Source organism: Plectropomus leopardus, chromosome 10 (assembly GCF_008729295.1).
Source record: "Plectropomus leopardus isolate mb chromosome 10, YSFRI_Pleo_2.0, whole genome shotgun sequence".
In the NCBI taxonomy this organism is placed as follows: Eukaryota; Metazoa; Chordata; class Actinopteri; order Perciformes; family Serranidae; genus Plectropomus; species Plectropomus leopardus.
In genome coordinates this window covers 3,250,517-3,538,874 of record NC_056472.1, presented here as the reverse complement: position 1 = coordinate 3,538,874, position 288,358 = coordinate 3,250,517, and the positions used below count along the sequence as shown (strand labels likewise).

At 38.3% G+C, this 288,358-nt stretch overlaps 9 protein-coding genes, 1 long non-coding RNA gene and 3 other non-coding genes across 21 annotated transcripts; 9 read left to right on the top strand and 4 right to left on the bottom strand.

Annotated features, from left to right (window-relative positions):
• Positions 1–20,069: 20,069 nt before the first annotated feature.
• On the bottom strand, positions 20,070–47,255 carry LOC121948901 (actin-related protein 3-like). The gene is made up of 12 exons (XM_042494436.1): positions 47,063–47,255; positions 40,446–40,501; positions 39,085–39,209; positions 36,020–36,130; positions 35,624–35,719; positions 35,194–35,301; positions 32,108–32,251; positions 27,595–27,768; positions 27,362–27,454; positions 25,804–25,929; positions 22,896–22,979; positions 20,070–21,188 (listed from the first exon to the last, which is right to left on the bottom strand). Exons 1-12 carry the CDS (start codon positions 47,104–47,106, stop codon positions 21,093–21,095), a joined length of 1,257 nt encoding a protein of 418 aa, XP_042350370.1. The 5' UTR covers positions 47,107–47,255; the 3' UTR covers positions 20,070–21,092.
• A 1,454-nt stretch (positions 47,256–48,709) lies between these two features.
• LOC121949464 lies at positions 48,710–51,768 on the top strand. Its single transcript, XM_042495156.1, has 3 exons — positions 48,710–49,029; positions 50,383–50,540; positions 50,623–51,768. Exons 1-3 carry the CDS (start codon positions 48,852–48,854, stop codon positions 51,361–51,363), a joined length of 1,077 nt encoding a protein of 358 aa, XP_042351090.1. The 5' UTR covers positions 48,710–48,851; the 3' UTR covers positions 51,364–51,768.
• Positions 51,769–70,568: 18,800 nt separating this feature from the next.
• On the top strand, positions 70,569–79,723 carry ddx18 (DEAD (Asp-Glu-Ala-Asp) box polypeptide 18). Its single transcript, XM_042495094.1, has 14 exons — positions 70,569–71,048; positions 71,672–71,860; positions 71,948–72,142; positions 74,335–74,470; positions 74,657–74,757; positions 74,913–75,112; positions 76,097–76,211; positions 76,561–76,700; positions 76,807–76,968; positions 77,088–77,240; positions 77,461–77,574; positions 77,732–77,788; positions 78,420–78,597; positions 78,740–79,723. Exons 1-14 carry the CDS (start codon positions 70,943–70,945, stop codon positions 78,883–78,885), a joined length of 1,992 nt encoding a protein of 663 aa, XP_042351028.1. The 5' UTR covers positions 70,569–70,942; the 3' UTR covers positions 78,886–79,723.
• Positions 79,724–80,676: 953 nt separating this feature from the next.
• Positions 80,677–108,926, bottom strand: LOC121949342 (glycerol kinase-like). Its single transcript, XM_042495005.1, has 20 exons — positions 108,743–108,926; positions 103,131–103,204; positions 101,175–101,281; positions 100,936–101,013; positions 99,378–99,457; positions 98,992–99,129; positions 98,127–98,236; positions 97,689–97,755; positions 92,823–92,858; positions 92,044–92,111; positions 90,501–90,543; positions 90,311–90,391; positions 89,850–89,928; positions 89,637–89,733; positions 88,423–88,507; positions 87,775–87,895; positions 85,926–86,069; positions 85,608–85,694; positions 83,610–83,735; positions 80,677–82,119 (listed from the first exon to the last, which is right to left on the bottom strand). Exons 1-19 carry the CDS (start codon positions 108,794–108,796, stop codon positions 83,611–83,613), a joined length of 1,674 nt encoding a protein of 557 aa, XP_042350939.1. The 5' UTR covers positions 108,797–108,926; the 3' UTR covers positions 80,677–82,119; position 83,610.
• A 3,748-nt stretch (positions 108,927–112,674) lies between these two features.
• Positions 112,675–123,667, bottom strand: LOC121949075 (high affinity cGMP-specific 3',5'-cyclic phosphodiesterase 9A). The gene is made up of 13 exons (XM_042494676.1): positions 123,564–123,667; positions 121,483–121,644; positions 121,123–121,256; positions 120,300–120,442; positions 119,368–119,427; positions 118,402–118,579; positions 116,898–117,020; positions 115,684–115,776; positions 115,443–115,510; positions 115,232–115,334; positions 113,910–114,014; positions 113,004–113,150; positions 112,675–112,863 (listed from the first exon to the last, which is right to left on the bottom strand). Exons 1-13 carry the CDS (start codon positions 123,649–123,651, stop codon positions 112,675–112,677), a joined length of 1,593 nt encoding a protein of 530 aa, XP_042350610.1. The 5' UTR covers positions 123,652–123,667.
• Positions 123,668–124,607: 940 nt separating this feature from the next.
• Positions 124,608–131,376, top strand: nifk (nucleolar protein interacting with the FHA domain of MKI67). Its single transcript, XM_042494842.1, has 6 exons — positions 124,608–124,821; positions 126,773–126,901; positions 128,085–128,193; positions 128,384–128,595; positions 130,165–130,227; positions 130,513–131,376. Exons 1-6 carry the CDS (start codon positions 124,699–124,701, stop codon positions 130,708–130,710), a joined length of 834 nt encoding a protein of 277 aa, XP_042350776.1. The 5' UTR covers positions 124,608–124,698; the 3' UTR covers positions 130,711–131,376.
• Positions 127,197–127,326, top strand: LOC121949650. The gene has a single exon (XR_006106273.1). It is a non-coding gene; the product is annotated as a small nucleolar RNA ACA64 (small nucleolar RNA).
• On the top strand, positions 130,263–130,393 carry LOC121949651. Its single transcript, XR_006106274.1, has one exon. It is a non-coding gene; the product is annotated as a small nucleolar RNA ACA64 (small nucleolar RNA).
• A 1,579-nt stretch (positions 131,377–132,955) lies between the features above and the next one.
• clasp1a (cytoplasmic linker associated protein 1a) lies at positions 132,956–248,801 on the top strand. 8 transcript variants are annotated; one of them, XM_042494511.1, is made up of 45 exons: positions 132,956–133,070; positions 137,445–138,178; positions 168,939–169,017; positions 170,440–170,543; positions 171,762–171,853; positions 173,185–173,260; positions 174,217–174,314; positions 177,161–177,231; positions 197,404–197,544; positions 198,456–198,529; positions 199,588–199,680; positions 199,832–199,977; positions 202,188–202,323; positions 204,498–204,568; positions 204,830–204,889; positions 205,491–205,568; positions 206,393–206,560; positions 207,314–207,360; positions 208,984–209,154; positions 210,678–210,701; positions 212,752–212,862; positions 213,260–213,286; positions 215,180–215,344; positions 219,304–219,462; positions 222,414–222,476; positions 223,244–223,347; positions 224,321–224,344; positions 224,978–225,222; positions 225,963–226,026; positions 226,168–226,170; positions 226,303–226,466; positions 226,750–226,828; positions 226,949–227,092; positions 230,212–230,307; positions 233,692–233,841; positions 234,028–234,134; positions 235,748–235,870; positions 236,241–236,388; positions 238,325–238,571; positions 240,058–240,114; positions 241,023–241,213; positions 241,447–241,575; positions 243,638–243,844; positions 244,692–244,808; positions 245,670–248,801. In XM_042494511.1, exons 2-45 carry the CDS (start codon positions 137,981–137,983, stop codon positions 245,754–245,756), a joined length of 4,938 nt encoding a protein of 1,645 aa, XP_042350445.1. In that variant the 5' UTR covers positions 132,956–133,070; positions 137,445–137,980; the 3' UTR covers positions 245,757–248,801. The 8 variants fall into 8 exon arrangements, with proteins under 8 accessions (XP_042350445.1, XP_042350446.1, XP_042350448.1 ...); XM_042494512.1 differs by lacking the exons at positions 210,678–210,701; positions 213,260–213,286; positions 222,414–222,476; positions 235,748–235,870 and having other exon boundaries at positions 219,358–219,462; XM_042494514.1 differs by lacking the exons at positions 210,678–210,701; positions 219,304–219,462; positions 222,414–222,476; positions 230,212–230,307; positions 235,748–235,870.
• LOC121949649 lies at positions 168,418–168,544 on the bottom strand. Its single transcript, XR_006106272.1, has one exon. It is a non-coding gene; the product is annotated as a U4atac minor spliceosomal RNA (small nuclear RNA).
• A 2,634-nt stretch (positions 248,802–251,435) lies between the features above and the next one.
• On the top strand, positions 251,436–269,922 carry tfcp2l1 (transcription factor CP2-like 1). 2 transcript variants are annotated; one of them, XM_042494645.1, is made up of 15 exons: positions 251,436–251,588; positions 252,386–252,534; positions 254,985–255,058; positions 258,045–258,150; positions 259,460–259,566; positions 259,647–259,799; positions 260,856–260,966; positions 262,466–262,572; positions 264,210–264,261; positions 264,391–264,484; positions 264,643–264,733; positions 266,543–266,625; positions 267,573–267,715; positions 269,134–269,185; positions 269,302–269,922. In XM_042494645.1, the coding sequence occupies exons 1-15, from the start codon at positions 251,530–251,532 to the stop codon at positions 269,337–269,339; spliced, it is 1,419 nt and encodes a 472-aa protein (XP_042350579.1). In that variant the 5' UTR covers positions 251,436–251,529; the 3' UTR covers positions 269,340–269,922. The 2 variants fall into 2 exon arrangements, with proteins under 2 accessions (XP_042350579.1, XP_042350580.1); XM_042494646.1 differs by lacking the exon at positions 254,985–255,058 and having other exon boundaries at positions 251,500–251,588.
• A 988-nt stretch (positions 269,923–270,910) lies between these two features.
• Positions 270,911–273,874, top strand: LOC121948747. The gene is made up of 3 exons (XR_006106180.1): positions 270,911–271,077; positions 273,664–273,733; positions 273,845–273,874. It is a non-coding gene; the product is annotated as an uncharacterized LOC121948747 (long non-coding RNA).
• A 27-nt stretch (positions 273,875–273,901) lies between these two features.
• On the top strand, positions 273,902–280,306 carry LOC121948746 (sterile alpha motif domain-containing protein 9-like). The gene is given in 4 exon segments (XM_042494189.1): positions 273,902–273,928; positions 275,247–275,448; positions 275,451–277,324; positions 277,327–280,306. Coding segments are annotated over 4 exon segments (4,503 nt in total). The 5' UTR covers positions 273,902–273,922; the 3' UTR covers positions 279,748–280,306.
• Positions 280,307–288,358: the final 8,052 nt, after the last annotated feature.

Here is a 288,358-nt window from a genome sequence, read left to right as displayed (position 1 = left end):
ACATAGTCAATATAGTCAAGCAACTGACGGAAATGGATAAGAGTAAACCAATAATAAGTCCTAAAACCCGAATATGAGTTAGCATTTTAGTACTCCCAGTACCCTCGTATCGAAGTCAATTGTTTTTTTGAAAGGGTTTTTGGTTAGATGTCTGAAATAAGGCCTGTTGTTAATACTAGCTTGAGAGACTTTAATGTTATGTTCTATGACATAAAATCCGACAGTAAATACCCAAATCCTGAATTTGAAACCTTTATGTCTTAAAAGAGACTGTTGCTAACATGCTCGTGTGACTAGCCTATCAAGCTGTGCACATTTATCTTTATAGACTTATAGACTTAACTGAGTAATGCCCTTTGCTCTTCATATTTCCCCCTCATGGCACTATCAGTTGTCCATACGTAAGGACATTGATTTAGTTCCAATTTTACAGAAATTTCAATGGATAAACCAGCTAGAGTGACTATCACAAGCTGGTATGGACCAGCTAAACCATCAAAATGTATGCAAAAAAACCTTAAGCTGGTCAAAAAAACCTGGTCAACTAGCTTAACTGTCTTAAAATGGTCAAGCTGGTTTTTCTCAGCAAATTCATGAGTGCAGAATTTACTGATGTATTTTATGTTGTAGAATAAGCTCTCCCTCTTAAGCTTGTGTTAACCACAGACCTTGTTAAAGGCTTTTAAATGAAAACCCATTCAAAAAAACCATTGACTCGGAGACAGGGGAACCTCTAGTGCAAACATGCTATCTCATTTTCGGGTTTTATGACTCATTCCTGGGGCACTGTGGTTTGCATGTTTTCTTGAAACATGAATTTAACAATCAACCTATAATCAAAATTTCCCTTGATTAACAAATGCTTGACTATTTGTTTCATTCCAAAAAACAACTTGTTTTCTCCATGTAACAAAGAGGTTGAGCTGCACAGCTTTCCCTCCACACTCTGTTATTTTTACAAGCACATATCAACCACTCACAATCCCTGCAGAAGGCTCCTCGGCAAAGATTGCTCATCAGGCCTGCTGTCTTGCTCTCGTCCCCCTGGTCACAATACAAGCCTTTGAACCACTGACACTTGTATCACAACCCCAGACCAGTCAGCCAGACACACAGGCCTTAACATCCTGCTGTCCTGACAGCAAATCTACAGCTCGCCTCACACCTTATTAGCTATAAGCAGCATCCTCAAAGGAATCCCCAGGGTCACAGACAGGGTTATTTACCACACCTGTCACCTGGCTCAAAGGCTTTTGTTGTCACTGCAACAACTTTGATCTGCTAGATGCAACAATGGAGCAGCAACATGCTTTTGCCAGGCGTGGCCATGTTCCATTAGACTGCTTAGTATCCTTTTTGTTTGGAGAAATACATGTGCAACCTTGTAACAGTGAAAGTCAATACATCCCCACTGCAAACACTGCTACAAAGGTGAGTCATGTTAGGCCGCATGCAAGTTTGCAAGAAAATATTTTTATACAGTATTTCCATGTATGAGCTGTCAATGTTATGTTTTTGTCACCAAGGCTTTTGAAACTGTCACTGTTAATATTTCAACGGCTCTTTTGCTTTTCCTTCTTTTTTTTGTTGGCCAATGATCATGCAATTTGGACAGATGATTTGGCCTAATTGGAGCTGCGTTAGCTGTCTGATGTTATTTTCAAACCTATCAAAGTGCTGATTGCCAGACCTCTTCATTGCTGGAAAATGCAGCTAATTAACATTCAACCTGTTGTGACAAACTCTTAGAGGACTGCCGACTTCAACTGCTTATCCATGATGTGTTTTCATCATTATGTCCACCTTAAGTAGGACATTTGACAATAACATGATGTAACACCAGTGAAGCAGAATACTTTATAGCCATTTATGTCTACATGTGGCATTAAACAATTAATTGGTAATAGGAGTAAAAACAAAAACAGGGAGTATTAATGGCGTATGACGGAGTATTCATGGGGCCTCAGTTATGCTATCATAGCATCCATGTAATGCCTATAAACATGTGTAATGTTTGTAAAAGACTTAAGCTGATTGCTGTATTAAGAAACAACGTAGCCTTTTTTAATCAAATAAATAGAACTCATTCTTTATGACCAGGAACGTCAGTTGCAAGCGATTTTGCTTTTGATAGGCAGTCACCCATTAACCTGTAAGTAACAAGTTAATGTTTAAGAAAAAAGTTGTGAATACAAGAGGCGATTTTCCTTTAGCCCAGTGCTCCATTGCTTCAGTGGGCATTATAAAGCGCTATCCATTTAGAGGTGGTGAAATTTTAATGTTTTGTAATGTAAATGTCTTGACTTTCATATTCATTTTCTGTGGCAGTTACTGAAAGTCAGGCAGCTAGCCGCGTCATCATGTAGAAACATGCCTACTGCCCAGCTTCCAGTCTCCACTTGTTCCTTGGCCCTGCGCACCACCTGGGTCAGGTGGAAGCTTAAGTTCATCACTCATCACTCATTCAGTGATTACAGCTAGTAACGACATCCTGGTGGCAGAACGTGTAAACATTGGGCCAACCCCCAAGTTCCCCCCAAAAAACACTGGTGAGTAAGCAGCTTCATTTTGAGCGGCAAAACCCTATTAGCATTGTTAACTATGTTAGCACCTCTAACCGTATTGACACTGCTAACAGTGGTCATTTGTTCCGCCATAGTCTCAATGAATGGAGCTTGACTAATTTAATTAGGAGTGGTATTAAAATATATACACCATTGGGTTATTTATAGCACAGTCACGGCAGAGACAGGCAGCAGAGCGTCAAGCACACTTAAAGTGAAACTAAGCCGTTCACTCTGCTGGGCCTCAAACTCTCTTTCACTTACAAAAAGCTGCATTGATCAATGTGATCAGCTGTTAATTTCAACAGATCAATTATCTACACCACAAGTAACATTCAGCTGCGGAGGAGATAAAAAGAAGTCCACCTGAGGTGCTGGAAACACAGACCCACAAAAAAACTATGGATATTAGAGTGAGACCACAGAATGTCCCTTGACCCCCTGCCAACTAAAAACTCAAAGAACGGAAATACATCTTTCCCAAAGATGGTTTCTTTCAATGCAGGGAATACTTATCACACCGTATGTATGTAAGTGTTAATTTTCTTTTGGATTTTAGTTATTACTAGCATTTAATGTCAAAAAAGGGAACTGAGGTCATGACTGACAGCTATGTGTGCCAATCAGAATGCTCACAATCAACAGCACTTCTCGCTTTTGGTCAGACAGGTGGGCACAAACTCAGTACCGGTGAAGACTGCGGCTCCAAATGATGTCACAAGTGCAAGATGGCAGCAGTCCTATCCGCAATATTTTGGATTCAGTTTTGTACTGTGACTGTAAACGTCATCCATCTTTATATACAGTCTACGTGTAAAACCCACACAATGAGCTGAAACATGTTAAACCACTCAACAGAGCTAAAAGAAACTGCAGAGTCGAGCGATGATGCTTATCACTACCAGCCACCCCTTTCAAATTTTCCAACAGATCCATTATTAATGTAAAAATACTGAATAATGCCACTTTTCTGATTTCTATGGAAGCACCACGCTTGGGGCTGAGTGCCACACAGAGGGTAGGGAAGTCGGAAGTAACAGGACAACGCCTCGCTCTTTTTGCTCTTTTAATGAGATTTGCTGACAGTCAGAAAAACACTGAATTACACCAGCTCTGACCAGTCCTTATGTTTTGGACTGCATTATATAAGCGTTAAATAAATTATTTCTATGAAAAATATTCCTATTTGGCATGGGTACTGTTAAAATGTGACATCCCATAATGTCCTTTGTTTGGGAAACACAGCTTTAGCTTTTGGAATGGCTCACTAAGGTCAGCTTGACCATCTGCTCCTCTATGTCCTAAATGTGTACATTTGCCAAGTGAGCACGGCTGACACTCTACCTCCTGGAGACATTCGAAAACCGCCTACGCCCTCTCTGCAATCTCGAGCCAGACATATTAACATCCTTATGTTAATACGTTCTCTCTGCCAAGAATATTACCTTGACGATTGCACACAGGTTGTAGAGAGGAATTAAACATTCTGTAAGAAATAGTAGTGCAAAATATAAACAGCTACAGAATCATTAAATTTAGGTTCACCCAGTGACGCCCTTAGACCTGGGCGTCTGCGGCTTTAGCCCCAAATCTTTTATAAATAGCCCCGAAACTTCAGTTTCAAAAAATAAGAATAGGACTTAGGGACTGGTCTTTACTTATCAAAGGAGGGGGATGGCTTTTTTTTTTTTTTTAAACCCTCCCCAAAACTACCAATATTCTTCCTTGAGCCCCCCTGAGTGACTTGGGGAAAATGCATGACCTGTTGGTCCCACATGATGTGTTCAAGGACTGTCGGAAATTTGAAAATAAACTATAATTTCTGTTTTTACAATTTCTGGATTTGATAAATGGTGTAACTTGGGGGATTCTTAGTTTGGCTCCTGGCGTGACACACGCTTTCAATGTCAGGTTCACGCTCTCACGCCCAGGCAAATTTCATGCCAAAACACTGGTCATGGATGAAAATGAAAACACCGAATTGTCCCTCCAAAAAATTCAACATCGATAATATTTTACCTGACAAAAAATATGGTTGCCATCAAAACAGTGGAAAACAAAATTGCACACACCGATTAAAATCTGTTCAAAAAGGTCCTAATTGTTCTGTTATTCTTTTTTATTTTAGGGCTATATTTTATAAATGGGGTGATTAGCTCGGTTGTACTGTTCAGTAACATGCACAATTGTCTTTAAATTCAAAATGAAAAGGAACTGATAAACCATGATCGTGATCCTGCCTTAAAAAAATTGTGATTGAGATTTTTGCCATATCACCCATCCCTACCCCCATGTCCTCGAATCCTAGGAATCCCTGGGTTCACTATTTAGTTTATATTCACAATGTGTTACTTTCCTTTCAGTGCTGTTTTGGGTTGGTTAATAGCAGTCACATTAGGGGTCACATCAAGATTCGTATGCTGTGTCGAATCCGCTCTTATCTTGTTTCTATAGTACCCACATCAGCATTATCTACGACTTCTTTAAAAGGAGATAATCTTGACAGAGATGAAAGAGGCAATGATTAAGAGAATATGACAGATATGGTCTGAGTCGTCTCTTTTCGTCCCATCTACTGATTGCTCTCAGCAACTAGGAGGAGAGGATGCATCCCTCCTTCAAGCTCCTATCACCCTCCACATCTCTGCCTGTCTCCTTGATACGTCCTCCTGGACTCTATCTTATCCACTTCTATGCAACCCTCAGACTTCAGCCGCTTTTATCTCCGCTCTTCTCCCCTGACTCTATCTTTCCTGACTCCTCCAAGTTCAGCCCCCAGATGATAAAAAAAGAATCCAACAACCTTGATGTCCTCCTTCCACTCTTCAGTTTGACCATGCTCTTTGTAGTTTACTGAAGGAAAATCGACATAAAGTGAGATCAGAAAAAAGCAAGGACTTTGTGGGGTGACAACTTTAATTTTGATGAATACCATTCCTGCTGAGCCCTTTAAATCCCAATAAGGAAGCTCTGCTGTTGGTCTTTCAATGTTAATTTAAGGTATCGTTATGACTTCACAGCTTTTATTATATAATATTTTATGCCTTTGAGTCAAAGCCTAAGAGTGCAAATTATCTGCATTAAGCATTTAGTTCTTAATCAAACTGCAATATTCTCTTTATCCCATTGATCAAGACTTGAAATAAAAAACGCAAATTGATCCAAGATAAAACATCTTATTATTCACATAGTTTTTTAAAATGAAAGCATGGGTGCTTTAAAGATTTCGAGTCAAGGGCACTTGAAGGGAACACACCACAAAGGTTCAACAACAAAAACAATTTTAACTGCTGCACAGCATTGGGACAGGGCCAGGCATTTTCAGCAGCAAGCAGCGAACAATGAAAAACCACACATTAGAATTTGCATTCAGCATCACGAGGCTTGAACTCACAACCTCAGACACAATGGGCAATGCACTATCCCAGTGTCCCATATGCCAAGTGAGAAACCAGAGCTGGCTTCACACTATGACTGAACCTACCACCAGGGGGCAGGATATCAGCTGTCTGAGCATGGACAGGCAGATTTCAAACTGCTGTCAAAAATTCACTTATTAACAATAAATTCTGAGAAATTGCATACTTCATCTAGATAGCATAGATATGTTGATAACTTCCTTTTTATTTTTTTTAAGAATATTTTTTGTAATTTTTGCCTTGCGCCTGCTTTATCCACTGAGCCACTGGACACTCCAATAATGTTTTTACAAAGATTGATTTGCTTCATAAGTGAAACACTTTTGTTTAAAGATACCACTTTGACTGCAATACTTTACATAAGAGCAGGATTCAAAACTATCTAAATTTCAGCTTTTGAAACACTTTAGTAAGCAATAATTTGCAAGTATATTTTAGATCACTGTTTACAATCAAACATTTTAATGCACTGTAGGCTCAATTTTTGATAAATCAAAAATCTGTGCAGATTGTTTGTGTAGGACGGCCTAAGGATGCCATGTAGCAAAGTTGGTGTAAACTGAGCCAAAAATGTGGGAGGAGATAGATTTAAGTAGTTTTACAATTGTTGATTAAAAAAAACAGTGATACACTTAATAATTTGTACCACAGTGAGGTGTACAAAGGTTTCTTCACAACTGGGCGTAAATTTTGGTATAAGTTGCAAAACTGTAGCACATATAAAATATTTGTCATGAATTTTCGGACTTGTGAATTTTAGACGGTTGGTGTAGTGCCACCATCTGGACTACAGCGCAGCGCAGCAGGTGGAGTTCTTTTTATCTCCTCTGCAGCTGAATGTCACTTGTGAGGTGGATAACTGATCTGTTGATACGTTCACAGCTGATCAGATCGATAGATGAGAGGAGATATTTGCAATTTAAGTATAAGACAGCTTTATGCCCAGCAGAATGAACGGTTTAGTGTCACTTTTAATGTGCCTGATGTTGCCTGATGTACGCCTCTTAATCATCAGTCCAGCTCCACCGAGATTAAGGCGGGACAAATTACACTATGGTGGCCCACCATGGTCTTGGTTATTAATGGGAAACACTGGGCTTTATGAGGATGTAATTACGTTTTACAAGGATACTACGCAGCCTTTACTGGTGCTTAAATAGGGTAGACCATATCATTTCACAGTATTAAAGGATAACATGTTTATGACAAGTGGGTCTCACTGTGACTGCTGCTGTGACGCACTAGTCATGCATACAACTACTCCAGCTCACTGTTGTGTTGATGGGTGATGTAACAGGTCCTGACTCTTAACAGATAAAAAAAAGGGTCCTGGAAGGTAGCCAGATGAGCCACGGCCTTGCAAATATATGTTGCCTTTACTTGCATTAATCAATTCTTATGCCCCATTTAGGATCCAATAAGCAGAAGTGAGTTTTTTTTTTTTTAATTTTAGTACTCAGTTCTGATTTGGAACCAAGTTTTGGTTTCCAACTCTATTCATTACGTAACGGACATGTTTAAAACTGTGACCATTATGACGACAATATGTGTTGTTTTGGGGCCAGTGGATCAGTGGATATTGACTTATTCTGTTGTTCAGGTATGAGAGTGTTAGGAATAAGTTTCACTTTCAGATGGAGATTACAAAAATCAAAACCACAAACTAAATTTGTAGTTACATCCAACTGCGAGTTAGCATTAGCTTAGCACAAAGACTGGAAACAGGAGCTAAAAGCTAGCCCGGCTCTGTGAAAAAAACAAAAAAAGGGTAGCAAATCCCAGTCTCTCTAAAGCTTAGGCTACTAATTAATATTGATTTTGTTTGTTTAATGCGTACAAAAAAGGGTAAATATTGACACCTTGACTTCACAGAGGTTCATTATGTAGAATTTAGGGGGACATTGACAGAAATAGAATATAATATTTTAAGTATTTTTCCTTTATTGCATAATCACCTGAAAATAAGAATTGCTGTGTTTTCATTAACCTTAGAATGAGCTGTTTTTATGTACACAGTGGGCAGGTTTTTGTCAACTAGGCCTGCCATGTTGACCTGCCATTTTTTTACAGTAGCACAGTATAAACAAACCAAACACTGGCTCTAGATAGGGCCATTAAAATTGCTTTTTTTCTGTGTTAGTACAGGTTTGAATGACTGGGCCCATTTGTTTTGGAGGGGAAGAGACCTCTGCAGATATCTCAGCACATGGTAAAACACCTCCTGGATGTCTAGATCTTATTTGATTGGAGAATAAAGGAGATCACACAATAGTAGGTGCTGGGCTAGTGGCCTGTCTGTGGGAACTGAACAGCGTCAAAGAAACACCGACTTGTACTGTTAAATCACCGGGTCTAATTGTTTTGGAGAGAGAGAGTGAGACCTCCTCGGATAATACACTAGAAATACTGAATAATGAACCATTTAGGAAACCACACCAGGAATTCATGCTTGGCAAATAGGAGAAGTTTCAGCTGACTACAATCTGCAATCCTCACAGCTAGATGCCACTAAATCCTACACACTGTTCCTTTAAAAGGAGGATTTGAATGTCTAGGCAGGCTAGCTTTACTCCTTGTTTACACACTTTGTGCTAAGCTAACCTAACCAACGAGCTGCTGGAGGTATCATAATATTCAATGAACAATAATAACAGTGGTATCATCTTCTCATCTTACTTTAAACTTTTGCTTTCACACTTATGGCAGAAGCAACCAACTAAATAGCACAGCAGAATATCAAAATACATTTGATCTGTAATATAACCATGAAATATGTGAAAGACTAATGATGAACAAAACTAAAGCATTGCTACACTCCACCTGTTCATTACTATGACATAAAAATATATATTTTTTGAGTGCTGAACCTTGAGAACAGCAAAAAACTACTGGCAACAATTTCCTTGAAACTTGGTGTCTATTCATGCTCCTGGACAGAAACACTTCAATTTCTCTAGAATCTTTTTCATTTTCTACATTTTTGGATAGGTACTTCGAAGATTTGTGCTGTTTCTAGAGAGGTCTGGCAGAAAAATAAAACTTTTCAGTGCACTGCTATCCATTAGGGTACAACCAGATTGAATCAGCACTGCACCAAAGCTTGGATTGTGCTTGGTGTATAGCCAGAAGTTGTGACTGATTTTTAATGAAGAAAGAGTTCTAACTTTCATATTAGACTACCAAATCGCATGATTACACATAATAGGGGAAGGTGCTAATCAGTAGATTAGTTGTTTGTTTGTTTTTTTGACTGACTGCTGAGATATTTTATTATCTCTTGACTGATACACAGTACTTGTTTTTAACTTGTTTTTATCCCGCGAGATGTTTGCCACAGCATATCCAATGTTCCTTCAGAGTATTGGTTATGCATACTAGAAATTAACAAGACGTATCCTGCAGCCGCCAACTAAATATAGTTCAAAATCCATTTGGTGCAGAAAATAACCATGAAATATTTAAAATACTAATGATGAACACAGCCAAACACTCACTCTGTTCATGACTAGGATATAAAATTATTTTATTTGAGTGCTGAACCTTTAACAACAGCAAAAAAGAAAGAAAGAAAGAAAGAAGACACATCCCCAAGAAATCCATGAATGGTAGGGGCAGTAGTAAGTGAAGGCGAGCAGCAGACTGAACAAAAAACACAAATAATGATGGAAATTTGTGAAAAGAAACCAATAGACTGCAACCACTTTTCTGCAACACTTAATGGTGATGTTTTATTTTACAGGTGTAATTTTCTGCTAATTTCCCGGGAAGTTTCCTGGAAATAACTGTAATTAAGTAGTAATGTAGGGAAAATAGAGACAGCATTCAATGAGTACCCTTCCAATTAATTAGTTCTGAAAAGTTAAGCATTAGCCAGTATACATACTGCACAACAGCTAGTAATATTCCCAAATGTCAAGCAAGATATTCAGTTGCTAGCACTTACCTACAAAAGACTGAGGTTTGTTCTTCTACTAGTGAACAGTATGTGGACCAGGCTTACAGCTTTGACACGCCATTTGATGATTATATTGTTTTTGTTAATTATTCCCCCTTTTGTGCCAAAAAAACAAAGAAAAAAATTGAGCTCTCTAAAGTAATTTAGTCTATCATGAGACTATTGAATGAGCCAAATTCAATCATAAACATTAATGAAACAGTCTTTAAAATAGCCTCTTTCCACTTGAAAAACAAAAAAAGTCTTTTCACAGAATCTATTATTGTGATATATATCGCTGTTTAGTCACATTAAGCACCAGTGCCACTTGCATGTATTATTAGTGTATGAAGCGGAGAGCTGTTAGTTTGTTTTACAGTGAATAAATCATTAAACTATGAGACGCCACGCTAATGATATAACTTTACACCAATTCCTGACATCAACTGTTGACCAAAGACTTTAAGTTCACAGCAAAAACATCAACACTTCCAGCCCCAGACGAGTCTTGTGCTTCAAAATAAAAGCACCAGTTATGCTTTGATTAATTTAACTCTAACAGTACTTTATTTAACTTTTTTGTGATATTGTTTTATTTAAGTTGATTAAAACAGTACTTTATTTAACTTTTTTGTGATATTGTTTTATTTAAGTTGATTAAAACAGTACTTTATTTACCTTAATAATGACAATATTTTATTAAACTCTATCGTAACTGTAGTTCATTTAATAATTTTGTAGTTTAGTAATCTACAGTAGTTTAGAGGAGATCTAAAAATATCGAGATACATATCATGTATCGTAATATAGTCTAAATTATCACAATATCATTTTTTAGCCGTATCACCCAGCCCTACTTTCAAAAAGGGAAATATTAAGATTTGGGTCTTTTAAAATTTGAAAATGACAAGGTACAGAACATTGGCAAACAAAGTGGAGCATCATGAGAATAGCTCCACATGTTTAAGAATTTGTAGACATGCAAAACAGTAAAGCCTCGAAATACTTCGTTGTTGCACCTTTTCTTCTCAATAATTTGAGCTTCAAATGTGTCATTTACAGTCATGCTTTGGCTGCCTTTGTTTTATTCCAAACAAACATATAGTAGCGCCATTTTGTATAATGACACCTTGTTTTGGCTATTCAGCACATCGGCCTGTTGGATTTTGGTAAATTTGTAATTAAAAGCCTTGTTTTTTTTATTGCTGATCATTTCATATAAGGAGTGACATTTCAGCCTCACTCTCATATGGAGAGTCACAAATATAAAACACATCTTTTGCAAAATAAATGGCACATCCTCTGTGTTTCTGTACCAAGCAGCCATCTTTAGCTTGACATTATAACCACCAACATTCACAGAGTGCTTCAGCCTTCATCTTGTGATTGGCACCCACTCAAGTGAGCCAGCATCTGATTTCTGGCTTGTTATTGAAGATAAAAAGATATTACTTTCTACTATGAGGCACAATGACCAGCAGTCACTGCAGTATATGTGTCATTAGCTCTCAAATGAATCAGGACATTGGCTGTGAGGAGTGAAAGCGATGGCAATTTAGGTTCCAAGAGGAAATGCCCTGTCAAATCGATCTGCCTGCTTTGACGTATCCGTATTTAACCTTCCTGCAGTCTCTTTGGATGGTGCCTGCACATCATTTTGCACAAGGTGCTGGTTTGGACATTAATTCCTCCCACTACTGAGACCTTTCACCCAAACTGCTGCAAAAAGGAGGACCTTTTTAAAGGATGTCTTTTCAGTCACTGAGTCGTGTGAGCATCTTGCTGCTAAAGACCCAAATGAATTACTTTCCATTAGGCTGCATGTTCATGCAAAGGTACAAAAGTCATACCAGTTCAGAAAGAAAAGAAAATTTAGATATGTGGAGAGTGTGACATCTGTTGGTCAGATAAAGAACTTCAAGCATAATGTAGAACAGAATATTGAATATGAACAGAATATTAAAATGCAGAAAACATCAGCACTTTGATATGGCATAATATGACAAAAAAAGAAAAAGCCTTGTTCAGTTTCTCTGAACGCGTATCAGTCACCTTCAAAGAGACAATTTAAAAGAAAATCTTAACCTGGAACTAGGTGTGGGCGATATATCGAATATATTAGATGTATCTCGGCCAGTTCCTCGTGTGATGTATAAAATAACTTTATCGTAACCACCGAGTATAAAATGTGTTGTTTTTATGAGCCACTGGCATTTTGGTTCTCTCGCTCTCTCCTGCAGCTCTCTGCCTCACTCAGACACACACACGCATACACACACGCATGCACACACGCACGCACGCACACACAGACACACACACACACACACACACACACACACACAGCAGGACTTCTGCAGGACTCCAGTCACATTTTGGAGCACTACTGTGATTTGCAAATACTATTAGTATATTATCTTATATTTTCTCTCTCTTTTATCTCTCATATTTTGTGACCATGGAGCACCAGTGAGACTTGCAAATATTAATATGTCAACTGGAGTGCTGCCAGTTTGTTGCCAGCTTACAGGGAGTTAATCCTCACAGTTAAAGTTGCCGCGATGTCTGTTTAACTGTCTGCTAACACAACAACAAACTGTTGACCAGAGGCTTCAAGCCCACAGCAAAAACATCTACACTTCCAGACTGAAATGAACTAGGTCTTTCAAAATAAAAGCACCATGGGTCCTCGGTTGATTTAATTATGACAATACATTTTAAAATTGCATTATAAAAGTACTTTAACTTTCTTTATCCTTATTCATTAAATGTTATTATAACAGCAGTGTATTCAACTTTATTATTTGACAGTAGCTACTATAGCTTTATTGTACCTTATTTAGCATTATTGTAATTGCAGTTCATTCAATATTTGTTTTATTTTAGTAGTTGACATTAATTTGAAGGATACTAAGAAATACTGCAATATATATCACGTATCGTAATATTCCTTCAAAATATTGTGATATTATTTTAAAGCCATATCGCCCAGGTCTACCTGGAACTATTCAGACAAATTTGAAAACTCTTCAAGTTAAATATGGACGTCAAAAGCTTGATTCATCCTTGCCAGCTGAAAACAATCTCACACAAACACAATTGCCCCTGCGCCAGCTTTGTCCCTAATTGACTTTCTGACAGGAGGATAACACTATTTAGATGCAGATTTCCACCTGGTTTTGTGTTGTATTGTTTGACTTTCAGTGAGAAGTGATTACCAGCACAGGGGCAACACTCGCCTTCAATTTAGATGAGGCTGTGTTGTTCAAGTTCATCTGTCATCCATACTGCAGAGATCAAAATGTTGAAAACAAGACTTTAATAACAGGTCTCTGAGGTGCTCCGGGGGGGAGGGTAAGGCCGGGCAATGATGACGCTCGCGCTCTCTGTGTTGAACGCTTCATTCACAGGGCCACAGCAACAGCAGGGACAACAGAGCGATGGCCCTCTGTTAAGCTTTCCTTTATTCTGTTTGAAATTCTAGGTTGGGATTGGAGGTCACCGGCAGCCCAGTTTTCGGTCTTTGTTTTATGATGTTTTGTTTAGGGGGATGAGCTGGGTCCGACGGTCCACTGCGTTTAAAAAAAAGATTTAAAAAATATTATACATTAATATCATTTTCCACTTTTGTTGACTTAATTTTTAGGCCTTCCTAGTCATAAATATCAAATACTCATTAATTTTCTGAATTTTAACCCTTCAGATGCCAGGATTTTTTCATGATGCCACTATGTTTTTTAATGAAAAAAGCACAAAAATACATTATTTCCAATATACTACATGCTAAGTAGATTATTATTTTTTTATTATCACAACCTAGGATATGTCAATGATCAGCAGCAACATTTATTATTTATATAAACATCAAATATTCATGAATTATTTCAAAATGTTAACCCCTTAAAGTGGGGGTGTGCAATATTACAATATCAGATAGTAAAGAATTAGAATGTGTCCACAACATCACAGAGAGACTGTTGTATTGTGCTACAGTCCACATTATCTCTGTTGTAGTTCTAAGCTCATACATACGACACATCGTTATAAGTGTATTGTTCTGCATTTTAACATATTTAAAGGTTGCCAACTCTCACACTCCTGGCGTGTTACACACGCTTTCACTGTCAGTCTTGCGCTCTCATGACACCAAAGCAAATCTCACGCCAAAACACTGTGACAGCAGAAGTGTTGAACAATCATGTAATGCAATGAAGGACTGACTGTAGAATACAGCCGATTATTTGACAACCGAGCAGCATTTCATTATCAGGGATCAAACAGCTGATCGCCCAAAAGCACAGTACAGTTAGAGAGAGACAAACAGACACAGTGGAGCTTCTCCTCACAGCACCAAAGTTCTGAATGAACCAACAGACAAATATTCAGAGGTGGAAAGTGACTTCTTTAGACTTCTAAAGTCTATTTTGTGTTCGTTTTAGGTTCAGTCAGTTGGATGGAAATATTTAGAGCGCATCATTCCGTGTCTCATCCAGCCGCTTGCACTGAGCTCTCATTATTATAACCAGGGGCAGACGTAGTGATGGGGGGGCCTGGGGCCACAGGGACATTAGCTCATTTTCAACCTTTCTCTTATTTTAATATGAAATATCCCTAAAATATGTCTTCAGTGTACTCAGTGATAGTAAATAAGTCTCTGAAGGAAAAAGGTTGGGAACCACTGTACACGGTCCAGCCATATACTAGGATTTAACCTAGTCTTGTTTTTTCTCAGCTGAAGCTCACTACTTGCTGGTCTGTTTCATGCCTTCCCCATACATACCCAGATAAACCAGTCATAGCAAACTGTCAAGTCTTGGCTGTCTTTCCCCTCCCCCTTTATTTCACAAGTCAGAAGTCATGGATGAAAATGAAAACACTGAAGTATTTGTCCCCCAAAAGACTTCAGATAATTTTTTACCTCACAAAAGAATGGTTCCCATCAAAAAAGTGGAAAATAAAATTGCACACACAGATTGAAATCTCTTCAAAAGTGTACCTCAGCCTAAATGCTGTGTTATTCTTTTTTATTTTAGGGCTATATTTTTTTAATTGTGAAATTAGCTTGGTTGCACTGTTCAGTAACATGTAAATTAGTGTCAGAATCCCAAATGAAAAAGAATTGTGATAAAATTGTGATCGTGATCCTGCCTTAAAAAAAAACGCGATATGATATTTTTGCCATATCACCCACCCCTATTTTAAATGCCAGGTTTCTGTCACTATGTTTTAGATGAAATAATTATCTTTAATATATTACATGCAGATTTTTTTCTTATTTTGTTGTGATTATCGAAAGCCTGGGATGTGTCAATCATTTGCAGCAACATGACTGTGACAGTGCACCCAATGGAAATACAATGTATTTTATCAATATGCCATATATAATTTAAAAAAAGACACCCAATATATAAACAAAAACACACAATCTTGCCAAAACGTTTGCCATATGCATATGCAGACACAGCCAAAATTTTCAAAAAAATTAAGAATGAAAAGAACGTAAAATGCACCAAACAGTCCCTAAGTGTTCATCTGCTGCTAGAGGAGCTTCAGTTCTCTTGGGAAAGTTTTCCATAAGACTTTGGAACCCACTGCAACACTTTGCAAAATGCTTCCCCCTATTTTCCTCATTGTTTATGTTTTTGGTCTGAATTTCTGTTGGCCTGTCTGCAACCCACTGTCTCACGAGTACAACTTCACATTTTAAATTCAATTTGTGCAAGGACATAAACAACAAGTCTCATAGACAAGTTTGCAGTAGTTGTACAAAACTTTTCTAAATGCTGCACTGAATTGGTAAGATACATAAAGGTATTTCAGAGAAAGGAGGGGGTTTCTCTTTAAGTTTTCTGGTAGTAATCCTTGTATTATTGCCCTACAGGACCAAAACACAACTACCTCGTGAAAGTTTGAGTTTGATGAGATGCTGGCATTGTTTTGCCACATAAAAAAAACATCATACCATATAGATGACAAAAGCATGCAAAAGTGGCATTATGAAATGTAGTTAAAAACCACAACCAAACCACACTAGTGTACAATAAGTAGGCAATGTCTCTTCTGGAAAGATGATCTTTTATTAGAATTAGTCTGTCTCTGCAGTAGAAAGACTCAAATACTTTTGAAATTGGTGTTATATGACTAAACAAAAAGGGCTGTGGGCATTCATCTTTACTTAAGATGGTAGAAAACCTACAACTACCAGAATGCACTGCACTGCAACAGACCAATAACAATAACTAATGAAAACATTTGAAGAAAGAAATAAGCAATGCAGCAACAGAATATTGATTTATATTCACTATTTGATCAAGTTTGCCCAAGTTTTAGAAAGAGACATGAGGCATGGGTGGCAGCTAACACAAAAATGCCAAAGCACATTCTGTAGATCAAACATCAGCCAGAGAGCCAGCAAAACTCTGCCGAATGACATGTTTTGCATCATCCAGCGAAGTTTCGCTGTGGTGGGAACAGGGATATCCATGTACTAGTTCAATAAAGAGAAGTCTACCACAGTTCAACTACACATACTACCCACAATGTTATCACACTGGAGCTATCGTAAAGCAAGAGACTCAAGTTAAAGCTAACGGACAGGATAACAACAGTGTAACACATTACTCAAAACTATTTTCAAGCCAGTAATAGGCTTTTTTTTCACACCGTCATATACCATATATCCCGATTTTACCGGGATATATGGTATATGATGGTATCACTGTGTGGGGGTTTTCAGCACCCATGTTGTTGAAATGGAGTCTTGCTGATTTTTTCTGCATGATGCGCACAGGTTTCAGCAAAAACAGCCAGTAAAAATTGTCCTTTGATAATTATGTTGACTCTATACCGCCTCTACGGTTTCAATGTCTTTATCAGTCACAGATTTGAAGAAATATTTTTTTTCTTTTCCATTTCAAAATAAAAGCCCTCATGCAATGTGGCGCAAGTGTAACCTCCATGGCACATGATTTACACTGCATGGAAAACATCATTACAGCCTCTCCAGTATAATGTCAATAGAATGATGAGGGTCCATATTTTTCATAGCATTTAAAATCATACTGTCAGGACTTCTAAATACTCAGGACAACACAATGCCGTGGTACTGCCTATGCCTTTCCAGTGGCCTACTTTATTTTTACAGGATTTAAAATATGTACTTAAATATAGTTTTTAAACTAATACATTTTTTTTCTTTTTTCCATAGACATTGTCTCTTAGCCTTTTTAAAACAGTTTCCTGAATCTACTAATTTCTTGCAATTTGTGGAACACTTCTTACCAAGTTGCTCATTGCCTTTTTTCTAATGTTTTGGAACAAAATAACACTGATTTTCTAAGGGTTCAAACGTTAAAATACGTGTGAAAAGCATCTAAAAGCAGCACACAAAGATAATTTCGAAGGTTCAAAGGGTTAAACTTGATTAGAAACATGGAAAAAAATGCCAATACCACTATCTGCCAAGAAGAGCCAGACTAATAAAAATACATCACTGTTAGCCCTATACTTAGCAACCTGTGCTTTGATACACAACACACATTACACACTGACCTGGAAAAAATGCAATGGATGTCTGCATCCGAGCCTGTCAAACCATGGCAAAAGCTAGATAATTCCACCAAAGTGCCACAAATTGCCATTGCCATTTCTCAAAGTTTTACATAGCAGACTTTAATACAGCCAGTAAACAAATCTGCGTTAAAAACCAACAGTTAGCAGCTTAATCAGTGGACTCACCTTGAGAAGAGCTGCAGAGTCAGATCTGATCTTAGGCTAGGCTCTGATCTTAGCCTAGCTCCCAACAGTCGCCCAGGTTAAACTGGCGTTTAACCCTTGACCTCGCGGATGCTCTGGAGTCACTTGTAATCTCGCAGTTTTGGGCGAGATTTGATGGCTTTCTCTTTTTCTTTCTTTTTCTTTCTCTTTTTTCCTTTTTTTAAACTAAATTTGTTTTGCAAGACAACAAATAAAGTGTAAAACAGGAAAAAGAAAAGCTAGACAAAGATACAAACTGAAAATAGATAAGATTCAAAAATGTATATAAAATGAAATAAAAATAAAGCATAAATTGAAATTAAATTAATACATTCAATTTGGAGCACAGACTGCTGGTCTTTACAATCTTTCTACTGCGTGAGGTAGATAGTGTTCTAATGTAGGATTTAGCTTCCTTTTCTTTGTGTGTGCCAAGACCTCAAGCCTGGTGATTTTCTACTTAACATTTTAAAAGAAAGAAAACAAAGAGGAAAATTACCTGAAAGCCAAAAATGAAAGCCAAGGAAATGACCTGACAAAAAAGCATAAATAATTATATTAATTACGATCATTAGAAATATAGTTGAATAGACATTTTCCTCTATTTTTTTTTTTTACCGGGAAATAAATGTTCTCTAAATTGCAAGTAATAAGTACATTTACATTATATTATGGACTTATTATAAGTTTTTAAGTACACTTTCTTCTTTGCCTTGTTTTAACTTTAATTTTTTTTATCTATTTATTCATTCATTCATTCATTAATTTACCTATTTTTCTGGTAATCCTCTTGTACTTTTTACTAATTTCTTGCAAATCTTTGGCTAATACCTTTTTTTCATTGCTAATTGCCTTTCTCCAATGCTTTTGAAAAAAATCTAGCAAAAACCAAAACACCATATTAGTTCTCATGTTGCAACATGTAATTTTACAATTACCAGTACAAAATAGAAAAGACAGCACAGTGAACTAGGGGCAATTTCAGGCAGAAATCAAAATAAAAATGACTTTCATTGTCAGTTAGCAGAAAAATTCCAACTTAATGACGTGCATAACCTTAAAGGTGGAGGCACCAAGCTTCGTCCTTAGGGTCGATTTTTGAAATTTGGAGAGTAAAATGTTCCCAGTAAGTATTTTATATATATCATTTCCACATTGTAGATCTTGGAGGCTGAGGATAAGATTTCTAGGGTACATACTGTATCTTTAAATTTGATTCTCTACACAACAGAGAACTGATTGATGTCTTTCATTAGAGCAGTGAAATGTTAAAAGCACCAGTTGAATTCTGTGATCAACTCACACTGAATCTGCACCTGCAGAATTCCAACAACACCTCCACAGCTTTTCTGTAGATTTAATAAAAATAAAAATAAAAAAAATCATAAAATGAATATTAATTATTACTTTACAAACAAAAACAAAACATAAAGTTTGCTTCCAGATTTTCATTCGTGATCAGAGCTTAAGACTAAAATAAATAAAGAAATGAAAATCTGCAGTTTTTGTTTGGGTAGTGTGATTAGTGATGTGAACAGTTACACTTTTCCCCCTTTTGTAAAGAAGTGCATGTGCTTTTCAAATAGGTGCTGAATAAATTCAGTGTGCTTCCTGTGACTGATGTGATGATAGTGACACTTTGTGGCCACAATAGGAACTGCAGCTTAATCAAATTTACGTCAAATATATTTTGTTTTTTAAAATACCTCATGTTGTTGGGCCACACCCGGTCAATGAACCATAGACTAGACAACCCTAATTTAGCTCCCCAAGCTCTTTAATTTTTCAGTGTTTTCAAACATTTAGGTGACAAACAAATTAACCCTTTGAAACTGGAGCAAATTGGCTTGATTTCTTTCAAAAACATGGAAAGAAAAAAAGAGTAATGAATGAAGAAATTACCCTAAATTAGCAATACATTTGTAAAAAGTAAAAGAAAATTACCTGAAAATTAGTTTAAAAAAAAATAAAAAGGAAAGTTAAAAAACAAACAAACAAGGAAACGATCTGGAAGTTTTAAAAAAATCACAACTTTAAAACATCATTTTATATACAGTATATGTAATTCTAATAATTATAAATATAGGCTTTCCCTATTTTTTCTTTTTTCACTTAGACATTTTTCTGTAGCTTTTTTAAAATAATTATCTAAAATCTACTAACTTCTTGCAATTTGTTGAACATTTTTGAGTTGCTTATTGCCTTTCTCCAATATTTTTGAAAGAAATCACACCAATTTTGTCAGAGCTTCAAGGTTTAAATAGTAAATAGTGAAAAGTGATGTCACACCTGGTTTCAAAGGGTTAAAGAGTGAAAAATGAACACTGAATGCAGCCCTAATAAAAATGCATGAGCATCAAGCATAAAATAAGCAAAAAGTAAAGACAAAGACTTCACTACTTAGAAACAAATTTGAGCCTTTATTGGAATGTTGCAAGGCATTAAATACACAAATCCCATTCTTTTAATAATTTGGTATTTAATAATAAAAAAAAATTCTAGTCTAACAATACTGGTCTGACAGTCGTTCTTATTCATCTTTATAACGTCCTCTCTCTTCTCTCTCACTGCATCACAGAGGTGGAATCCTGACATTGTCTCAAGTGAAAGCAGATGGAAATTAAATGTCCTGGTTAAAGAATTAAAGGGCAGACAGAAATGACACGTGTGGGGAAGAACACAACACCTGCTCAAAACTCAAGAAGATACTGTGTATCAAAGCTGCATCGTGGGTTCAAACAGTCTCTCACTGATATTGGCATCTTTTACTTTTTTTTTTTACCCCTGATTTCCCAAGTTTTACATATAAAAACTTTTGTATGAAATATAAACAAGCTCTTACCGTGATACACAGACATGTGCATTTGAAGCTGGGAAAAGAATGCAGACAATAAAAGGAGAGAATAATATGTTCTAAAGTCGTCAATGATCTCCAGAGTCATCGGATCTTGCCTGGACTCGTATAAACATAAATAATATGTTCTGGTGTCAGGATATTTCGATGTTTTTTTTGTCATCATGCTCAGCCTCCACCAACACCATCTTTATAGTCGTCATCATAATCTATATCATCATCACTCACTGCATGTTCTCAACAGATCCAGAAATGCTCTTAAAACTGTTTTGGCTTACAAACCATTTTCCCTCATCTTGACAAAAAAATAATAATAATAAAAAAAAAAGAAACAGAAAGAAAGAAAAAAAGGAACATTCACAATAAATTTTCCAGCCGCTCTGTGTTTGGTCTGGTCTTTTTTTTTCCTTTATATATTCTGGATCGCCTTCTCGTCCCACACATCCAAAGCTGAAACAAGTAATCAAAAAGCACAGAAGCACCGCCATCCCCCACCTCCTGATCCTGTCCTTTCCACGGCCTAACTGCACCGCCCCCACCCGCCGCCGTTAGACTCCGCAGCTCCAGAGTTAAGACATGACTCCGAACACGGGGTTGTGGCGACAGATGCTCGGCCCGATCTCTTCGTAATCCTTTTTGGTGTGGCAAACCTGGTAGAACTCGGGCTGTTGGAAGCGCAAAGAAAACGATGGTGAGCACCAACGCGGGCCGAACGCATCAATAACCCTTTAGACCTGCTTTAATACCACACACACTCGGATCGCTCTGCACAAAATGCACTTTTCAGAATCAAAAAATATTATACATTAATATTATTTTCTACTTTCACTGAGATCATTTTTTAACCAACATCAGTCCCACTCATGCATATCAAATATTCATGAATATTCAGAATTTTAATCCTTTAAATTTCAGGTTTTTGTCATGATGACACTATGTTTTTAGATGAAAAACATATATATATATTTTCAATATACTACATGCAAAATAGTTTTTTTTATCATCTCAGCCTGGGATATGTCAATGATTAGCAGTTGTTGTTTTGGGGGTTTTTTTTTACATTATTATATTTGTGCAGTGTCAAATACTCACACTCATATTGCTCTGCACACAAAATGCACTTTTCAAAAATTAAGCTTTAAAAATATATATTAAAGTTATTTTCTAACCATCATACCTAATTATAAATATCAAATATTCATTAATTTTCATAATTGTAACCCTTTAACTGGCAGATTTTTGCATGATGCCTCTATGTTTTTATGTGAAAAAACACAAAAAAGAATTATTTTCAATATACTACATGCTAAGTTGCACAGCAAAAGGGGCAAAAATAGAAAAATGAACAGAACAGAAAAAGAGTCAATGGTCCAGAGAATGAATGCTGATTGTAACCTTTGCAGCTAAAGAAAAAAGTTAGATATTAGTGGGCTTTACTGGGTTTTTGTGTGGTGGGAAAGGGGCTTTATCTGCATGAGAAATAAATGAAAACTTGGTGATTCATCAGCTTACAGTGATCAGTCTGACCCGGACAGACGTGATCAGGATATGTGGTTTCCACTGTATTTGCATATCTACTTTCTGCAGCTGGTGTTGTTTCATTAGTCCACGCATGATGGTTATTTTATTCATTTTAAACAAACTGCAGGTGCTGCTGCTGAGAAAAGCTGCACTGAGGTAGCTGTTTTTGGGAAGCAAAAGTAAAAGCTTTAAAGTCTGAAATTGTAATTTTATGTCTTTCTTAGTACAGCATAAAGGTCGGCTCTGTGAATTACATGTAAACAGTGCTCTTAATTTAAAAAAAAAAAAGTAATTTAAGTAGGACTTTAAATAATGAAAACTGTATTGTAAGAAGCAGTGTTATAGAGCTGACAATAATAATCTGTTTTATTGTATGAAAATGTACTGAATGGTTACATCAAGAAGAAGACAATTAAAGAAGCTGCTAACAGAATATGAAGTCTTCTTTAACTGAGGAACTCAAAAGAGATTTTTTTTCCTCTCAGGGGACTATTTTTTCCAACTCTCACATCAATTAGCCCGTTTGCAAATCAGCTGTCAGAAACCTTTGCTCCCAGTCATGTTTCACGCTGCTAAAATGATCTGCTACGCTCACACAAAAAACGCATCAAAGGGGGAGAAAGAATAATGAAATGTCAGGACCACCCACTGCATTCACTTCTACTCAGTGGGACGAAAATAAATGACACAGCAAGTGAGGACTGAACTAAAGCAGAGCGCGGCCTTCAATGTCACACGAGGTGATCGAAATAATGTCGGTTTAACTTAAAAGTAAACACCACGCTCCTGTCATAACGTATAACTCATACCTGGTGATAAACAGAGTGCGGGTGCGTGTTTGAAATACTTACAGTTGATGCTAACATTGATCCACCAAACCACACTGCGTATCTCTGCATATGATGAGTGATGACCTGGACATCGATTGGTTTGGGCTGCGGAGGGAGGAGAGGGAGAACAATCAGGATCAGTTACTCTAAAGCAGAGGAGCTGCAGCGGGGGAGGAAACAGTACTGGGATGGATGTGGTGATGGGATGACTTCTTCCTTTCACTTTTTTATTCTGATAATGGAAAATGCATAATTCAAATCAGAACACTAGTTATATGGTATGTTACATTACATGATCAAAAAGGGGCAAGGAGATAAGAATCTTATTTTACCAGCCCCCTTTCTCAAAAATAAATCAACAAATAACAGCAGATGGTCTGTCCGTCAGTTATTTAGCAGTCAATACTTAATACTCAAAAACCATACACAGCACCTCACCAAAAACACTACCTGGCAACTTCATATTGTCTAATTATTATGTCCTTTTATATTTTTTTTGGAAGTGAAACATACAGATACTGTCTTCTAAATCATTCTCTCATGAATTCCATACTGAAATACACATGTTTTAAAGCAGTTTGTGAATACTGATGTTTAAAACTCCTGATGTAATAAGATGGATCAAATAGAGGGAGCTTTTAACGATATTAAAGATTCTTTTTTTTTTTTCAAGATTATTTTTTGGGGCTTTTGTTGCCTTTAATTGACAGGACAGTGTTAGTGTTAGCAAAGAGGGAGAGAGAGAGGGGGAGACATGCAGCAAAGGGCTGCCTCCATACATGGGGGCACCGCTCTATCCACTGATCCACCAGGCACCCCAGAAACTGTCCTCATTTCACAGAAATTAAAAACTACACAGCAGAGCCAACTGAGCGCTTTCAATTTACATCCACTGTAAGTGTAGCCTCTGACAGGCTCAGGATATCATTTTGTGTCCAAGTCTCACTGACAAGAAAGTATTGTTCTAAAATCATGCAGAATTTTTCATTTCATTTCCTGCCTGAGAAGATGAGGCTCGCAGAATCAATGACTTGAATCATCAAATTATTTTTAGTATTCCATTATTATTAATATACTGTTTTAATTCACGATTTATTTATTTTATTTCCTTTTATCTTTTATATTTTATTGCTTTTATTACCTCTGTAATTGATGCTTTTGGTCTATTTCTCTATATATATTTTTATATCCACACTTTACATCTTATGTTTATTTATTTACGTTTAATTAATTTATTATTTGTCTTCTGGTTTTGACTTTATCAAAACCCTCCCCTAGCAGCAGCTATCTACTAGTAGTTACCAGCCTGTTGAGCTCTAAGCTCATACCGATCTTACAGTGTTTGAAATCATTACAAGCACGGCTATTCTTAGCCTCCATTTTCAAAACATTTTGCTAATACGTTTCATAAAATAACTTATTTTCAGTTCTCTCAATTTTATTTGAGTACTTTTTCAAGGAGCAAGTTGAAACCTGTCTGATTTTATTTCTGAACTTAAATTTCGGAGTGCCAAATTCAAGTACTGTAAGCACCTCAAGCACTCTGTGAGAACCTGTCCAACACAACAAACTTTTGCCAACTATACAATTCTCACTTTTGTTTCCACGGTTTAATTCCAGCAACAAGTCTCTGAAATCTCTCATGAGATTTCAGATCGGCACTTCTCCTTCAGCATGACTCGGACACAAAATGGACCAGAACGAGCAAAAGGTTCAGAGAAATGGACACTTGCATAACGTTCTGAGTAGGGGTTCACAGATACTGTTTTTCAGGGCTGATACCAATACCCATTATTAGTAGTTATTGAGACTGATAACCAATATCTGGAACCGATATGCATTTACAATAAAAGTGAAACTGTTTAATCAAAACCGAAACTTTTAACATCATATGCAGCAAATTCCCTGCAACTTTCTTGTGACGTTGAATAAGTTAAAATAGCTCCCAGAGGTTTTTACAAAGTAATAGTTCCTCACATGCTGACATTGTCTTCACATGTATAGCAGACTGCCTCCCCTGGGGAGGCTGACTTTAATACACACACTTTTTCATTAATTAAGCGTTATATTTTTATGGTCGCTGATACAGAATATCGGCAAAATGCAAAATATCTGTCCCGATAATTGGCCAAGCCGATAATCTGTCGACCCCTCATTCTGAGCCCATCGGTGGAGAAAACAACGCACATTTTGAGCGGACGGAAAATGAAGGGGGGCACCTGCCAGATGTGGTTACATTGAAGCCAGTATTGCTGCTACTAGCTCTTGTTCAATATTAAGATAATTTCATAATTGTTTTTACCCCACTAGTCACTCTGACACAAAAACATGGGAAAATAGGATCCTGTTTAAACATGAAATGTACATGTATGTTTACACACATAATTAGGGCTTGGACACATGTCTATAAGCTGAATCCCTGAAATGTGTTTTCCTCATGTCTAGGATATTTTGGACCTGATGTCAGTTTTTTTTTCTCTTTTAGAAAAAAACATCTCATATCACCTGTGAAAAGTTTTATTTTATTTTCTGATTGGCTACATTCACCATCTGCTTCCTCCATGGTGGAGTTGGATTTACAGATGGCAGTCAGCTCAGCCTGAGGCTGGATGACATTTAACACCCAGCTGAATCACAGGTATTGCTTCACGGCTTGAGCAACTAAGCAGGAGGCAGGAGAGACCAACTACATACTTTTTCCCTGAAGGTGAAACGTTTCAATTACGTTCAGCCCCCCTGGCTTTATTCTTTATACATTGGTTATTGGAAGCAACTCATCTACATTCTGCACACAATCTGTGCTGACAATAGCTAGAGTAAGAAAGGACATCAACTTTACATTTTTTCTCACTTTCTCTCCTCACACAGTAATTGTGTGTTGTCGAGCAGTATCGATCTTCGCTGCGTATAAATTAAAGCGCACACTCACCTTGAGCTTGCCTCCACTCAGCTCCTCACTCATCTTCAGTCGGGCATCAACCGTCCTCTTTAAGTCTCTCTGCAGACGCCGCCCAAAGTCCCTGAACATGGTGGAGCCTCCCGAAAGAACGATGTTCTGTGGAAGAAAATGTGACGGGGATTACAAAGGTGTAGAAGAAGAAGCACTTGAGGAACTGTTTTTCAACCTCCACATTAACATGTTGCAGATTAGGAAAGAATTCAAGCTGAATTTAAGATAATTCTGCTTCTGGATTGTAATTAAGGCTTTAAAATGCACTCCTGTGCTGATTAACGGGGCTCAGCAAGTGGACACGCTGCTGCACCAGAAACATCTCTAAATTCATAGTAGGCAGATCCTGCAGATTATTAATTGAAAATTTAAATTCCCCTAATGTCGACATGAAAAGTAACAACTGTTGATCATCCCTTCAATCATGATACGCCAAAACTGATAGGCTGCAAAGTTAAGTAACAAATTGTCTGATTTCCCATGAGTCAAAACAGGTCTTAAGCACTTTCATTCACTGATTAATCTGTAAAATTAATGATCGATTAATCTGTTAATTGTTATTGAAAAAAAGTTAAAACTTTGCTTATTACAAACAATACTGAATGCGTTTTATCCTCAGTCAAAGCTCACAGCAACACATTGCATTTCTTTTGACAGCATTTCATAGCATACTGATTAGTCCATTATATTCACACGTTCGCTTATATTCTTAACAAGCGATTCATCAATCATCGATTAATTCTTATCATCATTCGGTTAAGATTCAAAGATCTTAACCCAACAAAGCCTGTTTCATACAAGAGCCTTGGTTCTGGGCCCAAAGCTTATTGGGCCCAATCCGACTTGCCGGGTTCAGGCCACCCGGGCTGTAATTTCTCACTATTCTCTTGGGTTTGAATCGGGTCTGGTTCATGCCAATTGAACGGGTTTTTTGTTGTTCTTTTTAATGAAACTGTTGTGAAGTTTCTCATGCTTAAATGAAACTTTGGCAGGAGTTTACATGGACTTAATCAGGAGAAAAAGAGAGAGAAAGAGGGCGGAGAGAGAGAAGGAAAGCGACGAAACATGTGGAGAACCAGGGGAGAGAGAGACAACGCAGGGCAGAGAGGGATGGAAAACGAATGAGTCAAAGACTGGTGATCAACATCTACGTGCTGCATCACCATCACTGTGCGTACCAGACACACTGAGGGGTGCAGCCCGCTTTGCAGAACCTGTCGTGCACAAGATGATGGAAGGAAGAGAGGAGGAAGAAGCAGTGTGAGAAAACACGCAAGCCCTTAGCTTGTAACACATGTTTTAACATTAAAAAACATGTATTTTATAATATGTAAAATGTTATATACTATAGGCCTGTTTTTACAGTACACAGTTGGGATTTTTAAATCAGGCTTGGGCTCAAAACTGCTGCGTGGGTCCGGCTTGGGTCGCGCTCGGACAGAAACTGTGAGCCTTCATGACGGCTCGGGCCCGATTTTTGGGCCGGATCAGAGCTCTATTTCACACAAACCTGTCGTCATGGTGAACATCAGCTTACCTTGTAGAGAGGACGCCTGACATCAATAGGGCAGTTCTGAATGACCTCGTCCACTACTTCAGAGATCGGCTGGGTGAAGTCAGGGTTGGCAAACTGGGAAAAAGGTAAACAAAGAAGACATGTTATACTGTGCAGCGTATGCACCAACATGTCAAAAATAATTATCACACAGATGAAGGTTCGAAGTGAAATGCTCCAGTTTTGTTCTCTGCTTTGACTGACACCGCACTGACCTCTGGGTGGAAGAAGATCTCCGGCCCCAGGAAGCGCTCGTAGCCCACGTCGATGGTGAACTCCTTCTTGCTGATGGAGTTGATGCCGGTGTACTGCTTGATCCACTTGGAGCCGTCCGTGTCGTACTTGTTGAATTCTTTGACTAGATCTGGGCACACGTAGCTGAAGCGCTCCTGGTGGGGAGAGCACGAGGAAAGATGGAGAGTCAGCTTCAGCATAGCACAATAACACTTACAGTGCTGCTTATAAATCCCTTTAAGTAGAGCTGAGGCTGTGTTAGTAATGCTTGTGAAAAGGTAACAAGGCTGCAGCGTCTCCTGAATTCTGATGCTCGTTTTCATCTCTGTGTATAGATGAGAAAGAAAGAAAGAAAAGAAATGACCCCCAAAGCAGTTGAATTTTTTTAAAAAAATGTGTTAATTGTTTTTTCTAAAACATCATTTTAAATATAAATAATAGCAATTATATAGTTATAGTTATAGTTATTATAGTTTTACGGACATTTTCCCCTAGTTTTTTTAAAAATTATTTTTCTTACCTCCCTCCATTTTTTCTAACTAATTTTGAGATCATTCTCTTGTTGCCTTTCACTAATTTCTTGGAATTTGTGACACATTTCTTGCCAGGTTACTCATTGCTTTTATTCTCCCATATTTTTTCAAAGAATTCAAGCAGTTTATAGTGAAAGCTGGAGGTGTGCAGCGCGTCGCCTGCAGCTCTTCAGCTCACCGATGACTATTCCATCACTACCTGCATGATTTCAGACTGATCCGCCGTCAAAAAGTGCTGAAAATGACCGTGGTGGTGCTAATCTCACCAAAGAAACGCACATTTAGTCTAGCAGTAGAAAAAAGTTCATGTTTCTTATTAGTCTTCCAGTGATTATAAATGTATATCAAAGTATCAGCAGGCATGTGGTAAAAAAAATAAAAGGTTTTGTAAATGGGCGTTGCATAGAAATGACCTTAAAACAGTAATTCTACTGGTTTTACAGCAAGTTGCTTTATGTGAAAATGTCCATTTATAAGCTATAGTAGCATCGTTACCATTTTCTATCCCCCTGCTGCACACACAGCTTTGTTTGTTCTTCATGTAGAAACTCATCTTTATCATCAGTCATTCTAAATCAACCAGAAAAATCAGCGTACAAATGTCTTCTTCGTCTTTTTGTGTTGTAATGTAAGAGTGATGATGAGAGCAGGGGCTGTTTGTTGTTTACCTTTGCGGTGTATTCTACCGCTATTTGGGAAGTTATGAAAACACATTCAATTTGTGAACATGCATGAGGTTGGAGTGTAATTGATTTTGCTGCTGTAGTAGTGAATATGAATGAGCAGCAGATAACAGTGCACTGTATTCAGAGGAGATGTCATTAGTTTGATTTGCAGGGAACATGGTCCATACTGCCAGCCACACAGCGGTTAAATTAACATTTCCTGACATGATTGGCAATATGCCCAACGCGCAGCCCTTCCACGCTAATGCTAATTATTTGAATTCACATTATTTCTTGTTTGTCTGTCTCGGGGTAATGAAAGATGGTCCTTGACATCGAGAACAAAGTCTTGGATAACAAGCTACTTAATAAACATGGGGGAATTGTGGAGAATTGAGGTGAATCAATAAAATGCAGTGACTGACAGAAGCAGCAACAATAAACGAAGGCAAATGGCATAAACAAAAAGTCATATCAATTTGTGACCTGGAAAATAGGGGGGGGGGGGGGGGGGGGCACATCTACAGCTTTGTTTGATCTCAGTTTGGAGAACAGCGTTAATCATCAGAAACTAAACAAAACACAAAACAAAAGCAGTGAGGCTTGAAAGACAGCAACTCTATGTAACAGGCGGTCTAACGGTGCCACCTGCTGTCCTCATGCACAAACACAGAGACGTCCCACTTCTTCAAACTAGAGTTTATCACTCTCGATGTGCCGGTGAAAAGGTGCACATTAAATAACTTGATACATTGTGAATCTGCTATGGATATCACAGAACTCATCACAGTTAAACATAACTTTACCTGTGAAATCAAAAGTCCCTCACCGTCACCCCCATGCTCCAGGCAAAAAACACATGAAGCTACATTCTCACAGAAATCTGACACCCACTACATCATCATCAAATACTGAGAGATGTCAAAGATATGCTCAAAATGGGTTTCCTTTGTGAAAAAGATACAGATTTTAGAGATCTAGCAGACTAAAACAAAAACTCCCAAGTCAGCCCACAGATATGATGAAATGACGCCGTTTTTATTGTACAATGAAAACAATTTGGTATGAGTGTTGATCTGATGTATTACCATTTTTAAAAAATGCTGGACTGTCTCCCTACAAAGGTACTGAATTTTTTCTATTCTTATGTTTTTTTGTATTGTTCATCCCTGTTCTATGGTTCAATAAAAGCAGGCTCTATTATCCTATTAACCTCTTTTTAAATTATACATATATACATATATATATATATATAATTTTTTATTTATTTATTTACTCTTTGTATTTTTTTATTTATATTTTACTTATTAACTAAGTCATTTATTTTCTTCAAGATACAGATTATTTTTTATTACTTTAAATAATTTTATTTACTTTTTAAAAATATATTTTTCTATCTAAAAAGGTAAAAACAAGAACAAAAGAGGAGTACAGATGTAATGCTCCTATGTAATAGTTTCAATCACGCTAATCAACAGCAAAAAAAAACAAAAAAACAGATAATTTCATGAATGTATGCAATACTCTGATAATTAAAAAAAATACATATTGAGAGATGTGTCTCCTCTACCAACCACTTGGTATTTTATTAAGCAGCTTTGGAGGTGTGTTATATTATTAAGCAGGACTGCATACAAATGAAACACTAACATGAAGCATTAAAAGACTTCCCATCATTCCCAACCCCAGTTTAATGGTCACCCTGAAGAGAAAACACTTCATGATGAGACTGAACATGAAGTCCATTTTTTATTGTTTACTTGGCTCGGGCTGGGCAATATATATTCGTTATATCACATATATGAGACTATATATCTTCTTAGATATTGGATATTGTTATATCGTGATCTGGAACAAATTGTCTTTTTTCTTGATTTTAAAGTTTGCATTTCAGTAAAGTGATGCACTTTTTTCAACTTATCAGACAATTCTACTTGTTTTAATGCTTTACCCACTTAGTCATTATATCTACATTATTTATGATTTTTTAACAAAAATGGAATAGTGCTTATATTTTTAAGTACCAATAGCTATTCCTACAATACTGTCACATCGAAGAGGGAATTGTAATGTTTGATTATGTCTCCAAGTTCTTGCATTAAAGAAGAGCTTTTGAGGAGATTTAAAAATATTAAGATATATTGATATAAGATATATATTATGTATCCAGATATAGCCTAAAAGTATTGCTATATCATTTTAGCCCATATCGCCCAGCCCTGACTTGGCCTGTTACATTAATTGCGTTATGGACTTATCGGATGGACATATTTAGATCATAATGCTGACTTGAGAGCCCGCTGTGTTTTACTTGTGTGTCTGTTTACAAAAGAGAGTCTCTGACATTTTAGCTAACTTATGACTCAGTACACAGCAGGTTTTCATGATCATCATAAGACTTGGGCACAGCAGCTCTACCTATATTTTCTCTCCACCTACTAGAGCAAGTCAGAAGAAAAGTACTTTAAAGACTACAAAGCGTAGCTTGCAGCTGCATTTCTGAAGTGAAAGAAGCACAGTGATAATAGTCGTTAGCTTGCAAACCTCTGGCAACGAGCCGAAAACTCTGTCATCTGTAGTTTTTCTATTAGTTGCAAAAGGCATTGTTTTTCCATTGCAAAGCCAGCCACAAAGATAGCAACAGAGCAGCATCTCATTATGTTCCACTCGGGAGCTGCTGCTGAGTCAAGTGTGACACCTTGTGGCAAAATCCTGTATAACAAAATACGTAAGACTTTTATGGCCAATTTTGTGAAGGTATTGGATAAATGACCTTATTATGTTCTCTTCTGACTGCTATTCTATTTTTCTTTAAAGTCTCCTCCTGAAATATTTTACAGAACTTTCACATGTTCACGCTGTCTCTCCCAAACAGTACAAAGTTCTTAAATTTTGGAAAATCTAAACAGTAGGGGAAATGTACCTGTCTTTCTTGATTTATGTTCTGTATCATCAAACACTAGTCTGTTACCACCAATGTGGACACAGCCTGTCTGTTATCTGTGATTGGTCTCATTAACTATTAATAAACGGCAGAAAGGGCAATATCGGTTGGTCCCTTCAAACCAGTTCGATCATTTTCACACCTGCCAAACCCTAATAGAGACATCAGAATAGCCATACTCAGCCGTATGCCGTGTTTCAGAGGAAACACTACTGTTACCACTAGTTTAACTGCTGTGAAACTAGAGGTTATGTTGTATGGCACTAAAGATAAATGAATTTCCTTCTGTGACTCCAGTCAGCACCCCCATAGCAGAGAGAGTGGTTGATGGGAATTGTAGCTGAGGACCAACCTTGACCGCCTTGGCCGTCTCCAGCGACTGCTCCGGAGGGATGCCCACCTCCCTCTCCCTCAGAAGCTGCTGGGTGAAGTAGGTGATGTCTCGTCCTGCGATGGGAATGTGCTTTATACAGCTGCCAATTACATAACCCTCAGCCTGAGAGAGACAGGATCAATGCAGAGACAGACAGCAAGAGAGAAAAAACACAAGTCATTAGTCTAGAGTTATTTTAGCTTGATACTCCTCCATCAGATGTGTGTACTGCAAGGACTTTTCCATATCCCACGGTGTTGGGTTTGGCTCCTTTTTTGTGCATGTTCAGCAGCGGCTACGGACATGCTGACTCAGTCACCCAGCCGCTAAATGTATTCTGCAAGCACATTTCCTAAAACTGAGTAATTCCTTCCAGCCTCTCAAACACTGTGGCCTACTTTGAAACATCAACACTATCCAGTTACTGAGCAAGCTGACAGGTGGAAATGTTTTTTTAACAGAGAGAAGGGGGGTTCCAAACTCTTGTCTGCATAATGTATAAAACCTCATTATAATATTTACACACTGCTGCCCCTAATTCTAGTTAAATATGAGTCATCAGTGTTAAATGATGTTAAATGAATGATTAAATAATGAAGGGAATTAACACTAATGCTGTTCTTACCAAAGCAAAGAAATGACTGTGACTTGGTAAGAAATCAAAACAGCTGGCCAACAACTGAATAGATATTTATAAAAACTCCTACCAAGCTGATGTGAAATTTCTACAAGAGATCAATTAAATATAGAAATCCACCTTCTTTAACAAGTGACAGAAACACATCATAGTGTAACTAGTAGCCACCCATTGTCTACGTGTGTATGGTTTGATCCAATACCCTCATCTACACAGCATATTTTTGTTTGCTTCTCTACTTATTTCCTACCCTAATTTTTTATTGTTTTATTTATTTTATTACCCCCTTTTTATTCCTTTCCTGCCCAACTATTTATTTTTGTTCATTCTGTTTTATACTATTATTTCTTTACCTGTTTATATCATTTATGTATTGTTTCAATTTCTATTTTTACATGGTTGAAAGGTCTTCATGTTCATTTGGTTGTGTAATTTGTTCCTGTACATTCACATAAACCAATAAAAAGAGAATTACAAAAAAAAAATCAAACTTCTATAAAAATATATTCAAATTAGTATTTCACCAAAGTATCTGAACAATATGACTGTGGTTCATTTGATTTTTATGGCGTTTTTTTAAGGCAAGTTATGACACTGCAATCAAACTTGATATCCCCCCAGATTTGACAGAAAAATAGAAAGTACTTCATGTTTTCACCAGCAGGAAGCAGCCATCTTTCAAAAAGCTAGTTGGTGACTTCACAGGATTGGTTCTTCTCAAGGTGAAGCAGTAAAAATATTCTAAATATTTTTTCTTCTGAAACTGATATTAAGTTTTCTCAGCGCCGTTTGATTTTATGTACATGACACAGCAGTTTTCTACCCCTAAATTATTATGAATAAACAGTTAAAATTGTGATTGGGTCTTAATCATAGATAGTACAAATAATTTAGGTGTATTGCAACTAGCTGAAGGAGAACATTTTTCCACCTGCCGTGGTGGAATCGGACGTACTTCTGTCAATAAATCGACTTCCCCCCAGTGCTTGTAAACTCGGACATGGACAAGAGTTCAATTAAATGGCCTAACAGAGCTATAACTGTAGCTTTACTAAACCGTGCATGTAGACTACTGACTGTCTGTAGCCTGCAGGAGTTGTTGAGCTGGGAGCTTAGTACTGTAAGAAAGATTTTGTTCTTTGATGGCTGTTGTGTTCTCTGACAATAAGTTTTAATGGCTTGTGTGAAAGAAGTTTTTGGGAAGAGTACTGCACGAATGTACAGGAAAGCACATAACGCCTGATCGGTGGGACACCTTGCATTGTTGGCGTCCCAGTGGCAGTGCAGGGGTAGGCTGCAGTCCCACTTTATTCCCTATTTTTAAGGAAAATTTGGGGTTTGGAATTACTTATATTCATATACAATAGCTAAAGAGAAGCCATTACAGAGCTGGTGAGGAGTAAACAGAGTAAAACTTTCGGTTTATGATCTAAAGAGCAGCTAATCAGCCTGAAGTTATAAGCTGATTGTGTTGATGAAGAGGGAGCACTTCATTTCCAAATTTATACCATGGAACCAGCAGGATATTGGTGGTGTCTCCACATCAAAGATAAACGACTGTTACGTCAGAGAAGAGAATGGGACGCAACACCAAACTGACATCACCAGCTATCGAAGACACAACACGCACACACACAGGAAAACTGGACAAGTTTAACACTAACAGTTCTTCTGATGGCGAGTCATGCAGTTGATCTATTTTACCAATGCTTCGTGGTGCAGAAAATGCCTACATTTGACTCGGCTGCATGGTAGGAATGATATGGACCTTGATATAAGGTGGCAGGGTTAGGGCTAACATTAGCTTGTTTTATTGAGACATGATAATGTTGATGTAACGTTACAAGCATCTCACATGGTTGCTGTGGTCTGACAGCCTGATGGAGACAGTGGTAGAGCACATATTTGGTGTGGGGAGGTGTTTTGTGTGGTTTGTCAGCAGCAGAAACCTGATACTGAATGTAATGTTGGTCAAGTTCAGGCAGATCTTCACTTTTAATTTGCTGACATTGTCCCACTCCTTTGAAACAGGTTTAACTTCTATATTTGGGCTTATTGGCTCAAAAAGCCATGGCAGCTGGTTTTTAACTTTGTCCCTGGTTCTTCTCTTCAAATCTGTCAAGCTCCATTGTATCAACACTTGTTATGTTAAAAACTAATAAAACTAGTCTAAACTACAGTGTTTTACACTGCGATTACAGCAGACAACCATTCGTGTGACGTCATCAACTCGCACCCTAAGGTAGAAAATCAAAAGAACCACAGTCATATTGATCCTTTTAATGTCAAAGACTCTGAGTCTTAGTCTCATCCATGAATAACCAGGAGAGCACACACAAAGATGTTGATTGTTCAAGTACTAGGACATGTGTATGTGTCAGAGATATATATTTTGGAGAGTGCATGTCTGTCAATCTGGAAAACTTACCACAGGGATGACGTGGGTGACACCGTCTCCACTGTCGATGACAGTGCCTGTCAGCGTCCTCTCTCCCACCTGTCTGGACGTCCAGGAGGCTGCTAGAGCTAGAACAGCCTGACACACACACACACACACACACACACACACACACACACACACACACAGAGAAATGTCATAATGTTTACATCCTGACTGTGTGTTCACATGGAAATAGCCTACAAGTATTCTGTGACACACTCCTGCGTACTACTACACCTCACTGTCATGGTCACATTAGGAAGCAGCACATGCCTACAATGTGATGAAACAGTGAATTTAAACCTGACTTTTGAGCGCATGTTAGCATAACAGAATTATAAAATCAGCTGAGAAAAATATCTTAAGGTATCGAGCGTACTTTCTTATTAAACACACCCGATGATGAGGCATGACTCACCTGCACAGCGATGTACAGGCCGGGTACATTGAAGGACTCGAACATGATCTCGGCTGTGTACTCTCGGTTTTCTGGTGTGTTCAGAGGAGGCTCTGTCTGCAGACCAAAGAGACATAGCACAACCACAGACACATATGGTTATTCTGTAACAGAGTGTGGTTAAAAGCAGCATACTTGTCCGACATTTAAATAATATTGTTTTTGTCGAGTGGCGTCGTTGAGCTTACATGAGACCACCAATGGTAAAAAGTACAGTTCTGGCTGCAAATAACATTGGCCTTAAGCCCATGAGCCAAAGTCTTAATTTCATACGTAGAGAGGAATGCAGAACTTTTAAAATATCCATTAAAGGCAGGAAATTTGTTTTAGACTAACCACATGTTTTAAGCCTCTTACCAGAAGGAAGTAATGGTCCTCAGGCTCAGCCCTCAGGTATTTGAAGATGATCTGCTCCATGAAGCGCTCCATTAGGTCCCAGTCCTCCACAATCCCATGACGGATCGGCCACTGTTGGCACAAGAGTTCAGCTAATTATAACACTGTACTGAGATATGATGGCAGCAGAAAAGCATGAATACAAGACACAAAAACAGCAAGCATGTCAAACACGTCAAACTGCTTGCCACACTGCTTAAAAAAAAAAAAAAAAAAAAAAAAAACTACTACTGTCCTCTTCTATATTTATTTTGTCTTTTGGATTTAACTACCTGTCTATGTTTTAGTGAGATCACTACACAGTTGATCATTGAAGCTGAATATCTGGACTGTAATCCAACATATAAGCTTGTTCATACACATAGCTGCAAAAATGTTGCATGTGTAGACACTGTATATATAATATATAAGCAGCAGAACTAATTGGATATTAGCAAGCTGAATTTAATTCTCAAGGGGACAGTGTAGCCCAATATCAAAAATTACAAATTACATCTCCTGCTGAGCTAGCAGGAGATGTAATTTGTAATTTGCCTCTAGAACCACTGAGCTAGCTAACATCACAGCTCAGCTAAGTAGGACGCCATTAATGTTTACATCTAGCACTGTCACCAGCATGAGCCTCTCGTCCATGAGGCCATGAATGCCTTCTTCTGCAAGGTGATACAGTTGATAGAAAATAAAAATGGTTCCTACATGAAACTGCTCACAACAAGGTCTGTGGATTATCATGAGTAACCAGGTCATGATTTCTGGAAAGACACAAATCTGTTGAGTTTTTCAAATGTAGTTTTTTGGCACTTTGAGCACCACAAGTCGACTGTGGCTGATATCTCCAACATTCTGAGACTCACATCAAAAAAGTATAGACTAATGCATAGCACCACATGCAAAATGTGTAAAAATAAAGTATTTTTGATTTTTTTTTTTATTTGGGGTGAACTGTCTCCTTAATTTCTACATTTCTAGTGCGGCAGCCATGTCTGAAATGCACAGTATGTGCGTTGTCTAATGACATCCTGCAGTTGTTATGTCAGTTTCAGTCTACAACACTTGAAGATGGAGGTAGTTTAGTGAACCATGTCCATGTTCAATAACGCTTCCTTCAAGACGGACATGAGTCACGTTAGAGCCCATTTTCTTTCCACTGTATAATGCAGTACAGTGTTAATGTCTGCTTTTTATTCCTTATATTGACCTTTCTCACAGTGAATATTTCAACTTGTCAAACAAATACTGGTGTTATAAATAACAATTATTATGGCTGCATTCCATTATGGTGCTGCAGGGCCCTACACTGTGTCCCATTACCTTATAACACTGCATTCCAACTCTACAACATATATACTATATACTAATCTTTAAGTGTGCTGTTCATGCAATTAATAAACAATAGGGGTGGGAATCACCGGAGACCCCACAATATGAAATTAATACAATACTTGACTCACAACACAGTATTATTGCAACTGTCCCCAAAGGACAAGTTGACACATGTTTTATCTATTAAACCAAGTTTTAAAGATTAAGTTTCTCACTTTAATATTTTTTTTGCAGTAAAATGTATCAAGTGGGAAGAAAAAAAACAATAGTTTTTATCATTCTAGTAGGCTGCCAAAAGTTAAATTTGTATTTACAATATTAATAAATTATACAATTAAGAAAAATCAATACTTGGGGTCTGTGTATCGATACAATATTGCCACAGCAAATGTTGTGAAACTATGCTATATTGAGATTTTTTTCTCCACTCCTAATATACAATTAATGAACATATTAATTAATTTGTGAAAATAGGTAAAAAAAACACCATTGGATGCCAATCTAACAAAAACTTTGGAATGCTACTACCGACAAAACTTAACAAAAAGGCAGCAAAATGTTTTTTAACCATTAACAATTAGATGTAATTTTTTTTTCCAACATGTAATTAGCTCCTTTTTTTCCTTTGTATGTTGCATTGTATGAGCGTAGTGTACATTTGAACACAAGTATACTTTATTTTGTGACTTTTCAGGTGAACACACTGCAAACTCAAAACCGGCTCAGAACTGGTATGTGGCACAGAAAGAAGTGGGACACAGTTCTGGTGTGTTACAGGCCAACTAACTGGCTTACTGGGACATGCAGCAGAGCCACCGATGCTATTAGTTGCACCTGTGCTTTTCCTGCGATGAAGAGTGTTCTGTGAAAGGCCTACTATCACGGAGGACATGTTAACTGTGGGTGCTGCTGCTATATTTTTTTTTTACTTTTGACAACTTTTATATTATCCCTGGAGTCCCAGATAAACAGGAATAATAGTCAGCAAAATCACAATACATTTAACAGACAGAATTTGGGTTATCTTTTTTTAAGATTATTTTTGGGGCTTTTTATGCTTTTATTTTGATAGGAAAGCTATAGTGTGACAGTTGGAGTGAGAGAGGATGTAATGCAGTAAAAAATCATGGGTTGGACTCAATCCCGCATCCACTGCAGCAAGGACAAAGCCTTTATATATGGAGAACCTGCACTACCACATCAGCTACTCTGCGTCTCAACTTTGGGTTATATTATATTTTGTCTTATTTTCATCTAATCTCTGTTACTTCAAAGAGTTGTGCATGCAGAAGGTTCAACTTATCCAGTGATTTCTACAAATGAAAAAAAATGCCAATAGACTATCATTTCAAAAATAAATGCTAAGGAACACCCTTTAAAAGGCCAGATTGTTGGAGAAATACAGGTCATCATGGGTCATTCAACAGTAACATTCTCAGGTTAATGAGTTTACAGATTGGACACTGTGTTTGACCCTGGTAAAGTCTCTGTCTGGCTCCACCATGTTTCAATAAAGGAAAGCAGTCACCCATCATTTTAGCAAAATGGAGATAAAGTCTCCTTTAACCTGCTTCTTCTTTATGAATCACTAAATGCAGTGCATGCACATTGAATATATAAGTTTTCTAAAGAAAGTGGAAAATATCAAACAGTTGCTTTGCCAGTGGCCTCTGTGGGTGTGCTGAGCTCTCAGGGTCACATACCTTAGTGGAATATGTGGGCTTGTCTACCGCTTCATCTCCGATGTAGAAGTCCAAGTCATCCACCCCCTTCATCATCCTCCGCTGGGCCTGGTCTCCAACCTTGGCAGACTCTTTGATGGCAATACCTGACAAGAAAAAGGAGAATTCAGCAGAGAGCAACAGAAAGGACAAACTTACTTACAAAGTTGTGTACATTTTATTGATAAAAAAAGTTAAAATGATCAGGAATTATCAAACTGTTTTCAACTGTCAACAAAGCGACTGAAACTTTAAAATTGGATGTGAAAGAGACAAAGGATAACTTCAGTATTTTTCAACATGGATGCTATTTCCCCATGTTTTTGTGACTAATGAGAACATTTGCTTAAACTTGTCCAGTACTGAAGAGGAGGGCTGCAGCCAGCAGCAGTGAATCAGTCTGCAATGTAACCACTCAGAGCATTTGAGCACTGTCAATGTAAATCCACTAAAATGCTTGATTTTGCCACTGACGGGCTCAGATTGTTATTCTAAGTGTCTGACAATTTTATAGAAAGGATCCCTATAGACACAGACCATTTTGTTAAAGAGTAACATACTTTTTGTTTCAGCAGAAACAGACCCGAATCTGCCATCTCCAAACTCACCAGATTCTTTTTAAATAAACAGATTTTAGCGTGTGTGGAGCCAACATATTTTCACATCTAACTGGGGGAATTATTAAAGTAAAAAAAACAGAGTTAGTGATTGTTGGAATAGTGGAAAGACGAATCAAGATGGATTCTGAGTTTTATTTTGTTTTTGTGTACTTCTTATGAAGTGTGTTTTATAACGTTAAATTTACTGTCTATTTAAATGGAGTCTGGTCGGTTTGGCAATGGCAATTTTGGGGTTGTTACTGGCTGAACACATAACAACAAACAAAAAGGTGTATCTCTGTAGGGACCCTTTAAATAAATAGTAATTTAATCATTGTAAAACAGGTCATTCAAAGTCACAGAAACAAAACAAAACTCAGAGAAATCATTTTGGTTGGTATTTCCACTGTTCCAACGATCACAAACTCATGTTTGTTTAGAATAAACCCTTAATTTACCCAGTTTGATGCGAAACATACCCTGGCTCCATACATGCTACATTTACAGTTTATTTAAATGAAATAAGAAATTATAAATAAAAGAACATTAAAAAACCTCAGACAATAAACAAAGATAAAACAACAAAAAAACAAAGTTGTTTTATTATATTGTTTTTTAAAAAAAGACTAATGAAATCAAAACAGCAAAACACTTTCCTACACAGATGCATCATGGTCATTGTTGGTGTCACTGGAGCTCTTGGCTGGTGTGAGGGAAAGTGTCAATGCACAGTGAAATACTCACATGATGGAACGATGAACTGTGGCTCTGTGTTCCCTGCATATCCCAGTTTGGTGTAACTGCAAGAGAGAAACGTCACATTTCATCACATCGACGCCGGACAAAACCAACCACCTGCTACACTGCTGCCACTACATTTATATGCATGAAAGTTTACTCCAGTAAGATTATTTTTGGCCTCCATGTTCTCAGCTATCGTTTTGATCAATGCCGTCACTGTCCTTTGGCGGGCTGGCCGGGTGCCAAGAGCAGCGGCAGCTCTGGAGTTTGCTAATGGGAGGCTATTAAAAAGAGCCATTCATGTAGCATTGGGAACGCTATTCATATTTGTCTCGGGGGAAAAAGATCACTTCTGCATAAACTGAGCGTCCTTAATATAAACTAGCTGTGACCTCAACACAGCTGCAGTCTTTGTTGCCTACTTCTCTATGCAGTAAAAAAAAAAAGTTAGTTAACCTTTAACCAAAGAGGGAAGTTGTCTGAATAAAAAAATGACATAAGATGTTTACAAATATCATAACGACTAGGACACATGAGCAATATTTCCATCTCTAGGCTCATATAACGTTCAGTTCAGACACCTTCAGCCTGAGCATCAAAGACTTTATACTGAACAGCCTCCTCTGTGTCTCTGCTCTACAAATGCTGTTTTGTGGGGCACATGCTAACCAGATGTAGTCCCTACTGAGTTGGACCCAGACAGGACTCGGATACTTCCTGCACACAGGGCCCGAGGGACTGATAGAGGACACTGCTGACGACTGCCAAAGCACTGTGGGCATAACAGGCCACATCCTGGTCAAAATAGCGGCTGCTCTGAATTCAACTTGAAATGACCTGCAAACATTATAAGCAAACTTTGGTCTCAAATAGGCGTGTGGGCAGTATATGTGAGATAAAACAATGAAAAAACTGTCCTAACTGTGTCCAGCGTTACCATACATTTCATGAACAAAATTTCAAAACTTTTCCAGGACTTTTTAGGGAAGCATAACAAATTAAAAAATCCTGACCATGTTGGTCAGGCAGTCTGCAAACAAATTAGATTCAGAAATAGTTTCGGCTAGCTGGCAAACATAGGGAAGAGACGAAACGTAGGGAGAAAACCAAGAGACGTGTATGATAGTCAACAAAACCTTGTCACGCATCACCATGTTACATCGACAGCTTCAGAAAATAAATTTGCTGTCATGTTGTGTTACGTGGAAGGTTAGCCACAGAGGATTACTGCACCATTTCATGACACACAAGGAAATTCCATTACTTTTCCAAAACTCTCAATGATTTTTACTTATTCCATGGCTTTTACAGTCCTAGAAAATGAGACTGTGAAATTCCACATCTTTTTTCAGTTTTCCATCACCGTGGAAACTGTGTGTGTCTTGGTGTACTGGTATACTGCTGCAATCCTACTGGTTTTAAAGGTATACTGTGGTATGGAAACTGACAGTTATCATATCGTGTAAATTTGTTTGTCTACAGAATTGACAAGAAAAAGAAAAAAACTGCAACCTGAAGGAGAATTTCTTTCTATTATAGTTACTTTCAGAACTTGGACTTTTGACACATACTTCAATTTAAGAAACAGTTAATAGTTTAAGTTATAGTACTGAAGTGTTTTGGGGTTTTTTTTTAATTAAAAAATACTTCTGTTTTTATTCCTTTAATGCTTAAGGTAACTGTATTGTATGTATGTATGTATACCATATATTGTAATATCGTGAACAATGATATTTTTTTGAGACGGTTATCATACCATGAAAATCTCAAATTGTTGCAACCCTGCTTCTACAGACCAATCTACAACTTTTTAGATTCAACGTGTAACACTTTTATGAAAACTTTTGCACTTCCCCTTCCAAACACCAATTAAAAGTTTCCTACATAAAATCTACCTATTACACCAGAAATGGTGAATTTCGTATGTATGTAGGCAACAACAAACATTTGTCTAGAACAACAACATATAGGCACAAAAATATGAGATTAAGACACTATACTACCGCAGATTACTATCTCAGAAAAAAAATCAGGATAAATCCTTAACATTTCAATTCAAGATAGGGTGTCTACAGATATCAGACACTTATATTTAACAATTTTAAGACCTTTTCAGGATCATTATTAACCAAATTTAGGATTCATTTTTGGACTAATCATCTATATCTTATAAAAACAATGCAGGTAAGTATAGTATATAAGTAGTCCCATACAGAGGGAGGTTTTATGTGGGTTTATCTACAGTTTGTCAACAGGTAAGTGAGTTTTAAGTGAAAATACAGTATAAGGGTTAGTGCTGGATTTGAAGATTTGTGACACACAGAAGAGCTTGACTCATTTTGACAAAAGAAATTAAAAGATGGATAAATGGAAGACCGGAATAAATATTTGTGGAAATTGAGACCTAAGAAAATTCAGATTTAAGATTTTTTTAATGACTTTAAGGTACAATATTTGTAATAATGAATTTAAGCCGTTTTAAGGTCTTGCAGACACCCTGATGTCCTGATTTTTGGTCAAATAACTCCATCCTCCTCTGACATGAACTGACGCTACCTGACAGGCAACGGCGAGCTCACGACCACCACTGCCTGCTTTTCCCACATCCCCTGAGTGACTCTCGGTTTGTCAGGATCTGAAAACAGTGTGGTGTGTGAATACAGTTATATAATCTTATCTGGCAACCTCACCTATCTGACAAGCACACTGAGAAACCGACAGAGCTGCCAGTGTTGATTTTCTAAGGTAGAGCCAGGAGAGAGAACACAATGGGAACACGCAATAGATCCTGTTCAAATACATAAAAAAAACATGAAAAGGAGATATAGCTGGCAGGTCCACTGTGTGCAGTATTGCTAAAAATAAAAGCATGTTTACTTCAATTTGTCGATTTCTAAGGTTGAGTTGACAGTGCCTTGCACCCAAAAACAAGCCTCAAGCAACACTTAATAAGACCGCTGCATGCTCTTTTTTTGTCTAACAGTTTCTAACTCGACTTCTACAGTGTTGCCTTCTGCATCCTCTCTTTCCAATCTGTACAATATGACACACCTACCGATGTCATCACGGCTCACAATTGAGGTTCAAGGAAAACTTGCTATTTTTTTTGTTCTAGCTGAGAACCAACTTTTAAGGTACTGAACCAATTGATTTTTTGGTCAAAATGCTGTTAACGGTTGAATATTAGATGCAGGAGCCTGAATAAAACCATCTCCATGTTGGTGGACCCACCTGTAAAGTCACCATGTCACTGAAATACAAAAAAACAAAGACTGACATTTAGTGATAAAAACAGCAGCCTGCTGACAGTTAACAACCTCGTCTGTCGGAAACAGAAAGCAGCAGCAGCGCTCTGAATATCTTCATACCACAGAACAGTCCCAGCTTGTCTACCTCGACCTGTCTCGACAGGCTCGCACTGCATGTCTGACGCTGGTTGGTGGACATCACTGCAGAGGACAGCTGTAGCTCAGCTCAACAACCTGCTGGAGTTGAGTAAAGCACTTTTGGGTCAATTAAATGTTTGTAGCTTTCTGGGGGAGAAACTTATACTTTTTTACCTCAATAAAACATCTACTTTTTTGCAAATCTGTTTTCTTTCACCCTCTGAAACCTACAATGACATCACTTTTCTTGAGCTGCGTTCAGATGCCTTTCACATGCATTTAGACCTATGAAACCTATGATTTGATTTCTTTTGTAATCAGACCTTAAACAGAACTGAGGGACTTGGCAAGAGATGTCCCACAAATGGGACGAAATGAGGAAATGGTGACAAAAAACTTGACATGAAAATGAGTTTTTAAAAAAAGCAAGAGAAAGAAATCATTAGGAGTTCATAATTAATTAATTACAAAGAAATGTTAAAAAGTACAGAAAATTACATACTTATTTTAATTATTTTGAACTATGTTATCTATATATTTTGGGGTTTCTTTTATCTTTCTAAAAATTATTTTATCTTTTTTCTTTTTTGTGCTATATTAAAGGTAATTTTTTTAGAATCCAAAGTGGGCTGTGTGGATGTTGGTGCGCTTGGATTCTTGTTTTGTTTTTGTTTGTTTGTGTTTTTTCCTGCTTTTTCTGTTTTTTCCCCCCTATTTTTTGCCTTTCTCACTTTTTCTTACTGCCATTAGATGTAAAAATGCTTCTCAATAACTCTTTTTGCATTAAAATGTACATCCCCTCATTTATTGTTATATGACTATATTATTCTCAATAAAAATAAAAAATAAAACCTATTTGCTCAGGTTTCAAAGACTTAATGTAGGGCTACTTTACCTTGTAATATAATACATACCCATGCTGACCGAGGCTCAATGATTGCAGTCTCATGTTATGAAATTTCAACTGTTTGCTTAAGATGGATGAAGAATTGCTCCACCCAACACTGACTGCACTAAGACTGAGATTTTCTTTTTTCTTCTCCAGAAGCCTTGATGTGTCAGTGCAATGCTAGTTTTGCACAAACCTAAGCAAAATTAGACCTAAATCTGGTGGTTCATTCATTGCATGGTCAAGTTATCTATTCTAATAATAGCAGCCAGGCTGTTTAGAAGGTTGATGTGTAGAAGGAAGTGGAGTTGTCACAGTTTGGACATCATGAGCATGACTCAGAGACAGCTGTTGAACTCCTCCAGCACTTTACAACATCTGCCCAAAGCTGGTACTCTCTGGCTACGTTTCAAAGCCACAGCACGTCGAAGTGCCCATTTAAAACGACCAATCACGCTAAGCATTACTTCTGCAGATTATAAAAAAGTCCCGTAGTCACTGATATTGGAACATATGTGTTATGACTGTAAGGCTTGGCCAGAGAGTGGACGCCATCTGCTTGATGAGTAGAAACTAGCGCAGGCCAACCTAATTCTCAGCTGCAACTTCTTGTGCTGTCCCAGCACAGATCAGAAGCAGCAGAGTGGTTAACAGCCTGGAGGGAGGAGGGGGGATGAGTGGAGAGGTATGCAAGAGGACTTCAAGCCTCTACATGCAAGCAATGCAAACCAATGTTAGCCCCCAAAACTAACGGAGCATACCAATCAGGCTGAGTTTTGTTGTCGGGGAAAATCAGCATTGCTGCAGTGGTTTTAAGACATTTCTCTTCCTCAAAGAGAGAATTACTCATAAAAAAGGATACATACAATGACTGTGTGTGTGTGTGTTCATGTGGCTACAGTAATAAAATGATAATGACTGAAGAACATCATTCAAATGTAAAAATCTGAGAAAACCGGTTTGATTTCTTTAAAATAAAAAATGAGGAGAAGGCAACAAGCAACTGAAGAACACATGACCAAAAAAATAGCAAGAAATAAGTCATTAAAAAAATTAAAATAAAAAATTTAAAAGAAAATTACCTGAAAATACACACAAGATGAAGATAATAAACCAAGAAAATGACCTGAGAAGTGCTGAAAAATTATAAATATTTTCACAGATTGTATTATATTTTTTAGTGTTATAATTATAAACAGTCTTCTGGACAGTTTCCCTATTTTTTGGATAATTTTCTTACAATGGTCCTTTTTCTAAAACTCTTCACAAGTAATTTTCTTGTCGCCTTTTCCTCATTTTTTTGAAGTTTGAAGGACATTTCTTGCCAAGTTGCTCATTGCATATTCCCCCATGTAAGAAATCAAACCAGTTTTCTCAGGTTTTAAAGGGTCAAATAGGAATGCAGCAAAGGAAAACGGATGTGAATACAGATTTTAAAGACTCAAACTTTTATCTATTAAGAAAAAACATCAGAGGTTAAAAAAAAAAAAAATCTGTCTAATAGCAGTGGCAGGGAAGGAGGTTTGCACAGCGATCAATACAAACATTGCTGCAGGAGGAGCTCACAGAGTATCTGCATCTCTGTCCTTTAAAACATCTGCTGCTAAAGCATAATATTATTAGGCCAATACAAATGAAAGAGTTTATTTTAAAAAATCATCTGTAACCTGGCAAAGAAGTACAAGAAGAGAAGTTAACTAAAAAGCATGCTGGGATGCCGAGAAACGACCATATATGGACTAAAAAGCGTGAATGAGGAAGTGTAGGCTGAATAGGAAGTAGTATTGCGCCTGCTCAAATCCACACTAACGAGCTAAAAAGGTTTCTGAATTCCTCCAGTCAAAGTCACGGTCACGTATGTTTACGGGACACATATCAGTGTGGAAAAAACTGCCAAATTAACACAGAAAGTCAGACTATTATGGCGAACCCGGCCTGCCAGCTCCAAATGAATGAAACCAGCTGTGGGGGAAGCCCTCCTCAGTCAGGATTCGGGTTTGCAACAGCATAAACTAGCTAGGCTCTTGCAGCGAAAATGTCTCCGACAGGAAGAAAACACACTGTGGTGATGAGCTTTGCTTAACGAAGACACTAGCTAACAAGCAGGAGTGGAAAATAAAGAGTGTGTGAGCAGCTCTTAATGACCTGACTGGGTTTATCTTGGACATAACATGTCAGAGTTAGCAGGTCGTTAGCATTTTAGCTCGGTGGCTAGCTGTCTGCATACACACACAGACAGACACACACCCAGTTGCTGCTGCTGCTGACACTGACAGTCCCTCGGCAGCCCCTCGGTGACACCCGAACCGCCCGTCTGCACGGCGGTCCCGGTTTGAACAGCTTACCCTGTGCCGCAGTCGACAACACACGCCGGTAACCGTCCAGCCATCTCTCCCGGACTCTCCGCTGGTTAGAAACGGTTAAATTGGATGGAAAGCAGGCTGTGTCGGCTGGAGGATATGGCAAGCCGTCCACAGGCGGAACCCTGAGCCCCGCACAGTGCCGTTTCCACTTCCGCACTCGGCTTCTGGGCAGGCAGGGAGAGAGGCAAGATGGCGGAGGCCGGGTAGGGCGACGCAGGCAGGGCTGTGCAGCTGTCAATCACCGGGGGAGGACCACCAGGCGTCAGTTTACGTCAACTTTACAACTCTATGAGGATGTAGCCTCATTTTATTATTAGCTCGTTATCATCATGTTCAAATTCTATACGATCAAAGCTAAATTAGTGTTGTTGTTGAACTGCAACTTCTTAAAATGTATTAACTCTAAATATACGAATCAAATGCTCAATATATAAATTGAGAGACGCTGTAACTAATATAATACTACTACTGTTACTACTACTGTTACTACTACTACTACTAATAATAATAATAATAATAATAATAAGAAGAAGAAGAACAATGATAATAATGATAATAATTGATCCAAAATAGGCATCCTCAGGCTCCTTCTCAGGTGAGTCTTCCTCCTCTTAGCACGACCGTCCCGCTTCACAGCCTGGCACATACCTACATACTATAGGTATAGACATGTGTTGACAATAAGAAGAAGCAAGTCCCACTGTCCCCCACAAGGGACAGGGGTTTTGAAAGGCTCATAAATAACATTAATTTCTAAATAGAAAAGCCTAAAGTTATGACTCACCTAAATAAAACAACACCAAAACAGAAGCAACATATTTTCAAAAAAATTATCATTTACATTCAAATGCACTGCAGGGATTGAATGATGCCACCAGCAGCAACATGCTCAAAGAACTGGATGGGATTTTTAAAGTAGCTGCTGATTAGTTTGTCCCACAGAGGTAAAATATGCATTGCTGGGTCTGGGGTGTTAAATCATTTAAAATACTTATATAATAAAGTATTTTGTGGTTTATGTGTTTGTTAATAAAATGCCAACCATGTTTTAACATGGGAAATATAAGCAGTATTTATTTAATTTTTGTAAATTAAATTTGAATGTAGATTGAAGCGAGAACAATAATAATAATAAGAACAAGAAGAAGAAGAATAACACAAATAATTGACCTATATAGCGCCTTTCTAAGTGCTCAAATATATTTCACATGAAATGCAAAACAAATACAAGATAAATAATATGAAATATTAAATATTCTCATAATAATAATAATTGATAGGACCTATATATATATATAGCACCCTTCTCAGTGCCACAGGATGAATTAAATGAAATGCAAAAAAAAAAAAAAAACACAAAATAAAACATAAATATAGAAATTATCTAATATTTGCCTGATGCATAACCATATTATAAAAGCGGTGTATAATATAATATAATATAATATAATATAATATATAATATATATGATATAATATAATATATAATATAATATAACATAACATAACATAACATAACATAACATAACATATAAACATAACATAACATAAATAAGATAAGATAAGATAATATAATAAGCGGTGTATAATATAATATAATATAATAGCTAGTCCTCCAGATCAGTTGGTGGCAGTAATCTTCCAGTAAATTATCTATCATCCTGAGTGACGCAAAACTGAAGAAGAAGCAGTAAAAACATAATCCGTGAGGGAGACTGAAACCGGTGTAATGAAATATTATTTTCGGTAACAGGAGTTTTCCCCAAAAACGATGACACATTTTCGCGGTCAGATCCGGGGTCCACACTGGGGTCCCACTATGGACAACATGCTGATAGATTTCTGGCGCAAACATGAGTGCCTTTTTAATTCCTCGGTGGATTCTTACTACGACAAGGACCTGAAGACCAAGCTATGGACCGAGTTCGCGATGTCCATCGGAAAGCCCGGTGAGAGGGTGGATGGAGAAACACATGTGCTTTTGATGCTGCATTCAGTTAAAGTAACATCTGTTAGCACAGGGGCAAGTGATGCAGTTATGAAACCAGCTGAACTTTATGGAAGTCTGTATTAACTGAATAGAATTGTCTGATATGATGTTTGACATGCACAGTGTAGGGGAGAACGGGGTCGGTTAGGACAGTAGGGTGCCTTTTTAACAAGTTATAATTCAATTAAGCTCATAAGCGTCTTTGAGTACCTAGAAAAATGCTATATAAGGCTCATCTATTAATATTATTATCTTTATCATCAGTCAGCCACACCCTCATGATTTTCCATCTCAAACCGAAGACCTAATTATTTCTCACACTTTTATTCTGAAATCGAAAGCCTCATAGCCTGCACAGCTAGCTGCACAAACTTTTTAACCTCCTAATTGTTGACTTTTCATTTGTTTGCAAAGTAAAACACAGTCAATAACCTACAAAAATATATAGGCTACACATAGTCTATAGTAATCATAATGAGCTGATATCTGTACCGAAATGAAAACATAACTGAAAGCCATATTCTATATATCTCATTAATTTGGGAAAATAAAATCTTAAATTATCATCTTAAAGACATGTATAAAACAAATGTTATTTGAAATTTAAGGTTTACAAATATAGACTGGATTTTTTTTTCAGCTGAAATGTTATTTTATCCAAGAACAATGTGTCCCATCCTACCCAACCCACTGTCCCAACCATCCCAGGGAGGCTGACTTTTTGGAAAATGCACTTCTTTAAACCAAAGCAAATTGGCTGGATTTCTTTCAAAAAATAAAAGAAAGAAAGAAAAAACAAAAAGAAAGAAATGGATAGAGGGCAATGAGCAATGAAAATGAGCAAAAAATGGATAAAAAGTTAGATCTTCAAAAAGTTACCTGAAAATTAGCACTAAAAACAAAATATTGAAACAACAAACAAACACACAAAACAAGTCAACAAAAAAAGCTTTCACAAGTGTTAAAATATGATACTATTAATAAACATATTTTTTGTGCAACACAGTTTTAAAAATTATAAAAACAGTTTTGAATTTTCCCCCTTTTTGGATAATTTTCCAGTTCTTCTTTCTCAAGTCATTTTCTTGTCACCTTTTACCAATTATTTCCAAGTTTCTTATAACCTAAATGTTTTGAAGGAAATCAAACCAATTTGCTCCTGTTTCAAAGGTTTAAAAGCTTGCAAAAGGAAGCAAGAAAACTGATGATCCAGATTTCAAAATGTTAATATCCTCACTTCTCCCTTACTACTAAATTCCTTCTGTTCAGTTACAATCAAGCATATTCACTGAGGCATATTTTCACCCTGCAGTATCTGACGTTGAGAGAAGATCCAGATCGCTGCGGACTCAGTATGGGAGGGTGTTATGGCATCCGGAGAGGGTCAGCACCGCCCAGCAAAAGATGCTCCGAGAGAAACTGGATTTCTTGAGGCCATACATCGTCCGCAGGCGAGGTGAATCATATCTGGTGAGTAGATCTAATGCATAAAAACATGCAGATGCTTCCCAAATGACACATTTTTTAAAGATTCTGCTTATTGTTTGTGCAGGAGGACAAGTTTGATGATCGGGAGGAGGATGAGGAGGAGCTGGAGACTGAAGGAAGTGTTGACCAGGAGATGGGGAGCTCATTTGATAGCCCACTGGATGTGACAGAGCTAGATCCAGATGATGAACGCGACCCGTCCTCCAGCCTGAACCCCCAGCACTGTCCGAACCCGCCGCCTCAAGTCACAGATGACATGTCTTTGAGCTGTCCTCATGACAGCGGTTCTGCTGATCAACCAGCTGCAGCAAGCACATCCAAACACAGCATACTCAACCAGTTTGTAGAGGTCATGTTGGCGGATATGCGTCAGATTAAAGACCCTATGGTGCTAATGAGACTCCGCCGAGACATCACCGACCTGGTGTTCAAAGCAGTGGAGGAGGACATCGAGAGACGATGCTCCCGAGCTCCATCTATATCCACTCCAGGGGAGAGCACACAGTTACACAGCTGCTCCGGGCCCCAAACTCAGGCGCCTTCACAAACACACCCCAGCTGGAGGCAGAGGTTTTTAAAGAGAAAGAACAAAGGGTGTGAGGGAGTAAGGATACAGAGATGGGAGGAGATGAAGCACATGAGGAGGATGTCCAGGAGTCAGTTCTTACAGCCCGTCCAACAAGGCCAAGCAGTGGAGGGGACGAGTGAAAACAGCTCTCTAGTTTTGATTCCGGCTTCTGAGATCAAAAGAGAATCGGAGCCACACATGGTGAAGATAGAGGAGGAGATGCTTCCATCGGTTTGACATTTTAGATACAGGGTTCTCGCTCAGTACGTTTACATGCACAGTTTAGTGTAGCTACAGGTTATAGCTCATTTAGCAAATTTAATTTGACAATTGTCCTTGTCCTAGTATACAAGCACTGGGGGAGAATCAATTTATTGACGGAAGCTTATCCGACTGTGCAGGTGGAGATATGCCCTCTTTCAGCTAAATGCTATACAACTATATTATTTATACTAGTTTTAAGCAACTTATAAATCATTATCAGTTAACGTGTACGCTATATTTAGTATATTTTCATGGCTTTACCTTCCTGTATAAAAGCTCTTATCAACAGGTATTTGAAGCCGTAATATCAAAAGAACCAGACTCCACTGAGAAAAACATTTTACTCCACTGAAGGACAGAGCTGCTGCTCTACCCCTGCCTCCATCAGCTGTTGTGGAAGGTAAAGAGGAAACAAGATACAAATATAGTGTACACTTAAGCTGATATTGATTTTTTCGGGTGGCTAAAATATGTTTTGCTGTGGCCCCGTCTACAGCAGGAGATCACTTAGCCTCTGTGCTGGTGTTGAGGGACTACTTTATTTATCAGAGGAGGAAGGTGGCTGGGGTGTGACTTTTTTGATTAAAATAAAGTTAAAATTCTACCTTTTCAAGTTGTCTGTCCCTCACCTAAGCCAAAATTAAAAACACAGGTCCTGCCTCAGAGATAACATTTTTTTACATACCTGACCTGTTCTGCAGCACCCTTTCCCCCTCATAAGTAATGAACAGTCCCAAGGGAGGCTGGCGCAGGGACTAGGTGCATGCTCAGAACACCAAGTCCAGTTAAAATCCAACTGGGGTGTGGACTTTCAAAACATCGGACAAAAAGAGGGGTGCATCAGGGCGAGGCTGACCCAACTTGGACTGAGAGCCTCTCTTCTACCAACCCTTTTTCTGTCTAATGTCCAGTCGCAGGACAATGAATTGGATAAAATGCGGTTAAGGCTCGCTCAGCAACGGGAGATCTGGGACTGCTCTGTGCACATCTTCACAGAGACATGAATAAGCCCTAACATCCCGGGTCAAGCTGTTGCACTGGATGGGCAGACCTTGTTGGGAGCCATAAGGACACAATACTCTGATGCAAATTCAAAAAATGCACTATGGGAATTGAATGATACCATCAGCGGCAACATGCCCAAAGAACTAGATGGAATTTCATAGTAGCTGCTGATTTTAATCAACTTATCCTTTAACGCCAGAGATGTAAGCGAAGGACAAAAGTAATTCTGTTTTATAAACTTGGTTTAAAAAATGACTGCTAAATCTACCTTCTATCTTCTATTGTCTTTCTCGGTTTTTGAGAAATTTGATTTCAGTCAGACCAACATTCTTACAATTTTCATTGGACAAACACAATGTTTGACTTTTTTTTTTAACATCATGTAAACGTACCAAGTCTTTCTCCTGATTTGAGTTGTCTCAGTCAGGGAGTGTAGGTTAGAAAGCTTCTCAAGATTTGGAACACTTAAACCAGTCATTTAACACTAAATAATAACAGTAGGAAACATATTGGCATATAGTGGTGTGATATATTTCCCTCTTTATCATACAGAGGTCCTGGTATTTGTATTAGCACTTTGTAGAGGATTTTAGTCATCCATGACTATATTAGTAAAAGATATGGGACTATTACAAGGATAAACAGGTATCAGACGACTTAAAGGGATGGTTCAGATTTTTTTTGAAGTGAGGTTGTATGGATTACTTATACATAGTCAGTGTTTTACATACAGCAGGTGTCAGTCGGCACACCCTCAGCAGACTGGAGACCGACACTGTAGTTAAGCAATGTACTGTTGTGGATGGGGGCCAGGAACAAAACATCAACATTAATTTAAGTGTACACTTTATAAGAGTATTTTTTCCCACTTAACCTTTCTGTCAGACAACCTATTTCAACATGTAGTGTATGTTACACACACACACACACACATATATAGATATACGTAGATACAGATATAGATATATAGATACAGTTATATTAGATATAGATATGCATTTATTTGTTGTATTTATTTATTTATTATGGTGTGAACTGGTGTTTTGACCACTGTTGTAAACCAATTGCCCCTCAGGGACAATTAAGACTTTCTAATCTAAATCTAATCTATGCTCTCATCAAAGCCACCCAACTCCATTGAGAAAAAACGCGATTTTAGCTTGCTGTATACAGAGGCTGCTGGTCTCCTGCTGCTTTGATCAGTTATTCAATTTGCGATATTGTTTGACTTTGGTGAATCCAAACTTTCCCTTTTAAATGGCAAAGCATACAAAAAGTTAACCAGCTAATCGAAGCAGTGGTAGACCAGCAGCTCCTGTGTTCTACGATGTTAAATCACTGTTTTTCTCACTGGAGTCTGGCTTTAAAGATAGCGATGTAACAGATTTGTTTTTCAGTTGGAAATCACTGTCTTGACACCAAGGTAAAGGATTGAAAAATATTCTAAATATAGCATACTCTTATAGTGATATTGTTTTTTTTAGGTGGCTAAATGTGCTTTGTTCTGACCCCTCCATGGCAGTAAATTGTTTAGCTTCCATGTTGTACTCCAACCTGCTTCTACAATCTGTAGTTGTGCTGACTGATATCTTCTGTCTTCATTATAAAAACAGTGTAATCCATGAATCTGAACTATCCCTTCAAGGACAGTAAATTACAACACCAAGGGCTGTATACAACATCAGAAATCAGAGCAGAGAGACTTTTCTGCCTCTTCAAACACAAGATGTTGAGTTTATAACAAAGCTACGCCTTCAGCAATAAAAAGCCAGACTCATTGCGTGTGGTACTTAACATGGGAGTACCTTTTAAGCTTAAAAAACCCACAATTGTGATGTGTGAGTGATGGATAATTGATGCTCTGCTCCTATTAAAGAGAAAATACTTTTTTTGTCTTTGCTGTGTTCTGTGAGAGTATGTGGGGACGTGTTTGTCCAAGTACTTATTCTGCAGACATTGGGCCTCATGCAGCAAAATTTTCTGTTATGTTTTCAATTAATTTTCTGGTGAGAGAAAATATAGAGGGAAGTCAACTCCAGATGCAGCAAACATTCTTAACCATTCAAATCTGCTTTTACCAAGATTCAATGATGAATCCCACTTGATCCTAAGACACCTGTTAGCACAGGTAACACCCCCTAAACACCATATTAGGGCAGGTTTTGTGCAGTGTGCAAAGATTCTGACACAAGAAGTGCAGACATGAGTCCAAAAAAAGGCTGTAAAAAGATCTTCTGCAGTAGTGAAACTGACATAGGTCTACTGATAAATAAACTTAAATAAAAATGGGATTTCAGAGAAATGTATTGAAGCATTAAAAGTAAAAGAACGTATACAAAAAGTTTTAAATACATTTCATGAAAAAAATGTATTTATTTATTGTAGAAAAAGCAGAAAGTCCTCATACATACAATTTTGAAACTGGAACCATGAAATACTTAAGCATAAAAAATGACTTACACAGTTATAAAAAATAGTTGCCTATTACCAACCAAAAACATGAAAATATACAAGTGCAACTGAAACAATTAGTGGATTAATTGACTAATTGTTTCAGTTGCACTTGTATATTTTCATATTTTTGGTTTGAAAAAAATCCTAATTTGTAAGGTAAATTTAAAATTATTGTAGTTAAGTAAAAACTACAATATTTCCCTCTGAAGTGTAGTGGAATAGAAGTGGAAAGTGGCATGACATTAAAATACTCAAGTAACATAAAAGTTCCTCAGATTTGTACTTAAATCCAGTACTTGAGTGAAAGTACTTAGTTACATTCCAGCACTGATCAGCAGAGGGATGCACAGTGACTGAAACTACAGTAGCTGAATCAATGCACCAAGTATAGCAGTATTTCTTTAGCAATCAAATTTAATAATCCAGTCATTATAATTACCCTGCAACAGTATCTAAATTTGATACAATGATTTTCATGGATTTTAACAAATCTTCCTCAAATACAAACTTTTTTTTTTCTTGCGCTGGGCAACAGTTTGTGAAAATGGAACCATTTGCAAGATTTTCCTCTTACCTCAAACAAAAGCAAAAATAAGTTAACGCGGATGAATCCCAAAAAACAGTGGGTACTAAGAAATTAAGAAGAAATTGTGGATAAATGAGAGAAAATGTGTTTGTATATAGTGTCTTACAAAGGGCTCACTGTGCTGTCCTGCACCAGAGAGGAAAGCACAGTTCCAATCACTGACCAGCAGAGGGTAGTGTGGATATTTTTGATGCTGTAATATAGACTCTTTGGATTACTGCCTATTGTAACATTTTGACTCACAAATGAGCAACAGCAAGTTCTGGTACAAAAGCATACTCATATTTCTGGAAGCAACACAATTAAATAGATTGAAATGTCCCACACAGCTGAAACCTGTACAGTGTTCACCCAGCACATTCAGAGTTCACAGCCTGTGTTGTTAAAATGTTATTTACAGGTTATGAGAAATCAAAATGTTTCAGGGAATATACAATAAATCTGGATATTCTGTACATGCAAGGTAGTTGTTCTAAACAGGGCCTTGCATTTAATCAGTTGGGGCTACAGGAAGAATTGCTTTTTCCCTGAAGGGGTCAAATATAAGCAGTAAGCATACGGTCTCTGCTGTCATGTCTTTTATTCTATAATTATGTGTGTCTCGCCAATCATGAGGGGAAAAGGCTGTGGAGATTTTTCCTTTTTACCATCCCAACAGGTGAAACCTATTCCCATTCAATTTCATCTGTAAATACTTAAAATACGGGAAGTTGAAGTTTTGCATCAATGTGCTGTTGTTTCACAAGTCGATGCATCCAATGGACTTTTTTTAAAAATGCGTTTATTTTAAACAAGTTTGTTAACTGTTTGAAACCTTAAGAATTTGGTTTGATTTTTTTCAAAAACATGGGAAGATGGTGATAAGCAACTCAACAAGAAATGGCCCAAAAAAATTGTACATTTGTCAAAAGTTACAAGAAAATTACCTCAAAACAATTTTTCTACAAAAAAAGACCTTAAGAAAGTGCTTAAAGTCATACAATAATACTATTAATAATAATAATAACAACATATGAGCAAGTGTGTTCCACACTTACAACACACTTATGGGAATTATGAAACGCATACAAAAATATAAAATAAAATCATCATCATCGAACTATTGTTTATTCAATTATTTTACAGCAAAGCCCTGAATTCACACAGTGGGCTATGAACACTGAACTGTTTCCACAATAATGCTACAAATTCTATGAGTACAAATAACTTCCAGAAATGGCTGTCAGAAAGTAGTAATACAATCAGTAGTTAAAAGTTAATTAGCAAACAAAAGCCAGATTAGTGGTTCATCAAAGAATGCAGAGGCTAAAACCAGGCTTTCCTGTAGCAGGACAGGGTCTGTCTTTCAACATGGCTGGATCACCATGGTAACTCAGGTGCCAATCTCAATCTGGCCAGGAGCAGGTTATGAAATCATCTGAACAGCATCTTTCACATTTGAAGAGCACCACTCTATAACCACTGTCAGTATATGAACAATACAAATCAGCAGCTGAGAGAAAACATTATAAATACACTTAATACAACTTGTTCAACCATATTGTGACATAAATGCCACCTAAGGAATGTTTTTTTGTTCTCACGACACAGGAGCCTACAGTTTATCAGTGATGCAGAAAATCTGACACAGAGAAGTGTTCCTCTTATTCACACTCACTGAACTATTGAGTGTATGTGTGGTGTTTTCTGGTCAATTGGTCCACAGTGGCTCGAAAAGTAGCTTCTTTAAAAACACAGATCGCATTACACATTAACAGGTGACTACATACTTTAAATCAGGATGAGGCTAATTTCACATTAAAATCATACCATACCGATTTATAATTTTCAAACGACACGCTGATCACGTAATTTGGTTCTGGTTTTCCGTGAAGGCACTAAGAGTCTGAAGCAGAAATAGTTAACAAGAGTCAGCTAATAAACCTCCTTCATATGGATAGCTCTGAGCGAGGCCGCAGGGTTTGTGGAGTCAGCTCAGTCACAAAAATCCCGGCCCCGTTCAACTTGTTTCCCATAAAACCCGCCTGAATTCCCTGAAGTGGCAAACAAATCTACCATTAGTGAAAGATTCATAATAACAAAAACAACAGCATTGTCCAGGACCCTGTTTCAGAAAGCAGGCTCCACGAACTCTGAGCCTGATCCCGACCTCCGAGTTGACTGAGCCTAAGCAGAGTTCTCTGAGTTTTCGGTTCCAGATCAGCTGAACAGAATAAGATTAGTCAAGTCTGAGTCTGCTCAGCCTGAGAGAGAAGCGTGTTCACAGTGAGCACAGAAAGCCATCATCAGTTGAGCGCGCAACATGATTCACACTGGCGGGAGGCGGAGTTAAAAGGACAGCTAATTATTTTACCCCATCTAAGTTAGGGATTTTAATGATCATGCATGTGGAACATGAAAAAAAAATATGGCAGCTGTCCCTGTCAAATAAAGAAATATTCTTCTCGCTGTAGCCTCATTCACATACGCAAATACAAGTGCAAAATAGAAATTATTACACACATCACTGTTTCTGTAAAGAGACGGTAGAGTAGAGGATCAGAAACCGTTTCCTGTTACTGGGAGTCGACGCTGAAACTGGTGGAAGGCACTTTAGTTTGAGGCTCTGAATTGAAAATTGTCAGTGTATTTCTCCAACATGATTAAATAACATGATTCATTTATTTGCTCATTTCAGAAGGTGACAATGTCACTTTTGCAAAGCCAATTATATTATGGCCTCAGTGTGAATGTTCAATAAATGTCTTCAAAGAGTCAGTGGAGAAAAAAATAAATCATTGGGATTGTGAACCTCATTTCACCAGTCACCTAATCATTTTATGAAATTATTTCCAATGGAAAAAATGTCAGCTGTGTTGTGTCTAATACATAGAAAATAAAGAAACTTTATTCTCATTATACTCTTTATACTCATTTGCTATATCCCCTTATATTAGTGCAAATCCACGATGTGTAATATTTGATATATGAGGGCGGAGAGGATGGCTCAGATAAATGACAGACTGTGAAATGACACGCTATCTTTCGATACTCCTCTGGGAAAGATCGGATATCAAAACAGCTCTAATTTTCCTCTCCTGACGCAACAGCCTTTCATTCATTTGTGCCTCAACATCCAAGATTTAATTGAGAAAAGTAACTGTCGTGTCTGCCTGCCTGCTCCTCGGTCGGCATATGATCAGTCTCAGGCTAAGCGGAGCATGTTGCCATGGTAACTAACTCAGGGTGACGCTAAGCTGGCTTTGTGAAACGGAAAACTCAGAGTTGCCCTCATTTCAGGCTCAACATACTCAGAGTCTAAATAATTAACAGAAATGACTATAAACAGTAATAAAAACAGCAAAAAAACAAAAGATAATCAGCAAACAATTTGGCCATCAGTGAAGAATACATAACAACAGCAGTAGGAAAAAAACAAGAAAATACTGAAAATAAAAACAGTAACAATCATGTCTTTGGATTACCAAAGCAGGTGCTTTACACAGTAACCATCATCTAGCATACTGAAAATGATTTTAGACAAGTCTCCCTTAATCTCAGTGGAACCAACCTGTATAAATTAGATATAAATAAAATAACAATAACAATAAAATATAACAATGAAAAAAAATAGATCTACTCACACATTCCTTTCTTATTTCAATTCCTCTGGTAACCCTACAATTTATTCAGTGCAAAGCTTATTTACCAAACTAAGAGCTCGCCTGAGGAGTTTCAAGGGATAAAAAAATCCTGAGTAATGCCTTTTTATATAATAATACAAATTATTGTAAGTGCTTTGGGTCTGAATATGTTTCTTCTTTGGAAAGCAAATTACTAAACTCATCACTCTCACCAGCAAAACTGTTTTACAACCACACAGTGGCAGTTGACCAGGTTACTTGAAACTTGAAGCCCAAAATTCAACAGTGTCATGTATTGTCACTGTTGTTGACCATTTTGTCATCAGGGTTCTATGTAGTTTCTGGCCTGTTTGTTACAAAATAAAAGAGAGTTGTCAAATGTTTGGGGTTTTTTTGGCTAAGAGTAGGGACATTTACTTTATATTATTATATTTTTTATTTTATTATATTATTATATTTGTAATACCCTAACATGATGTTTGTAGCTCCGGGGAAAATTTCATGGAATTCCTCTTTGCTTGTTTAAAGGCACAGTTTATATACAGAGACTGGCTTTGGCATTCTGATACTTTAACAGTATTTACAGGGATTCAAGAAAAAAATATCATAATAAAACAAAATCATAAAACATATAAATAAACTATTTTTCTTATACTCTTATTTATACCACTGCTGAAATATATATATAATTTGTAAAATGTGTACATCAAAACAATTGACACAATATATCAAATTCTGAGATTTCAGCACGATTCTACACCTGACAGGCGTCAGATTTCAGCACGATTCTACACCTGACGCCTGCTGCTGTTGTCTAATGCAAACATCAAGTTTAAATCCTCTGGATAGTGATTGAATGCAGCATTTCTACCAACCTGCTGGATATAAAGATGTCCTGCAGCAGCACAAATAGCCAGCAGATCTCTCAGCTTCTTTAAGAAGTTTTGACTTATTATAAGAGGTAACAGACCTTAGAAGAAAGGCACATTATTGCAGTGCATTGGAGCTTTGTGTTGGAATGTCCTGAGTCCCACTTCTTTGGCCGTCCTGGGGACAAAGAAAAAAAAAACCAAACACAATGCATATGTATAAATGGATACCAACATCATTAGTCCAAACTACAGGGTTGAAAATATTGTGAAATATTGATATTGAAAAGCACATTTTGAGTGCAGAACAGTATGAGTGTGAGTATTTGACACTGCACAAAAAATAATTATGTACAAAAAAATCAATGATGCTGCAATTTTTTTAAGATTATTTTTTGGGGCTTTATTGCCTTTAATCGACCGGACAGTTTAAGTGTGAAAGGGGGAGAGAGACGGGGCAACACGCAGCAGGGGTCGAGGCCTGAATCAAATCCATTTTTTATGTTTGTTTTTTTTTTTACCTAAAACCATAGTGGCATTATGACAAAAACCTGGCATTTAAAGGGTAAAACTAACACTGATGTCAGTTAAAAACACTAAACTCAATGAAAGTAGAAATCATATTAATGTATAGTATTTTTTAAAACTTGATTTTGAGAAGCGCATATTGTGTGCACAGTTACACACAATGAGATCAGAGACTGCTCTGCGCACATCTTCACAGAGACATGGTTAACCCCTGACATCCCGGCTCAAGCTGTTGCACTAGATAGGCAGACTTTATTCAGAGCAGACAGGTCACAAGACTCCAGTAAGAGGAGAGGAGGAGGGCTCTGTGTTAATATAAATGATGCTTGGTGCTCAAACGCAGTTTAAGTGGCTGGACAGATTTGGATATGGATATGGATTTCATCCATATTATCTGCCTAGAGAATTGGGCTTAAGTATAGCAGTCAACTGGATACTGGACTTGCTCACATGCGGACACCAGAGAGTTCGAATTGGCAGTCACACCTCCTCAACATTAGTGCTCAACACTGGAGCCCCCCAGGGCTGTGTGCTCAGCCCCCTCCTGTTCACACTGTACACCCATGACTGCACTCCCAGACATCAGGAGAACTCTATCGTGAATTATGTAGACAACACCACCATCATCGGCCGTATTACAAACGATGAGAGTTCATACTGGGAGGAAATCAACAATCTTGTAGAGTGGTGTACAGAGAACAACCTACTGCTCAACATCAGCAAAACCAAGAAGTTTTGAATTTTAGAAAGAAGGAGGCAAAGACACACACTCCTGTCTACATCAGTGGAGCTGAGATGGAGCAGGTGAACAGCTAAAGTGTCCTTGGAATCACTGTCACTGAGACATAATCGTCCCCACATGCACACACCAACCAATGACAATAACAGATAATAGAGTGCTGAAGTAATGAGACCTTAAACGCAGAAGTCCATTAGCCTCTTAGCACTCCCAGTTCCCTCATCCAAAAGTCTATGGGTTATTTGAATGGGTTTTGGGTAAAATGTCCTAAATAAGGTCTGTGGTTAACACAGGTTAAATATATTTAGACGTTTTGTTCTGCAACATAAAATACATCCGCTTAAACCCGATTTTTTAACTTTTAAGGTTTTACTCTTCTTAAAAAAAAGGCAGTTGCTAACAAGTGGCTAAATGGGACTACAGTGTTTGTCGGGGACGTTAGACGTCATCACAGCGGACACAGAAACTCATTTAAACCCACTTGTCTGCCTTCACAGCTTTACAGACTCGCACTCGAACGTGCATCCAAGATGTAGTTCGTGTATAGCCTAACAATAGCTTTTTGCTTCTGGCGATTTCATTTACGCTTCAAAACACACAAAAGTGGTGTTCATCAGTGGAGATTATCACGCTGAAGAAAACGTGTCTCATAAACTTCTGTTGGTCACAAAGCTTATTTTTGGCAATAACCAAAAATCCCATAAGGTTTTTGAGATGCTTACTTCCTGGTTGGCCTACAAAAATAAGTCATCCCTTCACCACTCTATTCCATTGGCTCAAACCAGAAAATCATTCTTATTGGTGGGTTTCAGTCAGTTTTCATGGCAAGAGGAGAAAAGAGAGGTGAAGGGATGATGTAGGCCAACCAGGAAGTAAGCATCGCACTGGTTCCCTCATCAAAAACCTGTGTGATTTGTCATTATTGCCAAAAAATAATCTCTCTGACAAACACAAGTTTATGAGACCTACAAGTTTGTTTAGCTTGATAATCTTCACAGATGAACACCACTTTTGTGTGTTTTGAAGCATAAATGAAATTGCCAGAAGCAAAAAGCTATTGTTAGGCTATACACAATCTACATGGTGGTCGCACGACTTAAACATCACAACTACAAACTCTGTAAAAACATGTTAAAACACGATCAAAAATATTATAATCAGATAAATCTACAAGTTCAAGTGCAATTCTGTAAAGCTGTTAAGGCAGACAAGTGGTTTTAATGAGTTTCTGTATTCACTGTGATGACGTCTAACGTCCCCGACAAACACTGTTGTCCCATTTAACCACTTGTTAGCAACCGCCTTTTTTAAGATGAGTAACACCATAAAAATTCAAAAATCTTGTTTAAGCAGACGTATGTTATGTTGCAGAACAACACGTCAAAATAGCTTTAGCCTGTGTTAACCACAGACCTTATTTAGGGCATTTTACCCAAAACCCATTCAAAGAACCCATAGACTCTAAGAGGAGGGAACCATAGTGCTAAAAGGCTAACTGGCTTCTGCGTTTTAGGACTCATTACTTCAGCACTCTGCTGATCCCTGCAGAGAGGAGGAAGAATCCGTATCCGTGTAGGGAGGCACAGTGTGTTTGAGCGTGAGCGTGCGGGATGGAGAGAGCAGAGAACAGTATTGAGAAAAGGCAGAAGTGTATTTGAAAGTGTGGGTAAAGTATTGAGAGTACACAGGAAGGATTCTGTGTACTCCAATTAAAATAATTTCCTCTCCAGTAAAAAATTGTGCGCTTGATTTAAAAAACTGCGCTCTCGGATGAAAGTACTGTGGTCTCGCTTCAAATACAAGCTCGTTGATTTTTGACAGGAAAATAACTCCATAGACAGGATGCTTGCTGATTCCCTCCTCTTTCCCACGCCGTCTTGTGTGTATTTGATGTCTTGTTGGACTCTATCCTGCTCGATGGGGAACCCCTTTTTTCTCAGGTCATCCGCAATCTCTCGTGCGTCATTGTAGATCTTAGGACCGCTGTCCAGAGACACCTTCAGCTTGGCGTGTGGCGGGATCTGAATTTGTACACCTCTGTCCTTTAGCACTCTTCCAGCACACGCTCTCCTTTTTCTCGCTATTTCTGTCAGGTAATCGTCATCGAAGTAGATTCTTTTGTTTTTGTAAAAAAAAAACGTTTTTCTTTTTCCAGGGGGCGGACAGGACTTGATCTTTGGTCTTATGGTCCAGAAAGTTTTTGGGGGAGCGTCCTGTGGAGGATGCAGACCCGCAGCTCTGTAGCAGCGCTGTATTTTCAGCTCTGTCTCATTCAGTGTCAGCTCTGACTTTAGAAATGTGGTCACAAAGCCCAGCATGTTGTCATCTTCCTCCAGGATTGCCGTTTATACAGATATTATTTTGTCAAGACCGTAATTCCAAGTCGGTCACTTTTGCTGGCATGAAATCCTGTGCTTGTTTCATCTGCCGGAGCGTCACTCCAAGTTCATTGTTACACTGCTCTATTTCAGCAACCTGCTGCTCTGCTTCCTCGATCTGTGTTGTTGTAGATTTTACATCTACCCTGGTGTGCCCCAGGGCCTGGCTCATCTCGTCTTTGAAATCTGTCAACTCTTTTTTTACCGCCTCTCTCAGGGTGATTGGAAAGTCACGCTTTAAATCAGCCCGCATTGCCTTAATTTCCGTGTGTATATCAGCCAGTGACTTACCTTTGATCAGGTTTGGCCCATAGCCATTTTTATGTAGCCACCGCATTGCTGGCTGCTTCCTTCGTCAGTGTTGCTGGCATTTTGGATGTGGCTGCAATCTCCAGGGCTGGTAAGAAACACATGAAAAAAAGTTGTTTAAGACAATTCTTTTTCAAGTGTATTAGCTGCTGTCCCATCTTGCTTTGTACATATTTACAAATATAATCCAGAAAATATAATCCAGAAACCTCCTGCCTGTTGTTAAAGGATCATATCAGTCTATTATGACTTATCACCACTGGCAGATGTCACAGATGTTTTGAATCAGTTTGGTGTGTTCAAGCCTCCAGGAAGTGCGCCAGGCTCTAATGCAAATTTTTGTGCCCAAAAGTGGAATTATACTGTACTTGTCAGTCGCGTGATGCCCACTGACCCAGAAAGACTTTTTCCCATTGACTTATTTCATGGAAAAAAATTGTCTATAAATCAGTACTTTTTTTTTTTTTTTTGTGAGTGTCAAAACCCCTGTGAAATGACTCATTTCACTATCAAGATTTAAGCCATCCAAACATTTGGAAAGTCTAAAAGAGCTGTGTGTTTTTAGACAGCCATTCAAGCTGCCACCAGCAGAAGTTACTCACACATCTCATAACAACCCCTACATCTACATACACACACCTTCACATGCATACACCCTGCATCCATGTTGGACGGGGGGTCGGCAGGGGCGGGGTGGGGGTCTCCCTCTGCCTCTGTCCCTGCAGGGCTGGATGGGGGGTCTGCGGTCTGGGGGAGGGGCGTCAGTTCTGCTGCGGAGGTGTCGCCGGTGGCTCTGGGTTGGTGGTCGGCCTCTCCGTGCGGGACTGGGCTGGGTGGTTGCTTGGATCCTGCTGCTGTGTGGCAGTGGCCCTGCCGGGGGTTTGGGTAGCTCTGGGATGCTCTGGACTCTGTCTGCACCTGTGGAGGGTTTGGCCTCTGGCTGGGCTGGGGGCCTGCTCTCCCCGGCCTTCCCGGTCTCGTCTTTGGCTGGGCTGGGGGTGGGGGGCCGCTGTGGCCTCCTGCCGTCTTCCCCACGGGGTATATGGGTTGGCCCGGGGGCGATGGGCTGGGTCGGGCTGGGTTGGGAGGGGCTCTGGTTGGTGGGGCCCTGTGGCTGTGGGCTCAGATCGTGCCGGGGTTGGTGGCCTTGGGCTGGGCCGGGGGGCCTCCTGTCCCTTGTCCCTCTGTGGGCTTCCCCTGGCCGGAGGGGCGTTGCCTCTGTGTTCCCTTGCTTGTTCCCCCTTGGGTGGGGCGCGTGGCTGTCTCTGGGGCACGTGGTGTTGGGTCTGTCATGTTCCGGAGGGCTGTTGGGTGCTCTGGTGGCTTGGGTCTTGGCCCGCTTGCCCTGGGAGTTTGGGGGGTGATGTTGCGGCCCCCCCGTCGACTACAAAACAGATCCAATGACAAACCCTCACACACACGTACAACAGTTACAAATGTTGATGTTATCCATGTCAAGGTTATTTTGGGTAAGTATTTATGCAATCTGTTTTTTTTTGTTTGTTTATTTTTTATTTTTTCTAATTATTAATTTATTCATTTATTTTTTCTTTTCCTCTTTTTTTACTTATTCAGTTTCTTCCTGCTTCCACCGTTAATACTGTTGTAAATATTTGCAGCTGTCATTATTTTAGTTAGCATTGTTGTCATTGTTTTCATTGTCGTTGTTGTTGTTATTGTTGCTGTTGTTTATGTTGTCTCTTGTGTCTTCCCCTCCCCTCTGTGTCCCCCAATCTCTCTCTTTTCTCTCCCTATCCACTCAAATGTTGTGCTGTCCGGTAGCCTAGCCAATAAATCTCAGTGTAGACTGCAACAGGAGTAAATCTGTTATGGCACCTCAAGGCATCCAGACCTCTCATACTGCATGCCTAAGCTGCCGAACAGCACACGTTAAAAAAATAAATAAATAAAAATTATATGCATTAATTTATATCTATGTATGTGTGTGTACTTTAAATTGTTACAAAGTATTATATACAATTTCAAGTTCAAATTTGCCTTTGCAATTTAAAAAAAATTCTTCACATCGTAGACCGTTTTTTGCTGTAATGTGAATCGGTTCAGGATCTGTCGAGACACTAGTACTGGTTTAAAAGTATAGTTTAGGTACCAGTGTCAGAAAAAAAACCCTCAAAGGATACCCAACCCTAAATAAATAAATTTGGGTATGAAAAAGAAATTAACATTGTGTGTGTTCACAAAATCATTCTCCCATTTACTGTCTGTGGTAGCAGCTCCAGATTCTATACCCTAGGACATCCCACGTTTGAGACTTCTCTGGATTCTGGCTTTGAGCCAGAGTAGCTCATGTTCTCAAATACGAAATTAAACTTTTAGCAGCCATTGAAAAACATATTGGACTTCTTCATTCAGGTGGTGTTCCCCCTCGTTTCTTGTGCCACATTGACATGTCTTTTAAAAGACATATAACCCTTTGAAAACATTACAAATTTGGTTGATTTCTTTTGAAAACACGGGGTAAAAGGTGATGATCAACTTGACAAGAAATGTTGCACAAATTGCAACAAATCTTGCCAAATTTTTATTTTTATTTTATTTTATTTTTTAAAGATGGAAGGATTATTAGGCTGAATAAATTGGTAAAAACTTTCCAGGAATGTATATTTAAAATTATGAGATATATCTATATATATATATATATATATATGTATATATAGAGAGAGAGAGAGAGAGAGAGAGAGAGAGAGAGAGAGAGAGAGTATATATAAACTTTTCTTTATATCTATGTCAATGTTTTGTTGTTTTATTCTGATAGTTTGTATCTCTGTTCTTTTGCTTTCTTGTAACTTTTTGCAAATATTTGGGCAATGTCTTGTTTAGTTGCGCACACACACACTCCCCTCCGCCACCATCCTACAAAAAACCTTTCCTATCAATGCTATCAATGAGCATTTTTTCAGTGGAAGTTTCTGTGAGTGAGTGCATTTGCTGTACCTGAGAGGAAAAAAGGGTTTGGCTTTACTGAAATATCCAGAAACTATTCACATCAACAGAAGTCATAACAGAAGTTGGTAAAATGATACCTACACGTATTGTTAGCGTTGTTTTTCCTCTCACAAGGACATTTTTAATATGATCGGCACAACTAACACTGGACCTACGTGCAGAGAAAAAATGTTCCTGTCCCACAGAAACTCCTGAAAGCACAAATAAAGAAGTATCATGTCAGTGTTTAAGAAGCCCAATCCAACGTGGAGCTGCAAATGAGCTTTGCTTTAGCTCAGTTATGTATTTCACAATTTCCATTTTATGATTTTATGCTGAACAGAGTAAGTGAGAAATATTCATGCTCACCAGATGGAAGATCATCTGTATCACTATATGTTTCAATCGTTATGTTGAGCTCATTTGTTTCCAATCTGTCAATGACTCTCTGGGTGACCACGCTGTTACGATCAGCATATGCTGACTTGCATGACCCTGTTATTATTAAGAGCAGAAACATTTATGACAATTTATGGAAAAGTGAACCTTGGATGTATAAAACTCTGTTGTTGTCTACCTGTGGGAGCTTAGTTAGCTGCTTAGATCGCACATATAATTATAAAAGTTTAATTTTTGTCAATATGGACATGCTACACACATGGTAAGCTCGGTAAGATTCTCTACAATTCAGCCATAAGGTTCATTTCACCAAAGAAGAAGTAATATCGGCAGAGTATACACAAGAGGCGTAAAACAAAAAAGGTTGATGTGATGTCTTTTGGTGCACGTTGGTTTTTACAGCATAATAATTAACAAGCTTCCTGTACACGCAGCTCGCCTGCAGTTCTGACAACAGAATGCAGGTGAAAAAATCCATGTGATTTTTTGATGACTTTATAGTCTTTGTTGTTGATTTTTGAGTCTCATTCTCAAGTCATCTGATACATTTTATTGGGTCCTAAAATGTCATCCAGTATTAAAAGTATATTCATTATAATTTGTTTGTAGTGAGTGAAATCAGCAGGTGCAGGCAACCCTTCAGCATAGTAAACTAATGTACATCAGGACTGACTTTTTTTTCCTTGAGCTGCAGATGCATAATCTGATTTGTGAACTGTTTTAGTGCAGACTGCCGGTTGATGTTATTGTCATTTTAACAATAAAAATATTTTTGTCTAAAGCACTCTCATCTTGTCTAATGCACTGCTTTGTTTTTGTACTAAAACCACCAAATTCTATATGATTTAGGAGGAGGAGAAATAGATTTCAACTTATCAAGGATGTGATCACTCACATGGAACCCACATAAAGGAAGCCAGATGATTTTTCAGGAGTGCCTTCAACACCTCCACCTGCAAAGAGAAAATATTTCACAAGGCAAAGAAAAGCTGTTTGTCAGACAGGTGGCATGCTAAAGGCATTTTGGACACTGAGTGGACTCTGTTCAGAGGCCTTCAGCATGTGGTTTTTAATCCATCATCCCAACAGCGCAGGTCCAGACTGTTTTTTTTTTTTTTTTTTACTGGGGTAGCCTGGGTGTGGGCTGACTCACGCAGGGACAGCATGATGTCCGAGTGCTGCTGCAGGCATACATGTTGGCATCGCTGTAATTTACCATTTTTATCTCCACTATACATACCTAATTTAATGAGTAACGTTGCAGCGTCTCACATTTCTGTTATAGTTTAGCGTAAAATATAAATTAATCTACAAATCACGGCACTAATGGAAAATAAAGCTTTCATATTTATTAAGTGCCAACAAAACTAAAATTTTTGTAAAATTAGTCAGGCTAGACACTACTCTGACATATCACTGAGATGCAGTGATATGTTTGGGGCTAATTTGCACCTACAAACAAAAATTCAGTTCACTCATAGTTCAAACCGACTGGGCGGATAGCAAAACAAAACAGCGTGAGACTTGGACTGACCGATCAGCCACCACAAAACCACTATGTCATCAGGCCCCTGCATTAAGAAAAAATAGTGCTTCAAATCCCTCCAAACTATCCTGAACAAGGCATTTCTCTGTGGAAATGCTATGTCCAGGTGATGTCAGAGGGACTTTTTAAATAACTTTTTTTTTATGGCTGGATCCCAAGTCCTTTAAATTGCATCCATGCTTCCCTAGCTTGCGTCTTTTGCTTGAGTCTAAGCCCCGCCCAGCAGTGTGACACTGCAGTCACGCCAGCTGCGCTTCAGAAAAGCTCAGTCGCGCTATCTACACTTTAAAATTGAGTGCGCGTATATATAGTATAGAACTGAGGAAAAGTCACAAAACTTTACAAACTCTGCATATATGTTCCACTACAACAGAACTGTAGAACAGGCATTTCCTGCAGCTGCTCTGCAGAGAAACACATGTCTGCATCACCTGCTGCCAGGTCGTTATTCCACATCCTCCTCCACCTGAAAATCACTATCTGGCCTGTTAAAAGCATGGTTGAAACTGAGCCATCTGAGAAATGAGAAGATGCTGCGCTCTCCACACCCTGAGGCCACGTGATTCACGGATTCTCGCTCAACTCACTAACGAATACTACTACTACTTAACGCATGCCAAAAAACGCAGAAAATCGACCTTGTTCCAAAACTACATTGACGGGAAAAAGTCTTAGAGTCGGTATGCGAACGTGACTGACGCCACCTGAAAGTCGCACTCATTTCTGCCCAAACCTGTGGGCAGTTTGAAAAGAGTTGGGATAAAAGCTGCCCTGTCACTGTTGTCCTGTTTTTCATGTTTTCCTGTAATTTGCCGATGGACAGCTGGTGGCTTTATAGATGTATGGTCATTGTGATATGTGTATGTATGTACATTTGCTTTCTTAATGATTAAGCCATTATAATAAAGGCTTTTAATGTAAATCCTCCTCGTTTTTCACGTTCGCATGCTTTCGGAATGCCTGGAGTTCTCTCTCGCTTTAACCTGTTGTTTTCCCGTCTTCCATAAGCACCCGATACTATTTTGTGACCTTCATTTGATCGTGATCCACAGAGCAAACTAGTCAGCTCGCTACGCGTGGCTGCCTCAATATATCATAGGAGACCCAAAAGCATCTCCTAGTGACTATAGATACCAAACTATTCTTTAGCGATAAATAAACACTTTCTATGTGCATTTGCAAAAGCACACTTACCGTAATGTTCAGTAGCAAAGCTGTAACAATCAACGAAAGCTGAGAAGTTTCCATATTAAAATACTCTTTCACCCAGCAAACAGTCATTGTGCCGCTCTCTTCTACTGTACTCTGCTCTGCTCTGCATCTGGATCTGGATCTGGATCTGGATCTGAGTGTGAAGTGATACAGGGTGGATTTGAGTGAGATGGGGGATCTTACCAGGAGGAAAACTTGGAGACAAGGGAGCAGGAATGCTCCGGAGAGGTAACAGAGTTAGCGTAATGCCGGGTAGAGGGTTATTCCAGAGAGCAGGTTCAACAAACTCTAGCTGTGTCCCAACTCAGGGTCTGCATCCTACGAAGGACGCAGTCTACGCGGTCCACGTCGGCGAGTCTTTCCGAGGCACATCCGAGGGCCGCATCATCAGTTGTGAGATGCATGGCTCTATTCTAAATCTGCATACAGCCATGGGGGCGGGCCTCATTCATGTCAATGAGAGCCGCTCAGCGGCAGATCCACGGGCGCGTGAAATCACCGCTCCGGTCTCCGCTGAGTGAGAGAATTATTATTTTCGAAGATCGCGGGCGCGCAAGGAATCTTGGGAAACGGAAGGCCGTGAAGGATAGAAGCGAGCAGAGCCCGTTTGGTTTATTCCGTGGATGTATTATGATTTATTCGGTTTATTCCCGACAGAAAAAGTTTGAGGACCACTGCGTTAAACGGACTCGGAGGATTTTGCCCAAGTTTCTGATTTGGAATCCCGACTTGAATGGCCGTCCCGTTGTATTTTTATGTCGGAGGTCGTTTTATTCCTGAGTTTTGAGTACAATGGAGCGCAGCATTACTGTCTGAAGACTGATTTTAAAAAATGAGCGTTTTCTGTCTGGTGGTCCTGTGAATTTACAGTCAGGCACTGCACGCAGCTACTACGAAGGGTCCTGAGCGCCGCACACACACACACACACACACACACACACACACGTGTGCTGTTACCATGGCGGACCTTCAGATGAAGCTCCTTCGGAAGAAAATTCAGAAAAGAAGCGAAAAGAACAAAGAGCGCAAGCTACTCAAAAGCGAGACAGAAGAAGAGGGGACCGGTACGTGCTGAAATCAAGTCGGTTGTTGTTTTAGTGTGTGTGAATGTTTCCGAAGCGACACTAACTTTCCCTGCGAAGCTAGCTAACATTAGCTCCTCGTGAAGTCCTGTCACTGCGGGTAGACGTTGAAATGAGGAGTTCTCGACAGATACAACATTAGCTAACTTTAGTTTACAACTCAGGAATACGTCTGTGTGTTCATGTCAACGTAATTCGTCACTGATGAGGGTGTTTTATACGTTTCAGTGAAAATGCAGCTAGCTAGCATCGTAACACACGCAGATCTCCAGAGTCCTCTGTTCAGATGCAGAGTGGGACATTAGCACGAGCCAAATGCTGGTGAAATATTTAGTGGCTTTTAGAGTGACTTCACTCACCAGCCATAAAAACAATGGTTATGCATTGAGTGGCTGGTAGATTTTGGTGTCCCTTAAATAAGAAAGTTAATTTCCAACCCTTTAGATGTTACAGAGTTGCCGAAATCTTAACTCACAAGACCTCCTCAAACTAAAAAAATCACTCAAATTAAAAGGAAGCGTAGTCATGACAAATAACATCCCAGTTCTCTCCACATCACCTCGGTAACTGAGTAAATATGTGACTTGTTGGCATGTGTTGGACAGTGAACTCAAACGGACAGGAAACAGAATGCTGTGAGGAGCCAGCAGATGCTTGTCAGACTGACAGCAGGCCCACAAAGAAACAGAAAAAGCAGATAAGGGCACCACCTGATGGGACTACATCAGAGGAAACTCCAGTGAAGAAGAAAACAAAGAAGAGGAGAAAGCTTGCCGACGCTGCAGAATCACCAGGTAACAGTTGAGACTAGCTTGCAAAGCTTAAATTGACAAACTACACTTTTTTTCCCTCACGATGTTATGTTATAATCCTCAATCCAGATGAGAAGAAGACCAAAACAGTGACAGAAGCAGAGGAGAAGGAGGAGGAGGAGGAGGAGGAATCAGGACTAGCAGATGGAGAGCAGGCCAATGAAAAACCAGAGGAAGCTGCAGGTGAAGAAGAGGAGGACGAGGATGATGGAGAGGGAGATGATGAAGATGAGGATCAACCAGAATTACCATCCGGACTGACAGGTAATAACGAGACAGTTTTGCTTTTTTGGATGCATTCTACTGTATTTTTTTGCAAATTTCTGATGTATAACAACTTACATGGCCCAATACCAATATATTCACTTTCATTTGATCATCACTTTCATTTGTTTCTTTTGTAGATAAATTAGCATCTTAATGTGTATAGTTTTATCATGAGGGCTCATTATTTTAAAAAATATTTAAAAATAATTTGGGGTTGACAGATTATTGGTTTGGCCAATTATAGGATCTGATATTTGGCATTGTGCTGATTATCTGTATCAGCGTTTTATTTTAATGATCACAGATAAGATTAATTGATGAAAATTACAAAGAAAGTGTCAGCATGGGAGGAACCTTTACTTTGTAAAGCCCCAGAGAGCTATTTTTAGTAGGGCTGCACATAACAATTATTTTTTATCGATTAATCTATCAGTTATTTATTTATTGATCTAACTATTATTTTGTTATTACTCGATTAATATAACATCAAATTTACCGAAAATAACATTTAAAAACTTGTCATACACTGCAGGGCATTATTCCCCAACAATAAATAGACCAGTCTTAACTGATAATCTGTGTATACAGTCTGATATAAAGTCTCTCCAAAATTAAATGAATGCAAGAGCTTGTTCCAGTCAAGTAAAAGGGATTTAATGCAATCTACATTTAGCAATCCAACAGCAAAATAAGTAAAATAGTGTGAAATTCAAGTCACTTTTAGGAGGAGTAACAAAACAACTACTCTTTGTTACAGTAACAAACCTCAAATCTAGCAGTCCAACAAAACATCTTACAGTAAAATTAGTGCAATTTGAAAAACACTATAACTCTTCTCTAACAGAAATAATTATAACTAGTCCATTCTTTCTGCATCAAAATAGTCCAGCCTTAACTGGGCCTTAAGGCGTATCGCTGCCTGCTGATGAGTGCTGTATTTTCACATTTATAAGCACATATTCCTCTCATTTATGAAGTTATATAAGCTCCTGCACAGCTGACAACCCCGTCCTGTAAATGTTTCAAAATAAAATACATGATATCAGCAACTGATGGCATTCTGTCCACAGAGACACAGTCAGAAGGCTTTTGTTTTGAAAGGGAAGCAAGGAAGTTGAGGTAAAACAAACACCTTTGTGTTTCCTCATCTCTGTGACAGAGAGAGACTTTAAACTGCAGTATAAAGTGGTATAGACTCAACAAACGGGAGCGTAACGCGTAAAAGAATGGCAAGCCACCGTTTCTGTAGATGCTGCAGCTGACATGCAGCTAAGACGCGCCTGACAAGCGCTGCCTGGGCGAGCAGTGTGCACGCTCTAACTTGATACATGAGCGCCGAAACAAAAAACAACATGCTCTGCGCTGCTCACGCTCTCATTACGCGCGCTGTGTGAAACGGTGCAACGCGTTGACGCACGTCACGTGAATCCACATATTCACGGAATCGATTACGCCGACGCTTCGCCCCAGCCCTAATTTTTAGTTATTAATCTTTATTTACATGTTTTCTTTTTTTTTGACTCTGTAGAAAAATTGCAGGGAACTTGCTGCATGTCATGTTGAAAATTTCATTTGTAAGGTAACATTTACTAACTGCCTTTATACAAAGTTTTGTGTTGAAGTTTGTTATATTCCAAATGATACATTTTGACAGGAAGATCTTAATTTTATTGTAAATGCATATTGGTTCCAAATATCTGTTAGTCTGTCCCATTAACTACTAATGATCTGTGTCAGTATCGGACAAGGTGTGTCGTGAGAACGCACAATATATCTTAGTAATTTTAAGTGAATAAAAAAGGCTTGTTACACTTATTTTTCAGTTAAAGTCATGACTCACGGAAGTTGATTGAAAAAATAAGCTGGACTAAATATCACCCTGTAGATACTGCCCAAGTCGACAAAGACACTTTGCCTTTATGTGTTGCCCTTTCAGTGTTACCATCATGAAACGGGTGTCAGCTAAGGCATACAGAGACTGTTGCGGTTGTCTCTGGGGAGAGTCGCCAGTGGTTTTCCTGACAGGACAAACTGCAAGGACACAATGGATCTGACCAGCTTCTCGTGGCTGGTTCTGTTGCCCTGTCTGTCTTTTACATGCTGTTCTCTCATGCTTCACCTCGACCTTTCTTTAAATGGAATCTGCTGTAGGAAGTGTCCAACTCACCAACTGTTGACTGATCTTTCAGGAGCATTTGAGGACACATCCTTTGCCTCTCTTGCTGGGCTGGTGAGCGAGAGCACGCTGAAAGGAGTGAAGGAGATGGGCTTTGAACACATGACTGAGATCCAGCACAAAAGTATTCGTCCCCTGCTGGAGGGAAGGTAAGTCACAAACCCTGTGTGTACAGAGATCACCCTCTCGAGTTTTTTTCATAGTTGATGTGTTTCCGTTAGTCGTATTTTATATTCATGATTTCAATTTGAAGGTTATTGGAAACCAGCGTGCTGTGACTACATTACTAAAACTAAGTGTTACTAAGTGTTTCTGTTTGCTCTGACTCTCTGCAGGGACGTTCTAGCTGCTGCCAAGACGGGAAGTGGTAAAACCTTGGCCTTCCTCATTCCATCTATAGAGCTCATCTACAAACTCAAGTTCATGCCCAGAAACGGTACGACTCCTGTTCGTGTGTTCTGTCTCCCCGACATTTCCTGGCTTCAGCCTTGTCAGGCCTGCTGAGGGGGATGTGTTTACCCGATGTATCAAACTGTATTAAGCAAGTTGAGCGGAAGCCCTTTCCTAACACCCTCCTCTTCCTCCTCCCAGGCACTGGCGTAGTGATCCTTTCACCCACGCGCGAGTTGGCGATGCAGACTTACGGTGTGCTGAAGGAGCTGATGACGCACCACGTGCACACCTTCGGTCTCATCATGGGGGGCAGCAACCGCTCAGCTGAGGCCCAGAGACTGGCCAACGGAGTCAACATCTTGGTGGCCACGCCGGGCCGTCTGCTGGACCACCTGCAGGTGAGCACAGAGCCACTGCTAACAGCATTTCTGGAAGCACTGCATGTACCGAGCACCTCTTTAAGATGATGGAGAGACAATATATGAAACAGGTCAATAGCCACTTATAATGTTAGTAGCCATTGGGCTTTGTAGAATTGGTGGTATTGACACATCAATCAAACATAATGCTGCCTTCACATGCTCCTCAGAAGTATAGTAAATACTGTATTTACGAGCACACGAACGGCCCTCGAGTGTTGTAGTTAAAGGATTAGGAAATTTTGATGATAACTGCGTTGCCAAGTTGTGATGTTTACGTGACAGGGCAGCAGAAAAAGCAGAAAGCATGGAAACAGTGTCAGCAAAGGATGATTAAAAAAATATATAGATTTGGTTGTTTTTGTTCCTAACAGCTGTCAGTTATTTTTAGTAGCTGCACATTTTAGTGTATGGATCTATCAGCTGCAGCAAGCCAGCAAACGTTTAACTATGAAGCATGCCAGGCGAGTATATTTACATTAATAACATTATTTTATAACTTGCCGACTTGACGTCATAAATGCATAAACATGGTGGGTGAAAGCCAATGTTTAGTTAATGGTAAGAAACTTTTTTATTAATTCCTGTATTAAATATCAAATTTCGATCACTTGTAACCTAATGTGGTTTTAATTTTAGCTGCAGTCGATGTAGAGTGACATAGACTAAATATAAAACTATATAAAAATAAAAACAAACTGGGAGCAGCTTTCAACCTCTTCTTTAAACGCTCTTAGCATTAAAATCAAACTGTCTTTTTTGTAGCTTCCATGTTGTTCCCACTTTACGACCTCAAAGCACGTGAACGCAACAAAGTTGGAGGAACGACTTCCTCACTCTGACCTTCTGACATCACGTGAATGCAGCATCAGATCATCGTTTTATTGATGTGTGCCGACCATATGTGCTGAGCATTTCTGCAGCTCCTGCTTGCTGTTAATACTAATATTTTTGTGCCTTCAGAACACTCCCAGTTTCATGTACAAGAACCTGCAGTGTCTGATCATTGATGAGGCCGATCGTATCTTAGAGGTCGGCTTCGAGGAGGAGCTGAAGCAGATCATCAAACTGCTGCCGAGTACGTATCGATAGTTGCTGCGCTCGCATTTCTTTGTTATAGGTTTGTTTTTGTTTTGTTAAAGGGTCACTTTAGCCGGTAAGTGTTGTGTTGTTAAAATAATAGAAATTAGCTAATTAAAATGTTTAAAAAGTTGGCACATAAATTATACAATAGAGGGGAAATTGTAAAAATGGGCACTGTATCTCTGTCAATACAAACTGTAATTTAGAAACCAAGTGTCATATGTTAAAACAAAACAAAACATGAAATTCTGCTATTTTAGCTTAGATAAATTAGAAAATAACATTTATCCAATTTTACAAAATGCAATGTGCCTGCCCATCTTTAATGTTGTTGTTTTCTCCAGAGAAGAGACAGACGATGCTGTTTTCAGCCACTCAGACCCGTAAGGTGGAGGACTTGGCTCGCATCTCCCTGAAGAAAGAACCCCTCTATGTCGGCGTGGATGACAACAAAGACAATGCCACTGTGGACGGCCTGGAGCAGGTACCGTCTGCCACATGTCTGTGAAATCAGAGTTACTCTGGAGGAATGGCCTTGGACGGTCCTCAGCTCCGTGAAGTGATGTAAAGTGATGTGCGTTGTGTTTCAGGGTTACGTGGTGTGCCCGTCAGAGAAGCGCTTCCTGCTGCTCTTCACCTTCCTGAAGAAGAACCGCAAGAAGAAGCTCATGGTGTTTTTCTCATCCTGCATGTCTGTGAAGTTCCACTATGAGCTGCTCAACTACATCGACCTGCCCGTCATGGCCATTCATGTAAGCCGTGTCCCTCACCGCAGAGCACCATGAAGTCCTTAACAGTACTCACAGACCTCAGACTCACCTGCGAAGCTTCCTGTCGTGAAACCAGTTTGTTGTTCTCGCTGTGTTTCCAGGGCAAACAGAAGCAGACCAAACGCACCACCACCTTCTTCCAGTTCTGCAACGCTGACTCGGGCATCCTGCTGTGTACGGATGTGGCAGCTCGAGGTCTGGACATCCCCGAGGTGGACTGGATCGTCCAGTACGACCCTCCAGATGACCCCAAGGTAGCGAAACTGCTTCTACATAATACAAAACAATAATTCAAAATTGCACCCAAAAAAAGGTGTTAGAACCAGTTTTAACACATCTGCTGTTTTTACAAATAAAAAATGGGACAGAAATGTTAACTTAGTTCTTGACAGCTTGGCTCTTGAATATTGGTGTCACTTGTGAAGTGGAGTCGCGCTTTAGTGCGCACTTTTAAGCTCGAGTTTGCGTCTGCAGGAGTACATCCACAGGGTGGGCAGAACAGCCAGAGGCATCAACGGCAGAGGCCACGCCCTCCTGATCCTTCGACCAGAGGAGCTCGGCTTCCTGCGCTTCCTCAAACAGGCCAAGGTAACCATCTCCAACTCTGCTGTCCACCTACTGTCTGTTCTTTGTCTTTGATTGTAACATGTAAATTGTGGGATTTTGTGATGCTACACTGATTAATGTTTGCAGTCTTTACATGTGTTATGTCTCTATTTACGCACCTTTTTTTTTTATTGTCCAGGTCCCGCTGAGCGAGTTTGACTTTTCTTGGAGTAAAATCTCTGATATCCAGTCCCAGGTAAGATTCTACCTCTTAAAGAGAAAGTTTACCCCAAAATCAAGACCACTTATTTTTCCTCTTACCTGTGGTGCTATTAACCAATCTAGATAGTTTTAGTGTTAAGATGCACATTCCTAATTTGCTGTATACATGTCCAAAGAATTTGCGTGAATAATACCGGCATATATTGTGTCTTAATTTGAAAATGCTAAATTCAGGTAACACCCTAATACCGAATATTTTAACAGAAAATGCTGTTTACATGACCCGCATCAAATTCAGAATAGTCGGAATAATAGGAGAATATGGGTGTGTATGTAACTGTGGCAATTGCTGTTGAGTTTTTCAAATGTTTGTTAAATGTTTTTTGGAGTTTTGAGCCCCACAAGCTGAGAGCCATCTAGTTCCATTATTTAGCAGACATCTCTACAGCTGATATCTCCAACACTCTGCAACTCGCACCAAAACTATCTAGACTGATAAACAGCACTACAGGTAAAGGTGGCGTGGGACAGGAAAGACATGTAAAGAAATGTGTGTTTCAGAAGCTTCGGCACATGTTTAAATGCTAGTTGGTGTTTTCTACCGTTTCTAAAAATTAAATAGGAGCTGACTGTTATCTAATTCCAAACTGCGTCTTGTTCCTCAGCTGGAGAAGCTGATTGAGAAGAACTACTATCTCCACAAGTCCGCGCAAGAGGCCTACAAGTCCTACGTGAGGGCTTACGACTCCCATTCGCTCAAACAGATCTACAGCGTCAACACCCTCAACCTCCCCATGGTGGCGCTGTCTTTCGGCTTCAAAGTTCCTCCATATGTCGATCTGAGTATCCTTTACTGTGATTCTGAGTCACATTTAACTCTGCACCCTGTTTGTGTGATGTCTTAACATTATTTTTATTGCTCGTCTCATGTATAGATGTATGACTTTAAGATACACGGTAGTTCTCCTTAACTCTTCTTTTCCAGACGTCAACAGCAGTAAAGGTGTCAAGTTACAAAAGCGTGGCGGCGGAGGAGGTTTTGGATACCAGAAGTCTAAGAATGCACAAAAATCCAGAATCTTTAAACATGTCAATAAAGGAAAGGGAGACAGGAGGCAGTTCTCCCGCTGACTTTCAGATGAACTCCTCCTGCTTTGATCCCTCTTCTGTGTAATTGATGAACTGCCTCCTTTATTACATGAACCTCCTGCTTTGGAGAGGGTGCTATGTAGTGTGTTGGGCACATTAATTAGGTCCAGCTGTCCTCTCGGGAGTTGTGTATACATGTTTTGTAAATGTAATGTTATGTTGAAGAGGCCGTTGCATTCCCTGTGTGTGCCACTGTGGACTTCTGATCAACAATAATACACACTTTTCTAATGTTTTTTCATTCCACCTGACTGGAATATTAAATCTCTATTGGCTTTAAATATATACACTTTGCCTCATGTTCTGTAAAGTTTACTGATACTCACTACAATGAAGTTACTTGATTGAAACCAAAACAGGTCCTTATGTACATTTTTTTTAATCATACATCACATTACAGTATCTTTACACTCCTGCAGAGGTGAAGGACTCTTCCTATGCATGCGATCCAAAAAAGCAACAGGCAGGCACACAATAGGTTGTGGGATCATAAGGTACACATTAAAAAGTTTAATACACCTTTTAAAGTAAATCACAAATTGGTTATCAGTCTCCAGAAATAAATACAGAAACCAAATACTCTATTTCAGGGTTCTGTATGCAACATTCACATGTAAATATAGCAGGAAACCACGATCTGCCTATGGAAAGATGAAGTGATTTAATGGTATCCTGAGTAGAATCAAGCTCCCTCTGTGCACTGGAATCTGAGCTTCTCTGTGGTTTGTTGTGAGCTAGGCTGACCATGCATGCACAAGAGTGCATGGCACGGACTAGCTCATCGCTGCTGCTCTGTACTGCACTCATACACTCCTAACATCTGTGTTTTCGCAGCGGTGTAGAACCCCCTCCATGATTAGCACTGCCTGCACTTTTGTTTATGGAGTTAGCACCATTTGTTCGTAGATACTTACTTGGTCACCTCCATCTTGATAACCGTGCGCACACTTTACACGTTCTGAATTTTGCATAGAGCCCCTTTAACATGTTTGTACCCACAACTGAAATGTTTAATTACCTATTAGTGTTCTCTGGGCTAACCATAACACGATTTTGAAGAAAATTTTAAAATCATTCACACCATCTGGCTAAAAAGTGAGTTTTTTTGTAATATATTTAGTCTTTGGGCACATGGGACTATGGTCTCTCTCTACATGTTTTGTGATATTTTAGGAACCCCGTAGTTGAATGCCTCTGCACACCAGTCAAGTTACACTTAGAGTTTACATCGATGTCTGTGAAAACATTGATGCTTCACACACATCTTCCCCCCGCAGCACAGCAGATCTCTACAATCAGCACAGTTTCAAGATTAGAGTCACTAATTCAGTATAGGGCCAAATGGTTCCCCTTCTGTTCCCGAGTTATGACGTTGAGCGATGGCAACAAAGTGTTTTTGCAAAACACTGTCACAGTAAAGTTGACCTTTTGAAAGTAAAATGTCAATCAATTTATCCTATCAGATATTTGTGTGAAGTTTTGTCACAATTGGCAAATGAATTCTTTAGACCAAAACCATATTTTGTGACATCAGTGACCTCAAGTCCAAGTGAACGTTTGTGCCAAAGTTGAAGGAATTCCCATTAAGTGTTCTCGAGATACAGCTTTATAAGAATTTGACAATTGCAAGGTCACGGTGACCTTTGACAACCAAATTCTAATCAGTTAATTATTGAGTCCAAGTTAACACTTGTGCCAAATTTGATCAAATTCCCTCAAGGTTTTCAAGAGATACTGTGTTGGCAAGAAAAACACAGACAAGGTCACAGTGACTTTGACCTTTGTCCCAAATCTAACCAGTTTATTGTTGTGACGTTTAAGTGGACGTTTGTGCCACAGTTGAAGATATTCCCTAAAGAAGTTTTTGAGATATCTTTTTCAACAGAATGGGATGGAAGGACAGATAGATGGACAGACAACCTGAAGACATAATGCCTCTGGCCATGGCAATTCCTGGTGTGGCGGCAGAAAAACTTTCATATGTGCCCAAATACTAAATATATAATGAAAACAAATCTCAAACTACAAGGCATGGCATATTTTGTATCTATAAACTCAAAACAATTTGAATATAAAAGACATGCACACATATGAAGTCAAAAAAAAAAAAATCATATGGAAGACATTTAATAAGCATGTCTGTGCCAGATTTCTAAGCTTTAAACAAATTGAAACAAATGTGGCATTTTTCAAACTTAAGTCTTCTGGTACAAATGGGCCAATTGAAAAAAAATCTTGGTATTTTCATCCTAAATTTAAGTGTGCTTCAAGATTTTCATCAGATGTACATGATGGCTCTGATGAAAAAGCTTGTGCTCACATTTGCCTGACTCGATATAAAATTGTAATGAACCGAATCATCACTCATCTTAAAGGATTGTATGGGGATTTCCCTTTAGTCTTAGCACTGACTTAAGTCATAATGAACTTCCCTTCCTAAAAACAATCTGTTTAAAAACATAATATTCCCATAAAAAACCTGCATAGCTCCCACAATCACCCTCTCCACATACAGGATAAATATAAAGTGCTGATGAGAGCCTGCAAAGTGTCAGTTCTGTTTGCAATGGGAAACCTACTGAAACATTTCTGCATTTTTCATTCTTAGTCCAAAAACTCAAAAAAACAATGTCTCACTCCTCTTTAGTTCCTCCAAGAACAAACTTCGCTTTCACAGGACGTATGCTGAGCAGTAACCTTTCTCAAGAACCGAGTGAGTGTTGAGGAGTAACAAGTACACACATCACATTTACAGAACACATAAAAAAACAAAAACAGTCCAGTATCCCTTGCGTTACAGTGATGAGGTACAATAGTGCAACTGTTTACTGCAGACTAGAAACACCTGAGTTTCCCTATGCTTTACTGTAAAAGTTTAAGAAGGCAAATCCATGGTTTTTAAAAAAAGGACGGTTTAAGGACACCCCCTTTTCCAAAAAAGGAAGGTTAAAGAAATTCCATCGAAAATGGTTCCATAGTTGCTTTGAAAAGCTCCACGGGTTGTGTCACTCTTCATTCTGGCTGGCACTTTAGGTTGATGAAATGTTTTTAGTCATGTCACAGCCGTACTACTACTAGCAGAATATGTGTCACCCAAAATGACTGCATATCTCATCACGGGGCCGTCAAGTCAAGCACATTTCCTCTTCCAGTCTTGCTCCAAAACATGTGTCCATGTTCGCATGAAGGTCTTGTACCAGAGTTACAGCTGGTTATCTGTGAGGTGAAAAAAACAATACTCAGAGAGACATTGATACAGAGAGACTGAGAGGACTTTTTCCTGCTTGAATACAAGGTATAAAGGCAATGCAGTTAGTTTCAGGAAATTATTTGTAGACCTTCAGAGGCTGTTGCTCTGTCACTCAGCATCCCGCTATCTAGAATAGGTCCAACTGAAGCGGAGCTGCAGAGGTTTAATATGCCTGAACGCTAAACTGGACCTGATTGCTCAGTTTTAGCAAGCAAGTTGTCTACAGCTAAAATGAATGTTGTTAAAAAGCACCTACTAAAATGTTGCACAGTTTCAAGTTGGGCACCCAAGATTGGTGTCACCAGTTCAGTATTTGACCAAATGTCTCCCCTTCTGTTCCTGATATACGACGAATAATGGCCAGAAATGTGTTTTTGAAGAACACTATGATGTTACAGTTGAAGTTGACCTTTTGAATATAAAATGTCTTCACTTTATCATTTTATGCTATTAGCCAGTTTTGTGGAATTTTGCAATAATTACTGCAGGAACTCCTGAGTTGTGGCCAAGTGAACATTTGTCAAGGTGTTCTTGAAATATTGTGTTGACAGAAAAATCTGATGAACAAGGTCACAGTGACATTGACCTTTGATTACCAAAATCTACTCTAATCTAATCTTTTGTGCCAAATTTAAAGAAAATCCCTCAAGACATTCTTGAGAAATCGTGTTCACAAGAATGGGGCTTTTCATGTTAGATGCACTTTGGCTGTATTTTCATATCTGACTCACACTTGTCCCTACTTTTAAAACAGCATATCCTGACAAATTAAACATCAGGGTGATAGAGACAAACCCTAACTTAAACCTCTTTTTATCCATGTCTGCAAGAAGGTTTAAATTGTACCTCAGATAGCATGACCTCTACTGGTGTTAAAGTGATTTGTAAAGGACATAGCAACTGGCTTGAAACTAAGCCACAGGTCCAGTTTAAACCTCAGCTTCCAATGTAACAACGATGGGGTTTCAGACACCTTTGGTTCCAGAAAACAAAGGTTCAAACCCATCTTTAACCTTAAACTGCAGCTAAGCTAATGACAGAGCAACCATCTCTTTAGTCAACAGTGACAAAAGTGGAAAAAAAAGTACAGTAACCCATCCAACATAAAGACTAGGGCTGGACCGATACAGAGTTGATTGATCTAATGGAGATTGGATGTCAACGGAGATTTTATACCATTCAGCAGCTAAGGTGGATCAATCTTCCTTTAAAAGCTGGTAAAAACCATCTTTCATAAAAGAAACGTAGTGTCCAGTGATTGTCAAGCTGCTGTTTACAGATGCTTTTCTAACTTGGAAATCTCCATTGGATATCTGTATCACTGGAGATCTGCATCGGTCAAACCCTTTAAAACACCGTGTTAGTAATGCGTCGAAATGTGACCATGCCACAGTCAACCCTGTCACAACACAAAGACGTTAGCGCTGTAGCACATGGCATGCAGTAAATGTCGGACCTTAAAGGTCTGCTTTGGTGGGGGGAGGGGTGGGAGGGACCCAATGGGCGCCGTTGGTGCCGTTGATACCGTTGATACCATTGATGCCGTTGATGCCGTTGATACCATTCATCTTCTTTTCTATACCTGTTGTCAGTGAATAAGAAAGAGAACATCCAAGATGGATGGATTGAATCAGACCCAAGAAGGTTAAAAAGAGCATGGCGTGGTATTACATCATATCGTTGGGGCACAACACATTTGCAGTAAAAACTCATCTGCTTTTGCCCAAAGGCTCAATGGCTGCACACCATCACAGAACACCGTGATGACTGATTCATTTCACTAAAGGTGTCCAAAGTCGGCCTTGGGTCAGTAATTTATGTACAAAAATAAAGAAATCACTGAGAATTACAATTTTGCAATCATTAAAATTATTTGGAATGAAAGATCATTAAAAAATACTTTGCATGCAAAGTTCTGCAGTAAATCACCCGACATACATTTGAGAGTACCCAAAGTACTGTCAAGCTAAGAGTACCCAAGGAGGCTAAAAAAGTGCATCCAAGAAACACCATCCCATTATTCCTTGCAGCATCTGCTGTAACCCACAAAAAAGCTAGTTACACTGCACATGTGTCATAACCCCGAGCTCTGGTGGGGTCAAAGAGCCCATCCCAGCCTTCACTGAACAGCTGTGCGGGCTCCCAGGAAGCCAATTGGCCTTTCCTCAGATAGCAAAGGAAGGCTCTGCCCTACTCTACCTCTGATTGGCTTACCCTGACATTCCTACCCTAACCAGTACAGCTCCTCTTGCCTAAACCTAATCAATCCAACCAACAAAGGCAAAAAATACTGGCCAATCATAGGTAGAGTAGGGTGAGTCATCTCTTCGCTATTTTAAGATTTGCAGATTTTCAGGAAAGCCGCTTGGCCTCGCTTCCAATTTTTCCCAGTGGCCACTCACAGTATTTATAGAAAAAAATCCCATGCTGCCCAAAAAGCATTTTTCCATCGAGCGCCCCAGGAATGAGTCCTAAAACCTGAAAATAAGTTAGCATTTTAGCACTCGTGGGGCCCTCGTCTCACAGTCAGTGGGTTTTTTAAATGGGTTTTTAGTTAGAAGCCTGGATAAAGTCTGTGATTAACACGAGTTTGAGACTTACAGATTTTGTTCCACAAAATAAAATAGATCAGAAAATATCCCACAGTGAACTATGAAGCTTTTATGTGTCTTAAAAAAGCGGCTGCTGAGAAATGGCTAAATAAGACCACTGAACGCCACCACGCCGAGCTGCACCGAACACGGCTTTACAGCCTCGTTGTGGTGGTGACGTTATATTATGTGACTGTGGTGAAATTTTTTTTTATAGCCTAATATTAGTTGAAAGTGGTGTCAACTTGTGCTGAACAAAATGTGTAAGTATCATTAACATTTGTTTGCATTAGAGGTTACTTTCTACAATCATCCAAAATGCTATGGAAAACTCCCATAGGCTCTTTGACAAGAGAATCAGTGTGATGCTAACTTCCGCACGTGCCTACAAAAAAACATCATCCCTGGGGCACTCTAAAGGCCATCATTATAAAAGAGACAGCTGTTAAACTGCTGAAAGGACACCTTGGACTCTAAACAAGGTCAATTATGACTCTTTGATGAATTTTGGATCAGAGAGAGTCTATATTTTCAATTTTGTAAAAACATTGTAAAAACACAAGAAATCTGTGACATCATCGCAATGTGGGCCAGTGGCAGGAACACTACTGCAATGTTCTCTAACTTATTTCCACAAGCTGTGAATGAATAGGTGCTATATTGGGATGGAGTATCTAGCTATCATTATACATCTATGAGTCAGACTCCTGGACTTGTTAAACATGAGATTGAGGGGAAAAAATATGAAATTAGACTGAAAACCATATTAGAAAAATGTCCCATTGTCACAGATTTATACAACAGTGAAGTAACTCGCTTTAGCAGTACTATTGGTAAATAAGAAAAATATTGCAGTTGTGTACCGTTGGAATTGCAGCAAGGCTCTGTGGTCTCCCAGTTCATGGATCTCTGGACGGCTTTCTTCCAACGAGCAAAACGGAACTCACTCTCTGTTTGTGTAGAGGACAAACAGACAGACAGGTCAAAACATTTGAAAAGGAGCGATTTATTTACAGTTTTTTATAAACATGATGTCATGGTCATAGTATCCACTAGATGGTAGCAAATGTAGTGTAACCGGCTTGAGGACCTTTCTTTGAGAAAGGCATTAATCTAATACAGCTGGTTTAAGTAGCCTAAAAGTGTGTCACACATGTCTTCGGAGTCTTTTTTTTCCTCACCGTCAGAGTTGATCTGAGGTTGATATTTCTCAGATGTGATGTGTGGAAGATGACTGGGTTTCAGGCTCCATACGCCCACCCCCTCTGCTGCCCCTGCCGCCATGGCTGCACCCAGAGCTGTGGTCTCCGACATGGTGGGTCGCACTGTACCAACACGAGACAGACGCAGAGAAATCAAAAATAAGATACAATCCCTTTCCTTAAAATTAAAAATGAAAATAGGTAAAATATAAAAAACTTTTGAAAATTGGACATCAATTTTCTTGGGCTGCGTTCAGACCCATTTCACATGCATTTAAACATTCGAAAGCTGAGCATATTGGTTTCTTTTTCTTTTGTAAACATGGCTCAAAAAGCAAAGAGAAACAGGCAGGAGATGTCCCAAAATAGCAAATAAAGAAAAAATAGCAAAAGAAAGTAGAAAAGTATTTTTTAACTAGACAGTGAGAGAAAAAAATATTAGAAAAACACGATAAAAAAGTGAAGATGTCCAGAAAACTACATAAATATCATTAAATATTAAATATTATTATTATAATAATTATTACCCATTTATTTATATATTTATATATTTTTTTACTAGAAATGTTAAATGTTTTGATATGATTTTTTATCATATAGTGGAAAACTTTTTGCATTTAAGGTTGGAGAAGTGTTGAAAGCAGCAGGTGTTTCCTGGTTTCCGTAAGTGAAGATAAAGTTGGATGTTGTAATTCCAATTCAGTTTCTACTAATGGTGTAATGTTCATGGGTACACAATTACATAAACACACGTTATTTGTGTTTTTACCCAACTCTAGTACGTCAAAGTCAACATTCATGTGTGTTTGTGTGTTTTTTTTTTAAATGGGACAAAAGTCAGGAGGACAGACAGGGTATCAAGTCCAGCTTCAGTCAAAGGTTAGTCATACTGACAGAACAGATATGCTCAAATGTCAGAGTTGTATCAAGTAGCAGAGCCAACAAGCTGTTGCCAAAAAGTGTTCACTTGTGAGTACTCCTGTAATTCAACTTTTCACTGCTCTGACAGGTGGCGAGTCTCCACTACAGATTTGTGCAAAAAGTAAGAGATATTTTTGAAATGTCAATAAAACACAATTGCGAGATGACTGAGTTTCTACTGAGTGATGTTATGGACCTTGTTCTCCCGACAAGCACATAGCCATAGCATCATGTGACCTATAAAAGCCCAGAAAGGCTTTTTCGAATTTCCTTAAAAAAAATACCACCTCATACGTTCGCATACACTTTTTTTTGCGATAAATGGGAGTTTTTCCGAAATTAATAATTAGATAATTAAGAATTAATAATGTGTTTCCATTAGGCGTATTTTATATTCACAATTTCAATTTGCAAAATCTGAGGGTTAATGGAAACCCACCTGCTGTGACTATGTTAACATGCACTAAATATTCTGGCTTTTGCCCTTATTTCAATAATAGTAAGGACAATATTACTACTGGGCTGTAAACGTGGCTGGTAAAAAGAATAGTAATAATCAAAATGTCTCGGGTCAGCCTCCAGCAGTTAAATGGAGGGCTGGGAGGTCCTCCCATTGCCAAAGTTGAATATCCAACTTAAAACTAACTTCACTGCAGCTGGCTCGAAAGCAGTGTTTGATGCTGCTGTTGTGCTGTACTTTTCTGTCTTGTCTGTCCTTGCACTGCCTTTGTCCTCTTTCACATACATGTGTGAAACACTGCATGAAAAAATGGACATGTGGCGTGCATAAACTGCACTGTGAGAGCATGTGAAAAGTGTCAGTTGTGTTGACGCAAATATGTTTTTCGGGTGTATATATGAGCATATGTATACACGCACTGTGTGAGCGTTATGAGAGTCCTCTTACCTACGGGCATGCAGAGGATGTCTGCCTGCAGCTGCATCAGTAATCTGTTGGACGTCATGCCTCCATCCACCTGCAGCTGCGTCAGAGGGACGCCGCTGTCCTGGTTCATGGCATCCAGGATCTGATACACACAGTTTGAGCCTCGCTTTAACACACCTCTTTCAGGCAATGCTATTCATTCAAAGCCTCAACCAGGGTCTTTAACACCCCACAGAACCGCTTTTGTTGCTAATATACAGCTGGTGTTTTGGCTTTTCAGTTGGTTGTTAAAATGATTAACAGTGAAAAAAAAAAGCACACCTGCACGTTAAAATATGTGCAAAAATCACGTTTACAATGCAAGCTTTTGGTCAGAGACCTTCTTCAAGGCATAGCAGGAAACAAGTGGAATCATCAGTATGAGTTAGCTGGGAACTGTGTCAGTCATTGAGTCTAAAATAAACACTGTAACTACAGAGACAATCAAATACCAAGCGTAACATATTTAAAAAATGTACAATTTCTTACAATGGAATAAATAACAATAAAAATACATGCTATGTAGACATCAGGCTTGCATAAAGTGTATATATATATATATATAGATATATATATATATAAAAAGCTGAAATAAAGCGATTGATAGAGAAGAGAGGAGACTCTGCTCACCTCTCTGGTCTGAAAGCAGACGGCCTCAAGGGCAGCAAAAGCCAAATGGTTCCTGTTGGTGAACTGAGTGAGTCCACAGATGATGCTGGAAACAAACACAGGATATAGATTTATTGTATTCACTACAATGCAGGCATCAAGGCAGTCTGCTGAATTATTATTATTTCTAAGGCCCAGCTCACATGCATACAGATTGTGTTGATAACAGCCTTTTTTATGCGTTTGGGCCTTCCGTCTAAACACAAACAGCATTTTAGATAACTAACTATTACATTTGTATGCTTGTGTGCAAGAGTCAAACTGCAATTGCAGTTTTACATCTATGTCTATAAAACAACGATGCCTCACACACATCTTCCCCCCGGCAGCACAGTAGATCTCTGCAATCAGCAGTTTCAAGGTTAGTGTTATTAATTCAGTGTCTCCCCTTGATATGACGTTAAGTAATGGCCAGAGATGTATTTTTAAAGAACATTATGATGTCACAGTGAAGTTGATCTTAGACCTTTTGAATACAAAATGTATTCACTTCATCATGTTATCTTATTTGACATTTTGTGAAATTTTGTCATAACTATCTTATCAACTCTTGAGTTGTGGCAAAAAACATGTTTTGTGAGGTCGTAGTGGCCTTGATCTCAAACCACCAAATTCTTATCAGTTCATTCGAGTCCAAGTGGACGTTTATACCAAATTTGAGGAAATTCCCTCAAGATATTCTTCATCCTCTAATCCAAGTGGATGTCTGTGCCTAAATCGAACAAATCCCCTCAAGATATTCTTGAGCTATTGCACTTACAAGAATGAGACAGACAAGGTCACTGTGACCTTAACCTTTGACCCATGAATACCAAAATCTATTCATTTAATTGTCGAGTACAAGTGGATGTTTGCGCCAAATTTATAGAAATTCACTTAAGGCATTCCTGAAATATCATGTTGACAACAATGGAACGAAAGGAATGACAACCCGAAAACATAATGCCTGGGTCCTCTGCAACTGCGGGCTTGGAAGAATAAAAACTAACTTTTAATAAACTCCTTCAAGGTAACGGTGTTCTCCGATCTCCAAATTCATGTTTCAAAGGAGGAAAACCCTGTTTTCAAAACTACCCATGTATGTGTGGACTAGGCTGCGATTTCTCCTTTTCTCCTCATTCAGAGTCAAATTACAGTGGATAGTTCAGATGTGTTTGAACAGCTGATTGTCTCACCCTCGTGCACTGGGCTCCCAGTACGGCGCGTAGAGTCCAGAGAAAGCCGGCACGAAGTAACAGCCATAAGACGTGCCTGCAGCAGCTGCTAGCTTCTCTGAAATGACACGAAGAGGAAAAAAAACAAACGTCGACTCGTAAGTTAAATTCAAATAGGTTTCCAAAGTGTTGAATTTTTCATAATAATAGGTGAGATGCTACAGTGTTAAGTACCAATCTCTGAGGAGGACTTCACGATGCCCATGTTGTCCTTCAGCCACCGCACCACAGCCCCTGCGATGGCCACTGAACCCTGAAAGAAAGATATCACACCCAAATCACATAAGAGCAGCAGGCAGGTCACAATGACAAACCAGGGTCCAGCATGGAAGACATCAACACAATGAAGGAGCAGATTCAGAAACAAAACCTGGTCACCTTTCTTAATGTATCTGTCTTTTTCAGTATAGATGGTTTGTCTTTCCCCTTTTATTTTCTCTTTATTCTAATTATTGTTATTTTATTATTATTTGATTAATTTTATTTTTTGTCTGTTTTTAATCGTAAATGTCTGAGAATGTGGAGAGCTTTTTAAAATTTAAGTTATAAAAAAAAGTCTATACAAATCTATTTCAAAAAAAGAAGAAACAGGACCATGTTCAACATGAGACAAACTACTGAAAGCTTTCACACACCTCGAGTGCGTAGCAGGCAGGCTCGTCTTTCCCCAGCCTGTAGGCCACTGTGGTCAGCAGGCCGTGCTCTGACATCACAGGCTAACAGAACAAACGTTGTAAAAACAGATTGTGAAGTAACAACAGAACAGAGGGCATGAACATCATTTAAAATGTCCCATATCATATTTTCTTGGGCACAATATCTTACCTTAGTCCCTGTATTTCTGAGCAGGAAGCAACCAGTCCCATACCTTTAAATAACAAGAATGGAAAAGAGTAGGGTAGATTAGACCTGTGATTGAAACTGATGACTTTCTTTGTCTTTTTTTCAATTTTTTTCCCAAAATATACAAACAACTCAGTCACAAACTGACAGCACAAAAACACCTATTTACAACACAAATAACTCAAAAATAAATTAACAGACAATAAAATAAATTTGCACATAACTGAAGGCTTTTTTCAAGACTCATGCAAAATAGCATCAAATTCTCCATAGTTATTTATGCCTAATATGTTTGTTAATTAACAATACTGAACTCCTTCCCTATTTTTTACGGCATTATCTTTGGAAAAACTCATCTTACAAGATTTGGAACTTCAGTGACTTTTTTTCTTTCAAAAAAGAGCCTAGAGACAAATCTGTTAACTTTAAAAGGCAGGCCTTAACTCCTCTCCCTTTTCCACCAAAATTAGGTTTTTTAAACAGAAAACCCCCACTAAAAATGGACTATTATGACTGTAGCTCCACTAAACTATGCATGTAAATGTACTGACTGCAGACTTATTGAAACCATGTTTGAGCGCTGCCTGAGTGGAGACGGACGGTATTTTGTGGCGTCCCGTTATTGCATCGCTCTGTGAAAGGGGATAAATTTGGAGAGTCCACCCGGGTGTTGTGTTTCCACCACTGCCGATGGAAGCCGATCTGAGCTGGAGCAGATAAATACCTGTGACTATTGCGGAGTCATTTGTCTTGAGAGACAGATAATCACCTTTCCAATTAAATAAAAAAGCCAGAGGTTAGCGGGTGTTAGCAGTTGTTCTTGTGCAGTGGGAAAAAGGAGAGTGAATGCGCTTGTGTGGCTGTGGCTCTCTGGACTGACTGTGTTCAGTCAGCGGAGGAGGGTCGCAGTATGTTAAGTTGACCAATCAGCAGTCAGGCAGAAATGTGAATGAGCTGTGAATGTATGTAACAAACAACAAATCACTGATGAGGATTGGTTGTCTGGCCACCTCCTCCTCCTTTGTTTTTGTTCTAAATTATCTAATTTGACTGTTGGGTTTGTTTTTTTCTTCCTAAAAATACACTGTTAACCAGTTTTTTTCCAGGTTCTAAATCCTCTCTATTCCTGATACTTCAGTTCCAGTGTCTGTTTTGAACAAAGAAGTATATTCAGACACAGACTAATCAGATGACATCACTTTGAAAATAATGATAACATGTAATTCGAGTCACATTAATTCATTGTGACTTCATATTTCAAAAAATACTGTATCTGCAAATAGCTACATTAGCATTATGTTACTCTTACGTCAAACTTTACCAGCTTTCCATAGAAAATCATTATAAACACTGATTGTGTTTCACATGCATCAAACTGTCTTTAATCGTATGTAATTTAAGCATCTCAACTGGCAAAAAGGTAGGATGATAAAAAGCAGAACTATTTCACCTTGTCAGAAGCACGTCTCTGTGCAAACACTACTGTAGCATATAGGTCAAACTAGAAAAACAGTGGAAGGCTTACGTGTTTTTGGCCTGGCCTTCCTGGAAGCACATCTGGCCCACCAGGGCTGCTGACTGGTCACCGAGACACTGATAGAGACAAGGTCACAGTGAGAAGGCCGTGACGGTCCGTGTAAGCATTCATAAACACACACACACACACACACACACACACAAGCACATGCACGCACACACATGCACACGCACACCAATGTCTCACACTCGAAAAAAAGACCAAATCAAGTTTTAATTTGAAACTACAGCCTGATCAATGAAACCTTTTTTTAGACCAATATCACTGACTATATACCAGCTGTTCTGACTTTAACATGAAACATTTTTCATGAGTATGCCTTCAATTATTTAAATAACCAAGTGTGACTAAGATATGGACTGAAAAGATGCTTTATGGTTAAAAAAATTAAATTTTTAACAAACAATAAAATAATTAAATTATTTAATTATATTAAATTAAAGCAGCAACTATACACAATTTCAAACATATAAAGACATACAAATATGGCCAACATAACTATAATAAGTCATACTAAATTAACAGTAAACATTATATGAAGTAGTGTGTGTTGAGCATTTGATCTTTGCAGTGAATGAGTGGCCAAAGCTCAGTGGTTTTTTATTTACTTTCAGGCTGACCTACACTGACACAATACATCTGTGATAGGCTAATATTGGCCTGAGCAAAGTATCTCTCAAAACTCCTACACAGCACATGACAACCACACCACACAACAAAGACAGATGTCACTTTTGACAAGTTGCATGACATGCAAAATATCTTACCCCAGAGATTGGAACTCCTGCAAGTGAGCTGGATTTCTGGTGAGAAGACAAAAACACACCCATGTGTTTAGAGTTTGGATAACCGACTGCAGGATAATGATGCTTACTGTTGTGTAATTTAGTTGCAAAACACACAGAAAGGGTAAATACTACCGTGTGTTTACACTGAAAACATTTGGATCAAGCAACAGAACATTGTAGGGAATCAAACATGTGAAACAGGCCTCAATGACGTGTTGGATGACCTCAATGGGTCAGACAGGCCAGAAAACAGGTTAGTAAACTGTAGAAAGAAACATGGAGGCCTGTGAAAACTTCACAGCAGTTACTTCTTTTCATATATCTCTGACTTATTTAGTCTCTTACTAGTACTAGCCAATCACAGGCTGAGACTGTGGAATGGCATGGGTGAGGAGTTAAAACAATGTCCAAACATAAAACAGTTTAAAGCAAAATATAAATAATATGTTTTCACGGGATACAGGGATGAAATGGGGGTGTGACAGTCACTAGGTGTTCACAGGATACTCTACAAGGATACTTGTTATTTATTTTTCTATTTATTTATGTACATTATTAGCTGGTCCTTTTCTTATCGTTATGTTTGTTGTTTTGTTAGTGTTAAGTCATTTTTTCATTGTCCTTTTTTATTGATGCAGATGTATATACGGTAGGTATACATTTGTACAATCGTTGTTATTATTGTTGTTGTTGTTTTGTTTTGTGATTATTTATATTGTTATTATAATTATGATGATCAATATTACTATCAGTGGTAGCAATTTTGGGGAAGCCGGATAGACATGATAGATGTGTAAATCATTAGTATAGGAGAAGGGGTGAGATTCGTTAAGTTTCGACTTCTTCCCACTCCTTTTTGAACATGGAGAACTTTTTATCATCTATTGTTGCATTCTTTTACTTTTTTATGTTCAAAATAAACTTAAATCAATCAATCAATCAAACAGGGAGAGTAATGTGACCTTCACCAACCTAGGATTTGCAAATTTGCTCCCCATGCTCTTTAGAAGTCTTATCTTCATATTTTACACCCAAAATCTTTTCAGATGGAGGTCCCTGAAGCAAAATGAATCAAAAGGGGGTCCGTGACTTTAATCACTTAAGGGGTCCTTAATACAATTAAAGTTGAGAACCACCGAGATAGGCGGCACAATAGCCAAGAATGCAAAAATCTAATGAAACAAAAAACACGAATAAAGAAATTTTCACTGCCAAAAAATACATGAATATGGTTGCTGTAGTAATTAAATAATTCAGTGCATTATCAGTGCATATCACCAGCTTATTGTGACATAGTGCCTAACCAGGAAAAGAGCCATCACAGTAAGGGCAGAGCAGTTTTATTACTTAATTGGGACATGATTACGTTTTTATCTATAACAACTTCATTAGAAGCACACAGATTAGTTATCATCTTAACAGCCACCTTTGTCCGTTATCAGTTAAACACCAGTTCTGTGTATGGCTTTACATGTATATCTCTGGTTGAAAGAATCTATTTCAATACAAGATTAGTAACTTTTCCACTACAAGGGCTGTTGCAAACATTTCAATAATACTGCATAGTTAAGCAAGAGAAGTTTTAAAAAAAAAACAGTCTTATGGTTGCATTTCTTCGAGTATCTTTTTTTTTTATAATCATACTTTATTCTATTTTCAGAATTGTAACTCAACAATGCAACCATACATCATCCGACATTGGTCTGAGCTAGGAGAGAAGACTTAAATAAAGTAGAAAGAGAACGAAAGAAAAGAGAGAGAGAAAAGAAAAAAAACACGATAAAAAACAATGAAATAAACAATAGCAATAATAAAAACTTATATAGAGTTAATATTAATAAAAATAATAATAATAAAAAGGAAAAGAGGTCACCAACTTATCAGCAAATGAAAATACGTGTATTTCTTATTTCTGAATCATTCTGTTTGGAAGCTTCTAAGCCAGTATTTCCCCTCTGGATAATTTCACTTAGATCCTTAGGCAGGTAGTCTATTAGAGGTTGCCATATGTCCATAAAAGTGTCATTATTTCCTTTTAATTTGGCACTTAGTCTCTCCATAGGAAAAACTCTAAATTTCTTTGTACCACTGAGTCACAGTGGGAGGTTTCTCACTGATCCAATTAAATAGTATACATTTCCTGGCCAGAAATAAGAGTTTATTGAGCAATTTTAATCTTTTCACATCCAAAACTCTATTCAAAGGTGCCAACCCTAATAGGAACTGGCCTGGATCTTTACAAATCTTGTGTTTGAATATTGCTGTCACTTCCTTAGATACACATGACCAGAACTTTGATATTCTTGGACAGTTCCAGAAGCAGTGTATATATGTCCCACTGGTTAATTTCATTTCAGGCACAATGGTGATCTATTAGGATCAATTTTGTTCATAACATGAGGTGTCCTGTGTTGTCTATGAAGTATTTTATATTGCATTTCTTTAAATTTATTGCTGAGAAACAGAGATGGGTGGTCTGAATACATCCTTCCCAAGCATCTTCATCATATACACTTTGAATGTCCTCCTCCCATCGTTTAATAAGCCCATCAACATTGTGTTGGTTACAACTCTGAAGTCTATTATAAAAATGTGTGATAAGACCTTTATTCAATGTAAAATTAATTATGAGCTTATCAATTGGTCCCTTCAGTTTGAGTTGGGTTGAAATTTGTATCAATAAAATGACGGACTTGACGATAGGCAAAAAAGTCTTTCTGTGGAAGTCCAAATCTGTTTTGTACTTGTGGGAAGGACATGAGGACATTATTATCATCAAACAAATCTCCAACCACTCTTACTCCCCTTTCCTGCCAAGAGCGAAATACAACATTTTCAATGCCAGGTAAGAAGTCCCTGTTACCCACAAGTGGGGTCTTGAGTATCATTTTAAAGGTAGGTTTGGGAGGATGTGGCCTGCAAACAGTGAATCTGAACTACATTCTGAGGTAAAAGAATAATCTGACCCACAAATACGACGAAAACAAATAAAGATGCCATGTTGCTGAACCCTGGACTGCAGGCCATGGTGCATGTTGCATAAATTGTTTAACATAAACACGTCACACTGTGGTCAACAGATAAGATACAAGCACAGACAAATAAAGACACACAATAAGGGAATCAGTGTATGTCTGAACTGTGTATTCCCAAAACACGCTAGTCAGGATGTGGGCTCATTTACAAGTACAGCCTCTGCGTCTGTTCAATGAAGTCATTTCATCTGCGGGTGTAATAAAGCAACTTGGAATCTTATCAGGCAATTGATCTCAATAAGGAATTTTATTTAACTAGTGCTCTGACTCTGAAAATCGTCATAGTGACCCGTGGATCTACAATAAAAACACACTGATCTGCACGCTCAATAAATATTTAAACTCATGCAAAGGTAAAACCTCACCCAAGCAAGCTTTATGCAGAAGTTATGCACGGGGCTTGTTGGTGCTTAAAACTGGGGAAAGACAATATTACCATGACCATGTTACCTTCTCTGATGTTAAATCATTAATATGAATTATCTATATCATTTGTCATGAATCAGGAATAGTGTTTAGAAGTAATGAGCATATTTCATTAGGCAGTGACACAACACAGACAGCTGAGAGACAGCAAGAGACAGTGGAGAAAAATAGCATGCAGATTTAACATTTTTCATGTTACTGAGTGAATTAGTTTTTTTTTCTTGATCCCATCAGAATTGGAGATTGTTAGAACAGTGAAAAAATTAAGGCTGCTTTTTTTCCAGTGCTTGAACATCGCTTGAACATTTTCACTGGCCTCCATACTGCTTTGTACTGTTCACTAACCGTGAAAATGAACATGACACACCAGAAAACACACACACACAAACTCATCACAAACAAATACATTAGATCTGTGTGTCTCTACTCAGGCTACGGGAGAGGCTATTCATAGCTTCTAAACAAAATCCTCTCACCTATCCCCCTCTCTTTTATACTATCATGTATCTTTCATTCTCTCTTACTTACACACACAGACACACACACATGCATACTTGTATGGTGCAGCCCTGTGTAAACAGCAGTGGTCTACATACAATGGGAAGGCAGTCATTCCCGTGTTTAAAAAACCTGCATACATGTGCTAATTTTGGTAGAAAAGGGGCATATATGACAATCCAACACCACCCCAAGACCCTGCAGCTAATTGCTGCATTGCCAAATTTAATGTGAATGCAGCCTAATATTATTTCAATTTAATTAAGATTTCAATGAGTTAACAAGGCAGTTATGCTTGTCTTAATTCGATAAAACAGACAAACTTGGATTGGTGTATGGATGTTTTTTTCAGTTTGATAAAGAAAAAAGTGTTAGAGTAGGCAAAAATTGTGTTATCAAACCAGTGACCGTGAAACACTCCGTAGCCCCACTGATGTGTGTTGTTATCACAACAGCTAACAATGACTGCCAATTTTTTTTCTCTTTGTAAAATAATCACAGCAAACAGTTCAATGCCCTTTCTATGAAAATATTTATCGGGAATCCAAAAGTTAATTCCAAATGACGCTGATGATGTTGATAGTGAAGTCGTAAAGGATTTCCAGCACAAATATAATTATGTTATCTGGTTGTCTGGTAAGTATGTATCTTATCACATTCTATGGTCACTACAGCTTTTAAAGTATTTCACTGGACCTTTCACCAGAATATTTTATGATAATAGTTAGACTTAACTGGCATGGCTTTACAACTCTGCAGTCCATAAATAAGTTGAAGACTACATGTAGGTCAGGTGTTATCAGGTCCTATCAGGTCCAACTCAAAACACAAACAGTATCACTGCACTGAGCAGACACGGTGAGTCTGAAAACTTGAACTGACTCACCATCCAGCCGTATATTTCCGAGGAACTTTTGACCTTGGGGAGGATTTCCATCGGGACATCAAAGTACCTAGAAGCAGCACAACAGCAAATCAGACATAATGATGCAAGTTTATAATGTACCGTGCATAACAGACAGGTAAAGGGAGTGTGTTTTAACTGAGCAGATATGCATTACAGTCTGTATATGGACAGTGGTTTCAATTGGATTGGATCACTTGTTAAAAATGCAGACTCAATTTTAAGGCGGTTTGAGGGAGGACACCGCATCTCCATCAGCTTAAAGCGGAAAGTCTTTTAATTCCTGTGGGGGTTTTATTGCAAACACTAGTACCTTTACATCCAGTTTTTCCCAGTGAAAACCCAGTGTGTGTATATTAAGGCCTAAATGTTGATGCTCATTAAATGGTCCACTGTGTGTGTGCGTGTGTGTGTGTTTACCTGCAGAGTTCAGGATCCCAGTCCATGCTGTGGATGTTGAAGAGCATGGTGCGACTAGCATTTGAGACATCTGTGCAGTGGACGCCTCCGTTCTTGCCCCCCGTCAGGCACTTATTAAAAACAACGAAAGACTGAGTGTGCATCAAATGTTAGACGGCTTGGATCTACTGTTGGTAGCTTCTTAACGTCAGCTGATGGTAATTTGCAAACAGCAAGCCGGTTAGTGTCATGCAGCCAATGTTCAAAATCAGGCTTGTGCATTGTTATGGTATTCCAAGATATTTAGAAATCCCAAAGGTATGTTTTTCCAATTCCGCCATGATACGTTTCGGTGACTTCTATTTTGTTTCTGTCAATTGTGAATGAAATGTGTTTTTATTATAAGTTAACAAGGCATAATATCCTCATTAACTCTTCTGTGACCAAGAGAAAGTTGAATTCAAATGGTGTACAGTTGTATTTTTCTGTAAGATAATGAAAATATGTGAGCATATTGCTTTTATTAACATTTTGTGGGTTTTTTATTGTGTATTTATCAGCAGCACAGTCACAGACAGTCAGGGTGGGTTGTTAGTGCTGCACACACACCATCACTTACTGTATGCTCCGGTGAAATTTCAGCAAGTTATAAAGATATAAAATATATAATTTTGACAAAGCATAATCCAAATAGTATCATTATTCTGTGACTGCAAGCAAAATGATTCAGACTGGATTCCTCTTTATTTTAAAACAGCCTTTGCCACACTAAGAAAAACAAGGCACCTTTCCTGTGCTAACTTATTTCAACTCACATAAGAAACATTTTCCAGACTGCAAATAGACTCCATAAAGTGCAGTTACATTAGCTTTGAGCAGCTCTTACCCAAATGATCCAGGAGTCCACTGTGCCAAACATGGCGCGCTCACTCTGCACTGCCCGTCGAACTTTTTCCACATTGTCCAGCATCCAACGGAGCTTCACTGCACTGAAGTAGGTACTGATGGGAAGACCTGTCTTGTGCTAGAGAGCAAGCAATAGACATACGGATCAGATTATTTGTTTGGTATAAAAGGAGCGCTGCCCCTATGTGTTAAACTATGAAAACCTCCACCTGAAGGTAAAGAAATCAGAAAATCAACGAGAAAACTAGCCACGCTGTTGTGTTCTCTTCTAAAGTGTAGTGAAGTTATTCACACTCAAAGGATTCCATCCATCCATACATACATCTTCTATATCTACATCTACAATTTGCTGACCATTTCTCTCACCTTGAGGTGGTTCTTGTTCTGGCCCGGAGCTTTGTTAATGAGACTCTCCACTGTTGACTGTGTGCGCAGGTCCAACCACACTACAGACAAAGCACAGGACAGCTTACACAGAGGAACCTAAAATATCTAGATTTGACAGAAATTTCTGTATGACTTTTGTCCATTCACAAAAGGCATTGCCTTAAGAGAAGTGTTTCCAAATGTTTTTTCCCTATCACCCCATAAAACAAAGCAACTTCTTCCTACAGCCTCATTATGTCTGATGATGAGTCACTAGAAATTTGGTCAAAAAGGGATATTTATTTTCAAAGAATGTTTCATTTTCGTTTTCCAATGGTGGTGGTGTAAAGAGGTGAGATTTCACAAGACTGGAAAATTAAGATATAATAATAAAAAATTGTGGAGCAAAACTGTTTTCCCTTTTATTTTGTAATCTATATTATTTTATATAATATTTTGTCATAATAATCATCTTCCTTACCCCTCAGTTTTTTTTTCTTGTACATTTAATATTCAGACTTTAAGAAGTTATTTGAGCAGAACTTTGACTTCAGTCTCAATCCTATTTTATTCACTTTAATTATCTGAGACCTGAAGCAAATAAAATAAGCCATCATTAAAAGTTATTTAAAATATAATATAAATAAATGATAGCTATTCTTACAGTAAACATATCAAACTAAAGAAGCAAATTGGCTTACATTTACTTTCATTGTTACCTTAAAATGACAGTTCTGCTTTTGTCTATCCAGTGTTTCTAAAGGGCACTCAGAAAACTCAACATTTGCTCAAAGTTCTCATTACAGTGTTTTGAAACTGAAAAAGGATGTGTGACTTTTGTCTCAATTTCCTCCAATCAAAGAAGTGTGCCATTAGAAAGATTTTATAATCACTTACATTTTTTTTTACACATTGTGGCTTTAGACTAGATTACTTGCCTCTTGAGGAATTGCTGTGCGTGTGGAGGTTGACAACCCACCCCCGACACATCCTTCACATTCCATGTAAATAGGAACCAAGAGGCATTCCTTGCTTACAAATAAACTTGCCTGTCAGGCTGGAACTAAAGGCCTTGGTGGAAGGTGGGGGGTGAATGAAACCCTCTCTTTACTTGCAGTGTTAGCACACCAGCCTGCAGTGGGCGGGGACTGCATGTGCTCCGCTGCTGAATTACTAACCCTCGGGATGGTGGGTCATATGGGTGACGTACTGTGATCTGATGCAACAGAGTCATGCGCTGTGTTGTTTCCCAGATGACATCATGTTCTCATTCGCTTCTTTTTTTTTTTTTAAGAAGTACGGAGGGTTGAGACTGACAATTACAAGTATATAACCAAAGACGATGTTACAAAGGGATTCTTTTAAAAAATTCATAAGATCGCTTGTTGAATAGAGGGAGGATGTTCATTCCTTTTTGCACAACACAGCTTTCCCACTGATATACTTAAACCATGTAAAGTACTTTTTGCAGTGTGTGTCATTAGATATTACATCATTTATGTGTAAATAAAAATATTTGACAGCGATACTTGTTCATTCTGATGTATAATGTACCCACCAATGGCATTGTAGAGTGGCTCTCCGGTCTCCTTGTCCCAAACCAGAGTTGTCTCTCTCTGATTGGTCACCCCCACCGCTGACAAGACAACAGCAAAAATGTGAAAGTCAATAAAACTCCCACCTCCACCCAGTCCTCTCTGTTAGGTGTGGCTAACAGTCTGTTTTTTTTTTTTTTTTTTGTTTTCTCAGCCACAGGTGTGGGTGTGGTCAACACATCTCCACCCACAGCTGTCCCACCTTTTATGTTGGAGATGTCGATGTTGAGCTGGTGGAGTTTCTCACAAGTCCTCTCCATGCACTCATACACAGACTGTATTATCTCTTTGGGGTCCTCCTCCACCCAGCTGATTGAAACACAAATGCAGACATGTAAATATACAGAACCCCACATATGCATGGAAATTTTGGGAGATACAGAGATGTCAACAAAATCATCATCACAAAGTGAAGTTTTGTGTCACTGCCTTTACCTGCTAACCATCACAAGACTTAACTGTGGAAGTGGGTTTGGGGTTACGGAGTGAAATGTCTTTCGTCTACACCGTATGCAGGTCATTATAGTTCAAAGTCTTTCTGAGAATTAGTTTAAGAAAACAACTGCACCTTTTGCTGATGCAAACTTGACTTTAAACCAATCAATGGTAGCCTCAGGATATGTGCACTAAGGCAAGAATATCCACGACTGACAACTAGTTTTTGTTTCTAATACAAAAAATAAAGAAAAGGAAAGAATTTGCTAAACTATAAAGTTTCCTATTTTCAAGTCTATTATTTGAATAGCCTATTATGTTTGTGACACACCCAGAGAACTGTCTTTTCTTCCTGTTGAGGTCAGGAAGAAAGTACAGGTGACACAAGGATGGCACTAATAACCCTTTTCCACTTACTTGGAATGGGTTTGTTATGGTGTGTGTACCTTCCTTTGTTCCTTGCATTTTGACCAACAATAAATTGATTCAGAACCCAAAAGGTTGGTCAGCAAGTTTTTCTTGAGCTGAAGAGTGAATTGTAACATCAGAGTGCAAGTCATTTTGTACAAGCTAAAAGGAAAAAATTGAGTCTTGCATGTTATAGTCCTTTTTTTTTTTTTTTATTTAGATAAAAACAAATGTCTAATAATAGCTCAAAGGTAAACAATGTGATCTGCCATCTTACCACTATTTATTTTCATTGTGAAACACTCTCCATGGAACCGGTTCAAGAACCCAAGCATATTCAGTGGGAAAGGGGCATGAGAGGCTCAGGGCAAGCTCCTACCCTCAAGTCAGACGGATCCTTAATGAAGACTTCACCTTATCCTGAGCCTTTTATAATTTTTGGCTGGCTGGCTGGCTGACTGACTGGGACTATTGTGGGTTGTGCCAAACAAATGTCCTCTGGTACTTTGTCCGGGGTGTTCATCAACCAGATTTTTATCGGAGTGGACAGTAACATCTGAGTATGCATCAACCAAGCCAGCTTTTGTGTGCACAATATAATAAGGGCTGGACCTTAGACTCTATTACACACATCAGTAAACCTGTAACCATTCAAAGGAGAAAAGGAGGCACTGATGTAACTCTTCTCATGTGCTGCTGTGTGGATTTAAAAATGTGTTTTAATATTTGTATGTTTAATAAAAAGCTAAAATATTGACTGTATCTATACACATTCTTTACTATTTGCATAACCAGTTGTACCAGCAGAATATTGTTCTGTTGTGCTATTTCTACCTTCTCAATTAGGAGGATTTGATGCTTTTCTTTGTCGGACATATCAGTAAACTAGGTGCACCACATCAAGAAAGACTGTACTCTTGGTAATGGGAATTAGGCCTAAATTCAGGACTGGCCTACCTCTTGCAATAAGGGAACGCCCCATATATTCCACTTTTAAGACTCATCTCAAGCGGTGGCTAAAGGTGAATCAGACTGTGATCACTTCTAACTCAACATGTCCTTCAATGTAATTTGTCTTATACTACTTGCATATTATATTTGTATATTGTTACTAGTAAGGATTGTTAGTTACCTGCCTAGGAGACTACAGATGTAAATTAGCATTCTTGCTAACTCAGACATTTGACGATGTCGACTTAGTATTTGGGAAATTATAACTGTGAATAACTGACCTACTGAAAAATAATTAGCAAATTAATTTACAATGTAAACGATTCATCAGGTGCAGCTCTGTGATGAAGTTCAAAGAACTCACCCCTCCTTGGGGAAACTCTGGTTGATCTCGACTTGGTGGTGACTCATCAGTTCGGCTGTTTTTGCATTGAACACCTGTGGAGAAATTGAACCCATCAGAGACCAAGAAATAAATAAAAAATAAACACATGGAAGGCACAGCTCTTGGCATGACTTTCACTCCAATAAAGAATAGCTCCCTTTTACAAAGGAGGAAAGCTTTAACACAAGGCAGTATAGTAATTGTAGCCTGCAGTTACACAGAAGTCAGCATTTCTCCTAATGAGGTAATTGGATAAACTTGTGTGTGAACTCTGAGTACAGCAGTACAGGCCTACAATTCAGCTGAGGACAACTACTCACATTGCCAAGTTAGGCGATATGATTTCACTACACAAGGAAAAACTGGAAACATTAACTTTGAAGAACATATGACCCACAAGCAGTTCCCAACCACACTGAAACCTTGAACTCTCTACACTTTATGACCCTCTCACAGCTGCAGAGATTGGACAGAAACACAGACAAAAGCAGGCAACAAGCTGACACTCAAAGAGGTAACATTCGGTTGAAGTCACGCAGTTGGACAGCAAATAGCAACATCCTCACTCTATCATAAAGGGAAAGAGCGTATGACTGGGACAGTTATAGCATGACCTCAATGAACCACAAATATGGTCAGTCTGGAAACACAGAATGCATCCACAGAATATGCCAACAAGTTCAGTTTACCCCCCATGAATTTGGTTGTCAACTTGATCAAAATACAAGTCATGTATTGTCACAGCCAGAGTGTTATCAGTCTAAAGTAAGTTTCCATGTGATCATTGTCAGGCTTTGCTGCTCAGCCCAAATGACAATTTGTTTGTGGTGCTCAATGAGCCAAAAAAAATGGCAAAATTCAACATAAAGTACATCAATTTCCAAATGTACTGACACAGATACTCAAGAGACCTCATAGTGAATAGTTTCACTGACAAATTAGCTGTCTATCTGGGCAAAGGCAGCAGATTATCACCAAAACTTAGCAAATGACACTGAAACCTAAACCTAAATAGAAGTAGTGCAGAAAATGTAAGCAAAAAACATGTTCGGTTTTGATTTTAGGCCAGCTGTCCCTTCAATGTTTCAGGTCAGACAAGGATACATCTCTGCTAATGGACAATAACAACACAGGATTCCTCACCATGCCTCAAACAGTCACATGCTACAAGCAAACAGAACCTCTGAACTTAATGTTCCCCTTGGAACAGTGACAGATTGCAGTCCTGGATTCCCCTCTGTGGTGATTTTATACACAAAGTTTGTGTTGTTGAGGATATTTACAGTGATTTACATGTCTGCAATAAAGCTGACAGAGCCGACTAATGCCCAAATATATATAGAAAGAGGGTGTACTGATGACAACCATGATGTTTAAAACTGAAATATTGATGTTAATAATACACATGATATAACTGCGTACATAATGCAGCTCCTTTTAAACCATTTCATTTCTTTACATTTTGTCTTCCTCTGCTAAAGCTATCTAGCTACCTTTTCACTATCCAATAAGTCTAATACCTTTTTTTGAGCAGTTTTGTACAATTATTGTTACAGGCTCTTTTCTTCACTACCCTACACTTGTACTGTATTCTGAGTGTAATTCATTGGCTAAAAAGAGACAATAAACAAAGGTAAAGATGAATTTGACTACCGGCACCATTATTTTAAAAATACTTTTATGGACATGGTGATAATATTGTTATCGTCAACTCTTTTGGCCAGAATAACCACAATATTGTGCCAACTTTAGTTGTGTGATGGGGTCACAATATCTATTGCAGTTTCTGATAGGGCTGGATGATATGGTAAAAATGAAATATCACAAAATTTTGACCAAATACCTCAATATTGATTTTGTCATGATGTGGTGGGGTTGGCTATTGTTGCTTTTGCAACAACGTTTTACATAATATTTACACAATGAGATTTTTGATAAATAATCATTAGTAATGTGGATATAATGACTAAGTGAGTAAAGGCAAACAATAGAACAGCTAGCTGGTAAGTTCATAAAATGACACCTTTTTACTGTTATGCAGCCTTTAAAACCAAGAAAAGACAACACCTCTGATATCCAACTTCTAATATGATATATAGTATCATATTGTGATATAGATAGAATACTGATATACTGTCGTGGCCTAGGACTTGTCAGGAGTATGATCAATGAAAAAAAACGAAATGTTTTCTAGGTTCCTGAGGCAGCTTCCAAAGTTCGTTTAGTTCAGAAAATTACACCACTTTACTGTAATATAGCCTTTAAAACCAGGAAATGATACCCTTTATATTATGACAGCCAAAATTTAGGTGGATATCTGGTCTCATATCTCAGCATCCAAATTATATAACCCACTTGTGGGTTAGCAGTATGTGAAGTCTGTGGTATTCTTTGGGACTGGATCTTCACGATTTATATGTGTAGAAGTAAAATATAGGGATGCAAACTAGGTAAATTCACTTGAATCATCCAACAATGAATTACACAGACACAGGAGTCACCGCTCAGTTATGCTGAGGATTTATTTCAACATCCCCAGGAGCTTAATCATCATCATCTGACTAGAGACATGTTCGCTTATTGTCATGCAAGTCCTGGGATAAACCTCACAAACAACCCTCTAGGTTTATGTTTAACTTCTGGTCTTAATTACCTCCTCTGTGCTTGACCTTACTTTCAAGAGACCCTTTGGAAAGAACTGGTAACTAATTAAGAAAACATCCATAATATTTGACCAAATTAATTTGGGATTATTCTCCAACATCATGAAAAGGATTGGGTTACAAATGTAAAATGTGCATTTGTGTATTTCTTGATAGAATGTGGTTCAAAACATAGGTGTTTTTCCTCATACATATAATAAACGTGTTCTTTATAACAGGGTATGAAATTATAATAGCTTTGATTGAATTGATTTCTAATGTTAGCCTTTGTAGTACAGACATTTCAATCAATTAAGTAAAAGAAGGTTTAATCAAGTGTTCTGAATTTTGGACCAGGCACAAGCCAAACAAAGACTCCCTGTGGTCTGAGTTTGTAAAATGAAAAAAAGCTCTTCAATTTTACAGAAATGCTTACCAGATCTACTCCGGCATCAAATATCCTGTCTGTGTTTTCTTTGTAGCAAGTTGAACTTTTGTTTCTATTGAGCTTCGAACTCCCGTGATCTGTGCCAAGTCTGAATCTTCCAGCTGACCTACTTGAGGAAGCCCGATTTGATTCACAATGGATCACTAGACAGAATTCATACTCTGGTCACTCTTTGCCAACTCAGTTAGACTTCAGAACTCGTCCTTCTTCGTGTCATGGATTTTCCCAAGAAAAACATTCAATGTAAAAACTTCTATTAAATAAAGGGAACTCTACTCCAAATACTTTTTAGCTATGAACTGCTTAAGTTTAGACCTTTGAGCAAATATAACAATTGTGATTCTTTGTATGTGGACTCTAAGCCTCACCGATTTTCACTGGATCAGGTTGAAATTCACACTGAACATCTAGGGAACAGTCAGGATCATTTGCAACATGTGTCCATGTCCAACACAGCAAGGTTGCATGATCTCACTATTGCATCAAACTGCTTAATGATGACATGAATGATCATTGCACTCTTTACATTTTTCCCGGTATGCTGAGATAAGTTTACAATCATCTGCCCAAACCTGTTTAATCTAGTATGCAACAAACAGAAGCAAGCTGTGACTTGCAAATTTCCTGAGACCAATCAAAAACAGGCGCAATAGTAGGGCTGGGTATAATTTTAAAAAACTGCGATAGCAGTCGCAATATCGGTACCTTTAAAGTTATACCAAAACCAATAGAGGTCATCAATTGAAACCCTTTTTCTACATTATTTGATACCCATCATGAGAACAAAAGCAGTCAGATGAGTAAAATGTCACCACAAGCTTGTAGTACAGCCATCTTTTCTAACATTCTGGCGGCATCTCTGCACACTGAAGTGCCAAATGTTAAGTGCCCTGTGCTCGACTTAACCACACCACAGACTGTATGGGTTGTAGCTGTGGACCAATTATACTACGCAATAAATTGGAGAACACCTGTGGCGATTGGCCAGCCATACAATAGTAATTTCTTCTAGATCTGGGTTCAAAATGGATAGAATGCAAGTATCGTTTGACTAGAGAAGCTTCAACACTACTTGGTGCTGGGTTATTTGGTCGATACCGATACCCAGCCCAACTCAATTGGTATCATACAGACAGAGAGAACCTTATAGTCAACACAGTACAAATGTCTACCTTTGAAATAAAATGACTGAATGTTAAACTATGTACAAAGAATTAGCCATTTTCAAAACATTATTTAATGATGAATGAGTAATATGACATCTTCTATATATTAACACTTCCATGAAAAAAAGTTTCAAGGAAATTTAAATAACCCTTGGGAAAAAATACAAAGTATCAAAAAAGGTGTGGTAGCAGGATCTGTGGCACCATATTTCTTATGCCTGACTAAATAACATGCAGATGTAATAGAATTAATTCCATTTTTTTTAATCCTATAATTAATGTAAAAATACATCAGCTGTATACACAATTTTTAAGTATTTGGAGTAGAGCTAAAGGATTTTGCAAAGTGTCATGAATTTAACTGCAATTTTCAGATACAAATTGCCCCCCTAAGAAAACCCATACACAAACTCACAGGTCTTAAGGTCAGGAAATACTGAGCCTTGGGTGGATTTAGAATGTCCTACAGTGCAACTTTGCACTACATTCTGTATATTTATAGCTATGCATGCTTTTATTATATGAAGTAAAGGTTTTCAAACGTACTTCTTACATTATAGCATCTTAATTACTTTAATCTGTGTTGCACTTTTGTTCTTCTTTGTTATTTGTATTATCTTTGGGACTATTGTAGACTGTTAGCTCTGAATTGGGTGCTGATAGATTGACAGCATCTTTTGATAATAAGCACTGTATTTCACAATGCAACAATGGCTGACATTTAATTATGAAAATTACTGTGACGCTCTTGATCAACCTGATACATATTGCTTTAGCTGGTTTAATAGAGTTCTAATTTCATTGCAGGCTATGACATTTTGAGCACCAAATTAGGAGGGCAGCCTTTACTGCTAACAGTTTGGCACGCTGAAACTCAGGATAAAATTAAGCAAACTACTGTCATACACTTTAATACCAGCTGCTATCTTACACCGCGCTCTTTAAACAGAATGAGAGCAGTGGGACAAGCCAGGTTCTATGATTATAGTTTAATTTGCTTGGCAAACGTTTTTTATTTGGAGTTTAAAAGAATAAATAGAAGTGCTGCGACCTGATACTGAACTGAATACTGAGATAGTATGGGGGGGGGGGGGTTACTTTCGCCGTGTGTATTTAGCCTCGAAGCTAATTACACTAGCGTTAGTTCTTCACCAAAACTACCATTTTCACTTGCAACATGTTTTTCTCAGTCAAAGGCGTCGATATTTGTTAGTAGCAGACGCTATGTGGTCAAAAAAGCCAGCAAATACCGAAGAAAAGTCCCACAGAAGTTGTATCATTAAAGCCCACTCGGTCTGTGTGTAATGTAACGCTGGAGTGTACCACGTCACTCACCAGGAACCGTGTGGAGCTCGTGCCCTGGTCAATGGCAGCAACCAGCGGGTCCATCTTCGTACTTTTTTCTTGTTCCCGTTTAAAACACTCAAAGCACGACGCTAAACACTAACAGATGCTGGATTTAAGGCTCGCACGGTGTCACACGAGTGTTTTCTTCGAACACCAGCCACGACTCCGCGTGTGGAGCAAGGGGGAGGTCAGCCCAGGAACCGGCCCCTGTGAGTGCAGCTATTGGCTGATCGACAGAAGGCGTGGGCCGCGCGCTAGCCAATCAAGTGTGGGGGCACGTCAGGCCACGCTCTTACAGGAGGAGATCTTGAAGTCGCAAAAAGCGAGAACCAAACAGACTGTCGATTTTTATAGATTATTAAAGTCTGTGTAACGATTCATGGTGATTCAATCAAGTAGATGTCGGAATACGCAATATCCGGCCACTGTGTTGGGCCATCGATCCACTTGGAGAGGGGGATGGAGGGGAATGAGACAGAGGGGGGATGATGCTTCACACTGTAGGATTACAGCAAAACTGTAGAGCATGGACACTCAACTTGCTTTGCATGATAAGAGGAAGTCAGGGGCCAATCACAGCAGTCTCATACATGTTTCAAAGATTTTAGAACATTATTCGGATTTTTGTTGGACGTTCTTGGATTTCAGGACATCTGTAGGATTTTAGGACGTTCCTTGGATTTTAGGACATTCCTCCAATTTTAGGACATTTGTAGGATTTTAGGGCTTTTCTAGCATGTCAGGATATTTCTTGGATTTTAGGACTTTGGATTGTAGGCAATCCAAATAACACACACACAAACATATATATATATTTGTGTGTGTGTGTGTGTGTGTGTGTGTGTGTGTGTGTGCACACTTGTCCATATTTGTGCATTTTCCTCTATTTTTTAGATCATTTGAGCAAGAAATGTCCCACAAATTGGAAAAAAGGTGACAGGGAATTACTATTATATTAGATATAATCAAAAAATGAGGGAAAAATGTCCAGAAGTATATATTCATGATTCCCCTTATCTTTTGAAAATTTTGTTACAGAAAAAAAGCACTTTCTTTTTTGCTTATTTCTGGTAATTGTAACTTTTTACTAATGTCCTCCTTTATTTTACGTTATTTGTTGCTCATCACTTTCTTCCCTTGTTATTGAAAGAAATCAAACCAATTTTCTCTAGTTTCAAAGGGTTTAAGTGTTTGTTCAGCCAGCATTGTAAACTAGTGAGAAACTGTACATGTGACAAGAATACAAGTGTCTCAGTATTTCAACTGTGTTGATGTCTGTCAGTCTGATTGACTGACTATTCCTGTCATGAGAATAAGTTCCAATAATTTTCGCCACACTGATCCACTATCACAGGACCTACAGTGACACCTGCAGCCCAGTAGTCTCTCTTACACCTGTTGACGTGTAATTACTAGATTTTAACGCTGTTGTTCCTCTTTTCTATTCAATACTTAATTCTCATGCTAAATGTGTTACAACCACATTGTCATTAAACTGGGAGACTGACATAATGGATACATTATGTCTAGTGTGAATACACACACACACACACACACACATATATACATATATATATAAATGTGTGTGTGTATTATTAACAAATCAAGATATAGGCCCTAGTTCATGCATATGCAGCAAATATCGAATCAGCTCATGAAATATTGACTTGACATTAATAAGCATCAACAGACACAATAACCAAAAATCATCATTGCATATCTGACAACAATACCAAAGAAAATAATACATTATTCGTTTAATTTATTTTTAAAAGATCATTAAAGATCATTGATGATTATTTTCCAAGAAAAAGGAAAGACAGAAAAAATAGAAAACCTTGATGGAGATGGTGTGGTGGTATGGATTATGTGTGTTTTTTTTCTGGATCTTCTGCTGTGTTTCTGTGTGTTTCACAGGCTGGGCAAGGCTTCCTGCTGCAGGAGCTCTGCATGCACACCTGTTGCTCATTCCACACTCATCATCTGCAGCTTAGAAACCCTGCTCTCCCTCCTCCACCCTGTCTGATTGTTTCTACTCTGTCTGTTTCTGCTCAGTGGGATTCTCCTGTGTTTTTTGCTTCATGACAATTTGCTGTCTTCTCTATTTCCTGTGCCTTTTGTCTCTGAGCTCCATCGCCTCAGCTGCGCACTGTCCAGCCCCTCACCACCTGTGCCATAAGCCACAGCCCCTGCAGTGCTGTAAGCCACACTGCTTCCTTGTCTCAGCCGACAAACACCAGAGCTACAGGCCACATGACCTCCTATCTTCAGCCACACCTCAACTACTTCAAGTCCAGCCTCTCACCACTGGCGTCTACCTCACTTCTGTCTGCCTACTTCAGTCTGCCTGCTTCATCCACCTGCAAAACCTCTACAATAACCTCCTTTTTACCCCCCTTTCCCCTAGTGTTGTGCTCTTGCTCTTTGGTCCAGTTTAAAACCGCAGTAAACTGTTAAAGATGTGTTTATCTTTTCAAGGCATAGCAAATGAAAACCCTTTAAAAAAATGAAAAAGAAAAAAGTTTGAGTTCCACTTTGGACACAAACGTAGTTCCAGTTCGCAATCTGAGCCAGTCTCTCCAAAAATTAGCATTGTTGCAATTGCAACAACTAATGCAAATTAAGCCAATTCCTGTGAAGTTTGTGTGATCTTGCAATTTTGACCAATCACTGCCATGTTACTGCAAATTTGGTTATTTAAAACAGGCAAAATCTCATTGTGTTGTAGAACTGCAGGCATTGTATTGATTCACTCAGTCCCTCTCTCTTGCTCTCCCTTTCTTAGAGACTGCTGCCACTGAAAAAGTGAGAGTAACAGAGAGGGACTGCCGCTTTCATTGCTTTTTGACATTTTTTAAAGAAAAAGTTGCTGTGAAATTAGACATTTCATGCGACAACAATCACAAAAACAGCAAAATCCTTGGAGGGACTGATTAGCAAGTGCCTATTCTATGTACAACACAATGTTGGAGGGCCACCTCTGTCTATATTGACGCCCCTGGTTTTTGCCACAGGTGATACTTCACATTAAATGCTTGGTATCGGAAACTCCTGGTGCATGTTAATACCTGCACACTTACACTTAGAATATTTCAAGTTTATTTCTTCCAAAACAAACATTGACAATGTTTTCAGAAATGCAGTCTCGACTTGGTAAAAGTGATTTAATGCAATACTTTGGATATGCAACCTAACAGGCTGCAATGTTATTATTCCTTTAATCATTTTTTCACTCAATCCTTTTTGTAATATAAAATAGTTACTGTTATACAATATAATTCCAGTTAATTGTGCTTTGGAACTACTCCTTAAAAATATGTTACTCTTTACAGTTTGCATTGAACTCATTAGTTAAAGTTAAGTTCATCACAATACATTTAATAATGCGTACATCAAAACTACAACAAAAACGCATTAGAACAGCTTACAATGCATGTGCTTAGCCCAGTAAATAAACAAGTAAAAGCACAAATTTAGATGGTTTATATATGCGCAAATCAATCTAAAATCATACAATGTTTACATAAAATGCCAAAGTTGTCAATCCTTTAAAGCCTAAGCAAACTAGCTTGATTTCTTTCTATAGAATGGAAGAAAAAGGCAACGAGCAACTCAAGAAATGGCCCAATAATTAGTAACTTAGTCATTTTTGTCATTATGAAATTACCCTCACTTCAGCAAAAAAGAAAGTCAGAAACAGAAAAATAACATGAAAATAAGCACACAAGAAAACAAGTAGAAAAAAAGAAAGAAAAAACTGGAAAAAGTTGCAAAAAACTAAACTGAATAATTAATGTATTAATTTTCTGTGGCATAATTTTAAATAGAATTAAATGCTTGTGAAAGGCATCTGGACGCAGCACAAGAGAACTTATGTTGATCCAGCTTTCGAAGTTGTTAAATATGCCGTCTAGTTTGGTTCACAGCGTGTCTGGTTTTGCAGCTTTAGGCCCAGCATCTGTGTCAGCTGTGCTCTGAGGGCCACCAGTTGACTCCTTAGTCTTGGCTGCATTGTCACTCTGAGCCCGGTTCTGTTTCTCTCTCTCCAGTGCTTTCTCCATTTCTGTGTAGTAATCCAGAGCCTTCCGAACCGGGTTGATGATGTGTTGCTGCACAATGAATAGGCAAACCATCACTCAACCTTTTCTGCTTTTCATACAGTAGGTGATTCCCTAAATGTTCTGGAGTAACATTTTGCTTGGTGTTAATACAATTACTGGATATTTGTGGCTCTTAAAAAAAAACATACCTCCAAGCAGGGGAAGAGGTTGGCCAGCTCGATGAAGAGAGGCAACAGAACAAATCTGATAAAGCCTGTTTGAGATGAAGGCTTGGTGACTTTGTCCCGATCCATGAACGGAGTGACTGGGAGACCCTCTAACTTCTCCACATCACTCTGAGGGCAGTAGACGACACAGTTAGCATTAAAAGGGTTAGTTCACCCAAAAATGAAAGTTCAGTCATTGTCTACTCCTCTTCATGCTGATGAAAAGTATGGTGACGTTTTATGGTCCACAAAACACTGTCAGTCTGTGTGTGTGTGTGTGTGTGTGTGTGTGTGTGTGTGTGCGTGTGTGTGTGTGTGTGAGGGTTCCGGGTAGCATGTAAACACTGGCGTACAGCTGTCATTAGTGTCACATGAGGGTGCATACGTGAATGCGGCTACCACGCTAGGAGCTAGAGGCTAGAACAAGGCTAAAAACATCACGCCAGTAATGTTTTTCAAAACAACTTTGCGGTTTGGGGCATCAGGACACTTGAATTGCTTCAGTTGAGCAGTATGGAGACATTTTGTGGTTTTATCAAGCATTTTGATTCCTGGTTTTAGGTGAACTACCTGCTTTAATGGCTATACATCGAGTTGAAGGTAGAGGGTAAAAGGTAGATTTATTGGTCATTTTTTAAACTAAGTTTAAAAAACGAAATTACTTTTTTCCTTGATCCTGCTACATCTTTGGAGTTGAAGTATGAATTGATTAAAATCAACAGCTACTATGAAAATTCCATCCAGTGACTTGTGTTACTTTAAATTTTGTCTTTCATTTTAAGTAATTGTCATGTGAGGCAACCTGTAAATGTCCTCTATAGTTGGAAAACTAATATTTTGGTGCTGTCACAGTATGAAATGCCTTCCCATACATTGGGACTCAGTTACCTGGTTGTAGAATTCCTGCAGCAGACAGTCCAACCAGGGCTCAGCCACCTCCATGGGCCGGGCCTCATTGGATATGTCGCTCACTTTGATCAGAACCATCATCAGCTGCACACACAACAGGGGGACATTATTAGAGGACTGGATAGTGTTTGAATTATAACAGAGTCTCAAATTAACCAAACTAAATGTTTGGCTATTTCTAATCCTAATGTCAGTCCTAAAAGGAGAGAAAAGGGTGGTCATTAACCCTTTGAAACCTGAGCAAATTGGTTTGATTTCTTTAAAAAAAAAAAAAAAAAAGGGAAAAGGGAATGAGAAACATAACAAGAAATGGCTCAAAAATAAGAAAAAACAACTAAAAAAACAAAAACAAACAAATAAAAGGAGAAGTGATCAAAAATAAATTATGTTTACGTTGTTATGTTTTATTACGTTTTATTGTGCTATAGCACATATTTTTCTGCAAAATATTTTTAAATATACAATTGTAATATTTACAAATATATCTGGATTAAAAAAAAAAAATCATCCATTCATTCATTTTGAATAATTCTCTAATAATGTTCCCTCCTTTGTCAACATAAAAATGTTGTGAATTTCTCACATTTTTTTTCTCACATTTTTTGGACATTTCTTGCAAAGTTGGTCATTCCCTTTTTTCAGTTCTATTTCTTTAAAGAAATCAAATCAATTCACTTAAGTTTCAAAGGGTTTTATGCCTCGTGAAAAGTGTTTCAATGCAGCATAAATTAACCGATGTTGACCCAGCTTTCAAAGGGTTAATGCACACTTTTATATCTAACAGGTAAGACTATTGGAACGCTTTCCATACTGGTCTACCCAAAGTCATACACCAGGACAAAAGAACACATCTCACCCGTTTTAGAGTCTTTACATTAGTTGCCTTTCAGTTTTCATTATTGATTTAAAAAATCTTCTGATGGACACAGGTGATTTTTTTAAAGGACACATGCATTTGTTTGTTTGCCTGACGTGGACTTGCTTGAAACATATGAGGTGGGATAGCCCCTCGGGTCAGTGAAGTGAAGCAACTTCACATCACATCAGCATGACATCACATATACTTTCATTGCTAATATCTATCCATTGATTTATTTATCTAATTATGTTTTCATTTATTTCTGTATTTAAAATGTTAATTTTGTTGTTTATCTATACTGGGCTAAAAAAGAAAGAAAAAAGAAAATAAAAAGAACATTTTAGTAATCATTTATGTCTGAAATGTTGAACTGTATTATTGAATTTTCTCCCCAAAAATTAAAAAGTTGCTCCATATTACAATAAGAAAAAAATCTTCTTACCACATCTCTGTGGTCCTTGTTGGTGAAGTCAAAAGCCGGTAGGATGGACTTGAACTTGTTGAGAATCTCATTGTGCCTCGTCATGTCAGTGGCCAGGATGCATCTGCAATATTGACAGATAAAACCAGCACAGTCCTATATACTGTTCTACTATACGACCAAATAACATGAGAAAATGTGCATGTTAAAAGAATGAGAAAGATGATCTTACTTGATGATTCCTTCCCTGATCCGCTTGTATTGATCCATGGGTAGGTTTCTGAAGATGTTGCTCTCTGTCTACAGTATAGAAAATCTTTTGTTCATTAACTGCACAGCTCACAGGCTTTGTCTCACGGTGACAGCTCTGCTCTTGTCTGGTCCTTTCTTAATTCAAAACCCTAAACTAAAATGTGTGTTTCATGACAGTTTGGATAGAAAGTTTCATACTAACAGCGAGTTCTCATTCTCACCTTCTCCAGGATCTCAAATGCTACAGCACAGTGGTGGTTCTCTAGAGGAGAGATGTCATTGTAGCGGAGAGCCAGTTCAGTCCGAGCATTTATCTGGAAGATATCAGTTTAGATCAAAACTAAACATAGTTAATGTTGAAGCAGTTTTGAAGGCTTTGGTGCTTTAGCCTGAAGGTATATCAACAGTAAACTCAATTAAAGTTTCTATGTCATATTTCAAATTTAAATGAGATGAATTTCACAACAAAATGAGGTGTAAGAAAATAAGACTGAACTTCATTTTATGATTATTTTGGCTGTGTTCATGCATATATTTTGGCAAGATTGTGTGTTTTTGTTTAATCTTGGAATTTCCAGCTCAGCTCCTACAATTACAATTACAAAGTAAAATGCACTGTGGAAACAAAATTGTTACATTCAGACTGTTAAGTGAATTAAATGTGCCATTGAAACCCATTCACACCGTTAAAGCATAAATACATGCACTGAATTATTTCTGGGTGTCACTCTACACTTTTGCCTTAGAATTTTTTATTTTTACTATTTTCCACCTGATGACATCTTATTTTTTTGTTTTGTTTTCTTACCATATTTGGCACATAGAGAAAATACATGCTCTTTCTACTAGGTGCACTGTCACAATCAATGTTGCTGCAAATAATTGAGATATCCCAGGCTGTGATATTTTAAAAAAACCTTTGCATGTTTAAATTAATTTAAATCATTTTTTTTACACGGTGTCATCATGACAAAAAACTTGCTACAAGTGTGTGTAATGTCAAAGCCTGCCCTAGGTGTTAAGCTTGATGCTTTGTTTGCTTTCTGTGCATTTTGATGCACACAGGGATGCAGTGGGGCGGCAATATATGATGTCAAAATACTCAGACGTTGAACTGAAGTATAGAAATGTCTGTGATCAAAGACAAACTTTAGATGATGCTTTGTGTCAAGTAGCAGACACACACAAGACATGACATTGCTATGTTAACAACATCAACTGAGTCAATGGAGACTCTGCAATAATGGAGCTCATCACACTGTTGTGTTGTTGCTCCCAATGTAAACACAACCTAATACTAAAAGTTTCAGGCTTAACATGATGCTTCAGCAGTCTGAGTTCGACAGCGCAAATGTTCCTCCACAATAAGTTTCCTAGTGCCGAATGCAAGGAAACACTGTCTGCAGGAGCACCTATATGACAGGAGGTCATGTACCTGATAGGCATTGTTGTATCCTGTGTGATCAAGGTCGTGGCAGACTGCAGAGGTCAGCATGATCAGCAGGTCAATGCTGTCCATCTTACTCTTCAGGTCAGTCAGCCAGATCAAACCATACATCTGTTCAGAGATAAAGGAGAAGGACAGAATGGGGACTGGAGATGTCCTCATATACATAATGTGGAAAAAGAACGCCGCCATCTGTTTTTTAAAGGTCCCATATTCTGCTCATTTTCAAGAACATACCTATATTTTGGCTTTCTACTAGAACATTTGTACATGCTTTAATTTTCAAAACACATTATTTTTCACAAACTGTCCTCCTAAATATGCCTGTATTCACCCTCTGCATGAAACACTCTGTTTTAGTGCCTGTCCCTTTAAATGTGTCTCTTTTTCATTTATATGTACATGTTTTGATACAAGTCATAGATGTATAAGAATTGTGTAAAATAGTTGGATCTACTGGCCAATGGAGCATGCATGCTAGAGACTCACGGTACCCGACCGTGGCCTAGTACAGCTGAATGTACCAGAGGGGGTAACTGTCACAGGCGGAGCACCCGACTTCCAGAATAGTACCTCGCTAGCTTGAATAGCAGTCTAAAAAAATAATCCTGCCACCCTTTTAGACTTTTCAAATTTTATTGAACTAGATAGTTTTAATCTAGATAGTGATAGAATTCATTTCACGGTAACTCACAAAAATTATTTACAGTTTTACAGACGTCTCTTTCCTGATGTAAGTCAATGGGAAAAAAATGTTTCTGTGCCAGTGGGCATCACGTGACCGACACGGACGGTGTAATTCCACTTCAGGCCACTGTGTAAAATTTGCATCAGTGCCTGACGCTCTTCCTGGGGGCTCACCTTATTTAATGAATCCATGTAAAAATGTCCTGAAACCAGCACCACTCAGTCAAATCCTGAGAAATATGACTTAACAGCAAATTTAAAAATCTTAATATGCCTATCATTTATTATTTCTCCTCAGACTTTACAGAGACAGAGACATTACTTGTTAATACAGGTGTGTCTGTCCGTTGTGTGCGGTGAGCCGGAGAGCAATAGAGACCACACTGAAAATATATATATTTTTAAGCGAACCCGCCAACAAATATGAGTTGAAGCAGACATTTTTGTCAGATAAAGATATCTTGTGATTTTTTAAAAAATGGATGTGTTGTGATATCAGTCTGACCTGCAGAGTTGTCCTCTGATTTGGGTCACCTATCGCACCCAAGGACCAGATGTCCTTCACCAACTAGCCATTAAGATGATGGCATGATTGCACTATTTCATGATTACAGACACAAATTAGGCTCTCTGTGATTTGCCCTGATACAATGTCACTCAAACACACACAAACACAAACACAAACACACACACACACAGGCACACACAAACACACACACACACACACACACAAACACACACACACACACACACACACACACACACACACACACACACACACACACACACACACACACACACTCACCATCTGGGTAACACAGAAGCAGTGCTTGAAGTTATGGAAGGGGATGTTGTTGTATCTTCGATAGACCTCAAACAGGAACTGCTGCAGCACCTCAGGCTCAATGTCGAAGGCTGCAATGAAATCTAAGTCTGTGTACATGACCTGCAGGAGCACCATGATCTCTGCATCCTCCCACTGCCTGCACACACACACACACACACACACACAAAGCAACACATAAGGGCATTTTGAGAATGCGGCTTTCTTTTGAACTTCTACAAATATATTCATGCTGATGTGAAAAGTATATCTAAAAAAAGGGTTAATAAAGACATCTGAAAACTGGTCAAATCGATTCAGCAGTGGTGGCTTGGTGCCACAGATAGAGTAAGGGAGTCATAAATTGTCAAGGAAAAGAAAAAAACATTGCTTTTTAAAAAAAATTTCAATGGATTTATTGACACTAATAGAAATGCAGAATAATGTAGAATCCCTCTATGCCCAAATAGCAGGAAGCAAAAAGCATATTTGATCAGGGTTTCAAAGGAATCCTGTAATTTATTTTGATTATGTGACGCCCCAAGCTTTAGTTCTCATTTTGCAGCCTGTGAATAACAGCATTTCTACCCACCGCTGCCGTTGTGGGTTTGCTTTTAAAGCTTTTCGACAAATGAAATGATGACCCAGCCAGACTGAATGCTGCATGCTCCTCCTCTCCGTGAAGCCCACTTCAAACACGGGCTGTTGATTAAACCTTTTGATTTGTGAGCCTTCTGCAGGCCTATTCATATTGAGATGAGTGTGTCGATGAGAAGAAAAGGGAGACGTCTCCACTCCTCTTCAGAGGGGCTTGTTGGGCACGACTGTGTGGACACTAAGGAAACAGGTGCACTGGGTGTTTGTTCGTGATCACACAGACACAAGGACACCATGGTGATGATGCTGATGCTGCAGGTGACACTGAAACAGGTCCCAATTCATACATACCAGTTATCAAAGGTTGGGGTCTTTAGGTACTGCTTCACCTCCTCAGACACCTCCAGGGAGCTGCAGAGGATATAACATACGCATTAATGATTTCTAGATATACCATCAAACTTCAAATAAAAGCCTAGTCCCAATTAAACACCCTGTCCCTTTTAGTAACCTAGTGTGGCGACACAATTTGACAAATAAAGGCTTGTCTCAGTTAGACGCCTGGTCTGGTTACCATGCAGTTAGTTATTATAGAAGTTTTTTGGATGTATAAAACCTGGTTGTTGCTGGAGATAATGTTAATTAGCTGAGTAGATCATGCATACATATATACATGTTTAAACTTTCATCAATATGGACATGCTACACACATATTAGCTTGGTAAGATTCTCAGTCAATTCAGTCATTCAGTTTATTTTACTGACACCATGAACATTAAAGAAGACAATATAAAAATAAAAGCTAAGGAAAAATGTCATGGGAACTATGTTCATAAGCACATATTTAAAGTTATTTTACATAATTATTATAATTTTCAAACTTTTTTTCAGGCAATTTATCGCTTTATCTATTTATTTTAAGTTTTTTGTAAATTTCAGGTACGTTTTTTGTATATTTCACAGATTTCTTGCTGAATTCTGGGTCATTTGTACTTTTGTTGCTCATTACCTTCTTCCCATCTTTTTTGAAAAAAAAAAAAAAAAAAAAAAAGCCAATTTGCCCAAGTTTCAAAGGGGCAAATAAATAATTTGTCTGTATCCCATCTTGACTGAGCAACAGTTTGTGTGAAAGTAAATAAAAGGCCATCCCATATGGATGCCTGCCCTAAATATAAGCCTGTAATGTTTAATAATTTAAGCAAATAATGGCCCAGGGTATTAATTGATGTTTTACAGTAGAATGGCTGGCAGTAGTTTCCAGTGAGCTTTGCATGTCAACGTGCCTCATTTGAAGAAACTTTTCCCGTACATGCTCACACTCCTTCCTGGTTTTATGCAGCGTTCTCTTGTGGTAGAACGGGGAGGGCTTGTGTGTTCCCTCTGACAGGTCTTTAAACAATCCCAGCCAGCTCAGATGCTCAACACTCTGAAAAAAAGATGGAAGCAGAGGTCGGAGGTCATCACATCAAATCCCCAGGTTGACCCTTAAAACCCTGTTAAAACCCAATGAAACCTGGAGCGACATCACTTTAGTATGTATTACATAAGTATTCAAACCTCTGAACCCCACAGTAAATTGGTTAGATTTCTGTCAAAAACATGGGGAAAAAAGACAGTTAGCATCTTTGGAAGAAATTTGTTCTACAAATGGCAAAATATAAGTAGATTTAGAGAGAACAATATTTAAGAAAAGAAGAAAGAAAGCTAAAGTCTAAATCTAAAGGCTGAAAGCTAAAAGCTAAGAGCTAAAGGCTAAAAGCTCAAAGCTCAAAGCTCAAAGCTAAAAGCTAAGGAAAAATGTATATATCTGTAATTTTCATAAAATATTTTAAATAATGTTACAGAAAATGATCGGAATTCTTAAGCTCTTATATGTCATTTCTTGCTTTTTCTTCCTTTCTCTCTTTCCAACTTTTTTGTATATCATTTACTTGTCCTTTTTATCTTTCTTTCTGTTAACTTTTTGTACAGTTTTTGTTAATTTCGTCTTTTTTGATCATTGCCTTCTTCCCATTTATTTGAAAGAAATTAAGTCACTCTGTTTAGGTTTCAAAGGATTAACAAATAGGAGTTTTAAGTCTGCCAAGTACAGCGTTTTGTCCGCACCTCGAGTTTCTCCCGGAATGAATCCACCTGTTTCTTCATCTCATACACAACTGCAGGAGTCTCCCCAGCCTCAATCACGATTTTCTTCTCCAGGCCCTGCAGTCTGACATCACACACCATCACTGAGGCATTAGCTCATCACACATTCATCAGTTTATGTTGCACAAAGTCTCAAAGTCTTACGCTTTAGTCCCGTTTCTGTTATTTTCCACCTTGCCTACCTTTTCTCCATGGAGGAGAGGTCAAATCCTAGTGCACCAGCAAGCTCTGCTCCTGGCATGATGAGAGAAAACACAGACTGACAGTCATTTTTAAACAAATCAAAGCACTGCGATTCCCATAATGCAAAGTTAAAGATACCTAACGGCTCGCTGTTGCAGTCGGCAGCCACTACCTCCAGCTTGTAGCAGGAGCTGGGGGCGTTGGGCTCCAGGCTTGGGGAGATGTTGATGATGTTGCCTTTGGGGTTGTACAGCTTCAGGATGTCATGGGGTCCAGCCTCGGCTGCAGAGCGGAACAGATCTAAAAAGAATAACTCATTGTTCATTTTGAGTAATAGTTTTTATATCACGGTCATAATCACCTATTTCACATTTTGGGGGGGACCACTTCCTGTGACCCTCAAGGAGGATATGGGGTGAATTCCCACCAGGAACTGTTTTTAAGAAAATTAATGGTTATTAATTTATTCATTATATTTTATTATATAGCATTGTAGCCTACTGTTTATTTTACTGGTTAAATTATGCTAGTGGGTTAAAAAAAGGGCCTGGAAGACACATATAACATACCTACTGGCATGTTATTTGTGTGTTTGTGTGTTCATTCAGTTATGATCAGCATGTGTGTGATTTGGTGCTTGCGGCGGGAGTGTTTTGGGGCTACAAACAAAATCTTGTAATAAATGTGTAACCAACATAATACTGTTTTTCTAATTTAAATTATTAAATTTATTTTATCTTGTATTTTTTATTTAAAATGTTTAATTGTTTGTTTGTTTGTTTTTAATTTTAAACATTTTATTTTATTTTATTTTATCTTGCTTTATTATGCATTTTATGCACTGTGTTTATGTACAGCACTTTGGTCAACTTCGGTTGTTTTAAACGTGCTTATGAATAAAGGTTGAGTTGAGTTGAGTAATACATGCATATGTGTATTTGTATGATTACCAAAGAGAACAGATAAACAGCCAAAGTTATTTTTCATAATATGGCAATCCCAAACTTGCTTATAACTGATCATTTGTGAACAACTTAGTGACATCAATAAAAGTTAGCCTATAAGTACTTTATAAAGTGTGCCTTGTTAGAAAGTGGTTCCACTTTTATGAGAGACTGTCACCGAAGCATGCAGACTCTCAGTTAGATTATCAATACACTAATAAACATGTTAACTACAAATAACAAACAACTGAAAATGATTATTAACATTACATAAGAAATCTTTAATAAGGCTCTTTTTGTCCTCCAAGTAAAGAACCTGTGAAGCCTGTGAGAAAGTGAGGAGCTGTCAGTGGCAGCTGCATGGCTCTCTGTGGCTCCATCACACTTCTACAATTCTCTCAGCAGCTTGTGTAACGGCTGACTGTGCATCTGATCCCTGCACTTATCAAGTTTTTTTTTTTCTTGTTTGCTTTACAAAATAAGCTAGTAGAATGTTTGTCATTGAACTGTCTGAGAAATTGAGAGTCTATAGGCAGAGAAGTAATTTATATAAAATGGGGATGTACTGTATATATAAAATTGGGATATCTTTCTATCCATAGAAATTTTCAGTTATATCAGATATGATATATTACATATAAATACAATAGTCTTAGCAGAAAATATGGTATATCATAAAATAAAAAGGGAAACTATAAAACAAACAAAAACAGCAACAATTGAAAAAAAAAGAAAAAAAAATCAAAGCAGAGGTAAAAAACAGTTGTTGTTACAGTAGTTACAATGTACAGAAAATTGGGCTAAAACAATTTATATTCTTATTTCTGATTGCCTGGACCCCACTCTCGTCTTTGGTTCTATTGGTGTAAGTGTGGTCTTCTTCCTACTCCTTTTTGAGCATGTAGTAATAAAGTTTGCTGGAGCGTTTTTATATTGAGATCAACGTATAGTTTTTGTGTAGGCCCTCTTTTTTTGTTGGTTGTAAGGCCTGTTTGCTTTTATTGTCTGTTGTTTTTTTTTTTTTTTTTACATGTTCAAAATAAAGATTAATTATTTCATTCATACAGATCTGATACATTATATTTGTTGTCTTCCAAGACATTTAAAATCATAGGAAAGTTGGACAAATGTACAAAAAAAAAAGATCACATTAGAGATGCAGATATTAGTTGTCTGCACATGTGGATATGTGTATATGAACCCAGTCATACCTTAAAATACCTTTTTAATGTAAAGAAATTAATTTTGAATAACAACATAATGTTCTGCTCCTACCTTTGACATCCTGTGCAGGACAGTCCAGTGGAAACTCAGCCTGCTCTGGTCTCCCATTTACTGTGAAGTAGATGATTTTTGTTGCCATGTCATGAATTCAGAGCCACTGATGTCTCTGTGTGCACTCCTGCTCTGCATCTGATCTGTCTCACCTCATTATTTAAATGCAAAAACACTCCACCCCCTTGATTTTATTGTCTCCACCTCCTACCCTGCTTCTCCCTCCCTTTCCTTCTTTTCTACTTTTTTCCAAACGACAGAAGGAGTAGTAGTAACCTTCAGGTTTTTTTTGTGCGTATATGTGTGTATTCTTGTTGTTGCTATTTGTTTAATTTTTAGATCTTTTTATGAATTTCCACGACTTGGGAAAAAAAGTCCATGCAAATTGAGTTTCCAGTGCTTGTTATCAAAATGTGAATGATGCTTATGACATAATAACCTACAGTACTGTGTTGTTAATTTAAACTTATGAGATGGTATATTATAATAATAAGTGTCTCATCTAATAATATCATATCCTATAATTATGAGATAATAGGTTGAAAAATAATTACTATAACCATATATAAGAACTGTTAAAATATATTATTAAAAATAAATTGAAGTAATAATATACAATATGCAAAAATAATATGTAATAACGATGACATTTTATAATTAGGACATAGGACATAACAATTTATACTAAGATTGTGTTAAAAGTGACAGAAATTGTTTATCTTTCATAATCATTATACTTAATATATCGTGTTTGTTATTCTGATGAACTGGTTGACACACCTATTTGTGTAATTTGTGATTTAAAAAGGAAATATCATCGGTAAACTTTGTAATGAGTGAGACACATGAAATTATATGATGACAATAAAAGAGTTTACATAATTGAAAGAAATGGGCTTCCATACTTTTTAATACTCACTCCTGTTACTGTAACAGCAGAGCCTCTCCTCCATGCCTGTAGATGGCGCTGCAACGAAGGCACGCGGATAGATAATGAAGGAAAATCGTCTTTCCGCGTGTCTTTGGTTGTCACCACATGGACAACCGGATGAAGAGACAAACGTGGTTTGTAGAGAGTTGAGTGAGGTTGTTGTTTTTCATTGTAGTTTATGTTCCGTCCCGTTAATTACTCGAAATGACTGAAAGTAAAGCCGAAGCGGCTCCTCAGAGGGCCAAAGAGCTGCTGGCTCTGGACCCCAAACAGGAGTCTGAGTTCAAGAAGAAGGTGCAGGAGGCGAAGAAGAACAAATCCGGCAAGGTGGGTGCACGTGAGGAAACATGAATTCACAAAGCACGAGGCTGCCAATGTTTCGTTTATTCTAATTTCTTCTAGCTGGAGCAGGTGTCGCAGCTTATCCCGTTACCCGTCAAATGTTGTGACCTAGCTCACTGTAATTTCAGCTAACATTGTCGGGAGTAGGCCTTAATATAGCCCGTTTACCACAGTCCAGTCTCTGACTGTTACAGCTGCTATGAGGTGTAATGAGGTACTTTGTCACATTAAAGGGGAACGTCGCCGAAATTAAGAACTCCAAAGCTTATTCCGTAAGATGTTTGGACCTAGTTAACTGAAATATCAGCTACCATTAAAGGGGGCGCCAACTTAGCCAGTCCACCATGGTCAGGTCTGACTGTTACAACTGCCGTGAGCTATTCTCTCTCAAAGCCAGAAACCAGAGCAGAAAGTCTCAAACTTGTGCTGTCATTGGGTATAAAGTCTGGAGCTGCTCCACAGATAATTCAGCTAGCAGGAAACTGACCCACAACGTTACTTACAACTTGTAATAATGTATTTTTTAAAACACTTTAATCAACTGTTCAAAGAACTTTTGAAGGATGTTTATTATTTTAAACAATGTTCCCCTAAGGTTAGATGCTGTCTAAGACGTATAGTTATAACTGCAATATTCTGAGGATGTTTTGGTGATGTTGAGAGGTGAAAGATCATATGATGTTCTTTTATAAAACACAATGTTACATGAGAACAAAGCAAGAACATTTAATAAGAAAAATTTGAACATATTGTTGAGAAGAACATTCTATTACAGAACATTTTTAATGGAAATGTAATTTAGTGTGATATTCTAACAAAAATTAAATAAATAAATGTTTTAAACATTTCTTGAGGTTTATGGAGACTGTTCTCAATTTTAGGAAGAAAAACTTGTAATGAAAAAAACTTGCCGCTGCAAACATCACTGAAACATTGCAGTGGTTGCATTGTGCCATTCTCAGAATGTTTTTAAGACCACAAATTGTTGGCTGGTTTTACTTGAACCTGATTTTATGAACCCACTGAATGTTCATATTCGTTTTAACAGCCAAATAAGATGTAATCTATCAGAATATTTCCCAGTTGTGAAACAGATGATGTCCCCATATACTCAGAATATTCCCCTGGCTGCCCTCAGTGTCATCTAGAACATCAACCAAATCACCACAACAAATTTGAGTTTTAGCACTCTAGTTTTTTGGATTTGGGAGAGAGTTGTTTCTGTTTACTCATTTTTAGCCTGTCTCAGACCACAGGAATAATGTTTTATGTATTTAAAAAAGCTATATTTTACGTATTAAATTTGGAAAATGGGCATAGTACCCCTTTAAGTTCCATGCTCAGTTAGCTGGCTCATAGTGTATTGGTTTGACAGCGTCAAGACCAAAGCAAATAATGTGACTCAGGTCTGTCTGAAAAGCTGCACATTGTAACTTTTTTTTGTCTTTATCAATACAAAATGCATTAATGTGCATTTAAAGGTAATTATATGTCACATACAACAAGTAATAAAAAAAGATGCTGTTATTTAACATTAATGTCACAAGTATTAATCAAAATACAGATAGTAAAACAATAGTAAGAAACAAGTTATGATTGAAATTAAATATTAAACATGTTTACATTATGGGGAATACATTAGGCCTTTTTAACTGCTGATGTTTTAATTTGTCATCGGAAAATCACAGGTGTCACTAATAACACTAACAATGGCTCTGTTTCATTCAAGTGTCCCATTAAGCCATACTGGAGTCATCATGCACTATACCAGGAAACAGAAGCAGCTGAATGGAACTCCATTATTTACTTTATTCTACAGCTGTTGTCTGTCTATGATGAAGTTGAAATGTGCAATCTTAAAAATACATGCATAGGTGATTCTTGCTTTGTCCTCATGTTTATTCTCTCTCTCTCTTTGTTTTTTTTTATTTTGCAGGAGAGCCGTTTGACGCCTGGAGTGATTTATGTTGGTCACCTGCCTGTCGGGCTGTTTGAACCACAGCTGAAATCTTACTTTGAACAGTTTGGGAAAGTCTTGAGGCTGCGGCTGTCCAGGAGTAAAAAGGTAGCACAGATGATATCGAAATACATGAAGCTAGTTTAAAATATTGAACTCAACAAAGCCTGATATGATCGATTTCCATTTAAGAGTAATGTGTTCTGATAAGAAAAACATATGCTATTTTTGTGTTTGGTACGCATTAATAAGATCATTTTGAGCTGGTTAACCTCCAGGTTTTTCTTTTCCACTTCTTATTCTGTGCATTACGAATGAGGATTCAGGTTTTCTCAGTTTGCTGACTGAACTGTTGGCTAAAACAGTTCCATCAGTTTGACTGGAGATGACTGCTGATTTTGGCTCAGACTGAAAATGATCTCAGATCAAACAGTGGTCTGAGATCAGATAACTGAGCCTAAAGTATTTTGGTACGTTAAGCTTATCACCTGCTCACCCATTGGCAGAGTGATAAAACCCATGTGCCGACAACAGCAGCAGGAAAAAATGATCTAAAAGCATTACATTGAAATACATTTAATAAGTAAAAACAGATTGGCCAAAGCCCTTTGAAAACTGAACCAATTGTCTTGATTTCTTTGAAAAACATGTGAGGGCGACGAGCAATTTGGCAAGAAATGGCCCAGAAATTAGCAAGAAATTAGAAAAATATTCAAAAAAGGCACAAAAAGCAAAACAAACAAATAAACAAACCAAGAAAATAACGTGCTAAATAAAAGTGCTAAAAAAAATTATTATTTTGTCTAACATACTTTTAAATACATAATTAAGAAAATTCTATGCTAATTAGCTGTAAACTATTATGTGGTACGGTGCATAAAATGGTAACATTGATGTTTTAAACTGTACTTGGTCCCTAAAATAAAATGAAATGAAATGAAATAAAAGTTTTCTGGACATTTTTCTCTCAGTTTTGTTGATAATATCTAATTATCCATCCCAGATCATTATCAGGCCATTTTCTTGTCACCTTTGAATATTTTTTACAGTTGACAGGACAATTCTTGCTAAGTTGCTCACTACGTGTTTTTAAAAGAAATCAAAAAAAATGTTCTCAGATTTCAGAGATAAAACTGTTTGTTAAAAGCATCCGAATGCAGCACAAGAAAACTGATGTCAACGCAGGTTTTAAAGGGTCAATCAAATGCGGATGTGTGATATGAAAGTGCTGAGATATGTGATACTGTGATATATGTTTTTTTTAATTAATGTTTTTCTGTCATTGTGTCAGACAGGTGGGAGCAAAGGATATGCGTTTGTAGAGTTTGAATGTGACGAGGTTGCCAAAATTGTTGCCGAGACCATGAACAATTATCTCATGGGAGAGAGACTCATCAAATGTGAGTATTGCTCATGTACAGGTCTAGTATTAACTGACTTTCAATGATTTGTTTACAGAAATGATCACAGTAAAGATATATTATGTCTGTTTTATGAACACTGTGAGTCAGTCATCTGTCTTCCTTTACTGGCTGTCAGTGTAAATTGCACCGAGATCACTCCCCTGATGTTGTCGATGCTCTTTCCCAGGTCACTTGATGCCTCCAGAGAAGGTGCATGAGAAGCTGTTCGTTGGCTCCCAAAAAGAATTTGCAAAACCCTCAAATCCTGCTGTGGCGCGCTACAACAAGAAACGCACAGAGGAGCAGGTCGCCAAGATGAAAAGCAGACTCCTGCGGAAAGAGGCGAAGCTCCGCAAGAGAATCGCAGCACACGGCATCGACTACGACTTCCCTGGATTTGTACGTATCTTTAGACTAAAATAGCGACTTTAAAATGGCAGCTAGTGTAGCTGTTGTGTATTAATCTCAGCTAAAAAGACTCATTCCTGAAATGTCAATGACCAACCTTATATACCCAATTATTTAATTTTTTGGCTCAAATCTTTGTTCTGAGAACTTCACATTAACCCTCATTTAGCACATTTTACGCGCTCTTCATTCTTTTTTTTGATAATTTTTTGCTGTGTTCATGCACATGGCATACATTTTAGCAAGACTGTGTATTTTTGATTAATCTTGGAATTTCCAGCTCAGTTTCTACAATAAGTTTAAAATACACTGTGGAAACTGAATTGTTACATCCAGACTGTTCAGTGCAAAGCCCGTTTACCACACCATTGAACCCATTCAAACTGCAGTGTTTGATTCCACAGCTGTCAAAGCATAAAAACATGCACTGTATTATTTCTGGGTGTCATTCTGGGCTTTTGCCTTGGAATTTAAATATTTGACCATTTTTCACATGATGACATTTTTTTTTAATGGAGAAAATAAATGGTTTTTCCACTAGGTGCATTGTCACAATCAGAGTTTCTGCAAATCATTGACATATCCCAGACTGTGATTAAAAAAAAAATCTACTCTGCATAGTATATTGAAAACAATTATTTTTCTTTTTTCATCTAAAACCATGGTAGCATCATGAATTAAAACTGGCATTTAAAGTATTAATATTCTGAGAATTGACGAATATATGATATATTTGATTAGGACTGATGTTGGTAAAAAACAAATTTACTAAATAAAAGTAGACAATATGAATGTATAATATTTCTAACTGTATTTTAACAGTAATTAAACCTTACGTTAACACTTCATTTAACTTCATTATATTACTCTATTTAATTTAATACTAACAGTATTTTCACTTTATTAACAGTACTTCATTTAACTTTATTATGATCATACTTAAATCTTTTTGTAACAGTACTCAATTATAATATTACTTAATTTGACTTTATTATAAGACTGCTCAATTTAATTCTAATGATACTTTTACTGTATAGTAATAGTAATTTAATTTAACTTTATTATAACAATACTTTATTTTATTGAATTTAAACAGTACTTTATTTAACTTTCTATCGCAGTAAATTATGTAACTTAATTATAACTACTTTATTCATTTCTACTATTACAGTACTTTGTTAAAATAGAACTTCATTTAACTTTATTACAAAAGTACTTCATTTAACTTTATTAAAGCATTTATTTTAACTGTATAATGTATGTTGTGTATTGCAGTATAGCCTAAAAATATTGTGATAGTGTTTTTAGGCCATATCGCCCAGCACTACTTGTGTATGAGTCTAAACATTTTTATTTATTTTTTTTAAATCCTGCAAAGTATACCTTCAAGAACACAAGTCCTCAAAATTTAGAAATGTTATAGAGCCGTGATAATTGGCATAATCTTTGTGTCAAAACATGGAGTTTTATGGGTGTACTGCATTGTAGAGCCCCTCTATGAGTATCTATGCTTTGTTTTGTTGGCACCATGTTAACATTTAGTGCTCTCTGTACTCTCAGGCTGCCCAGGTGCCTCAGAAGAAGAAGTCCTCAGATTCCATGGATGCATCTACATGTAGTGATGTAAGGTCAACACTAATATTGCATTCAGCTTTGGCACAGACTGAAAATGGCCCCAGGTGCACCAGTGATCTGGGGTCAGACAACTGTGCCCAGAGTATCGTGGTGCGTTAAGCTTATCGCGTGTGTCTCTTGGTGGCTGCGTGATAAAACCCATGTACCCACATACTGTGTTAACTCAGAACTGCATTGTATGACCAAAGTAGAAAACTTGAAGAAAACAAATCAGCACTCTCTCTGTACCTGAATGAGCATGTGTGGCTAATGAGCACATCTGTTCCACTGCAGGACACCACGCCACTCTGCACCCCCTCTGTCCTGGAGAGGAGGAAGTCCATGGTCGTCAATGACGACGATGAAGATGATGAAATTGTCATTAAGATGCCAGCTGCGGTGGATGATGAAGAGAGCTCGTCAGAGGAAGACGGTGAGGAGAAGGACTCAGAGAGCGAGGAGCCCGCTGAAGAGGGCGCAGAGACACAGTGAAAGTCCTCACTGTGTTAGTGTGGACTTTATTCTCTGGCTGTCGGAGTACAGTCGCATGCATCAACTTTGAACTGTGTTCAGAAATCAGTGTGTCTTTCAATATGTGGAAATCACACCATTTGAGACACTTGTATGAAAGATACCGCCATGATTGTGGGTATTACTTCAGTGAGCACATTGGATGGTGCGTGCAAAATCACAGAGTCTGATTTATGGGCAGCAGTTGTGCCTGGACTTACTTGACATCGACAGATGTGCCTCTCAGTCTTGCAGCAGGCCGTTATGCTCCCTTGTCTTCGAGTGTTGTTAAATTTGTACTGTTAACCAGTGGTTCTCATCCCTTTTTCTTATCGAGGACTCATATCATAAAATTTAGCAATAATTAGTTTTTTTTAGAAATGGTTAAGACCAGAATTCTTAAGTTGTTATCCACAGTTGAGGAGATAAGCATGGAGAAAGTGAAACCTGTGATCAGAATAGACACTCTCATGACTCACACTCACACTGGGCTCACTTCTGTTGTGAGTTAAATATTGAAAAAAAATATTCCCCATTTTTCCGGGGACTCCCGAGAACTCCCTCAAGAACCCCTGGGCATCCCTGGACCCCTGGTTGAGACCCACCGATGTAAACTATGATCTTTAAAATAAATGATCCAAAAATGTACTCTGGAGCAGTCATTTAATTTGTGTTATTTTTCAGATTAACAATAAAAAAAACATATACACACACTGGCAGTGCAGTAAGCCTTTTTTTAAAGAACATTTTGACATGTCACAATAGGAAAAGCACATGTAAATAGAATAAATCAAGTCTGAATCCAGGTTCTGGTCAGGAGCCCAATAAAAGATAATATAATCTTTTATAGGTTCCTGCTTCCTGTCGCCCGTGTTGATTTACTGTCACACTATTATGTCTAACACTTGTATAGATTACATTCATCGTTAATGGTATAAGCAACACTACTGTGAGGATCTATATGCCTGCTGTGATGTCCACAATATCAAATTCTGCAATTATAACATGACTTTTTTTCATGTTTCTACAACACAGTGGGAAGAATTGTAGCTTTGACCCTTACTAAATTACAATGCCTGTTAATGTTCAGTATATTAATGCTTCATAATAAAGTAATAAAAATACTAACCATCATTATCAACAGAGATTCTGAATTTGGTGATTTAGTTACATAGTTACTGTTTGACCCTAAAGGACTGTTGAGGAGAGAAGGGTTTGGTGCCAAATGAAGACATTTGTGATATTTTTTAAGCACTGTGAAGGGAAGTATATTTTTTATTTTTGTAAATTTTGGTCCAGAGGAGGGAAATGTCACTTTAAATGGTTGTATTTGTATTTGTTTTAAAAACCCTCTCAAGTCCAAATACAGGTTTGAAAGATGTTTTTTCTTTAAAAATCACCAAATTTACACTGTTGATCATTGCCGAAAACAGAAATTATAGTCAGAATTTCACATTTTTGGCAGCCCTTGAACATCTCAAGCATGACAAGAGCTTCTGTTTTAGTATTAATTTTATTCCATGTGTGTCTGCCAAAAATTTGCACTAACCATATCCTGTAAAAAAACAAAAAATCACCCAACAATATCAACATATTTTTCCTAATACATCACTTTCCCTCCTCTATAAATAACCTTAAAATAGTTTATATATAATACAAACATATATGCATTTCAAACTCACTAGCAGGATGTAGTATTCAGAGGGTAAAATAAATTCAAAACACTGCCATTTAAAGTTGTATGTCCCTTCCCCAAGACAAAAAACAAACAAACAAAACAACAACAAAATCCAAGTCCCTCCTAAGTTCTTTTTTTAAAAACGCCTTCTCCGTTTTGCATAACCCCATCCCCCCTCGCAAATTACGAACAGTCCCTAACCCAAATCGCCGGGTTATGCGTCACACCGGAACATCTTTTCCCGAAATTCAGAAATGTATCCTCCAGCCCTCATTTTGTCTCGAGACGGACACCGAACCTTTAAATCCCCATTTTCTATCTTTGCGTGCGCAACAGTTTGAGTGATAATGTAAATACTGTCCTCTACAGCCCCCATGTGTCCAGTAGAGGTCGCCAGACGTCGAGTTTTGCGGTCCATGCTGCACACAGACAGGTTTTTTTTTTGCATTGCCATGCGACAGTTTTCCAAGTGCCAACATCATCCCTGGATCGACTGCGCATGCGCACGACGATCCCATTCTTGTCCTGCAGGCAGCATTCCGGGTGGAGAGTGTGAGTGAGAGAAAGAGAAAGACACAAGAGATTTGAGGCCGTACACTGTACATTTACAGAAAGGAGCACGAGCTGTATGTCCAGAGCAGCTGCGGAGGTTAAGCGGGATATGGTGAGTAGGAAAAATAATGCTGTAGGTACACCTCCTCGCCTCCTTGTCACATTTTCTCCTCTTTGTGCTGCCTGTCTGAACTGACGTTTCATTGAAAGGAAGGGCTTCGCTAGGGGCTAGCTTTAGCTTTTATTCCCCTGCACACCTTCTCTGTCTGGTTACAGTAGGGAGTTTGGCCTGCTGTTTTAGGGAGAAACAAAGAAAAGGAATGTTTTATGGCCGCGGGGGGACATTACAGGGGAAGCTTTTTGTTTCACGTTAGCAGTATATGGTGGCTGTCAAGGCGCTCCTTGGTCTGGCATTGCTAGCAGTGATGGTCAGGAGCTAGCAGGAGCTCTGCTAACGATGTAAAAAAGCAGAGAGGGGTGTGTGTGTGTGTGTGTGTGTGTGTGTGTGTGTGTGTGTGTGTTTTCACACCAAGCAAATCTGTGTGACCAGGACGAGCTTATCAAAGGTGAGAGTAGTAGTCTGGTGTAGGGCTTCAAATTGTGGGCACTTTCCTTAATTGATTAATCTGTTAACTAACGATCGATTAATCGATTAATCGTCATTTGAAACAAATATAAATAGAAACTGCTATTTCAAACTATCCAAACTGCGTTTTAACCTCAGTCAAAGCTCACAGTAACATATTGCATACATTTCAACAGCATTTCACAGCCTATCCATCAATCGGTTAAATTTCACATTTTTGATTAAACTTTTAATGACTGATTAATCAATCATCTATTAATTCTTATCACCTCTAGTGTGGTGTAAATTGAATAAAGAGGAATCACAAGCAATTTTAGGATAGTGTTAAAAAATCATTTCACAAATTAAAATGTTGATGACATATATTGTATTTCAAGTTTAACAGCTCAGCAGCTGCAAAATTAGAAACCAAATACATTATTAACAAAATGTAGTTTGCTCTGACCATTGTTGGGTTGCAATGTATGAGACTTTCATGGTATGAAAACCATCTCAGAAAATATCACGGCGTCATGGTATTGCGGTGTTACAGAACTATGATTAATAGCAATTACAATGATGCTTAACCGTTTTGAATCCTTGAACAAATTGTTGTGATTTCTTTCAAAAACATGGGAAAATGCAAAAAACAACTTAGTAAGAAATGCACCTTGAATTACAAGAAACCAGTAGATTAATTTATTTATTTTTTATAGCCAGGGAAAAATATAAGAGAAAAAAAAGAAAAAAGCTAGAAAAAACGAATTAGGCTATTTACTTTATTTTTCTTCTGTTTGTTTTGTTTGTTGGTTTTAACTAATTATCAGGTTATTTTGTCGTTCTTTTTAATAATATCTTGTACCATTAAGTGTTGTACCATAGTTTCTAAGTTTTGTACCATTTTGTCTTTCGTTGCTCATTGCTTTCTTCCTGCGTTTTTGAAAGAAATCAAGCCTATTTGCTCATGTTTTAGAGGACCAAAGAAGTGAAATCATAAATTTTTTACTTAAAAATTTTATTACTACAGTTCAAACCTGAAACCATTGTTTTTAAATGAAAGTATGCGTCTCCCTTTAGAAAATAAATAAAGGTAAGATTCTTCATACAATGACATTTTTCATTGCCGCAGATAAGCAAATGTACACGTATGATAACTGTCAATTTCTGTGGTACGCTACACCTTGAAACTGGTATACTGTTGCAACCCTCGACCATTGCAGCTTCTTCAACAAATACACACACCATGACACCTAAATATCAGTGCATACACAATACGAGAAGCAATCATCAGAGGCCCCACGATAGGATATTATGACGATACTTTAGACATCATGATACAGTATTAAACTTTATGCGATATACTAAGTGCTATATCATACGCAACTGAACTTGCTTGAGTTTCTTGAAGATGCAACAACGGTGTCAGTGTTTTGTGCTGAATCTCCACGTTCAATATCGCTTTCCAGCTCCTCCATATTTGTTTGTCTGGGTGTCGTGCATTGTGTAGACACCCCCTCAGCCACACGGACGGACGTGTGGCTGAGGGGGTGTCTGCACAATGCACACAAATAAAAATAAAACTTTTGGTAGCCTACTACGATAATAAAATCAGTTGTTCTTTTTTCCTGTTCAGTGGATACATTTTGCTGCAGTAAAAATAACAACTGAGATGAAAGTATTCTCTTATTTGATGATGCAGATGTTGAGAAAGGTTTTCTGGGGAGATCATTTGCAGTTGAAAAAGGGCAATAAATCACAATATATTGTGATAAATTTTGTTGCAACACTTAAAATGACATTAATAGTGTATCATGACTTTTGTATCATGATAATTTCGTATCGTTGGGCCTCTGGGGATTCCCACCCGTACTTGATACATCGCCGCACAGAATATTGCGATGCTGTCCTGTATTGATTTTTTTCCCCTCACCCCGAATGCACAGTCATGTACAGAGCACACAGACACATGGCTATACACATACACACAATCTGTTGTATCGGTTCTATTGTTTTTATTATGTATTTTTATATCTGCTGATTTAGTTAGTTGCAGTTTAAACCCATAAACATTGCATCATTCATTTCTACGTAACAATGTTTGTGTTTTCCTCACTAAATAAACTACCAAATAAATAGATTAAGCAACTGTTGCCACAGCAGACACGTAGAAAGGGAAAGTTCTTTCATTATTTGTGCTCACATAATGATTGCATCACAAAGGAGAAAGTAGTTCACACGTTATGGCACCAAACAAGTCATAGTCCAGTGAATCTGGCCCGTATCTGGCTGCTTCAGGACCTGCAGGTTTGAGTTTCACCCCCCAGAACAAATACCTCATGTTTGACAGAGGCTGTTTAAACAGTTCTTTCAAGTAGACAGTCTTGTCACACAAAACGCCCGGGGTTGTTTGAATGGAAGAAGCGCAGTCAGCATATGATCGAGCACTTTGGAGCAAATAAACACCGCAGCGTCCTCCTCGTGTCTTATTCACATTGAGTTCAAGCCGAAGCCCTCAGCCCCCTCTGGGTTTCCATGGCAGTAGTGGGCTGTCAAGCTGAGCATTTGAAGCTGTCAGAGATGGAGGATGTGTTTGGGTGAGGGAATTATTTCAGAGCGTTAGTCTAACTGTCTTTTCATTTTGTTTTTATTTTTAATTTTAAGTTTTTTTTTAAGTTAAATTTGTTTTAATTTTGATTATATTTGTGAAAGTACATTTGTTGTGTGAGCAGCGTTGTATGTCATCTGTGGATACTCGTGTGTGGCTCTGCAACTGTAGCATATTGATGTACTGGGGACCTACTTACATCACGGCCAAAAGTATATAGACACCCATATCTGTTAATAACACACCTTATTGCATAACAGCGTCAGCTCCTCTGGTAAGACTTTTTACAAGATTTAGGAACCTAACTGCAGAGATTAGTGAGGTCAGCCACTGATGTTGGGTGGGCTCAGACATTTTGTTAATAGATTGATTAGTTGATGAGAGAGAAATAATCTATTTTGATAACGGCTTTACATATGATTTCAGCTATTAAGCTAACAAAATCTGGTTTAGGCTTCCAAAATGTTAGGATTTTAAGGCTGTTTTTTAGGCTTTATGAGATAGTAAACAGAATCGCTTTGGGTTTTGAAATGTTGATTTGACAAAACAAGCAATTTGAAGATATCATTGTGACCACAGGGTAGAATTTGATGGGCATTTTTCTCTATTTTGTGACATTTTCAGACTAAATAATTAATTGCAAAAATGACACATTAATTGGTGATGAAAATACAGTCAGGGTTGCCAAGGTCATGGAAAACCTGGAAAAGTTGTGGAATTTTACAATCATGTTTTCTAGGCATGGAAAAGTCATGGAATCAGTAAAAATCATTGAACGTTTTTGAAAAGTCATGGAAATTGTATTGTGTGTGTAGCAATTGTTACAGACATCATTTGTTGATAACCTTCCATGTAATGTCACATAACAGCAAATTTGTTTTCTGTAGCTGTCGACGTATCGTAGCTCTACTATGTCAGTTTGGACGTATCTTCATTTTTCAGCTACAAAGAGAGTTTGATTCTGATATGTTTGAAAAACGGTGGGAGAGTCTGACAAAAAAAAAAATTGAAGAAAGTTTTGAAATTTTGTTCATTAAAATTGTGTGCGAACCTTATATAATAGTAGATGCAGCCTGACTGTTAAATTGTCTAAAATATCATTGTATGCTGTACAGTAGGACTCTCAGTAAGGACAGAAGGTGATACTTTTGGCCAAATAATTTATATTAACTAAACCATTCTACTGTACTGTAAGATAAAAAAAACCCTGTAAATGAATTAAGTGTGAGGAATGCTAATGTATCTTAAGGGATCAAAAATAAAAGATTTTATAATGAATGAACCTCTACCGTCTGCTGTCCTCTCTGCTCCTCCAGGGCTCTCCAGGGCAGATCCCGGGACAAGTCATGGAGCTCTAAGCTAGTCCCTCTCCATCCATCTGCATTTGCTGTCTTGCTCGCTGCTTGCCAAAACCACCTCCTCTACCCCTGCTGTAGCGGTTTGGCTCAGACTCCTAGAAGAGAAGAAGAGGGGGAAAAAAACCCAAGTGGGAGGGAGTAGTAAACTTTCCCCAGCTGCTGTCCAGACACACACATGCTGCATTGCTGCCATTCCCCAAGCCCTGCTCCATCCATCCCTAGGGCACGGCCACTAGCCTGCTAGCAGCTAGCACCTGGCACGAAGACAAGGCCTGTCCTCGGGGATAAAAATACAAGCAGACTGTGTACACTTGCTGCTTTCTTTTTTCTCCCTTTTCCGGGTCACCCAGCCCAAACACTCATTAACTGGGGCTCCTTTTGTTTAGCTGTCATTCCCGCTGCTTTGAGCAGTGGAGGATCACTAGCAGCCAGTCGGTCAGTCATTCAGCGAGGAAGACTGAGGAAGCCAGAGGGGAGGGTTATCAGAGGCCAGGATGACAGAACCCAGCATGGAGAACTGCCTGGCCCAGGTCCTGCAGAAGGACATGGGTCGCCGGCTGCAGGTGGGGCAGGAGATCATTGATTACATTTTGGACAAGGAGAAGTCCCACGACCTGGAGCAGGATCAGACTGCACTGGACAAGATGGTGGACGGCATCGCCAGCTCCTGGGTCAACTCCAGCAACTTCAAGGTAAGCTCCACTGATGGCCAGTGAACAAAAAAGGTTTTTGGGGACAGCAGGTTGTGGGAAGAATGCACTCATTCTGGGATTGTTTGCATCTTTTGAAATGAGGGGAACTTATCCATAGGTAGCGTGTTACATACAGTAAATGCCAGTCTGCACCCAGTTTGGAGCAGTGTTTCTGCAGATCCTTAAAAAGTCTTAAAAGCTTTGAATCCATTTATCTCAAAATAAGGCCTTAATTGGCAATAAAATGTCTCAAATCAAGCTTTCAAAGGTCTTTTAAATACTTAGACATTTGAGGAGGGATTTTTATGTATGCATTATATTATGACATTGTATTGCAAAAGTTAAAAATAATGGGTAACTTTAAAAAAAAAAAGAATTTCACCAAATGCCTCCTGATTAACATTTTTTTTAGGTGGCACTATTTTAGGTGGCAAAGTTGGTTTTGTGGCTGACCCCTGGACAACAGACTATACTATAACTTAAATGTCATATTTTGGACAACACACTGTATTATGACTTTCTTTTAATCTTGTACTGGACAATATATTCTGACTATTATGACTATGACTATATTATACTATGCCTTTTTTAAACATATCTTTGACAACATACGATACTGTGACTTTTTTGGCATATTTTGGTAGACATGCTATAGTATGACTTTTTTTTGTCATAATTTGGACGGTATTCTATTTTTTCCCCCAACAGCAGTACATCGCTGAGCTTGCATATCGGTACTCCTGCTGCTTCTCCAAACTGGGAGTGTGCTGACTGACATATACAAAACACTGACTATGGATAAATAACCCATACAACCCAACTTAAAAAAATCTTAACCATCTCTTTAAGCCTTTACTATAACCAAATAGCTTTGTGACTGCCCATTTGCATTCTTTTAAAAACAGTACATTACTGCACTCAGGAATATTTGTGCACACCTTTTATCTTCAGTCAACAGCTCATTTTCTGCCCACTGAAATTTTCTCTCAGTTGTGGACTGAAAGCATGTAAAAGGCGTAAGGTGTTTGGTTTAACGGGATGTTAGAAGCATTTTGCCTTCAGTGTATTAGGACATGTCTGTTATGGCTCATTCCACTGTGACATGCATATGTTTGGGATAAAAGTTTGAGATGGAACTTTATGGTTTAAATCTCCGATTCAAAAGTTGATCAGCCGTTTTCAAATGTCCAAATAGGCCTGTACATTGACAGCTTTTCTTATACATGTATGATCAACTGAACTTTGAATCAAATAGAGCAACTCATAACCATCTAAGCCACAGTGTGAGGCTGTTGCAATTTTTTTCTGTATTTAGACTGCACTTCCACATCATTGTACAGCGGTATAATGGCCTTTTTCTAGTTTGTGTAAGGAGGAATTTCCAGTTTTTATGACTGTTTGCTGTGCAGTAAAAGCAAAAATGTTCTCATGCAGGCACAGACACATAACATTATTGTTTCCCTTTACTATAGAGCTGGCTCACATTCTTCTTTTTTGATTGATTGTGCTTTATTTTGGAGTTTAATCTAGGACAAAATTTTGTCTGACCCTGAATAGTGATTCCATCAGCAGTTCTTTCAGTGCGCAACCACAGGTTGCTTTACTCTGCCATAACTGTTGGAACACATTGTTTACCAAAGCTCTGATTTCATGTCGGGATATGCTGCTGCTTTTGCTCCATGAGGGCCTAAAAATGTCAGAGATATCTGCCTGAACAAAGCCAAGCCTGCCCCCAGTGCCCTACATACTGAAGCTGAGTGAGGACGGGAGAGGCTTTTCTCTCTGTCTCTGCAGTCTTAATGCTGTGATGCCATGTTTCGCATGAGGGTTTTTGTGTGCTTCAGATTACTGTGTGTGTGTGTGCTGTGTTTTAGCACCCAGAGGTCTGACACATACCTGAGAAATATGGTAATGAGAGGCAAGGGAGAGTTTGAAATGAGAGTTGCGGACAAATGGATTAATTGGATGTGGCCTGGTTACAGCTAAAAGTTGTGGAAGGCCCCAGCTGGCAGATATGGGGCACCACAAGGAGGAGTCATTAGCCCCTTTTACACTGCATGTTCAAGGAGGGAATCTCGTATGGTTATGCTGAGACACTAACAATGCTGAAATATGATATGTGATATATAAAACCAACTACTATCAGTTAGCAGCTAACTCAAAGAAGATGAGCAGTGGCAGTAAATGTCAGCAAATTCCTCGCAAATGTCCCTCCGAGCAGAGGATGAGATCACCCTTCATGTAACAGTGACGGTAAATGATTGTTATTGCTGTGTTATACTGTTGATATTGTTAATAAAGCACTGTTGACTCTAGGGCTGGGCAATATGGCTTTAAAATAACATTAATATTTTTAGGCCATATCGCCATGTACGATATAGATATCAATATTTTGAAATCTACTCTTAAGAACTGTAAACTACTAAATGACTAAATAATTGAAAGAACTACAGATACAAATAAAGTAGCTATCAGACAAAGCTCCCCACATTGTGCCAAATTAAAATTTGGACTTGGTTTGATTTGAAATTTTCTTTAAAAAAAATGCATCAAATCATATTCCATATTGTAAGCCCTACTTAAAAACCTCTTCCCCTCAACAGGGATGCTTGTGTCTTCAGCTGACATTACAGTCTTTCATAGGCTGTAGCGGGCTGTGTTTTAAAGCTAGAGGGAAGATATTGGTGTCATATAAAAGTAGGAAACCTCAGTAATAATGCCCCAAAGTTAGGTTAAATTTTGGAAGGAGAAAAACTAGCATGACCATTTTCATAGAGGTCCTCTGACCTCTCACTTCAAAATATCTGAATTCTCGAGCAGTACAAATGTGTTATTTTGCCTTTTATTTGAATAATTCTGCATTCATAAACAGTATTGTAATTGCATAAATTGGTTATGACCTGAAAGCTGAAACACTTGTGGATTCATTGCACCCAATTTTTATTATGTATATTATATTAATATTTGTTATGTCATAATAAAAATGTTAATATTTTATTATGATGATGTAGCCCCATAGTAGTCATTTATTGACAATAAATACAGTTTCTAGATCAGAAGTGCTTGCCATCCAGTCACTGAAAAATGCCCCAAAATAAAGGTAAAGGTAGATTTATTTAGTTATTCATAAATGCAGCCCAAATTTGTGTAACAAATAGTATTAACCAAAAACTGCTGCAACAACTTATGAGACATAATTGAGCATGGGAATGGCCATAATACACTTCCATCATAATTTTCTAAGACCTTATACACTATAAGCTTTAAAAGTTTGAATAGGCACCTAACCAAAGCACAATGTTCATTACAGATTTATGACTAGAAGAACCTGACACACAGTGCTGAGCTGAACTCGTAAGTGCCATATACTGTTGATCAGCTACTCGCCCCTAAGACCTCCTTACCTCCCTGAAAAAAGATAAAAATGAGTCTATAGTAGTGAAAAGAGGAGTTGAGGAGGTTAAAAGTTGTAATGATAGAAAACATAACGGTATTCTTTTTGTGTTTTGTTATGTGTTTCCTGTTTGCTATAAAGCCTGTGTGAGTCAGTCTTTAAACCTGTTAAAAGCAGGTGATGGTGTTATCTCTGTTTAAGGTGTGATAGGGCTGTTAGACAAACCCATTTCCACTTTTTCAGCAGCACTACTCGTGTTGTTAGTTAGCCCGACAGAGACTGTATCCTCAGCACAGGCCCAACTGATCACTTGGCAACTAATGTGGAAACTATTTAGTTTGCGAGGAAGAGAGAGAGGGTGATGGATTCATTCACCATAAATGGTGCTTTGGGCGGATGCCTCTAATACCAAGCAACTGTTTAAAGAAGGAGCTTTACACTCTCCTAACCTAAACTTCAGTGTACCATTCAACGTGTTTTCTCTGCTGCACATAGCTTTTGTGTTTCGATAACACACATTATTTTCTTGTATGGTCATACTGGTGTCCTGACAAGGCACCAGTATGACACAGGAGCAGAATCACTTAGTGCACTCTGCCTTGTGACTAGAAGGGGTTTACCAACATGTGAAGCTAACAGTACAATTTGGTTTGGGTCCAAAACAAGATAGATCAAAAAGTATTTTAATTTTCCTTGGACAAAATGAAATAGTTTCTACAGCAACACTGGCACTGTGCCTCAGCTGTTATTGAAACATAATGAAAGGCTCCACCAAGGTTACACAGAGAGAAAAATACTACGTTTGCCTCCTTTTTTACAGTCTCAGGTTTGAGTAAACAGGTTGGACATTTTGTATTTTTAGTTTGTTATGTTTTGTTTTAGGCAGTGGTTACATAAGCATTGCAGTGTGTTTGCATATGTTAACTTACTGTTAACTTTGGTTTGGGGTGTCTCAGGTGTGCTCACTTACACAGTACCTGCTCCAGCTAAGCAGTTTATGATGTAATCTAATATACAGGATAATGAAAACAGAGGATTTCATTCTTTTTGTGGCATATTTCAATATTCTATAGGCGGGTTTATTTCTATGAAAGCAACCACACTAGCCATCATTATTTCAAATTGAAGGTGACATAGGCGTGTTATGCGAGCGATAATTGAAAGGCAAGCCCCTTATACGTGAGAGCAACCACGTATGAGGGATTTCTGTGATAGTGAAGGATTTCACAAAGGAATTGTAGATTCAAAACTTTCGGATGATCCGCTCAAATTTTGAAGAGTTATGATATACAGTAATACTTCCTGTAGCGCCTGCTGCATCATGAGGGAGCCAGTTCCTACTGACAAGCATATAGCCATAGCATCATGTCACCTGTAAAAGTGAAAAGAGTGTTTCCATTGAAGTTTTGCAAAATATGGCTTTTCGAATCTCCTGAAATACCGCCTGATAGAAACGTAAAATTAAAATTTGCGAATAGGGGAGTTTCATATTAGGTGCATTTCATATTCACAATTTTGATGTGCGCAGTTTGAAGGTTAATGGAAACACCCCCCTTATAACAAAAACAAAACCTGTTTGTGTATCCCTTTTTAATCATTCTATGCCCACTCTCTAAATGTAGACGTTCTTGCGGGTCCCTGAATGCAGCACAGATGGAACTCTTTTTTTTATCGGCAGTTTGAGGAGTTTGCCTCAGGGGTGATCAGAGCTGACCAGATCAATGTATTAGAGGAGCAGCTGCTGCAGAGGCGAGAGAATCTAAACTTTAAGACCCAGCACAATCGATGGTTAAGTTTCACTTTAACTGGGGTAGAAATTCTACTGCTCCACCTGTGCCCAGAGTATGCTCTGCACTACAAGAAAGTGGTGCAAAGGCCTTATATATTCCAAAGGCGCTCCGAGTGACCGATAATGGTCATTCCATTTTTTATTGTGGTGGGCTGCCACAAATAAGTTTATGTGTAAGATAGCCTGGACATGGTAACCCATAGTATTCCTGCTGCCAGCAAATTCTTCATTAAATTTGTTGAATATCCAGATTCATGTCTCACAAAAATAACAGTATGGACGTCTAGTTTAACTCCTCTAAAGGGCCTCTTTCAAGCATCATATAGCCTTAATATATAATGTGCTACCACTTCATCATCTCCTCTTTAGAGATCCCCTTAAATGACTGTGGGGAGACGCTTAAATTGAGCACACTGTTATGTGTGTGTGTGATGTGATCAGCAGTGTCTCTGAAATGCCCCCATTAAAGCAGCAGAAAGCATGAACATCACTGCTGCCAGGCTATTCTGACTCTTTCTAAATAGAGCAATTCAATGATTCATGCACATGCAATTTCAAATGAAAAGAGTCATGTGTGCAGTAGATGGACACCTCTTGGTGCAGTTGTCATTTTCCACAGTTATCTCTATCTGAGTGTCTCATCCATCTCAGGGTGTGTCCAGTTAGCAGCCACCTCCCAGCTGTGGTTTCAGCTGCCAGATCAACTTGAAACATGCCCGCGTACACCTAATGATCGGCTAAATGCAGAGGTGTGGTGCTAATAAAGAAACAAGAGTGAATGATGGGTGGGAATGTCAAAAGCACACTGAATTCAATATAATGGTTTTGTAGATAATCTTTTGATGAGGTTAAATTAAGTGCAGTCGTCGTGTGAGTGTGTTTCTGGGCGTTTCTCTGCATGTTTTATGCACAACTCTGTTTGACATGTCAAGTGCTCGGTGCGTGCTCTATAAGTGGTGGGTTGTCCTGTAATGTGCCATTCAGGGCATTCTTCTGCAGTGTTATAAAGACTGGAAAATTAGCGCCACTCGACAAACCAACTTCCAATACTTGCTTAACAGAAGTGGATGGAAAAGCACATAAATTCCAATTTTCTTTTGCTTATTGTCTGAGACCTCTGTTAAAATTTGCACTACATTTCGATGGAAACCCAACTTCAGTTACATTTCGCATCACATTTTATGCTATTGTCATTTAACAAAATAATTCTATGACTCTGGAATGGTAGTCATTAAACTAATTCCAAAGAAAGGAGCATTTGAAAGAGGGAGTGCTGCCTAACAAAAACAATAGCACTTGTACTTGAATTAAGGCCTCCTCAAAATCAAGTTTATACTTTATTTTAAACGGAACATGACTGTGGCATTCAGAGAATTTAGATTAAAAAAGGCTCACAGCAAGAAAAGACTAAAAACATTTGCTGGATACTTGTATTCAAAGCATCCTCTTGTGTTACCGTTGCATATATTTTTTCGACAGATGTAGCACCACGTTCAGTTCACAGTGCTGCAGGACCACGTAACCACAGTAAACAAGGTGGGATTTGTACTTCACTCCCCCTCTCAATCCTCTTTTTTTTCACACCTCTCTCACCTCCAGGAGACCAGTTAGGCTCCTGTCAGTAACTATCCATCATGTCACTTCTCTCCTCCATCATTTTTATCCCTTCTCCTCCCAGAGCTGAGCCTGGGAGCTGAACTGGTTTACAAAATAAATCAATGGAAGGCTGGCGGGACTGGTTTCCGGGTTGACGAGCCTTGAAGTGATGGCTCAGACAACTGGGTGCCACCTGACCGTAATGGTGTTCAGCCATGTCTGGGTGGAGTGGCGCACAGACCACAACGTGATACTGACAGGAACTCCGGCACATACTGTAGTTATAGTAGAATCAAATCATTAAAGTGCTGAAAAACGAGCTGAAATTTTAGCTCTGGAGTTGTATTTGATCCACAGATGCTGTAGGGACCTAACATGAGCACCCCTGCGTCTCCTACACCATGCCGAGCGTCTCCTGGGGTTCAGTCAGCTCAGCTTGAAGTGTTTGTGAAATGTTTTCCAGTGTATGTTTCCCAGATACAGGGCAGGGGCCCGAAGCCGTCTTTGGGGAGCTATTTAGTTTTTGGTCTCTCAGTTTATTTGCTTCTATGGGACGGCTTTTTCTCTGCTTCTCATTGCTGTTTACTGTTTGTTTTTATATAGGATTCTATTTCTTCTCACTTCCTTCAACACAAATAGCTGCTCTGCATTCTGTGAGACCAAAAGGTTGGATACTCACTTTGTTTCTGTGTGTATCATAACAGTGACTTCATCCATTATGTATTATATAAGAAGTGTTTTTCTGCAGATTGAGTAGACCTAGCACAGGTTCAAAACTAACTGTCTTTCTTCAATATGAGAAAATCTCAGTTGTCAACTTGTAGGGATGAGTTTTATGTGATGTACTTACTTCAGGCGTTTGTAACTGAATCATTGTGTGTTACAAGTTGTTTTTGGGAAAAACAGTGGCATAAAAATTAGGGTGGACAGCAAAGTCATAGCCTTTTGTTTGTGCCAGGCTGTAGTCTGTGACTGTAGGGAGGACTGACCAGCTGGCACCACCAAACACTGGACAGATGATTACTTTTATGGTACTCAAACAGTCAGCCCGAGGGTGCAGCTGAATTACATCACTTTGAAGTTCAACTCATAAAATGCTGTTTCGGTTTTCCTGCAGGGGAATATAATGTTTCAACAGGATATTGTGCAGCAAATAATGTGGCCATTTAAGGCAAGAGACCCATTTCCCTTTAGCCACGTTTTAAGTGCTTACCATAGTTGGCTTTAGTCTCAGTATACCAGCATGGCATCGCCAGACCAAACCATGAATGTGTGTTCAACCAATCAATCAATAATCAGACTTTATTTATATAGCACTTTTCATACAAGCCAAAAAAGCAGGCACATGGGTAAAAAAAAGCAGAACTCATTACTTAAGGAACTAAATAAGAGTACTCATGAAGTTGGGCACTGAGGAAACACTACCATAAGTGAGGAAACACCAGGCAGTATAAAACCTATAGATAAAAAAATAAAAATGAATAAATATATCTAATATAATAATAATAAGTTGGTAAGTAAATAAATAAAATAATAGAATCTAAGTCGATAGAACATAAATGAAAGAATAATAACGCAAATATTAATAATCGATTAAAAAAAAAAAAAAGAATTAATAAACCATCTAGGGAAAACAGTAAAATAGATTAAAATGTATAAATAAATAGTCAATAAAAAAATAAGTAAATTGGTAAAGTTCAATTAAAGGCCCAACTTAAAAATTAAGTCTTTAGTTTGCTTTTAAAATATCGCAGAGGAGGTTGTGCAGCAGAGTTAGTCTGAACTTATCAGTTCATTTTTGATTTCCAAGGGGCGTTATTAATTGTCATCAGCCCAGGGCTGCACGATTATGGCCAAAATGGTAGTCACAATTATTTTAATCAATACTGAGATCACAATTATTTATCACAATTATTCATTGAATTTTAGGACAAAATATTTTTACTGCACTTTTATGTTGAAATGAACAGTAGATGGCTTTCACTTCCATGTTGTGACATTCCTGCTAATGAACAAATGTTTATCTCAGTATAAGTTTCTCCATCACCTGGAGTCAGTGCATCTCCTACAACCAAAATAGATATAAAAAAATTACACATAATTAGCCCCCCACGATTGGCTGAATTGGACATTTCCCAATTAAATCATAAATACAAGTTAGTCCTGAATCGCTCAGTTCATTTTTGATTTCCAGATCAGTCCAAATAGACCCAACAATATGCAGATAAATCCAAAATGAGGTTGACGTGAGCAAACTTAAAATAGAGGGAGAATATTGGCAGCAGCATGATGCACCACCAATTCATGAGCAGCCAGCAACAGATGCAAGTTTTCCTTCACACTAAACACACTGTCTGGTAATTATAACACACCAGTGGACAGTGAGACTTCTCAGATCCTAACAAGTGTTAGACATGTTGGCACACAGACTCAAGACCTGTGGCAATGGAACGGAGCCGCACTCAGACTTGATTCGACAAAAAATAAAGTTTGACCCAACTCAGGTACCCGGCTGGGTTTCTGGTACAACACAGAGAGTGATCTCCAAAAGACCTCTGGTCCATTTTCCAGATAAATGATCCAGTTCAGTTAGTTAACCTGTAGAGACAATTTAGGCACTGTAGTTTGGCTCTTTTAGGTAAAAGGCAGATGGATTTATTAGTCAAAACTACATTTAAAAAAAGGAGCACCAGAGTAAGAGGTTGTCGGTTTCTGTCTGTGTTTATCTGTCTCTCCCTCATGGACTTACTTGATCAGTAGTATTTCTCTTTCATTTGCTGCTTGAGGGAGTTGTAGAGGGGGAAATAGAGTGTGTGTGCATCTGACGTCTGTTTGAATGACAGCGGCAAACCCACAGAGAAGCCTCTGTAACCTTTGTCCGAAGCTTGTGCTAATACTTTGGATCAATCAACCTTGGACAGCCCAGTGTACGTACACACCAACAAACACACTCTTAACTCTTCATAGAAAACTCAGTCTGACAGAGTTCATGGAAAGGTGTGACTTGGATGTGACTTGTTTCACACTGTCTGCACGTGTTATTAGCCCATGTGTGTTAGGTATTCCTGTGCACCAGGTAAACATCAAGGTCCATTTCCCCCAGAGAGGCAGTCATTTCAGCTTGAAGGGGGACTTTGGAGCCTTGGCACAGCCCCACGTTAAATGTTAATCCTGAACCATGTTAACTTTGTGAACCCTTGGAGAGCACAGATTTGTGTCGCGCTCAGATGAGAAGCGGCAGCACGCAGCGCTCTGTTGTGCTGATGATGGAAAGCCTCAAGATGATGCAGAGCTGTGTGTTCTGTCTCTGCTATGACATTTGGCTGATTTACAAAATGTGTGTGTGTGAGAAGTATGGTTTGTGCGGTTGGCTGTGAGGCTTTATGGCTAAGGGTTAAAGTCAGGAAGTTCCCATGTGTGTAATGCAGCGTTATGAATGAAGCAGGCATTGTCACGTGTTGTGTGAGTCGTGGGGGATTTGCTTTTGTGCGATTGTGGATGTGGCGAGCTGTATGATATACTGATATAATATTAATATTGTTTGTAAAATTAAACTGGATCATCAAGTAAAAGTTAAAAATACATTTGTTTTGGTTTACAAGACTATTCTCATGACCCAAATGAATAATTCTGTTTGGACATTAATCCAGTACTTACTATGATTATTCCTATTGGTGTGAATATGTGGTGGAAGCACTGTAAATCATGTGTCACAATATTATGGTATTTGGTTCAAAACACTGCGGTGTAATTCTGATAATATCTGAGCTGTGTGTGATTAGTGTGTTGGGAGCACATGGTTTAAGTCTGGGATTAATGGCATTAGTCCTTTCTGTTGTAGTACTGCAGTTATTAGGTAAATGGGGTGCACAGCATTGTATGCAGCCCATTTTAGTGTCGGTCAATGCAGTTAACTTCAGAGAAAGACCTCTGACTTAGTATAATTTTCAAGTAAATCTATGGAGAAGGGCGCGTTCCCGACTTCCCGAGTAGCTTGAATGGCAGTGTAAAAACTTTAATCTTTAAGACTTTCCAAATGTTGTGGAACTGGATGGCTTGAATCCAGATAGGGAAATAAGGGTTTTGCACTCACAAAAAATTATTTACTGATTTACAGACACCTTTCTCCTGACGTAAGTCAGTGGGAAAAAGTCTTTCTGGGCCAGTGGGCATCATGTGACTGACCCGTACGGTGTAATTCCACATTTGGTCACTATGTAAAATTTGCATCAGAGCCTGACTCTCCTCCTGGGGGCTTGGTTTCGGGGCTGTTACTGCCCCTGTTCCAGGTGAGACCGCTCTGTTCTCCCTTTCCGTGCTCAGATATTATATACAGAGTGCCGAGGCGGCATGATGGCATGATATTCCCGCCTTGAACAGGTAGTGTAGATTTAGAACAACTTTAGTGCAAGGCCAACTTGATAAACTCATACAATCTCAGGGATAAAACACAAACTGTAGTTGACTCAAACTTCATAATAAGAATGAAAATGTTGTAAAGCTCTACATGGTCTCATCTTGCATGGTTGTAATCCACTTTTAAACAAATGATGTGATAGCTTGTTAGCTGTGTGGTGAATCTCCCTGCCTGTGGTGTGTGTGTGTGTGTGTGTGTGTGTGTGTGTGTGTGTGTGTGTGTGTGTGTGTTGTGCAGGGCTGCAGAAGCAGGAGTTGTAGAGTATTAGCTGTACATGTTTGTGTGTGTGTGTGTGTGTCCAACAACAGCGGAGCCAGCTTGGCAACAGAGCTCCGCCATGATGGAAATGACGCAGCAATGGATAGAGAGTGAGGAGGAGGAGGAGAGAGTGCAGGGAGAGGAGTGATGGACCTCCTGCTGAGGCTTGTGCAGTCGGTGTTAAAGCACCCAGCACCTGGATGCATACCAAGTGGCTCTTCTGTTTTCTCTTCTGTTGTGTCTTCTGCCTTTTTGTTTACGCTCCTTTTTTTCTTTTATCATCTGCCTCAGCCCCTTCCCTCTACTCACTCTCTATACTTCTCCTCAACATCCTGCCCTATTTTTAACCCTGCAAAACCTCCCACCTCCTTTGTTATCTCTCTCAGTGAATACAATCTCTGCTGCCCTGGCATATTTAGAGACTGCACTGTCTAAAAGATGATTCCTTTGTGTGTCACCGCCACCATCATTGTCACCAGCAGCAGCAGCATCAGCAGCTGTAAATCCAACCCCCCTCACTGCCAGCACAAATCTGTCCAGCGGTAGCACCCTTGGCGGTGCCGAACCCATACTCATAATCTGCTCTCTTATTTAATCTGATCAACTCAAGGATTTTTTTCCTTTTTTTTGCCCGAGTTAAGCTTGCAGTTCCGTCTGTATTACAATCCTCCATTAGGTCAGATCCCTGCTGCCTTTTGATGCATGTGAGATGTAGTCTGATTTTTATTTTCTAGCATCTGATAAAGAAAAATTGTAAACAAATCAGCATTCATTTTAAAGTAATGCACGCATGCTTTATTTGTCTCACGAAACGCTGTGAATGTAAATTGAATTTGAAATTCCATTCGGCCCCAATCGGTTGGCAATTATTAAGCACAAGTGTCTGACAGATGAAGAAAGGAGATAGACCACTGAGTCTGTTAAGTCTGGGTTTGTCTGCCTTGTCTCTCATTACAACATGCTGAGAGATGAATGAAGGGCCAATAAATCTTATCAGCACCACACAGGGGCCCAGAACAGGCAAGGCGGTATCATACCCTGAGTGTGTTTATGGACTGATAAGTGCCTAGAGCCTCTGATGCAGTTGTTGTGGTGGATGTATGGCTGACTGTCTGTGTGGTTGTGCCGCACTGAACTTTATTAAAAATTTGCAGGGAACCTGCTGTATATGATGATGAAAGTTTAAATTTTGATTAAACATTTTCTGAAGGCATTTTAGCAGTGTTTTGTGTTGGAGTTTGTTATATTCCAAATTCTAAATTTCGACAGAAATATTTTAATTTTTATTGTAAATGCATGTCGGTTCCAAGTATCGGTTATCGGTCTCATTAAGTACAAATAATCAGCATTGATATCGGCCCAGAAAAACAAATACCCCAAATCTACAGTTTTACAGTTTAGACTAGTTTGACTTTGGATGAGCAGCTCATACAACCCAACTTCAAAAGATTAGCACTTTAAGTCACTATCTATCGTCAATAGAGATAACATAAAAGTGATTGAAATAAAAGAGTGATTACAAACTGAACCAAACACCTTATCAGGCTTTGGATTTGTGGTTACATCTCTGGGAATTAAAGCAATAACTTCTCTTTGAAGGGAAGTGCAACAGAAAAGAAATTGATGCGCAAAAAATGTGAGAAAGGTTAATTTGCTCGTGCATGCCTGTTTAAGCCAAAAAAAGCAAGGCATTGTGGGTATAAGAAGATGGATGTGGACATCTGATAGCCTGGAGTTACTATATTTCCAGCCTAGAAAAAATATAATAACCTGAGGGAAAACCGCAGTCTAGACTGATGCTCATATTCATGTGTAATGGTACTTATGGCAAAGATGGGAGAGGCTGCCTCTCCAGCTGATGAAAAATCTAATAAGATATGCTACAACAACCAGCCAAGCCAAGCGTTAATTGTGTGTGAATGCTATTTTTACATAAGCCAACTTTTGCTTTGTGCTGATATCACATAAAACAAGGGATGAAATGCAATAGAGGCACCTTTCTCACTGTGGTTTATATGAAAAACATCAAGTGAGGTCACACAGAGGGCATGATCACACCTGAAGCCATGCATACTCATGTAATCCACTTACTTAAGACATATTATCCAAGTCGTTCAGCTGGAGTTGGACCAACTGCCTCTCCCTGCAGGAGGAAGTCACAGCACATTACAGCTGTGAGAATAGAGACCTTTTTTTCACACACGTCACAGGGATGTCTTATTTTGTGTATGTGCCTGAGAAGAGAACCTGCATGCACTGATCAGCTGAGCATCAGTGTGAGTTTGCATCAGAACTTAATTGTTTATGACCCAGTTTGATGTGATGTGATGCACCATCTTCTGTGTGAAGGTATAGTATCCCAAAATTACAATAAACATTGCACACTGTATGTTCCTCAGTGGTCACACAGACATCCAGACAGACCCAGTAGGAAACTCTGTTCCTCTGAACCACATAAACACACATGCCCGCTCTCTCCATCTCCTGCTTTCTGTCTTTGTGTTGAACTCTATGACCCCTCAGCTCTTTCGCTGCCTGAGCAGTGCTGCGTTTTTGTGTCTAGATTGTAAATCCCTCTCATGAGATATCAGACAACACACAACTCATATTTTGGCCAATTATTCAAAATTTCATTGGCTTGGAAAACCATCATAAAAGAGAGTACTTGGTTAGCTGCATGATAGTGCTTTTAAGGGTGCTACTGCACTGGCTACTTTTACTGCATGGAATACGCCTACAACCCACCCCAGCCTCCCCTTTGAAACCTGAGCAAACTGGCTTGATTTCTTTCAAAAACACTGGATGAAGGCAGTTAGCAACAAAAGAAGAAACAACCCCAAAATTTGTAAGAAATAAATAAAAAGTACAAGAAAATTACCTGAAAATTAGTTACAAAAGAAAGAAGAGAACACACGCATGCACACACACAAACACAGAGAAAAAGAAAGTGCTTAAAAAATAAAAATAATTTTGTAACATATATTTTTAAAAATATTTTTTTCTTGGCTCTTTGCCGTTATTGTGATTGGACAGCTCAAAGTGTGGGAGTGGAAAAAAGAGGGGATGACATGCAGCAAAGGGCCGCAGGCCAGAATCAAACAAATTTCTTACTTGCCAAGATGCTCGTTCACTGTAAGAAAGTTTAAAAAAAAAGAAAGAAGAGACTGGGGAAAATGCTTAAAAATGATAATAATTTTGTAACATAATTTTAAATATGTAATTATGATCATTATAAATATGTTTTTTCCCTAGACATCTTTCCCCACCTTTTTTCTTTTTTTTCTACCTTGGACATTTATACCTTACTTTTAGAAAAATAATCATTTTCTACATTTACAAATTTCATCTAATTTCTGGGACATTTCTTGCCAAGTTACTCACTGCCTTTTAAAAGAAATCACACCAATTTGCTCTGAGTTTAGAGGTTTAAATACTTGTGAAAGGCATCTGAAAGCAGCACAAGAAAAGTGATGTTGCTCCAGGTTTCAAAGGGTTAAAATCTAAACTGTAGTCTAACATGGATTTACACCCACCATCCACTCTCATGCCATGCTTGACGTGTTATTTCAGTAACCTGTCTGTCTGCCTATGTCAGCCTGATGTTGTCATAGCAGTTTCCTCTCCTCTGATGTTGCACAGCGTAACACAGTAACTCCCTTGTGTTGCAACAAGTCAGGTAGCATTGTCCTCTAAGGCAGAAAACACCGCAGCCTCTCCTTAAGCCGCTGCATTACATCATAGTTAGTGCAGCACGCGGCCTGTCCCTGCCTGAGGGGACACTGTCTCATCTGCTAGCCTGAGCAATGAAGATGACAGTAAACTCTAAAAGCAACAGTGACTAGTCCAGCTTCGTGAACCTCTGTTTTAAAGCCATGTTCTATCCCAATAAGCCACTTGTGAGCAACTGTCTTTTTTTTAACCCTTTCAAACCTGAGCACAATGGCTTGATTTCAAGAAATGGCCCCCGAAAAAAAGCTGGCAAAAAATGACCTTAAGAAAGTGGGTTTTTTTTTTCTACAACTTGATTTTAAATATATAATCATAAGAATTATGAATATATTTTTCTAGATATTTCATTATCTCCCCACAGCTAACTGACAGGTAACTTTTCTGTCACCCTTTGTCTTTTCCCTGTGCGGTCCTCATTCTCCTCTTCATCATCATCTGATCTGTTAAAAGTGCACCATCTGAGTTATGAAAATATACTGTGCCCTCTTCTCCTCTGTCACTGATGTGTCCCTCCAGCTGTTTTCATTCCACACTCAAATGTGGTGGTCCTTCTGCCCCATTTTCTTTACTGATTGTTTTGTCAAACAACTCTAATAGCTTTTGATGGATGCAAAAAAAGGCAGAAAATCAAGCCTGTGCGCAAGACTTTAGTGATGGATGAAAGTTTCAGAGTCAGTGTGCAAACGTGATTGACATAACATGAGCTTATATTTATTTTTAAACATGCAACAATTTCTGACAAAAAAAACCTCATTGTGCAAAGGCCTTTACAAAAACAAATAGTATTAAGCTTATTTTTAATGCAGCTGATCAGTGGTCTGAACATGGCCCTAGTGTTACCATTCTCCTGCTCCTCAGTGACTCAGGCATGGGTTGTCCACTTGTCAGATAATGCTAAAAAAACCAAAACGCCTCCTCTCCCATAACTGAGTAAGGAAAGTTGCATATTTGTGCATCAGTCAGTAAAGTTTGCGTGAGTGACACTGACATGATGCTGCATCCTGCTGCTCATGTGCTCCATCTCTGGGTATAGTCCCAGGATTTTACTTTTGAAATTTTCAGGAGTATTTTGGCCCCAGTCAGTTCTCCTTTGATCTGCTCTTGTCCATGTCATTTTCCATGTCAGCCTACTGGAGCCTCAAACAGCCGTATCATGTTATCAGTTTGGCCATTTGTTCTGCCGAGTCAGCAGAGCCCAGGAAGGAAGCCATTTAGCGGATTGTACAGCTAATGTGCTCCATCATGGTTCAAAAGTGAGCATTGTGGAAGAGTGCTGTGTCATGGTAAAAAGAGTGTGTTGTACAAAACAGAAATGTCCTGCTTGTCTTCATATTACTGTGCTGTGATACTCAGCACGTAGCTCATAGTCTCAGGGAGGGCAGTTAGGGCCATGTCACACAGAAGTGCAGTGTCTCACACACACACACACACACACACACACACACACACACACACACACACACAGAAACGACAGTGTTGCCAAGACACAGCTTTTGTTAAAATTGCAATACTCACATTAAAATGACAAAGTAATGTATGCATTATAAAAGAAAAAACACGAGAAATGATTTTCTGTCATTTGTAATTATGATGCCATTATGCTAATTAAGGTTGCTCTGTGTTATGCTTCTGTGAAATGTATCTTGACGCAGCCCAAAATCACATGTGGGGACTGGAATCGCTATGCATGTCAACTAAATAAATGGTAATTTGAATATTTTAATCCCAAATTGCACCTATCACAATTAAACAACACAGGTCTGTTGTTTGAGCTAGATCATCTCATACCTATACTGATACTTTGATTTGGTGATAAGTAGATAATAAAAGAGTAATTGATTGTTAATATGAACACGTGTGTTATTGATATATGTGCTCCTGTTTGATGCACCACTGCTCGTACACACAAGAAAAAGTGGTAGAAAAGGATAAGTTGGACAGTTCTGACCCTCTTTTATGTGAGACGCTCATGTTTAAAGGGATAGTTCACGCCCAAATCATTCATACATATTTTTCCTCTTACTTGTAGTGCTGTTTGTCAATCTAGATTGTTTTGGTGTGAGGTGTCAAGTGTTAGAGATATCAGCTGTAGACATGTCTGCCTTCTGTCCAGTATAAAGGAACTAGATGGCACTCGACTTGTGCTCGTATGGTGTGTTTCCACCAACAGGTTGGTATGGTTCAGTTCAGTTCGGTCAGCATTTTCATTTGGGGCCCCATTGTGAAAAGTTGTGGATGGTACCTTTAGTACCTGTGGAACCATTTCCATTTTTGGCCACCTGTCTGCTTTGGGTACCTAGTACACTGATCCAGTTCTAAAAGGTGGAGCTAGAAACGCTGCAGTCTGCTGATTGGTCAGTAGAGAATCGACACTCACTGCTCAGGGCTGAGCTGTGGCTGCTTTAACCACTGTTCATACTGAGACAAGTTTTCATGAATTAGTAAAGTATAACTACATAATGAAAGCATGTATGCAGCATCTGTAGACTGAGGAAAAAACCCTATTTCATTCACTGGGCTGACTGCCGGCAACTTTTAAGCTGGAATCTAATCCTCACTCTGAGGAAAAAAAGTGTCTGACTGCTGGAGCTCCGTTAGGTGTGATTGGGCAGAATAAACCCCTGCTTTTGCCTGACAAGGACTCAATGCACAAACCTGCTATTAAAAAATCGTGGTGACCTGTCGCGTGGCTGTAATACTGTAGTTATTTGCTCTTTTTCCTTATGAAGGTTTCTTTTAATTGTTCTGGTATCTGTGGCTTACCACAGTAATGTGACTGAGCATGGATGCTATCAACATGATACTTTACTTCAGCTCATTGAAATGTGATCACACCTACAGCAACTCCCCAGCACAAATAGTTCGTCATTTACTTCCTTCTCATATCACAAGCACTCTTTAACATCATGTGAATACATCAGATGATAAAAATACGACAAAACTGCAGGACAGAATTAAAGCGACCTTTGATTAGCGCAGTGATTAGCCAAACAGCCAAAATACAAAGGGACACGAATGTCTGTTCCCCATGCATTTTGGCTCTAACGTGACTTCTAACCAAATTTTCAATGTCATGGTTTCTAAAATGTCATCGCAGAGTGTCCTCTTCACAGAGAAGAGTATTTCCCTCCAGCGCTGCCCGAGGTGTTCCCCTGGAAACTGTCCACATGACTGCTGCAAGTTGCCACACTGCTGTCACAACACTGGCTCAAAATAAGGACGGTCTTTGTTCACGATTAGTTTGGATTTGTTTCTCCAGCCTCGTGTAGTTGTTTTGGCTCCCTGTGAGTTCTGCTCTGCAGTGTTACCTACAGTACATGGTGATTAACTAAAGTGCAAAAGCTTAAACATTCAAGAGATGCTCCGTAACTCCAAATAAACTCCAAATAAATAACATACATAAACATCTCTGTAACCTGAACAAACCACCACCCTCCACTCATGTGTTGTTGTGTGTGAGCAGTCTCACCCCGACATCCTGACTCAGCTGTCTCTCTGCCTACATGTCCAGTTGTTTTCAGTAGCCGCGCTAGTTTTGCTGCCACTTTCGTTAGACTGCTGTCTGCCTGCAGAGTGATGTCCTCCTCGATCCTGTCTGGCAGGTGTCATGGCAATATATGTCTGCCACCGTCAGACGCTAACGTTGTGTTGGAGGCTTGAATATTGCAATTCAGTCCAAAAAGGCTACAAACAGCAGACAGAATTCAGTTCAGGTACTTCAGTTTCACAGAGCTTCCTGGAACCAGCTGCAAAATGTTTATTCTGGTATCCTTGCAACGTCCTTGTAGCACTGCTGTCATGTTTGACTATTATGTCAGTATGACTTTAAAGGACACAGATAAAGCTTTTAATGTGTGTGTACGTACAAGGGTTTGTTTATGTGTGTGAAAGAAAGTGACAGGGAAATGCATGTGGTAAACAGTAGTCACATTGTCCTCAGTGGTCCTCCTCTCAGCCCCTGTTAGTTTGTGTGTATGTGTTTCTTAAAACACACAGGTCACTGTAACATATTCAAACTTGTATTTAACAAACTTATATCACTATCAGCGTGGTTTTCTCCGACTTTGTGCTGCTGTTTTTAGTTTTCTGCCCGTAACAAATGGAACTCATGAGCACCTCGGCTCACGTCACAGCCCATCCCGTGGTTGCCGTCTGATAGGCCACATCTTTACCTCTAGGACACACACACAGTTGGCTGCTAAGAGACTGTCTCAAAATAAGCGACACTAAAATCAGACTTTGTTGAAATGGCATTAGGACCAGAACACTTTTTTCTGTTAAAGTCAAAAGTGGGTGTTCCTGCGTTGCAAAACACATCTCCTTTCTTGTTTACATGTTTCAATGTATTTTTAAAAATTTCTTCATTTCAATCATTTTAGAATAGAATATGACCTCTCAATATTGTTTGCTTAATGGTATATAATTCAGGATTTTTCATAAAAAAAACAATGTGTAGACTCATTCAAGAGTAATAGTAAAGTAGTCCTCATCACTTATGCCCCACTACAAGTGTGTGATATTGTATTTATCTGTAGAAAGACATATTGGTTGGTAATATCAGTTATTATTAAGGATTATTAAGTTAAATTAGCTCCTTTTTTAAATGTTTGAGGACATTTGGGGTTCAACAAGTTAAGGCCTGCGGGCCAAATCTGGTTGTTTTTTGCAATTCACAATGAAAATAATTTAACACTGGGGATTGTTTTTGTACTTTTAATATACATAAGGTGCCAGAGTGCATTAAACAGCATCCAAGTAGAGCTTCAGTGAAGGATCCCCTGCTGGACCCAACTGAGGTCCAAAGCCCCCAATTCCTTAAAATTCTGCAAACATGCTAAAATCCTAGAAACGTCCCAAAATCCTCGTAACAACCTAACATCCTAGAAATGTCTTAAAGTCCTAGAAACATGTATGGAGTTGCTGTAACTGGCCCTTGGCCCCTTTTTATTTGTAAAAGTAGCTCCAAAGCAGGTTGAGTATCCCTGCCTTAGTGACAATAACCACTCAAAGTGAGAAATATTTGGGGCTAAAGATGATTATATTTGGTGTAAGTGAAGCAGGCGGAGCATTTAGGGGGCATAGACCCCCATGCCTAGAAGCTGCCTAAAATAGCACTCACATGTAACACACAGATGTGCCACCATGTTTTCTTCATCTGAACTGATCATATGTTTTTTTCACAGAGTGAGAGTGTAGGTCTCCCTTCAGAAATATTTACAGTAGTGACTGAGAGTGAAGGATGTCTGAATTTGTCTACCTCTCCATTTCTCTCTCTGAGTCTGTTGAACAGCAATTTGCTGAGGTGCCAGTATAACACAAAGTGCCAGTCTGCATGTCTTCTAGACACCTTTTCTCTGCTTCAAAGTATAATGTATGATCATTCTGTCCATATACAGTACTCAGCATACAGAGATGTGAAGTGTGTATCTTCAGTGCCACAGTATACACAATAAAAATAGATGGAATAACAAAACAGCCACAAAGAGAGTTTATATGAGGATAATCAATTCAGTGTGCATTTCGACAATCACTCAGAATCAGCTTTAAGAGGTGTATGTTGACTCTAGTATTTTAGCTCACTTTCCACTCCGGCACTAATTCTGCACCTTTTCCCCTCTCCTAGCCTATCCTCTGTCATCTCACTTCCTCTTGTCTACTCTCTCTATCTCATCCTCCATAAAACAGCTTTGTGCCGTAGCTCAATTGTTTGTTTACTACTGTTATCAGATGGAGCTAATGATAGTGCTGTGATTGTGCTTTGTGTGTGTGTTGAAGTGTGCGTACCCAAATGCGTGCACATGTTCTTCTCTTGGAGTCATTATGCAGACTGAGCGACATTCCCCACAGCTGTGTTGTGTTCAGGCATCAGGGGAGACCGAAGGCTCTGTGCATGTGCATGATGTCAGGGTTTGGGGTTTAAATATGTCAGCCTGTGAGTCATATTCACTTGAGCGGTCTTGCCCACAAGAGCCAGAAAAACACTTTTGTGTGACTATTGAATTTTTTTTTTAAACCCATTATTCACTATTTAGTACGTACATATAACCAATTACAAAGTCAACAAAGCAATGATATGGGATTGAATATCAGATAAAAGTAAGAAAGCAACAACAACAGTTGGCATAAAGATACTTTAAAAAAAGAAAAGAAAAACAGACAAAAGACAAACGAACAAATAAACATGGTGTTGATTTCTTGGGTTTAGTTACATTTCATGTAAAAGTTTGCAGGATGAGTTAAGTTTGGTATTATTAATTCTTTCTACCCCCTATTTTTAAAAACCCTTTATCTCCTTTCCTTTCCTTTCCTTTTATTATTGAATAATACCACTAGTAATGTATAATTTGTGAAAGGTCAGACCTCAGAATTTTTTTTTACACCTGCGTCCTTCAACGTACTCTTGAAGGACTCTCCCCTTTCTTGTTTATTTGCATGTGATTTTATCTATCAGTGATCTTATTTGAGTTTTTAAAGCACTTTTTGTTACCTTCAGAGAGCACTTACATTTTACAAATATTTATTCATGCTTTTAGAACGTACCTTGTCTGTTTCTTGATTTATGGTTGTCATAAAAAGCTCTTATTTTTATTTTGGAGGTGCAGTGTTTGTGCATATATGTGTGCCCCTTTCCCCACATGGCGATGGTCGACTCGGCCGATTAATTTTATTATATTATTTATGCTATGCAAATTTAAAAAAAAACTCTCAACAGTACACACCCAACTGCACTTTGTTTAAAAGCGGAAGACACAAGAGAACCCCTTATTTTTTATTTATTTATTTTTTATTTTATGACACTTTTTATCCAATTTTTTTTATCATTTGATTCACTTTAATCTTGTTTTTAGTGTACAATCCAGCTGCCTCCACCTGTATCTCAGGCCTCTTGTGCTCACCGTGAAGCCGACTCACATTATAATTTTTATCTCTGCCCACCGTCATCCCCCTGTTTTTATTATTCTTGTTTTATTTTATTTATTTTTAATTTTTAAATGTTTTTAATTGTATTCCTTCCCCTTCTTTTAATTATTATTAATTTTATTATTTTTGAATCCTTCATTTTTTCCCCAGTAACATTTTAGTTGGATTTTATATAAATTTCTTAATAAATTGTTTAATAAATCCATTGAAAAGACCAACAAATGTAATGGAACAATGAGCTCTTAAAAAGTGAATAACTTTTTAACCCGTGTGCCTGTGCCCTCGGAGCACTCTTCTAGAATGCTGCGGTTTTATCTTTGCCTAACCCTAAACCCCACCCCCTTATTTACTCCTACCACACATGAGCTCTCCAGTTTAACACTGCGTGTATATTGTGATGAATTTTTGCCTCATTTACTTTTGACAAAAGTAGACAAGAGTAGCTTGACAATAATCACTGAAGACAAATGGCTGTAGTTGCTGGCAAATTGATTAGCTGCAGCTAGTTATTAGTACTATTTCGCTTGAACTCAGCCAGGGAGCTCGAGTCAGTCAGAGAGACACAGAGCTAGAGAGAGAGAGAGCGGTGTATTAGTATCAGTAGCAGTATGTCTGGAGGAGGATGCTCTCATTTGAGTGTTTTCACTGCAGGAAGTCAAGCATGAAGTGCCGTCTCTGGATGAAGTGAACTGGAACAGACTGATGTGTCTGTGTGTGTATTTGTGTGCGACTTCTTTATGCATGCTATATTCATCTCTGTGTGTGCTCTGTTTTAGCGCTGTGGGGCGTTTTCCATAATGAGCGTTTACTCTACATTCCATTGTGTCGTTGCCACCATGCCTGGAGCTCTGCTGAGTCACTGTGTGGTCACTGCTGGCTAATCACACCTCGGGAATATGATAACACTACTGCTGCAGTCTCTAAATGCTGGCAGAGCATCAGCATTACCCAACCCCTTTCCATGAGGAAGTGACAAAGTCACCAGACATCTACAGTATGTTGGCTTGAGCTGAAGCATGCCACGACTCTTTCTTGTGCATTATCAGCCAATCCTTGAGCAAGTTATTAACTGCAAATAATTGTGCAGCTGCTGGATGAGCAACAGGAGATGTCTGTGGGTAACTGTGAGAAAGGAGCCGCAGTAAATGTGTGCATGATTATGCCTCTGCACCGGTCTCCGTCCATTCAGTCAGCCCCTTCGTTAACGGGTAATCTCAAGAATGCTTTTAGGGAATTTCTTACATTTAGCCCTAACATGCACTTGGACTTAAGGTTGGTCATAGGTCAAAGGACAAGGTCTCTATGATCTTCCCTGTCTCATTTTTGTGAACGCAATATCTCAAAAAAATTGCTTTATTTTGTTCTAATTTGACAAAGGCTGTCATTTAGATGCAAGGGTGCAACTGATTCGATTAGGGCTGCACCTAACGATTATTTTTTTATCGATTAATCTATCGATTATTTTTTGATTAATCAATTAATCTATCGTTTTTTTTTATCTAACTATTATTTTTTATTACACGATTAATATAAAAACGAATTTACGCAAAATAACATTTTAAAACTTGTCATTTATATTTCAATATTGTATTAAATCATCAATCATGACAGAGTTTACACTGCAGGGCATTATTCCCCAACAAAGAATAGCCCAGTCTTAACTGGTAATCTGAGTTTTACAGTCTGATGTAAAATGTCTCCAAAATAAAACTAATGCAAGAGCTTGTTCCACTCAAGTAAAAGGAATGAAGTGCAATCTACATTTAGCAATCCAACAGCAAAATAAAAAAAATAGTGTGAAGTTCAAGTCACTTTTGGGAGGAGTGACAAAACAGTTACAGTAACTAACCTCAAATCTAGCAGTCCAACAAAACATCTTACAGTAAAATTAGTGCAATTTGAATAACACTTTAACTTGCTGTATGTTCATATTTATAAACACATATTCCATTCATTTATGAAGTTATACAAGCTCCTGCACAGCAACAACCCCATCTTGTAAATGTTTCAAATTAAAATGCATTGTATGAGCAACTGATGGCATTCGGTCCACAGAGACACAGTCAGAAGGCTTTTGTTTTGAAAGGGAAGCGTCGAAGTTAAAGTAAAACAGCTGTCTTTGTGTTTCTTCATCTCTGTGACAGAGAGAGACTTTTAAACTGCAGTAAAATATTGTACAGAGTCAATATAATCATCAAAACACCATGTTCTCTGTCTATTCCTGCTGACAAACGCATGCTCCATGCGTATAAAAATGGCGAGTCACCGTTTGTCTAGATGTGCTGCAGCTGACATGCAGCTGAGATGCTCCTGACAAGTGCTGCTCAGGCAGGCAGTGTGCATGCTCTCATTTGATAACATGGGTGCTGAAACAAAAAAGAACACGCTCATGCGCTATGTGAAAATGGCGTGACGCGTTGACGCACGTTACGTGAATCGAATCGATTATGTCGATGCGTTGCCCCAGCCCAAGATTTGATTTAGGTGGCCATAGTTCAAAGGACAAGGTCCCTGTGACCTTGTCTGTCTTATTCTTGTGACCACAGCATCTCAAGAAAATCTTGCGGGATTATTTAAAATTTGGCACAAACTCTCACTTTGACTCAAGGATGTACTGATTAGATTTTAGTGGTCAAGGTCACTATCTGATTCTTGTAAACACATTATCTCATGAACACCATGAGGGAATTTCTTCAAATTTGGCACAAATATTCACTTGGACTCAAGGATGAGCTGATTGGATTGTGGTGGTCATAGGTCAAAGGTTAAGGTCTCTGTGACCTCATCTGTCTCATTCTTGTGAACGCCATATCTCAATATTTCCTTGAGGGAATCTCTTCAAATTTGGCACGTCTGAGTGGATTCAGGGATGAGCTGATTAGATCTTAGTGGTTAAAGGTCAAGATCATGGTGACCTTGCATTCATCTCATTGTTATTAAAGCAATATCTCAAGAACGTCTTAAGGGATTTCTTGAAATTTGGCACAAACATTCAGTTGGACTGAAGGATGAGCTGATTCGATTGTGGTGGTCAAAGGTCAAGGTCATGCTGACCTTGCCTTTGTGTCATTTTTTGTGAACGCAATATCTCAAGAACAGCTTGAGTACCTATTTCTAGTTTTTTATACCGTCAAAGAAATGTGAACTAAGATGATTATTTGTCAGATTATTGATGAATGATGTCAGTATGCTGTAACTCTGTCTGGAGTCCATTTGAAACTGTATTGACATAAAGCAGCAACTGTCACTGTTCTGGTCTGTAATCTGCTGCACAAATTAGCTTTGTAGCTCATCTGCAAACATAGGCACATGTCTCATCTTGTGCGGCGGGGCTTAGTGAACAAGCTGTCAACAAACATTCACTAGGAAAAAGTACACTTCTTTAGTCAGTCTGAAGATTGGATAGTGAAAAGCAGAAGCGCCTTAAACTGCGTAAAAAACGCACCTGCAGATGTCAGCATCTGTCAGATTAGATGCTGAAGCATTTCTGTAATACTACTGCCTACTAAAAGCAGGCGTGTGAGTTACAGTAAAAGTCAGCTACAGTGTAATTTTCAGCTGGACTTGAAAATAGATCCGGTCCAGACTGAGCCCTTACTTTATGGAAATGCCTGAGACATCAAAATCCAGTTAGTATTATGTAGCTGCTGCAGTAGGAGGCAGGGAGGGAGGGCCAGGTATGCTGCATAATCATAAAGCACCCTGCAATAAACTACGGCCGTCTGTGTTCATGTGTCATCAACTCATTTTGGCTGAGGTGTGTCAGACAGTTTGAGTTGTTCTGCGTGCTTTTATATTTCCTCCTTTTAAATATCTAAAGTGTTTTGTTTTCTCAAAGTTTATTTGGGTAATGGAGACTATTTGAGATGGGTAATTAGATGGTTTTGTGTGTGTGTATCCACTCCAAAAGGACAGCATACCCAGCTGTTCCTTTGATTTAGAGGAGATCACTGCAAAGATGACAACATGTTTCTGCACTTGTCTCTGCCTTTTGCTTCATATGCATTCATGTGTGTGTGTAAAATGTGTGTACTGCTCTGTGTGTGTGTGTCGTGTTTCCACTGGTAATGAGATGACAGGCTGGGTAGTGAGCGAAGAGACGAGAGAGAAATCCTTGATTTAATTTAAAGGCTCCTCCACATCAGAGGCAGATGGAGGAACAGGCCGTGGTTTGCTGGGTTTTCCGGCAGTTTTCCGGATGAACAAACACGTGCGTTTCATGAGCTGGGATTGATGTAAGTGAGTTAGTATGGTCACAGGTTGATTTCTGACATCCAACAATTCTTGTCTGGAATAAGCATTCCATCTGTCTTGTCTGTTAATCACTGTCACAATCACTGTGTTTACAGGCACAAAATATTCTTTTTTTTGCTCTTATTCCAAAAAAGTCAACATTCCTACTAAGCTGTTTACATGACGTAACGAAAATGAATATACCACTGATACTCTGCTTTACATGCAGCTGTGTATACTCCGATAAATGTGCAGCAAAGTATTGTTTACATCACGTAAACATATAGAAAAGTGGAACATCTTGAGCCACTTGTCATTTTGTTCTTTCCATCATTTTATTTTTTTTTCAAAGTTTTCCTTTCACTACCTTCTTGAAAAGGTTGGTGTTGTAGTATTTGTGTATATCCAAAAACCTGTTGATATTAGGGTTGCAAACTGTAAGCACTTAATTGGTAAAATTAATGATCAGTTAATTGTTATTAAAAAATAACATGAAAACTTGTTTCAAACAATACCAAATGTGTTTTTTCCTCAGTCAACGCTCACAGCAACATATTGCATATACTTTGACAGCAATGCAGAGCCTATTAATCGATCAATTAAATTTCACATTTTCAATTAAATTCTCATCAACCGATCAATTGATCATCGATTAATTGTTACCATTCCTAGTTTATATTCAAGTCTTTTAAAATGTCTTAAGTAGGTGTGCCTTTTCTTCTGACCAGAAGTGTTGGCTTTTCTTTTGCATGCATCTCTAACTCCAGCCTTGCAAACTGTTGCCGAGTTGGTTTGTGTGCAAAGCATCCATGACACAAACAGAGTTCACTGTAAATAGGCAGTAAGTCAGTAAGTAAGCAGTAAGTAAGTGGCCACATATTGTGGTAAAAACCCCATTTGAGGTGCATATTAGGAACTATACATGCCCATATAATACTATTAAAACCTGAATAATACCAGCATATTCCAAATGTCTTTATTGGAAAATGCTACATTTAAAGTATGGCCTAATTCGGGAAGTCCAAGCAGAATATGCTACTTACTTGCCCTGAATCTTATTGGGAATATTGTCATATTCAAAATATCTTTTCAATGGAAACCCACATGGAGGCACCAATACTGAAGTTGTGATGAGGTAAAGTGCCAACAGAAAGCATGAAAATGGAGTTTAGAAAAGTATGTCTGTGCCCAACTAAGATAAAAAGTGATTCTCACACATCCCACATTCACAGAAAAACTGCCCAGCTATATATATACATAAAGCACTCACTGTATAACTAAAGATTGAAAGGCAAGAGATAACCTGCCTGAGCTTTTCTGTGAATTCGTCTGAACATGATAAAAGAGACTAAAGCGTGTGTGTTTTTCAGCTGTGATTGCAGTCTGGGATTTTGTGGTATTCTGCCTTACCAAGATTTTCACTATTCAAAACCATCCGAACCATGTGGTCAGTGAAACATGGTTATACCTCATGGTGTGATTGTGATCTTTGTCAGTATTTACATATTTGTCTCGCTTTCTCAGTCTGCCAAGCAAGCAAGCTTTTTAGTCCTTTATAGTACTGCTCTGTACTGTTTAGTACTATACTAATTATTTATTGTGCAGTGTCAAATACTCACATTCACACCGCTCTGCACACAAAATGCTCCTTTAAAATCAAGCTATATACATTAATATGACTTTCCACTTTCATTGACTTTATTTTTTAAACCAACATCAGTCCTAATCATACATATAAAATCTTCATTAATTTTCAGAATGTATCCCTTTAAATGCCAGCTTTTTGTCATCAATATACTACATGCAAAGTAGATTTTTTTTGATAATCACAGTCAGGCATATGTCAGCATCCTTGATTGTGACAGTACACAAATAGCATGTTATCTCCATATGCCAAATATTGTTAAAAAAGGACGTCATCAGGTGGAAAATACTGAAAATGACAAATTCCAAGGCAAAAGCCCAGAATTACACCCAGAAATAATACAATGCACGTTTTATGCTTTGATGGCTGTGGGATCAAAAATGCCAGTTTAAATGGGTTTCAGTGGAGCATTTTTGCACTAAACAGAATGGATGTAACAATTTAGTTTCCACCTTGTAATTTAGACTTATTGTAGGAGCTGAGCTGAAAATTAAACCAAAATACACAATCTTTCTAAAATTCATACCACATGCATGAACACAGCCAAAATGAAAAGTGTGTAAAATGCACCAATCAGTCCCTGAGGGTTAAGTATCTGCTCAAACAGTCATGATCTCAGCTGCAGCAAAGACGTACTGACCATCAGAGGAGTAGAAATGAGATCTGAGTGTGTCTGTTGGAGGATTTGGGAAGGGATGATGTCTCTTGGTGAGATTTGGGTCTAGAGCTTTGAAGGGGGGTGGCGTGTTTGTGTGTGTGTTAGTATTTTGGGGGGTCTGGATGTAGATGACAGCAAAAAAACAAAAAAAAAATAGAGTTAGCCATCTGTCTGCAAAGAGGAGGAGCCAGTCTATCCTCGTCTGCACTGGACCGGACTGCGCTGTTATTTTATGCGTCTCTTGTGTTGGACTCGCGCTCAAAACAGGGTGCAGTTGTTGCCATGGTCCCTTTGTGACTCAGCCTCTCGAGTTCAGAAACGGAACAAGAAAAAAAAACCGTTTACCTCCTACTAGCACGACCTCCCGCATGGAAGCTACCCCGAACCTAGATGTGAGGTTGTTGTTTCAATCGCAGAAGTAGAGTTTCTGTGGAGGTTTAGCCCATTGTTCAAGCGTGCTGATCCCTCTCAGAGCGCTCAGTGACTCTTTGTTTGGGCCCTGTCGTCACTCTAATTACTGTAATTCCCTCCAGTTGGAGAACAAAGGGACTGATCAGAGGATTAGGCCTGCAGACACCAGGCCTGCAGCCTGCTGGGACTACCTGTTCTTCCAGTGGGAGAAAGATTTGCAAAAGCAGGAAAGCACAGTATTTCTTAGCATAAAAAGCAAATGAGTAGATAACAATAGATTAACCCTTTTGAAACATGGAGCAGCATCACTTTTCTTGTGCTGCTCTCAGGTGCCTTTCACATGTATGTGAACCTTTAAGCCCTCTGAAGAAACCTTTGGAAACCTTCAAAGCAAATCGGTGTGATTTCTTTCAAAAATGTGGTAAAAGACAGTGCTCAACTTGATAAGAAATGAGAAGAAATTTGAGGTTTAGAAAATTATTATTATTTTTTAAAGCAAGGGGAAAGTGTCTTGGGAAGAACTACATTTATAATGATGATATATTTAAAATTATCATTATTATTTTGCACTTTTAGATATAGTTTTCAGGTAGTTTTTGTACTTGAAAAACAACAAATTTCTTGGTTAATTTTGGGTAAGTTTTCTTTCAGATACTCAATAATTTAATATATATAAACAACCTTTTTGTTTTTTGTTACTACATTTACATTTATCATAATTTTATATTAAAATATGTTACTAAATTATTTTATTTTTAAAGCATGTTTTTCATTTCTTTTTCTTTCTTTCTTTGTCTGTCTTCTTCTTTCATCTTTCATTTTAAAACTAATTTTCAGGTAATTTTCTAGTACTTTTTACTTTCTTTTTTCAGGTCATTTCTTCTTTCATTTTCAGTGCCTTCTTTCCTTTTGAAATGAATCAAGCCAATTTGCTCAGGTTTGAAAGAGTTAGAGCAGAAAGTCAATGTCAATGAACACCTGGCTGTCGTACTGGAAATGTGCTTTTATGTCATCAGAGGTAGAAAAATAATTGCTTACACGTTAAAAAAAAACGTTTCTTAGGCATGCCAGCGATAGTTTGCACTGTCATTGTTCCTTGTTATCCCTGTGTACTCGCCACCAGATGGCAGCATAGCTAAAGTATCCATTTCATGCTGGTAAGAAGGAGTGTTCTTTTACCAATAATTTGTTTCCAAAAATTGCACCATTTCCTGAACAGAAGTCCAGGTGATGCTTTAGTGTTGTTATGGTGTCAGCAGGGCTACTCTCACTAGTCGTTCATTGAGTAGCTCACTCACCCCAAGACAAGGAAAGATGTTGAGTAGGAGCGTGTAGATATATATGAGTGTTTGAATAGGATGTGTAGAGTCATGGTGCACAACTCAAACTGAACATTTTGTGATATTTGACTCCCAAATGTGTTATCATGTGATGTTGTGAAGGTTGCAGGAGACAACTGTCATCCAGAAACACAGCGGAGGCTTATATATCAACATGCTGTGTTTACCCATAATCCTTTGCAGCAGCAACTGTCCAATACAACCTTCAAACTGGGCTTTTTCATGCATGTAGCTATGAGTTTTTCATCCATTTGTGATTCTTAACATCATGAAGTGAATATGAAGAGATGAATGTAATTTGTTTTGATGAAATGAGTTTTAAAAATTGCATATCGATTTATTTCTGTATTTTTGTTTTGTGTCCACCAGGTGGCTCTGCTCGGCCTGGACCTCTTATCTGCCTTAGTGACGAGGTTACAGGAGCGCTTCAGGGCCCATGTGGGAACAGGTGAGACTCATTAATTGTCATTGTATCATATCATTTTCTTTATGTAGACAAAAGCTTACAGAGCCTTCATATTTCTTTGGCCTCAAAGATTCAGCCTTTAAAACAAAAGAATAAAAAGAAAAATGTGGAATTTTCAGGTTGCTTTCTGCTAAGTTATTTTTTCTTTTTAGCAAATACACCATTTTATATTTCCTTGGTAGTTAATAAGAATAAATTACTTTACGATACCAGTTTTAGACAGAGCAGTTGGAAAATCCTTGTGTCCTACGTGAACCTTTTTAAATGTCAACCTGTTTGTTACTATGACTTTTAACCCTTTGAAACCTGAGTAAGTTGGCTTGTTTGCTCACAAAAACCTGAAAATTACCTAAGAATAGCACAAAAGAGAAAATAAAATGTTAAAAACAGGAAATGATCTTAAAAAAGTGATAAAATAGAAGAATAAATATAAATACAAATAACAATAATATTAACATAAATAACAGTATAAATAAAAATAGCAATAATAATATATTTAACCAATTTTAAATATATGATTATAAATATACATTTGTTGATATTTTCCCAAGTTATTTGAATCTTTTTAGGATTGTCTCTCCTTTTTAGCTCATTTATCAGGTCATTCTCTCATCACCTTTCAACATTTTTTTTTTTTTTTTAGCAATTTGCGGGACATTTCAAGCCGAGTTGCTAATTGCTTTTTTTTGAGAGAGAGATAACACCAGTTTGCTCAGGTTTCAAAAGTTCAAATGCTTGTGAAAGGCATTTAATACATCTTGTTGATCCAGGTTTCAAAGGGTTAATCATTGTAATTTGACTTATTATTTTATATAAATTATTTTATTTTTTAACATTCTTACTGGTCTCTGTACTTTATATGTTCACTTTTATATTTTCTTTATTATTCATTTCTTTTGATTTTCTAATTTTCTGTCATTTTTGCTGTTGTGCTGAGTCTTTATGAAGCACTTTGAGCAGCATCCCTTTTATAAAAATAATCTATAAATACAAGTCTTATTATTACTGTTATTGTTGTTGTTAATGTTGTCGTTAACAACAACAATGTTATTATTATTATTGTTATTATTATTATTAGTAGTAGTATTCGTGGTAGCAGTTCAAGTCAGAATCCTTATCCTATTCTGACTGTTTTTTTTTGTGTGAGATGTCTGAAAGTTTGTCTAGCCAAAGGACAAAACCAGAAAAAATGTTAATTCATAAATGTAGACTTAAAAAACATATTTAAGAAATGTAAGTGAAATTATTATTTTTTTTTAAAGCAAGAAACATGTTGGTAACACAAAGCCTTTGACACAACACAAAATACACACAATATAATACAATACATCTATATTAATTCCTGTCCTGCAGTGATGTTCTGGTAGTGTGATTAGCTGTCTCCCTCTGTCCTCTGTCCCTCAGTTCTGCCCAGCCTTATCGATCGATTGGGAGATTCTAAAGACCAAGTACGAGAACAAGACCAAACAGTGCTGCTAAAGATCATGGAGCAAGCTGCCAGCCCGCAGGTACCAACACACAGACACACACACCACACACACACAGACACACACACGACACACACACACACACACACACACACACACACACACACACACACACGGTTCTGAAAGAGGTCCTTTTTTCCATGAGTCTGGGATTTTAGCACACAGCCTGAATTAATTCCAGTGATGATTAATGTACATCTGCTGCCAGTTCTCTTTTTCTTTTCTGTGTTGTTGTCCTGAATAATCACGAGTGCTTCATCCAAGCTTTGCCTCAGTGAAACTGTAGCTCGTTGCTTTTTAAATTGATTCACTCCCTTGTGTTTAACCTTTGAAACCTGAGCAAATTAGCTTGATTTCTTAGAGAATTATTAGAAAATCAGCGGAAAATTTGTTTAAAACCAAAAAAACCAAAAAAAAAAACAAGTGTCTAAAAATGAAAATGATTTAGTAACACAGTTTAAAATATGAAATGATAATAATTGTAGTAGTATAGTATATTATATATTATATTATAGTTTTCCCGGCTTTTTCTTTGTTCTCCTTAACTTTTGAAAAATAATTTTATAAATCTACAAATTTAATTTCTTGATATTTGTGAAACATTAGCAAGTTGCTTATTGCCCCTTTCCCATGTTTTTGAAAAGAAAAAGAAAAAAAAAGCACCAATTTCTTCAGATTTTAAAGGTTTTAATATTTGTGAAAGTCTTGTGAAAGCAGCACAAGGAAAGGTTTTAAACATAGACTGTATATAAAGTCAACCCTAAAGGCCCAGTCATACACAGTCAGACTGTGTAAATGATGAGTGATGGACACAGGGATAACAACAGTGTCACATGATGTTATGTTGACAAGAAAAGGTTAATGTGCTCTTCTGCGCTTTGGTAGAAATATTTGACATGCCATAAAATTGATATTATAAGGCAAAAACCAAATTCTAACTTCCACAAACTTGGGGACTACAGACCCCAAGTCTTTGTCGTTATTTGCTCTTAGTATTGTTGTTTGGTTTATTTATCTTTATATACAGTCTGTGGTTTCAAGTCACTTTTTAAAGCCATGAATAGCTTTTTAAAGTACGTTTTGTAATTGGTGCCAGCATAATAACATGATACTGGATGTTTGGCATGCTGTGGTTAGATTGCAGTGTTTACAAACTGTTGTCCATTTCCTGTCCTGTAATGTGCGTTACTGCAGTGATGCGTTACATAGAGCACGCTGTGTTGCTGTGTGTTGTTGCAGTATGTGTGGGACAGAATGCTGGGAGGTTTCAAACATAAGAACAACAGGACCAGAGAAGGAGTGTGCCTTTGCCTCATCGCCACGTTGAGCACGTGAGTCCACTTTCACTGTCTCATTTCACTGCTTACCTGTAGAGAAATACAAAGTTCTTAATGCGTAATCCTTCATGCATTTTCATCTCTCTAGTTATATGTTTTTACAGCATTTTCCCATGTGCATGATATTTATTATAAGAAAAGAAAACTTCATTTATATAGCACCTTTAAAAACAGTTGTTTAAAAAGTGCTTTGACAGACAAAACAAAGGCAGGAACTCAGGGAATAATAAAACTAGACATCAACATGAAGCCAAACAGAGAAAGGTGTAGGACAGTCAAAAAGGCCAGAACAAAATACATATACAAAGGTACACAAGAATACAGCACATCTTTAGAAGTTTTTAGAAAATATAAAAACAAATGCAATAAAAGACAATAAAAAAAGAGGTCATCTAACAAGACCAGATGTTGTCTGCATATGTTTTTTGTTTCAATATGTATTTATGAATGGGAGGTGACCTGTCAGGTGATTTGTCACATGACCTGGCATAGTAAGTATCTGAAGGTGTGTGTCTGCATTGTTAACTTGTCTGATGAAGAGCATGTAGCTGGAAACGTCACCTCTGTGGTAACTACATTAAAATATTTAAAGGAGCAAAAGCTAGTGTGCAGACCTTCTTTTTTCTTCTCTTTTATTATCTCTTGTCTAGGACCTATTTTTTTTTTTTATCTGGATGTGCATGCTTTTATGAACTTTATGATAATTTATATTAAATTTTTAAAATATAATGGATCCATTCAGGGCTGCATGATGTGCAAAAAATTGCAGTTATTTTGACACATATAGCATTTATTATATAAGTTTTTGATTTTAGTGAGACTAGTAATTTTTTGCATTTCATTTTCCCTGAAAAATAAATAAATATATATACAATACTTACCTTTTGGCCCAACATGAAGTCATCTTTTGGCTCGGTTTGTCATGACCTTCATGTTGGGTTTTAATTTGTAGGCTGACTGAGGTATCTCTGTAGCAATGCTTCATTTGTATTGCTTTGTTGTGACACATGTTAACTTGATCAAAAAATTGCAGCTCCCGTTACTTGGATATTGCTGTTGGCAATATTGCAGTTTCAGTAATATTTGGATTAAATCTGCAGCTGTTAATGGGTTACAGTTTCTTTAGCTACTCCCCTCGCTGTGAAGTGGAAAACCCCTGATTTGCCTTTACTTTCCCGGCAGTTATTCGATATCTTCTTACATTTCAAAAAAGTGATTTTGCAGCTTGACTGTCTGTTTAGGACCCTGTTCAAACAATAGGTTTTCTTGCGTACCTCCTATCATCTCGACATTGGGCTGATTTATCTAAATTTTTTGTCTTCCAGATATGGAGCTCAAGGCCTGACGCTCAGTAAAATAGTTCCCCACATATGTAACCTCCTCGGGGACCCCACGAGTCAGGTATGAGCAGTCCTGTTTTTTCTCCATAAACTTTGTCACTGTTGAACATTTTGTGATGTCAGGAATCATAATACTTTTGGGAATCAAGACAAAAATGAATTATGGAATAATTAAAAACAATTTTTATAATTATTTAAGACATTTATCAGGTAAAAACGCCAAACAAGCTGCTGGTTACAGCCTCTTTGGATGTGCTCGCTTTCATATTGTTATGAAGTGAAGATCTGATGTTTTACTGCTGATTTAATTCTCAGATGTTCTCACAGATTTCCTGTGCTGCATTCAGATGCCTTTAACTGGCATTTTAACATTTTGTAACATTTTGAGCAACTTCATCTGATTTCTGTCAAAAACATGATAAAAAAGAAAATCAGCAACTAATGTCCCACAAATTTCCAAGAAATGAATAAAAGTTGATAAAAAATGGCTGAAAAATAGCTGAGAGAGAGAGACACAGAAAGAATGATTAGCAATTTTTCAAAAAACGAGGGAAAAATAAAAATCTATATTCAAAATTTAAAAAAAAATATACATTTGAAATTATGTTACAGAATTTTTTTCATCTTTTCAGGTTATTTCATTTTTATAAAAAAGGTTTTTTTTTTTGTTTGTGCTAATTTTCAGGTAGTTTTCTTGTTTGCCTAAATTCTAGTCAGCTTTTTTTCCAGTTTTTCGTCATTTCTTGTTAGTTTTTTTATAACATGTTTTTGAAAAAAATCATCCCTAAGGCTTAAGTAAATCCTGCGTGTCTTGTAAGGATGATTTTCTTATTGATGGATAAGATGAGAGCAGGATTTCCTGTTCAGAAACTAAAGAGGCGGCATGCTACACTTTATACATGTTACCTTCTCTGGTGGCAGCATGAAGTAGTGCAGGAACAAATGAGTTCCGCTAAACGTCCTACATATTGTTATCCTACATAAGTAGTGTGTGATTTCATGTTTTGTGCTCCTCAGGTGCGTGATGGAGCCATGAGCTGCCTGGTGGAGATTTACAGACATGTGGGAGAGCGGGTGAGGATGGATCTCAGCAAAAAAGGCCTGCCACAGTCACGGTACGACTCCCTCCTCCTTCCATGCTTTCTGTTGTTTCTTCCTTTCTGATTTCGCATGCTCTACCCCAGGTGTGTCCAAAGTCTGGCTCAGGGGCCAAATGACCCTCTGCTTTTTGTTCAAAATACACTATATGTCGCCGGACAGAAGGCAGACATGTCTACAGCTGATATCTCTAACACTTGACACCTCACACCAAAACAATCTAGATTGACAAACAGCACTACAAGTAAGAGGGACTGTGATGGCTATATATAGATATATGAGGTGATGAGAACAAAAGCAGCCAGGCAGCTCCTGTTCATGTGTGTGCCCTCATCATACATAACCTCCAGCGAGCCATCACAGTCCCTCCACAGAAATATGCTCAAGTTTCTCTTTCATCAGATTTTTTGGGCATGACTTTGAGTACCTTTGAGGTTATTATGGAGAGGAATCGTCATTGTTTTGGACTGTTGCAATAATAATATACATACATTTGGTACATTAAGGTGCATTTAAGAATGATTTGAGAATCAATGCAATTTTCTTAAAAACAGGAGCTAATTGGCTTTATTTCTTTCAAAAACATGGGAAAAAGGCAATGAGCAACTTGATAAAAAATTATCCAAAAATTATCTAAAAACAAAAAGTAAAAATAGCAGCAAAATTACCTGAAAATATGAAAAAAGACAAACAAAAAAGTATTACAAAAATAAACAAATAAATGACTTTGAAAAAAAAGGTCTTAAAAGTAATAGTAATTTCATAATTCTGTAAAATAATTTAAAATGTATTCAAATGTAGTTTTTTGGACAACTTTTTTTCTAGCTTTTTTTTTTTAAATTTTAAAATAATGTTCCAAATCTAACAATTTACTTGCAATTTGCACATTTCTCGTGAAGTTGCTCATTGCCCTTTTTTTCCTTTGTTTTCAAAAGAAAGCTAACCAATTTGCTCAGGGTTCAAAGGTTTAAATACTTGTGAAAGGCATCTGAAGGCAGCCCAAGAAAAGTGATGTCAATCCATGTTTCAAAGGTTTAATAGTTCACACATGTTGATAGCAGTGCTGTAATCTGTCTTCAGGCATGACTCTGCTATTCTAACCTAACAACATAATCCTAGCATGTCACAGAGGCTATGATAAATACAGATCCTAATGTTCTGATTGCATTAAAAAGTCAGCTTTTTTGTTTTGAATTTTTTGCATATGGTAGAGTGTTCCTTATGGCAGCTGTCCTTTAAAATTAGCATAAAAATAAAAAATACCACAATATATCGCCTTGCTGACAGTATTGCAACAAATCCTGTGTTGTGGTTTGCAGATTCTTGCCAATACAGAGCCCTGCAGCAAAGAAGACTTCAGTCTCTCACTGAAAGATCAGACAGTTGTTTGTCTCCTTTGTACTAAATCAATTTATTTTTTTAACCCTTGAAACTTGGATGACGTCATTGTCCTTATGCTTTCAGACACCTTTCACAAGTATTGAAACTTTTGAAAAATTAGTGCGATTTCTTTCAAAAACATGGGAAAAAGACAGTGGGCATCTTAGTAAAAAATGTTCCTCAAATTGCAAGAAATATATAAATTTGGAAAATTGTTATTATTTTGTTTTAAAGCTAAGGAAATGTGTCAAGAAAAAAAGGAAAAAGCTAGGGAAAACTATTTTTGTGATTACTAGAATAATATTTTTAAAATGATGTTACAGATTTATTCAGGGTCATTTCCTTTTCATTTTCCCATTTTTATTTATTTTACTTTTTATTTTACTAATTTACTTACTTTTCTTTTAGAAACAAATTTTTTTTACGGTATGTGCATTTTTTTTGTGTGTATTGGAATTCAGTGTGAATTTTACATCACTCTAGATCGACATCCTCCTATAAAATGATGAAAACTTTGTCTGTCCTCCCGCCTGAAATTACATGTGGGCATTAAGAATTGTCCGTTTTGTGACATCTTGTTGTTCTTGAGGGCATGCGGGCCATATCAGGGATATGCCCAGTTCACATTGGAGTTTGATATTGGCTTTATTTTAAACGATAATGTGAATAGCTCCATTGAAAATGGGATCTAGAAAAAAAATCCGAATTGGGCGAAGTGCATGATTGATGACATTTTCAAGAAATATGAGCTGGTGTATGTGATCACCTGAGCTCGGCAGCTCCTCAGCCAGTTTCAAAGAGAAGCTCATAAAGAGAAATCTCTTTCACCTTCCATATAATCCAGATGATTCCAGACAACCTCGATTGGGATTATTTATATCCCTGTTAAAACTCATCTTACTATTTCCCCTGAGCACGAGGTGTCTGATGTGTCACACCCTTCAGACGGCAGAAGTTACTCTGCCATTTTTCATACCATGTGTTGGATATATTTAATATAAGCTCGTGACAGAACATTGCAGCAGAATTTTTCAGCCACTAAATCAGATTTACAGTCATATGTCTTGTAACCCCTCCTGACCAAGCCCTTTGAACAGGGTGCCAGAATTTCATAGCTCAGATTTAAACAAGCTGTATTTCTTTATTTATATCATGTCAGCCAACATGCAGAGACTGTCTCTGTTAGTGTTTCGTCCTCTTCGCCCTGTTTTACACTGGACAACAGCCTCTCTCTCTCTGGCCTAAGTGCCAGTTTGCCATGTGTGTGGCAGTTCTGGACGCCATCTATTTTGGTCCTGGCGGTCCCTGCTGCCACACAGAGCAGAGGGAGAGCTTCTCACCTCGGGAAGTGATGGATGGTGTGGCCCAGTGTCCTTTTCACAGCTGACAATCTGACACTTTCATTTGCAATCTGCTAACACTTTCATTTTGTATACTCTTTACATATTTATCACCACCTGTTTGCGTATTTTTTCTTTTATAGGTTGAATGTAATCTTCAGCAAATTTGATGAAGTCCAAAGATCCGGGAACATGATCTCATCCTCTGGCTCAGGTGAGTGCTCCTCCTGTGTGCCATTATTTAAGCTCACTGTTGCTTCTTTTTTATTGTGGTATTCAGGTGGCTATTTGACCGTTCCATACGCGTCAATTTAATACAGTTCAGTTCAGTTCACTTCACTTCACTTCACTTCAGTTTAATTCAGTTTCATTTATAAAGCTTATTATCACAAATATCATTTTGTCTCAGAGGGCTTTACAGCATACCACATCCCTCTGGAAAAAAAAGAATTAAATAAACAAAAATAAAAATTATAAAATAGAATAAATAAATTAATTAATGCAGTTTTTTAATCATGTATTACAGTTTATCTCAAGTCATTCAGAAATTGTCTTTAGGTTGCAAAATGTGGAATGTTCTCTTGTTGCTTACCTCATTGTTTTTGTTGCTTTCCTCCCCACTGACACCCAGCACAGTGGGGAATGGAAAAGAGGATGGGCAGATGCACTGTGACATAGTGCTTTTGTAGTCTCAGTGTAATGTGGCATGAACTGAGGACAGTCTGTTGATCTGAAGCAGCTCAGTGGTTGTTTGTTTTGTGGTGCAGGGGAAGAAAATGTAAGAAATGTCTCCCTCTTGAGCTTTTTTATGATGAGTGAAGAAGCAGACTTTTTCATTCAGGCTTTCTTCATTATCATATTGTCACTACGCAGGTTTCCATTACAGATTTGTGCAAAACCAAACCGATATTTTTGAAATATCAATATAACACAATTGTGAGATTACTTTTTTTCAACTGAGCGATGTTCTGTGACTTCTGCTCTGGCGATAATTTTCCAAGAAGCATGGTGACGGATATTCAAAACATTAGCAGCTTTATTTCTATTGCAACCACCGCACCAGCTGTCATTATTTCCAATCCAAGGCGAAGTAGGTGTGTTATGCGAGTAAAAATGGAAAAGCGAGCCCTTTAGAAGTGGGAGCGGCCACGTATGAGGGATTTCTGCAAAACTTCAGGATGATCCGCTTTGAAGAGTTATGCAATGCAGTAACAACTCTTGTAGCTCCTGCTGCATCATGAGGGAGCCAGTTCCTACTGACAAGCACATAGTCATAGCATCATGTGACCTAGAAAAGCAAAAAATAAGTGTTTCCATTCAGTTTTGTGAAATATGGCTTTTTCGAATTTGCCTGAAATACCACCTCATGCAAGCGTAAAAACTTTTTTTCAAAATTGACATATTCCTGTTAGGCTTATTTTATATTTACAATTTCATTTTGCACAATTTTCGGGATTAATGGAAACCTACCCGGTGTCTTTCAGCCGGCTGTTTCTCTCCTTTAGCATCACTCATGTTTTCTTTGGGTGTGTCAGCTTCTTTTCCATGACATGTGTCTGTGTGTGGAAGAATAGGGGGGGTTGCTAAAGGGCGAGACAGACAAAGGTGTTGAGATTTCTCCAAAGGAGGTGAGCGACCACCGGAGCTTTGAGATGTCCATCTGTGGAGCCAAAGACCAAAACAGTCTCCCAGAGGCGTCCCTCTTAACTGTATCAATATATCAGTATGGACATGACACAAATGAGACACATCGCAGTAAAGGGGCAGATGTATTACTATGAGTGTATTGTTTGTTTGTAGAGTTGTGACCTCTGTGTAGGTGCAATGACTTCGACATTCTTTCTGCTGACTGTCCCGCTGACCACATCTACATTTACAGAGACAACAGCTGAGGCAAGGAGAATACAGTCAGACAGGGCTCAGCAGTTCACAACAGTCTGCAGCATCACCTTCCAGCTACCACTCCACAACATTTCACATGTTCAGTTCAACTGCCACGACGACTTAATGAATCATACCAAACACAGGCACGCACGCACACACACACGCACACACATTGCATTAAAAAGCTAGATATTAGCGGGTGTTAGCAGGTTTTTCGTGCAGTGAATGAGGCATCAGTTTAGTGTCTTTCTGTGTCTTTTCACATAATCCAACAATCTGCCTCTTGGTGGAGTCCATTGATTGATAATCTGCTTTAATTCAAGATATTGACGATTCAAATATTGTTTAACTGTGTTCGAGTTATTAGTTGACCATCTTATTCCGTTTCAAGAAAAAATTCTACAGCTGAACATGATTTGTAATGAGTCCCTCTAAGTCAACTGTGAGCAGAGTTGCTGATGGTACATTTGGGAAGTTAAAAGGAATATGCAAACATGAGTCATTTTAGAAGTTATTAAATAGTCAAGCCTCATATTCATCACGATCAGCTGCTTGGCTCCACTTCTGTGTTTCATGGCTGCACTGAAATTTTTGTGGATGACGATTCACTTTAATTTAAAACCATTTGTTTCAGAGCTGAGAAGAATGTCTGGTGTGAATATGGACAGAGAAGGTGAGCTGTCAAACAGCTCCAAGATCAACTCTGTGCACAGAGTCAATTCAAGTCAAGTCAATTTTATTTATAGAGCCCATTATCACAAAACATGGTTTGCCTCAGAGGGCTTTGCAGTGTACGACTTCCCTCTGCCCTTAGACCCTCACATCACCCAAGGAAAAACTCCCGAAAAAGAACCCCTGTAACGGGGAAAAAAAAGGAAGAAACCTCAGGAAGAGCGGCAGAGGATTTTAAGAGATCCCTCTTCCAGGACGGACAGACGTGCAATAGATGTCGTAAATAACAAAGGAAATACAATTGTGGCAAAAAGGAAAGAGAAGGGGGGGGGCACGATCAAGACCACGATCAGGGCGAGCGGGGGGCACAGTATCAGTACAGCCACAGCACGAGCACAACCAAAGGCAGGGTCACAGCATCAGCACAGCTATCACCACGGTCAGGCACAGCCAAGGTTGCGGCCAGGATCCAGGAAAACTAGGAAACAAGGGAGCAGGAATGCTCTGGAGAGGCAATGGGATTAGCGTAGTCCAGTTCAAAAGACCCAGGCTTCGTTATTGCGAGACCTAGGTAGTGACAGTCCCACATGGCTATCACAGATGGAAGGCTAAGCTAAACTACTGAGGCTAAGCTAAGCTTGCAAACGGCAATGCAGTAAACAGACGTGCATGATTTTCTGATGGCGGCATTGAGAGAAGGAAAAGGAGCTCAGCGTATAATGGGAAGTCCCCCGGCAGGTTAAACCTATGTCAGCCTAACTGTGGGTTGGTCCAGGCAACCTGAGCCAGCCTTAATTATAAACTTTAATCAAAGAGGAAGGGCTTAAGTCTTCCCTTAGAAGTGGAAACGGTGTCTGCCTCCCTAACCGAAACTGGAAGATGGTTCCATAAGAGAGGAGAATGGTAGCTGAAGGCTCTGGTTCCTGTCCTCCTTTTGGAAACTTTGGGAACCACAAGTAATCCTGCATTTTCAGAGCGCAGTGATCTTGAGGGTTGGAACTATGAGCTGCGACAGATAGGATGGAACATGACCATTTGCTTTGTAAGTAAGGAGGAGGATTTTAAATTCAATCCTGGATTTTACAGGGAGCCAGAGGAGAGAGGAGGACTTGCAAATTATAAATGTTGAGCTAAAATCGAAAAGGACACAAAGTTCTGAAATTCTCTCTTGTCTTGTGATATATGCACAGATGTTATTGTGAGAGATAGATGAAGGCGGAGGGGACGGCTGTGCTGTAGTGCTGTCACAGGCAAGCAGGGAGAGGAAGGGGGAGGAGAGAGACAGGAAGGAGAGAGCAGAGAGATTGTAGAGGGAGAGATGGAAGAGAGGGAGGGACGGATGAGAGCAAAACAAAGCAGCCATTCCTCTTGCGCCACTGAGAGGTAAACAGTGGGCGAGAGATATAGGACAGACTAAAGAGAGTGAGAGAGAGCGAGCGGAGCTGTCAGCTGTGTAGCTACATTCCTGTCCAGCTTCAGTGCGGCTTTGCACCATGACAGCTGGAGAAGGTAAGACTAGAAATAGAGTTTTCTCTTCGCTAAGGTCACACACATGCATAATACAGATCTGAATCCCACAGAGATTATCCATCTCTGGAGTGGCTGTGTGTTTGTTTGTGGAGGGTTGACAGAGGACTTCTCGATCAGGAGAAAATATCAGTTTTAACTCTCTTATGTAATTTCTTACTGTATTTTGACTCAGTCTTGTTACGTAATAAAGCTGTTTGTAAAGAAGGAAACACCTTAGAAGGTTGTGTCTCTCCTGTGTAAATTCAGTGAACGCTGGTTGTTGTTTTGCCGCAGCAGTCGTTCAAGCGCAGGACTGTAATTTTACATTTAGCCTCTTGCTAATCTCTACTGTGAAAACAATCTTGCATCCAGTCACCTCTTAGTGTCTTGAGTGACAACTCGCCGGAAGAATCCTAACACTTGTTTCATCTTGGTTCAGCGCTGGCGAACATGATGAGGGCTGAGAGAGTTGCTGTCAATCAGTACGTTTACATGATGTTAGACAAAGTCAAATTATTATGTCAGTCTGACTAAAACTGGACTTTTAAAATACATGCAAACACGTTAGTCTGACTGTCAGATTTCTCTAGTCGGACTGACACACCTAGATAATTCAGTTGGGGTTCAATGTACTATACCTTGATCAAAACAAGGTGTTCTGCGCATGCTCTGTAGTCCCTGTGCTGGGCTTTGACCCGGAAGTTGAATAGCAGAAATTCATGGAAGAAAGATGGAAAAAAACAAGATGAAGGTACCAAGGAATGTGTAAAGGTCGTACGAAATATACCGTGCCGAAAAGTTATCCATGTTGCCACTGTTCAACATGCAACCTGTTTGCTGCTTGTTTGGTATGTGAGGTATTAGGCCAACCAGAAGAAGGTCCAATAGCGACTAGCTGATAGGAGACATAACTTGTCTCGTTAACACGTTTTGAACTTGTGGTACAGGTCACCTCCAATATCGTTGTTACAGAAGTGGGAATATTTGCAGAAAATGTCAAATATATTTTCTACCTGGACTCATTTAAATAAAACACCAGGTTTTGCATCTCTTATAAGAATCTCAGAAATTGAATGCATGCAGCATGCTGAGATTACTCTCAAAGTGAATTGCTCTCAATATATAAGCCTCTTAGAATAATACGGTACAGCTAAACCCCCCAAAAGTGCTCCGATCTCAGTCTCTACCTCTCAAGTACTTCATTAGGTTGATTGATGTAGAATGCTCATGAGGGTGTTTATTAGATTACTTGTTTATGTTGGTATGAGTAGCAGACATTTCTTCTGTGCACAACAATAATGTGTGTGGAATCTGAAACAGACAAATTCATGTCTGAGTATTAAGGAGCTGTGTCAGGGCTGATAAATGATATGATACTGTGTTGTTTTGTGGTACCACTCTTTTGCCTCTTTTCCACCAACATAGATCCAGTTCCCTTCTGATTAGCACACCTAATTTTGAACTGTTCAGAGCATTTTGACCAAAAATGAACTGGTTTAGAAACAGAAAAGTTTGTTCTCTGCTGGAATCCAAAAAAATAGCTGCTTTTCCTTGACCTGAAGTGCGAATAGTGACAACATTAGTGGACTTGTCATATTCTACAGGTTTAAAAAAAAGAGAGGATGGGAAAGGCAACAATGAAGAGGTTGAGTCAGAAATACTTGTTTACCAGGGTTTCCAACACATTCACTTACATGTGGCAGCCAGCCACAATTAAAACATTTGCTGCCACAAATAGATTCTCTATTTTTAGAGCTGGACATTTCATTAGGAGCTCTACTGGAATATATTTACCATTCGGTTATTATAGCACTGCAGTCTTGGTGTGCAGAGTGCACTCTGGGCACAGATGGAGCAGCAAAACATTAGTTGCATTGTAAATGAAACTTTGTTCACTCTGTCTAGTCTAAAGTCTAAAAGTTATTCACTCCATGAGTCAAACTTGATAAACTGCTGCTGAGGAATAAAATAACTTATGAAGCGTTCCACCTGTGTTGCTTTTCACACATCTGCAAAATCTTCCGAATTTAGAGAGGCGGCTCAGAATGAAACACACATTGAACAACCAAAAACAACAAAAAAAGAGGTTCAAGAACCACAGCTAATTTGGAAAAAAGTGTTTAGAAATTAGTGCCTCAACTTACAAATATTCTCATTATCAGTATCATGTAAGTATTTTCATTGACTGATAATTGTCTCAAGTAATTGTTTGATCTGTAAAATGTAAGTAAATTTTGAAAAAGCCTTATGACAAGTTCCCAGAGCCCAATGGTGATGTTGTCAAATGACAATAAATTGATTATACAAATTTTAGCTAGTTCTTAACTAATAGACTTGTTTTAGTTGCAGTGCAGCAACAAATAGCCATGATTATGATACAGTAATACATTTAGATAGAATATTTTAATTTGCAACTACTAATTGAGATTGCTCGGCCAAATTTAGCTGTTGCTCTTAAATAACTGATTTCTGTAACCGTCTTCTTCTTTAAGTGGACATGTCAGCATTGTCAGAATTTCTACAGCTCTGTCTGGTTCTGTATGGGACCATTTATAGCAGATCAATGCATAATGCAAACTGCAGCTTCAAATAGAGGCGGTATTTTTAAGCACAGAGAGGACAGTCTTAAAACGGGAAACCATGAAAATGGGAGAATCAGCCGATGGCTTTTCAGTTTCTTCAACACAATCACACAGCGCCTTTGTAATTGGCTTAATCCCCGAGGCTTTGTGTGTATTTCAGTGTGTGCATGAGCTGCCTTCAGTGTCCTCAGATTTAGTGCTTTGCTGTTACATGAACGTAGTGGACACTGTAAGTCTGTCTTTTTCCCACTGTGATGAGCAGAGCACATTTGCACCTTCAGCCCCATCATGTCACTGATAAAATAACTTGATAGTGATTTTATCTTGTTTTGGTACTAACTGGATTTTGTCTCAAGTGGCACGCCCCTCCTACCACTGCACTAAATGCAGGGGATACAGATGATAACATATTTAACCACGTGTAAGTGATGGCCTACTGGGATCTATCCATTAAAGAAGAAATAACAGGTCTTCGATTGGCTCTCAGGGCTGCTACTCTCATGGATTTGGGATGACATGAGTGCCTCTGTGCCTGTGGTGGGTGCATGAGCGCTGTGTGTGCATGCAAGTGTGTGTCTGCGTGTGTGTAGTATTATATCCTGCACCATGTAGGAAAGAGTTAACATCATTGGGGGCTGAATTCTCATTCTGAGGAAGCCCTTTGATCATCTCTCTCTCTTTCTCTCGCTCTCTCTCTCTCTCACACACACACACACACACACACAGTGAATGCACTGCTTTGCAAAGAGCTTAACGTGTTTTCCTATGTGTGTATGGATTGTGTGTAGGTGTGTGTGACTGCTGGTATTGGCTGTAGCAGCATGTGGAGGAGGCTGTAAAGAAAGACCTTTTCTATATTATGTAATATGGTGAGTTTTATACTTAATACTCTGGAAAATGAAGGCTTAAATATGTATTTGTTTGCTCCGTCTATATTATAGAGGAATGGTATATGTACATATCTTAGAGTCTATAAGATATGTACATATACCATCAAATAGTAGACTTTGAAACCTGTATCGACATCACTTTTCTTGTGCTGCGTTCACATGCCTTTCACTAGTATTTAAACCTTTGAAATTTACAAATGACATTGGTTTGAATTTTTCAAAAACATGGGGAAAAAGGCAATCAGCAACTCGGCGTGAAACGTCTGTCAAATTGCAAAAAAAAAAAAAATGCAAAAGGTGACGAGAAAATTAACTTGGCTAAAACCTTAGCTAAAAAAGAGAGAGATGGTATAATAATTTGAAAATTATCAAATAACAATACAGTATATTTAAAATTTGGCAACAAAAAGAAGTTCTTATTATTCATATTTATTTATTTTTTTATTTTTGTACTTTTTTTCTGTCATTCACTGTTTTTTTTATTTTAATAGGTAATTTTCGTGTAACATTTTACTAATTTCTTGCAATTTTTTTGGTCATTTTTTTGTTAAGTTGCTCATTGCCTTGTTACCAGGCCAATTTGCTTAAGTTTCAAAAGGTTCAGGGTGAAGTTTTTGGACAAACATTACACTGTATTGTTATTCTGTATTGGATTCTGTGTTTTTGTTTTTAGCAGAACACACCAGAGAATATTTAGTTCAAACAGAGTGGTGACGTTGTGTTGCCCTCACTGCTCTTTGTGTTAATGAAAATGTTTTGAAGGGAGGAAATGATGTGAGTACCAGTCGAACCAGCGTTAAACGTTTCATACTTTCTTTTTAAATAAATGGTGTACAGTGGAACAGGTTTATGCCGATGTGAAGAGAAGTTCATTTGGATTTTTTAGTAACTGATAAATGTTTGAAAAACTTAAATTGTTAAATGGGAGAATGGAATCTGATGTGGCAATAGGTGGTACTATGAATGATTAGTTTTAGCCCCTCCCCCACCAGAATATACTATATCAGGGTTCCTGCAGATCTTCAAAAAAGCCTTTATCTAAAAATAAGGCCTTAACTGATATTAAAGTGTCCTAAATCAATCTTTCAAAGGTCTTGAAAATGCAAAAACGTGATTTTATGAATAGATTTTCTTCTCTTTTTTCTTTACCTTGTAATATCTCGAAAAATAAATGACAAAAATCTGACTTTTTTTAAATTATCAAATGGCCACTTGCATTTATGTCACCAAAAAAGCCATGTTTTATTTTACAATTAATATTTGGTTAAAATTGTTCCCAGCCCTAAATAGAAGGTGGAAGACGGTAGAAGGTAGATTAATTAGTCATTTTTTAATCAGAGTTTAAAAAAATGTAATTACATTTATCCTTGATCCTGCTACATCTTTGGAGCTGAAGAAATAAAGATGTTGGTTCATGATTTTTTCCCTTAAATTTGGCACATGGCAACAGCAAAAAAAACCCCCATAAATTCGACAGTGATGGATGCTGCTCTCAGGAGTGGTGCAAAGTTGAATACTTAAAGATGAAACGGTTGTGTTTTTCGCATTTGTATGTGCGTTTTTTCTTTTTTTAGTAACTCATATGATGCAAGAAGCAACAAGCCTCAAGTATTTTTATCTAATCTGTCCAGAATTCATAAGAAGTTTGTACACCCCTGACCTAAGGCAAACACTGTACTGAAGTCCCACATAATGGCAGGATCTGTTATGTGTAAGGTGTCTCTGAGAGTCTTGTGGAAGATCAGGAGATGCAGCTTGCTAATTATTAATAGTCGGTTAATAGTCGGTACACAGTTGCAAGAGACAGTAGAAATAAGAGAGAAAACACTGTGTGTGAGTGTGTGTGTGTGTTTGGGGGTGGGGGTGTGAGAGAGACAGGAGAAGAGAATGAACTGTGAGCAGCGCACTGAATGATGTGATTGTCTTCTTGATGCTCTCTGCCAAGTGAAATGGGCACGCAGCCTCTGTAGTGACTCTGAGGATTAAAGGGGGTCTTTGAGGGGCACAATGAGGGCCCGCTGTAGCTGTGGCCCCTCTGCCATGACACAGGCAAGGGTTATCCATGCCAACAGTACTGAATATCTGTGCAAGTTGCCACAAAGAAGCGGCCTCAGTAACTGAGAGCTGGGGTGAGCAGGCTTAAGTGCACATTTGTATTTGCACAAAAACTCATTTTTTTGCCTTTACAGTTCTGTCCGAATTTAGTGCAAATCTTTCACCATAATAGCATTAAGGGAGAGAAAAGAGAAAGAGAGTTAACGCTTTGAAACTTTAATTGACATAATGTTTCTTGTGCCACTTTCAGACCCCTTTGACAAGCATTTAAACCTCTGAACCGTGAGCAAATTAGTGCGATTTCTTTTAACAACATGGGAAAAGAGTCAATGAGCAACTTGGCAAGAAACATCCCACAAATCAGAAGAAATCTGTAGTTTGTTTTTTTTTAAGCAAGGGGGAAATGTCTTGGGGAAAAAAGAAGAAAAGCTTGGGAAAAATGTTGATGACTATATATTTATAATGATCATAATAAAATAATTAATATTACATTACAAAATTATTCAAAAAAAATGTAAGCACTTTTGCCCAGTTATTTTCTTACTTTAACTCCGCCCAAAACTTTTTTCTTTCTTTAGAACTTATTTGCATTTCCTTTAAAAAAAAAAAAACTTCTTTTACTAATATTCAGATATTTTGTTTTTACTAATATTTTTTGATAATTTTTTGGGTCATTTCCTTTAAAAAACATTATTATTATTATTATTATTATTATTATTATTATTATTTATTATTATTTATTACTATTATAATAATTTTTTTTTTTTTTAACTAATCTCATTTAATCATTTTGGCTCATTTTTTGTCTTTATTTTTCTCAATACCGTCTTCTCATGTTTTTGAAAGACATCAAGCCATGCTCAAGTTTCAAAGGGTTGATTAACATTGTGCAAGTGTTCTATTAATCTATAGTGGCAGGTGCTAGTTCCAAGACTTCATTTTTTACAAAACAAGGACCTAAATACTCAGAAATATTCATTAATGGATGTTGTTGTGTATTTAAGACATTTTGTAGAACAGTAGTATTTAACTAACGCAGTGAACTTTTTCACCTTGTCTCCTGTTAACCTGTCGTCTCTTCACAAGTCTGTGCCTTTTTTCTTGTGTGTCAACATTCCTCTGGTGTTGTGTCTCGACATTTGAATCTGTCTCGTGTTTGCAACCTGGCCATCTCTCTCCGAAGCGATGCAGTGTAGGAAGAGATGAATGTGAGACTCCTGGCTGATGCTGATCCTCTCTATTTTTAGTTTGTGTGAAATCTGTATTGACATCACTTCTGTGTGGTGGTATGATTTCATTTGAACACATGGGATATGAGCATCTTGGCAAGAAATGTCCCCATATTGTGCAAGAAAATTATGAAAAGGTGACAAGAAAATGACCTTTTTCTGTTTGTTTTTTTTTTTCTTTTGCTTATTTTCAGGTAATTTTCTAGAACCTCTGAAATAATTTCTGGGCAAATTTTTGGGCCATGTCAAGTCAAGTCAATTTTATTTCTAAAGCCCATTATCTCAAATCACAATTTGCCTCAGAGCATACTCTTTACAGCATAACGCATCCCTCTGTCCGTAGACCCTCACATCGACTGAGGAAAGTACGATGCTGCATTGATTTGTTTGCAGTAAACATATTTCATGTTATGGTGGAAATACAGCTCAGTTTCCTCAGCAAAACTCAGATCTTTACACAACACACCCAAAAGTAAAGAGCACAGATATAAGCTTTTAGCTGAGCCGAAAATCCTGAATGTTGGCAGTAGAGGCGCTAAGCTGCTTCAAGGCTGACTACATCTTTTTTTATTTTATGAAAGATTCCAGCATTCATAATTTGCTTTTAAAATCAGTCAGTAGGCAACCTGGACTCAAAATTTGCAGTTAGTTGCGCTGAATGAAGGGCTGTCAACACCGAGCACTATACCTTTAACCATAACAAGTGAACATCCACACTGATGAAACAATAACGTTCCGTAAAAAGCGGCACAGAGCATGTGCTACATACTCCTACAAAAATGAAATTGAAATTTCATCAAATCTTTTTCAAAGACAACAGGATTTAGGAGAATATAACCACTCTATTATGAGAGTTTCAACCATGAATCCACATCAGTTTGCGGGACATTGTGGCGGTGGTAAAAGAGGACATCAGTGAAGACAAAGCCAACTTCAGAGACCCAATCAGTGCCAGAAAGCCTATAGCCGATAACAGCCGAGATTGAGTGATTGTACTGTGTTAAAGGTTGTTCCTGAATCCTAAATGACAGAGATGAGGTGCAGTTAAGAAGCCGATATTGAAAGCACTCCTGAAACTTTAATTTGTAGATGTATGTACTGATGACGCCCAAAATGAGCACTTAAAATTCAGAGGATTTGGATCTAAATTCAAAATCATTGTAGGACAAATTATTGCCCTGTCGGTGACATCATTACCTGGCGCTGTGTTCTCTTGTGTTTTTATTAATTAATTTTTTCAAACGTTTTGTCACTGAGGTATGTGCTACTGTTCAGAGTGCAGTGCCAATGAGTAAAATGTTGGGACCAAAAGTGTATGCGTTTGGATTGATCTTGTGGCTTTTCCTGTGGATTGGATTCGTTTATTTGGCAGCGTGAACCTATGGGGCTGGCTGCCCCGGCAGTGGTTGCATAAACCTACAGCCTAGGGGAAAATTTGTTAGTCTATAAATCATTTTATTAAGGTGATGTAGTTTTCAAATCAACACTAGGGATTTTTTTTCTTTCATCAACTCCTGATAGCGGTCAGCATCACCATCTACTGGCCAGAATCTGCTATAGTCAGGGAGATGAATCAATTTATGATGACTGAATTCACAGGAATAAAAACAAAAAGAAAACCAAACAGTAAAATAGTCCACAGCTTCATACATCTGCAACAAAAAAACATACATGTGAGAAAAAGGAGAAAGCATGAGTGCTTCCGGTGTCCCTCAAACCACCTGTGCTCATAGAAGGGAATACTTAAAAAAAGAGGAACTTATAAGCAAAGACTGTGTGGTGTGAAAGAGCCAGGTCCAGGCACTCAGGATGGTGTGTTTTTTTAATGTTTCTAGCCCTATCAATTAGAGGTCTTTTATGCTTTTCTAACCACCCTGAGTGCCTGGACCTGGTTCTGTTACACCACAGTTTTTTCAGGTTCCAAGTTCCTCCTTTAAAAAAAAAAAAATTGTAGTCCAAATTAGATGTTAGGATCTATGTTGGATTAGGCCATTAAATAAGAAAAAACTCTGATAGGCTGTTAGTATTTCTGTCATTCATGAAATCGCTCTAAGAGCAATCCAAAGGATATCGTTCAACAATTACGTTACAGTTGTAGTGTGGACTCCACCATCTATTTGAATTAGAATGATTTTTAAAACTTTTAATTTTAAATCTTTTAAAACTTATAGTTATACTGGTAGTTATAGTTATTATTACTGAAGTTAAAGTTATAGTTGTAGTTATATAGTTAGTTATACTGGTAGAAGTTATAGTTATATGGAAGTTAAAGTTATAGTTAGTTATATCAGAAGTTATGTTATACTGGTAGTTATAGTTTATACTGGAAGTTAAGTTTATAGTTGTAGTTATACCAGATAGTTATTACTGGTAGTTATAGTTATAGTTATACTGGAAGTTAAAGTTATAGTTGTAGTTATACCAGAAGTTATAGTTATACTGGTAGTTATAGTTATAGTTATAGTTATACTGGAAGTTAAAGTTATAGTTGTAGTTATACCTGGAAGTTAAAGTTATATAGTTGTTATAGTTTATACAGAAGTTATAGTTTATAAGTTATAGTTATAGTCTTGTAGTTATACTGTCTGGTTAGTAGAAGTTATAGTTTAGTAGTTATACTGGAAGTTAAAGTTATAGTTGTAGTTATACAGAAGTTATAGTTATACTGGTAGTTATAGTTTATAGTTAGTTATATGGAAAGTTAAAGTTATAGTTGTAGTTATACCAGAAGTTATAGTTATACTGGTAGTTATAGTTATAGTTATACTGGAAGTTAAAGTTATAGTTGTAGTTATACAGAAGTTATAGTTATACTGGTAGTTATAGTTATAGTTATATAGTTAAAGTTATAGTTATAGTTGTAGTTATACAGAAGTTATAGTTATACTGGTAGTTATAGTTACCGGAAGTTATAGTTATAGTTGTTGTTATACCAGAAGCTATAGTCATGCCAGAGAAGTTACCGTTATAGTTATACTGGTAGTTATAGTTGTAGTGGTAGTTATAGTTACAGTTATAGTTATCGCTCTCGGGTGTGGACGGCCCTTTAGAGCCCGGGGACCTCATGGCCACTGGGAAATCAACAAGTCAATTCTCTGCTGCTGTTCCTCTGTCCTTCAGTGGATTGTAGAGTGTGAGTGGGACAGCCAGCTCATTGTCCTCACAACAAACCAGACTACAATAATATGTCTCTGTTCTGTCTGCGTGCTGTGAAAATATCAAGCCCACACTGAGCCGAGCCTTTAAGGCTTCAGAGCAGTGCTCATCAAAACAGGCCAAAGGTCAACTTCAGAGGATCAGTCGGCTTTTTCTGACAGAGAGGAAGGATTCAAAGCCTGCCCTCTGATATCTTTCTTTTTGGGAATTTTTGGGACCACAAGTTAAAGAGGAAACCATAGAGTAAAGGTTTCACATGTCATGTGTTGACTGGTCATCAGAATGTTTTTCCTACTACACTGAGGTGAATAATATTTCTTTATTTCATTTATATAGTTTTATTTGATAGGGACACTGCAAATGATCATACTACAGCTTTTGCCTGTTACAAACAAGCTGCAGTAACTGATGTTTTATTTGAATTTTTGATTTGATTTATTTATTTTTCAAAAACATGTAAAAAGGGAAATAGAGAAAGTATTTATAAGAAACAGACAAATACATAATGACTTGGTTTACATATTCAAAAAGGAGTGAGAAGAAGTAAAAAAATTTCCTTGTTTTAACCTATACTAAGATTAACTTCATGTATACATACTCAAAATTTAAACATCTCTGATTTTTCATTATTATTTCCAGAAAAAAAGAGAAGATAAAATAAATATTAAATAACCTAATAAATAAACAGTAACTACTGTAAACACCCAGTGATTGTCAAACCCCCTCTCCATCCCTGTACCTTGTGAAAATTGTTTGATACACATTATTTTAAACTGGTTTATATCTGGACATTGCTTTAGCACTACATCAAAACTGTTCCATAGTTTAACTCACATATAGAGATTATAGCTGTTGCTAGTTTCCAACTCCTGTCCCTAGTTAGGCGTTTAATTTAAAAAAAGAAGAAATAACAAACAAACAAACAAACAAACAAACAAACAAAAACAAAACAGATATTAAGATTATATACAATAATGTGCATACTATAACAGTTTACAGTAAAAAGAAGATAAAATGGTTTATATTATCATAGATTACATAAAATTACAACAAAACAAAAAAGATACAAATATCAGTGTTACATAGAGATATAAAATATTTAAAAATGTTCGCATCTCTGATTTTACTTTCAGCCGTCAACATTTAACAATTTTCTTAAAAAATTAATTTAAAATAAATAAATAAAAATAAAATAATTGAATTAATTTGATTTTGTTTAATAAGATACTAACAGTAGAAAACCCCTCAGCAGCAGCCAGCAGTTGCAGTAGAGTAAGCTCCCCCCTACCTGGCTGTCAAGGTGATGTTCAAGAGAGCAGGAGCTCAGTTTCTGGGTAGATATCTGACAGACAGGTAGAGGAATGTGGAAAATGTGGTGTAGTCTATGTGGGAGCAACTCAAATGAGAGACAAAACAGTTGAAAGTACTGCTAAATGTTTGATATATATTTTTTTTCAATCCATAACTTGCTTCGAGAAGGATAATTTTCTGCCCTGCCAGCAGCCTCGCTGTTTTGTCAGCAAAACAAGAAATCTTTGTTATGACATAACAACCGCTCACCAGTCATCTGTCTGTTATGTAACCCCACAGGCCACAGGCTAAACCACGGCCTGCGTGATGGACAAAGCCCAGAGCATGATGGGAAACACATCAGCTTCCCCTGAGCTACAGGGAGAACCAGGAGGACTGAAAAAAAATGAATAGATAAAAATAAAATAAAATAAAATAGACAAGACAAAACAGGACAAGATGAAATGAAATATGGAGACAATAACAAAGAGAGATAAGTTGATAGAGACAGGCACAGAGAAGCTGGAAGTTAAAAGGGGGAGGGGTGATTGCAGTGAGTGAGCCCCCTCCTCTGTCTAACCCTCTCTGGCAGTACACACAGTACACGTTATTAAGTGTGTCCTCTTATTAACTTAACTTTCCTGAACTTTCTCTTAATCCCTCATGCCTCTGGGCTTTTATTCTCCCCCTAAAGAGTACAGTGAGGGGAGAGAAAATCCTCCCCATTATATAAACCTGTGGTCCAGAGACAGATTACTGGTGACTCTGCTGATGCCAATGCAGCTTCAGCAACTTTGAGTGCTTCAATGTGTTGGAGTGTGTTGCACTTCTCAGTGTTTCCTGACACCTAGTGGACAGAGACGGTAGCACATCTTTGATTCTTGAAATGGACCTCATTATACACTTACTGCACTTTCAGCGCTTTTTTTTTTTTTTTGGTTTTGTCGCTCAAGATAATGAATCGTTATTTGAGATTGTATACATATATTTCCCCTAAAATTATTATTATTGATTCATGTATTTTATATGAAGCCAATTGCTTCTTCTTTTCTTCTTTCTTTCTTATGATTGTCTGTTACTTTTGTCGTCTTGTCTGACCAATTCTGTAACAAAATAGTATGGTGAGGAGGTAATGAAGTGGCAGACAGTGACTTTAAAAGCAACTACTACCATTAATGAAAGGAACAATCCATCCTCAGACACTTTGACACAAGCCTGTTTTACATAAAAATTGTGCTACAGGGTCGTAACAAAATCCCTTCTTCATGCCGCCTTTGCATTTTTACACAAAACCAAATAACGGCGGCATCATGTCACTGCATTGTGTGATTTTAGACAGTATACTGGCATCGCATACTCTGCAAAAGGACTCCCTGCACACCGTCTAGCTTGCAATATCACTTTTTCTTTTGACGTTTCGGTATTAGACCTTCATCAGGCATCAGGTAACAAAATGGACAGAGACAGTAGACAAAGAAGAATATTGATGCTCCTCATAGGATCTTTTCCCCTGACAGGAAGTTGCCTACTGCAATATTGTGTGTCCTTTCTCTGCCGTCCTTCCGGTGTACTTCCTGTGTGTGTGTGTGTTTTGTATCAAACAGCCCTGCGTCTGGAGGAAGGTGTGCTCAGTGTAGGAGTGACTATTAAAAGTCACAGCCTCGGCACACTGTTCTACTTTAATGAAAGACTTTCCTTTACCTAAGCCTGTATGTGTACGTCTAGGTTCAGTTGCTCATATTATGTTGCATGCAGCGCTAATTGCTCCCCTGACACACAGATGAATTACCTCGACATTTGTGTCAGCGTGGTGAGAACAGCCCTCTGACGGCTGTAATCGATACTTTTCTTCGTGAATCAGGGCGCTGTGACGGGGCTCAAGATATTAGCTCTGATGGAAAGGTGGAGATCAGACAGAGTGAGCTCACATAGGGTTTTTTAGAGAATTTAAATTTAATTTCCTTTATGTTATAGTTTACCTTAACCCTTTGAAACCTGAGAAAACTGGCTTGGTTTCTTCCAGAAACACAGGAAAAGGCTTATGAGCAGCTTAAGAAGAAATGACCCAAAAATGTACAATAAAATGGTAAAAAGTAAAAGAAATAAAAAATAAATCAAACCCCTAAAAATTTGGAAAAAATAATAATAAGAAAATTAAAAAAAGGGAAATTATAAGAACTCAGTAAAAAAAAATTAGATATAAAATTATGATAATTACAAATAAAGGTTTTTGGATATATATATATATATATATTTAAAATCATATTTATATATATATGAATTTCTTATATATGCCGCAGTTTAAACGAATTTACATTTATTTGCTCAAATTTTGAAGGTTTAAATATTGTGAAGGTGTCTGAGTGCAGCACAAGAAAAGTGTTGCTGATCCAGGTTTCAAAGGGTTAAAATAAATGGCAAGGCTAGCCTTTATAGCTGGTGTTTTCTGCTCCAAGAGGCACCCTGAACTCTGTATAATAAAATAAATAAAAACAATTAAAAAATGCTCTTGTTAGCTGGTTAATCACGAGTATGTAGGTTAATGAGGCCAGATGGCTTTTCCACAGACGTGTGTGCTGCACAGAGCCGCTGGGAGAAGTTGAGCAGTTTGAGGCAAAGGGTTGGTGAAGCCTGACACTAATTGGTGAAAATTGTGAGGCAAGCTGTGCATTTGTTGTGCAACACATTCTTGTTCCCCGAGTTTGCAATCTTTGCTCTAATCTTTGCATTCTTGTTTTTATGATGTTCTGATTACTTTTTACCAAAAACTCTCTCATCAAGATGCACCACAGACTTCATCAACACTGTGCCCATTTATCACAGAAAACAGCTAGTAAACAGTTAGCAGAGGACAGAGCTGTGGAGGAGCTAGCAGAGGATCTGAATATTAACCCTTTGAAACCTGGATCAGTATCAGTTTTCTTGTGCTGCGTTCAGCCGCCTTTCACAAGCTATTTGACCCTTTCAAACTTGAGCAAAAAGTTGACAAACTGGGCAAGAAGTGTACCATCAGTAACAAGAAATTAGAAAAAGGTGGCAAGAAAATTACCTAAAAATACTTTTCAAAAAGAGGGGAGGATTATGAAGAATCATCCAAAAAATACTGAAAAATATCCTGAAAAAGACATATGTACTACTACTATTGCTACTACTTCAACTACTACTAATAATAACATAAATAATAATAATAATACTCAAAATCACAATCAGCATTTTGTATTAAATATTATGTAATATAAAAAATAGAAATATTAATTCATATATGATATAAATTCTTCTTTTTTCAGCTCTTTTTCTGGGTCATTTATACTACTACTACTACTACAGCTAATACTACTTAGAATAATAACATCAATAATAATTATTATCATCATGTTATATTAAAAATTATGTAAAAATAAAAAATAAGTAAATATATGATATAAATTCTTATCTTTCAGCACTTTTTCATGGTTATTTATTCTACTACTACTACTACTACTAATAATAATAATAACTATGTAGTTATTTTATATTTAAAATTACATAACAGAAAACCCCCATAAAATCTTCATTTTTAGTGTTTTTTTCTAGGTTATTTTTGAGGGTTTTGTTTGTTTTTTGTTTTTTACTCTCTTTTTGTAGTTTATTTTCCAGGTGAGTTTCTTGTAACTTTCTAACTATTTTTTTTTGGTAATTATTGGGCCATGTCTTGTTAAGTTCCTTATAACCTTTTTTTTGCAAGAAATCAAACCAATCTGCTCAGGTTTAATAGGGATCAAATATTGAGCTCACTTTAAGATTTTTTGTAGATATTAAAACACGGTAGCAACACTGTGTTTTGTCATTGTGATTGTTGTCAGGGTTGTATCAGTGTTTGTGAGCACAAAAAGGTGATCTCACAACAACAATAGACCCCTCCCTCTTTTCACTGCGAGAGTCCCTATAGTCTGACAGCATCACCAGTGATGGCACTGTGATACACACACACACACACACACACACACACAGAGAGAGAGAGAGATAACTGAGAGAGGAAGGCTTAAGGGGTGGTTGGTCTGGCACTTTGTCAGAGCCCAGCATACAACAGAGGCACACACAGACACGCACACACACATCCTGTGGACAGATGCTTGGTGAAAAAGAGCGAGCGTGTTTGAGGCTGCAGCAGAAACATGCTGAGGAAGCTGGTGTGCAAGAAAATCTGCGCTCGTAAGAATGATGCCTTTTTAATCTCTCCCGTTTCTCCCTCTGTTCTCCTCTGGCTTGGCTTTTGCTCATACAGATTTTCTGCTACTCTGTCTGTCTCGCCTTTCAGTCGTTGCTGAGCTGTGTCTGGACGTACGTCTCCACCTTTTCCGCTCTCAACCTGTTGCCTTTGTCTCCGTCTTCCACTTTTGTTGATGTGCTCTCTGGGTGTCTGTGATACATGTGTTGTCATGCTTCTCGTCGCAGCAGGCACATTTCGGGGCTTGTTTTCTATATGAGCTTGATTACGGTGTTTACTCACATGAATAAATGTGACTTGCCTCCACTGATTGAAGCCATGTTTATGCGCAGCTTATTCCTAAACAGTATTTTATAGTAAGCTGATCTACAGGAGCACACCCCTTGTGATAAATTGACTCATAATTTGTTTGCTATTTATCACAAATGTCCTCAAAAATAGACGGTGACCCTAACAAACATTCTCGTGGTGGCCGTGCCTCAGCTGGTAGCAAACCACCCGGCACCGAGCGTCATATCTGCCCCGGAGCTAATCCCTCGTGTGAATGGTCACGTTGGGCAGGTGACAGGGGGCCATGTATCGTGCACTGCCAAACCAGATTAAAGTCAGATGGATGGATGATAAAGGCTGAATGGATACATACACATGACCTGACAGATTGACTGCGTCGCACTCTTTCCCCAGAGGCAGCCAGAGGTCACACAGCAGGGATGACTCAGGGCCTACTGTAGGCACACTGATGAGAAGAGGAGGGTGACGCGTTTAGGAAGAACACCTCTGACCGAATGACGAGGAAATAATCATGTATTGATCCTTACGGGAAATATCTCTCAGTCATCGAGGAGCATTTTCCACTGTTTAAATTGACCATTACATCATACATCTTCCCTTTTTCTGCCTGTGTCGTTGCAGATAAAAACTTTGAGGATGAAGACTCTGTGGACGGAGGCCGGTCCTCCTCCTCTTCATCATCCAAAGCGCCTCCCAGTGGCAGGAGGACTGTAGTGAGCTCTGTGAGACGACCCAGCTCAGCCACCTCAGCTAAGGCTTCAGGTGAGGGAGGAGGAAACACCACAGATATCAGAAACATAAATAATTCATTGGCCATTGTGATAAGTTGGTAATATGGTGAAACTTGTGTGTATTGTTTTAGTGTTATAAATAATTTTTTTTTAAAAAAGCAAAAAACAAATATGTGTGTATTGAGAGATGCGGATTTCACAACAAAGTCAACTGCAAGTCGCTTCATTCTGAACTGATTTTCATGAAATGTGTTTTGTTGTAAACATCAGAAAGTGAACATGATTTTAGTTACTTTGAATTAATTTCAGCGATTGGAGGCAATCTAATCAGCTCTATGACAAAATGGTAATCTTCCGCATAGCCACAACACTCAGACATGCAGGCTCTGACTTATAATTACTAGTCATTACTAGTACTACTACTACTACTACTATTATGAATACTGGCCATTTTACTTCAGTGTTTACATTTTCTGCTTCTTAAAATTTAATGCAACTTCATTTAATTCAACTTCATACTTCCATGACATATCAGAAACATTATATTACATTAAGTACGGTAACAACTGTTATGTTCACTTTTTTATAACGAAACAAATTCATGAAAATCAGTTCAGAATTGATCAAGTTACAGTCAATTTTGAAGTGAAATCTGAATCTCTCAAAACACATGTATTTGTTTTCTAGCGGATTTTGACCTTCCCAAAATTGCACCCTCAGCGACTCATGTCAAACAGAGAACTCGGTATCTAATATCTATGGGCAACACTAGCAGCAATACATTTACTGTTCAACATTAGTAATAGTAAATTTGATAATGCCTTGTCTTAAGACTGCGTGTGCTGAAGAGATATCAAACCTTTTCCTGCTGTTTTGATCACTCTTAGAAATGCTGAGGTGTAGAATCTCAAGAATAATTCAATGTGCATGTTTTTCTCAAAGGTAAAGAAGCAGGTGCTGGCGCTGTTGATGAAGAGGATTTCATCAAAGCCTTTGAAGATGTGCCCTCAGTGCAGGTATGATGAGCACAGTGATGTCTGATATTGTTAGAGTGTAAAATCTAGCAAAAGAAGGAAGATGACAAATACAGAGGAAGGTACGCAACAAAAGGTGCTTTCTCGTCCAGTGTGAACAGTTAGACTGTGTTCACGCCCTACAGGAGTTCAATAAAAAGAGGAAAAGCTGCTGTGTTTTGCAGGTCTATCAGGACTATTTCAGAGGCCATCTGGGCAGGAAACATTGGGTCGTAGAACATCGGATGGTCCTGCCTGACTCCTTTTTTTGTTAAAAAATAGAAACTTCTCCATAACTATCAAAAGGCTGCTTTGTTTTCACCCTTTTAGACCCGGATGAACATCAGTTATCTCGCAAACCTCGAAAATCAGAGATGATTTATTTCAAAACCATTTCAACCAGTCCTACAAACTGCAAAAAAAACTATTAAAAGGTGACATGGAAATGATCTGACAATTAGCTGGGGAGGATTATTCGATATGATCAAAAACGGGGGAAATGTCTAGAAAACTATATTTAACATTCTCTTAATTATATATTTATTAATTTTGTTACTTGAAGGTCATTTTCTCCCCCTTTTTAAATTTTTTTAAAACATTTTTTTCTTTTTCTTCTACTTTTTCTTTTGCTCATTTTCAGTAATTTTTCTGTAACCTTTTTTTTTGACTAATTTCTTGCAATTTTTGGGGGCCATTTATTGTTAAGTTGCTTGTTGCCCTCCCATGTTTTTGAAAAACATCGAGCCAATTTTCTCAGGTATCAGAGTCTTAACAAGACATTTGATGGCATCTCTCTTCATGTCAAACCATCCCTTTATTTCTGCCACAGCATCCACAGCTTCAGCAGTATTTTCTGATTTCTTCAGGGTGTCAATTCATGATGGTGATTGCATGTCACAGACTTGTGCTTACTCTTGCACAGACTTGGAGCGTGGTGAATGGTGTGGACTATTACCAGCTGGCCTCTGTCTAATCTCAGTCTTTAAAGCAAACGCAGTGCTTAAAAACAGTTGATTCTGAGGATGATGACCAAATGATCTCTCCCGTGTCTCTGTGTCCAGATCTACTCTAACAGAGAGCTGGAGGATCAGCTGACTAAGATCAGAGAAGTGCTGTCTGATGACAAGCATGACTGGGAGCACCGAGTGGTAGCGGTAAGACTCAGAAACCAAATTAACACACACACACACACACACACACACACACACACACACACACACACAGAGACAGGGTGAAAGTGTATGAATCCAGTGATGAGGACCTGATACATATGTCTTTATTTTGTCTTTGCCTGTTTGTCTCCAGCTGAAGAAGGTCCGTTCCCTCATGCTGGCCGGGGCAACTGAGTACGAGAGTTTCCCTCAGCAGCTGCGTCTCCTCGAGGCTCCCCTCAAGCTGTCAGCTAAAGACCTGCGCTCACAGGTGGTCCGCGAGGCCTGCATCACACTGGGGTAAGATGAAGTTGTGGATGTACTGTCCCACTGGCATTTCTAAATGGTTTTTGGACTCAAGAGTACCACTTTATAGTAGCCACAAATAATGTGATCAAAAATAACGGAGCATTTTTTACATCTTATATGATCCTTTAATAATAAAGTGAGATTACTTTTGTGATTCCTACAAACTCAACAAGTTTCAAAATTGCATTCCGGCATCAGTATGGTAAATTATGTAAAGGATGGTGAAGAATTTTAGACTAAATAGAATCTGTGACTTACACAGCTGTGAATAATTGCTATGCACGAAATGCTTGGAGTCATTTCTACGCAGCATTCCTGTCCTGTTTCTTTGATTTCTGAATATTAGCGTTAATTAAACCATAGAGGTTCCTCTCCATTAACAAAGAAAAAGTGTTTTTCTTATGTTTCTGTTTCCCAAAAATGTCTGATCTTGATTATGCTGACTTGTATCAGTGCAGTTTTTCACGAGAGGTGTTTTATTTAAAAGGGATCATGAACAGTTTAAAACATAAGTGTTACCATTTGATGCATCGTACCAGATTATAGCTCAAAGCTAATTCACATCTGCAGTCTCTCAGCAGGTCAGAACAAAGACACAGCACAATGACTCGATGTCCTGAAGTCCTAGAAATGTCCTAAAAATTCTAGAAAAATCCTACAGTCCTAGAAATGTCCTAAAATCCTTGAAATGTTGAAAATCTTAAAAATGTCTTAAAAAAAGTCCTAGAAACATATATGGGGCTGCTATGACTGTCCCCTGGTCTCCTGCCATTTTTTGAAATTGACACCCAAGCAAAGCAAGTTGTGTGTCCCTGGCTTCAAACAAATATTTTGTGTATGTGAATATTTTGAGTGTGTCTGTTACATGTCAGCACTGATTGATTAAAATAAAGGCACAGGCATAATTCACAGGTTAATATGGTGGAAAACTTTGGTCGTTTGTGTTGTAATCGTAGAGTCATTAAGATTCTTCAGTGGGTTAGCATCAGTTGCCTCACCAGCGAACTCTTAATGGCTTTGATTGGCAGCAGTGACATTAACTCAAATCTCTAAATGATTAGACTATGCCAGCAAAATGCTTAAATATATTCTTTACACACACTTAAGCTAATGAACATGAGCCGTGCTCAGATATGAGAGGAGCAGCATGCCAAAAACTCCCAAAACATCCGTCATCCAAATTTTAATCCAACACTGATGAGGTGCAGCGGAGCAGAGATGCACGCAAAGAGCAGCAGCTTGATGAATAGATGGGAGCTACATAGATCTTATCATCATCGCCTGTAATGTCACCACAGTTTGTATTTTAATCCAGTACGAACATTTAACAGCTGAGGGAGAGCATTATTGCATAGCATATTGAAATTTACTTCAGTTCTTAAACCATGTTAACCTACATATATTGTTGACTTTTTTAACCTTTCTCTTTCTCAGTTTATCTTTTTTGTATTCTTTCCAAAAACAGACAACTGTAATTTTACATATGCAGTTTAACTCTGCGTGATTTCTTTTTTTTGCCCTAAGTCATTTTCTCACTCTTTGCAATTACCCATGGAGTAACATCAATTTTCTTGTGCTGCTCTCAGGCGCCTTTAACAAATATTTAAACCTTTTAGCCCTGAGCAAATTGGTGTGATTTCTCTCAAAAGCATGAGAAAAAGGCAATGAGCCACTTGGTAAGAAATGTTCCACAAATTGGTATAAATTAGTGGATTTAGGAAATTATTTTTTAAAAAGTCTAGAAAACAACGTTTAGGGAAAAAAGAAAAAAACCTATTGAAAAACTATTTAATGAAGCATTTAGCTAATTATCATTATTCTAAATTAAAATTATGTCACAGAATTATTATAACTCACATTTTTCCCAGGTCATTTTCCTTTTTTTCTTATTATTCATTCATTTATTTATTTATTTTTCACAAATTTTCAGGTCATTTTTTAGTACTTTTTATTAATTCTAATTTTGGGGTATTTTCTTTTGTCACTAGTTGCCTTCTTCCCATGTTTATGAATGAAATAGATTTGATTTGCTCAGATAATTAAAATGCAGAAAGTGAAATCAACTTTCACACATTACAGCCTTGTCTTTGGAAGAACTGTGCGTTTTTGACACACCTGCAGAACAATGGCACATCACCATGTTAACGGACGTTACACACGTTCATGAACACCACATCCCTCCCTCATTCTCCCCCTGCCAGACATTTATCATCAATACTGGGCAACAAGTTTGACCATGGAGCGGAGAGCGTGATGCCCACACTGCTGAACCTCGTGCCCAACAGTGCCAAAGTCATGGCCACGTCTGGAGTGGCCACCATCCGCCTCATCCTCAGGGTAAGACATCCAGAGGGGAGACTTTTTTGTGGTTCTTCAGGCGCCCTGCAGATATTTTCATTCATCCATGACAGTCTATCTGTCTATCAGCCCGGTGCAAAGCGGTTATTGGAAGCTTCAGACCGACACAGTTGTCATACTCACAGCCAGCACCCGTGTTGTGTAACTGGCAGATGTACTTGTGTCCATCTGTGCACCCTTGGGTGTGGAGGTCTTAAAATGACATGTGGTCTGACCCACAGTGATGTATTGCTATTTTCATCCTCTGCCGCTCTTCCTGAGGTTTCTTCCTTTTTTTTCCCCTGTTACAGCGGATCTTTTTCAGGAGTTTTTCCCTGGGTGATGTGAGGGTCTAAGGGCAGAGGGGTATAGTACACTGTAAACCCTCTGAGGCAAACCATGTTTTGTTATAATGGGCTCTATAAATAAAATTAACTTGACTTGAGGAAGAAGAGAATCAACACAGGGATGTGCAGATAAGTTGTTGGTGGGTGAAATAAAAATCATTAACCCCTTAGGGCCTGCTTTAATATTATGACCAAAAATATTTCTCTGCACACAACATGCACTGTTCAAATTAAGCTTTGAAAAATATTACACATTTAGATTATTTTCTACTTTAATAGAGGTAATTTTTTAATCAATACCAGTCCCAATCATAAAGATCAAATATTCATTAATTTTAATTTTAAATGCCAGGTTTTTGTCATAATGCCACTTCTTTTTAAATGGAAAAAACCCCAATAAACCCCACAAAATATTAATTATTTTCAATATACTAAATGCAAAGTAGATTCTTTTTATTATCTCAGCCTGGGATATGTCAATGATTAGCAGCAACATTCATTGTTATACATTATTATTTTTTTGTGCAGTGTAAAATACTCAAACTCATATTGCTCTGTGCACATAATGCACAAATCAGGCTATAAAAAATATTTTACATGAATATGATTTTCTAATTTTATTGATATATTTTTAACCATTATCAGTCCTAATCATAAATATAACATATTCATTAATTTTCAGAATTTTGACCCTTAAATGCCAGGTTTCTGTCATGATGCCACTATGTTTTTAGATGCAAAAAAAAAAAACATAAAAAAATAATTATTTTCAATATCTCACATGCAAAGTAGTTTTTTTTTTTTTAATTATCCCAACCTGGGATATGTCAATCATTAGCAGCAACATTGATTGTGACAGTGCACTTAGTGGAAATAGCATGTATTTAAAATTTGGTAAAGATGAGGTCATTAGATGGAAAAAAGTAAAAATGACAAATTCCAAGGGAAAAGCCCAGATTGACACCCAGGAATAATACAATGCATGTTTTTATGCTTTGATGGCTATAGGATCAAAAATTGCAGTTTGAATGGGTTTAAATGGTGCATTTTTTTAACTTAACAGAATGACTGTAACAATTTTGTTTCCACAGTGTATTTTAGACTTACTGTTGGAGCTGAGCTGGAATTTCCAAGATCAAACAAAAATACATAATCTCACCAAAATGTATGCTATTATACATGAATATAGCCAAAATTATCAAAAAAAAAATCAAGAATGAAAAGCGTGTAAAATGCACAAAAAAGTCCCTATGGGTTAACGAGGTGAATATTATTTACATCCTGTAAAATGTGCAGATAGCAGAGCAGAGCTGCTTTCACGCCCAGAGCACACGTATGATTCATTAAGGGGGTGAAAACAACCTCTTCGCCCCTCTACTTTACTTTTTGGCCAGGTTAGGCGCCATTTAATGAACAAAAGTGGCTGGACACGTCCCTAATGCACCTGGGCCATGAGCTATAGTTTAGATAGGGCCTAAAGTCTTCCTGAGACATTTGAGCTGATGCTAAATGTTTTTTATATTGTATGCAGTGTGTTTCTTTGTTTTGTTTTGTGTTTTTTACTCATATGCACCAACTAGGAGTGGCACTCCTAATTTCACTGTATCCTGCACAATTCAATGACAACAAAGGCTTTCTATTATTCTATCCTTTTCTATTCTATTAAAGCCTTCTTGAGACATTTACAGTGCTGTCATATGTACCACCAAACTGCAAAAGCATCGTTATGTGACAATGAAAAGATAATTGTAACTAGAAATAGTGACACATTACATTTGGACTTTTAAAATACACCTGATGATTTTTTTTTTTTTTTTTGTCTTCTAGCACACACACTACCCTCGGCTCATCCCTATCATCACCAGTAACTGCACCTCCAAATCAGTGGCAGTCAGACGGTAAGAGGAACTTAATATTTAAATTTTTTTTTTTTTACATATTTCTTTTCTTTTTTGCTAAATTTTAGGTAACTTTTGAAACTTAGGAAAAGAAAATAAAAAAAAATCAAGTCAATTTACCCAAAGGGTTCAACCCTTCAAAGGGGTACTTGTCATAGTTGGTACGTAAAGTGAGTAGTTTTTACGTTGGTGTTTTTGGTCATAGAGCTCTTGCATTAGTTATCCCTCTAATCTCATGATGTTGCCTTGTCCCCTTCCCAGACGCTGTTATGAGTTCCTAGACCTCATGTTACAAGAGTGGCACACTAATACACTGGAAAGGTAAGTTGTGTCTTCAGAGTAGAAAATGATCTGTTTTCTTCCAAATCAACCAAAAAGTTTGGCAGGAGTACCACAAATATGTGTCGAACTAATAAAGTGGAGTAACATCTGTGTGCATCTTGGCGGGTTGGGGTAGAGTGCAGAGAGTGAAGCAACAGCCTCTTCCTCTTCCTCCTCTCACATGATGGCATTTGAGTTGGCTAACATTTGAGTTAGCTAAGTTTTGCTTGGGTGCACCACTGATGAGGCCCCATTAAATTGATGAGTCCTGGGAGAGCCGTCATCTTCAAGACCCCCAGCGATAAGGCATGCTCCATCATTGTAACCATGGCAACCACGGCAGAGACTTTAAAAGCGTGTGAAAACCCCTGTGGGTGGACACACTGCCTGTGGACCACCAGAGGTAGAAAAGTAGAAGAGACAGAAAAGAGAAAGAAGAGAGATATCCTGAAGGACTTTTTTTTAGATTGAGGTGTATGTTTGAAGAGTCTGTACTTTGAGGAGTTTGAGGAGTCTTCTGTTCTTCTTCCTGGTTTCTTTTTGACGTGATCTTGGGTTTAACTGCTTGTGTCCTCCTCACCATGTTCCCTTACTACCCCAGACACGTGGCTGTTCTGACTGAGACCATCAAGAAAGGCATACATGATGCTGACTCCGAGGCCAGATCCATAGCAAGAAAGTAAGTGTCATTGCACCCCAGCAGGCTTAGTTTTATTATTTTACTGAACTTTTCTATGACTTTTGTTTCATGAGAAACCAAATATTCACTATTTTTTATCCCTTATGCAGTATGTTTTTAGGTTATCTGTCCATCTGTCCCATTCTAAATTTTGGTGATCAAAGGTCAAGGTGACCTTGCATTCCGTCTCATCCTTGTGAATTCAAAATCTCAAAAAGGTCTTAATGGAATTTCTTAAAATTTGGCACAAACGTCCACCTGGACTCAATTATGAACTGATTAGATTTTGTTGGTTCATTCTTGTGAATGCAAGGTATCAACAACCGCTGGAGCGAATTTATGCAAATCTGGCACAAACGTTCACTTGGACTCCAAACATGACCTGATTAAATTTTTGTATACAAAGGTCAAGGTGACTGTGACTTTGCATTTGTCTCATTCTTGTGAATGCAAAATCACAGGAAAGCCATCAGGGAATTTCTGAAAATTTGGCACAGTTGTCCACTTTGACTCAAGAATGAACTGATTAGAATCTGGTTGTCAATGGTCAAGGTCACTGTGACCTCATAAAACATGTTTTTGGCCATAAGAAATACATTTCTAAAACGATCTGCTAGGATAAATTGATGAAGTTATGACATGTTGTACTGTGACATAATAAATCTGCAAAAACATACTGCTGGCCATTACTTTACATCTTATGACAAAAACAGAAGGGGGGACATTTGTTCAGATACTGGATTGATGACACTGATCTTAGGTGTCAAGATTAGTCAAGATTTGGGGTCATCTCATCTTTTGTGTTCCCTTGTCCTTACCTGTAGGTGCTATTGGGGTTTCCATGGTCACTATAGTCGGGAGGCAGAGCATCTGTTCCAGGCGCTGGAGTCCACCTATCAGAAAGCCCTCCAGTCCCACCTAAAGAGCTCTGACAGCATCGTGTCTCTACCGCAATCTGACCGATCCTCATCGTCTTCCCAGGAGAGTCTGAAGTAAGAACCATAATGCCCTCCTGATGTTCCCCCCATCTGCCCTCACATTGTCCCCTGTTTTCTCTCCATCCCCATTCCCTTTACTACAATTTGTCTTCAGATGACTCCTTCTTCCACCCAAATCTCTATTATATCCTCCTATTTGTTGTCCTATCTCCTACCTTCTACCTTTTTTCTATATTCTTAAAACTTTTGCACATCTGTTTGCTGTAATTGATTGGAGGAAACCACTAATGCATCTGTCTTCTTGAACATGATTGTAAAAACATTGGTAATTATTATCAGATGGGCAGCAGAGCGCTCTCACACACAGCCACATGCACACACACACACTCTTGGATCGATTGGCATCATTTATCCAGTTTATAGATTCCCTGTGGGGCGTGCTGACTAATGACCTCATACTCAATCCATCAGGACCGCAGCTGTAGTGGTCATCAGTGTGTGTGCGTGTATGTGTGTGTGAGGGGGTGAGCTAGTATTTTTCTGCCTAACAGGAAGCTAAGGTTCCTGTGAGATGGTGCAGTTAAAAGGTACTAATGTGCAGCACTAATGCTACATGTTAAGCTGTATGGTAATATACTGTACACTGACCATTTATCATTATTATATTTATGTGAAGTGCTCTCCAATGCAATCAGTCCATGGATTTTATACACATTCTTAGATATATTGACTGTTTGGTGTTGTCAGATGCTCTTTCGGTTGGGACGTGATGAACATTGAATGTCTCACTCTTCTTCTGCTTTTCAGCCGGCCGCTGTCCGTGAAGAGTGTCATTGGAGGGAGCATAACAAGGAGTAAGTCACTTTTTAAATAGCTTTCTATGCCTTGATGGAGGGTTCTCCCTAGATTTCTCAAGTACACTGTATAAAGTTTGGCAATAGTGAGGTGAAGATTAGGGAGAAGGCAGAAAAGAGCAGAGTAAAGCTCCCATGATCAAAATCTCGTGCCCGTATTTCCTTTGGTGTCCCGTGCTTGGGCCAGTGCTGGGCCAGAGTATTTTGACTACCTGGGATAGCATAGAGGTAAAGATGAGATGTAATAAAATAACATTTTACTGGGAATGTCAAAGAGCCCTGAGTTGGTAGACATTGAGTCACAAATCCCCATCTGGTAATATTTTGCCTCAGAGACCTCCATCTAAAAAGATTTTACTTATAAATATGAATAAGAGTGTAATTCAATAGTTATAAACTACAGCTGAGGACTGAACTACAGAGTAAGTGAAACCCATAGTCAGAATAGTCACTTTTATGGCAGTCACATTTGAGTTAGTGAGTTAAATAGTGAAAATAAATGATTCTTTAGAACTCTATCAAGTTCAGTTCAGATCAGAGCTTTTATTGTCCCTCAAATTTGATCTGCAGTTGGCGATACAAAACAATCAAAAACTACAATGAACAGGCACATAAGACATCATACTCGCTAATAACCAAACTTAATTAAAAGCAATCCTTGCCAACAGTAAAAGTAAAAGTATCAATAAAAGTCATCTGAAAGGAGTGAGTTCAGTCAACCATTAAAAAAAGTCATCAAAATATAGGAATGCCAATTAAAGGAGTGATCAAATGCAGCTCCAGTCATTAAAAGTCTTAAGTGGTACAAAAACAGGACCCCTGGTGAAGAACCACTGGTCTAAAGAGCTAGGAAACAGATAAAGAACTACTGTAAACCTTCAGTAAATAGCCTGGGCTACTATTTGCTTAAATCACTGAACACAATAGGCTTATAATTGGGACAGGCGTCTATTTCACACAAAACTGTTGCTCAGCAAATACAGTTGATTATTTAAACCTTTTTCTTGCATCTCATGTTTACTGAGCTGGTATTGCTTCTTCTTTGTTGCTCAGTGGCTTTAATAAAACCAGCTGAATATTAAATTATAGAGAATCTTACCAGGTTAAGGATGTGTGTAATGTGTTCATATGGACAAAAGTTTTACCACAACATTTATACCGTTTTTTATGTGTGTGATCTTAGCAGCTAACTAACATTATCTCCAGCAGGTAGCCAAAAACATGGTTTTATACATTCAAAGAACTTGTCTAAAAATGAATTGCATAGTAACCAGAGCTTCGAATTTGGACAGACTTTTATGTGTCAAAAGTGTCACCACACCAGGCTAGTGAAAGGGACTGGGTGTTTAAATGGCACTAGGCTTTTATTTTAAATTTTGTGGCATTCAAAATAATAATGACAAAATAAGGAACACAAAAAAATGACATTCAGAGAATAAACATGTAATATACATTACATGTTTATTTATAAATCATAAACATGATTTATGCATGTATATTATATGTTCTGTATATGCACATGTGCATTTTGTATGTAGTCGTCCAAATGTACATCTGTAGAAGTTATGAGTCTAAGTCTTGAAAGGTCAAATGTTCTCATCTATCATCTCTGTGCTGTTGCAGGTAAGCTGGTGAGCACCAGGGTGCCCACTACACCGGGTTCTCTCCAACGTTCCCGTAGTGACATCGATGTGAATGCCGCATCCAACGCCAAGTCACGCCTGTCCACCGTCCCCGCCTCCTCACCGTTCAGCTCCGCAGCTGCCCTGCCCCCAGGGTCCTACGCCTCATTAGGTAATCTATCAGTCATATCCCTCTAACCTTTGAAAATCAGCAAAACACACCTCTGGATGGCAGTTTCATTCTTCTGTAAAAAAATAACTCCTCAGAATTATGACTGCAGTGTTGTACCTGTGAGATTTAAAAGGTAGCACACACTAAGAATTCTAACTAAAAGGCTGTAAGTCAAGCAAGGGAAATCTTTATTGACTGAAATTCCACCTCATCGTCAACCAAGCGATTGGTTGATGGGGGAAACAATCTGCAGGTTATCTCTAGATTGACTAAATCCCCACTGCGCACTGAGGGCACTGTAGTGTTGTTTGTCCACGAAAGAGTTTTTTTCCCAGAAACATCATAATCCAGCCTTGAACTGCAGTGTCTTTTGGGAGACTTAGCAGAGTACATCCACCGTGATACATCCGACACTAAATGTCTGTGATTTTTTATCTGTTATATGATTAAAAACAAGAGTTGAAAAATGTTTAGTGTTTGGGTAAAATGCTGCACTTTTTAATAGGGATGGGGATAGAAACCTGGTTCTATTAAGGACCCGGTCCTGTTTTTTTCAAAACCCTAAAATCAATGACTTATCAATACTGCTATTGAGTCCCATGGGCCCTATAACGTAACATTACATCTCAAGTCGAGTCACGCCATTTAAATCTAATCACCAGTGATTGTCCAACCAATGAGAATTTGGTTGCACAACGGCATATCAACCACCCAACCAGAATTCTACAGCCTGAGACAACTATAACTATAACAATGTGAGTGTCCACACTGGTGAATAATGAATGTAAGGTCAACAGTGGTGCCAAGCAGGGGCTTTAAATTGAAATGAATTTGCTTTTATTTCTCAATCAGAATTTTTTATCATTCAACAAATTGCTCTGAAAGTGATCCTCATGATATTATCCACCTGTGTTGTGGTGGTTATAGTTCTGACTATGGTTATAACTCCGCTTGAGTTAGAAAGACATGATATATTTATAGTTATTGTTCTTGGTCTGGTGTTAGTCAGGAATAAGTATCTGTATTTGAGCAAAGTCATTTTTCAGAGACCCACTCAAGCACTTCAAGTCTCCTATCATCATGAAGTATTAAGACATTTTCTCCTGTAGTCACTGGCTTTTATGGGCCTGCCTGGGGTTATTAATGACTTCTTAGGGTGTCATTAGACTGTTCTGTCAGCAGGAACTGTTGAAATCCCGTGTTGACATTTTGACAAAACGATGTGATGAGGCTGAGCAGCCCCCCTAGTGTGATGAAAATCCTAGACACTTTTTAAGGATGTTTTCACAATATTTAAAGCCAACGGGGAATGTTTAAGCCTATGGATATAATATTTACTTGAATCCTTACAGCCATGCACAAACTTTTCTTTTTCCCTTGTCTTTCTCCAATGAGCTTGATAATGTTGATGAGGCCCCTTGCTCACCCACTCACTCCTGCACCTGCTTCAATTACTACTAATGTCTTCCTTTATACCTCTCCTCCCACTCGCTGCTGCACCGCCTTTCTTAAATGCCCAAAAGATGGCACTCCTGGTAAAAGCGATGGTAAGACTTGTGTTTATGTGTGTGTGTGAATGTGTGTGTGTGTGGTTGAATGAATGTGTGTGCAACTTGCACAGAAAACAAGAAAGTGAAGACGTATGAGTGTGTCTTTTTGTCAGCTGTCTCGGGCTACACGTTTACATCCTTTTTCTTCTCATCTGTGCCCTCTTTTTCCCCTCTTATTCCCCAACTGCTCCTCAGTTATTTGGAAATGCATGAACTGTCTGCATGGATTTACTCCTACTGTAACCCTAACAACTGTGTCCATCAACTGTGTTTCTTACACAGAAAGCAAGTCCAATGTGACTTGCTCATACTGTAGGGTTGCATTCACGTTGATAGAGAAAATCCTTCTGTGTTGGTCTCTTTCTTTCTTTGCAGAACTTGATATGTCATTGGTATGAAGGTGCACTGCAACATCTCATGAACTAAATGGGTGCCAAGTTTGATATCCTACCCAAGCTTTTAACTGTCCTTTGCTGTTTGGAGTATCCTCAGGGTTACCAAATCCAAAAAATCCTGGAATGTTCTGCTGTGTAAATGATGAGGCATAACATTTAGAATCATACAGTTGGTTCTGTGATATCATGTAAGGTTTCATTCTACAGATCCTTTTTTTGACTCTACGATAGCTATGGCAAATTTTTTTTGGTTGTCCGTGGCATTATTTTTGGGTTGTCCGTCCTTCAATCCATCTGTCCACCTGTTCCATTCTTGTAAACTTGATATCTCAAGAATACCTCAAAGGATTATTTTCAAATCTGGCACTAACATCCACAAAAAATTTGAGGTCAAAGGTTTGTAAACATGATGTCTCAAGAGCATCTTGAGGTAATTTTTTTGTGTGGAACAAACATCCATCTGGACTTAAGGCTGAACTGATTTGATTTTGATGGACCAAGGTCAAAGTGACTTTGCGTCTGTCTCATTCTCAGATATGCGACATCTCAAGAACACCTTAATGGTCCTTTTCTCAAATTTGGCACAAACATCCACTTATACTCAAGGATGAACTGATTTACAGATGAACAGATTTTGGTGATCAAAGGTCAAGGTGACCTTATGTCTGAATCTCAAAGAGGCCTTGGTGGAATTTCCTTTAATTTGGCACAAACCTTCACATGGGCTCAAGGCGGTGACCTTGTGTCCATCTCATTCCTGTGAATTTGGAATCGCAAAAGGGCCTTGGCATTAACACTTAAATTTGGCACAAACATCCACATGGACTCAACAATGAAATACTAAGGTTTTGGTGGTCAAAGGCCAAGGTCAACGTGACCTCAAAAAACATGTTTTGGGTCAAGAATACATACTCTAATTATGATAAAATTTCACGCAAATGATGAAGTGATGGCAAGTGATGATTTCCAAAAGGTCAAGCGTCATCTTCACTGTAACATCAGTTTTCTGCATAAACACTTTTATGGTCATTTTAAATCAGAAACAGAAGGGGAACCATTTGATCAGATACTAAATTGTTTACACTAGTCTTGGGTATCCACCTTGAAACTGTGCTGACTGTAGAGATCTTCTGTGCTGCCAGGTTGAAGATGTGTGTGAAGCATTCATGTTTTCACAGAAATTAATGTGAACTTTATGTGCAACTTGACTGGTTTGCAGAGGCATACAACAGTGAGGTGGTAATCCTAGTTTAGCATATAGTCAACTGCAAAGGATATTCAGTGTTTTTCCATCTTTCTCCAGACCTGGGCCAAAAAGTTTGCCAATATTTCTTGTGGTTTGTTTTAGCAAGCACTATCATGACTTCCTGCAGGGGCAAACCCCAGCCACCATGATCTGTGGCTGCATGTTAAAACAAAACACTGCGAATTCTTTGCAAACCAATAGACCCAGGTTTGTCTGTTTCCCTCCCGTGTGTTTTCAGGGGGGGCTCTTTCCCCTCATCCAGGTCTTCTTCATTCTGTCCCCCCCTGACTTTGACCTCTCCAGCATCTCTGTCCGGGGTTGGGGTGAACACATTTAAGTCATTCAAGAAGATTACACTTCATTGCCTTCCTTTCCTCCCCCTTTGGCTCCTTCCCTTGTCATCCAGGTCGTGTTCGCACCAGGCGGCAAAGCTCGGGCAGCGTGGGCGGAGCCAGTACCTCCTCGGTGGTGGACAGTAGGGGGCGCAGCCGAGCCAAAGTTGTCTCCCAGTCCCAGCGTATGTACATGCACCCCACACGGGCTCTCAAACAATGAAGTTACATGATACACATTCAGCATTACACAGCTATCTGTTACTCTCATGTTTCTGTATGATCTGTCTGCATTGGCTTCAAGATCATACGAGATGTTTTGCTGTTTCTTGTATGTGTGTGTGGTGTTTCTCATGCGCTACAGCACCGTGAAAACACTTCCAGTCCCTCACAAATCTTGTATATTTGTGCAAGTGTGCCTACATGCATGCACAGTATGTGTCGGACTATATATTCTTGAGATCTGAACCCAGCTAACAACAGCATCCAGAGTGCATGCTGGGTAAGTTTAATAAACATAACCCCTTCTGTCTCATTTTGACCGTTCTCCACCCTGTCCTGCCTATTGCCTCCATCACCCAGGATCCAGATCAGCCAATCCCATCAATGGTAAGGCCTCAGCTTCATCCAATCACAAGCCAGGCACCTCATCCCTCGGCACCGTTCCTTTCTTAGCGCACAGAGCTTTGCACGCCATCTCATTCTTTTAGCCTTTTACATTGGTTTCACCACATGCAGTAGCAGCATGCTCCATTCATCACACTCACGTTTTATTTTGATTACTTTTCCCCCCCACAGTTTGGGAAGCAGTTTGGAGCTGGAAATGTTTGCTGTCAGCCATTTTGTCTTTGTAGTTGTTGTGTTTAGTGTTGATGTGTTTTATGTGACCACTGGTAACTGGTGCCACAGTTAAATGTCTCCCCACAGCACAGTGAGTTTGAATGTCGGTTAAGCCTCCCTCAGCCTTTGTGTGTGTTTGTGTTTCTTTGTCCAGGCTTTGACGTTTGTATTTTTTCATTTAGACTTAATTTCCTGTGAAGTTCTGTTTTCACCAAACTTGTTGTCATTAAAATAGTATTCGTTCACCTTCAAATATACAGTAACCAAATCCATGATAAACATGATGTGGTTTTGTCTGCCACACTGAGATAAATAAAAGCTAAATAGGAGGTATAATACAACCCCAATGCCAAAAAGATTTTGTCACTGTGTGAAACGTCAATTAAAAACAGAATGCAATGAATTGCAAATCATTTTTGACCTATATTCAACTGACTACAGTGCAAAGACTAGATATCTAATGTTCAAACTGACAAACTGTGTTTTTTTTTGTAAATGTGCACTCTTTATGAATTTAATGCCTGCAACACACGCCAAAAAAGTTGGGACAGGGGCATGTTTACCCCTGTATGACATCATTTTTTTCTGTTACCAACACTCAGTATGTGTTTGGGAACAGACGACACTAATTGTTGAAGTTTTAAAAGTGAAATTCCTTCCATTCTTTTTTGATATATGACTTCAGATGCCCAACAGTCCGGGGTCTCTTTAATGGGAGACAGTGCAGTCCAGTCGAGTACCTGCCCGTCTTTGATTACGAAGCCATGCTGTTGTAACACACGCAGAATGTGTGTCATTGTCTTGCTGGAATTAGCAGGGATGTGCCTGAAAAAGACATCTGGATGGCAGCATATATTGCTCCAAAACCTGTATTTACCTTTCAGCAGTCATGGTGCCTTCACAGATTTGAAGCTACCCATCATGCCATGGGCACTCACACACACTTTGCATGGTAAAGTCTTAACTTTTGTAGATGCAGCAACAAACTGTCTTTACTGGCAGAAATGAAATGAAATCCTAAATTCCTTGTAATTTTGTGTCGTGAAACTTCTTAATCTGTTGCAATATTTAGTAATGCAAATTTTCACAAAGTGGTAAACTTCGTACCATCTTTGCTTGTGAACGTCTGAGACTTTCTTTCATCTCCAACTCATGCTATCTTTACCATTACCTATTAACCTGTTTACCTATGAAATGTTCCTAACTGGTCTTTTATGAGCTTTTTACAGCTTTCCCCACCTTCTGTTGCCCCTGTCCCAACTTTTTTTGGAAAATGTCGCAAGCGTCAAATTCAGTATGAGCGTATACTGTATATTTACAAAAATCAATAAAGTTTATCAGTTTGAACATTAAATATCTTGCCTTTGTACAGTATTCAACTGAATATTTGTTGAAACACATTTGCAAATCAGATTTGCATTCTGTTTGTAGTTATGTTTTACACAGCATCCCAACTCTTATGAATTGGGGTTGTAGTTTGTGTTGCTGCACAGACCCCACAGCATTGGATCTATCTATTCATTGCTAGTGTTTTGAGATTTGACCAAGTATGTTATTAAAGGTTTGCACAACTCCCTACCCTAATCCCAGCCAGTGTCTCAGCTATACTTTATGCTGTCTAACCACTGACCATGTTTTTGTGTCTCTTTTCTCTTCCGACAGCCGGCAGTCGCTCCAGCTCCCCAGGCAAGCTGCTTGGCCACAGCAGCTACGGCCGGATTCCACGAGCCACAATGTCGGCCACCAGCACTCCAGCAGACAAGCGCAGCAGGATCCCTCGCAGCCAGGGCTGCAGCCGCGAGACCAGCCCCAGCCGGCTGGGCCTTGGTAAGGCCACAACTTCATCTTTAGCTACAAGCTACTGTAGTTCTGCGGGACTACTGGCTATGTGGTATAAGTATGGAAGAGTCAATTAATGTGACTTATTTTAGTCTTTCTTCAGTTTTAATTTTTTTGATGTCCCAGATGAAGAATGCTAATTGTGTGAGCAAAGGCTCTGTCTAATGCTTATTAATTCAATTTTCCATATCAGTAATGAAAAATAGAAAATTCAAAAATTTGATTACATTTTTTAGAAGTGTTTTTTTTCGTTTGCCAAGTCAATGTTGAATTTTTTATTGATCTAGTTTTGAGATGTTTGATAGAAAGATGGAAAATTGAGAAATAGAAATAGAAATAGAGAGTTTTTATTTCTGTTTGGTTGTTGGGCTGTCCTACTTACATATTCCTATTTACGTCTGATTGGCTGGCTGAGGTGGCTTGCCCCACCTACATTCAAGGACTACATCCGGTCATGGCAGCACACGAACAGCAGCCAATCAGATGTTAGTAGGGGCTGCTATCTCTTCTCATTAGGCTAAGGATAGCTGTATTGTCTGAGAATTTAATGACGTAGCTCTCTGGAGGGATTCTCTTGCAGTCATTAGTGTACAGAGTAAAGAGGAGAGGAAGGCTGACACAACCCTGAGGAGCACCAGTACTGAGCAGTCTGTGCTCAGAGAAGGCCTTATTTACTCTGACTTGCTGTGTTCTGTTAGTTAAAAAGCATGAGTACCATCTCAAGATAAAAGGATTCACACTTATCTGTTTGATTTTTTGCATCAGAAGGTGAAGTTACAGTGTATTAAAAGCTGAGCTAAATCAATAAAAAGCATGTGTGCATAAGCCTTGGGGTCCTTCAGGTGTTTGGTGACCAGGTGTGTGATACTATTGATAGCATCATCAGTGCCACGCTCCTGCTTATATGCAAACTGAAAAAGATCTAAATAAAAATCATCCTCTGTTTTAAGCCAGGAGACCATGATCCATCAAAACATTTTATTATTACAGGTGTTAAGGCAACAGGTCTGAAATCATTATTTGACTTGGGGCACGGTTTTTTAGGGACAGGTGTGACTACCGATTTTTTCCCGAGGGTGGGGATTGTACACAGGTCCACAGATCTGGAAAATAGGGCAGAAAACTTGTAGCAGCTCCTCAGCACACATCTTGATGAGAAATGCAGGGATGCCGCCTGGCCCTGTTGCTTTTTTTGTACAGTTTCTCTTGAAGAGTGATTAGACCTTGCCGGGTTCAATCACCAAGCTTGTGACCTGATCAGAAATAATAAGAGTCTCTAGAACCTCTTCAAGTTCAGAGGAAAAGTCATTAGTTACAAATTGCATATAGAAATCATTAAACTTATTGGCTTTCTGCAAGTCTTCAGATGTACAAAGGCTTTTTTTGTAGGGGCCATATTGGTGATTGCTTTCATGTTGTCCCACAGCTTTTTAGGGTTCATATTAAGAAAGTCCTGTTCAGTATTCTCCTTGTGCTTTGTCCTGGCTCCCCAAAGCATGATGCTAAGTTCTTTTTGCACAGTTTTAAGTTGTATTTTGTCCTGGTTTTTAAAAGCATTTTTTGCGATTGATGCAGTCCTTCACTTCCTTAGTTATGTATGGTTTGTTGTTGTTTGTTATCTTAACTTCCTGATTAGAAAAGTGACTTCAAAATCTTAATTCTACATTGATTTGACAAAAGAAAAATACAAATCGAAAAAACTGAATCCAGTTTTTTAAGTTTTCATTTTTGATATGGAAAATTGAACTGGTAAGCATTACACAGAGCCAAAGCATTAATCAGTTGATAAGTTGATTACATTGGCTACAGGAGCACATTTTTGCCCTTAAGTGTGTGGTAAAGGAAAAGCAGGAAACTGAGATGCAACATATCTCATTGTTCTTTTAGTAGTAGTTTCTTGTCAAATCCACACCATTACAATGTGCAGGTAATGTGACAAAAACACTGACCGTTCACATACATATCATTGACCACACGGATGTACCCTTAACAATACAGCACATGAACACATGTCACAGATAAGCGACATACAATATGTTGACTGAGGATTATGGACTTAGTTATCTTAACTTACTGATAAAGAGATAAAGTCATGTTTGTCCTTGGAAACCCTGCAGCACTCACATTTCCTGTGCTCTGATGATCCTGTCCATCACAGAGAATTGTTGGCATATTATTTGTACAGACAGTGCTGATGACAAGGAAGACAGTGTCTTTGTGTCATCATGTCGAAACAGTTGAAATTGTGAACACTTTATGCACAGTTTTTGCTATAAACTAAACATTACTAGCCGATCCATCCTGGTGTATGATTGATTGAGAGGGAGCAGTAGTTTTAGGTGATTTTTTATTTTATTTCTTTTATGCCTCTGTGCCATCAATTGCTGAAGCCGGAGGAGTTATGTATTCGGGTTGTCAATCTATCCCATTCTCATTAACACAATGTCTGAGGAATTCCTTCATGAATTTCTTCAAATTTGGCACAAATATCCACTTGGACTCAACAATAGACTGATTTGTTTTTTGTGGTCAGAGGTCAGAGGTCAAGGTCACTTTGTTGACCTCATCTGTCCCATTCTTGTAGACCTGATATCTTGAGAACAGCTCAAGGGAATTATTTTTTTCAAATTTAGCACAAACGTTCACTTGGACACAACAATAAACTGATTAGATGTTGGTGGTGGTTGTGGGGGGATGTTTGTGAAGTATCCATGATTTTTCACAGACGTGGTTTAAACTGTAAGTGCAAACTAGATTAGAGCGCGAAGGCATTTGACCACAAGGCAGTAATTCTATTTATTTACTCGAACTTAAGATTGGAACCACAGACTTTGTGTAATCTTGTCAAGTAGAAAATGAATTGTTGCTGTTAAACTAACATTGGACAGAAACCCAATACAATCTGACCATGCTGCTGTGCAGATCCCAGCAGTGGATGTAGATGTCAGGGAGTCATATATCCTTTTCTTATTAGTCAGAGTTGAATATCCTCTGGCTGCTTTTTGTATGTTTTTGATGTGTTATTGAAAAGTTGTTTTAATAAGAGGAAATGTGTCTGATTAATTTCAGAACCTTCATTTTTGTTTTGTTTCCGTTTAGTTTCCTTTTTTTGATAAGGGGAGGTTACTGCTCATGACTGTTTTTATATCACAGCTTGATGTGTTACTTTCCTAATATCTGAGTTACAAACGATATAATCCTTTCCTTGACTATATAATTGTCACACATTAACAGAAGCCTGAATTGCTCTTTGGAGTGTCCACACTCTCTAACCTTTACTAGCAGTATGCTGTTTGACCAACTCACTCACCCAGTGTTCTGCCATTGCTTCTGTCTCTGTTTCTCTTTTTCTCTTCACTTTCATTTCTTCTTTATTTTCTTCTTGTTTCTCCAGTCCAGTTTTGTCTCCCTTTATATTGTGGGCTCCAAGAACCACTAGATGACGATGTCAGTCAATTGTACATTTGTTCTCAAAAAAATGATCCAAATGTGCTTGTCATGAAAATCACCTGAGCACATTCTTGCACCCCAGAGAATAAAAACATCCTTATTTCGGACAATTCATAATCTTGCTTGTTGCATTGTCCCTTGGGTCAATATGCCAAATTTGATACGAACAATGTGTAAACAATGACTGAACAAATTCTTATAAAATTTGCTGAGTGCATTCATATGTTCAAGACAATAAACCCCTTTGACTTTATTTTAATAACCTAATAGCCTTTCTTCAGTGCTAACCTAAGTTTAGCAAGCAAAGTTCTTGAAATAGCAAAGTCACCATTTTGTTGTTTCATCCAGTACTTTGTTGGGTGTCCAGAGTGTTACATTCCCAGGGTACAGTACAGTCTGCAGGGCTTCTTCTTTCTACCCCTCTTCTTCTCCTCATCTCTGACTCTCACCCCCATGAATGCACACTGACATTCCCACCTAACTTGTTGTCCTGACAGCCAGCCTGTGTGGTAAAGTTCTTCTTCCTGCTGCTCTTCCCTACCGCACGCTAGCCCGGAGCCGCATTCCCCGTCCCAGCATGAGTCAGGGTTGCAGTCGCGACACCAGTCGCGAGAGCAGCCGCGACACCAGCCCCGCTCGGGGCTTCACTCCTCTGGGTGAGTACCGCTGAGCAAAAGCTGTCCGGACTGCCTCTCACTGAGTGTAACAGCCGACCAGAGAATCTTTAGCTGGTGCTACTATCAGCCTCCCTCATGTTTCGACGTTCTTTGTAGTGTCATTTCATCTCTGCCTGTTTTTCCTGTGCATGCACTAATTATGACCTTCTGGGTTAAGGGAAGATTACTTTTCTGGGTCCTGTGTCTCCTCTAAATTGATTTTTTAAAAGATGGTATAAATGACAAAATACAATCCTCAAATGTACTGTCTTAATTCTTGATAGCTGGATTCATGTCAGTTGGTTTTGTGTGTGTAATTACTGAATAAATCTATGTATAAATGATGGGATTTAAAGAGGATGCAACAGAAACAAGCAATAGCAGTAACTGCAATCAGCTGATGGTACCCCTCCAAACAATGCACAGTAAAGGTCATAGGTCAATGTGACCTTGCATCCGTCTTGTTCCCATGAACTCACCTTGAGGGAATTTCTTCAAGTTTGGCACATACGTCCAGTTGTACTGATTATAATTCGGTGGTCAAAGGTGAAGGTCACTGTGACTTCACAAAACATATTTTTGTTCATAATTCATTTGCTAATTATGAAAATTTCACATAAAATGTCTTATGGGGTAAGATAATAGAGGATGACATTTTAAATCTAAAAGGTCAAAGGTCATCTTTACTGTGCAATGATAACGTTCTGCAAAAACATTTTTCTGGCCATCCCTCAAGGTAATAACTTGGGAACAGAAGGGGAGACATTTGGTCAGATACTGAATTGGTGACTCTAATCTTGAAACTGCGCTGATTGTAGAGATCTTCAGTGCTGCTAGGGGGAATACGTGTGTGAACCATCCATGTTTTCACAGACATGGATGTAAACTATCTAAAAAACTTCACTGGTTTGCTGAGGCATAGGAGCGCCAGGCAGTATTTCTACTTTGTTGTTGTTCTTATGATTGTTTCTATCAACCATCACTCTATAGCCCCCTGTGTCTGTTCAGGACAGAAATGTTGAACACTAACTCAACGTTCTGTATAAAACATACAAACACAGAATGGGCCATTAAGCCAGCAGCAGAGGTGCAGCTGTAACAGAGCTGAATGGATGTCTTTGTAAAATGATACTAGACACTTATGCTGTTGTGTTACACTTTTTTTGTTTCTGGAGCACCAGCATACTGTCTAAAATCACACACTGGGAAAGCTTGATGGCATTGCTTGTTTCATTGTAAAAATCTGGTGGATTTTCTTTGCAGCAGTATTAGGGAATCTCTATTTAAAAAGGTGAAAGAAGATAGAGTTGTCGTTAATTTAACTCTGTAGACGTGATTGACATTGCTTTTATGCGTTCTGTATTTTATTTTAAAGCGTTACATTTGTTGGATTTCTTATTTGTAATGAGGGACAAAGTATGGGATACAATGCATTTTGTGTGATTCGTGATAGGCCAGCCCCTTCTCTACTGTATTGTATATGCAAATGTAATTCATCAAGATGTGACTCTTTTCACACTGCAGAGCTCACTACAGTCTTTTATGCCATATATAAAAGAACGTCTCTCATTTCTGCAACTAAAAAGTTGATCTACACTGAACAAAAATTTAAATGGGACACTTTTGTTTTTGCTCCTATTTTTCGCCGGTTTAAGTTAAAGATCTAAGACTTTTTTTATGCACTCAATAGATGTATTTCTGTCAAATTTTGGCCACAAATTGTTAGAGAGCACTTGTACTTCATCAAAATAATCCATCCTCCTGACAGGTGTGACACATCAAGATGCTGATTAAATAGCATCATTACCACACAGGTGTGTCTTGGGATGTTCACGATAAAAGGCCGCTTTAAAATGCACATTTGCCTGGGAACTGAATGTTCATTTCCCTATTATAACCAGTATCCAGTAGTCGTTATGGTGACAAGTCACCTAAACAGCTGATGCTACAATTGCTTTGCGAAATGAAGAATATCTGCAGGAACCTTCAAAAATCATCTCGGGGAAGCTCATCTGCATGCTTTTTTTTCACCAGGTTCATGACATGATAGCAGTTATTCATCGTAAAAGCCATTTACAGTTGTGAGGTTGGTTGGATTTACTGCCAATTTATGGAAATGACACTGGAAACAGCTTATGCAAGTGAAGTGAACATTCAGTTCATAGGCAACAGCTCTGTTGGACATTCCTGCAGTCAGCATGCTGATGGTATGTCCCCTCAAAACTTGTGATATCTGTGGCATTTTGCTGGTGATCAAAACAAATGTGCTGGGTTTAAAGTTTTGTTCAGTGACAATATCAAGTTACTTCATTTATGTTTTGTTTTTTTCAACAACAACATGTCTAAATCAGTCCAGTGCTTTCTAATAGGGGTTGACCAATACTGGCTTTGTAGGGTTGATACAGATACCGGTTATTAGTAGTTGATGAGACCCATAACCAATATTTGGAACTGATATACATTTACAATAAAAATGACAATCTTTCTGTCAATATTTAGAATTTAGAATATAATAATCTGTAACACAAAACTTTGTTTAAATTCCTTTAGCAAATGTTTAATCAAAACGGAGACTTCCAACATTATATACAGCAAGGTCCCAGCAATTTTTTTTATAAAGTTGAGTGAAAACTTGAATAAATAAAAAAATGAAAACTAAATAAAAATAGCTCCCTGAGGTTTTGCAAAGTAAAAAGCTTCTCCCAAGCTGACACTTTCTTTGCACTTTTTAATAATAATTGTATTGGTCATCATTAACATAAAACAACACGACAGATAATTGGCAAATTGCCAAATATCGGCCTTGATAATTAGCCATGTGGATAATCTGTTGACCCATGGTATCTAATGTTAGTTCAGCAGTGTGAAAATTGCCTGTTAACGTTAGCTCCGAGTTGTTACACTTTTAGTATATGTCACTAACTCCCTGGTCTGGATGTTGCCCCCTGCAGCCTCCCGACGTCACTCCCGTTCAACCAGCGCTCTCTCCACAGCCGACCCCCACAGCCAGTCAGGTGACCTGCATGCCCAGAACTCCCAGTCCCTCTCGGTCTCGCCCAAATTCCCTATCTCAGAGGCAATAATGCCCTCCGAGCCAGCATGCTTCTACTGTTGTGTTAAGTGATGTGACAGGCAGGCAGCACCCATTATTCCATCACTTCATGTTTTCTCCCGAGTATCTGTGAGCATTTAAGTCAGTATTTTAGCAAACAGGAAAAGTGAGAATGGACAGGTTGTATTAGTCTAGCATGCAAAGGGAAATTTTGTGTTTTCATCTGCTCATCCCACAATTTTTCATTTTAGCTGTTATTTTTGTGGAACTGTGATTTTGCCCAGCTTTACTTGTTATTTGCCATTTATCATCCTTTGGACTTTGTGAATTGTGCCTCTATTGTTTGAATTTTTAACATATAAGTTCGTATTCTGGGTTTTTTCTCTGGTGCATCTGGTGTTTTTCTTTTCCTGAGAAATGGTATCGCTGCGGTGTATGCCTGTTTTTTTAGCCTCAGGGTTTGGTCATCCTCTATTTGTTTTTTTTTCATTTCACTTTTGGTAGTTGAAGACTTGAGATTATATTTGCTGATCTTTCAGTAAATTCATTTACAATGCTTGATATTCAATGTGTCCAAAGGAAACAGTAGTTTTCTCTGTGTGACTACAAAAATAAGAAAAGCATCCTTTTCGTTTCCATTCAGGTAAGTTACGGTGGCCATCTTTAATTTACTACTTACTTTCACTTACGATCTTTTTTTACCTTTTTCTTTCCACATTTTCTGTCTAGACCGCTATGGTTTGATTCACCAAGCAAGGATCTCTGCATCGGTCAATGCCATGAGGGTCCTAAACACCGGCACAGAGGTGGAGGCAGCAGTTGCTGATGCTCTGGTAAGATGCTGTGAAATTTTTGTCAGGAAAGACATGTATCAACTCTGCTACATGTAGCTACATGCTAACATTAGAGAATATGCGATCTTGTTTGCCAGTGTTGATAATTTCTTCCTGATCTTGGATCATAGTCCTGCTGAAATTTGTCCATTTGTGAAGATTTTTTTTGGAAGCTTTCAACTTATGATTTTTAATAGTAGAAAGTGCCTTTGTACTCCATAACATTCACTCTCCAGTTGAGATACAGAAATTTTGAGTGTCTAACTCTTGACTTTTGAGTGCAAAGAATTGAAATTCTACATATTATGTTATAAATATGCGTATTGACTGCCCTCTAAAGGTTGAAACCTGGCTATTGCAATTTAATTTTACTATCGACTGATCCTGGTAGCGGGAGCCTGCTTTCATTACAAATTAAGCCTTCTGTTGCCGCCCTCTCACCAACCAACTATTTTGTGTGTTTGCGTGGGGGGCAGGGAGGTGCTGTGGATCAAGACACGGCATAGTTGGTTGACTCGGTGTGTCTTAGCCCCCCTCTCAGTCCTGCCCATTTTTCACATTCCAGCGAGGAGGCACTGAAGCCAAAAGTTGGGGGTTTAGTTACTCTTTAAAAAATAAATTGCACTGTCCTTTTCTAAATCTATACAAGATGCGATTTGTTCCATGTTTTTGAGAACAGAACTGGTAGAATGAGGACTATTTGAACACTCAAATATTGGTATTAACAACTCTGTCCTCACAAAATATTGTTTTTGACAAGTCCCTACTGTCTATATTTAACCTACGCCCTTGCTTTAGTCTTCAAAAAGAAATGTATCTTCATCCAGTAGATTACAGTGGATTGAATATCATTAAGATGTCCTTGCCTTCCTTTATTGTCAGCTTTACTGAGAGTATCTGTACTTGTTCTTTATTTCCTCTTTAAACGTTCCCTCTCTCATCTTTCCCTCTTGGTTGTTTGTTACCATTTCAGCTGTTAGGAGACTCCAGGAATAAGGTAGTTGGTCCTTTTACATTCTGTCCGTGTATCCATGCCATCACACACTAATCAAGTTGAGAGAACAATAATGCAGCTTGACTCATCATATTGGCTCATGACCCTCCTCCACGCCAAACCCCCTGTTTGATTTCTTTTGGATTCATTTTTTACCTTGAATGTTTTTGTCCACTGCATCCCAGTTGTGTGCATCTACAGTTCACCCGGTTCATGTGTTTTTTTATATTGTGATATGACTGAACCTCATTGTTTTGGTACATTATTCATGTGCTTCTTTTTTTTTTCAAAAGTCTATGAGATGAAATATGCTCTGCTGTTTGAAGTGACCGCCACTGCATTGCATTTGTGGTTGAGACCTTTTGCTTACTTATGGCACTGCTTGACTTGCTTCTGATGTTCATTTTAAACAAAAGAAAAAAGTTTGATTTTCAATCAAGGATGTAGATACCCAAACCAAATTTAAACCTTAAACTTAGAAGTAACATTCACAGAACAAAGCATCAACTGTACTGAAAACTGCATGGCTCCCTGATGCAGCTGGCAACCTTTTATTAGATTTTTACCTTAAGGCTGAGTTGATTTTTCCTTCAAAACCTGTCTTAAATTTCCTTTACATTCTCCTTCCTCCCACAGAGGAAGCCATTGAGGCGGCGGTACGAGTCACCGGGGATGTACTCGGATGACGACGCTAACAGCGACGCGTCCAGTGCCTGCTCAGAGCGCTCATACGGCTCAAGGAACGGAGGCATTCCTCATTACCTGCGCCAGACGGAGGACGTGGCGGAGGTCCTAAATCACTGCGCCAGCTCCAATTGGTCAGAGAGGAAGGAGGGCCTGCTGGGCCTGCAGAATCTCCTCAAGAGCCAAAGAATACTCAGGTGGGTTTGAGCTCATGGATACGGTGCTAAACAGTGTCGGAGTAGAGTTGTGAGCTTTGTCGAGCTCACTTGAGTGTGACCAAATGCTAACACTGTGTGTCAGCTGCTTAAAAGAATGTTCATGTGCTATAGCTCTGAATGGTTCAAAATAGTACAATGAGAGAAAGTATGTGGCAAACTCCAGATGGCAAAAAATCTGGATTCTAGACTGTTATTCTTCACAGGAATCAAAGATAAAAAAGCACATATGGTTGATTCTCTCAGAGTTGCCAAAAAAAAAAAAATGGTCACAAAAGGAAAAAGGCCCTTGACTGTTAGTTGTAACCAGGGAATCTTTACCAACACTTCCCTCCTCCCAAAAAAAGAAATAGATAAAATAAAATAAGTAAATAAATTGTCTGTATGTGTGTATATATATATATAATGTATTTCTGATTATTATTTCTTTCCAATTTTCATTTCTAGTTTTCATGAATTACTTGCTAATTTTTGGGCTATGTCTTAAGTTGCTTATTGCCCTCTCCCCATCTGTTTTTAAGATATCAAACCAATTTGGTCAGGTTTTAAAAGGTTAATGTAATTGCAATAGTAGCACCGGCCTAAAATCTGTAAACAAATGAAAGAATGTAAATACTAAGCTGTGATGTTGGTGTTTTTAATGTCTTAACATAAGTACAAGAAGCATTTTGGCGAACACTGCTCTGCTTTCCTCACTTCCTGGTGTCTTTTGTTCACTTCAGCCGAGTGGAGCTGAAGAGACTTTGTGAGATCTTCACCAGGATGTTTGCAGATCCACATAGCAAGGTACAGATGACTTTGCTAACTAAAAAACTACAACTAATTGTAACTTCAGTGTAATGGCATGGAATCTGACATACAGCAACAAATGAAACTAACGGAGCTTCTCTTGTTGCATGGTCTGCCTTGCTGTGGATTTAACAACAGAGAGTAAGTGTGTTTTTCATCCGTATTGCACCAGACATTAACCTGCATCTGTCTGAACATGAGCAGTTTAATCTAATTGAAGTCAGATCAAGCAATGTTGTGTAATAAACATCAGGATTGTGCACATGTTCTCAGGTGTTCAGCATGTTTCTGGAGACTCTGGTGGACTTCATCACGGTGCACAGGGAGGACCTGCAGGACTGGCTCTTTGTCCTGCTCACTCAGCTGCTCAAGAAGATGGGGGCAGACCTGCTGGGCTCAGTCCAGGCCAAAGTCCAGAAGGCCCTGGATGTCACAAGGTGTGAAGCCATGCATGGCTGTCCGGGTCAGGGGGAGGGGAGAGGAAAAATCTTTGAGCATTTTCAGTAGAAAAGGGGAAATATCCCACTATTGTTCTCCATTCATCCATTTAGTGTTAACATTAGTAACTTTCTGAATATTTTCTGTTTTTGGCTTCTTTGTCACTCAGTTTGTGGTAAACTTTTAGAGGAAACCAATCAGTGGCAACACCTTCACAACCATAAATCAACCTTAAAACTTGCTCATCAATGTTACAGCTGCTTATTTCTTGATCTCTGTCAGGGAGTCCTTCCCATTTGACCAGCAGTTCAACATTCTGATGAGGTTCATCGTTGATCAGACTCAGACACCTAATCTAAAGGTAAATAAAATCCGGAGGTTTGTTTCTGTTCACAGGCGAAATGATTGTGATTGGTTAGTGAGATTGATGCAACTTTTTCTAAGACGTGTGACAGAATGTTCTTTTTTATGTTTCTTTTAGGTTAAGGTGGCCATTTTGAAGTATATTGAGTCCCTGGCTCGGCAGATGGACCCGACGGACTTTGTAAACTCCAGCGAGACACGCCTGGCTGTATCTCGCATCATCACCTGGACCACCGAACCCAAAAGTTCTGATGTCAGGAAGGTAGGTGGTTGTTTTTTTGTCCTGTTAGCCTGCACCGAAAATGTAAGTCTTTGAGCATTCTCCAGAGTAATGTTTGGGTCTTTCTGTATTTCTGTTTTTAAAAAATGTGTATTAGTTTTTATTTAAAGATGCACTACACTGTACATCACATTTTTCACTTACCTTTTTAATATATATAATTTGAGTTTATGGAAGCCGAGAACAGGCGTGCTTGCAATTATTTTCTTATTGCCATTATCTTAAGAAGTTAGTTATTTCATCTTAAGATGATAAAGCTCGAGAAAAAAAGAGGCTGATTTCTCAAGATAATGAGATCAATTATCACAAGAAAACCACTTTTGTTTTTCTTGAGATCAAGGCATAATTATGGAAAACTCCAAACTGAGAGTTTGGTTCATTTGATCAAGGCTGATTTCAGCCTTCAACGTCATTGTAAAGGATTCTCCTGAAATGACAAGGACTGATCCAAAACTTCTTTTTTCCCTTTTCATTAGTGAAGTACAAAAACAAAAACGGGGTACAACACATACATCGGGGTAGATGGAGACAGAAATTTAGACAAGACAAGACAGGACAAAACCGGAAAACAGCAAAAAATATACACAAATTTACAAAGACATGATCAGGCATGATGGTATTCTTACGGTTGTTTATATGTGAACAGGTTATTTACTCTGCTACGGCTGGTTACTGAGGTCATTCATATTTATGTGTTTAGGTGCATGTGTGTCTGCAGCTGAGACAGAAAAGAGAGAAGATGGACTGAGCAAATAATACTAAGAGGGAAATATAGGATATGAATAATGATTTGAGGGATATACTGTATATATGTGTGTGTGTGTGTGTGTGTGTGTGTGTGTGTGTGTGTATATAATACATATATGTAATAGTGTATATAATAATAATACTTAAAAAAGGAAAAATACAAATAAATAAATAAGTGAAAAATAATCAGAGGAGACAGCAGGCAGAGGAGTTGGCAACCCTAGTTACCCTCCAAGGTCCCGCAGGGGTGCTTGACTGATCCGAGTGTTATCTGTACCAGAAAAACATGACTCAGTTTCTGTCTGTGTTAGCCCTTGATTGAAGAACAGTCTGAAGCGTTCAAATATGCATACTTCTTGCTCTGACGTTTTCGGTTTAAATCAGTTGCTAGAGTTTATCTAAGCATGGTGGCAGATACCTCTGATGTCTGAAAAACAAGAGGAAACAACCTTTTATTTTGTCCTGATAAGGGGTTGTCTGTTTCTTTATCTGGGCATCAGAATAATTAACTTGTGATCTTGAGAAAGCTGCATTAAATGTAATTGCAAGCAAAGCCTTTCTTGGCCTCTGTTGGAGTGACTAGAGAATATAGTGCATCATTTTAGTTTTAGGTTCAAATAGGTGTGACACAGGGCATGTTGCTTAATTTTACAGGTGCGCTGTCAAGTAAAAACATTTTTTTTGCAGAGTTGACACATAATCTTCATACAAAATTGTGCCATACTAAACTATTATAACTTTAAAAGTGGGCAAGCAAGCTTATTGGAACACTAATTGCTTCAAGACTTTATTATGAAGTTGCATTAATGCGAATGAGATGTAAATGTTAAATGATTTTAGAATATTTATTTGCAGAGCAGATTCCTAATGCCTTAAAGATACATTTTTTTCTGACAAATGATGAATTACTCAATAGCCAGTGGCATCTTGTGCACCTCCACACTTTTTTTGATTAGAATTCCTCAGCCTGTTGTGTTTGTTTAGCCACAGTTGTAAACTTTGATAACAGGCACTCTCCATGTAGATGGCGTTGGGTCAACGGCCCATTATCTTCCCCTTGTGTGATGCGCGTCATATGTTCTCCCTCTGTGTCCCTTTCTGTTTGTTTTTCCACTGCTGAAATTCTCACTCAGTTTCAAATTGGGGCGCAACATCTCAGCATGCTGAAAATAAACCAACGCGGGTATGACTGTTGTGTCTGCTGCTCAAAGCAATCCTCACTTTAGTTTGTTTCTATGCACTGAAAATCTGACAGGTTGATCTCATTTAAAAAAATCTAGTAAACTGATTGCCTTGAAAAAGGAAAGTAAATAAAATGGTTCTTAGGTTATGTTTACTTTATATCTATTTGCAAGGTTTACTTCAAATTGTCTTGTATTAACAATATTTCATGAAGTAAAAATGACATGTGAATTTAACTCTGTTTTTTGCAAAATAATAGTCTGAATTAACTGCACAGTATTTAGGAAACTGACTGCATTTGATAAACAATGTGAGCACAAAAAAAAAGATTAGTTTACGTTATTATTTTTATTTTTGCCAAATGCCACTCCGAGCATCTTAAGACAAGACCAGCATTTGTAAAAACAAACAAAATTATGCAATCAAAACAAATCCACCTTAAAGCCTCATAAAAAATCTTAATAACAAATAGAAATATTCAGACTATTCTTAAAGCTCATATAGCATCTCCTCTCCCCCTTTTTTTCCTCTCTTTTTTCTTTTTTTCTATGTACTATTTTTACTTAAGTGATTAACATGGTACATTGTCTGTATACATATGTGCATAGATAGCAGAAGACATATGTATGTACGGTGCTATGTAATATACTTGTTCAAAAAAGACAATAAATACAGTTAAAAAAAAAAAGAAATATTCAGACTAAATCTTTCTATTTGACTTTAAGATTTTGACAGCTGTTGTCATGCTGTTCTATCAAAAATATCAACACTCAAACTTCAGCCAACTTGCAGAATACATAAAACTGTCCAGTTAACGCACTAATTTTTTTGACTTAGCTTAAAAATTTAAGTTGATATCACTTAAAAAGAAGAAGCTATTGTCATTTTTAGATTACAACAACTTCACAAAATGAAATAAATACAAATAGAAACTTGACAGTTAAGTAAATTAAAACTAATAGTTACATTTACTTACCTTCATCATTTTTCTAAATTTATAAAAGTAAGATCAGCTTGTGAGTTTACTCCGCGAATACAAACACATAATCTGGTAGGTTTGATCCATGCCGTGTTGGTTGTGTGAAAGGTTGGTTCAGTGTTGCCTCCATGTGTGATGGTGGGGGGGCTGTGTCATGCTGTAATACCCATTCTGCCTTGCCACTGTGCCCCAGACCCTTCAAAACTGGGTGAGCGAGGAGCTAGCTGGCAGGTCCAGCTCTGCAGCCTTACTGTCCGCTGAGGGCAACCAGGAAGAAAGGTGTAAGCAGGTAGAGCCCGCTCCCGACAGCCAATCACAACACGATAAGCACGCAATTCCCTTCGCCTGCCCGGTACCTAACCAAAAACACCTTCAAGACAGTGACAACTCGAGTGTGGCATCTGTCACTCACCTCTACCATTTACGCTCCAGCTGTTTAACTGTAATAACCTAAAAAAAAACACTCTGTGCCTTGCAAATTGATCACTCACCAAATAGATTGAGCTTGTTGTGCAACCACAAAAGACTTGGGTTTAACCTTTTTTGCAACATGTCAGGAGATTCTTGTTGCTTTGTGTGAATGGGCTTTGAAGCCAACTTTATTGCTCAACATTGATAGGAATGCTCTTCTGTTATTACTGTGTGCCTAACACGTTTTGTTTGTTTTTCTGACTCACCTAACCTCTCATCCACCTGCATACCTGCATGTTGTTAACATTCTGTTTTTGTGCAAGAAGAGATTCAAAATATGGCTTTAAACTACATTAACTTAACGGCAGTATATCTGTATAAACTGCACCAAGTAACAGTATTTAAAATATATACATTACATCGCATGATGTTATGATTATTTGCTTTTGTCCAAAGCATTATGCAGTAAGTGTTTTCAAACAAAAGCTGAACATTATAGACCCTATAAAAGTAGAATTTATAGGAGAGCTGTTGTATTGAGTTACAACAAAGTGTAAAGGTGTGCCTAATAAAGTGGCCACTAACTGTGTCACATGTTCCATCCCACTTAAATTTGCTGGCCTGATGTATGTAAAGATTGGTTAAGTCAATCAATCTTTTAACACGCTATTTTATTTTGTCACAAGTCAATAAAACCACTTCCATAATAGAGTGCTCCAGCTATGATGTTTTTCTGTAGGCCGACGCAAGTTAGCATCTCTCTGGTTCCCTTGTCAAAAAAGCCCATGAGATTTGTCCATTGGATTTTGGATTATTGCAGAAAATAAGCTCTGTAGTAAAAACACATTGATTATACTTGCATGTATTGTTCAGCAAAATAATCTCCAATAATAAACACCACATTTTAAGATTTTTTTATGCCTAAATGCAATAGCCAGAGGTAAAAAGCTAACGTAAGCATATAAATGAGCTACATCGTGGTTGCATGTCTTAAAGCCCCTGGAAACTTAGCTTGAAATTGTAAGAATGCACATATTTATCAAAGTAGAGTGTCTCATTAAGTATCAAGAAATATCTGAGTGAAAATAAATATTCCCAATTACTAGAAAACCAAGCTGAAAATAGCTCACTTTGAGCATAACAGCATTTCTCCAGACTGTGTGGGCATTGCAGATCAGCTTTTGATACTATGGTGCCCCAGCCTTCTGACTCTGGCTGCGTTTCTAAATCCAATCTGACGCTATAATGAGAGAGCTGCTGTTCAGAGCCACGGGGCATTCCATTTCTCCATGAATTAATGAACAATATGTGATATGGATCGGGGACAACCATGCCCAAATCAACCCAGCTTCAGGAAACTGTTAAAAAACTAAAATGACAATATTTCAAATTTGTATTGAGGCTAATGTCTAACACACATTACATATTAAGAGTGTTTTGGGTGATTTGGGTTCCCAGAGGCTTTAACATCTCTATCACAACGAGACTGTAAAACTGTGTTGAGCATGATGATGTTCTGTGGTCTCATTTAGCCATTTATTGGCAACCACCTTTTGTCAGATACATAAAAGCGTCAAACTTCACAGTGGGCCATTTACTGACATATTTTGTGCTGAAGAATAAAACGTGAAAGTCTCTTGAGCTTGTTAACCACAGACCTCATTTAAGACTTCTAACCAAATACCCATTCAAGAAAACCCATTGACTTTGAGACGAAAGAACTGGGAGTGCTAAAATGCTAACTCATTTCTAGGTTTTAGGACTCATTACTGGGGCACCATAGTATTAATTGGTATTCCATAGTATGAATGATGTGTTTAATGTTTCTTGCAACCTCAGATTTTGACTCATAATCCCAATTTAGCTTTGTGTTTGGCATCAAATAATTCAAGGTGATTGTGTCTACATAGTCATGCTCACAGCAAACCATGACCTGCTGTTAGCTAATGAAGCAGATTCACTAATATATAACAAAATAAAGGCCAAAATACATGGCCTATGTATGTACTTATGTATAGGTCAGCCCCAACTTATGACCTAACCTCACATTTGCATCACAAGAAGCATGATGGGAACCCTGTTGGCAATCACAAAATACATTTAAGCCAAAAAGAAAACAAGAAAAAAGAATAAACTTTTTTTCTGGCATATACAGCAGATGTAGGAAAAACAAAATAAGCAAAATCTTCTAAGGGTAAGGAAGTTGCTGTAACCAGTATCCAGTGATTGTTATCCCTCATGTCTATGTCTTCTTGAGAGAAACATTTTAGACCAATTTTAGTTTCTGTCTAAATGCCCTTTGATAAAAAAAAATCTTGGTTCCATTAAATGTTTTTATTCAACTTTTTTTTTATTTCAAGTTTGATCTGTACTCACTTGCATGTTGCAACGTTGATGTATCAACAGTGTCCTTGATTAGTTGTTGGCTATTCTTCATTAGCTTTCCACTGAATGCAGCTTTGTACTCTCACTTTGTAACAGTTTCTTTCTACAGGCTCATGGATATGCAAATCTATCAAAAAGTGCACTACAGAGCTGAATAGATGGTTTCCATGGCATCAGAATTGTTTTGACCTTTATTAACCCTTTAAAACCTCAAGTGACATCACTTTCCTTTTGCTACTTTCATGAGCCTTTCACAGATATTTGAACCTTTGAACCCTGAGCAAATTGTTGCAATTTCTGTCAAATACATTAGGAAACAGGCAGTGAGCAACTAATGAGAAATGGTCCACAAATTGCAAGGAATAAGTAGATTTAGAAAGTTATTTCTAAAATCAAGGGAAAAAAAGGAAAAAGCTAGGGAAAACTGTTCATAATTATCAGAATAACATATTTAAAATTATATCACAAAATGATTATACATTTTAATTAACCTTTACAGGCCATTTCCTTTTTATGTTTCGTGTGGATTTTTTTTATTTTCTTTTTCTTTTTTGTTTTGATTTGTTTCATCTATTTATTTATTTGGTATTTTTCAGGTAATTTTTTTGCATCTTTTACTGATTTCTTGCAAATTTTGGGGTCATTTTTTCTTTTGTTGCTCATTGCCTTCTTCCCATGTTCTTGTAAAATTCAAGTTAATTTGCTCAGGTTGCTCAGCTCATAAATCAGTCATAACCTATATAATCTGTGCAGCTCCTCTGACTCACTTTGGAGAAATTGCTGTAAGAAACACATGATCAAGGTATTTGTGGAACCATGGAAACCATCTGAGCTGTTGTATCCCCCATGCTGACCTGTTGTCCTGCACTGCCTCCAGGCGGCCCAGGTGGTGCTGATTGCTTTGTTTGAGCTCAACACCCCAGAGTTCACCATGCTGCTGGGAGCTCTTCCCAAAACCTTCCAGGACGGAGCCACCAAACTGCTGCACAACCACCTGAAGAATTCCAGCAATACCAGCAGCAGTGTTGTAAGTCAAACTGTAGTATTTGACTGCATCTACACAAAAGCCTAATTTGGATGAAAAAGTGTGCACCAATCCTCAGATGGTGACCATACAGTAGTAAACATCATGCTGGGTGTTGGTAGATCAGTAGAACCATCAGACAGTGGGGTTCCCACATTTAGATTTCATCATCATTTCTTCATCTTCCAGGGGTCTCCAAGCAACACCATCGGCCGGACGCCGACGCGCCACACCCCCAGCAGAACCAGCCCCCTCACCTCTCCAACAAACTGTTCCCACGGAGGACTGTCCCCAAGGTAAACTACTGTGTATGACACACTTCCTGTCACAATGCATGGCTGTGTTTTAACCATAGGGGAATCTGCTGCTGTCCTGATCGCTCACTTGTAGTCAAACTAACACACAACCTAACAGGTGGGTTGGTTGAAGCATGAAACTGTGTGAGCTGCTCAGAGAGGTTAGAACTTCCTCCAACTTTTTTATAGTAGAATTAAGAAGCCAAATATTCTTTTGCTTTGATCAGTTTCACCTTACAGAACACATCTTGCCCACTTGGCTGATTGCTAAAATATTTAGTATTGAAATGGCTGATGCTGTAAAGCTGTGAGGCGCTTTGATGTTATCTTAAGTCCTTTTTACACCGAGATTGTGCAATAGGGCCGCTTCCAAGTTCCTTCTTTATGCCTCCTTTGCATATTTCCCAAACAACAACTTCTGTGTGAGATTTTAGAGAGGATACCAGCATTGCGGGAGCAAACACACCTGCTAACATTTGGCTTTTGTATGTATAGCGTAAGGTCACAAGCACATGGGCCAAATTACTCAGCAGTAGGCAGGGGCACGTATCAGGTCTGGCTCGATCAGCTTCGGTGGAAATGCAAAACCACTTGAGTGATCGTGCTAATTATAGCCCTTTAACCAACTAGATGCAATGACACATCACCACAAAATACCATCCGTCTCCACCCAAGCAGCACTCAAACATCAATCCAAATCAGTCTGCACAGTTTGAAAGAGGGACTGGCCTCCATGCCAGCCTATAACTTCTCCCTCCACCACTAGATCTTGTGTTGCATACATTGAGTTGAATAGAAATAGGAGTGCCTGTATTTATAAGTATTGAAAAACATACCTTTAGGATTTCTAAATACCCTGGTAAACTGTAATACCATGATAGCATCCAAGCCTTATTACATACATCAGGGAACTCAAATAAGGCAAGTATCAATCTCTCGTTTGTTGATTTCCAGTGCGTGGGGTAAAAAAAAATACAGGACAATTCATTTCTGGCAGCGGGCGCTTGTTGCTCCACCTATTAGGTATCTGGGGCCTCCATATCTGCTCACTCCTTTCTCACTGAAATGATTTACTAGACATGTCAATTGCTCCACGTCTGAAAAAAGATCTTCATTTGGCCACGAACTGATGATAAGAGTTCCCAAAAATATAGTTTATTTCGGTCTCACTGAGCAGCTCGTTCACTTGAGGCACTGTACAGTCTGTTTACCTGCCAGCAGAAACCCATAAACACAGATCAAGGAGCTACTGAATCTCCTGGTTATTACTAAGTTGGATTTGAAGTACACTTCATGTTATGATCATTCTGGCTAAAACATGTGAAAAATGCCCCCCTCCCCGTGATGGGACAAATGAAATTTTAGCTGACTTTGTGGGATTCTGCTATTTTCCTAATCTCTTCTTTAAATTAACACTTTCATTTAACCTTAACGCTCAGACTAGTTTCTTTTTGTCTTTTCTCTTTTTCTTCCCACACACTTGTGTTTGTCCTTCTCCTCCCTCGTCTTGTCTTGTCTTGTGGTCTCCACTCGCTCTTGATTTCCATCCGCCTTGCCCCGCTCTCTCACTCCTGTCTGTCCATCCTGCCCTCCCGGCTGCGCTGCGGCAACAGTCGGTTATGGGGCTGGGGTGTCGACGGACTGTCAAAGCATCCCCCTGCCCCTCCTCCTCCTCCACCCCACTCCACCCCTGCTGCCCCCTCCCTAAGGGTCCTGCGCAGAGCATATTCACCCAGGTAATGAGGCGGCCTGAGACACAAAGGCAATGTAACGTGAAAGAAGCCAGACCCTGATCCTTCTTCTTGTCCAAATTTTCAAAAGACAGTAGAGCATATCTGTCAATTTCTGCCTGAATGCATATTACTCCATCATCAATAATCAAATAAAAATATAATTTAACATTGCTTCTAAGGTGTGTTCAATTCAAAATACACAATAACATTAACATTTACTCACATCTGACCTTTTCCTTTTGTAGTAACTGCTCAGTTTGAATGACAAACACAACACTAAAGCACTTTGCATGTAAGCAAAAACGCATGCTTTTTCAGATATTCATTATATATAAATTGTGTGTATTTCTCTCTGTGTTTGTGTGTGTGGTAGCATGATGGAGTACGACACAGAGAACATGAACTCAGAGGAGATCTACAGCTCACTGCGAGGCGTCACCGAGGCCATCCAGAGCTTTAGCTACCGCAGCCAGGAGGACCTGAATGAGCCAATCAGACAGGAGGGCAAGAGGGATGACGCTGTAAGTCAGAGAGCTTTCAAAGCAGCATTTTATCTGAATATTCTTGCTTGAAAATTGACAGTTTGGTATGTTTCCACTAGGAACCTGAATTTTTGCCCTGTTTTTGTTTCTTAGTTACTAATGGGAACAGTAGTTTTTGAAACTGGTCCAGTATTGAATCTCCTCCCTCAGAGCGTCTGACATTCTGACTCAAAAGACTGGCACTTAGACTTAGACACTTAGACACACAATAAATTAAAATGCCTTAATTTATTTATTATACTTTATTTATATATTTATTATATACACATACATTATCCATATTATAATTTGAATATTCACATCCTGGTGCTAATTGTCTATTACTGTTTTTTTTTACATTTATATTTTTACATACTTTACATGCTCTGCATATTATACATACTTTTATTTTTAAATTTACATACTAGTACTTATTCCTTACAATAACTGTATTTCTATTTTATATTTTTACATACCTGTGCTGGTACTTATTTCTCTAATTCCTATAATTTTCTATGCTTGTCATCAGAGTGACTGTAATGAACCACAATGTAGCCACTGGGAACATGTTCATGCTGTTTGACGACATTATGGAAAGGATCCCTGTGGTGATAGATCTCTTTGTTAAAAGAGAAAGATGCTTTTTTGTTTCACCTGAATAGGACAGGAAAGGATAGGAGTCACTTTATAAGTCGCCAAAGGATAAACTAGTCTGTCATCATAGACATAAAACAGAAACGACAGCAAAAATACACAGCATGTAAACGAAGACATAGACACACTCTAGATCAGATCAGGCAGAGACACTGAACAGAAGCACATGGCTCGCTGCAACAACAAGAGGGCCACTAAAAACCAACACAGCTGATAAGTTAAAGGGGAAGGCCATCGTACAAACACAAAAGTGTCAAAGGGCTAAAAAAAAAAAACACCATGTAAACAGTAAGCAGTGAATTCATCATTGCCAGACTCACCAGACTCTTATAATATATTAAATTAAATATCTTTAGGTTAAAATAAACAGTAAATTTAGTGTACAGAGCCGTCATATCTTAACATCTAAGTGGTTAAATTTGTTTTATTTAAAACAACTGAGGCTAATGATGATTAGATGAACTAAGACAGCTTTAGTGAGTTTTATTTTGATTCTGTTGTCTTTGAATGAAGTATGTTTTACAATGATAAAATTACCCAGTATGTTTACATGATGTTAGATAAAGTGGAATTATTTTGTTAGTCAGACTAAAACTAGACTTTTGAAATATGTGTAAACATGTTAGTCTGACTGAAATCATTCTTAGTCGAATTTCTCAAAATCAGTCTAGCACAAACAGATAATGCCATTTGAAGTCACGCTATTCTGTCATGTCCTCGGAGGAACTTTATCTGGACTCGGTTTGTAGGGTTAGAAACAATTTGTTACTTACGGGGGGGGAAGGAGTGCTGCAAAGCAGGTCAGGTCTCAAAAAAAAAAAAAAAAAAAATCTAGCTGGATCAACATCACTTTTCTTGTGTTGCTTTCAGATGTCTTTCACCAGTCTTCAGCCTATGAATTCTGAGCAAATTGGTTCAATTTCTTTCAAAAACATGGAAAAACAGGCAATGAAGAATTTTTAAAAGGGTTAATAAGATTGCAACTTTGATGAGTCTAACAGAGACTGCTAAGCCTCACAATCTTAGCTGCAGGCACCAAACCTAAATGATCAGTTTGGAGTCAGGATGCAGGTATGAGAGAGGCAGGGAAGTCTCTCAGAGGTGGACAGCTGCATGGCTGGACTGGGCATCTGTATGGAGGTTCTTAGAGGCAGCAGTCTCAGCACAGAATCCCTGTTATGTAACACCAAATCAAGTGATTTGAGCGCTGCAGGTGTTCCCAAGGACGAACGGTTTCCAGAATCCTGTCTCATTTTCTCCCACCTCCCCCTCTGTCTTACAGGCAGGAAGAGAGGGCGTCGCGTCCTCTCCAGGCTCTGACGCCCGCCTGGGCTTAGACATGGTGGAAGGGGGACGCACCGCCTTAGACAACAAGACCTCACTACTCAACACGCCGTCACCTCGCTCGTTCTCCGGGCCACGGAGCCGCGAGTTCGCCCCCTACGGTTACGGAGAGACCATCTGCACGTATGACAAGAGTGCCCTGAAGGAGGCGGTGTTTGACGACGACGTGGAGCAGTTCCGTGACTGTGAGTTCATGCTATAATGAAGCAGTGAAAGGTGGTTTTGGGGGAGTGATTATTGCAGCAGACTTAAATAAAATGTGTATACACAGTATTGAGGCACCCTCATAAACAACACTACAATGTTACATTCTCTAAAAGTTTTTGCATGAAACACTGAGGTGCTTAAAAATGAAACTGAAGTGTTTTGTTTTTATTAACATACTTTTATTCAATGCCCTACAGTATATGTTACTACCAACGGTCACAATGTGTCATACCTTTGACATTTTAAAGGCATGAGCGAAGAAAATATTAAATTTTTATGGCTCTGCGCCAAATGATAGTTGTGGCTGGTGGCATTATGTTTTCGGGTTACTCTGGACATACACCCCCCCATTCTCATTAAGGCGATATCTCAAGAATGCCTTGAGGGCATTTCTTCAAATTTGGCACAAACGTCCATTTGGACTCAATGATGAATTGATTAGATTTTGGTGGTCATAGGTCAAAGTTCAAGGTCACTGTGACCTTATCTGTTTCATTCTTGTGAACACCATATCTTGAGAATCCCTTGAGGGAATTTCTTCAAATTTGGCACAAACGTCCACTTAGACTCAATAATGAATGAATTAGATTTTGGTAAGAGGTCAAAGTCTGGAGTCACTGTGACCTTATGTCTCCTTTTTGTTATCTTGATATCTCAACAACATAGCAATTTTTACATAATAATATACTTTAATTTTGGTGGTCAAAGGTCAAGATTACTGTGACCTCATAAAACATGGTTTTGGCCACAACTCATGTTCATACAGTAATTAAGCCACATTTTCACACACATGTTTAATAGGATATAATGATAGAGTGATGACACTGTATATTCAAAGGTTACCTTCACTGTGACATCATAATGTAAACTGAAAGTGCAACCTGTCTGGTTTATAGAGGCATATAATCGTGGTACTTCTGTTTTATTTTGTGTGATGATAATGTAATTTTTATGTTGTTTTATGCCTTTCATAGTTCTGATAAAAAAAAGATGAAAACATTTTTAGAGTAACAAGGAGTTGTATCTGCCTAGTGCACTTGTGAAAAAGAATCACAAGGCAGCAGTCTTGACATGTCTCTGTCGACCATCATTCTCCCACCGTGTAATGTGTCATGTCGTTTTGACAACATAAAGGAAGACAACCTGCAAGGCTTCTGCTGTAATGTGATGTTGAGACCTGGAACAATAAATAACCTCAACCGTCAAGGGTGTAGGAATTATGTGCAGCCAGCTTTGAATTTTCACTCGGTTAGTCGGCTAAACTATGAGTCACAGAGAGCCCTGTTTTACACAAACCCAGGTGTGTGAGTCTGGCTCCTGTTGCAGCAGAGGATCTGCAGTCTGTGTGTCACTTGTTGTCGTCATCACATCCTCTGCTCTGCATCCTCCTGTCCCCTCCCCTCCTCTGCCTCTCACCTCTCCACCTACACCTCCATCCCTCCTTCACCTCCCCCTCCTCTCCAGGCCGACGTCAGGAAAGTGGTGAAAACAAGATGACGCTCCCCAAGGTTTTTGCTCCTGGTAAACATGACAAACTGACAGACAGACTTGACGACTGTGACTGACTTACTGACTTCACTCCACTCACCCTTTGTGTGTGTTTGCATTAACCAATCAGCCCTTTCAATTCCCATCACCACCTAATTATGGTTTTCTCTTAACTCCACCTAATACCTGTGTGTTCACCAACCTGTCCTGCTATAGCTAGCAGCTTGATGCTTGTACTAGTGGTTGCAGCTTTCTCTAATGAACTGAATGTTTGGGTGGTTTTGTTAGGGTGTCTAATACTGCTTTAGAGATCCAGCTTATGACTTAACGAATTATATATTCTAAACCATTGCATATGTTGACACCTGCAGCTGCACAACACAATACATGGCTTTAACTAAATCAGCCCTTAGGGCCCACTTTGATATTAAACTACTATTACTCTGCTCATAAAATGCGCTTTTCAAAATCAAGCTATAAAAAAAATATACATTAATATGATTTTCCGCTTTCATTGAGTTTGTTTTATAACTAACATCAGTTCTAATCAGGAATATAAAATATTCATTCATTTAAAATACCAGGTTTTTGTCATGATGCCACTGTCAAAGATTGTAGTTTGAATGGGTTTCCGTGGCACATTTTTCACACTTAACAATATGAATGTAACAATTTTGTTTTATATATATATATATATATAATATATTATAGGAGATGATCTACGATCATCTCCTATATATACACACACACACACAATATTACTTAGAATATACTAACTACTTTATAATTTTCCCACAGCATTGGTTGAGATTATTTTAGTCTTGATAAATTAAAGGCTGACTGTAGTTTAAATGTTGTAGGTTGGGTATTTTTTAGCAGTAGCTTCAATCACTGTATTTCTGATGTATAACTTCTTACTGTCCACTTCTCTTGGTGAGCAGTCGGTCAGGACCACTCAGACCTGGTAGCCGACCTGCTCAAGGAACTGTCCAATCACAACGAGCGTTCTGAGGAGCGTAAAGGCGCCCTGGTGGATCTGCTGAAGATCACACGAGAAGACAGCCTGGCTGTGTGGGATGAGCACTTTAAAACCATCCTCCTCCTGCTGCTGGAGACACTGGGTGATAAAGATGTATGTTATTTGTTAGATTAGATTAATTTAATTTGATGGCTTTGAGCTTCCCTAAATATCGTACAATACAATTGTGTGAATGTTTGTGTGTAAAGGACCGATTTCTGCTGAGTTTAAAGGCACCAGCTGGAGTCACACTTCTGTTTATCTCAAGAAATTCAGTGAATGTAGGCAAGTGTGAATGTCTAGCAATGACATTTCTGCCTTAAATGAATTTTTATGTCCCCCTATAGCACACCATCCGAGCCCTGGCCCTGCGTGTGCTGAAAGAAATTTTAAGGAACCAGCCAGCCCGTTTCAAAAACTACGCTGAGCTAACCATCATGAAGACCCTGGAGGCTCACAAAGACTCTCACAAGGAGGTACACTGGACGATACATAAAATTGCATTAATTGTTTGTTTTGTATTTCACACGGGGGCAGAAGAACAACCTGAAAACATAAGACTGACATACATATATCATGTCAGGATTTCCCACAAATAAAATGTCTGCAGCCACATATTGATTTTATACTTTTAAAGCTGGACCATTAATTAGGTGCGCTATTTAAGTATATATACCCTTCGGGCATTCATTGCATCAGCAACGCAGAGGGTACTCTGGGCACAGACTGAGCAGCAGGAAACCAGGGGCAGTGAAAGTTAAACTTAACTAAAGTGAAACTTAACTATTTTTACCACTGGGACTAAAAGATTACTTTCACTTACCTCTACAGTAGCTGCTGCTCTCGATCTGATCAGCTCTGATCGGATCGACGAGCAGCTATCCTCCTGTGACTCAAACTGCTTCTAAAGAAAAAGGAACTCATGACAATCCACCTGCGCCGTATTCATGGACCCGCAAAAACAAATTTAGAGAGGGGACGCAGAAAGATAAACACAGACAAGGAAAAAAAAATGGAAGTTTGCTGACACAACACCCCCCCTCCCTGACCCCCCTGTCATCAGCTACCACCATACATAAGTTCTAAGTCTATTTATACATCCAGCAGATAAAGAGAAAAAAATGTATTTTTGTCAACCTAAATGCCTGACATTCTGCTGCTTCGTCTGTGCCCAGAGTACACTCTGTGCTCCGAGAGTATGGTGCAATTAATAACTGAATGGTATATATATTCCAGAAGCCTTACTCATGAACAGTCCAGCTCCAAAAATATAAAATCCAACCTTCACAGTAGATGTGTATTGGTCTTCACCAACTCCTGATGGAAATATTGTATCTGTTATGGATCATTCTCTATTGGTTTATCACTACAGGTGACCCCTTTCATATAATACATTTGATCCATTGTTAATATTAAAATTATATATTTTTGTCCAGCTTTAAAAAGAATGGATCACAGCCTGTCTATGTTCTACGTTCACAAACTCTACTTTAACGAAAATGTAGTTCTACTGGATTTCATGCATTTTGATTGTAATGAGAGATAAAACTGAATTGTCCTTAATAAATTCAAAAACAACCAATAATGTATGTTTCTACTAAAACCATGGTAGAACGTTCAAACTGTGTTAAATGTGTGCACATACCAACATATGGCAAGGCTAAGACAACCAAAAAAGGTTATTAACAGTTGTTTTTAAAGAACTCTGCAGTACCCTTATCCTGAAGTCAATTTGGTTATTAATATAGTTCAATAATAATAACCTCTGCCTTTGACCCTTAACTATGTAACAGACAGGAGAAAGCTTTGGGGTTACTCAGGGTAAACTTTTTGTGAGGGCAGTCAGCGGGTACACAGAGTGTGTAAACAAAGATCAAATGTTGATAAGAAATTGAACATAGAATACACAAAATAACCAGTGTGACCAGCCTTTGATGAAACCACAAGATCAATATTAATCCACAGTCTGGGATCAAGAATCAGCGTTTAACAAATTGAACCAATCCATCAAAAATACAGCATCCAGAATGCAAACTTGTTCTTGTGAACTTCTAAATAAACATTTAGGGTGTTCATGTAAGTGGTCTTTACCCTTTGATATCTGAGAAAATTGGCTTTATTTCTTTCAAAAGCATTTGAGGAAGACAATGAGCAAGGAAAGTGAAATGATCCAAAAATGTTCAAGTTATTTGTAAGAAAGTGCAAAAAAACCCCACTGAGAATTAGTTAAAAAAAAGGAAAGAAAGAAAAAAAAGAAGAAAATGACAAAACAAAACAAAAAAAGAATGCTAAAAAAGTGCTCAGAAATTATAATAATTCTAAAAAAAAAAAATTGCATCAATTTGCCCTGGGTTCAGAGATTTAAATACTTGTGAAAGGTGTCTGACAGCGAGGAAAAAAAAGTGGCTTCAGGTTTCAAAGGGTTAAGTGGTTGTGTTTTTGTCTTTAATTATGGATGGACAAAATATTTCATGTTCCATGTTTTTCCCACATTATGTCATAAACAATAATGTGTTATATTTGTCGGTGTGCCTTTAGGTAGTGCGTGCAGCCGAGGAGGCGGCGTCCACCCTGGCCGGCTCCATCCACCCGGAGCAGTGCATCAAGGTGCTGTGTCCTATCGTGCAGACGGCCGACTACCCCATCAACCTGGCTGCCATCAAGATGCAAACCAAAGTCATTGAACGCATCACCAAGGATTCGTTACTGCAGCTGCTGCCTGACATCATCCCAGGACTCCTACAGGTCTGCGTCTCAGCTAACATCTTAGAACAATTCATATATATTGATTTATTTAACCAGAAAAACCTCTCGAGATTAAACATCTCTTTTTTCAAGAGTGTTCTGGCCAAGACAGGCAGCAACAGAAGTTACAGACAGACAACATGGAACAAAAATACAAAATCTAAATATACAACTCCAAAGTAACAATATAAAACACAAAAAGAACACCAAAAACTTATCACAAGGAAGGACTCAAAAGTACGTGAATATACGCTAGAAAGAAATCAGAAAAACAAGACAATTAAAAGACCAAAAGGGCGTCGAGCAACCGATGAGCAGCTTTAAGTCTTTCTGCAGAAAACTCCACATATATGGAGCTGCATTCATATTAGTTCTTTTGCATACTCCATAAGACCCATACTATAGACAATAAGAGCAAGTTTTTAAGGAAGTATACCTCTGGTTTGTTGTATTTACTCATTTTTATGAATTCTATTAGTCACTCAAAAAAGGTTTATTTTGTTTTTTTTTTGACTGGACTCCACAAAATTTGATAAAATTTACAAAAATGCTAAACAACTACACTCTTTTTTTGAAAAAGGAATTAAATGTTTTTTTTTCTAATTTGTATGAATTAAATAACACAAAAGCAAGAGATTTCTGGGGAGACTGCAGAGCAGAAACTCCAAAAAGGCATATTTGGTCAATGTTCATATTTGGACACTGGGAACTATTTGCCTTATTTGTCCCTGGAAATGTTTGCGAGTACTCTGCACCCTGTGTGACTCCTCCCACGTTCCTGCTGACCCCTCGTATGTGTGTATGTGTGTGCGCGCGTGGTGCCTGGTGCCGCCTCATTTCTCCACAGGGCTATGACAACACAGAGAGCAGCGTTCGCAAGGCCAGCGTGTTCTGTTTGGTGGCTATCTACTCTGTGATTGGTGAGGATCTCAAACCCCACCTGGCACAGCTCACGGGCAGCAAGGTAATGACTGCAGCAATGTTTTGCATGTACACACACACACACACACACACACACACACACACACACACACACACACAGTTTTACCGACATCTCTTGAACAGACGCAGTACCTTATCGTCTTCCCATGTTGTTATTTCTCAGCAGGTTTAGACCGGCTGTCCAATTATAAAGCACGGGGTCATATCTGCCCCACTTTCACTCCGACATGTGTCCTTGGGTTATGTAAGGGTTGAGGTCTGAGGGTCAGGTTCACCTGAATGAAAGGACCCTCCCCTCTGATCCCTTGGACAGCTGGTTATCAATTGAGCGTGGCTGAGGAAGTACCGTCACATTCTCAAGTTGTTCTCTCAGATGTAATCGAAGTACAAACAAAACAGCTCTCTCCTCTCGTCACCGTGTACCTTGTGAGGTCCAAACAGAAAGTAGTCGGTAGATTCATAATGATGTCGGAATTTCCAACTGAGTTGAACATACATACTAATACATACTAATTGAACATACAATTTATTAAATTCTGCCACACTTTATCATGAGCATGCATCAAGTCATTGCAAAAACATACCAAAACAAGGATACCAGTATCAATTGAATTTTTATGCCTTTAAAGCATTTTTACGACTGTTGGGGATTTGGAATAATGGGCCATTGGAATAATGGCATGATACTATACCAAACTTGGAGCCACTGACCTACGTTTTTGCCTTTTTTTCATTCAGTTTCAAACAGCATGATTGAAAAGTATAGCTTCTTCAGAACTTTATTAAGACCTAAAAAGCATGTCAGATGTGATAATCCTCCAAATACATAATTTCACAGTGCCAAGAAAAAAGATCAATTTGTCTTGTCATTGTTTGTTTGCAGATGAAGTTACTGAACCTGTACATCAAGCGGGCCCAGACGACCAACAGCAATAGCAGCAGCTCCTCAGACGTCTCCTCTCACAGTTAATGGAGGGAGGTTTCATTTGGAAACCCTGTGAATGGGCGCCATGCTTCTTTCAGCCTCCCCTCCTCTTTCTCATCTCAACTTGAGTTTCACTGCGCTTTTCTGCAGTTTCGAGGAGATCCTGTCAGCAACCTCTTTGTCATTCAGTTCATCCTCCCCACCTCCTGCTTTAGAAACTTTTGAATGTAACTGTGGATTGGGTTTAAACTGGTGGGGAGGAAATCGACACATTTGGAGTTTTTGGATCTAGGAAATGCACTTTCTGTTCGTCCTCGGCTCCCACAACCTCCAAACCGCCTTCTTTCTCCTTAAGCCCTCAGATTTGATAGATGAAATAGTTCATACATGATGCCGTGAAGTATTCATGATCAGAGTGGAGAAATTTCTGTCAGATCGACTACAGTTTGGGATGAAATGTCATTTGGCTGGCCCAGTGATGGTAACTTAGATTTTGGGATGGATTATGGTTTGGGGAGCATAGAAACCAAATATTATAAGAAAAAAGATACAAATGTGACAGAAAAAAAGAAAGTACTGTATGACGATTTTTAGTTCATGTTTTATTGATCATGATCGCGGTTCATAGAAGCCTGAGCATCGATTGTGGTCTTTTTTTTTTTAATTTGTAATTAAGAGTGGCTTAATCAATTGAATCTCCCTTTCACAGAAACTTAACGCTCAAGTTAAGTAACAAATTGCCAAAAGATTTAGCAACATAATTGACAATCCTTTAAATTTTGTGCAGATATTGCTTTTGAGGTACGGTAAATGAAATTGCTGTTAAACTGCACAATTAAAATTTGTCTTAAATTCACAATCAGCAGAAGAAAGAAATGCGTGGAAAGTAAAATTTTGTTGCCTGCATTTCTCACCGAACTTTCTGCATCAAGTTTGAAAACTGCATTTTGTTCAACATACCTTCAGAAATGGTTGCCTGATGGTTGCCAGTCTGTGGCATCTTACCTGTTAATCTCCAAGGTTGCTGCTCAGTCCAGTGACTGTGTTTGAAGAGGAAGTCCATTGTAAATACTGCGGATGTTTTCCCTGCGTGGAGTTGGGAGAGAGACAAGCGATCCGAGACAGTCAAAAAGACATTACCAGGCCTTATTCACTTTACACACTAATGTTAATCGGTTGGGACTGAATGGGATGTACAGCACTGTAACTCTTGGCTCTGCAAAACAAAAAAAAAGAAAAAAGTGAATCTGCAGGAAAACGGACCCCTGGCAGTGTTCTCGACCTGTGACGATGCAAACAGTATTAGTTGTTTCCTCCTTTAGTTCCCCTTCACGTAACTACAGCTTCTGCAATAAATCCACAAATTAAGGTATTTTGTACATACACTTTTTGACCACTGCTTCGCAAGGTTTTACATAATGTCAATGAACAAAAAAAAAAAAAGGAAAAGTGAACAGGTTGATCACTTTTTTGCACGTTAGCAAAAATAGCTTGCATGTAACCTACAGCACATGCCAACTTGCTGTTTTGAAGGGCCCAGGGTTTTTGGCTGTTAAAGTGCACTTGTGACATCATCAGATTACTCAACTCTGATTTAATGTTTCTGCATAGGAGGTAGTCACATTAGTCACACTCATATGTAAAAGGTACAACTGTTGACCCAAACCATGTGTTTGATAGATTTTAAGAGTAACTAAACCCCCTTACTTTTGACTTGAATGCCTCTTCCCGGGAATGTGAAAAAAGTCTCAAAAATTAGGCAGGGCTGAGAGGGGTGCTAAGACACACACAGTCAAAAAACCGTGCCGCCTCTTGATCCACAGCACCTCCCTTACCCCCACACACACAAAGTAGTTGGTCGGTGAGGAGGCAGCGGCTACCAGGATCAGCCAATGACCAAATTCAGCTGCAGTAGCCAGGTTTCAACCTTTAGAGGGCAGTCACTATGCACATTGATAACACAATATGTAGAATTTTAATACTTCACACTCAAGTTCAAAGAGTTGGACCTGAATCCATCAACAGCATTTCTAGATAACCATATATATTGGTTTTCAATTGAAAAAGTGGTTTTGGGGTTTAGTTACTCTTTAGGCAGGTAGAACTATTCAGGCGGGATACGGAGAATTTGTACCTCAGAGCACGGCTGTGATTTTGTTTTTTCTTTTCAGTGTTAAATTTGAGGTACCAACAAGCTTTAAAACGTTGGATCTTGCAATGAGATCTCTCTTTAAGTTGATGGGTTCCAGTAGTTTAGCCCCAGAGATCTGTGTCCAGCCATGGATCCCTGATTGGGAAAAGGTTTCCCCCATCTGATCAGATTTGTTACTGTTGGATATGATTTGGATGATCATGGTACAGTTAATCTACTGTAGGAAAGGGGTCAGTCTCATGCCTTTTAAATTCCGTCATCTCATTTGCTAACGTCTAGCAAATGAATCATACTATTAGTATTCCTTTTATCACCTGGGGACAGCCTGAGTCCTTGGATGGACAATTTTGGACTCACTGTTTTTAGTTGAGTGGTGTTTTCATTCAGGGAATCCACTGAGAGTTGTGGTTATTTAAGTAAATGAATGTACAGACTTAATATGTGTTATAATTAGCTTTTTAAGTATTGGTACTGAAACTGATATCAGCAACATGCAGCCCTGTACACTCTGTAATATGCCTGTCTGCACTCTGCCTGACTTTTCTTTCTCCTGAATCCCCCCCAACAGTCTCAGACTGTTTAACAGCCTTGTATTATTTTAAAGCCAATTAAAAACAAATCCACAATAAGTCGGAAATTTCACCAGTCAGCACACTACCGGCCGCTAGCATATGTTACCACACTACTGGTCCTAGAAACAGACTACATGGTATTCCTTGCAAACTGTTCACTATGCATGTTCTACAGTACACTGTCTTTCTTTTGTCTCAATCGGTCATGTATACCTGTATTTATATATTTTATTTGATTTATTTTATTTTGGTCTCTCATGATAAACTGTACAGAAGGGTTTCTTTTTTGTTAACTTCCACCTGTGATAGGTTTGCAACAATGTAAAGAAATTGTTTGCTCTAGAAATAAACAGACTAAGAACTGATTTGCACTGAATGTTTTTTAGTTATTCATCCCAGAATTGCTAACAAATAGTTTAATATTGTGCAGGATGTAAAGGGGAACTACACCCATTTTTGTGCCAGAATCTGTCCGGCACTCCGGCACAGAGTGTTTTCTAAAGCACCCAATATTTCCACATGTGAACCCAGATAGTCAGCTGTCCGTCTGCAAAACCAACAGAAAATAAAAGGCAACACATTTACAACACAACACATTTCAATTTTACCCCCTCTACATGGATAGTGCTTTGAAATGTGGAGCTAAAGCTCACTGAGTCAGTGGTGCACCGGAATACGCGTTAAAAAAAACTCTTGTATTCACTTTCATTTTTTCTTAAAAATTGACTGGTGAGTTTATGGGTGTTGGGCTATCAAAAGCGAAATTAACTGACATCCCTATGGAAGACAGTTAGAAAAAATATTAGTAAACCTTAAAAGTCTTTCCCAAATCTAAAACTAAAGTGCTAGAAGTCAAATTTGTGATGTCATAGGGTATAAAGTCTGGAGCTGCTGGACAAAGAATGGTGAATGATGTTTTAAATAAGCACCCAGGAGAATGATCTGAGGATAGACAGAATCACTGTGATGTTGCACCAACAACAAAAGTCACTTGCATTTGTGTATTTCTGTTGTCATTTTCAGCCATAACTGTAAAATAAAGATCCAGAGATAAACATGGTGGTCGGACCTACATGACGTTTCTGTTGTGATTTTTTTTATGAACTGTCTTGCTTTGGTAATGTCTTCAATAAATCAAATCTGGTGTTTTTGACGTATCTGCCTCAAATCCCCTTTGTTAAGGGCTGTCATATGGCAAGGTAAAGTGGTGAAAATGCTCTAAGTGCATACTTAAACGACTGATTTTTTAGGTTGCTTAAAACAAATCAATTAAGACAGAGTTTTCTCAGCACTGTTTGATTATATCTACGTGACAGGGTGGTTTTCCACCCAGAAGTTAATGTAAATGGATGTTATGATTAGGTCTATACGGGGACATTTTATGTTTCAGAACTGAGAACACTACAGTAGACTAAAGCTCATTTAGGTATAAAAAAAATCTCCCATTCATTGTTTATGGAGCAGAGTTTACACCCAATGACATCACAAGTTTGAGACCTACTTCTCTGGTTTCTGGCTTCAAGAAAGTAGCTCAGATTGACAGATACTGGCTGGATTTTACTAGAGCATGGAAATAACACTTTGGAATTCTTCATTTAAATGCTGTTCCCCTTTAAAGAGTCATTCAAAGCTTTTGTATCTTTTCTGTTTTCTTCCCCTTGTATTGCAGGTTGAACCTTGTTCTGTGACTTCCAGCGGGGGCTCTGGCATCACTATTGCCCAGTTGTCCATCCATTTACAGCTACATGCGTCGAAGCGCTGAGGTGTGCTTAGCTGCTCTGTATAAACATTAACCTGAGCAGACTCTCTGATGACCTGCTGCTAATCTCTGGCCCTTTTGAGGAGCTCTGAAGAGACCGGGACAGCAGCTGCAGGGGTTTGTACCCAAACTGTTCAACTCCTCAATTAGTTTGTTAGCGCATGTTGAAACCTGGAATTTTCTTGTGCTGCTTTCAGATGCATTTCCCAAGTACAGAAAACCTTTGAACCATGAGAAAATTGGTGCAATTTCTTTTGAAAACATGGGAAGAAAAGTAGTGAGCAAGTTGGTAAGAAATATTCCACAGATTGCAAGAAACTAGTGGATTCAAAATATTTATTAGAAAAATGCTAGGGAAAAAAGGAAAAAAGCTATAGAAAAAAAATTGTATGATTTATATGATCATAATAACTTATTTAAAATTATGTCAGTTTTTCTATATAGATTTAGGCCACTTTTACAGGTTCAGTAGATTCCGAAAATTATTTTGAAAAAGATAGGGAAAATGGCGAGGGGAAAAAAGGGAAATGCTAGGGGAAAACTATGTTAGAATTATTATAATTACATATTTTAAATTATTTTACGGAATTATTAGAATTTAAAAGCACTTTTCCCAGGTCGTGTTTTCCCCCCCCCCCCTTTTTTTTCTTTCTAATTTTCAGGTTTGACAACCGGTTAAAGGTTTCTTTTACTTTTTTTCTTGCTAATTTTTGGGTAATTTCTTCTCATGTTTTTTGAAAGAAATCAAGCCAATTTGCTTGAGTTCTGAAGAGTTTTTAATATCGAACATGCATTTTGATATTAAGTCATGATTTTACCAAATATTTTTAGGATTTGACATACCACAGCTAAAATAATACTCTTCCATGGCTGTTCTGAGACCTCACAAACACATGTAAGATAATCATGTTTACTCCCATTCATAACGTGCTCTTCTTTGCGGCCCAAAACCCCAGGCTTTTCTCCTGTTTGTTTTCCAAAAAGCTCCTCCAAACATCATTAGCCTAAGTGAGTTTAAAGTCTCACTTTAGGGCGTATTGGCAGTGTCAACAGCTGGTCAGGTGAAGCTGCTATTAATGCATCAACCCAGCTAAACATTAGTAGTGGGAGGTGTGTCAGCACGCTCCGCCTCTCAGAGGTCATACAAGGTACAGTGAAAGAGTGGGAGTCCTGATGACATCACTGGGACAATATAAGAGGCTGGCAGTGAGGTCTGGCTCCAAACCTCTCTGAGCTGAAACCTGAGGAAGCCTGCGGGTGCAAAGCTAGCTCCGGCTGTCTCCACGTCCTGTCCCCTGTGCTCCTGGGATACAAGAAGACACCACACTGGATAACATGCTGTTCTGCCATTCCCAGCCTGAGTCCTACCACCAGCACTCTGCTAGTTACATTAGGTAAAGCACAAGCCATGCTCAGAAGCTTTACAAACTTGTGGATTTCAGGCTCTTGCAACTGGGAAAAGTTCTTTCTACAGCAGGTTAAGTGGAAGGGTCAGTGCAAAGCAGTGATGTTTACTTGCACAAGAATATATGGAGAGAAGTGCTCATATGACTTAAATGTGTTTCTGAAATGTGCACATTTGCAGTACTACATTATCTAGTAGCACATTTAAGTTTTGACATGTGAAACCTGGATTGCCATAATTTTTCCTTTGCTGCAAAAAGATGCCTTTTACAAAGATTTAAACATTTTACCCTGGAGCAAATTGATTTAATTTTTTTAAACATGGGGAAAATTGAATGAGCAACTTGGCAAGATATGTCCCAAAAATTGAAAAAAAAAGAAAAAAAATAGTAGATTTTAGAACAGCTAGGGGAAAAATGGACAGAAAACCATATTTAAAATGATCACAATTAATAGATTATTTTAATAGAGTGATTATGATTTAATTTTTAGGTAATTTTCTTGTACTTTTTACTAATTTCTTGATCATTTGTGGGTATTTTTTCCCCCAAAATTGCTCATTACCGTCTTCCCCTCTTATTTTTATTTTTTAAATTTTCTTTATTTTTGAAAGAAATCAAGCCTTTTTTTCAAACTAGTACACTAAAACTGGAGCTGGATGACAAACTTTTTATTTTGTAACATCAACCGTTTGCACCTTTGTTCCCCTGATTAAATGATTAGATAAAAAAGGGAAAGGACCCCCCCTCATACTCAGCCCCTCTTCTTTACTTTTGCTCTTTTTCAGAGAAGCCTTGGCACCTTTCTTGAAAAATGAAGAAGCGAGGCTTATGGCAGAGATTGGTGCCAAGAGGAGCCCATTCCAGTACATTCTGTGTGCAGCCACCTCGCCGGCTGTCAAACAGCAGGAGGAGAGTCTCACCTATCTCAACCAAGGTAGCTACCTGTCCTGCTTGTTGAATGTCCATGTCCATGTTGTCCACTATATAGACTGGAGCTCATTTTGTTACATGTAATCCCAGCAGCTGCAGCAGGGTGAGATTAATGCTGATGAGGGATTTCAAATCCACCATAACTCAGGCTCAGGCTGAATCTTGGTAAATTAAACCATCTTTACTTGACTTACTATTTTGGACCCTGCTATCAATAGACACACCTGCTTCTCAAGGCCATTAAGCAGATGGAATAGGCTTGTGTGCAGAGTCTGGAGCTGTTTTATTACCAGACGAGCTTTATTCTACAACAGAACAATCAGTAAAACCAATTGCAGTTCGCTATATAGATTCCATTTGCTATAATGCTCTTGCAGATCTCAATTTTATGATTTGATGACATTAGAACTCCAAGTCTAGATTATCTAGTTCTATGAAAGCAAAGAAAGGCCATAATAATTGTATTCATGATGATTGTCATATCGCTAAATAATCATTTGGTTATTTTCTCAATTAATCATTTTGTTCATGATGCATTACAAACTTAGCATATCCTTATAGAACGGTTCGTATGATCTCCTATAGAAATGCACACACATATGATCATCATCTTAGGATATCCTACGAATAAGTGCCCCATGAATGATGTTATATCCTCAATGTAAAGTTATGTCATAAATGTTATGTTACAGAGGTTAGGTTTAGTAAAACAAACATTGTGAGGACACACCTTAACAATTCTGAACATGAGAGTTTAGATTTTTGTGAACTCCTCTCCACTCTAATTTGCCTCCTTGCAAGACTGCTTGGGCCTGCTTCCTTGTTTACTCCCGTCAGTGCATTGGTCACATGATCATAGCCTTTTCAAAGTTTTATTCACTGTTTAGTGCATACATATAACCAAATACAAAGCCAATAAAGTGATGATATTGGATTGATATTTGATGAAAGAAAGAAAGCAGCATCAACACTTATAATTGCAGACATACAACGGCATTTAACAGACGAATTTAGAACACTGGACACAGATCGCTGTACTGATCACTGTTGGAGTTTTTTCAGGCTTTGAAAACTAGTGTCACAAAGCTGTTAAGCAATTCGAGGCGCACTGGGATCTCTCATGTAACACTGAATCTCCATGGCGCAGGGTGTCTCTCTCTCACTTGACGCAAGGTCTTTCCCCACCTGACAGTAAAGCCGTGAAGCTCAAGGTGATGGCACTGTGTTCGCTGTTAAACATTGCTGAAGCTTTTAAGCCCAGAAAATGATATTTGGGACAGCCCTAAAATGCAGGAAGATGGGTTTCAAATAAAATTTATTAATGCTATAAATTCAGTGGTAATTCAGTTTCAACATGAGGTGTTCAGTAGGTGTTAAATTTTCACAATTATGTCATGCAGTTGCTTATTGGGGTTGCAAATTGCAAGCACTTTCCTTTATCGATTACTCACTAAAATTAACGATCGATTAGTTGTTATTTGAAAAAACATAAAAACTTTGCTTATTTCAAACAATACCAAATGCATTTTTGTCCTCAATCAAAGCTCACAGCAACATATTGCATATATTGTAACAGCATTTCAAAGCCTATGGATTAATCAATTACATTTCACATCTTCGATTAAAATCTTGACCGATTAATAGTTCATTTATTAATTGTTATCATCCCTATTGCTGATAATTATTTTGGCTTTTCTTTGCCTCCATAGATCTTAATACGCACATATAGACCAAGCTGTCTGTCCAGGACTATAAGAGTGCGAAATACTGTAAACAGGAACCCACAAACAACTGTGAACAACTTCCTGGAATCATTGTAATAAGATTTAAAAGTCATGAATCATGTGTGCAACATGAGCTCCTGTGTGTGTTTTAATGTGTCTGACTTTCATCTCCTAATCTGATTCACACTCTTGTCGTTTCTTTTTGTCTTTTCTTCTTTCCCATTTGTACTTTTCCTTCTACTTCATATAATTCTCCAAAAGTGTAACCTTCTGATTGTGTCTGTCTCTTTTGGAAAAGTGACATTTTTAAAAAAATGTTTGCTGTATTTACCTTTATTTATGTACAAGATTGCCCAGCTTATCTGCTGTTCAGTAATTTAGTTGAAGTAAAAACACAATAAAAGTGAGCTTGCTGTAGCATAGAACAATTACATTGCCATGTAAAGATGACATATATTGAGGGTAATTGCCATCAGAGCGTAGTTTATTAATACGCTGAAAAAGCTTTTTCTAGTGTCCCTCTCTGGCTATTTTAATGATCTTTTCTTGTAATGTAAAACTTAATTGATCAGGGTGGGGATGTAAAAGTTTCCCAGTTTCTGGCCTTGATATCTGCCTACAAAGGTTTCTAATTTGATTGAATTTCTATTTCCACTCTTTTCTGATTGACTGATTTCCCATTTTTCAATTTTAATCAGGTTTTTTTTTTTTAATGTTTTAAAATGTATAGGTCAGTCCTACGAAATCCGTATGCTTAACAGAAAACTAGTGGAGTATACAGATATAAGCAGCAAATATGTAAAGGTAGGTGTAAGGTGTTTGTGTTTTTGACTTTCACATGACCTCTTCTTAATCTTTCTTCTTCTATCTGTTTTGATGTATCCATTTCCTGGTTTGTCACAGGTCCCTCGACCCTCCCTTCCACTTCAGGGGTGGGGTGTCGACCTTGGAGAGCTTGGTACTATCACCCAAACTTACCTTTCCTCTTTCCTAGAAAGCACAAAAAAACAAACAAAGAAACACACAACTCATCTTACCTTTACATTTTTTTACACACGCACTCTATGATTCCTCTTGAAATAGGAGTCTGCTTTTATCAACATGATTGTGATTTTTCTTTGCTTTCCCAAAAAGGGAATCTGGGCATCTTTTTTTGTATATTATTTATGAAAATACTGTGTTTCTTTAACCCTATGAAATCTGAGCAAATTGGCATCCTTTAATCATGGAAGGAAGGCAATGATAAGCTTAATATGAAATGGCCCAAACATGAGCAAGAAATTACACAAATATTATGTAAAATTAAGCATCAAGAAAAGAAAATTAAAAAATTAAAACCAAGAAAATAACTGTAAGAAATTGCTAAAAAATAAAAAGAATAGAAATATATGTGTATGCATAGATATTATTCTGTAACATGATTATAAATATATAACTATAAGAAATAAAAATATGGTTTCCAGACAGTGTTCCCATTTTTTTTTTTTAATAATAACAATTTTTTGCAGGATATTCTTACAAAGTTGCTTCTAACATTTTCCCTCATGTTTTCAAAAGAAATCAAACCAAATTTTTTTTCCAGGTTTCAGAGGTTTAAGTATTTGTGAAAAATGTCTGAATGCATCATAATAAAAGTGATGTCGATACAGATGTTTAAGGGATAATTGAAGAAAAAGTGGTATATTAGAGATGCTGTGGTTTTCTTATTAAAACTTTGATTGTTTTTACATTTTTGTTTCGGTTTTTGTGACATGTAAAAGTGTTACTGACTAAATTTCCCATGCGAGTGAAATGTGACTCCATTTATTGAGACGTTTGTCTGCACTCTCACTTAAAGTAAGGAGTGGTCATTTTATTTAATTTCTGTGTGAGAGTGTCCACTTGACATGTCTCTGTCGTCAGGCACGTCAGGTGCTCGAGACTGTAGACTGTTAGCAGTAGCATCCTGGAGACACAGGAATGGGACAGGTTGTGTCTATGCAAACACATGACGTGCTGGGTGCAGGGCTTTTTTAGCTCTGGTGCTCAGTCATGCATGAGCTGCCCTCCATAAACATCCCAGTGGTGCATGTTTTTACAGGTTATGTAAAATGTTTGTCATGTCCTGGCAGGATTTATAATGCTTGCTGTTTAAGACGTACTGCAGTGTTTTAGTAGTGCACTTTCATGAATTTGGGGGCCAGATGTAACACAATAATGGCTCAAATTAAAGCAGCAGAGGCTGATATGTCCTGACTTTTAGTCTTCAGAATGGGTCACAAATAGGGGATACCAAATTTCCCATACTTCAGCTGGATGCCCCGACCCCCACTGCCTCCTAAATGGCCTTTACCCCACAGCCCCAGTTTGTAACACAGGCTTTCTGTTCAAAACTCAGGTCTCTTAGTGACATCATCAGGGTTAGTTTCATTCATTGTAAGGATTTTTTTAAAGGAAGACTTCACCTTCACATCCCCATTTGTAAATAATTTACTCCCCCTGTGTTATGTTGAATTTGTGAAGAAAATATTGTGTCTCTCATGCCTTCAAGGTGAATAAAGAATAAAAAAAAAAAACAGAGAAAATTCTTGATGAACTGAAGTCATAGAGGTCCACAAATTAACAACAGCAAGATTATATCAACAAATGTTGTTACAAACTCTCACACAACTCATGCAGTATGATCCGAGTGGCTGCGGGCTGTTCTTAGACAGTTAATGCAGAAGTATGATTTTTTTTTAGGGTTTTAGTTACAATCCTTACTGGGTATAACGAAAGATCGAAAGATCTTGTGTGCATAACACTGAGTCATAGACTCTGTATGTCTAACATAACTTAACTTCATATTCACTTCTTATTAAATCCAATTTGTATTTTTTCATTTATTTATTTTATGTCTAATTTTTTCCCAAAATAATTTCTTTATTTTCATCTTCAGCAGATTCTATAAAATCTCTTATGATGTCATTGGGTTGCTGCTGTGGGGTGTATTATTGTGTATAATTGTGTTCGCTGTTTATTGTCCAGGTTAATTTTAAAAAAAAGTATACATAATATATAAGGGTCTAAGTGAAAATGCATGTGTTTTGGAACTACTGCAAAAATGACTGCATAAACGTATACTGCGCAAGTTCTGTGAGAATTTGTAAACAGATGTCATGATGTAGTTTTGCTATTGTTAAATGTAGACCCCGATGACTTCTATTCATCAAGAATGTTCACTATTTTTTTGTTCACCATGGAGGCATGCAATTCTTCCCAAATTGAAGGTGACACAACGTGAGTAACTGATATACAAATTGTATTATTGGGTGTGAGTATACGTTTGAAAAAGTACTCTTTAAAATTAAAGAAAGTTAAAGAATTTGTATGGATTTGAACAGTTTTCATTTATGTCCACTCATGCATCCATGAAGAGGTACGATCAACTTTTCAATTCAAAGTTTTCATTTAATGGGATCTTTAAATTTGGTCTTTAAATGGGTGTGGGAGCCCTGATTCTTATGTAGAAAGTCACTATTTGTGCTGCATGTCAAAGGTATCACATCATTGTCAGTGGGTCAGTTTCCCCTCTAACATATGCAGATTTTCTTTTGATGTTTGATGACAAATGTATGGTGGATAGGAATGGAGATGAAATATTTACATTCTTACCCTGGCCTAATGAAACTGCCTCAGTATGTCTAAATGAATAAATGAGGGGAGCCTTTTTGCACTTTGCCCGATAGTTAAGCTGTTGGGTTGTGTGTGAGCTGCCCCGCTTCAGCTGTCCATGTATTTGGGCTAAATATCTGATCCTGCCTGTTCACAGAGCATTGTGCGTGTGGTGTTTCATGACCGTCGACTGCAGTATATGGAGCACCAGCAGCTGGAGGGATGGAGGTGGAACAGACCTGGAGACCGAATACTGGACATAGGTGAGCTGACTGTACCAACATCTTACCTCATAGCTCTCTGATTTGACAAAAAAACTCTGATAACCCACTGTTGACGATAAAAAAAAAAAAGGAATAGTTGAAATCATAAGTCCCTTATGTAAGAAATGCATTTGTGTACTCTGTCTGCCTGACTCCTGACAAAAGTACAAGATTTATGGTGTTCAGGGCTACAACTGGCCTCCATATTATGGATGCACAAAGAGAAGTGGTAACAGCATTGGAGGCGTACCCATTCATAGCTATGAAACCCGTGACACCCAAAACAGTTGACTGCCCAGGTATAAGGCCACGTTTAGACGAGAACAGCCCTTCCGAAAGCGGAAAAGCCTTTCTTTTGCGTTAAAAAAAAGCATCTTCACCTGATAACATTATGAAAACAATCTTCGCGTGCGCGGATATGCAAAAACAACTGAAAAATTGTAGTATGCATTCCAGGCCAGTAGCTGGCGCTGTAACTTTATAAAGACACACCACAGAAGAACACCAGTGCATGCATGAAGTGCGGCCGTGATGTCACCATTCTGCACATTGCCAGTTTACACGGCGACAGAAGAGATTTTATTTTTTAAATGACTGTAATCTAAAACACAGTTTCAAAAGTTTGCATTTTTGTCCCCCGAAAACTCTGTTGACCTGTGAATGAAAGGCCAAACAACAACAATAGTTGAAAATTTCCTGCAAGCACCGTTGCTGTGTAAACGTATTATCATCCTGTTGCAGAGACTGTCTTCTTGTATGTGGGAACTTTTTTGTGTCAGTGAAATACTTCTTTAATGGGACAGAATGGATCTGTTCTGATAGTGAAACAAGTCATTTTGTGTGGGATCAAGAAATGGATCCACTGATTTGCAGACATCCCTTTTTCAATTTATAGGAATGGGAAATGATGACATCACACTATGGACCTAAAGTTACACAAATCTAACCTAATCTAATCTAATCTAATCTAATCTAATCTATCTAACAGTCCCAAAATTATGTTAAAATGTTCAGTTGTACTCTTGCTCTGAATTCTTTTTCTTTAAAAAAATTAAACATATTATGTTTATGGAAATCTCAGTTGGCGAATGTTTGCTCGTCATCAGAGGAGTGTTACTCAGTAAGTGTCCAGCAGAGGGCAGAGCCTGTGTGAGATAAGACCATAGACTGTAAATAAAGATAGATATAGTCTATGGATAAAACCAAAGCTGCTCTAACAAAAAACTGTGTGCTTAACTATGACCTCACTGTTGAGCAACACATGGATTGCAAGTTTTAGGAGCTTTATTGCAAATGTCCTTATTTACAGATGTCCCGTTGTCAGTGGGGATACTGGAGCCGCGTTCCCACCCTCTTCATCTCAACACTATTGAGTTCCTCTGGGATCCTGTCAAGAACGCTTCCATTTTCATCCAGGTACACACAGATTCTGGTCAAATGTCTAAAGGGAGTTATTCTTCACCCACATGGTGAACTTACAGCCGGTCATTTGTCAGGTCAACTGCATCAGCACCGAGTTCACCCCCAGGAAGCACGGTGGGGAGAAAGGAGTGCCCTTTCGTATCCAGGTGGACACTTTCACCACCAATGAACATGGAGAATACATGGAGAATGTCCATTCTTCCAGCTGCCAGGTCAAAGTCTTTAAGGTATGAAACGTGCCTGCCCGTTGTCATCATGTTTGTGTTACACCAAGTTATGCTTTACTCTAATAATCATTGGGCCATATGGTCCATTACAAATATGACTATTTATGTACGTATGTCCTCCTGCAACCCTGCATCCTTATATGAGGACATTGATTGAAGGGATGGAGGTAGGTCTTTCCACAGTGATGGTCAATGTTTGTCAATGAATGTTGATTGAGGGTAGGTCAATGATATGATGAAAGTCACTGTGGAGTGTCTTTGGACATGAGTGAACATCTAAGGAACACTTTCTGAAAAACTGTGAGTTAGGTGTACATATGTATATTTGAATACACAAGTCCGCTAAATGTTCACATTAAAAATTGACAGAAGTTGATATTTTCTGAAGAGAGGAGGAGTTGAGTCACATCTTTTAGCTAATTACTCAAAATTTCTTTAGAATTGGAAAATCTTACTGAGATAAGTGGAACATGTGGCAGCCCAAGCAGTATTACAACACATAATGTGAGGATAAATTATGCTGTAATTAAAGGTTAATATACAAGAATGATAAAGGTACTCTACTTAAGATACCAACTGACTTTACAGTCTTTTTACAGACAAGTGCAATATGCTATTTCCAGTTTTGAACAGTTGAACAGTGACCCCTAACCCATAGCATAGCAAAAACAAACAAAACAAACAAAACATGCGTGCACACACACACACACACACACACACACACACACACACACACACACACACACACACACACACACACACACACACACACACACAAACTGTTACGTTTGCAATTTAATTTTTGGAAAAAAGTGTTCTGGTATTGAAATGATCAGTTTTATACTATATTACTCAAAAATAAACCCATTGTCCCCATAGAAGGACATCATTTTTCACTTACTGATCAGTGACAATACACTCATCAGTTTATTTAAATTTTTTTAAAAAATGAGAAATTGAAAGTACACGTCAAACACAAGCTTGGGTCTCAGGAAGCTGTAGCAGGTTTCTGTATTTCACTTCTAATGTCTCATTGTTTTTGGGTGTTTTTGGAAGCCTAAAGGAGCTGATCGCAAACTGAAGACAGACAGAGAGAAGATTGACAAAAAGGCCCTGCAGGACAGAGAGAAGTATCAAGTGTCCCATGAGAACACCCTGCTAAAAGAGGTGAGACACGCCTTTCTGCATTATATAACAGAGCACAGCTGCTTGCGTTTTGTCAGTAACATTGAAATACTGTAACTTTATTGATCCCACAGTTATACATCATTTTATCTGCCAGTAACGTTATTTCCCTCCTCTTACTTCCCTTCCATGTTGAGTTTAAACCCGTACACCACTGTGTGTTAATGTGTTGCTTTACTTCTTTTGAGTTGTGCTGTTTAAGAGTGGCTTAGCGTCAGCACTGAGCGTTGTCAATGATTGGGAGCATCTCTTCAGTGTCTTTCAGTGCTGTGTGACTCAGCAGTTTGTGCTATACTGTTTGTCTTGTCTGTACATTTTTTTGTCATTCATCTGGATGAATAACAAACCTGATCAGAGCACCGTATGTCCTCAAAAGGAGATCACTGAAAATCACTCCTACAAGAAGTACCTAGATTTTTTGTTGAAGTAAAAGTACAAATGCCACAATTAAAGAAAATATGGCATTATAATTTGAGTTAGGTGTTTTCTTAATCATTGGACCTAGGATTTTTGTTATATCATAGGCCTAATATAATTGTATTATAACAATAATTATTATTTTTTCACAATGTTTAATGAAATTTTCAGATGATTCAGGGTCCAAGTTTTAATGCACAGACAATTATACTAGTACTACTACTAATAATGATAAAATTACAACAATAATAAAATACTACTACCATACTACTACTACAACTACTACCAAAAATGATTGTACTGCTAGTATTTTATTATTGTTGTAATTTTATCATTATTAGTAGTAGTACTAGTATAATTGTCTGTGCATTAAAACGAATATTAATAATTATTATTATAATTAATTATCATTATTAAAAATAGAAAGAAAAATAAAGAAGTAGATAAAGAAAAAGAAATATATAAAATAGATACAAAAAATGAGTAAATAATGAATGGCAAAAATTAAAAAAATAAATTAATTCAAAATAAAACATCAGTTTCAAGTAAAACATATTACTATTATTATTATATTAAAATTAAAATTAAATAAAAAAAGAAAACATAAGAAGTAGATAAAGACAAAAGTAATATATATGATACAAAAATGAGTAATAATGAGCAAAAAATTAAAAAATAAATAAATTTAAAAAATAATTAATTAAATAAAAATAATAATAACAAATAAATAACAAAAAAATTTTATTTATTATAATTATTATAATATTATTATATAATTATTAATATTATTATTTTAAGAATGAGAAAGAAAAAAATAACAATACCATGTTATTTTTTTTTAAAGGAAAGGTGTAGTTGTTAAATGGTTACATTTGATTGTATTGTTAGTAGTGATGAATTAACATTTAAGCAACAATTTAATTCTAATTAGTTTAGATGGAGTTTATTACTGGACTTCTTTCATATTTATTTTTTGGAAATGCTTACACCCAGCAGTGTTTGCACTGACACATATTTTAATAATGAGAACATCTTCTTTCTTCTTTCTGTTTCTCTTTCTCAAGTGTTCACCTTGGCCCGATGCCCTGACTCTCACCAGCCAAAGCAGCAGCAGCAGCATTCCATCACCAGTTTACCACAGCTCGCCCACTTCCTGTAGTTTCACAGATGGGTGAGTCAGCATTTACGCCCAATATCACCATTTTTATTGCACTGACTGAGTAGATTGTGTTTTGTAGAGCTCTGTAGGAAAACTGACATTAAAGGTCCAGTGTGTAGGATTTAGGGGAAATAATTGGCAGAAATTTAACATAATAAATATATTTAAAAAGACTTGAAAAAGCTTAAAAAACACAATAATGATGCAACATAATTTCCAATATATAATATGTTAATTTTAAATGTAGTTTTCTGGACATTTTTTCCGATCTCATTTTTAATAATTTTCAGAATCTACTGATTCCTTGCAATTTGTCCAACATTTTATGTTACTAGTTACTCGTTGCTCTTTCCCCATATTTTCTAAAGAAATCAAACCAGTTTGCTCTGGGATTAAGGTTTCAACGCTTATGAAAGGTGTCTGAACACAGCACAAGAAAAGTGATGTCGATCCAGACTTCAAAGGGTTAAGCCTTTGAAACCTTGATCGTATTATTATTATTTTACTATGGACATTATCTCATCATGGACATATCTTGCCACATTGTAGCAATGTCCCACAAAACGCAAGACATTAGTAAAAACAGTATATTTTTGATATTGATATATTTTGATAAATGGAGGACAATTATTAGAAAATTATCATAAAACTACTGAACTGCCAACATCTCATTGCCTTCTCGAGAAATCAAAGCAGTTTGAAATGTATTTAGAAATGTTTTACTTAGTCTGACTGGGTTTCTGTGGCTTTGTTTACAAATTCAGAGATTAAAATAAGGTGGAAACTAGAAATTCTCTCCTGCTGATGAGCTCTGCATCAGTGGTGTCATGTTAACAGTGGTAATAGCTTCCCCTATGGGTGCCCACCAGGAACACTCAGCACTATCTGAAAGCATGAACTTCTACATGCACTCAGTGGCTGATTTTTTAGGTACACCTGTACAATCAAATACAGTCCTACAACAGCTCTGCCAGAGCATCTGTATTTAACCCTTTAAAACTGGAGCAGTATCACATGTATCTGAACCTTTGAAACCTGTGCAAATTAGTGTGATTTCTTTTTAAACCATAAGATTTAGCAGATGCAGATTTAGAAAATTATATTTCATTCATATTTATATTTCATTAATTTAAGTCTGACATAAAAGAACACCTGTGCTGTAGTTAATGTGCAAGCTGTGCTGATGTTTATTGTGTATGTGTGTGCTCTATTGTTGTTTACTGTTGTTGTACTGTATGTTTACTGTTACTTGTTTATCATGTTGTCATGGTAAGGATAAAATGTCTGTTAGTATTTGAATAGATTCAAAGGATTAAGAAGCTCATAATGCACAGTTTTTTGTGACTTGTGTAAATTTATTTAAATACATGAGCATATTAGGGACACATCTAATACAGTTAAGTGCATCATCACCTTTAAGTAAGACCTCAACACTAAAACTTGTTGAAATAAACACATTAGTGGCCTAATAAAAGGAGACTTTATGGAAAAACAGTTATATTGAGCTGCATAACATTATAAAGGTGCACCTAATAAAGTGGCCACTGAGTAAAAGAGTAAAAGAAGCCAGCTTTGTTTAGAGCAGTGTGAACACACCCATCACCTGATCACAGGTTGCTTTTTTCTTCCTCATGTGGATGTTTCTGTAGCAACTGTTCTCCAAACCAGCAAGGGGAGCTGCTCATGCCCGCCTGCTCTGATGTAAGTAAGAACAGTGCAGTGTCAGAGTGTTAATGTTGCTCTCTCGTTCCCTTTAGGCCATTATTTGGAGACAGTGGATGCTGTGCTGCTATACTCATTTCAAGGGCTCTTCTTCTTTTTGACATGTAGCACCTCGTGCCATCGTCCACGCCGCAGGACACTCAGCAGTGGCTGCACCGTCACAGGTTCTCACCTTTCTCCAGGCTCTTCTGCAGCTTCTCAGGTAACAAGGGTAAAACATCACAACACATTTTGATCCTTGAAACAGTTAAACAGTAGGAGAGAGCAGCTGAGTGACTCAATTATAAGAAAAAAGGAAGAATTTACTGAATATTTTGGAGCAGAAAGATAGACGAGCAGATGTTTTTGCTGTTGTTGCAGGTGCTGATCTGTTGAGGATGAACAGGGAGGATCTGATCCAGATCTGTGGTCCAGCTGATGGCATTCGCCTTTTTAACACAATGAAAGGAAGGTGAGACATTAAAATATACCTCAACACTCAGTGGCCACTTTATTAGGTACACCTGCATTTGTTTATTTGTTTTAAAGGATCACCATTAGTTACTACCAGGGCAGGAACTCATCCTGGGGTCATGCCACAAGTGAATATACACCATTATACACAATATCAAATACCAAAGACAATAATATCCACAACCCAAGTCCCCTGACCCACCCAGTACCCCATAACACCTCACGCCTTTAAGCACCTCATCCAATTAGTAAAATATACAATGGCAGCAACAACAAATAACATGCATTCAGAGAGAGTGAACATAAATGATGTGGCATTGAAATGAAACCATTTCCCTCAGGAAGGACGTAATTTGAGTCATTGATAATAATAATAATAATAATAATAGATGCAGGAACTACAACATGACCCCGCATGACCTGTCGAGTGATGTGACGGTGCCTGTTATTGAGATTTGAGATCTTTGAGTATAAACTTTTAGGCTTTGTTGTAATGCATGTGTTACGAAAAAAGACAAGGAGATTTCTTTAAATTCTATCCTCAACTTTTAGCCAAGAAAGAGCCTGGTGCATGCCATTGATGCTCACCCTTAATGAGCCAGAACTGCAGCTTTGTTTTGCACCAGCTGGAGTTTGCGCAGGTATTTCGCTGGTGCACTCGACCAGATGACAACAACAACAATGATCCAGATGAGATAGAACTAATGACTGTAAAACCTGTTTGACTGAATGATCAGTCATAAAATGAGCACATCTTTTCACTGTGGACACTGCCATACCCTACCTGCCCTTTTCATTAAAATCCTATTAATGTGATGAGACCTGTTCAACTGCTCATCAAGGGCGACACTCAGAAATGTACCTCATGAACCTGCTCCAAGGCGATACCTTTCATGCTAAGAGACAGAGGCAACTCATCTCTTAATGCATTGTTTGAACCAAAAGTTATACACTTTGTTTTGGCTATATTTAGGACCAGTTATCTACACAGTCAGATATACAGTCCAGTTCACTTTGAACTTTTTCTTTTAATTGGCTCAGGCTGTATATTGTTGAATCATCTGCGTACATTGTTATTGATGATTTATTTAACACAAGAGATAGGTTGTTGGTAAAAATGGAAAATAATATGATGCAACTCAATATAACTGTTTTTTTACATAAAGTCAACTTTTATTATGCCAATTATGTGTTTATTTCAACAATATGTTTTAGTATTGAGGTCGTACTTAAAGGTATACACTAAACTACATCAGACATGTCCCAAATATTCTCATGTAACATTAAAAAAAAATAAAGTTACACATTTCTGACAAAGTCACTAAAAACTGCACATTGTGAGCTTCTTAACCCTTTTATACCTGAGCAAACTGGCTTGATGGCTTTCAAAAACGTGGGAAGAGGACGATGAGCAAAGAAAGAAGAAAGGACCCAAAAATTAACTCGAAATAAATTTTTAAAACGTAAAAGAAAGTTACCTGAAAATTAGTAAAGTATACAAATAAATAAATAAATACAAAAACAACAACATACTAACAAGGGTAAAACGACTCGGAAAAAGGGCTTAAAGAGGAATTAGCCCAAAAATGACCAACAAATTAATAAAAACGTAAAATAAAAGTACCTGAAAATTATAAATAAATGAACAAAAACAAAAAACAAACAAAAGGAGAAGAAGACTTGGAAATGTGCTTTAAAAAATATAATAATCTTGCACCAGTACTTTAAATATATAATAATGATAATTATAAATTACCTAATTGTACTTTCTTCTACTAGTAATACACTTTCTGCTCACATTTTCCAGGTGTATACAGCCGCGTCTTACCATCTATGTGTGTCAGCAGCAGGCCAGACATCAACCTCCCATCAAGCCAGGGGGTGGAGACAGTAAGTGTACTGAATAATATTATCCTTACACATCTGTTTAATTTATTTGAATGCTCCTTAAAGCTGTAGTTGGTATCTTTTCTAAAAAAAAATAACTTAATAATAATAATATCTAATATCTGGTTTCTGGTTGTGGAATGATTTAACTGTCCAAGCATCCCAACCTCGACAAGATAGCTGCATGGTCGCTCCTCCCGAACACAGACAGTGCTGCTCTGCACCTGCGTTTGAACTGCAAATGACAGTGATCCTCAGCAGGAACACACTGTTTTCACCAGTCCTCATTCACCAGTTTCACCAGCTATGGCATGCTGTTACTGCCCTGCCCATTTCTCACTATAAATGCTTTCACAAACATATTTAAGTGTACTGTTTAGCTGTAACATGAGAAAGTTTGCTCTAGCCGGTGGGTTTTGCTTAGTTTTGGCTCTATTGTTTTCCACACGGCGGCCAGGTCTCAAGGTTTCTCATTTACAACTAAACGGTACACTAAAATATGTTTCTGAGGCAATGAGACATTAGAGCTATTTGATGCAAATAGGCAATGCAGTAACTGAATCTTGATTTATATATCCTGACTGTAGTTCACAGTTGATAGCTGCGTTAGAGACTCCTCGGATTTGATTGGCTGTTTTCTTCTTTGGTAGCAGTAGATTCCAGCAAATGATATTAGAAGCATTGAGAGAAGGAGCTGGAACGTAATATTTTTCACTTTACTTTCACTTTGACTTTCTTTCTCATGTGCTACTGTGTGGATATAGTGACAGTTGAACCTGATAGTTCTCTCTGACAAATTAGACTCCAAACAGGCAAATATCAGATTTTGTTTTTGAACATTACTAAAACTCACAAGGGAAACATTATTGCAGTCATGAATAATGTAGTCGTGGAACTGTTCATGAAGCTCATTCATGTGTTCCCTCTTCTCTTTTCTGTCTTCCCATCAGTCTACCACGCTCTGTACCTAGAGGAGCTGACACTGCTGGACCTCTCTGAAAAGATTGCTCTGCTGTACAGCATCAGCCCACAGCAAATCACACACATCTACAGGCAAAAACCCACTGGGATCCACGTCTTAGTCTCTGATGAGGTATCCTTACATCGTCTCTATCAACCACTAACTCATCATGTGTTTGAACTATTTACAAACAAACAATGTTTGAGGGTCGAGGCCTGGTGACCTCTGCTAACCTGAATATTTACTTGACACAAGTGACTAATGACTGTCCTGTTAATTAGCTCAGATCATCCATTCACCTGACATATGCACTATTATATTGCCCATTGTAAATCCCATATGTGGGTTTTTTTCCATTGGATTTTTGATTATTACAGAAAATAAGATCCATGGTAAACAAATGTTAATGATACTTACATGTTTGGTTCAGCAAGATAATCTTCACAAATGAACACAACTTTTAGGAGTTTTTAGGCCTAAATGCAATCAACAGAAATTAACAGCTAACCTTTGGCTATAAACAATCTATACTACAGTTGCATGACTTGACATCGCCACCACAACAAGGCAATAATGCCGTGTTCGGCACGGCTCAGCGTGATGGTGTTTTTTAGTCTTATTTAGCCATTTGTTAGCAATTGTTTTTTTTTAAGACACATAAAAACTCAAAAGTTCTTCAGTGGGGTGACGTATTATGTGTCGTATAATAAGACGTAAAAATCTCCTAAGTTTGTGGTAACCACAGACCATATTTCAGGCATCGAACCAAAAACACATTGACTCGGATATGAGGGAACCAGAGGTGCTGAAAGCGAGGGAGGCAGTTAAAAATCAATAAAAAGAAAAGTGAGATGCAACCCCGCTTGCCCAAATGAACAAAAGAGCCAAAAAGAGTGTGCAGCTTATCACCCAGGAGTGGGAAAAGACCAACTTAGTTCTTCAGACTCCCCCTCTCTGCTTTCCCCTCTAACAAAAGCAAACCTTTCCACACCAGCCACTTCTGTCCCAGTAAAAAGGTTTGTTTTTTTAACAGCAGGGGACATTGTGAATATCCAGAAATGCATTCATTGCAGAGAAGTGCATAGTTTGTGTTTTCCATTTATACCACCTCTGAAATAATAAGGGATTCTTTACTTTGATATAAAAAAGAAGAGAAATTTAGTACTTTGTGTAATTTTTGTTTGAAATAATTAAAAGAATATTTTCCAGTCATAATTCTTCTGTAATCTCATTTTTTTAATTAAAAAAAATAATGAAAAAAGTGTATCAACAACACAGTATCATGAATTGATCGAATCGTGAGTTGAGTGAATCATTACATTCTTACTGAAAGGCCAACTAATTTCTGGGTTTTAGGACTCTTAACTATGGTATTCTATTTTTTAAATTGGCAAATGCAAACTATGACATCTGTAAAAGTATGACTGTTAGGGAGAATTGTTCATTTTACATAATAAGGAAATACAGGTCGAGATTTTCTGAATTTTTATATTTAACACTCTGGTAATTGCAATGATCTGTGTTTACATCAGTGGATGCATTTGTTTCAGATGGTGCAGAACTTCAGGGAGGAAACAAGCTTCATCCTCAGCACTATAAGAGGTAATTATTTTTACTGTCAATCTTTGATACAGCAATTCACTCTTAAAAATTCACCATCCATCCTGTGTAGCTTTATTGTTAGCATTTTTTTGACTGGATTGTTTTCTGTTACCCAGACGAAACCACAGATGGCTACCACGTTGTGTTGAAATGAGTCAGTGGAGGTGTACAGCCTGTATATAAGTCCTTCTAGACACAATATGAGACAAAGATGTACAGTACAGTAACATGCTGTTGTGCACCTGTTTCTTTTAATTGTCCTGTTTTATTTGTATTGTTAGGTTACTGATTTATACTTGATATAACTCATAATTAGAGTTTAACACTGCTGTTTTACTCCTTCACATGTACATTTTTGGCCTAAACACCTTTTAATATAAGTGAATGACTTTCTTGATAATAAAGCAGAATAAATCATCATCATCTTGCCGACAAATAGAAAAGACAAATGAACAAAAGTGTTTATGTTGTTTTAATGTAATGCAATGCCCTCGATTCTATTTTCATGCTTGTCCCAATTATGAAATACTGTCATGTCAAATGAATATGCTTAATGATCAGTTTTCTTGACGAGGTGTAATTTGAAATTTGGTAAATGTGACATGTATGCACATAGGCCTACTGTAAAAACAAAAACTGCATTCTGTCTGTGTTGCAGTTTGCAGGATAATGTGGCCATTATGGCTCTATGACTTTGAGTGTATTTCACTCAAAATAAAGTATTTTGCACAGTTTTCTATCAGTCTGTATATTTTTTTTAGGTATGTGAAAAAGCTGTCAAGACAATGAGACAAATACAAATATAGCTTAATCAAATTTTATATTGGTTTATGTAAAAGCCGTAGATGTTAAGCACTTCACAGTTCTGTGAGCATGTTCATCTGCAACATTCCATCCCAGAATCATTAAATAATATTTTTAATTAAAATTTACTTCAGAGGAGCAAGAGATGTGGTCTGCTATAATTTACTTTCCCCTGAGCTACTGATGCTCTGCTGGCATTTGTGCTTGTGATTTAGCACAAATATCTGCTCATGCTTAATAGATTTACTTAACTACATTCCAACTATTTTAACATAGACACACACGTAACTATTTTTCCAACTCTAGTCAATACATTTTTAATGATTGCATTTGTTATGTATTCTGTACTCAGTGCTATTTAGTAACTACTTATAGCCTATTTTACTCATCACAATTCATAATAAATCTGGAAAGTACAAAGAAAACATTATTCAAGGGAAAATAAGGTGCCAGGGAACATTATGTGAATTTTATTATTTTAAAAGTTCCATACATTTCACCAAATGACTACAGGTGAAAATTTGCCTGTCACATTTACAGAAATGTTGATTAATGTGTTGTCCTTACAGATAAAATAAATGAAATTTTTTTTTTTTTTTTTTTTTTTTTTAAAAAAAAGCTTCAGCAAAAAAAGCAAAAAATAGCTTATTTCATTAAAAAAGAACAACCAACCAAACAAGCAAAGAAAAACCCAAAGAATTCCTTAACTCCCCCATTAAGGTCCGAGTTAGCCCCCCAGCGTCCTCATATTGCAGGAACGCCCCTGGAAGGAGGTGTGATGAGACGCACCCTGTGACCACACGCTCCTGTCACTGACAGGGTGTAGCGGTGCTGCTATGAATCTGTGGCTGTAGAGACAGGATTGGAATTGGGCCCAAACTACCGCTTAGGTTTCGTTTCTCAGAGCTGCCCGCCCATCGAGGACTGATTGTCTTCCGTATCAGCTGGGGCTGACAAGTCTGCTCTCTCCCTGCGAGCAAACACGGAAAGATGTCCTCTGTCGACTTGCTTCAAAAATTCTGTCATTTGAACTCTTTCTGAAGACGAAACGCGGACAGCAGACGACAGAGTTCACCTAAAATATGGTGGTAAGTTGTCTCCGTGCTGTTTGTACTTTTGCATTTATGGAGGCAGTGTCACAATGAAAACAGCGCTTCCTCGGTTCTGTGGTGTAGCCTTTGCTAACCTAGCTAGGTGGATGTCTATGGTTCCTGCATTTAAATTGTTTCCACTTTGACATACTATTTATTCTGTCACATCCACTGCAATACTGGGACAGCCTTGCTGAACACCCAATCGATTGTTAAAAATACACTCTGATCATTATTTTTTGCTAAAATAAACCATGTACCTGTGTGTTGCGCAGTTTTATAATCGAAACTTCCTTCTGGTTTTACTCTAACCTCACTTTGCCTCACAGTGCAGGGGAGAAATCAGGTGACTGTCATATAACTTAACCAGTGGTGCATCCGGTGTTGGGAAGGTTACTTTTGAAATGTATTGGGTTACAGATGACCAGTTACTCAGTTAAAATGTAACTGATAATCTTTTTTGAGCACATTATCAGAGTAATGTAATTTTTATGTGAAAGCATTCTTGCATGGTGAAAAGATGCAAACGACCAGAAGGAATGTTTTGATTGATTGGTTGAGATTTATTTTGAACATAAAAAAGTAAAAAGAAAAAAAAGAAAAGAATGCAACAACAGATGATAAAAGGTGATCCATGTTCAAAAAGGAGTGTGAGGAAGTCGAAACTTATCTAATCCCACCCCTTCTCCTATACTAATGATTTACGTATCTGTCATGTCTACCCTGCTTCCCCAAAATTGCTACCACTAACAGTAATATTGATCATCCTAATAATAATAACAATATAAATAATCTATTCTGTATTGAACAAATTACAGAAAAGAATAAATAGTATCCCTTTTGTAATCATCATCAGTGTTAATTGTAATTTCCTTATGTGTATATATGTGTGTGTATATATATAAATATAGATTTTTTTTGGTAACTTACATTTATTTTGTAATTTCATTAGGCCCACATGTAACTAGTTACTCCCCCACACTGTGTGCATATCACTGTATCAGAAGACATAAAGTAAACAGTTTTTAAACGAAAATTGCAGTGTCCGTTTTTTAGTTAGTTAATTAGTGTTGAAACCTTCAGTAACTCATTATTGTAGTCTAACTATTGCATTCATCAATGCTTACAGTAAATTAGTCAAGCAAGTCTTATGTCTCTTGGACATTAGGGCTGATACTTTTGGTTGTTGACGTCTCCTGGCCGCTTTTAAAAAAAAAAAAAAAAAAAGAGAAAGCTTTGTTGCCTCTTCTGCTGTTAAACACTTAATCGAACCAGTCTTCTTACATCTATTAATGATTATGTAATGTTGTTCCATTCCAGCTCTATTAAGGGTTGGGTCGGGTATTTATCTATTTTATTTCTTTGTCATTACAGTACCAGTTGGTGAAATGTCAGTACTGCATACAGTGAGACAATAGGTCTCTGTCTTGGTGTATGACCTGTGATAACAAGCACAGAGCAGTTGTAACCAACAGTTGTGATATTTTTTTTTTCACAGTAGTGTTCCAGGTGTCAGGGAACAGGTATACTGACATGACATAGAGCAACAGGAATAGGAACCAAATACAGGCAGTCGGGGTAGATGGTGACAGTTGAAAAATGTACTGACAAAAATAAATGTACTTATTGGCTTACTGGTGAGGGTAGCAGGTCCAGAAATAAGGACTGGGAATGTCTGGCAAGAAAGTCTGAGGACATCTTGTGGATGATTTAAGGATAGCGGGTGAAAGGTGAGGACATGCCCTGGAGGAAGTGAGCAAGTGCAGCAGACAGAGAGCCAAGCAGGACAAGGAACTAATAATATTAATAAATATATTAATAGTAATACATTTAATGTATAGGGCACTTTTCATACAAGGAATGCAGCTCAAAGTGCTTCACAATAAAAGAAGTGTAACATGACGTGGTGATAAACAAGATATAAGAGTCAAAGTCAAATGTACAGAGAAGTAAAAACAGCACAAAAATAACAGAATTGGTATGAAATAATAAATACAAGAGTTACATTAGACAATCCACATGACAGCTGGTATAATTGAGTGTTTTAAGGTCTGGGGTCTAGGTTTTTTTTGCCACTGTTCCATCTGGATGAAACGTCACATTTGCAAAATACCTCGGTTTACACAACACATCAGAGGATTTGGGCCCTAGCACTTTAAGACAATATCTAGTCTGATATCACAGTGCCAAAATAGTGTCGTTATATTGCCCAGCCCAGTGCTTTGGTCCTGTTCTCTTATCAACTGCCTTGCACAAAGCTCAATGTGGGGTCAATTTCATTTTGATTAACAAATAGATACAAGAAACAAAACCAAAATACTTTGTGAAACACAAAGCTGTGCCAGTGAGCCAGCATGATCAGTACCAGGGATGTGGAACCTGCACACTTAGTAAATAGAGCTGTTACTAATATTAGTTACGGAAAATTCAAGTTTTTACCATAACAAAGGTCAACAGCAATGTTCTCAGTTCTGGGTACTACTGTGTAGTTTGGTCAAATAATTGAGATTAAATACCTTGCTCTAAATACTCCAAACTTTTGTTTATACATCAACGTATTCATATTTATACTTTATTTTGCAGCATCGGTGGTCAAGATTTGTAAAAAGTAAGCCAGCTATCATGGTGGTATCATGATCAGGAGAAAATTAAGGTAAAGCTGAAATTTTGTATTTATATGTGAAATATTTTGTATTTTACATGTTTGCAGTACAGTATCAGTGCCATCACTTGCTCCTTTTTCTTTTTTAAATGATTTTTGTAGCAGTAGTGATCTTCGTTCGTGAAGGAAGAAGAACCGAAGAAGAGGAGGCAGAGAATGGCAGAGGCAGAAGAAGGCAAAATGAAGGTAAATAACAGTTAAAACAATTAGCATTTTACAGGATGATGCTCCTGTACCTTTCCATCCAACTGCCAATTACAAAAAGAAAACAGAGAGATGACTGGTTGCTCTGTAGACTACAAACAAATGTAGGTCACGAAATTGTATTGGGTGCTCATGGAAGACTGGAAACAACAGGGTAAACGACAGGGAAATCCAGGCTCTCCAAAAAAATATGTTTATTGTAGTGGCCAAATCGTGAAAAAAGCCAACATGTTTTGATCAAACACCAGTCTTCGTCAGGGCTTCAAAAACATATGCATCGTGGATGTAGCCCCACCTACATAGCAGCAGGAGCCAATAACAAATGATCATGTAACCACATGATTGAATGACAGGTAAAAACATAATGATGACAAAATATAATGACTAAAAGGAGCATGACATCAGATGAGTCCCACAAAAACAGTTTATAAATATGCAAATATATACATACATGCATACATAAACACACACATACATATCCATACACCTATACCCACACACACAATACATCCATAATGCAAAAGGCTGTGAATAGACAACTCACAGGAAATGTGAAATCAATGTCTTCATTAAAGGCCAGGATACCTACAAGCACCCAGCTGCTAATGATATATTTGATTTGTTCAGCATGCGTGCTGTATGTGGTAATGAAAAACGGATGAGACTGATGTGACGGCTGATGCCTGGTGTTCTTCTGCAGAAGTGAGAGACGCTCAAGGTTGTCAAAAGCCTGATTGACAACCCTAGGTTTGTAAGCTCTGTTAAGAAAGTGATATGACATAGCCTCAGCCTGCTCAACAAAATCTGTCTCAATATCACAAATATGTCTAAAATGTTGAAATTGGCCATATGGGATGTTAGGAGGGTTGGGAACCATATGATTTCATGCTCCTTTTTGTCATTACATTTTGTCCTGTTTTTACCATTCAATAATTCTATCATTCAATCATGTGGTTATGTGATCATTTTTTATTGGCTCCTGCAGCTACGTAGTTGGGGCCATATCCACAATGCATATGTTTTAGAAGCCCTGACAAAGACTGGTGTTTGGTTGAAGCACGTTGGCTTTTTTCATGATTTGGCAACAATGATAAAGGCTTTTAAATGTAATTCCTCCTTGTTTTTCACACTTTTGGAATGCCTGAATTTGCCAATTACACAACTTTGTAAAATGTGTTAACTTTTTTGTGCATTATAACACTTAATACTTCAACACTGAATGCGATCAACAATTGTTGTTACAGTGTGCTGTAATTTTAGTTGAAAATGGGGTAAAACATAACAGCATTTTTTATTTTAGAGTCATGAGGAGGATCTGTCACCTGAGATCAAGGATTGGAGTAAACATAAAGTGAGAGAATGGGCTCTGAAGTTGGATGATGTGGATGACAGATTTGCAGAGATTCTGTTTCAGCAAGACATTTCTGGACCCAGTCTTCTGCTTTTGGATAAAGAGGACTTAAAAGAAATCGGTGTGACTTTAGGACCAGCAAAACTTATTATTCAGCCAGAGATGAGTTAGTGCAATTAAAGAAAGAAGAGCCACTAAGTTCTACAAATCAGCCTGGGAAACCTTGCAAACCTTATCCATTCTGTAGGTACCATGATACCTATAGATACATGGAGAGCAGCATCCTTGATATTACAGAATCAGGCCCGTCTGACTTAATTGAGCCATGCCACGAGTATAAAGCTTTCATCAACACAACAGATGAAACTGAAATGATCAAGTTCACAGAAGAGACAATTCGTTTCGCAGCTGCCTGCATGAATAGCCGTACCAATGGCACCATACATTTTGGAGTAGGAGATGAGCCACACTTCAGGCATGGCCAGGTCTTGGGAGTGGTTGTTAAGGACAGAGAGGCTTATGCTAAGGAACTGAAATCTGCTATTGATGGCTATTTTGAGTATAAACACAAACAGACTGCTCAAAATTGCATCAGACCGCCACGATTTGTTGGGGTTCTCAATAAGAATATGACATCATCAGACAAATGTGTGATAGAAGTGGACATAGTTCCTGACTCTACATTGTGTGAAGAAAACTTCTACCACACTTTCAACATGGACACAAAAAAATCAAAGAAAAAAGCAAAAGTTAAAGAAACAGGCACAAATGAAACAAAAGCATCAAAACAATTCTTTGTCAGAGATGGCGGTAGCAGCAGGGATCTCCTTGCAGCAGTCAAACTTACAGAGCACAACCAGTTTCTTGAAAGTATGGCACAGAGATCACAACTCCGAAAAGAAGCTGAAGAGAAGCACCTCAGTGTGATAAAAAGTGGTACCCAAGGCTCCAGATTAAGTCAGATGATCACTGGTGGAACCCTCTCTTTAGATAAGTCACACTTTGAGGGGTATGTGATAGTAACTAACAAATCACATTCAGTCCAGTTTCAGTCACTTGAATTTCTTGTAGAGCTCAACCCAACAGCATTTTTGGACTTTGATCCAGAATCAGCTGTACATGGGTTACAATGTCACTTTGAACAGCAGAGTACAGTGAGTGTACATTCACCAGCACAGTACAAAATCACTGAAGGAGTTGAGGACATTGCAAACAAGCTGAAATTAACTCGAAACACCAGCTGGGTGTTATGCAATGGAGGTATTGAGGATGAGGCACCTTCAGACATAGACGAGTGGTTGATGGACAAGGGAGCGTCTGTTCGAGATGTGATTTCTTTCTTGTGCCGGAAAGATGTGCTTCCAAACAAGAGATTTCTTGTCATATTCCTACTTTTGTCAACAGTGAGTGAGAAGATGGACCCTCTTGTTGAGACCTTTACCACATTCTTGCAAGAGCTCAGAGGCACAGATCAAATCCTTTGTATATGCGACAATGAAAAAGCATTTACCTCCTGGGTGGGCCTTATTGAGGCTCGTTGTGGAATCAACATCTCTCATAGATGCATATATGAGCTAAGTTTTGCTGAAGTCAACGGCACTGTCCTCAGTCTTTTGTCAAAAAAAACCGTAAAATCCAGACATTTTCTGCCCTGTGGTGGGAGAGGCAGAGTGCTCCTTGAGAGGAAAGAGGAGCGGAGCCTGAATACCTTAGAGGTCCTTTGCGTGAACCAATGCGAAGGAGGAAATGAGGACAAAATTGCCATAGAAGAGAACTTCTACAAAGGGGGGAAAGTGTCATGGTGGAATTTCTACTTCTCAGAGCAGCCTGGATCCACACCATTTATCAAACGGGACAAGTTTGACTTCATCATGAACACAGTCCTGCCAGAGTTGTGCTCCCTGAACAAAGCCTGTGTGTTGTTCAATCTCATGCATGTGCCTGGATGTGGTGGGACAACTTTGGCAATGCATACTTTATGGGCTCACCGGGACAGATTCCGATGTGCTGTCCTCAGAGACAGCAGTGTGCTGACTTCGCTGAGGTCGCTGAGCAAGTGGTCAAACTTTTAATATATGACCATGGGGAGCGATTACCAAGGCTTCCTGTTTTGTTGATGATAGATGATTTTGAAGATAAAGAAAAGGTGTTTGACTTGCAGCAGCTCATTGAAAAACAATGTGCAAAGGAAAACATTCAGTCTAAGTCTGCACAGGTCATTCTCCTGAACTGTATGAGGTCAGAGCTGTCTGAACAGACTGAACCAACCGAGGACACAGTATTTATTGGAAACAGTCTCTCTGAGATGGAGCAGAAACTGTTTGAGGAAAAACTTATAGAAATAGAGAAGACACACAAGAATGCAGAAACTTTCTATGGGTTCATGATCATGAAGAAAAACTTCAAGACAGAGTATGTTCAGGGTGTGGCCCGCAATACCTTGAAGAGCTTCAACATAAATCAGAAAAATGCACAACTCTTGTCTGTTCTAGTTCTGTTGAACGTTTACTGCAAGGGTGCCTCTCTCTCCGTCTCTCTGTGTGAGGAATTTCTTGGTCTTCAGCCAAAACCAGTTTGTGGAACCATCAAAGTGGAAGAAGGATTTGGGAAATTTTCCACCTTAGTTACCACCTGCTCAGTTGAGGGTAAGGTGGTTTTCAAAGGTGTGAAAATGATCCATTCAAGTATTGCAAATCACTGTTTGCAAGAACTTACGACAAAACACAATGTGACCAAGGCTGATATTACCGACCGTCTGCTGACCACAGACAAGTTTTATGAAAGCACACAAGGCAAAGACAAACTCCTACAAGATGTTCACCACATTTTGGTCAAGAGAAATTTTTCCGATGAGGAATCTAAGTTTGCGCCACTAATTCAACACATTGCAAGTGAAACCCCAGGACTGGAAGAGATAGTGCTGCAAAATGCATCGAAAAGATTTGAGAAAGATGCAGTTGTCTCTCAGTTACTTGCCAGGTACTATTACCTGAAGAAGAAGAATTTCTCAGAGGCAGAGGTTTGGGCAAAAAAAGCAAGAGATCTTTCCAAAGACAACTCATTCTTTGCAGACACATCAGCACAAGTTATCAAGCATGAGCTGAAGAATGCGATCACAACCTTCAAAGAAGAAACTATTAGTCCAGAAAAATTAGACATGTTTCTTAAAATGGCCCAGTCAGCAATAGAGGCATTCAAAGAAACACAGAACCTTGCAAAGAAGGAGTCAATTCAGAGATTACAAAGCAAAACAGACAACTGCCCTTTTAATTCAGCCGGGTGCCTGGGAGAGATCCAGGTTGGAGTTCTTGTCATTGATGTGCTGGCGAAGACCCCCATCTTTTCTTCTGACAATGTCCGCCATGACATTATGAGTGCAGTTCTCTCTGGAGAAATGAAAGTTCAGGATATGGAGACAAATGATAAACGGCACCACAAACACACAAACTACTACAAAATTCTCAAAGACTACCAGGATGTACTTTACAACCTCAGATACAGAATGAAGGTGAACTTTAATTTCCTTGACAATTTCTTTGTGAACTTGGGATCCAGATCTGGAATGAAAGACAGTCGTGAGCAGATAACCCAAAATGAGCTTTTCAGATGTTTCAAACAGTATGCAAAGCTTTTCTGCAAGACAGATTCTGCAGCACTTTTGAGGAATAAAACCATGCCCAACATGCTGAAACTACATGAGGCAAGACAGTTCCTGGAAATGCAAAAAGCTGATACCTACTCTGGGATTCTGAGTTGTCTGTCAAATGACATCCCACCTGAAATAATGATGAAGATTGCCAAACAGTATGCTTTTGTTTGTGCACATGAACGTAGGCCAACTGTGAGGGAGAGAATCAACTTCATCTTCTTCAATGTTGTGTTGAGTTGCATCAAACTGGCTTCGCCATACTTAGCGGCGTACCAGGACTTGATCAGTCTCCTTCGCCAAGTTCTGCAGGAGCAAATCCCATTGGATGAGAATTTGCCACTGCTCTTCATTGCAATTGTGCTGTTGTGGCCACAGCCGCACCGTCAGACATGGAGAAACCTAGGGGAGTACATCTCACAGATAAGGACCTCTTACCACATAGTGATGAAGGAAATGTACAATGGCAAAAGGCCCATCATCCATTTCTTCCTGGGGAAGAAGCAGGGCTATGAACGACTGGTCCACTTAGGGGAGATCAAAAGCTACTTCACAACTGGGCAGGAAGAGTTTGCCTCCATGTGGGAAAATGGCAAAATATGGAAAGACAAGAAGGTGGAGGATCGCCTCTGCAGGTTAACTGGGGAGGTGAAGAATAGATTGATACTGGCAGATATCTCAGGCCTGAAGCTCGAGGTCACCCCAATGTTTCAAAGTCAGCTCAGTGGGTTTGCCCAGGGGTCTACAGTGTCATTCTTTATCGGTTTCTCAATGATGGGCCCTCTTGCACTTGACATCAACTAAACTTTGAAAACAGCCTGTTCCAACATACTGTCGCTTTCAACCAGTTATTGTGGATCCATCTTTATGATACACCCTTGTATACTTTGGAAAGTGAGTTGCGAAATTGATGAATGTCGTGCTATGTGACATTTTTGTGTGTATCCCTGGCACTGTGCGTTATGATATTGATGTTTTGTAAAGGAAACATTTGTCAACCTTGAATTCAAACTCTTTAAAATGTCTTACGTTGAAATTTGTACTGTAGCTCAGAAGTCACTGTAAATAAGTTTTTTTTCACTTGATTTTTTTTTTACATAATGAAATAATCTGACATCTGAACAATTACATTTTGTCATGTTCTGCATTAACTAAAATAAATGAGTTATATAGCAATTTAATGATGTTCTATGAAAGACATTCTCTATATCCATACATTTACTTTTGAAAAATTGTGCGCTAAAGCAACTGTGTATTTGAATTTGCAATGTTTTATGTTTTGTTTGATCATGCATGTTCCACTATTGATTCAACTAATTTACTTTACATCAACTTTTTTACTCCATAAAAATATCTCATTTATATTTAACTGATATTCTTGTATCTGAATATTGTAGTTTTTTTAATTTTTTTATTTCTTGTCTTCATACATAAACAGATCCAGTGTTTGTACTTGTACTCACCTTTTATGGTTATGTAATGATAATGTGTGTTTTTAAAAAAAGTTTTGTTTTTTTGCATTCCATGAAAAACAATTACAAACATTGAATTTTGCAATACCTTTCTAATTATAAAGATTAAAATGTACTGTAACACTACCATGAAAGAGTTCATTTATAAATAACTGCACCATGTGCACAAACTGTTGTTATATAGGGAAACACTTGACAAACACAGTGCTATCCTAAAACTCAGTGTCAGAAGTGCATTTTAGTGTACTGTACTAGTTGGTTTCATTTTGTTTACATGCCTTAGTGTAGTCTACTCATGTAGTTATAGAAAGAACATAAAGATTTACACATTGAACACATACATATGCATCTGTAATACATATCCCCATAAATGGTACAGTACTACAATGTGTTGGGCTCAGTTATCCAGTTAAGAATATCCTTATCTGTATCAAACACAAGTGGGCAGCACAACCTCAGAAATGATAAAACCCCTGTTTAATGTGTGTCTCTGTGTCTGTGATGGCACTGCAATATTAGATATTGTACAAGACCAATCAAAAGATGAGGCTAGCAGGTTTCAATTTAGGAAAAAATATGTTAAAGCAAACTTAAAATCCCTTTGAGCTTTATACCACCATGTATTGATAATATGAAGTGAATAACTCCATCAACCCTTTGGATGCACCACAAGAAAAGTAATGTCGATCCAGGTTTCAGACACCTTTCACAAGTATTTTAATGTTTTAATCCTGAGCAGACTGGTTTGATTTTTTTCAGAAACATGGGCAAACAGGCAAAGACCAGTTTGGTGAGAAATGCCCTGCAAATTGTGAAGACAAAAAAAGAAAGGAAAAATAATTCAGAGAACTATATATTCATCATCACAATGATATATTCTAAATTATTTTAAAAAATAAGACATTTAAATTTTCATCATTTCATTTCAAATTATTTTAATTTATTTTAATTCTTAATAATTTAATAATTTATATATTTTTTTTTTTTAAAAAAGAGTCCTTTTGGAATGCAAAATAATGGAATCAAAATCGGGATTAAGAAATCTGATTCATTACAATTAACCTTACTTTCTAATCATGATTTAAAAAACACAAACAAACAATCATTTGACAACTTCTTCCAACACAGTCTGTGGTGTGTTGAAGTCGAGTGCGTGTATTTGGAGTTGGCAGTTCTGTATGGCTCTGATGGCATTTTACCTGATTAAATGCCTCCATGCAAATGATGGGTTTCAAATGAAGGAGAAAAAAAGGTATCAAAGGAACTACTCTATTGTAAGGCTGGGCAGTATGTCTATAAAATAATATGACAGTTTAAGGCTATATCGCGATACATGATATATATCTCATTATTTTTTAAATGTCCTTCAGTACTGGTATCATTTTAAGGGTACTAGCATTGATATTTGGATCATAACACAAAACCCAGCCCTAGTGTCATATTTTAATATGCTTCAAATCAAAAAATGTATGCACAGGCCTGCAGCTGAGGTGAAAATGGTGGTTCATAGGGTGCTAATACATTTGAGAATCTCCTCATTTATGGTGAATAATAACAAAGAGTTCTGAGTGAACTTGAGGTGGTGGATGGTGCGTCACTGTGGCAGGAGATAGAGTCGCAGGGTCACCAAACAGAAGAATTCCCACCTTTCTGGGTCATGGACAGTCTGACTTGTGGAGTCATCTGAGGTTTGACTGGTCAACAGGGCATTTTTCTGTCTCTCGCTCTGCATTTCTGTTATACAAAGACCTGCATACACAAGCTCCTCTGGGGTGCTGCAGATGCTGTGTTACCATGTGGGTCATGATGATATGGAGGTGTGCAGCCTGTTGCTGAATATGTATGTTGCTTTCTGGCCTTTCTGAGCACAGGTCCTCAGCCCCAGAAGACACACCCAGTCTGTGTCACGCTGTGTCAGAGCAGCAGCTGGCTCAACAACCGATAAACATCTGTAAGAGATTGGATGTCAGTATTTAAGGAGAGACGGCTTATGGACACCAAAAACTTACAAGCATCTGTTCAGTTTTATTGTCTTTGTCACAATGAATGCCATAAATTACAGAACAGGACTGCATTTTAAGGCAATAGAATTCTGTTTACATCTGCAAGTGGTAGAATTGCTGCAGTATTTCCTCTGTAAAGGCCTTGGTAAGCTTTCATTTAGTTTCATTAAAATTGTGGGAACGTTTTATTAAAGAAAATGCTATGATTTGTCACCTCAACATCACCAAAACATCCTCAGAATTTTGCAGTTACAACGTTACATCTTAGTCAGTATTTAACCTTATAGGGACATTATTTGAAAAGATAAACATCCTTAAAGGGTCCTTTGAACACTGGATTAAAATGTTTTATTTAATGTCCTCCCGATTGCCATACACCTTTTGTCCCTCTGGTGTCATTCTGACCCCACCCTGTTTTGACTGTTATTTAAAGCATATTGTATAAATTGTCAATCAATTCTGTGTTACACCTTTAATCTTCCTTAGGGCCAACCCATTACCACACATTTTTCCCTTCGTTTTGAAGTTTAGGGCCAATAGACCTTGTTTACATAAGTATAAAAAACACGTTTTGATGGCAAAAGATTTCATTTGGGGTCAGAATGACCCCAAGGACAACACGAGGGTTAACACATTTTTGCAACTTGTAGTTAATGTTAGCCAATGTTGTGGGAACATTCCCTGCTAGATGGGATGGCATTAAAATCATGTAACTATATTTTAAGACTGTCCCAGCTATGTCCTTTTAAAAAAAACATTCCCACAATGTTACATGAAAACAAAGGAAGAACATTTTCAAAGCAACATTCAGAACATGTTATTGAGGACTGAGATTAAAGGCCATTTTTTTAAATGAAAATGTGTGATGTCAAGTCAAGTCAGGTCAATTTTATGTATAGAGCCCATTATCACAAAACATGGTTTGCCTCAGAGGGTTTACAGTGTACGACATCCCTCTGCCCTGAGACCCTCACATCACCCAAGGAAAAACTCCCGAAAAAGAACCCCTGTAACGGGGAAAAAAAAAGGAAGAAACATCAGGAAGAGCGGCAGAGGATGATGAGGGATCCTTCTTCCAGGACGGACAGGCGTGCAATAGATGTCGTAAATAACAAAGGAAATACAATTGTGGCAAAAAGGAAAGAGAAAGAGAGAGGGGGGAGGGGGAGAGAGGGGGAGAGAGGCACAGCAATAGTGGAAACAGACACGTCATATTACAATAATGATAGGTGTGAAATTACCAAATGCACTCGATGATATTATTGTGATCCGGCACAAGGGGGTGTGGTGTTTTATCCTTGTATTTTTATATTTTTTATACTTTGTTTGCTGTGATTTTGTTATTTGCTGTGTATTTATGATTTTATTGGTTGCTGTGTATCTGCATGTTTAATAACGTGTCGCCACCCACCTGCCGTTGCCATGACCACCCACAATCATATGACTTTCTCCCCCAATCACTGAGTCGGAGTAATCAGCCTTACCTGTGTTGTGGCGGTAAACCAACGAACAATAGAGCCACCAAACAGAGGGTGAACACGCACAGCGAGACGCCGAGGGCCGAGCTGCACCACGGGGAACAAAGCTGAGGAAAGGCACACGCACCGGGGACCACGAGCACGCTGGGGCCGCAAGTGTTACGACGTGATCAACACGCAGAGGCAGGGCGAAGTCCCTGCCTGCCGTGTAAGTACCGAGAAAGAAAGTAGTAGCACTTGTCGGACACAAGCTAAGCTAATTACATTGTCGGATTGTACAAGAACGAATACTGCCGCCTGTTGTTGTGTCCGCATAGGGTTCCCAGCGTGCCGGAGGAGAAGCCAGCCGGGTGGGATTTCGAGACGAGTGAGGAGTGTCGCGAAGCCGAACACACGCAGGGGCAGAGGTTTACTCTGCCTCCGATGTGACCTGGTGCATGTGACCGAGGGATCCACCGACCTGGATCGGAAGGACCAGCTGCCTGCACCCCCGACTGCACTTTAACCCCCGCTCAAGGACGGTGCTGTTTTAACCCTCTTCGAACATTTTAACTCTTATATTGCACATTTTTAGCCCACTTGTTTGATATAAATTTAATGGACTTTTAGCATAAATACTATATTTATTTGTGGGCATTTTTAACTTGTTTTTAGCCACATTTTGTATTAAATTATTTTATTTTAACCATCTTCCTCTTGTCCTCCTTGGCAATTTTAAAGTGTGCTCCACCCGGTCATTATTCAAAGGTTTACAATAGCATCTGGTTTTTTCATTCAACTTTATCCATAGCCCCCATTACATTATGGGTGTTGATAAGAGTCTCATGCATATATTGATAGGGAGGTGTCCAAAGGCATGATAACAGCATCGGCGCAACCAGGACCAAGACCACGATCAGGGCGAGTGGGGGGTACAGTATAGGATAAGCACTCAATGAGGATCCTAGAGTCTCTGATCAGCAAACACGACTTGAATATGAATGCCAGAGAGCAGTAATAGAAAAGAAAGAAAGAGAGAGGAAGCAGAGCCAGAGATGCAGGTCTGAACAGACTCAAAACCACCCCTGACGGATCGGGCCGAAAGCTCTGTCACTTCCCCCTCCTCCCCGTCACACGGACGGGGATTTCAACTGAGCAGAAGAGAAACTTCTGCTCCAGGAGTATACACACTAATGAAACTACGGTCACTAATCAGTTATTATGGCTCAAATATAAAGGTCAGAGAGCAGTGTTAGTCCCACTGCTCTCTGACCCTTATAGAAAGTCCCCTGGCAGGTTAGCCTCGTAACCTAACTATGGGCTGGTCCGGGCAACCCGAGCCAGCCCTAATTATAAACTTTATCAAAGAGGAAGGTCTTAAGTCTTCCTTAAAAGTGGAAACGGTGTCTGCCTCCCTAACTGAAACTGGAAGATGGTTCCATAAGAGAGGAGCATGGTAGCTGAAGGCTCTGGTTCCTGTCCTACGTTTGGAAACTTTGGGAACCACAAGTAATCCTGCATTTTCAGAGCGCAGTGATCTTGAGGGTTGGTAAGGAACTATGAGCTGTGACAGTTAGGATGGAGCCTGACATTTAGAGCTTTGTAAGTAAGAAGAAGGATTTTAAATTCAGTCCTGGATTTTACAGGAAGCCAATGCAACGAAGCTAAAACAGGAGAAATATGGTCCCTTTTCTTGGTTCCCGTTAGAACACGTGCAGCAACGTTCTGCACCAGTTGGGCCAACCGAATAAAAGGAAATTACAGTAATCCAGCCTAGAGGTGACAAATGCGTGTACTAATTTTTCAGCATCTGTCTGGGATAGGATATGTCTAATTTTTGCGATGTTACCCAAGTGAAAGGAAGCAGCCCTTGAAGTTTGTTTTATATGGGAGGCAAAAGATAAATCTTGATCAAATAAAACTCTGAGGTTCCTTACAGATGTGCTAGAGGCCAAGGTAATGCCATCAAGAGAAATTACATTGTCAGAAAGGAGTTTCGGAGGTGTTTGGGGCCAAGAACAATAACTTCAGTTTGGTTGAATTCAACTTCAAGAAATCATCCAGGCTTTTATGTCCTTAAGACATGTTTGAAGCCTAGATAGCTGATCAGTTTAATCTGGCTTCATAGATACAATTGCGTATCATCAGCATAACAATGAAAATTTATAGATTGTTTACTAATAATGTTGCCTAGTGGAAGCATATATAAAGTAAAAAGGACTGGTCCAAGCACAGAACCTTGTGGCACTCTGAAGAAGACCTTAGTATGCACAGAGGATTGACAAATTGGGAACGATCTGATAAGATTTAAACCAGATTAGTGCTGTTACTTTAAGGCCAATTAACTGTTACATTCTATGCAGCAAGATTTGATGGTCAATGGTGTCAAAAGCGGCACTGAGATCTAAAAGGATTAAAACAGGGACCAGACCTGAATCAGAAGCAATCAATAAGTTGTTATTAATTTTTACTAGTGCTGTCTCTGTACTATGATGAAATCTAAAGTCTGACTGAAAGTCCTCAAATAAACTATTATCTTGGAGAAAGTCACAGAGTTGATGAGCAACCACTTTCTCAAGGATTTTAGAAATAAAGGGGAGATTAGACATTGGTCTATAGTTGGCTAAAATCTCAGGATCGAGAGTGGGCTTCTTTAGAAGAGGTTTAATGACAGCTACTTTAAAGGACTGTGGTACATAGCCTGTTAATAAAGACGCACTGATTATATCTAATAAAGAATTGTCTAATAAGGGTAAAGCTTTCTTAAGTATGGTTGGGATGGGGTCTAGCAGGCATGCTAATGGCTTAGATGCCGAAATCAGAGTAGAGAGTCAGCGAAGGTCAATGGGGGAAAAACAGTCCAAATAAATTCCAGGCCTTGCTGCCATATCCAAGCTACCTGAGTCCGGGGTCAGGTCAGTGAAGGGCAAGAGGTGATGGATTCTATCTGGAATAGTTATAATTTTATCATTAAAGAAACTCATAAAGTCATCACTGCTTAGGGCCAAAGGAATACAAGGCTCTATGGAGCTGTGACTCACAGTCAGCCAGGCTACAGTGTTGAAAAGAAACCTGGGATTGTTTTTATTTTCCTCAATTAATGATGAGTGATAATGTGCTCTGGCATGGCGGAGGGCCTTCTTATACATTTTAAGACTTTCCAGGCAGACTAAACAGGACTCTTCCAAGTTGGTAGAACGCCAATTTCTTTCAAATTTTTGCGATGTTTGTTTCAATTTGGAGATCTGGGGGTTAAACCATGGAGCTAATTTTCACACACTGTAAGACATGGTAATGATGTCACTGCAGAAGGAATCAATTTCTTAAATATAGCCACTGCTGAATCGGATAGGCATCTAGATAATAACTCTTACTGAGAGGCTTGTAATCGAGTAATAAAAAATTGAAAGTTATTAAGTAATGGTCTGACAGTGCGGGATTCTCAGGGAAGACTAATAAATCTTCAATATCGATGCCGTATGCTAGGACAAGATCTAGGGTGTGGTTGCAGCGGTGGGTGGGTTTATGTACACACTGACTGAAGCCAATTGAATCCAAAAGCGTGGAGAAAGCAGAACTAAGGCTATCATTATTAATATCCATGTGAATGTTGAAATCCCATCCATCCATCCATCCATCCATCCATTTTCTTCTGCTTATCTGGAGTCTGGTCGCGGGGGCAGCAGCCTAAACAGAGAAGCCCAGACTTTCCTCTCTCTGGCCACTTCGTCCAGCTCTTCCCGGGGGATCCCGAGGCGTTCCCAGGCCAGCTGTGAGACATAGTCTCTCCAGCGTGTCCTGGGTCTTCCCCGGGGCCTCCTACCGGTAGGACGTGGCCTGAACACCTCACAAGGGAGGCGTCCTGGAGGCATCCTAATTAGATGCCCAAGCCACCTCATCTGGGTCTTCTCAACGTGGAGGAGCAGCGGCTCTACTTCGAGCCCCTCCCGGATGACCTTGCTTCTCACCCTATCTCTAAGGGAGAGCCCAGCCACCCTACGGAGGAAGCTCATTTCGGCCGCTTGTACTCGCGATCTTGTTCTTTCAATCACTACCCAAAGGAACGAAGATCGACTGGTAAATCGAGGGCTTTGCCTTTCGGCTCAGCTCCCTCTTCACCACGACAGATCAGTGCAGAGTCTGCATTACTGCAGACGCTGCACCGATCTGGAGGGGGCACTCCACCCTTTTCCAGTTGAGAACCATGGCCTCGGATTTGGAGGTGCTGATTCTCATCCTGGCCGCTTCACACTCGGCTGCGAACCGATCCAGTGAGAGCTGGAGGTCACGGCCTGATGAAGCCAACAGGACCACATCATCTGCAAAGAGCAGAGACCTAATCCTGAGGTCACCAAACCGGACCCCCTCAACACCCTGGCTGTGCCTAGAAATTCTGTCCATAAAAATTATGAACAGAATCAGTGACAAAGGGCAGCACTGGCAGAGTCCAACCCTCACCGGAAACGAGTTCGACTTACTGCCA

What these genes read in the sequence shown, in the direction of transcription:
- LOC121948901 (XM_042494436.1), bottom strand. Translation starts at nt 47,106, where the DNA reads ATGGCTGGACGGTTACCGGCGTGTGTTGTCGACTGCGGCACAGG. An exon ending in TCAGGCGTCCTCTCTACAAG is followed by an intron (nt 25,930 to 27,361) that starts GTAAGCTGATGT and finishes TTTCTTCCACAG; the next exon opens with AACATCGTTCTTTCGGGAGG. An exon ending in TGAGTGGAGGCAAGCTCAAG is followed by an intron (nt 22,980 to 25,803) that starts GTGAGTGTGCGC and finishes CTCCCTCCGCAG; the next exon opens with CCCAAACCAATCGATGTCCA.
- LOC121949464 (XM_042495156.1), top strand. Translation starts at nt 48,852, where the DNA reads ATGACACATTTTCGCGGTCAGATCCGGGGTCCACACTGGGGTCCCACT. An exon ending in GATGTCCATCGGAAAGCCCG is followed by an intron (nt 49,030 to 50,382) that starts GTGAGAGGGTGG and finishes TTCACCCTGCAG; the next exon opens with TATCTGACGTTGAGAGAAGA. An exon ending in GGCGAGGTGAATCATATCTG is followed by an intron (nt 50,541 to 50,622) that starts GTGAGTAGATCT and finishes TTGTTTGTGCAG; the next exon opens with GAGGACAAGTTTGATGATCG.
- ddx18 (XM_042495094.1), top strand. Translation starts at nt 70,943, where the DNA reads ATGGCGGACCTTCAGATGAAGCTCCTTCGGAAGAAAATTCAGAAAAGA. An exon ending in CGTCCCCTGCTGGAGGGAAG is followed by an intron (nt 74,471 to 74,656) that starts GTAAGTCACAAA and finishes GACTCTCTGCAG; the next exon opens with GGACGTTCTAGCTGCTGCCA. An exon ending in TCTCTGATATCCAGTCCCAG is followed by an intron (nt 77,789 to 78,419) that starts GTAAGATTCTAC and finishes CTTGTTCCTCAG; the next exon opens with CTGGAGAAGCTGATTGAGAA.
- LOC121949342 (XM_042495005.1), bottom strand. Translation starts at nt 108,796, where the DNA reads ATGGACCCGCTGGTTGCTGCCATTGACCAGGGCACGAGCTCCACACGG. An exon ending in CGAGCTCCACACGGTTCCTG is followed by an intron (nt 103,205 to 108,742) that starts GTGAGTGACGTG and finishes ATTTCTCCACAG; the next exon opens with GTGTTCAATGCAAAAACAGC. An exon ending in CGGAAATATACGGCTGGATG is followed by an intron (nt 92,859 to 97,688) that starts GTGAGTCAGTTC and finishes TCTTCTCACCAG; the next exon opens with AAATCCAGCTCACTTGCAGG.
- LOC121949075 (XM_042494676.1), bottom strand. Translation starts at nt 123,651, where the DNA reads ATGGCAACAAAAATCATCTACTTCACAGTAAATGGGAGACCAGAGCAG. An exon ending in CTGCAACAGCGAGCCGTTAG is followed by an intron (nt 121,257 to 121,482) that starts GTATCTTTAACT and finishes ATGTGTGATGAG; the next exon opens with CTAATGCCTCAGTGATGGTG. An exon ending in TGCAGGAATTCTACAACCAG is followed by an intron (nt 113,151 to 113,909) that starts GTAACTGAGTCC and finishes TACTGCCCTCAG; the next exon opens with AGTGATGTGGAGAAGTTAGA.
- nifk (XM_042494842.1), top strand. Translation starts at nt 124,699, where the DNA reads ATGACTGAAAGTAAAGCCGAAGCGGCTCCTCAGAGGGCCAAAGAGCTG. An exon ending in AGAAGAACAAATCCGGCAAG is followed by an intron (nt 124,822 to 126,772) that starts GTGGGTGCACGT and finishes TTTATTTTGCAG; the next exon opens with GAGAGCCGTTTGACGCCTGG. An exon ending in ATGCATCTACATGTAGTGAT is followed by an intron (nt 130,228 to 130,512) that starts GTAAGGTCAACA and finishes GTTCCACTGCAG; the next exon opens with GACACCACGCCACTCTGCAC.
- clasp1a (XM_042494511.1), top strand. Translation starts at nt 137,981, where the DNA reads ATGACAGAACCCAGCATGGAGAACTGCCTGGCCCAGGTCCTGCAGAAG. An exon ending in CACCTCAGCTAAGGCTTCAG is followed by an intron (nt 197,545 to 198,455) that starts GTGAGGGAGGAG and finishes TTTTTCTCAAAG; the next exon opens with GTAAAGAAGCAGGTGCTGGC. An exon ending in CTCAGACACCTAATCTAAAG is followed by an intron (nt 226,829 to 226,948) that starts GTAAATAAAATC and finishes TGTTTCTTTTAG; the next exon opens with GTTAAGGTGGCCATTTTGAA.
- tfcp2l1 (XM_042494645.1), top strand. Translation starts at nt 251,530, where the DNA reads ATGCTGTTCTGCCATTCCCAGCCTGAGTCCTACCACCAGCACTCTGCT. An exon ending in TAAGCAGCAAATATGTAAAG is followed by an intron (nt 255,059 to 258,044) that starts GTAGGTGTAAGG and finishes GCCTGTTCACAG; the next exon opens with AGCATTGTGCGTGTGGTGTT. An exon ending in TCCTGTAGTTTCACAGATGG is followed by an intron (nt 262,573 to 264,209) that starts GTGAGTCAGCAT and finishes ATGTTTCTGTAG; the next exon opens with CAACTGTTCTCCAAACCAGC.